The sequence below is a fragment of the Nyctereutes procyonoides genome, unplaced genomic scaffold (assembly GCF_905146905.1).
Source record: "Nyctereutes procyonoides isolate TBG_1078 unplaced genomic scaffold, NYPRO_anot_genome, whole genome shotgun sequence".
Taxonomy (NCBI): domain Eukaryota; kingdom Metazoa; phylum Chordata; class Mammalia; order Carnivora; family Canidae; genus Nyctereutes; species Nyctereutes procyonoides.
Window position 1 is genome coordinate 68,176,510 of NW_026575051.1, and position 288,358 is coordinate 68,464,867.

The window sequence follows — 288,358 nt, forward strand, 5'->3', positions numbered from 1 at the left end:
CCATTGGTCTGTTTGTTTATCCTTGGCCCAATACCAATACCAATACCAATACTCTGTCTTATAGTTTTATAGTAAGTCTTCACATTGGTAGAATAAGTTCTCCAACTTTGTTATGCTTGTCAGAATGGTTACAGTTGTTCTAAGTCCTTTGCATTTCTTATAAATTCTCAAATTTTGTCAACTTCCATAAAGTTGTTTTGCTGAGATTTTGATTGAGTGGTCTTGACTTGATGGATCAACATAGAGAAAACTGATTATCTTAATATTATTAAAATTTTTAATCTATGAAGATAGAATATCTCTTCTCAATGATTTAGTTTGAGTAAATAATTTGAGTAAAACAGTGTTTCCAAGTGGCTAAGGATAAAGTACCAATATGACCTAGTAATTCCACTCCTAGATATATACCCAAGAGAACTGAAAACATATGTGTAGGGGCACCTGGGTGGCTCAGTTGGTTAGGCATCTGACTGTGGCTTGGGTCATGATCTAGGGGTCTTGGGATCAAGCCCCCACTTGAGCCCTGCCTGGAGCCCCAAGTCAGCTCTGTGCTCAGCTGGGAGTCTGCTTGTCCCTCCCTGGTTGCCTCTACTCCCACTCATGCCCTTTCTGTCTCTCTCTCGAATAAATAAGTAAATAAAATCTTAAAAAAATGGGTACAGAGAAATTTGTACATGAATGTTCAAAGCAGTATTAGTCACAATAGGCAAAAAGTAGAAACAATTCAAATGTCTATCAGCTGATGAATGGATAGGGAAATGTGGTCTATTCATACAATGGGATATTATTTGGCAATTTAAAAAATAAGTACCGTTAGAGGTGCCTGGTGGCTCAGTTAAAAGAGCATTGTGGCTCTTGATTTCAGGGTCATGAGTTTGAGCCCTAAGTTGGGCATGGAGATAAACCTTTATTTTTATTTTAACTAAATGAACTTGTTTAAAAAGTACTAGTGAGGGGATCCCTGGGTGGCGCAGCGGTTTAGCGCCTGCCTTTGGCCCAGGGAGCGATCCTGGAGACCCGGGATGGAATCCCACGTCGGGCTCCCGGTGCATGGAGCCTGCTTCTCCCTCTGCCTGTGTCTCTGCCTCTCTCTCTCTCTCACTGTGTGCCTATCATAAATAAATAAATTAAAAAAAATAAAAAAAAAAGTACTAGTGAATGCTACAACATGGATGAACCTAGAAAACATTACGCCAAGTGAAAGAAGTCGGTCACAAATGACCATATATTGTATGATTCCACTTAAATACAATGTCCAGAATAGGCTAATCTATACAGACAGAAAACAGATTAGTGGCTACCTAGGGGCGCCTGGGTGGCTCAGTTGGTTAGGCGTCTGCCTTTGGCTCAGGTCATGGTCCCAGGGTCCTGGGATGGAACCCGAGTCGGGCTCCCTGCTCAGGGGGGAAGCTGCTCCTCCCTCTCCTGCTCCCCCTGCTTGTGTGCTCTTTCTCTCTCTCTGTCAGATAAAAAAAAATAAAGTAAAATAAAATAAAAACAATGAAGAAAAAGATCAGTGGCTGCCTAGGACTACGGGAACGAGAAGGGATTGGGGGAGTGCTGGCTAGAGGGTGTGGTTTCCTTTTGGGTAATGAAAATGTTCTAGAATTGATTGTGATAATGGTCCTAAAACTGTGTGAATACACAAAGGCCATTAAATTGCACACTTGAAGTGAGTGAATTGTATGGTATATGAATTCTGTCGCAGTAAAGCAGTTGGAAATTTTTAAAAGTCATTCTGTCCGTCTACTGTTATGGGTTTAGACGGGTTCTAAGACATCTTACGTCTGACACGCAATCGTCACACTGAGGTGTTGGGGGTTGGGGCTCAACAACGGCACGGATTTATGCCTTAGAAAGAAAAAATTGTATATATTGAAAAATGTTGATTTCTGGGTCTTGCCCCAGGGTCAGGAGGCCACAGCAGTCTGCATTTGACTAAAATTTCAGACCCTGTTCCCTCGACTGCCTGAGTCAGAGGGGAGCGCAAGGACGCAGCCAGCCGGGTGGCCTTAGGAGCCAGGGCCCCAGACAAGCTACAGGATTGCCCCGGGCGGGCGTGGGAGGGCGTGGGAGGGTGTGGGAGGGTGAGGGAGGGCGTGGGAGGGCGTGGGAGAGGGTGGGAGGGGGTGGGGAGGGCGTGGGAGGGCATGGGAGGGAGCCGACACTTTGCCCAAGGGCTATTCAGTCTTCAGGGAGCCCGATGGGCGCGGAAGCCCTGGCGTCATTGGGCTTCTGGAGAAAGTCCCCTGGGCTTGCAGCACTTCTCCCACCCGCTTCCATCTGCCGTGGGTGGGGTGGGGGCACCTCTGAATCTCTGGAGGGTGCGGGGCCCTTGAGATAGTTACAGTTATCAAAAGTGGGCATCAGAGGAGCCCGGGGGGCTCAGCGGTTGAGCATCAGACTTGGGCTCAGGTGGTCAATGACCCCGGGGTCCCGGGACCGCGTTGGGCTCCCTGCAGGAGAGCCTCCTCTGCCTCTTCTCCCTCTGCCTGTGTCTCTCTCATGAATAAATAAAAAAATCTTAAAAAAAAAAAGAAAAAAGAAAAAAGTGGGCATAAGGAGTAAGGCAGGGCATCCCTCCACAGGGCGGGCCCAGGCCACTCCATACGGAGACCTCCTTCTCGTGCAGAGGACGTGGTCGGGGACATGAATTTTTTTTTTTTAACATTTTATTTATTTATCATGAGAGACACACAGAGAGGCAGAGACACAGGCAGAGGGAGAAGCGGACTCCATGCAGGGAGCCCAACCTGGGACTCGATCCTGGGCCTCCAGGATCATGCCTGGGCCAAAGGCAGGCTCTAAACCACTGACCCACCCAGGGATCCCCTGACAGGAGTTTTCAATGTGTTCTGGTTTCTGTTTTCTGTTTTTTACCGGTTTCATCTAGAAACCTGGGGCTTTCTCATGAAGGACAGGCCTGTGTGTCCTGTACGTTGGCGATGGGCTTGCAGCGGAGCTGCGCCCATCGACTCTGGCTCCCCCGCGCTTGGGGACTGAGCCCAGGTCCCTCGGCCTCGTCAGGCCAGGATGTGCTCTCTGGGGCCACGCTCAGCCGCCCGGCCGCTGGGCTCCCAGAGAGGAGGATGGCCTGGCCGCGCCCTGGGTGCCCTGCTACCAGCTGCGGTGTCACCCCCCCCCCGGCCGGCAGGTGTAGTGTCCCCCCTGGTTGGCAGGTGAGGTGTCCTCCCTGGCCACCAGTTGCGGTGTCCCCCTAGCCGGCGGGTGCGGAGCGTGACGCAGTGGCCCGGGCTGTCCAGCCAGAGCTGAGGCAAGTGGGACTTAAACGGAGCCTTAGAAGGAGAAGCGTGTCGGGAATGATCTGTGACGGGGGGAGGGGGGCTTGGCCCACAGCCCGGTGCTGCCAGCGAGGAGGGCCCACAAGCTGCATCCTTGTGGAATCGCAGGGGGAGGCCCGGGAGCTTCGGGAAGCGGGGTGCAGCTTGCCCTCGGCTAGGCTTGGGCACAGGGCCTGTGGTCAGGTCAGAGGTCAGCGTGTGCTCGCACCAGGGGCCTCGGGAGTGGGAGCCTCTCCAGGTGCTGGGCGCCAAGGGCAGCTGGAGCCCCACCCGGGTATGGGGCGCCTGGGGGGCAGCTAGACCCTCACCCACCCGTATATTGGGGTGCATGGGGGGCAGCTAGGCCCTCACCCACCCGTGTATGGGGCACCTGGGGGGGCGGCTAGGCTCCCACCCACCCGTGTACCAGGTGCCTGGGGGGGGCAGGGCAGCCGGGGAGCCTGCAGCCGGGAGGGGCCCGGAGCACCAGGCCGGGCCGAAGGCTGAGGGTTGCTGGAGCTGTGGTCCCGTGGTGGTGGGGGGCATTGCCCTGGGAATCGCTCGTGTCTGCAGGCGGCCGTGGGGAGCACCACCGCGGGAGCAGGTGCCTCCATCCATCCTCCGGTCCGGGTCCGCCGACCCCGGCTGAGTGCACGTGGGCCCGGGCCGTAGAGACGCCCGCTGAGGGCAGGGGCGAAGCCATCCTCGGGCTGCGGGTAGAGGGGTGACGGGCCTTCCGCCGGGTCGGAGTTCCAGAAGGTCTTATATCACGGCCCCAAATCCAGGGTGACGGTTCCAATCACATCAGGCAATTAGATGACCACAGTGGGGGTCTGAGGCTCGGACCTGCCGGCCAAGGATGCCCGATCCCCGTCCCCTCAGGCCAGCAGTCCCTCAGCGCATCTCCGTCCTAAGGAGCGCGGTGCCCTGGACTGGAGAACTGGGGACCGCGTTTTGGGATGCGGCCTGGCAGGTGGCTGGCGCTCCTCCCTGGGGCGGGGCCTGGGGGCTGCGGGGCTGCGAGGGGGTGACCGGGCTGGGAGAAGGCTGCCGCGGGGTCTGGCCTCAAGGGGCAGAGAGGGGCGGAGACAGGACGAGGCAGAGAACATTCCATGAGCGGCTTGGGGCAGGGGAGAAGCGGGCGGAGGCCCCTCGGGCCCTGAGCAGCGGCGACAAGGCGGCCCGGGGCGACGGGCTGGGCGGCGCAGCTGGGCCTCGGGCGCAGGGCAGGGCAGGTGCCCGGTCACGTCTGCGGGCCCAGGAGCCCCGGCGCCCCTCCTCCGGCCGCCTGCGCCCCCTGCGCCCCGCGGGCGACCTCGGCTGCAGGCCTCGGCTGGGAGGGGCCGTTGCCGCGCAGGGGCGCAGTGGGCACAGGGGGCGCAGGGGGCTGCAGGAGGTGCAGGGGGGTGCAGGGGGTGCAGGGGGGTGCAGGGGGTGCAGGGGGCGCAGGGGGCTGCAGGGGGTGCAGGGGGGCACAGGGGGCGTGCAGGGGGCGCAGGGGGCGCAGGGGGCTGCAGGGGGCTGCAGGGGGCACAGGGGGTGCAGGGGTGCAGGGGGCGGCCGATGCCTGAGCGCAGGGGGTGCAGGGGGCGCAGGGGCTGCAGGGGGCGGCTGACGGAAGATAAGCCAGGCCCACCTCCCCTCGTATCTCGGGGCTGCCCGCCTTGGGCCCGGCTGCCCGTCCGGAGCCGTCTCTTCCCGAAGCGGCCCCTCAGCCGAGGAGCAGGCAGGCGAGAGGACGCACCCACCGGGGCTCTGATCTGAGCCGGGCTCGGGGTCACAGCCCAGCCGGCTGGGCCGCGGAGGCGGGGGGCGCCGTCACACCAGTCTCTGGGTGTATGGACTCCGAGAGTCCCCTGGCAGGTGGCAGCATCTGGGGGGGGGGCTTTTTCTAATTTGCGAAAACATAATTTATAGCTGGCAGCAGGAGGCCTAAGAGGGAACCTAGTGTCTAGTAAATGTTGGGCCACTGGCAAGGGCTGGTGGCAGAGAAGGGAGGAGGGAGGAGGAGCACCGGGGAAGGCCCCTTTGGCTGACCAGGTTGAGCACCAAAGGGCTAAGAAATGTGGGTATTGTGGGGCTCAAGGTTCAGCCCCGAGGGGCTTCAGGAACCTAGAAAGAAATATTTTCTGGAATTTGCAGGTGAAAGGAGGGAGGCGAGGTGGCTCCCACGGGTGGCGCCTGTACAGCCTGACTCCTCGCCCTTCCCAGTTACCTCACAAACTCTGCTCCGGTGAGCAGTGCGGAGCTGCTCATATTTTAAATCAAACTAAAGTCCACTGAAGGAGAAAAATTATGCATTTTCCATAAGTGATGTGGGCAAATTATTATTCAATTTTTAACAGGGTTTTTCCATCACTTTACTGCGCACACCATAATATGGTTAATTTACCAGAAAGCAGTGTTATCCATTCCCTAATTCTCGAGGCCACTGCTCTCCGGGACCTGACCGACCTTCCGGCTCCGTTTGGGTGGGTTGGGTTCCCGAGCCTTCTCCAGAGGCCCTGCCTCCCTGGGGTCTTCCAGCACTCGCCCCTCGGGAAGAGTCTAAAAATGAAAGGATTCACATACCCGGGTTTAGTTTATGAGTGGCTTCAAGTGAATCCTTTTGTAAAGACGAAGACAAAGATGACGACGAAGACAAAGAAAGAAGAATAAGAAGGAGGAGGAGGAGGAGGAGGAGGAGGAGAAGAAGAAGAAGAAGAAGAAGAAGAAGAAGAAGAAGAAGAAAGAAGGAGAAGAAGGAGAAGAAAAGGGAGAAGCAGCAGCCTCTTGCCATTCGGTAGTATTTCCCCACGGAATTCCATGTGCGGTTTTCGTTAAAAACACTATCTGACTAATAACCATTTCATTCTCTCCTGCTTCTAATTAGCCACTCATTGATGACTACGTTCCAAACGCTTGATAATGAACCAAAGGGGAAAAAAATTCCAAAACAAAACCACCAGAGAACATCCGGCGACCGGCCCTATATATCTTCTTTCAGGAGTTGACGTGTTGCGCGGGGGTTCAGGCACAACAGCCACGTCACCGGAAGGACAGCAAGGAAGCCGGTGGGTTCACACAGGGACGAAGGCCGCCCCCCCACTGCTGTTAAAGGGGAGCTATCATGAGCCCCTTCCCCCGCCACTTCTTGATTCTCATACTCTGTGAATATATTTCCAGCGCCTGGACCAGTCCAGCTGGGACACTGGAGCCGATGCCCTGCCCGAGGCTCTCTGTCCTTCCATGGTGTTGTCCACCATCGTCTTAGCAGCTCAGTAATCAGAATAACTGATGCACCTGTAGGGCTTTGTGTGTGTGTGTGTGTGTGTGTGTGTGTGTGTGTGAGAGAGAGAGAGAGAGAGAGAGATTGACTTAGATTTGTTTTGTTTTTCCTCATTTAGATGCATTTGCTGAGCACCTTCTAGATTTAAAACATGCACTGGCCCCTAATGGGGGTTGGGAATCAGAAGGAAACACATCCAAAGGCAAAGAACACTGGTTCTCCCATTAAGCAGTACATAATCCATTTCTACTTGTCCTTTAAGATTCAGTTCAGGCATCACCTCCTCCAGGAAGCCTTCCCTACACTCTCCATTCCAGGCTGGACAGCACTCCTTTGCTACTACCTTTTTTTTTTTTTTTTTTTTACATTTTTTTAAAAAAGTAAACTCTATCCCCAGCGTGGGGCTTAAACTCACAACCCTGAGATCAATAGTCCAATGCTCTAGGAGTGCCTGGCTGCCTCAGTTGGTAGAATGTGTGACTCTGGACCTCAGGGTTGTAAGTTTGAGCCCCACATTGGGCATTGAGATTACTTAAAAAAAAAAATCTTAAAAAAAAAAAAAGAGTCACATGCTCTATGGACAGAGGCGCCCCACAGAGAGCTTATGGCAATGATCTTTTATGGGTCGCCATCCTCACTGAACTGGGAATATTAATCGTCTCTCTGACTTTTAATAATATAATCTATTAATAATAACAATAATAAGCACTCAGCAAGTGTTTGGAGAAGGAATGGATGCTGAGTCCTTATATATGTATATATCCATAGTCATTTCTACCATTATCCCACCACCTTGAACAGCCTTGGCAAAGGACTCCTCTCTAGCCAGCTCTGGTTTCTTCTGCCTCGCCCAATGTCTCCATCCTGTTTATTCCCATTTGCTGCCATCTTGGACCGGCAGGTTGGCCAGACCAGACGTTCACTTCTGGTGGCTCTGGCTGGTTTTCTTCTTCCCACTATCAAACCCTCCTGTCTTCTGTCCCATTCTCCGTCAGGGGGCTGTTCTTCGCTGGGTGAAAAAAGGGAATCAGTTAAGAGAATCCACATTAATGGGGGTTAATGTCACCTCTTCCAAATACATTATTTTTATGTTAATGATAATATTTTATGGACCACATCTTCATGCTGTGATTCTCAGGCAGGGCCCAGGTACCCTTGGGTCATGCAGAAGGGTGCCAGGAATCCTATAAGCCATAGCCTGCTGAACAACACACCACCTGAAGGCCTGGAAAGATAATTTTATGTGAAGATAAGGAATGGATATCGTAGGGAGAATATCAAATTTTCACAAAAGGACAAAGTTAGAATGTGACCTTGAAGGCCCCAGGTCCCAGGGCGTACAAGCTTATTCCCATTAGTGTTGGGGTGAGCTCTGGGCAAAATTTTGGGAAGCACTCATGGGGTTACTGGGACTTTGAGTCATATATTGCTCACTGGTGACCACACATTTGCAAGGGAGCAGGGCTATGCCTCCCAGGATGCTCGGCCCGGGGCCTAGGTCACTGTGTCATTTGCAGGTCAACCGTTTGCCACACCTGAAGCCATCACCCATGGAGCCACCACCGTTCCGTCCAACCTCGCACAGCAGCTCACCATTGCTCTCGGTGCCGGGAGAACGATGGCGAGCCAGTTAGGCACTTAAGTTCCCGAGGCGCTCGCGGTCCGGCAGGGGAGATGCAGTCAAAAAAGAGTCATATTGGCAAACCCGGTATTAGAAGAGTAGCAAGTATTCCAGAGAGGAGCAGGGTACTCTGCCCCTGGTGGGATCACCTTCTCCTTAGAATAATCCCTGCCAAGCTGGGAAAACACTTAATTTCAGTCCCTAGAATTTTAAAAATAGAGGCCTGGCTCCCCCTGCCCCCCTAGGGGATCATGGATATTCTGTGTGTTTGAAAAAAAAATGCATGATTTAGGAATGTACTCTGAAAAGTTTCTGGGAATGGAGGTATGTTACAAATTGGGAAGGTCTGTTTGATATTTCAAAGGTATCAAAGATGCTAATGTTTCCTTATTTTCTGCTCTGTAGTTGTCATCATTTTGGAGAAATGAATAAACGTGTGTTACTGGGCCTCGTTTGGTAAATCTGCGCCCCACAGTGTCATTTGTAGAATAAGACATTTTTTAGTTCCTTGCCCTGTACCTCCAGGTTATTGTCTTCTTTCCTCCCCCCGCCCCCACTTCCTCCCAGCAGATATTTGGGGCAGCCTAACCGAAGCCCCATGGTACAGCACCTAGTGGTAGAGAAGCCAACCAAAGCCACCTAAACCGATTAAAATACATTTCAGGAACAAACTGCCCAATGACCATTTTATGCAAGTGTAACTGGTTGGGCAACGCGAGTTCTGTCAAGGGAGGTCCCTTGTCCCTTGGAGCTGGCACAGGCGGCGCCCCTCTGCGTGCTGCTGAGAACCTCACCTCCTGTCCAGGCTGCAGAAGAACAGTCAGCGCAGGTCCCACAGGAGACCTCGGCTGAAGTTTCCCAGCTAGAGACCCTCTGGGGCCAAGATTTAGCCACGGAGGACTCTTGTCCTTCTCAGGGCAGGTAAACACCCTCTAGCGCTTGTCAGAAAACCGGCGGTCGCGTGGCTGTACTTGAGGGCCTAGGAGCACCCCGAGCTTTCTGGGGGGAATGTCTGGCTTCCCCACAGCCCCTTCTTTGCCACGAACCAAGTCAGAGCCAAATGCATCATTAGCTTTGGTCTACACCCCGACACCCCCACACAAGGCTCCCCACCCCCAGCTCGCTGGTCCTCCCGGCCTCCCAGGGCCCTGAACCAGGGCCCCAGAGGGGGTGAGCACAGGTGCATGGGAATCACGTCGGCGCATTGGCCAAGTGTCAGCTTCGTCAGATGGTCCTCCGGTAGCTCTGTGATTTGATTAACAGTTGATCAAGATTAATAGTTAATAATGGAAAGAATCGTGTAGCTCCCAGCGCCCTGGCAAGGCGCCTGCTCCCCCGGGGCAGCAGGGGGTGTACTCACTCACTCCCGGGCACCTGGAGACCCCAAGCGATTCAGCGACACCTGCTGCTAAGGCACCTTGCAAGACCCGGGCGTGCCGCCTCCTGGCGTGCTTCGCTGCACGTCGTTTTTGCACACTGAGGGCTGCGGCACCCTGTGCGGAGCGGAGTCTGTCGGCGCCCCCTCTCCGACACGCGTCGCTCACTTCACGTGTCCCTGTCACATTGCGAATTCTCGCAACGTTTCATTATCCTATTGGTTATGATGAGCTGGGATCGGTTCTTGCAGCTCCCTGGAAGTTCAGATGAGAATTAGCACTTTGTAAGTAATATTTTTAAGGTAAGTGTATGTATTTTTTTTCGGACACGCTCTTGCACACTTACGAAACTACGGGACAGTGTAAGCAGAGGCTTCACGTGCACCGGGAAACCGAAACATTCATGAACTTGCTCTGTTGAGATAGTTGCTCTGCCGGGGTGGTCTGCGCTGGGACCTGCTCTGTCCCTGGGGGTGCCCGTGTTCCTCGTTCCTAACAAGACATCTTTCTGGTGAATTCAGTTTCCTGGCTCCAAATTCCTGCAGCTTGGGAGGGAGAGAGCTTCTTGGGCGGTGTTGGGAACCCCGGGAGCGGTCTTCGTTGGCCTGGGCTGGCCGACCTCGGGACCATCTCCGGGCAGCACGGGCTCTGCCTTCCCCGCGCCTCCCCGCCGGCTCTCAGAGCGGTGCCCGCGCCGCCTTTTCCGGGCGCCCTCGGGTTCCCCAAGCCCTTAGCTCTGCTTCACAGGACAGACTCCACAACAAACGCAGCTGATGAATCAAAGGCTATGCTTTGGCTTGAAGAAACCAAAATTTTCTCTTAAAGAATCTCTGTCTAAAGCAAGTTATAACGTTTTCAGATTTCTTTGAATGACCCAGTCAAAAACACAAACAACAACCCTCCAGAGAATGTTTGCAAATTATCCGAGTGGGATGTGAAGATGAAAAAGTTATCTTTAAAAATATCTCAAACACGTTAATAAATTGCCCAGTAATGTCATAGTAATTGTAGAAGATCTTTGAAATTTTTTTTAAATCAATTTAGCAATCTCATTAATACCAAAAACCATACCAGAAAGACTTGGCTAACCAGAAAATCCCTTTGTTTCATGTTTTTTTTTTTTTTTTTTTTTTTTTTTTTTTATGTTGGGAACCCTTTCTAAGTATAAAGGTTGTTTCAGCAAGAAAACTCTCCTGCTGTGGAACTCCACCTGACGGCAGCGATCTCCGAATCACAGGATCTTAGATCCGTGGGAACCTACAGCAAATCTCATCTGACCCCCTCATTTCCATAGACAGGACCTAAAACAGAGGCGCCAGATGGCTCCAAGGTCCCGCAGCTGCATGCGTGTGCAGCCAGGCCCGGACAGCTGGAGCAGTCCACCCCCGGCCCCTACTACCACCGGGTTGTTTCCCTGGTTACGGAGGTAGAGGACCACGGGAAGTACATATACTGATTCTAGGGCAACAAAGTCTTTTTGTAATTGCCCTTCTACAGGTAGGATACAGGATGTTCCAGTTAGAGACAATGTCTGATAAATTAAAATGTTAAAGGATGCTTAATCTTGCTTTAATGATCCTCTGAAATAGCTCAACAACAGCCTAGCCTTTCTAGGGGCGGGGGGGGGGCGGGGGCGTGGGGGAGGGAACCCCAGTCCTGGTGTTCTGAGTGTTTCTGTCATTTGGAAATCACTGCACGATGGTTAAATTCACCAGAGGATTCCTTATCACCTGGTGTGGGACAGATATGTCACCACTGGAGTACCTTCCATGATTTAAACAAATGAACAAAAAAAATTCAAATGTAAAATGCTCTCTTTTTAATTACTAAATTAAGAAAGTTAAACAATTTAAAAATGTAAACTCACAAATAAATCATAACAAAAAAGGAATTAAGATTTCAGAGTTGCTACCCAGTATTAAAAACTTAATAGAAATAGGCTTTTTTTGATTTGTTGTTGTTAAACATGTAATTCAAGGTTGGTACAAACAGCAACTAAAAATGTAATACTTTTTTTTCTTTTTTTTTTTTCTTTTTTGGTGCATCCCCATGAAATGTAAAGTAGTGCATAGTTATTCCACTGGAGACTTCTTGGACATATAGAAAGTCATTTCATTAGCAGTACAGGACGTTTAAAACACTTATTTTACAATGGGAAATGTACAACCCCCACCCTCATAAAGTTTTAGTTGCATGAGAAAGTTTAGCAGGTTGCCATGACTCTAATGCTATGGGTTTTAGACCATTTAAATGTGGTTACAAGGTTTATTAAATTAAAAAAAGGTTGAAACATTTCAGCATTCATATCTTTATACAAGAAGCATGTGTGGTATCCATCTTCCAGTTCCCCTGGTAGTATTGGCCATTTGCTTGCTTAAGTATACTTTTAGGTTTCAAGAACGAATCGCAGGAAGTCAAAGCAAATACTGGAAACAGAACTTGTGAATTCAGCTCTGCGGCTGCGGAAAAGAGTCAAAGTAACAGCCATCTATAGGTACAATCATGAACCAAAAAAGTGCAATCCAAATTAAGAAGAGAGAGAGAGAAAAAAAAAAGGGATCATGCTTTGCAAAAGCCAAAAAGGAGGCCACTGGTTTGCAGAATAACACCAGTGCTTTTATGCTGATTTGGCAGTAAAATCCTCACTCTGGGTCCCCGAGGCTTTATGGCCCAGGTTGGCCATGGTCTCCACGTTAGCACCCACATGGTGTATGTACAGGGACATAGATAGTATATATATATATTTTTTTTTGTAAAAAAGAAAAAAAAAACCCAAACACCTGTCCTGATTGGTTTTTGTTAAAACATGAAAAAAAATTTTATTGTTTTAGACAAAGAGGCCACTTTTGGAAAATAATACCTTTTTTTTTTTTTTTTTAGTTGAATCAGGTGAAGACAGTTAAAATCACATAGGATTCGCATTTTAAAAAAAGGAAAGCACTAGGATCGTTGGCACTGGAGTTAACTATTTACACTGAACAGAGGTTTGGCCTTTTACATAAACATCGATACAATGCAATTTTCCAAAGTCTGAGAAATAACAAGGTTCTGTCTCGTATGCTTCACAGAGGAGGTTCGGATTTGGGGACAAGTGTCATGAGTGAGGGCCGCGGAAGTTCGTCAGCTTCGGAGTCACATGCAATCTGGTCCAGGACGGCTCTCACTGCTCGAGCAGCTGCGGCTACAGAACTGAAAGCTAATGGGGGGGGGGGAAGCCTGCAGACCCGGGCTCACAGGTTCTCGCCGGGCTGGTACTGGGGCTCCGTGGCCGTGAAGTAGTCTTCCAGGAAGCCCTGCAAGTACTCGAAGGTGGGCCGTTCCTCGGGGTCCTTCTTCCAGCAGTGGATCATGAGCTCGTGGAGGGAGATGGGGCAGTCCTGCGGGCAGGGCATCCTGTAGCCGCGCTCCACCTGCTCCAGCACCTCGCGGTTGTTCATGCCTGCAAGACACGGCAGGGCGTGCGTGAGCTGGGCGCGCTCCCCGGCCTCAGCCTGCCCCTCGGGGGCGCCTGCGAGGGGCTGCACAGGATCTCTGCCGTGTGCATTATGCATTCTTAAAGTTCTTATTTATTTATTCATGAGAAACACAGAGAGAGAGGCAGAGACACAGGCAGAGGGAGAAGCAGGCTCCATGCAGGGAGCCCGACGCGGGACTCGATCCTGGGACCCTGGGGTCACTCCCTGAGCCCAAGGCAGACACTTAACCACTGAGCCACCCAGGGGCCCCTGTAAATTTTGATTTAATTAAACTGATCAAAAACGGTGAATGAGGCAGACAGAAAAAAAGAAAAGAAATCGGTGGAATGAAAGCTATACTGTCCCTTGTTTACAGCATCTATAAGCTCCATCTATGGACTTCGTAAAATGGTTCTGCTTACGCCTGGGCCAGCTTTGGGTGTCCTGCCGGCCGAGACCTGCCATCGTGTCATCACGGCAGGACCGTCTGGCCCAGTGACCCTGCGGTGCCCTGCGGTTTGGGGACTCTGACAGGAGCCGGGGCGCCTCCGCGGCTGTGCTCACCGCCCGCCTTGGACAGGCCATCTGTCGTCTGAGACCTGCTGGTGAAACCCCAGGCCGCGCAGCCCCAACAGGAGATGCTGGGGGAGATGGACGGAGCAGGAAGCGCAGGGACCAGCTAGGTGGGCTGAGGCCAAGCCTGGCCCCTCCTCCGGTCACTGCCGGACACGCTCCTGTCCTCCTCACCCTCCCTTTCCCCCCCCTGCCGTGTCACATCCTGCCACTGCCCGCCAAGCACTTGTGTGTTTTGGCTGCTGCTTGGCCCCAGGCTTGTAATCTGGAATCCTCCCCAACTGCTGAACCTGCTTCATTTACAAAATCAAGGGCCTGATTTCAAGCCACACAGAAACCTAGATTTCCTCCCCTGGGTCTCAGAGATAAAAGCAGGGGACCCAGCGTATGCACGCAGCAGCTCCCGTGAGGCCCGCGGCGCAACCCTGACCTGACTTCTGGGGTCTGTGGCCCTTCTCTCTGTTGTTGCTTTTGGAACGGGGCTTGTCCTGGCTCCTGTCTGGACCGGCCACGGCCCCGTCGGTCACATGCTTGCTCGAGCGCTTTCAGGATGCTTGTTTGTTCTCGGCCAGTGAAACTTCTTGGGATAAAATCCATGTATCATCCCTGCTGCTGGAGGAGGCCTTCGATGGAATTATTCTAACATCAGCTTTGCTCACATTTGGGAGGGACCCTTAGTTTTAGTGAGAGAGGTTTAATGACCCGGTGAGGGCCCCCTGCCTCGACGCGATGCCGGGCTTCGCTGGGACCCTCCTCAGTCGGGTGCTGGGTCAGCTCTGTGGCTGGTTACCTTAAATCCTCCACCAACCGCTGAAAACTCATTTCGAAAACCCAGGATGGGGCGGGGAGCTGGAGGCAAGGGGCAGAGCGTGGTGCTGCCAGCAGAATGTCCTGCGGTGCCCTGGACACACCGGGTGAGGGACAGGGCCCAGCGCATCCTTATCCACGATCCCTAAATCCAACAAGCTCAGGGCAGTTGTGGTGACTCACCTGGCCGCACAACTGACCTGAACGGGCGTCACTTGGCCACAAAACTGGAGGCTGTTTACTGTTTTTATTTGTTCGTACAAACTGCTATGGCAGTGAGAAGGTATCGGAGTATGGAGCGTGGCCTCGGGCCCTCCTAGGACGTCGTGCTAACCGGCCCATGCGCCCTACGGTGCTGTCTACAGAAGGCCTGGTCCTGAAGCACATCCGGGCCCGAGTTTGGGCTGCGGCCTGAGCGTGGCCTGTAGCTGCCAGCCCGGAGGGGCCGGGAGGTGCGTGAGGACCGGCGTTCCCTAGAGCCTTTGCTTTGGGTCCTACAGTCCTTGGCTCCCATCTCAGAGGCGGGAACCTCCCTGGTCCTGTCTCCCCCCCCCCCCCCCGCCCCCAGGAGCCTGTAGGGACAAGGAGGAAAGACGAGGCACAAGGCCTGCACCTCAGGAGACCCGCCAGGCCCTCCTGGAAGGCGTTCCCCACCCCCCCCAAGCCCCTTCTAATGCTTTATTCTGGCGCAGAGACTGTCCGAAGTGGCACCGCGGAGTTTAATTAATCACCCTCCTGTTGCTCTGTGGCGCTTATGTCAGGAAATGTTTCCTTTCATTAAAAAACAAACTACTCAAATGGAAAGATTTCACTTTTTTTTTTTTTTTTAAAGACTCCTAGTGCAATCTCTGCCAATGGAAAGTTTAATTGGCCACTTGGGTCAGGCCTATTTTTCCAGGGCTCTGCCCAAGTCCCAGCCACGGCAGATAGAGCCCCTTGACCCTGTGCCCGCAGCATCCCCAGAAGGCCGCTTCCTGGGCGGCGGTGGCCAGGGTCCCCCACGCGGGCCCACGGTCACATGCCTGCCGCTTTCCTCGCTCCAGGTCCCTTCCTGCCCCATCCCTTCCTCCCGCGCCTCCTCTTCGTCTCTTCTCGTGCCTTCCTCAAAGCATGGGGACCATATGTAACCAAGTCCGCCCCCTGGGCCAAGCCGAGACATACCAATGACGGTGTGGCCAGAAAAGTGGGGAAGACAGACAATGCACATTCGGGGGACAATGACGGCGCGAGCGGGGCCAGCTCTTCCCGCCGCACGTGAGCCGGGGCCGGCCGGGCCGAGCCGCAGATGCTCCTCCACAGCACCCCGCGATCTAGAGATGGGCAAGGCTGGGGAGAGCTTTTTTTTTTGTTTTTTTTTTTTTTTTGTTTTTTTTAAGATTTTACTTATTTATTTGACAGAGAGAGGGAGGGAGAGTGCGCACAAGCCGGGGGAGCAGGAGAGGGAGAAGCAGGCTCCCCGCTGAGCAGGGGGCCTGACATGGGGCTCGATCTGCGACACCCCCCCCCCCAGTCTCAGGCTTAACTGACTGAGCCCCCCAGGCGCCCTGGGCTAGTTTTGACTCTACAACGACAGCCGGATGAAGCGGATTGTGTTCATATTAAAAAAAAAAAAAGTATTCCCAGCTCTAAGAATTTTGATCAATCATTTCAAGAATTTCTTTTTTTTAGCAAAAGTGGGTTTTACTCTCTACACTACGATAGAAATGAGACTTTCTTCCTTTTTTCTTTTTCGACGGTTTCATATTTTTGTTACCAAAAGGACTTGGGAGCTGCCCTCCTTGAGCCACTTTTCCCAAGACACTGGCTGCACCTAGCACCTGGGAGGTGCGGGAAGGGCCCGCCAGGGGCCACGCAGGCCGGCGGTGGGGCTCGGAGGGCGGCGGGGACACCAGGCCAGGGGAAGCTGGTCACCATACCTCCTGTGGAGGAGGCAGGGAGGCAGGAGGGTGCTGGAGTGTTTTTTTTTCTTTTCCCTCCCTTTTCATGGGGGAGATGCTAGCAGAGAAAGAAGAGACAGAGGCTTTAAAACACGGCCTGTGGGCGCGTTTCCGGGCGACACTGCCTTGGACCGCTCGGGCCTCCAGTGGGAGCTGCTGGGAGACCGCTTCTCAGCCGAGGGTGGTCCCTGCGGCGGGGCCGCCTGGGAGGTGTCAGGAAGGACGCGGGGCTGGGCGGCCACCTCGGCCCCACCTGGCCTCTTCGGGCGGCCTCTGCCCTCTCGCTGCGTCTGCAGAATGGGCCATTCCCACGGGTCACAGCTCCACGGACGTGGGCCGTGCCGAGGTTTGCCTTCCAATCCGTCTTCCCTAGATCCTCCCCGGGGCCTCCCGTCACCATGGATTTCGGGCCTTCGGGGGTGGTCACGGAGAGAGCCCCATCTCCAGCGGCGGCCGAGCCTCTGCGCCCCCCGCGCCTACTCCCTTCCTGCCGTCACGACCACAGAACCCTTCCTGAGTCATTGTGCTGCCTTGCTCCTGGCTTCCCAACCGGGGCCACGGGTCCGACCCTCCCTGCGCACGGCTGCCAGCAACGTCGCTTACACGTGCGTGCATTCCCTTCCCTTCTCCCCTTGTCTTTCCGCCTCTCCTTCTTTTAGATTTTTCCCATTCCTCTCCTTCGAGCTACCCACTAACTCCACAGAGCCTCATCTCTCATTTCTTTCAGATTCTTTTTTTTTTAAATTTTTAAATTTATTTTTGATAGTCACACACACACAGAGAGAGAGAGAGAGAGAGAGAGAGGCAGAGACATAGGCAGAGGGAGAAGCAGGCCCCATGCACCGGGAGCCCGATGTGGGACTCGATCTGGGGTCTCCAGGATCGCGCCCTGGGCCAAAGGCAGGCGCCAAACCGCTGTGCCACCCAGGGATCCCCTCTTTCAGATTCTTTAGAGGAGGGGAAGAAACCTCATTTCCCCCAGCGGAGCCACTTCACTACTTCCAACTCTGCACCTCTAACTGATGACCTGACCTCCCCTGGCCTCAGTTTCTTCGTTTGTCAACATTCACTGTGCTTGCAGCTGTTTGAAAAACAAAACAAAACAAAAACCCCCAAAACCCCCCAAACGGGTCTCCTATGAAAGGGGTGTGTTGGGTTTTATGGTTTCCCATTTGTGCAGCTTCTAATGCGGATCTCCGAGGGGCCAGCTCTGCACGATCAGGGATTTTCACCCTTTGATTTTCACCGTTGGCGGATCAAGGCCACATCTGGATTAGACGACAGGTCTCAAGAACCTGGATTTTGTGCCACGGGGAAAGGGAGCCTCTCGCAATGGGAAGGATGTGAGGTTATCAGACGTTGGGGTTGCTTTTTGCAAGCGGAGCTTTGCATTCAGAGAACTTATGCTCTCTTGTGCAGAAGGCTTTCTCCGGAGGCTCCCCCTGGCTTCTCTGCATAAACCCTGTGGGAAGCTCCTTCTGTTTACTCGTCTGTGTCTGCCAGGGGACCGAGGGCGAAGTTAACGGCGATGAGCCTGTGCTACCCCAGACCATCCCGGGCTCTGGGCAGCAGTTGGGAGGTGTCCTGTTAGGTCTGGTGAAGGATCAAAGTGCCACTTTAGGGCAGACAGATGCTCATCAAAGAGCAGAGGCGAAAATGAAGGAGTGACTTTGGGAAGGCACAAGAACGACTAGTTTTGTTTCTCTTGCCTCATCTTCCCTGATAACCTGGGGGCAGCTGGTTTTATTAAGCCCACCGTACTAACGGATGTGGAAAGGACAGCTACTCAGGTGCCATGGTACAGCAGGGGTGTTTGACGTGGATCATGCAGCACCATGAAGAACTCCTCTGTCCCAGAGGAGACAGGAGGAAGAGCGCCAGGGTGTCCACGGGGAAGGCCCTGGAAACACTGAGCTGACCACGAAGGGCAGCGGGACTGGGGCTCAGGGGCGGAAAGCTTCTCTCTGGCTGCCCTCTCCGTGTGCCTTCTCCTCCCCACTCCCCCCTCTCCGCAGCCAGCTGGCCTGGAGAAACCTTGTAGGGAAGGGTGGCAACTCCAGGCTGGCTTCCCTCTCTGGGGGGCACTCAGGAGCTGAGCAGAGAAGCCCGGGGGATGTGGATGGGGGCAGAGGGCAGAGCACCCTTGGCTGAGAGTCACGCTTCCCTCCTGCTACCCACGTTCCTGGCCCGAGAGTCTCCTCTTTTCCTACCCCCAGAAAAGTCTGCTCCGTGGGCACGCTGAGCCTAGCAGGAGGTGAGAAGGCAGGTGATGAAGGTGGCTGCTGAGCACAGAGCAATGTGCGTGGGGTCCAGGGCCGCGGGTGTCCCAGTGGGGCGGCAGGGGACAGGTGGGGCTTGCAATTCTCTAAGGAGGAGACCTTCTGGTTTCCCTGGTTTCCCCTGTCGCTTTAAGTCCCCTTCGGGCGGCTGGATACATTCACGAAAGCCAGGAGCTGCCACTCACTGAAAGATTCAAAAGTGCTTCAAGTGCACGGGTCAACGTGCTGGGCTTCAGGGCACGCTCCTGCTCCGCTGGATCCTGCCGAATTCACGGAGCAGGTGTGCAGGTGAGAGCCGGGGCACAGGATGGCGGGACTGCCTGCCTGGACCGGAGCTGGGACGCGGGCTTCCCGGGGCAACTCTGAGGGCAGAGGCCAGCTCGCGCTGGGCCAACACACGCTGCGTTTCTTTATGGTGCAGATGGGGCGACAGAGTTAAAAGGGTTTGCAGGCCATCAGCCAACCTGAAGGAGAGCTTGTCTCAAAAAACTCATCGGTATAATCTTTTTTTTTTTCTCCTCTCTTTTCGATATCCCACCCATCCACCCACCCTGCGTGGGCTTACGCTCACTGAGAGTCTGCATGGGGCAGGTGCTGCCGGGCCCCGGGAATTCAGGAAGGAGCCCCTGTCCCTGCAGAGCCACTGGGAACTACAGACATGAGGATGGGGGCTTCAACACAGAGGTGCCGGGTGGCACGGAGGCAGGCAGATGGGGCGGGTCATTTGGGGTGGACATGGAGAAGGCGATGTCTGGGCTGGGCTCTGAAGGATGGTGAGGCCGACAGTGAAGCCGAGAGGAGCGACTCGGCTCAGCGGGATGGCCCAGGGTGAGGGCTGGGGGTGGCAAGAGGGAACTCGCCGCCAGGTCATGTCACTCTCCCACTCAGGCCCGTCAGTGACCCCCCACCTCACTAAGGAGGACAGCCCCAGTCCTCACAGTGACCTGGGAGGTCCTCTGTGGTCTCCCCAGGCCCCTCGGGCCTCCCGTTCCCTCTGCTCCAGCCACGCTGCTGCAGGGTGGGGCGGGGAGGGAGGACGCCCTGCCACACAGCTCCCTGGAGAGCCTGGGTCCTGCAGGTCCTTCCTCAGGTGCTGCCCTCCCCGTGGGCCCTTCCCTTGCCTCTCTCCATCCCCTTCCTCATTTTGCTTTTCTCTCACCCCCTCGCCCCCCACACAAACAGAGTTTGCCTATCTTTGTTTATTGTCTGTCTTGTCCAAGAAGAATAAACGCTCGTGAGGGCACGGGTCAGTGCTTGAACCAGGCCTGGCATACAGTAGGTGCTCAATAAATATTTGTGGAGCGACTCAAGGAGTCTCCTCCACCCCCCCCTCCACTCCCCGACCACACTCCCCTCAAAGAAAGGGTTACTAAGGACGACGGGAAGCTAAGGCTTCTGGAGTTTCTCTGGAAGGTAAAGGGAAACCACACCTTCCAGATGCTTCTAACTAGGAGAGTGAGATAACCGTGTCTCTGTTTTCTAGGATAACAACCTGGCGGTGACAGTGACAGAAGGGGTGAGCAGGGAGGAGAAACCGAAGCAGGATGTCCCACCAAGGGGTCACGGCACAGCGGGTGGCGGCCTGACACGGGGCAGCGGAGGCAAAGAGCAAAGGAAGGACGTGGAGGGAGGTGCTGGAGGCGAGTGACGGGTCAAGGAGCCGAACTCCCGTTCTCTGCAGCAGCCCCGGAGAGGGAGAGCTCCTGCCCGCGAGCGCCGTCGGGTGCCCTCGGGTACACGTGCCTCCGCCGCTGCAAACAGGGGCTCTGGGCTTGGCGCCCGGAGCAGCCGGGGACTGTGCGGGGCACAGCTGCCCTTTGGACCCGAGGCGCCTCCGGGACGTGCATGGGCAGCGGCCTCTGCCCGGGAGGGGCGCGTGCGACTCCCCTCTGCTCCCCCACGCCCGTCTCCGTGTCACATCCAGTGTTTTTTTTTTCCCCTGGCTCCAAAGCTGTCACTCCGAGTGAGGTCGTCCTTCCTCCCTTCCGTTCGGTCCGCTGCTTTCACGGGACTAGCTGACCTGCCGACCCCACGTCTCGCGTGTCCTCGACCCTCTGCTCCTCATGTGGTCCCGCCTCCCGTCCTCCACCCTGGGCCCCTTCTCTGATTCCTACTTCTGGAACTTCTCTCGTGAAGGCTCCATGAACCCGGGGAGGAGTCCCCTCCCTTCCCTTGACCTCCATCCTTGTCTACCAGTTGCCTTTCCTCTGGATCAGGGTGACGGCGGGTCACGCTCAAGTATGAAAGAATCCGGAAAGATACCGTCACCTGCTGTTCTCGAAAAAGGAATCACTTAAAAGTAGGCTGGAGCCCGCTGAGAAATGTCCGCGTGGGTGGAGATGTCCACGCTGGCGGGGGCCGGGGGGTGCCCACGTACACCAGGAGCAGGCCGCAGCGCAGCAGGGAGGCAGGGCCCGGGCCCACACTGGCTGACGTGGCCACACCGGCCGTGACAACGTGGACAGGAAGGTCCTTCCCGTCACCGTGACGTCTGCGGGAAGCTGAGCGACACCGAGCTCGGGAGGCCACGGCTCCGGCGGCCGTTCCAGGTGCGCTTCCAGCTCCCCACCCGGCAGCTCCTTGAGTGAGCTCCGTCCTCCTGGGCCCTGGCGTCCCCCCGCGCCAGCCCTCGCCCCCAGGCCTGTCAGCGGCCCCTCATAGGACAGAGCGACGCAGAACCAGGTGGACGTAGGTCTTGTTTCCCCCCCTCGCCGCCCTCACAGGATTCTGAGGGAGGGCCCGCTCTGTAGATACCCGAATCCCGCGCCCCTGCCCCCATTATCCGATCAAAATTCGAGGCCCACCGAGGGTAGATTCCAGATAATTCATCCCATGAGGACGATTTTCTCAAATAATAAACAAGGAACAGAAAAGACTGATTTCTTCCTAGACTTGATGCATATCCCGTCTACCTGACTGTAAAGTCCGTGAGCGCCGGGACTGAATTCGTGTATCTTGCCCGTTGTTCTAGCCCCAGCCGGCGACACAGGGCCTAGCTCCTAGGAAGCTTCTGACCAGCTTCCGCAGAGCGTGAATGTCTTCTTTGTGCTTCCTTCCTAGGTACAGCAAGACGACCTCACAGGAGGCTCTGCTCAATGACCCGATCTTAGCCTGCGTCATAAAACGAGGCCATTCTCCTTGGGTACGCTAGGACCAAACTTGGTAAAAGACCCTGGGTCAGAAGCGCACACCTGCCGGCCTCGTCCGGGGCCCGCGCCCCTTTGTCTCGGATCCGCGTGCAGCCCGCAGGAACAAAAACTGGCTTTGTGTCACTGAGGGGAAAGCCTTCTGAGGCTAAACAACATTAACCTTTTCCCCTCCGCTGCGTTCAACACACTGGCTGCCTGTGACCCTGGGGGACTCAGGGAGAAATTAGTTTGAAATTCAGGCTAAAAAAAAAAAAAGTGCTTTCATATCTTCAAAATCCCAAGAACCTGCACATTGCCTCCCCCAAGAAGCAACTCAAAAATGCCAGGCTGCGCTGCAGGCCGCGCCGGACGCCCCTTCGTCCCTGCTGGTTGGCCGCTCTCCGGGCGGCTCGGGCGTGCTGGGAGCAGCCGACTTCCACCTGCATCTCCAAACGCCCAGGGCTGGCATTTCAGAGACACGGAATTTTGTCCATTTTGTCTCTGTGCCAACCCGGCTCCCCTAGGAGTCTCAAGGCCACGCCGACCTGAAAAGAGATCCTCTTTGCTTCTCTGCATTCTCCGAAGATGACCAGAAATAATCATAAAAAAAAACGAACAAAGGGATTACAAATTAATCTGCCCTCGCTGTCTCCTCTGACTGCAAAGATAGAATTACAAAACCCAGGATTTGCAAGAGACCTCGATTCCTCATTAATCTCCACTATCATTTCTATCATGGCTTTTTTTTTTTTTAAGCTCCTTTCTTAGGCAGGGAACGAGGGGGAGCTATGTTCTTTCCTCCCTCAACAGTAACTGAAAAATATGTCCTTAACATTTCAGAAAGCAGATCGTCCATGTGCTATAGCATAACCACTAAAGCGTGGAGGTGAAATGGCACGAGTGTCCTTTACGTCACCATCTGTTGAAATTAATGAATTTAAGCGTGGATAACCTAAACCTGAGGTTTCTTTGAAAGGCAGGAGTCTGATAGTCTAGGAAATTTCCAGGGCCTGAGAAGAATCTCCAGTTTCTTGACATTACACTTGCTTTTGTGGAGCACATTTTGACTGTTTGGAAACGGGCAGTGGGTAGCTTCTAAGCTGCGTTTCCCATGTACCTCTGGCCATCTGGAGCGGGGTCTGCGGAGAGAGCAGGTCCTGGCATTTTCTTGCCAGGCTAATGCCATGGGTCAGTGCTACAGTGTAATCAGAAAAGCAATGGGGGCTCTTCTCCTCCTCTTCCTGGAAATGTCTGTAAACCCTATTTGGGGTGAGGCTGTGCCAGGACCATTTCTATTCCAGGAGCCGAGGCTGCATGCTGACACTGAGAGAGCAGACTCCGTGAACTGGGGTGGACAGAAGCGCTCACCCGAGCTGCCGTTTACGTGGAGCCTGCACACAGTGCACACAGTGCACGGTAGCTGCTTGTCTTCACGATGCCCACGGTGGCTCCCGGTTCTGCTCCTCCCTGGCTAAATACCTGCTTGTGTTCCTCAAACTCACGCTTGGCAGAAAGTCGAGGATGGGGCTTCAAAAGGCAAAGCGTTAAGAGAGCATCCAGGCAGGGGCCCATCTCCGCCAGGTCCCACTCTTACCTGGGTATGGCACTCTTCCTTTGGTGACCAGCTCTGTGAGTAAGATTCCAAAAGACCACACGTCAGACTTGATCGTGAACCTCCCGTACAGGGCTGCCTCGGGGGCCGTCCACTTAATGGGGAACTTTGCACCTGCAGAAAGAACACATGGGTTACTCGACTGGCAACTGGCGGGGAGGATGGCGCCCGGTATGGGGTTGGGGGTGGTGGTGGGAAGTGCTAGGAAGCCACTTCCACAGGAGCAAGCCCGTAGAGGGGGATGGGAAGGCGGTGAGCAAGAGCGACCTACAACAGAGCAGCTGGTCCTGGCTCTGGGACCTCCAGCAAGCTAGTCTAATTTTAATTTTCCCATCAAAAGATTGGACTGCAAAGCTCCTTAAAAAGCTCTGGCTTCTAGAACTTGAATCTCTGACCACACCGAATGTCATGGGTTTGGTCTGGATGTGGGGCTGACTTGTGACTTAGGAAACTAATTTTATATACATTGTTTCCTTTGCTTTGAAATGATGTCCTATTTTATTTTTTTTAAAAGATTTTATTTATCGGGCATCCCCGGTGGCGCAGCCCAGGGTGTGATCCTGGAGACCCTGGATCGAGTCCCACGTCGGGCTCTCTGGGTGGAGCCTGCTTCTCCCTCTGCCTGTGTCTCAGCCTCTCATTCTCTCTCTGTGTCTCTCTTGAGTAAATAAATGAAATCTTAAAAAAAAAAGATTTTATTTATTTATTCAAGAGAGACACAGAGAGAGAGGCAGAGACACAGGAAGAGAGAGAAGCAGGTTCTCCGCAGGGAGCCCGACGTGGGACTCGATCCTGGGATCACAACCTGGGCCGAAGGCAGGTGCTCCACCGCTGAGCCACCCAGGTGTCCCATGATGTTGTATTTTAATTAATGCATAAAGTATCAAATCATAACACTACTCTCACGGATTCCTTGGCACAGGAGACCATGGTGTGCTCTTACGAGGTGCATAAAAACCAAATCAAGCCACCATGCTTCTCCCAAGGCGAAGACAATTCGCTGCAGCCCATGTATTTTCTTGCAATGGGCTCTATTTCCACAAGGCCTTCCACACGCACGGCAGAGAAATGATTTTGCCTCTGGCTCCTTCCCTCCAGCGCTCCCCCCTTCGCTGATAGTGGCCCTCTTTACTCCCGGGGTAGTTTTTTTCTTTTATACTCTAGGATCCCTCGCTTCCCTCCCTACCTTTCTCCTACTGGCCGGGAGGGTGCTGTTTAATGTTTGTTCTTAAAGAGCAGTCTTGCCTCAATGACTGTCTTACGAGTCTGATTTCTCAAGACCAAGCGACAAATTCGTAGAACCTTTTCTTTGAAAATTACTCGGATAAAAAAAAAAAAAAAAGAAATTTCTCGGATCACTTGGAGAATCCTCTCTCCAATCCAAAAGGAAGGGCGGCGTCCACCCTGCTCTAAGGCTAGATGTGTGTACAGGGAATTAAAATGGATTCGGCAGCCTGTGCTCTCACATATCAAGCTCAGCAATTATAAAGCAGTTCCAGATATTTCACTGAACAAACCAAAAGAAAAACACAGGGAATTTTTATTACCGATGGAAACACGATTGTATGTTGAAAGCATGTTAATTTTACTTAGGAGCTCCTTGAAAAAAAGGAAAAAAAATCATACAAAGGCTGATAGAATCAGAAATTTTCATGGTATCTTCTACGAAAAGTCACAATACGCAAAAGTGGCAAATAATTAAAATCCTTAAATGAGCATGGTTTTAATAACAAGAGCTATGATAAATTACAGCAATTAGATTTTTGTTTTAAACACAGTACATGATAACGTCTTTAGCAAATCTACCCTGGCATTTTCTGGCGATGTAATTTTCCTCTCCATCTCTTTTATGCCAGTGTGAAATGAAATTTAAAAAATCCTACTATTTCATTATGTGGCATCTCACATTTACGCTGGAGCGGAGAAGTTATTCTATAGTTTTCCTTTTGTGCACTGAGTTATTTTTAATTAGCTGTGTTTCTCAAGCATAATTATTTCTATCTTTTCTTACGTGCTGCATGATTCCACACAAGGCCTGGTATTCTCCGAACAGTCGTTTTGTTTTTAAAGTTTTCTTTCAAAGCGTTCTGCTGTGTGAGAACCTACCCTCGAGCATTCTGTTCACGCAGCTTTGGACTCTGAGCCGCGGGGATTAATGTGATAGATTTTCTTCAGTGTCGAGAACAGACTCTGCCCTGGACCAGACCTCAGCTGGAGTTCTCTTATTTCAGAGAATTAAAGGTATATTAAATTCATTCCTATTTAAACTATCTCTTGAGCCAAATGGCTTGGAAATCCATGTCCATCTCGAAAGCAAAAAGAACTTTTTTTTCCCCCTCCCCCGTGCCGACACAAAGCCTGTAAGTAAAATGACAAGCAAAAGGAGCTTTTCTTCCCTCCTCGGAATCATTCAACGTTTGTGAAGGTGTCTGTGCGTGCGTGTGTTGCTGAAAGTAAACCGTTCAAGATTTGGATAAAGTCATTTTGGATTTTCTGAGAGGAGATCTCACAATTTGAGGGTTAATAAAAGCCGAAACAAACGTCAATATATCAACCCGTTGTGCTAGTCGGGCTTTACTGTTTTTTTTTTTCATTACGTCATCTACAACAAGAATTAGAAGAATATGTAAACCTTCAACAGATCAATTCAAACAAAGGCTGCAAGGGATCTCTGATAGGAAACCGTTGGTGGATATGTGCTCTGAGACTTATTAGCGGGAGCTCCCGTAGATAAATTTATTTTGTGTTAGTTTTCTTTCTAAGATAAGCAATATATTTACACCCAGTACACATTTTGGAAGAAAAAAGAAAATAAAGACTGTCTTTGCCCCCAATTTCTCCTACTTCTTCTCAGTCTTAAAATAGCAGCCACTGTTGACAGAAGCAGCTTCCCTAAAGATACCTCATATTTTCCTCTTGAAGGCAGGAGAAAGGTTAATAAACGAAGGCAGCGATAGTGCATTGATCGTTAACTATAGTTTCAACAAGAGAACTGATGGGTGTCTGCTCTTCTACTCATCTCATTACCTCTGCTTCCCCTTGCCTTGGTTTCCCACCTCCCGGGGCGGTGGGGTGGGGGGTGGGGCACAGATGCAGCTCCAGACGGCTTGTGGCAGGTGGTGGGGTGTGTGTATGTGTGTCTGTCTGTCTGCCCAGGGCCAGGCAGGTTGCACACTGCAAACCCCAGGCTCTGAGAACAGGGTCCCCAGCGCTGGCTGGAGAACTACCTACACAATCCGTGGGGTAGCCCTGCTGGGGGCCGCGGGGGGCTCTCGCCTCAGGTGGAGTCAAGAAAGCTCAGAATCCTGGAAGGAGGATCTCCTGGGTGTAAATACTCTCTTTCCCTTGAAAATAAAGTTCTGTCCCTCCGTATATATATAAAAATAGATATATTTTTGAAGACATCATGACAGGCAGTCAAGTCAGGATCAAAGCCGTCTTCTAAGCAGGATGGTTTTGTAGAAAAAAGGAGGCGGTGTCCAGAGGCCTGCGCTACAATGGACTTGGGCTCTGGTATGTCACCAGCTGACTTGCTCTCCTTGAAATTCTCCCCTTTGGGAGGAGGATTCAGATGCCAACGCAATGTCCTCCCCTTTGCATTTTGTCGCAGGAAAGGTAGCAGACTCCGCAGGTAGGATAATCTGTGTCACGGGTGTCAGGGCCCTGGAGGACACGGTGACGCTCAGCCAACTTGTTCACTGTTTAGATGAACCCGAAAGGTAAAGGAATCATCATCACCCTAGCTTTTATTTCTGACTGAATTACATTAACACATTTACGATTCTTCGAGGCCGCTAGACAAAGGCTGTCCATATGTGTGTATTCAATGCGTGGACTTGAAACGTCTTTTCCACGGAGCGTTTTCCAGGCCGGGCCTAGGGCGTTGTGCCTCCCAGGGTGAAGCCCTTGCTGAAAGCCTGACTTGGTGCTGTCACCGAGGCCCGCGTCATGGAGCCACAGCATCCGGGCTTCTGCGCTGACCTTCCTGTAATCATAGCGAGGGCCAGTGAGCCTTAGGCCAAGCCACTTTCCATGGTGCGTAAACACGCCAGTGTTTTAAATAATAGTCTGTCACCGACATCTCAATCCTGTTTCTCCAGATCCTGTGGGGGTGTGAACTGAGTGGTCATAAACGCTGTGCACTGACGGGGATTGTGCTCCGTCTCTTGGCTTCGACCCCTCTCCTGACTCCCGTGGCACCTGCCCCGGATCATCCGATGGGCCCTCCCTCCTGGATCCCTGACCTGTAAAATGGATTCTCTCCTCCGTGTCTCCGCGGCGAGGCCTCAGAGGGCCTCTCAAATATAACAGCCAAAATTTACCTTCTGCAGAATTCTGCTTCTCTTTCACGGTTTGCTGCCTAGCAAACCGCCCGGCTGATGAGACCAGAATGCCAAGAGCCCTCCTTCCCTGGAGCTGCGTCTACCTGCCCATCACCCGGCCTCCCGGGGCAGCGCAGGGCCTGCGCGGGGAAGGAGCTCAGGACATCCGCCCCGTGTCCTCTGCGGGTCCTGTTGCTTTGTCACTCTCGGCGCTGCGGCCACCTCACTCCTGGGAAGGTGTCTGGGTGTCCAGGCGTCCTCGCCACCCTCGTGCTAGCCCTTCCTCACTCTCCGTCGCCTGCCTGCGCTCCTGGCAAGGGCCCTGGGGCCGGGCCCACGCGCACAGGCTGGTCCTGCCTCTTCTCGTCGTCCTGGGCCTGCCCCCCGGGCCAGCCTCTCCACTGCCCTCCTCTGAAGGTTGCTACCTGCGGCAGGGCCACCGGGCAGGCTGCTCCCTTTGCTGAAGCGCCCAACCACGGCTAACTCCTGCTCCTCCGTTCTCAGCCCAAGTGTCATTTGCACAGGGAGCCTTCGCTTGACCCACAGAGGCAGGGGGTGGTGCCCGAGCACCGTGCCCCCTCCCCTTCAAGAGCCTCGTTCTGGACGGCCACCGTGTCTCCGGTGCTGAGACCAGTGCCTGGTGCATGGAAGAAACGAGATAAAGGTGTGTTGAATGACTGAGTGACCGGGCAGCTGATTAGCCCTCCAGGCTTCCTTTCCGGGCCGAATCACCATGGCTCCTTATGAGGCTTATTATTAGTTCCCTGCTCTTCGGCAGGGCCCCTCTTTGTCCTCAGTCACCGGTGTCATCGTCCGTCACCATCTGGAAGCCCTTATCAGGATCTAACAACCACCGACTGCAGTGGAAAAGCATCTGTCACACACTAATGACACTTAGAAACCCCTGGAAACCCCTGTGCTTTTCGGGCCAAAGTGTGCAGTGAATCTGTCCGAGGTGGAAGGAGCACACCCGCCCCCACTTTGCTCTGTGAGGAGCGGGGGGCCTAGATCGCTGGAGTTGCAGCTGGGGACGGGGGCAGGGCGGGGGAGGTTAGTCAGCAGTAAGTCTGGGCGGGCCAGAGGCCTTGGGGGGTGTTCACAGCAAAAGAAAGTGGAAATAGAATGAGACGAAGCAGGTAACTGGACACCAATCACGCACACTCACGGGCCCTGGTCCTTCTCAGGTGGAATGAGGTGAACAGTCACCTGGGCTTTGGGTAAGAGAAAGGAGGGGGCTGTGGGCTTATGCAGGCATCAGAGTTTGGTCACAGAACGACATCAACCCCCCACTACTGCTGGCTGCTTTTGCTCACTTTCGTTTCCCGCCATAAGTCTTTCTGAGCTTTCCCCGCGTGCCTGGCACTGTACCTGGTGCTAGGAGCACAGCGGTGAACTCGATCCCTGGCTCCCGCTTAGTCTGGGAAGGAGATATACTAACTGAGTGGCCGTGATATGGGTCAGACGGTGACAAATACCATGAAGAATAATGAAGAATAATAAAATGCGCCACAAGGACAGGTTTTATGGGGCTTTTTGCCAGTCCCGCTAAAGCCTTTGGCTCCCGTCCTGTGATGGGAAGCCACTGGGGCTTGGGAGCAGAATATGATGACATCCCACCTCATTCCTTCTCCTTGTCTTTCAAAAGTGGAGGATAATATGTCACTACCTTGAGAACACTTTGGGATGAGAAAGAGTGTGCAAAGCATTTTGACTTTTCATCACTCTCGGGAAGCATCACGACACCTTCAAGGCCCATGGGTGAAGGAGCATTAGCGTCGGGTGGGCCGGCCTTCTATCGTCACTTCCGACGTCATGTTCGTTTAAAGAGTGGCTCTAGACACATCTGCACTATTTTAGCACACTTTTCATGGTCGAATGATACTAATAATCTCAGCCACAAAGGAGTAAAACTTAGCGGACTCTGGCGCTTTGCAAAGCTCAGACATCTCTGGGAGGAATGAATTAATCATCTCTGAGTCCAAGCCTCCTCGTGTCTCTGAGTGAGGCTCCTCCCTCTCCGTTCATTCCCTGGGGTGGGGGTGGGGCACACCCTGTCTCTGGCTCCTCCCCTCCCCCCACCCACCACCTCTGGGCTGGAAACACCACACAGACCCTGTTTGTCATCGGATGTCCCAGTTCTTGATTTGCAAACGTCGAAGGGACACAGCCTCTGGGGTTCCCCACCTGTCTCTCGATTGCGGCAACTAGGCGTCTAAATGCATTATTTTACCAAATCGTCTTAATATGATGACGACATTTTATCGTAAAAGAGATTCCTGTATAAGGCAGAAAATTTTACTAAAAGACTGATCTGACTTAAGTTTCTTCTCATTTTAATATTTTAGGATGCGAGTGCCTTTTTAATTAAAAAAAAATTTTTTTTTATGCTATCCCTTTCCCGGGGTCAGATCATCATTCTGCCAGGGTTCAAAAGCCTGAAAGCCAGCAGGAACTTCTCCTTTTCTTGCAACCTCAGAGCTGATCTATCAACCAAGGTTTGTTTCTCTTCCTTTTTTTTTTTTTTTAAATAATCTCTATGCCCAAAGTGGGGTTCGAGCTCATGATCTTGAGATCAAGAGTCATATGCTTTACTGACTGAGCCAGCCAGGCCCCCAGTATCACCAAGCCTCCCTTTTTCCCTCTGTAACAGGCCTCCCACATTTGCCCTTTCTTTTTTTTTTTTAAGATTTTATTTATTTATTTATTTATTTATTTATTTATTTATTTATTTATGAGAGAGAGAGAGAGAGAGAGAGAGAGAGAGAGAGGCAGAGACACAGGCAGAGGGAGAAGCAGGCTCCATGCAGGGAGCCCGATGCAGGACTCAATCCTGCGACCACAGATTCACGACCCGAGCCAAAGGCAGGTGCTCAACCACTGAGCCACCCAGGCATCCCACATTTGCCATTTCTGGTTTAAGCTCTTTGCTGAAATTTGGGGCCTTGTCCTTCTGGTCAGCCTTCCCGTCACAGTTCATGGATCGTGCCCTGCCTTTGGCTCATTGTCCTTCCAATGAGTCACTTAAACCTCAGCCTCATGATACTCCCCTTACCCACCACAGAGCGGGTCCCCCACGGCATTAAGGCAAAATCCCCCACCTGGTTTTCACACTCACGTACCTATCCAACTTGAGCTCTTGCAACCCCAAACACAACTTCTCTTCTGGTTTGCTTTCCCAGAATCTGTACCCTGCACTTGGCATAATCGTGCCTGCTGCTTGTTAGCTTGTTCTAAATGTCTTCTTCTCTTCCACTTGCTGAGCTGAAACATACTCCTCTCCCTTCCCACCTTCCTCATGAAGTCATCTGTGATTACTCCAGCTTTCATCGATCTCTCCAACGCACTTGGAGCCAACGTTATAAATAACCGTCGAATGCTTGACAGTAGTAGCCACAACAGCAGCTAAACATACACTGAGTGCTTGCTAAGTGTCAGGCATCAGGCTAAGTGCTTTACACGCAGGAGGTAGATGCCAGTAATAGTCCTGTTCTCCAGATGAGAAAACTGAACGTGGAGAGGTAAAGTGATATGCCAAAGACCATGTGGAAACGGCGGAGCTGGATTTGAACCAAGGGAGTCTGGTTCCAGAGTCCAAGTCCTTGAACACGATACCCCATGCTGCAATGCCCATGTCCCCAACATGTCCTTCTGCTAGTTCTGCATGTGTTATTTTTTTGTCTCCTTAAGTAGAATGCAAATCCTTTGAGGTTGGAGACCATGTTTTATACTTCCATTCCTTGACAGTACCTCGCCTACAGCTGCTTAAAGAGCAACTGCTCTACTAATCTTTAACGGACTAAAGGCAATTTATTCCAGCAATTTATCCAAAGAAATTCTCTTCTTTTACGCAGGTTTAATCAAACCAAAAAAAGAAAAGAGCAAATACACGGCAGTGTAACAACTAGTGATTGTTTTCACCCCTAGTGTTACAGGAATAAAGGCATCCTTACCCTACTGTAGGATGGTCTGACCAAATGCTCTTGATTTTTAAGTGAAAGCAGGAAGACCAGTTAAATTCATTAAGTCAGGATGGCTCATCCCAACCCCCAGGATCCAGTCCAGTTAATGAAGGTTCTCTATCCCTAGTGGCCAGGCAAGCTGTTTTCTTCGCCTCAAACAGAAGCGGTTTTTACTTGATTTGGTTACTTCCTATATTTTATGTATCTTTATGCATTAAGATGATGGCATTGGCCCTGGAAATATTCAAATGAAAATGGCAGAGACTTCCACTCCCAAGTCTACCTCTTGCACTTAGTGCATGTAAGTTGGCCAGGAATCAGGGAGAAAGTGCTCTTAAGTGAGAGTGCAAAGGGGCGCACCCCATGGGCTGTGCTGGGATCGAGGGGCCATTTGTGGAAGGCCCACGATGGCTATTTATGAAGGGAGCTTTGGAGTCAGTAGATCTGGGCTTGCACGTCCCATTTGCTGGGTGACCACTTAAAACTGCCCCCAGTCTCAGTCTCTCTGTCTGTAAATCGGGATGATGATAACCTCATTTGGTGGTGGTGAGAATTATAAATAATGTAAGGGGCTCAGCACAGCCTCTGGCACACTGTAACAGCTGAATAAATGACAATTATTATTCTATTTGTTTTTTGTTTTTTAAGATTTTATATATTTATTCATGAGAGACACAGAGAGAGGGGCAGGGAGAGACATAGGCAGAGGGAGGGAGATGCAGACTCCATGCAGGGAGCCTGATGTGGGACTCGATCCTGGAACTGTGGGATCATGCCCTGAGCCGAAGGCAGATGCTCACCCGCTGAGCCACCCAGGCGTCCCTATTATTCTATTTGCACAGTAATGCAAAGGCACTGAGTTGCATCTGATTAGCTGAAGCTCTTCAAACTTTAAGAGAAGGAAAGAGGATAAAGAAAACCCAATGCACTCATCAATCACTGAGAACTTACTGAGCATCCAGGGAGTGCCCGGCACAGGCGGAGGGCCCCCTGAGGAGACCAAGCATGGATCACCTCCTGCCATGTGCCGTGGTAGGCAGCTGGGGAGACAGAGTTCACAGGCAGACCCAACAGACAGCTGAATAGGTTGGGACACTGGTTTTAGGAAAAAAGAGGGCTCAGGAGAGAGGGAAAGAGGAAATGCAAAGGGAACGGGGGCTCTGGATAGAGGTGGCTGCACTGAAATGCTGCAATGTGACCCGTGGTTCTCCCTGGGAGAGGCTCAGCTCGGGAGCCAGGACAGGCCGAGGGTGGTGGTGGGGTCATTCACATTATTGGCTCTTGGTGGACAGTTGGGCTGTCAGACCTTACTTCCTCTGCTGGTGACCAGGCCAATTCCACAGCCCTGTCTCAGAAAACATCCCCTCCGGCTACAGAAACTGGGCCAAGGTGGAGAAGGCAAAGCCAGTATGGAATAAAAGCAGCCAAGTCCTTCCGACAGAGACTCCAGTGGTGCCCCAAGAGCATTTTCAAGGGGGAAAGGCATTAGCGTCAACAACAGACACTGTTTTTCTGAACCAAAGATCCATCCAGGGTCCCCTTTAATTAGGAAGCCACAGACTCTGCAAATTATTACATCCAGAATTAAATAATGTGCAGGACGTCAACTTTAAAGTCACCCTGCGGAATAAAGGAGAAGAAATCACTAACTGTGCCAGCAACAGGAAGCTGATTATGTTGGCGGGGAGGGGTGACACGTCAGGACGAGGACGGGATATCCTGCAGAAGAGGTGAAATCAAAGCTGACCTGACCTGGAGCTCTGCGGTTGTTCAAACAAAACAATGATTTCAAACCCAATAAAACCAGGCAGAGCAAAATTCTGATTTTTTTCACACGAGGCCAAAGGAATGACTTTCAAGTTCCCCAAATGTGTCTGGAGCAATACAACTGTGTGTTTTCCAGTTATCTCTGGTGACGCATTGTGTTGAAATTTCTACTTGAGGTTCAGAAGATTTCAGCACCGTGTTTTAAAAGTAAAAGTAGGGGAGAGGTGAACGGCACAGTGAATTCACATGATGTCCCACCTGAAATGCACGATGGTGAGCAGGGAATCTGAGAAGGAAGGAAGGAAGGAAGGAAGGAGGTAAGCAGTAGAGGAGGGAGGAGCGTGGTCCCAACAGGGATGTGGGTGGAGGAAGACCAAGCCCAGCCAGAGAAGACAAGAGCCAGGGGCCAGAGGCAGGGCCAGGACACGTCGTACAGACAAGGGCTGATTAGCTGGGCCACGGATCCGAGGTCTGGTGTGGCTAAATGCACGGAAGGGATGTTCAGGCTGAGAGGGGTGAGGAGAGTCTCTCTTTTTTTTTTTTAATTTTAAAATTATTTATTTATTTATTTATGATAGTCACAGAGAAAGAGAGAGAGAGGGGCAGAGACACAGGCAGAGGGAGAAGCAGGCTCCATGCACCGGGAGCCCGATGTGGGATTCAATCCCGGGTCTCCAGGATCGCGCCCTGGGCCAAAGGCAGGCGCCAAACCGCTGCGCCACCCAGGGATCCCCGGGTGAGGAGAGTCTCAAGGGAAACCCAGAATGGAGGCCCAGATAGGGAAGGGGGGTGCAAGGTCCAGGCCCATCGGCGGTATCAAAAACCTACTCAGGACAACTGAAGGAGGGAGACCCAGCCCGTGGGGAGAGGGGGATGCGGCTGCAGCTCTGCTCCTGGCACCCTGGAGTTGAGGAGGGGCAGGCAGGGACATTTCTTCTGCAACCTGTGGGGGATCACCAGCAGGCGAGGGGAGGGTGCTCTGGCTGCCCGTTTCCCCACCACTCTCTTCCCAGTGGTGACCAGTGGCAACCCGAGATAACGGTTCCTGGCAGCGCAAAAGAACGGAATGCATTGGCAGCTCCTGAAACCATGGGTATTTGGTCCCCGTACTTTCCGGAAGGAAATCTAAGACTCCTCGTGGAGAGGACTCTGCTTGAAGCACAGACTGCATTAGGCCGGGGGTGGGGTGGGGTGGGGTGGATTGAAGTGATTCTCTCGGCCCCGGCCCCGGCCGAGGTGAGGAAAGGAGGAACCCTGCTGGCTATTCCAGAACACCAAAGCTCTGGACAATTGCAGCGATCCTCCCAGCTTTCCAAGAGCCAGACAGAGACGTGAAATCAGAATAACGATCCTGATTCACCGTCCCGTGTCGGAGGGACACCTACCTCCGGGGGCTTTTGTGCAGAGTAAAAGACAAGAACGCTGGGCGTAGGGCTTTGCAGCCACGGGCACGCTGCTGCTCAGGGTGGTGAGAACTCAGACCTCAGTAATAAACGGGTGTCTGGGAGGCAGCTCAACACAGAAATTATTCCAGGAATCCGGCCCCCCCCAGGAGGGGCAGTCTGACATCAGGCCACGAAGCACGTGAGGCAGCAGGGACAAGCGCCGGGGCTTGGGGAACAGCTGGTGGTCATATTGAGGGTTTGGCTGCAGTGAGGAAGAAATCAAAGCAAGAGAGGATGTGCGGAAGACAATAGGCACTTTGGGGTTGCTTTTCCGGACTGCCCCCACACAGCGCCGGGGCCTGCCGGGGCCGCTGGGGAGCCCAGCACCATGCGGCTGTGCGCCTCCCTCCAGCTGGAAGAAATGGAGGCCCCGAAACGTGGGGCAGTTTTCATCTGCACTGCCTGTCCCTGATTATCCAGATGATGCAAATGAGGGAGTTCCTCCTGCCAGCAAGGCAAGACGAGGAAGCCAAGTGACATTTCTGATGTTTGATGGCAGTCTGCAGTTCCTATTTACACACTTTAAAATCACAGAGGGTGACCATCTGCTTCCTCCTTGCTGATTGCTAAGAAACGCGGGATGCACAGACCAAGGACATGCTCTTGACCATTCAGAAACCACCGCCAAATTGCTCTGCCCGAGACAGCACAAAGGAGAAAGACACCCACCCGGCGTGTAACACGTGACTGGCCGGTGCAGATAAAGAGGAAAGATATTCAGAGGAGCGGAGCGGGCTGTCAGCGACCGACCGGGGCTCGCCGCCGTCCCATCTGTCTCCCTGGGGCTGGCGGGCGGTGGAAGGACCCAGGCCGTCGCCCGCCTGCGGGTTTCATCTTAAAAGAGAGTCTGGGGTGGCCGAGGGTGGGTTAAAGTCCCTTTCTTTTCACTGTGATCTTTGGCTTTCCGCGTCCTCTCTGGGAGCGAGATGGATGGTGTGCACAATTCGTGCTCCTTCCCGGGGGCACAATCGGGGTGGCCCCCGCGGCTCCGGGTGGCTCAGCAGGCAGGAGGCTCCGGGGCTCTCAGCAGGCAGCCGGCCCCCCAGGGCCACGGCACCCCCTGGGGCTCTGGGGGGGGTCAGTGCAAACAAACACGCTTCCTGCTCAGTCCTTAAAACAATGGGTGTTTTGGGAAGGGTTTGCTTTTCGTCAAAGGGTGGTTTGCTTCTCCAGTAGGGGGAGAATTAGATTAAATCCAATGATTAAAAAAACGGGTCCCCGGCCGCCTCCCCGTGGCTGACATTTGCCGTTCAGGTCACGGCGCGCTGTGTGGGAATGGCAGTGCTGCTGTTGACAGAGAACAAGAACCCATGTGCCGCCCACGGGGGCGGGGGGCGGGCATCTCCTGGCGAGATCAGCCTTGATGTGCCACCGGATTACAGAGGCCTCGGACGAGGCTGATTAATAATTCTGCAGGAGCCCTTGAGCTGGGAGGCTGGTGTTCGGAGGCTGATAATCCCCAGTCATTGTAACACAAAGGGAGGACAGAAATTGAATTCACAGTTCTGAATCGTGAGATTCAAAATTCGAAAGAAAACCGGGATCCGCTTCTTCCTGGCTGTGTTTGTCAACCTAGCTGCCTCCTTGTTTGTGTTAAATGGCTACTGTGCTTTTTGAATCCAAAATCTGATTATATTTAATTAGTACAGGCATCTGGGATTTCTAATACACAAAGAGTTATTAAAGTAACAAATCTTTCTAAAATATGTTCACCATGAAAGAATGTGTTAATTTATGCAGTAACAATTTTTTAACATGAAATAATTAACATGAAAACTGCAACGATTATGAATTCTTCGCAGTCTAATTTATATGTGAATTTTCCTCCAGATAATAATCTATTCAACTTAAATCTGCGATACTGGGAGCATTTGAACAGACGCATTTTTCTTCCTCTATTTAACACACAAACCTAAACTCACGGCAGGTCTCCCGCCCCCCCCCCCCCAAGCAGATCTTATACAAAGTCACAGAAGCCCCGGTTTCTATCTACATTCCAAAGATCCAGAGATTAAATTGCTTTGACATTCGCTTCCCCCACAGTGATCCTTAAAAAAAAAAAAAAAAAAAAAAACCAAAAAACCCCAGCACACAGAGCAATTCTATGTTCCTGTCTTTGTGATGATTCAAATAAGCAGTGGAGAGAGTTAAGTAGGCAGGTGACCCGGCTGGAAAGACGAGAGGGTGTGTGCTCTGCAGGAAGGCGGGCGTGTGTAGGGTGTGCTTGTGTGTGTGTGTGTTGGGGGGGGATGGAGGGGAGGGCCGGAGTGAGATACAACAAACAGCCACTATCACCCCACTGGATCAATAGTAGTGACGTCACTATTACTACTAACAACTGTACAACTATCAGCTCAGCGTCTGCTCTGTGCTGAGCGCTTTACGGATATTCCCAGTCCTGTGATGGAGACGAGGTGGGGATGGAGACCCAGGGAGGTTGGGTAGCTTGTCCAAAATTTACAGCTACTTCGCAAATGATGCTAAGATTTACACTAAGATCATTTGATTTCATATGTCGTGCTCTTAACCCATTCAGTCCCTCCCATCTTTGGGAGTGTGTGTGTGTGTGTGAAGGAAAGCGGGTCGGGCTATCCAGAAAGACATAAAGCAAGGAGCTGCCAGGAGCACAGGAAGGAGGGAACCCCCCCCCCCCAGAGCTTCTTCCCTGATCCTCACAACCGCCTGAAAGGTGGCCAACACCGGCCCTGGTTCTCCAGGGAGGAGAAAAAAGCTGAAGCTCCCTGAAGCTCCCTGAAGCTAGAGCTTATGCAAAGTCCACGTATGAGCAGGAAATGCAGAGTCAGGATCTGCACCCAGACCAGCCAGCTCCAAGGCTCCTGCGCTTCCCATTACCCCAAGACAACCTTGCTGCTGCATGCAGGGAGCGCTGGCCTAGCACACCGTCCTCTCTGGAGGGTCTTGCGGTCACCAGGGTGTCCGATGCCCACAGGGAGAGCTGTGCCCGCTGCCCAGAGGGCAGGGGAGCAGGTCTGGGAGGAGTGTGCAGAGGGGACAGTGAGTTTGGCTATTTTCACTGCTGTAAGCAGGTATCTATTAAGCACCTACTGTATGCTCAGTGCTGATCTTCAGGCCGAATTACCTCTATGGAGGAGCGGTGAGACTGGGCCCGCAGACACGTGGGAGGATTGCTCCGACAGCGCTCGTGCATTTATGTGTGTGCTCATGCACACGCAGGCACAACCATCAGAGCCGCTGCTGGAGCCTCTGGTTTGCAGTTATGCTCGGGCTGGCGGGGGATGGGGGGGGACCTCGGGGCATGTAGGTAATATGTGGTGACGGCCCAGGCACAGCTGGCTGTAAAATTAAAGAACTAATTTTTTTTTTTTGTCTTAAAAGATTGATTCTTCTTTCCTGATTACTAGTAGTCTTTTAACTTCTTTTTTAAGGTAAGAAAGAAAGAGACTTTTCAAGGATAACGTACATTCAGACGTAAGAAGTTTGGGTCATAAGGATGGTTTTTACATTCCACCGCCCTCGAAGAGCTTTCATAGACAGCCCGTGGAGTCCTGCACTAATTACGTGAGGTAGCTATTTTCACTTTTCCATTTCACAAAGGTCAAGTGATTTGTAAGTGAGTTTGTTCAAACCCAGGCCTTGTAACCTCTAGGCCTGGCTTCTTCGAAGTGTCCCACCAGCAGGTAACACAGCAACCCCGTATTACACCTCTAAAGGCATGCCCACAAGTCTGCAGGGCAGTATCTATAAATGCAAACTAGGCTTGCCCGAGGCCTAATGGTTCTTTTTATGTTTTAAAGATTTATTTATTTATTTGAGATAGAGAGAGAGAGAGAGTGCATGAGCAGAAGGGGCGGAGGGAGAGAGAGAGAATCTCAAGTAGACTCTGTGCTGAGCGCAGAGCCTGATGTGGGGCTCGATGTCATGACCCGGAGACCATGACCTGAGCTGAAATCAAGAGGCGGATGCCAAACCGACTGTGTTACCCAGGCGCCCCTGACAGTTCTATTCCTGGGACCTAACCACGAGACAGAGGGACCTTTGTCCTCCACCACGGCAGCCTAGTCCATAATGGCCCCAAATCAGAAATACCAGTAGAACAATTTGTAGGGTGGAATACGGCTCAGCAAGAGAAGGGAAAGAGCTGATGCACACAGCAGCAGGGTTGAGCCCCGCAGACGTAATGGTGGGAAAGAAGCTGGACACAGGGGAGCAATGCTACATGGCTCATTTAGACGAGGTGCCACCGCCAGCAGAAGGAATCTCTGGGCGCAGGTAGGAACAGTGGCTACCCAGGCAGGCGGCTGTGGCTGGAAGGGGGATGAGCGGGGTTCTGGGGTGCTGGTGGTGTGGCCTGTGTCTTCATCCGTGTGTGGTTTCAGGGGCGGACACGTGTGTAAGAACTTACTGGGTTGTACACTTTGCCGTTACTCATTTTATCGTCCGTATGTTATGGCTCAATAAAAATAAATAAGTGTCGACAAAAGCAGGCCGTTCTTCTACACAAGCCAAGTCGACCCGAACGTGTTAGGTTTAGATCGGGCCTAGTCAGCACTGAGCTTCCTGAAAGCTCACGAAGAGAATGGGGTCCATCAAGAACTCTCTTCCTGCCTGTCTGCATGAGCTCTGAAGGAGCTGCTGGTTGGAGGGGAACTGCCGGAGTCTTAGAAAGCAAGGCTCGGTGACAGCCGTCCACACTGGTGGTTATGGGAGGAGGTGAGGTGTGGACGTGTGAGGATGACAGACAGACAGACAGACGGTGGAGCCTTGGGGTGTCCACTCTGCGGTGATGCTGCAGTAGGGACACGGCTGAGATTAGACCTCAGGTGACCCTGCAGGTAGGGGGAGAGGCCAGCGGGAGCCGGGGGGGGGGGATGGAGGTGGGGGGAAAGGCCAGCAGGAGCCTGGGGGAGGGGATGGAGGTGGGGGGAGAGGCCAGCGGGAGCCTGGGGGGGGATGGGAGGTGGGGGGAGAGGCGCTGGGAGGTGAGGACCCAGGGCAGGGGGACGGGGCAGCGGTGAGGGCTTGGACACTGCCTGGGGATCCACCACCACAACCACCTCCACTCCGCAAACCCAGAACCAAACTCCTCCTCTTTCTCTGAAAAATGAGCCCTTCTCTCCGACTCCCTTATTTCTGTCGCTGGCGATTCCAGTCTCCTATAACCTGCATCTGGCTACCTGGGAACTGCCCTCGCCTCTCCCTGTCCTCCACAGCGTTTGAGCCTCTCCAGGGCGTCTACAGCCCACTCTTGCCCGGGTGTGCTCCACAAGGGCTGTCACCACATATGAGACACAATGACAAGGGTATGTATTCACCGCCTGCCATGTTCCGGGCCCTGCGCTGAGACTTTACATTGCTTTTATCTGTCTTGGCAAAAATTAAAGCACGAAGCAGGTAAAATATATTTTCACTTTACAGGGAAGCAAACTGAGGTGAGGAGAAGTGAAATAACTTGGCCGAGGCGATGGTTTTATGTGGCTTCAGCGCCGGACCTGTGTGTCCCTCTGCTCACCTGCAGGACGCACCCCCACGCCCACCCCTGCCCCGGGGTGCAGTCTCCTGCTTCCTTAGAGCAGTAGCTCCCAGCAAAATCCCTCTCCCAGACGAGGCATTCACGTAGTTAATGGTGGCGTTACTTAGAGACTCTGATTGCACAGAATTTAGCAACAAGTTTATGACCGAAGAAGACCTGCTGTGATGGAGGGAGACGTGTGGGTAACAGAGCGGCGCCAAGTGATTTCTGGTCGCCTCTAGAAGGCTGTCGGTAGAGGACCACCCTCACCGGCTCTGACCCTGGCGCTGACCTCCTCCCTGATGGGGGCTTCTGCTCACAGTCCAGGGGGGCAGGGGGCGGTAGGGGGAGAGCAACGCAGGGGGGGCTGCTGGACGCGTGTCCAAATTCCAATTCTGTGCCCTGGGGAATGTCACCGCATCTACCCAGGGCTGGGGGATGGTGACAGACGCTTCGGTGCGCCCCTAGCTGGGAAACCCTCAACCGTGCGGAGAAACCACCGCGGCTCAGAGTCCCCAAATACCTGTGTTTGGTGCTTGCTTCTGAACACTGCCCTCACTTCCATAATCAGGATCTCCCCTGGCCATGGCTGGGGGTAACATAAAACCCGGCTCGTAAATACTACCAGGCTCACGGGCCAGCTGTCTGGAGGAGCCGATGAGTCCCCAGCAGAAACCTCAGCGTGCAGCGCGTGCCATCTGCAGAGCGCCCCGACAGCTACACGCGGGCCCCTTCGGCCTCCTGCAGAGCCGGGGCGGGCCAGGCCCTGGGGGAGCCGGCCCAGAGCTCCAAGATGCAGCTCTTTCAAGCTCCCTCACACTTGCACATGAGAGGCTCCCCCTTAAAAAAAACTTTCCCACACAATAAAGGGGAAAAGGGACTTATGACTGTTAGTTTTAGTTTTTGTTTTTTAAATCACTGTCTGGCTGAGCGGCAGTGGGCACAGCTGAAGAGAGCGGAAGCAATGCTGCCGGCCACTCCTGGAGACTCCGATCTTGCCTCTGCCCTTTGACTAGCTGCCTGCCTTTGTGCAAGGTGCTCAACCCGAGTCTCTTTCTCTCACTTCCCTCCCGACTCTTCACATTTAGGCTCCCGGGCCCGGCCCTCCATAGGGTCCCCCGTAGACGCCCGGGCTCCTTCCTCTCCCTCTGCTGCAGGAGACCATTGCTTTTATTCTCCTCGCAGATCCTGGAGCCCCACAGCCTTTGCTTATCCCCGAGTGCAGTTCTCCACCTCATTTCCTTCTCCTTATTTGTCTCTCTCCGGTGTTTGGCATGGACGGGAGGACATTTGCGAAAGGGAAGAGAGAGGGAGTGGGTGGGACGCTCTATTTGGAAGTTAAGCAAAGGAAATACAGTACGAAGGGTATGAGCGGATCCTTCAGAAGGCGTCGGGGGCAGCATCCGGGAACGTGATGGTAGGGGTGCGGAAGCCAGCAGAAGTGTGGTCAGGACAGCCGACCGTGGAGGAGGGTGGGAATGCATGGCCAGGGCCGAGGGCGGCCGTGTGCACGCTGTGCCTCGGGCACCAGTCACCCAGGGCCACAGCCCGACGACCCCACTCCGTGGACTAACCCTCGAGCCCTGTCCACGGCACCCTTCCCAAAATCCTTGGTTTCTGCCCTGCAACTTCTAACTTATGGGTGGTGCAAGGCAAGAATTTGTAGCCACACACTCTGTAGAGTCCAAAGTGTGGGAGAGGGGAGAGGCACACCCTGGACCGCCCCACCCAGCACCCGGACTCTACTCACTCCCGCGAGCACGCTTACACGACCGACTGCCGAGACCGACTCCCATCTCGCACCTCCCTGAATTAAATATTCATGTCTCCAAACCTTCACCTGCTCCCCGCGTGGCCCCCAGCTTCTGGGTCTGCGAGTTGGGACCTGACGTGTTTGCTGCAGGGCAAACTGTCTCATTTAGGGCCAGGTCTCAGACCCCGGGATGCTACAGACCCCTTGACTCAAAATCACGCCCACATTTCTGTCCGGATGACCAGTGCCAATCACAGCTGCCCGTGTGCTTTTGATTAGGGACACGGCCTGCCATCTGGCCCCGCAGTAGCGTGTGTGTGCATGTGTACGTGCGTGCTCACGCGCATGGGCACGCTCGCGGTGTGGGCATTTGGCTCCAGCACAAGAGCTACCACGTGTTGGGGAAATTCAAACAGCCAAGCGGTCTGACCGACATGAGATTGAGCATTTGGACGGTATCTGCACCAGCCAGTGTCTTTGTTTAAGCGCTTTCCTCCTCGCTTGAGGCTGCCGAGAATGAAACGGCAATGAAAGAATTTAAAAGTCCCAGGGTGGCCGTTCTGAAATCCAGTAGGAAGCACTACCCTGCCATACATTCCAGTCCCCGCTTCGCCTTGCTCAGAAGGCCTAGGCTTGGTGAAAAACAACTGCCACGCAGCCTCCCCGCTCCCTTCAGACGCCAGCGTTACCTTCTACACGACAGGCCTAGCTCCGCTGCAAACCGCACTCCTAATTCCAAACATGTACCTTGCTCACCGCGGTGTGCACATCCGGGAAGGAGGAAAACAGCCCTGGGAATTCCCTCCCTGGCATCGGGTGCTCTAAAAGTAGCCGAGAATCTCCCCACCGGAGTGGCTGCGGGCCTGGGGTGTGTTTAATCTAGAATCTGATTTCTACAAATCTTTGGGGGAGGGAGAGCAGAGGGAGATGATTTAGAGGGGTGGGGTGCTCAGCTGACACGGTTATTTCCCATCCTTCCTCTAGATCCCTCTTCTGCTCGTCTCCGGGTTCTCAACCCAGCTGGGCTCCTCAGTGGGCTCCTCTGACCCCTGGATTTCCCCCCGGGTTTGGCAGCAAATCTGGAGGAGCCCCAACGGCGGGCTCAGGTACGAAATCGCCCGATCCAAGCCTGGCCTTTCTCTGCAACGTGGCCTCTCGTTCTTAGCCCTGGTGCCTGCTCCGTGCCCACTGCCCTTCTGGCCTCAGTGGGTGACGGCTGTCACCCACGAGCTCCGGGACATCACAGCATGCCTTGTTGGTTTCCCTAACCCTGCCCATGCCTTTATAAAGAACTCCTTTATTAAATTCTCCAATGAGCATGTTTCTGTCTTCTGCTGAGACTTGGATGGAACGACAAGCTATGATTTGATATATCTCTTGGCTTTCCACAGCCCTCTTTCCCCAAAGGCAAAGCGTCCGAGGCTTGGACGCTGTGCGGGGGCCAGCCTGAGCCAGCAAGACCACATCAGTGGATGCTCAGTCACCAGAAGGCAACATGCTGTCCATCCATTGAACCCACTATAGTCTCCCGCCTGTAGAGCTATTGGATCCCTGCCAGAGCAAGAAGAAACACCTCAGCTGGAGGATGCCATTCCAAATATTTTTCTGGAGGAGGGGAAGGGGAGGAGAGAGGAAGGATGGTGCCGCAAGCGACTGTTGTCTCGGATGTGACCACGAGCCATCCCATATAAATGCCCACCTTGTCTTGCTGTGTACTCATTGTCTTCGATCAACCTCGCCAATCCAAAGTCAGCAATCTTGCATATTAGTCCGTTCCCCACTAGGATGTTTGCTGACCGCAGGTCCCTGTGGATGTAATTCATGCGCTCGATGTAAGCCATTCCCGCGGCAACCTGTAGGAACGGAGGAACAGGACGCACGTCACACCACGACTCCACGGGCTCACACGGCCTTACGCCTGAGGCGGGCGTCAGAGGACCACGCAGCCTACCTGTGCTGCCATATCCACGAGGTTTGGTAATTTCAGAGCTCTTCCTTCCCCGTCTTTTAAGAAATCGAGTAAACTTCCTGTGGACAAAACATAAAACCATTTCAATTTACTCTGGAAGATAAAAATGCCTGACAAAGGGCTGCATTTGGTTTTCTTATTAGAAGTAATGAGGTGATTGAATAGATGATGCCATTAATGAAAAAAAAAAGAGATTTATACAAAAAAAAAGGAGGGTAGAAAAAACTCTTGTTTGAGAGGCAGCGGTTTTATCTTTCAGATTTCAGATTTCAACACAGACAACGGTGACTTTATTTCTAAGAACAAAAGTTTGGGGATGCCTGGGTTGTTCAGTGGTGGAGCATCTGCCTTTGGCTCAGGGTGTGATCCCGGGATCCTGGGATCGAGTCACGCATCAGGTCCCTGCAGGGAGCCTGCTTCTCCCTCTGCCTGTGTCTCTGCCTCTCTCTCTGTGTCTCTTGTGAATAAATAAATAAAATCTTAAAAACAACAACAACAACAACAACAACAACAAAAGTTTGAAAAAAGCATAACGCGTGGGATATGATTCCCTTTATGTCACAAAGAAGGACACGTGGGGATACGTGGGAGCTGCACCACTTTGCTTAATCCCCCAGCAGTCCCCACTGACATGGGGAAGACGCTGCCCAGCCAAGTGGTTCCCGAAGTGTGGTCCTGGGACCAGCAGGGATTGCATCCCTTGGGGAATCTGTTAGGAAGCTCTCAGGTTGTGTGCCAGAATCAGAATCAGAAACTCAGGAGGCAGGGCCTGGAAACCTGCAGTGTGAGAAGCCCCCTGGGTGATCTTGATACATAGCAAAGTTTGAGAAGCACTGGTCTAGCTTATTTACAGATTTTTAAATCAAGGAAAGAATATCTGAGGAATATAGAGTGGGGCAGGTAGCTCCCCTCGTTGGATCATGGCCAGCCAGGCCTTCCGGATATTTGATGCCTCAGAGACACCATGACAGCACGGCCTAAGTTGCTTAGGACCAACACCAGGGCTCGAACAATCATGCGCAGAGGCCGGAGGCTTGCGATGGTCACTGGTGATTGCTTGCATGCTTTAATCACAAAGTTATTGACCAAATAACCCTGGAGACAAAAGACAAGCAATCTGCCAGGAAAAAACATTTTTTCCGAATATATTTAAAAACAAAGTACATGGAAAGGAAAAAATTACACTGGGGTCCTCTGTTGTACGATGCATTCATTGCCTTTTAAGGTTGTTTCTTGTTTGGTTCGTCTATTTTTTCCGAAACAAAGTGATCTTTGGCCTTATCCCTGGCAATACTGCTTTTGATTAGAAAGACAGAGAGAGAATGAGAATAAAATGCGCTCTCTAGGCCGCTTGCGTGCTGCAGTTGATTGAACGCCTGGCTCTTGGTTTCGGCTCAGGTCATGATCTCCGGGTCATGAGATTGAGCCCTGCATCAGGCTCTGCACTCAGCAGGGAGTCTGTCTGCTTGAGACTCTCTCTCCTTCTCCTTCTGCCCCTCCTGGTTGTATTCTCTTTCTCTCTAATAGATAAATAAATAAATCTTAAAAAAAATGTGCTCTTTAAAAGCATGTCTTTCTTCATCTGATATTTAAGAGAGTTGGAAAAACAAAGGTGCTGAGAAGATGGGGACAAAATGAACCCAGAGACCTGTGTCTGATATGAACCATTCAGCCCTGAAAAAGGAAATTTAGCACAAGGCATGCCATCCGAAATGACAGCAAATGATCACAGCCCTCGCCACCACCCTTGACGTTAAAAATGAATGCTTTCGTTATGGAGAGGAGCTGAGACTCCTGACGTGTGCAGCGTGTAAAAGGTGCTGTGTTTCATAAGGACCGAGGGGTGGGGAGCACACTCAAGGTCATGGTCTATTTTCATTAATGAGCAGACAATTTGTGCTTCCTGACGGGAATGCTTGACTCATGCAGAAAGCAGGGAAAAAAGCAAGCGGGCACCTCCATTTCCCTCCCCCAAACAACCCCTGTGGGTCAACTGTGAGAGGGATCCCAACCTTTATTCATGTACTCGGTGACAATGTAGATTGGCTCCTCGGACACCACCGCGTACAGCTGGACCAACTTGTCGTGTTTCAACTTCTTCATGATCTGTGCCTCCTCCAGGAAGGACTCAGGGGACATTGTGCCTGGTTTAAGAGTCTTTATGGCTACTTTTGTGTTTCCATTCCAGGTACCTGCACACATCCCACAATATTGAGTCAAATCAAAGCTCCTCTTTTGAAGGAAACAACAACAAAAAAGCTTTTCAATCAATAGCTCCTTACATAAAGTTAGAGTTTAACTTAAAAACTTAATCTCTTTTTTTTTTTTTTTTTTGTTGAATGAGGACAATCAAATGTAAGGACTCTGTCAAATATTTTCAACAGGAAAAATGCGTTTACCTATGGCCGTATTACTTTTTTCTGATTTCGATATTATGCGACTTTCCTTTTCTGGGGCTCACTCATGTGATTACAAATTGTTACCAAAAGCTCTGGACACTTCTTTACAAGGATGAAAGCCCAAAGGTCATTAGAACAGGCCCGGCCATCCCATAGCTATCCCTTCGGCAGTAGAGTGAGCATGGATGAAGCCATTTTATGAAGAGTGCCATTAAAAAAAACACATGGCAACACACTGAGGATGTCTGGAAATTTCCTCTAGACTTTCAACTGTCTGCAGTGGATGGGCTACTTGACTGAGTCCTTGAACAGCTGATATATAGGTAAGATCACAAGTATGCTATTGAGCTTTGGCAAGAAGCTCACAGCCTACTTGCCCCATACTTCAACCAGGTAAGGAAAGTTCCTCATGTTAACTGATGGTCAGCCACAAGAACAATAGCTTCTATCAGTTAGAGTGAAAAAATTAAACAGCAGCTAAGAGGGAACAGAAGTATTTAGGCATAACATGTTAAAATCAAGTAGATACAGAGACAGGCCTGGTTTATGATCACGGGTTGCCTCATCTATAAAATATAGGAACGGAACTGGATTATCTTTTGAATCTCTTTCAGCTCCAGAATTTAAAAAAAAAATCTAGGTTCAATGTGTATTCCATTATTAGTCTTATAATAACTATGAGTTAAAACTCTAAGGGAGGGGCACCGGGGTGGCTCAGTGGTTAAGCATCTGCCTTTGGCTCCGGTCCTGGGATCGAGTCCCGGATCAGGCTCCCCACAGGGAGCCTGTTTCTCCCTGTGCCTTTCTCTCTGTGTCTCTCATGAATAAATAAATAAAATCTTTAAAAAAAATCTGCTGAGTTAGATTATGCCTTTACTATTTGTAAAGAAAACTAGTTTAAATGAAGATTAATTTTTATATTTGATATAACTGATTTTAGAATTAAAAAATTCTGTAACCTTTGGGTACTCTGTTCAAGGCATGGTTCATATAATGATGACATGCAACCTAGAAAAATCTGAGTTAGGAAAGAGCAGTGGCTTATAGAAGAGTTCATTCAAATTATAAAATATCTGACTGCTACATGTAAGTGGAGAAGGTGACAATCTGTAAGTGGTCTTTGCTATTTGAGCGCTGTCAGCATCCCAAAATTTTAAATAGAGATTTTCTTCTCTGGTAACAACCCAGTTAGACTCACTGGCATTCCACCATAACGTGGTGTTTTATGTTTAGTAGGAAACAAATTCGTAATAGTACGGCATAATGACTTCAAGTTGATAATTATGCATTTTGAAAATAAATCTTCGTGGAATGTCCAATTCTTCCTGACTGCATAAATGAATTAAAATCTTGGCACCCGCAACTTCAGTTATAAATTGAGCGGATGAAGGAGAGGCAGGCCATATACAGATATTCATATATGCTTATTATATAGTAGCTTATACACACATATATGTGCATGTCTGCGTGTCTGTCTCTAACCTTACTGCTCTATCTACAGCTATGTAATACTTATTCCTTGCCAGGTTCTGTTCCAAGTGCTTTCCCTGTGCTAAATCTTTTAATGTTGACCACCCCTAAACACTTAGAGCTACACAGAGCAACAGGTACCTATCTTTATTGTTTTTAATTGAATCTAAGAAAGGAAGAAGGCGGATTCCATAAGCACCAACATCTGTCTCACTGACGGAGAGGTGTTTTGGGTGGGGCCAAATTAAAGGATTTTCTCTAAGCCAAGCTGCCATGGACCAAAGGCTGTTATAAAAGAAGTGGGACGGGCCGAGGGCAGTCAGCCTTATCAATGACACGACAACCAAATTAAGAGAGGTCTGAGTGGTCTACTGAGCATCCACTATGTGCAGGGGTTCTGAGTATATTGTCCATGTCATCCTCAATCCTGTGAAGTAGATATCATTCCAATTTTACAGATGAGGGAACTAAGGCTCAAAGACATTAACTTAGCCCCTTGCCCATGGTTAATCAGCTAGGAAAGGTTCAAATGCAGGCCCACTGAGCAAAAAAAAAAAAAAAAAGCCCATGGTCTTTCCCTATAGTAACCCGTCCATCGTATCTTACCTTCTTAGGTCTTAGGGAGAGGAAACAACGGATTCTTACTGTATTGGTTTCCTGTTCTGTGCACGCCTGCCTTCGTTAACCACGTGACGGAGGATAGAGGAGCACAGCGAAGTATCGCCGTGCTCTCAAAATCTGGACGTCCTGTGCCGGACTGGCTACCCAGGTTAAATGTCTTGGTCCCAAAAACTGTGTGTGTGTGTGTGTGTGTGTGTGTTTGTCCCAAACTGTCTTTTTAATTGGCTCTGAGGTGCAGCCAAAAGCAATGCGCCCTCTGCCTTACCAAGCCACACTTCAGCGAAACACCCCTGACCCAGCTTCTTCTCCAGAAACAACGAATCACGTGCAACTTCCCAAGCATCTTTAGCCAATCCAGAAGTTTGTGGGGTACAACTCGATGCAATCACAGTTAAGTTAAAGCACAAACCATCAGCTTTGTCTACAGGAAAGGGAATTAATAAAGAAAACACAGTCCTTATAATCCATAATCATGCATGCACTAGGGAAGATGGAAGGTGACTTGCCCCTTAGGGCGACACTGAGCTCACTGGGCAAATGTCTGCACTTGAAAATGAAGGGCTGGAACGTTCCTCCTACTATCTTCTGGCTTATGAATTGAGACTCATATGATAGCATAATTTGAGCCATCTGCCAATCGTGACCACTACTTCTCTTTTGGAAATTCTGGAATTCTGAAATCAAAATCAAATGTATAATCCCCCACTATTAGTAATTTAAACCTTCTTCCTTCCGGGTCACAAAGTCTTTACTTTCACCTTCCATCTTTGATGTTTGGGACTTCCCAAACGAGAGAGCTACTAATAGAATAATTGAGTCTCAGCATACCCATCCATACTTCCCCAAACTGCCCATTTCCCAGTCTCTTGATCAACTGCAGGGATTCTCGAGGGATTTCCCAGACATCTTTGGTTTTGACAGACAGATCGGTAAGCCTTGGCATCCCTTTATGACAGGGAACAACTAGGCGGCAGCAGAGACCTGCGGCTCTCTCTGATGGAGTGGAGACAGCAGCAGGAGAGGGAGAGAAAAGCAGAACATGTGAAACGACACTTAACAGTTGCACAAACCCAGCGAGCGCACAGCATTGCTCAAAACAGGGCTACGTTGGCGGAGAACTGCACGTATCTTGGAAGATTAGACACCACACGTTGAAACATGTTCATTGGAGGTAGAACAGGAAAGACATTTTAAACATGGACCGCTCCATGCCTCCAGGTAGTATATAGGCTACACACATACACAGGTACAGGTACGGCTGTTTTGGTTTCTATACTCGCTGATGAAGAAAAATGTTTTCTGTCCGAGATGCTAATGACATGTCTCTGGAGCCCTGGAGATCTCTCCAGTGACTTCATAAGGTACCTTTGGAAGACAGAACATCAGCATGACTATCCTCTCCCTTTCTAATATCAAGGGTTCAGGGACTTTCTTTGGTTTGAACATATTTAAAATTGTGACTTTAACTCAGGATTTTTCCATAGAATGTTAGACTGTTATAAGCCAGGAAGACTGAAGATTATACCTGGCCGGGGAAAAAAGAGGTCACATTTCTCTAGGGATTTCTTTGGCATTTTAACTGACTCTATTCTAGCCGTCAGATACTCTTGCTTCTTTGATATTTCCCATTAAAAAAAAATCTTTATAACCGTCTTCAATGCATAATTTAGAAATCTGGTTTCAAAGCAGAAAGAAAGGAAACTGAAATCTGCAGAAACTCAAGGCTGAGAAAGAATCCTATTTCCTATGAAAAAAGACAAAGGAAACAAGTTATCACTTATGGGCTATTTGGATTTTTTTCCCCTTCTCTCTTTTCTTTCTTTTTCTCTTCGTTTTCTTTTTTCTTTTCCTCTTTCTTTCTTTCTTTCTTTCTTTCTTTCTTTCTTTCTTTCTCTCTTCTTCTTCTTTTTTTTTTTTAAAGAATATACCTTTTAGAATATATCAGTGGTGAGGGGAAATTGCCTAAATGTCAGGTTAAATGTCTGCCAGGTAAGAAAAAGTAACAAAGAATAAGGGATCGGAGCAGTGACAAAAGCCGTAGAGCGCCTGGCGTGTGCAATGGACAGCGCCCCGCCCGCCACGTCCCACCGGAGGCCCCTCGGATCCAGGGAAATCCTGTGGAGGGTGGTTGTCTTTTCTCCAGGAACCAGCCTTAAGTTACTTTTTATTCCTTTATGGTAGAACCAGGTTCTGAGATGTTTAGGCAGGAAATTATTTATGTGTCAATATTTCAGAGGCACTTTATTGCATGAGAGAGAGAGAAAGAGGGAAGAGGCAAAGCCAATATAAAAACAAATCTAACTTGAGATGGAATTTTTTTTTGAGATTAAAAAACGTCTATTGCTCTTCATATCCTTTCTCTCCTCCAGCTTTATGATGTTATTAACGTGCCCTTTCCAACACAATATTTTCAAATGATCCAAACCCTGGGGATCCTGCTGATGTTTGGCTGTAATGAAATATATTTCGGCATTTGAAAAATCCTTACATGTGCGGGCACTTTGAGTATGTCGCTTAAGCTCAGGGAGATATTCTGCTTCATTTCTCCCAAATATTTCATTAGAATCCATATAAACTAAACCTATCCAATGCCCTAATCAACGAGTACTCCAAGTCCTGTTAATTTTTCACTTTTTCATTAGTGCCCAGGATGAATTGATAGGTATTTCTTATTGCCACTTTCAAAAGATTGCTTTTTTTCAGTGCTAAAAAATTATACACAATTTTTTTTAAAAAAATGAATGTGCACAGAGCAATAGCTGAGGTCAAGCCATGTACTATTTTGGGATTTTGTTATTGTCCTGAAGAACAGTATATAACGTGTATATATATATGTATGCATATATTATGTGTGTACACATAATACACACACACATATACAGATCACAGAAAAAACTACAGGGTTCAATGGGACATAGATCTGTATATGCATGTGCATCTATGTAAAAATCCACCTGTGTGTATATGTTATATGGTGCGATAGCCTTGCTAATCTTAGAAAGTAATCGTTTTGACACTTGTATATAAGACCTTATTCTTTACTAAAATGTGCGGACTGTACACCTAAATACCTCATAAGCATATATTTCTAGGAACAACACACTAACAGTGACCTCTGGGTGTTAGGACAGCGACTGATCTAGTTACACTTTGTAAGCTGAATTTAATACAATAGCTATAACAGATCTAGGAGCTGTGGGCCGCACAGTCTACATCTAGTTAGGAAACAGCCGTAGTGGTAGAGGAGTGGAACGTGATAAATGGACTGCAAAATGCATCCGGTCATGGGAATGAAAAGCATGTGCAGCCAGTCCCGTGAGTGCTGAGTGTGAACTGGGGACCCTCGACAGGAGCCCCCCCGCCCCCCACACCGTGAGTTCCCTCTCAGACACTGTTCCCTCTCCTGTCACGGTTTCTGATTACAGACTCCAGGGGAACAGGAAAAGATGACAACGTTTACAATTTAACCTACTGCTTCGTACTTGGGAATTAGAATGTTATAGAATCTTTTGACAAATGCGTGGAACTAATAACAACCATGGTAAAAAGACATCAACAGAACCTATTCAGCTAAGCCCCACCTTGCCTGGCCGCAAAGAAAACTATGCCACTGCTGACCTTGCTCATGCTTGTACCTCCTCCCCGCCCCGACCTCCCTAGGAGCCTCCCCGTTCCCTCCAGTGTCCCGGTGGTGAGTAGCTAGTCAGAGTCAGGGTTACCTGAGTAATGTTGTACAAGCTGCTGAAGTGTTTCAAACTGGGCCCGGGTGGTAATATAGTATCCACCATTGTCAAGTTTGCGAATTTTATAATGTTTGACATGGTCTCCTTTCATATCATCCCAATCTCGGATCGACAGTGAATAGGCACCTGGTAAATATGCAAAGCATTAGCAGCTCCAATAATTTTGAAAGCTCGTTTGTTTTTTGGGTCTCACTTACCTGACTATTCTGATTAACCAATATGAAGAGGACACACACACTCTTCCACTCAGTAACAGAAGAAGTAAACACCTCTTTCTTGCAAATGTCAGAAGTTATTAGCAATTAAGTCATTTTATCCTTGAGAATGAAAGCGTCCTGCATTTCTTCCTACAACACCCTCTTCAGTACCCTAGTGTTGCCTAATATGGTATTAGACCCAACTCCCCTGGGGGCGGATGAAGAGAAACACAGACATGCAGGCAGGCTAGGGTCTCTGTCCTCATCTTCCTTACCCCTGGAGTGCTGCAGAGGCAGTGGCCACGTGTGTTTGAAGAAGGGTAAGGACCGTTTCTCTAGAAAGGAGCCTTCAGATTCCACTTCACCGTCTCAGGAGCACATAACCATGGCTAGTAGATCAAGCTAGAAGGCCACTGCTCCTCCTTTCCCTTGGCCCAGCTCCCTTTTGTGGGCTCTGATGTGTGGGTGGTTAAATAATGAAAGGCCAGTGGTTGGAGGAAGAGCAGTCCTCAGATTTGAAAAAACAAAAGGAATGCAAAAATAACCTGTAGGTTTGGTGCCTGAGGAACTACAAGCTGTAGAAATCAGTAACTCTAAAGAACTGCCGTGAATTCTATCATCTTGCATGTCTGCAGGAGGGAAGCTGCCCGGCCCTTGTTTCGGGAGAAAGGGCTTGATTCTGAGCCTCTACAGTTTTTTTGGAGCTGTCTGTGGTTCTAGAGCCTGGGGGGGGGGGGGGGGGAATCTGAAAATAGGACTCTGCTCACAAGGTGGGGAGGATATGTGCCATTTAAAAATCCTTGTACATTAGAGAGAAGCCTTTTCATCTGCTCTGACTAATCCACAGATTTGAATGACAACCAAGTTCTTCAACTCCTTATCTTACCTTTGGTGGTTTCACTTTCACGGATAAGAAAGGTACCTCTCGGGTTTCCAAAGGACAAAAGCTGTCGCTCAGCATCTTTTCGGCCAAGTTTTCCAAAGTACCACCTTTAAATGAGATCAAGGGAAGGAAACATTTTGTAAGGGATCATTTACAAAACTGCAGTAGTGATCCTCCTCACCTCCGATCGCATCCGTAGCCTTTCCCCGCCCACGTTTTCCTAGCCTCATCTAGTTCCCTTTCAGTCTGCTCCCGATTCCATCCCTAATCCATCTTTTTCAGTCTTTGAAGAAAATAAATCAGATTGGAATCGTGGGCGATTTTCCTTCTCTTCCAGAGGTGACAAGAACTGGTTTGTGTTAACACTGCCACCTGCATTCACAAGAAGAGAAATCTAAGACCTTGTTTTGAAATGGCAAGTGCAGGAGACCCTTTCCCTGCATGTCTATAAGACCCTGGGTTTCTGAGCATAATTACAACACCTGGGAAATAACGAAACGCAGCCTTGGTCTAAGTAAAGATCATTAATCAAGCATTGAAAAAAAAAAGTCAGGATGGATAAAGAACAGAGACGTGATATTTTCAGTAACTTCGTACCTACAGTGATTTTGGAAAAAAAAAAAAAAAGCTGTCAAGACTACCCCTAATTTGAGATGACTGCTGCCTTTGGATGCTTGCTTTCATGCTCTTCCTGGCCAGCAGGTGTGAGGACTCGTGTAAATGGAAGATCTGCCCAGCAGATGGGTGGGGATCTGCGCATGTGTGCTCTGGCTCAGCTGCAGGGACAGGTCACTACGCAGTCAACGAGCTCGGCCTCACAAACGACTGGCTGTTGCAGCCGTTTCCTATCCTCCCCGTGACAACACCCTGGTGCCGTGTGAGAAGGCGTCGCGTCAAGTCACCTCACAATCTCTGCTGTTTATCTTTTATCTTCCCTTCCGCTCTCTAGCCCTAACCATGGCTTGGCAATTAGCTAAGGTTTCGGCAACTAGCTGCTGAGGGAGCAGCAGCAGGTGCCGTGGGAATCCACGACAGAATTCAGGAGAACCCCGTCGGAATCTGCGCATAGACACAATTTTAGAATATTCAACTGTGAGAGGATCCAGTTTCTAAAATGAAATTTTAATTCACTATACTTGAACATAGCTATTATGTGTTCACTGTCAAATTCTTTTGTGAATGAAGGAGCCTCGCTGAAGATAAGAAAAGACACACTCCAAGCGGGCTCCTCGGTGACTTTTAAAGGCACCAGACTGTGCAACAATCCTAACTTAGCGCTAGACGGTATAAAGAGAATCACAACAATTATTTACGAGAAAGGACTTTCTGGGTTTGCATCGGTTGCCGGATGAAAACGCAGTATAAATGCAAATGAAAAGAGAACAGTTGGAACAATGGGCTGAACCAAGACAATAGCATTTTAAGATGATGGTAATTAATTGCCCATGTAAAGCCATAGGCGTTATCTTCTTAAGATGCTAATTTATTCTTTAAGAACGACGTATTTTAAAAACTGACCATTACAAATATAGCTCAAATATATAGTCGGTAGGCTCTCAGTTAAATCAAAGCAATGCCACCTTTTAGTGGTACCTTTTATTCTGAAAGAACGCACAGATGTTGGCAAATCTGCCCCCCAAGATAAAAATTCAATACAAATTCCTTTATTCTCTGATGATAAAACACACTCCCTAGGAGGAAAAAAGGAGTGCAGAACCACTGAGTATTTGAGAGCGGGAAACAAAACCGATCTCCTTAGAGCAAATATAAAGGAATTAAAGGCAAGACAGTGATCCCGTTGGGAATTTGGTTGGGGTGCGCCGTCCAATCCTCCCCGTCGTGCTTAAACAAATCCCAGGGCAAAATGCCATATCAGAGCCAAAGGATGGCGGGCTTCGTGGCTGCCTCTCCTTGCCCCCCTTACTGGTCAGGCAAGGCCACCAGAAGAGGCAGATGCCCAGGATGTCAGGGAGGAGGACAGGTCCCCGGATCTGGGAGTCATGGGCCAGTTTTCTTTCCCTCAGTTCAGAAATGAGGGTTGCCACACGAGCCACTCTCATTAGTTCTCCCTTTTGGAAGCGACCATGACTCTGCGCAGGCCAGGAGAAGGAACGATGGTTGTCCCCTCTAGAATGCCCTCAGCCTGCCAACCATCTTCCCAAACCGGTACCAGTGAAGTCCTTGGTCCGACAGTTAACTGTGAGTCACCATTTACCATCACAGAAACCAACCAAGATGGCAACTCAAAGGAGAGGAGCATTTGAAATGCATCATCAGGGGATCCCTGGGTGGCGCAGCGGTTTGGCGCCTGCCTTTGGCCCAGGGCGCGATCCTGGAGTCCCGGGATCGAGTCCCACGTCAGGCTCCTGGCATGGAGCCTGCTTCTCCCTCCTCCTTTGTCTCTGCCTCTCTCTCTCTCTCTCTCTCTCTTGTCTATCATAAATAAATAAATAAATCTTAAAAAAAAAAAAAGGAAATGCATCATCAGAGGATTCCCCGAGCTGTGGAACACGCCATAGGTGAGATATTTGTACCTGGGGCATGGAAGGTATAGTCTTCAGTACCCCCTTAATATTTCCCATTACTCTAAGAAAGAACTCAATCTGACCTTTGATAATTGTTTGCCTCCTTGATCACCCCCCTCCCTGTCCCCCTTGCCTTTCTCTCTCCCTCCCCACTCCCATTCTTTCTCCCTTCCTCTCTCTCTCTCTTTTTTTTTTTTTCCCAGTGGACTATATTATAGGCTTAGAGCCTTGGGTTCGCAGTAATAATATATGCTCTGGCCAGAATTGCCTCACATTTTCCCGATTACTTTGTATCTGTGGCAAATACTATTGGGTCTTCAATAGACTTGGGAAGTAATGCTCCCTTTCAAAATGAGTATGCTTTTAAGGAGCAGGCACATGTGAAGAAAGATATTACGTCAATAATAGTACAAGTATCCCACAGACAGGGCCCAGGCCGCAGCACAACGCCTGGGAAAACATGGCATCACCATACTCTCTCAACCCTGAGGTCGCTCTAGAGAACTTCGTCTCCCCGCAGCCTGCACAAAGTTAATGGCGTTTCACTGTGACAGCTAAGCTTTAAAAGCAAACAGCTGAGCGAAAACAACAAAAACAAAACATACTCTTCTGCCTGGATTGAGTCGACTGGAGCCACGTAATTGCTGGGAATGTAACCAGTCTCTCCGGTTGTCAAGGAGCGGGCTTCCCACCAATCTCCTTCCCTGCAGAGAACAAGGAGAAAAGGAGGTGAGTGTGCAGACCCTTTTGATGTCAACGCCGTTAGGGTATCAGAGACTATCTCCCAGTCATCTCATTGGCTGATTTCTGCAAATTCCAACACAGCCCTCTGCGAGGGTCACGCGGCTACCATCAACGTCAGCTGTGACTCGAATCCAGGCTTGTCTCTCATCTCTTATTTTACTTGCAAATTAGGAATGTAGGACCCTGGCCACGAGGGGGTTCTCCTGGGGGTGGACGGGCATTGTGCTTGGTAAGGGTCCCCAGCTTGGACAGAGGCGAAGGGTACTCGGCCTCAGGCTACGTTAGAAACCCTGTAACGAGGAACCAGCTGGTAGTTATGGGAGGCGCGGGATGTGTTATCGTGGTAGACGTTCACGACACGTGCACGGGTCAACCAGCCACACTGTCCACACCGCACAACCCGTCACACCGTACACGACCCATCGCAAGGTACACAGTGTTGTGTGTCCGTGACCTCTCAGCAAAGCTCGAAGAAAGGCAGAGCATGCCCGGACTCTGCTAATTTAGCTCACAGTCCCGACGCGGTCTCACATCCTGAGGCAACCGGCATCCTCTGGTACTGCTGGGGAGATGCACACCGGTCGCTGGCTCTAGTGTGGTTTTGCTCGCCACGGAACGGACGTATCAGAAAAGAACAGAACAGGGCAGCTGCAGACGGTCTGAGAGGGGAAGCCTGTTAGGAGGCCCAGGACCGGATGAGAGCTCACCCCGGGGCCTGCCGTGCTTGCCGTCAGGACAATGGGTCGAATCCTTACAGGCACGGTACAGGCCGAGCGTCGCTCACGCTCAGAAGTGTGCAGCCTGCGGTTCGTTCCTCGCCGCCGACAGCGCTCACCCGAGTCCGCTGGGCAGGAGGGGACGGGTGGGGAGCTGCGTGCGTGCGGGTGCACGGGGAGAACAGACAGTGGCCAGGCCTGAGGCTGAGTCTCCGCACCGCGGGACACCCCGCGTTCCAGGAGGCGGCCTGTCTCAGCCTGCGGGCGGGGGCGGAGGGCCGGGCTGCAGGCCTGTAGCAGCCCGTCAGCTTAGAACAAGACGGCTCAGCTTGGCGGTGAGAGGTCATGTTTCGGCTCAGGGCCACGGATGTGTGACGGAGAGCGCGGACGGAGCGTGTGCCCCCTCCACACAGCGACACGGGGCCGCGGCCCCGCCAGTGCGACACCCACAGAACCTGCACCTGCCCGGGCCAGCACCCTTCGGCACCCCGGGCCTGCCCGACTGCTCTCCAGCAGGGGCCCGGCGCCGTCTCGCCTTCCTTTTTTGGTCCATGGAGGCAGCAAGAGAAATCCCTAGCCTTTTTTTTTTTTTTTTTTTTAAATCATTTAGTGGCTGGACTCTGTGTCAAAACCCTCAGCCAGGGAAGAAAGTGTGTTGGCTTCTGGCCCTGGTCAAGATCTCCCTCGGACTGACAGCATTAGGCAGAGAATGACCAGCCTCTGTATGATCAGAAGCCTTGCTCCAGAGCCCCGTTCTGCAGACCGATTCTGCGTGAGGTGACTGATGAGCAGTAACTCTAGATAGAATTTAATAAAGCAACAGACAAATGATGACAAGCCCACACGTATTCTGGGTGTGGTTTTGGGGGGAGTGCTCGGTGGCACCGGTGGCACAGAACAGCTCATGAGAAAATGGGGTGCTGGCAAGGGCTTTTAAAGACTCTCATGTCTGGTTGTTTGTCTGTATGTTTTTTAAGATTTTATTTATTTATTCATGACAGACATAGGGAGAGAGAGGCAGAGACACAGGCAGAGGGAGAAGCAGGCTCCATGCTGGGAGCCCGACGCAGGACTCGATCCTGGGACTCCAGGATCGCGCCCTGGGCCAAAGGCAGGCGCCAAACCGCTGAGCCACCCAGGGATCCCCTGGTTGTTAGTTTTTTAATTAAATTATTTATTTTAAGAGGGGAGAGGCAGAGGGGGAAGGAGAGAGCAAATCTGAAGCAGGCTCTGAGATACAAGGCTCCATCCCACGACCCTGAGGTCACATGACCTGAGCCGAAACCAGGAGTCAGACGCTTAACCTACTGTGCTACCCAGGTGCCCCTAAAAGCTTACGTTTTAATTCACTTTTCGGTCTTTCCCTTTTTGAGCCTGTTTAACAAATTTAAACAGATACATCCACCAAAACAGGGAGATAACTTCTCACACCTAGGAAGCCCTTTGTTAATCAATCTTAAATTTAGTTTACGTCCAGATCTGTCTTATGAAATGACTGGTACGTACCAAAGGATATGTGTGCATATGAACACCTGTGGACCCACACCCGACCGAAGAGCTGCGTCTTTACTGATCATATGAAATCTACCCCATGCTGTTCCTATTGCATTCCTCTGCCTTTTGGGGCTCACATCACGAAATTCAAACTGGTTCATGTTTGAACAGTTTGTATTGGTTTATCTCTGCGTCCTCCAAAAGAAATACGTGCCCTTGTTCAGTATATCACCTAGGAACACCTGTGGAAGTTGTTTTTTTTTTTTTTTTCTTTCCTTTGGGACACGTGCTAAGAAATGGTTTTGGAGGCTTTAAGATGGTGACATGTTTACTGCTCCGAAATTCCACTAGATGGAGACATTTCATCATTAAAAAGAATAACAATACCCACCACCTCTCCACCCTCTCCTTTCTCTCTCCCTTACTCTACCTCCCAAACCCCACACCCAGGAAATGCTCCAGAATAGCAAAAAATCCAGAGCTTTCAGCAGAAGCCTGTCTTTTATTGCAACCTTCATCAAGTGAGTTCTAATCGACTTAAATGAAGAGGAAGAAAGTCTAATATCAGGGTTGGGGAACATGGAAATGTCATCTGACGCAGGAAACCAATACATTTTTTGGGGCAGGGACAAGCCCAAGTCTGATTCAGATGATCTGGGATTAGTCAAGTAAGGTCGACCCTTGGAACGCCTGGGTGGCTCAGCAGCTGGGTGCCTGCCATTGGCTCAGATCATGATCCCAGGATCCGGGATCGAGTCCCACGTTGGGCTCCCTGCATGGAGCCTGCTTCTCCCTCTGCCTGTGTCTCTGCCTCTCTCTGTGTGTCTCTCATGAATAAATAAATAAATCTTAAAAAAAAAAAAGTAAGGTCGACCCTTGAACCACATGGGTTTGAACTACACAGGTCCTCCTGCATGCAGACCTTTTCCAATAAAACCAGTAAACGTACTCTCTTCTTAGGATTTTCTTAATAACATTTCCTTTACTCTCATTTTATTCTTAAGAACATTGTATATAATACAGATAACATAGAAAATATATGTTAACGGACCTTACCTGTTATTAGTAAGGCTTCCAGTCAGTACTAGAAGATTAGAAGTTAAGTTTTTGGGGGCGTCAAGGTTAGATGCAGTTTTTTGACAGCATGTGGCGAGTGGCGGGAGCTGGCATCCCTAGCCCTCCCCCATTGTTCGAGGGTCAACTATAATTTCCCATTTCAAACCCAGCATTAATGTCTCATTTTGGTGTTGGCACCTAGATAGTTTAGCACAGATTAGAATCCAACTATCAGCTCATCCTAAAGTCATGTATCAGGAATTCATGATTTTTCTCTTAAGTGACTCCATTAATCTCACAAGGGTTTTCAGTTACTCATGAGAAAGATAAAATTCTTTTTATTTTTTGAGGCCATCTAGGGTCACTTTTTCCATCAAAGGAGATATAACGTGACAAGGCAACCATGTATTATTATATAGTAAGCCTCACAGGTTGTGCCCAGAAAGGCTGGCAAACTCGAAATATTAAAAATAAAAACAAACAAAAAACCTCAAATCTTTGAGCAAATGAATAAATCCTCTTTTTAATACATTAGAGGCCAACTCACCCACAGATAAATGATACTTTTTATAAATCATTCACCTTGATTCAGGAAAACAGAATCTGGACTATGGTACTTTCTACTTCTTGAATTATTGTAATGAACGTTTTTAAAACTGCACTTAAAAAAAAACACCTGTTCTTACAGTTCAGATTATTTCATGAATTTAGAGTTGGTGAGATTTTTCTTTAACTGTTATCTTGCTTTGATTAAAATATGTGATTTAAGGCTCTGGTTTAGAATGACTTTTAAGTTTTTATAGCAGCTTCCCCTCATCCTCTGATTTAAAGACTTATTAAGAGAGCCTGTTTTCAGTCCCCCAATTTGCTCATAAAGTTTGTTGGCCCCAGGAGCCTAGGGCCCTGATGCAGCCGGAAGTGGTGTTTGCAAACAGAAGTTGGTCTGATCTGTGGAGCATTTTTATTATAAATGCTATATTATTTTCAAATTTGGTTACTGTCATCTTACTGTCAGAGTATCCGTAACAATTTTATTGCGTGCTTGGAGGGGACTGTAAACCAGAATTTCTCCTTATCAAGATGAAAAGAACTTTGCAAGGAGTCAGTACCCTAGGCACTATTCCACTCTGTGCAACATGTATATTGTATTTTATTTATTTTTTTATATTAATTAATTAATTAATTTATTTATTCATTCATTCATTCATTCACTCATTCATTCATGAGAGACACAGAGACCCAGAGAGAGAGGCAGAGACACAGGCAGAGGGAGAAGCAGGCTCCCTGCAGGGAACCTGATGTGGGACTCGATCCCAGAACTCCAGGATCACGCCCTGAGCCGAAGGCAGATGCTCAACCTCTGACCCAACCAGGCGTCTCTGTATTATATTTTAAAGAGTCACTGGTTTTAGGTGGTAAATCACTAGTCATGGAATGTGAAAATAGGGAATAAAATAAGATGAATTTAAATAGTTTGCTAAATGGGTTCAAATTTAATAATGTCCAAATATACTGCACTGAGCACTTATAATAGGTCGGGGAAGAACCCTTACCCCATGTGGGGCCGTGGTGTCACTGGCTCTGGGCCCATGGCACACACGGGTACCACATGCTTCCTGCTGCCCTTGAGAACACAAAGGCCAGCCCTGCCACCTCCCATTTCTGCCTCCAGACAGGGTAAGGGGTGGGAGGGCACACTCCCTTGGAGGAGAGAACAGAGCGCCATCCCCCTCCCGGCCAGCGGAGGGGAGCCAGGGCTGGGAGAGGCTGGGGGAGGGGGAAGGAGCCCCCGTGCCATCTGGTTCCCAATTCCTGCTTGGTTTGTCCTTCACAATTTCCTCTTCCCTGTCATTACCCTTTACTTCAAGATACTGTATTTGTTGTAAAAATCTTATTTTTTTCCCCCCGACAACCTTGAAAAAGGGCATTTAAATGGCATGTAGGATGAGGAATTCCACTGGCAAGAAGGAAGAACATTAAGGGTGAAAAAAACCAAAACCTTTGCAATATTTTCTTCTAAGAGAAGCAGGCCGGAGGCTGGAAGTCTGTAAACACTACAGGCCATGCATGCAAATCCTAAAATACAGTCTGAGATAGACTGGATCCTCCTGGACTGTTTCTCCAAAATTTCAATTGAATGCCACTGTATATCCTATCCAGATGAACGAAGGAAGAAGTCACCAGTTTGACCTTGGCGAGGACTGGCTTTCCAAGTGGCCTGTGATCCGATGTGTAGATACCCCGGCAGTGTGGACAAAACCCGCAGAACAACAGCTGTGTGGTAGTTCCTACCGCTTCTCAGTTCTTACCTTTCGGAAGTTGGTTAAAAGTTCCAACCAACTTCGGGACTGAGAGAATATTACACAGGATGGGGAGGGGAAGTGGAGGGTATTTTGGAATTTCAAAGTAAGTAGACTCTAAGGAGAAGCATTCATCTGAGAATCAAACTAACAATAAGGAATCACAGATCAGAAGAGATCAAAGCCAAGTTCCCCTCTTCCCCGCCAACCTTCCAAACTTTCATGTATCTTGAAAGGTTCAGTCCCTTCTGGGGTGCGGGGTGGTCCTCTGGGCCCTTCTAAGACTAAACCTGACATGGTCCTCAGGATGCCATCCCCACACCCCACCCTCGGCTCCTCTGTGCACCTGGGAAGCTCCTTAACTTGAGCCTCTGGCCCCTCATATGTCAAACGATGACTCGGAGGCGCATCTCAGACAACTGCCATGAAGAATAAATGGGAACATTTGCAACTTGTACATGGCCGGTGATAGGAGCCTTCAATCAATGGCAGTTGTTTGCTATTTTTTTTTTTTAAATCTCTGTGGCTATAAGGGAGCTTGTAGGGGGCAGGTAATGTTCTTCTGGCTCTCGGTGCTGGTTGCACAGGCATGTTCAGTTTGTGCAAATACAGCAAACTGTACACTTTTAAAACATTGTGGTAAAATATGCACAGCAAAATTTCCCATCTCAAGCATTCTTAAGTGTGAAGTTGGATAGCACTAAGCACATTCACATTGTTGCATGACCACCACGCACACTTCTGATATGTCCAGTTTTCTGTATGTATTTAAATAGTTAAAAAAAACCCAACCACACCCATTAATGATGACAATACTAATTAAAAATAATCCCAACAACCTGGTGGCTCCTAAGTAGACACTGCTTTCTGAGGTCCAGTAGAGTCACTAGTCTCTTCTGGGGGGAATCTAGCTCTTGTCCTTGAAAGGCGGTGTGTTCTGAGTGTTGGGGGCATCCCAGGGAAGGAAGGATGGGGCTTCCCCAGGAGGCAGTTTTCAGGCCTGATGGAGCTCCCTACGACAAAGGAGCTCCCTATGTCTCTTTCCTAGGACAGGGATACCCTGGGGTGCCTCTCCCTCCTCTTGCTCCCCTCTCTTCTCCCTGGAGCTCTCAGCAAAGCTGAAGAGCCGGGCTTTGACTGGTCCTTCTGCCATTACAGTTTGCCCAGGGAATGGAGTAGGGAGCAATTGGATCTGGCGGCACAGGAACACTTCCTGGCGGGCCTTCAGCCTTGGAGTGGCATTCCTCCCAGGTCACTGGGAAGTGTTCACAAGGAAAACTTGAGGAATGGGGAGGAGGCCTGAGTTGCTGATGGACATCATCATTTTCCTTTTTTTTTTTTTTTCTATTGGGGAGAGGGCAGAGGGAGAAGTAGAGAGAGACTCTTAAGTGGGCTCCATGTTGTGGCTTGATCTCACAACCGTGAGATCGTGACCTGAGCTGAAATCAAGAGTCCAAAGCATAAATGACTGAACCACCAGGAGACCTTTGTGTGCGTGCGTGCGTGCGTGTGTGTGTGTTTTAAGTAAACCCTACCCTCAATGTGGGGCTTGGACTCATGACTTCAAGATCAAGGGTTGCATGCTCTACTGACTGAGCCAGCCAGGTGCCCCCACCACCATTTTCTTTGAAGCCTGAAGTTTTCGGGCAGGCACCCTGCCTTAACCTAATAGGGGCAATATTTAAAAACTAAGGGAAATCTGTTTCCCTATATGTGATGCCATATATACCTATATTTACTCTTTTTTTTTAAGATTTTATTTATTGTTTCATGAGAGACAGAGAGAGAGAGAGAGAGAGAGAGGAGGCAGAGAGAGAGAGAGGCGGAGGCGCTCCATGCAGGGAGCCTGATGTGGGACTCTATCCTGGGTCTCCAGGATCACGCCGTGGGCTGAAGGCAGGTGCTAAACCACTGAGCTACTGAGGGATCCCTATATATACTCATCTTAATGGAGGTATTAAATGTAGTGAGTGAAAACTGAGTGATTCTCACCCTTGAAATTTCCCCAATGCCTGTGTAACTGTTGTTCCTACTGGTCCCATCTAAAATGCACACATTGTAGTCATACACAAGTGGGCGAAGTCACTTCTCCTTCCATCTCACAAAGATTTCAGTCACTCACAAATTTTCACTACGGGGAAACGCCTCCACAGGCTTCACCAATCGGAATATTTAACAGTTTTGAAAACAGAAGGTACTTGTTACCAGCTCTAAGTGACGGCTCAGCTAGTGCAACTTGTGAAATGCAAAAAACAAAAACAAAAACAAAAAAAAAATCTCTAGGCAGAGAGAGAGAGGGTAATGTGGGTAGCCAAGCTTTGTGCCAATTATCTGAAAATGCAGATCTGCAGGGGGCGGTACGGGAATTTTTCCAACCTTTGAATCAAAACTATCAACTCTGCTACTTTATGGTGTCCTCCAAAAAGCTCCTTGGACACCATAATACTGCACGGATTCATCAATTCTTCATAAGTTCAGTATCTACTCATTAATGAGGTTAGCAGGTGTTCCTTTAGCATTTCAGATACTAAAAAGACACAGGCTGGTAACACAAGTATTCTTTCCCAATCTGAACATACTCCCCTCCATTTCCCTCTCCGAACTTACGAGCTGTTCAGTATTTGGAATTTCTCTCCTTTGTGAAAACTCAGGTCATCTTCTGTCCGTGCTTCATAATCATAAAGGGCTACAAACAGCGTCACTCCTGAGAAAACGAAATCAAAAGGGGAGAGATTATTACTCAAGGGGAAATTCATTCCAAGAAATTACATCTTCACTCAAATCTCATTCTCAAAAACTACATCTAATCAGCACTGATAACACGGTGCGGTGATGTGATTAATGTGTGATAGCAGAGTTGCAGGGCGGAATTTCTGCCTCGGTCTTTGTAGGGGAAGCATTATTTGACCCGACTAAAACCTAGAGCTGGAGGTGCACTTCTCTGTGCACCTCTGAATGAGTCCTCGGGAAGAGATGGGCATTAACATCATGTCCACAGCCAAGGGGCAGCAGCAGTGTTACCGCTCAGATCTGCAGAGGTCTGCAGCAATTAAAGACATCTTTTATCTGACACAAATTCTCCTCCTCTCAGGAGCCCACGTTAGTCCAGGGTAAAACAGAGCACTTCTTCCCGTGACCTGACAGTAATGTAGAATGTAACAGGAAACTCCTTCTGCAGCCTGGGACTGAGAAGACCTACTCCATTAAGTTCACCCCAATTAGACGGTGTCTTGCTCTTGGCATCTGCAGTTGCTCTGGGGACTCCCTCTCTCCTATCATAAATTTGCCTATCCTTGCATTGATTTGCACTTATTCCTCCTCATACCTACTCTATGTCTTCTTATCTGAGGGGCTCCCCACAGAGGCCCCTCCTGCTTTGCACAAGTCTGCTGTCAACAATGACAAATCTCCAGCATCCCATGTGGCCTAGGACCTCCTTCATACAGTAGGGAGAGTTCTAAGATAGTCCTCAAGGACTCCAACCTCCTGGTATTCATGCTCTTGTGTTATTCCCTTCCCTGGAGTGTGGGCAAACCTAGTGACTTGCTTCTAACCAATAGGACATGGCAAAGGTGATGGGACGTCCCATGAGTGATTAGGTTCCAAAAGATTGTGACTTCTATCTTCCCAGTAGACTCTCTGTATTGCCACTTTTGGCTTAAACACTTTGATGAAGCAAACTGCCATGTTGGAAAGGCACACATGACAAAGAGCTGAGGGTGGCCTCTGGCTGAGAGCCAACGAGGAACTGAGTCCTGCCAGCACCACACGAGCTTGGCAACAGATCTTTCTCAGTTGGACTGTGAGGTGACGATGGCCCAGCCAACACACCTTGATTGCAGCCGGTGAGAAGTTCTGAAAAAGGGGGTCTAGTTAAGTTATTCCTGGATTTCTGACCCACAGGAACTGTGAGATCATAAATATGTATTGTTTTAAAGCTGCTGAGTTTGCGGTATGTTATGCAGCAATTGTTCATGAGTACATTCCATTTCTCGGCTCTCTGGCTCCTCATTTGGATCTCCACACATTTCACAGTGCCTGATGTGGCCTAAGGAACGCACAACATGGATTCCACTCTTTACCAGGCTGCCATTTTGCCATGTTGGTAGTTCCGAGGGAGCAGATGTGCCTTTGGGACTATTCAAAAACCAGAGAAGGAGCTGGGGCTTGTTTTTCTACCCCATCCCAAATGGGGCTTCCTATAGGAGACCTGGCACCCAGAAGGTCTGACCATGCAAAAGCAGCAGGGCTCATTTGGCAACTTTAAATTTCTTTGAAAGCCTGAAAAAGAGACTGGCTTAAAACAAAGAAGTGGAAGTCTATAAGATCATGTCTGTTCTCACTGAACACTCTATTAACAGATTCTTTTTGTTACATAATTTAAAAACAAACCCTAGCTCCACCAGTGAGGAAGACAAGGCACATGAGGACGGATACTTCCAATCTCCCACTATCTCCCCTGCATCAGCTGGCAAGTTCTTACTGGGGTTTTTAATCTTCTAAGGATGGAGGGGAGAGTCAAAGGAGGTCACAGGGGCACACAGGCACTGTTCTTGGCCTTAAAGCACTAAAAGCAGTGGCGGAGAGACACACATGCACACACAACAAAGCCAAATAATACAAGGCCGAAGAGTCTGCCAACATTTGGGAGTACTATGTTTTAACTTCCAAATCTTAAAAGGGACCAGGCAGCCTCATACTAAGATTGTCCCTAACTACAGTATAGACTCCCATGTTCAAGGCGAGTAGCCCTTTCTAGTGACTTTATGAATGACACCTGCAGACACAGGGATTCATATCCAGCATTCATGAATGAATGAACAAACAAGGTCGATGTCTGCGTCAGCAGAATTCAGTCTGGTTGGCAAAGAACTCAGCAGGCACAGAAGTGTGTGCTGGTGCATTTTTGGCTCTTTTTTTTATCCCCCTCTTGTATCCTCAGAGACAGACTTCCATAAAATGCCTCCTCCCTTCCTCCCTCCATTCCAGGAAGGTAGGAAGGATGGGTGAGTGTACTAACATCCACTTGCTCATGCGAGGCTGACTTTAAAGAGAAAGTTGGAACCACTACAATATAATGATAAAATGCCCAAAACTCTGGATCAGGCGCCTTGGATATAACTATGCTGCTTTATTGTAGGCAGAGGTGGGGGTAAGGGCAACAATCAACCAAACCTGTTAATGCCTCAGTAGGGCCAACTCCCCAGGTAAAAAGGCACAGTGAGTTCTTATATAAGACATGATGAGCCAAGAGCATAATTGGCTGATGTACATTTCTTTAAACTTTTCTAATAAACAAAACAGTATGGAACAAATAATGTCAAATATCTAGTTACCATGATTCACATGCTGGGAAGAAGATTTGGAAGGCTAAGGATGCATGAGATAACTTACAAATATTTTGCAAAACATATGTCTGAGAATGTATGCCAGATATTTTATGAAGTATTAGCTAAGTCAGCAAATGTACATGGCAGTAAAACAGAGCCTTGTGGTGGGAAAGAGAAGGAAACTTAAAAAGCAAAACAAAACCAAAGCTGAGAAGGATCCCTTAAGGATACATGAGATTTGATTTTAAAATACAAGAGATACATGATATACTTGAGGGTTGATAAACTCAGTCATATGGAAGATGATGGGAAGATCAGAAACAGAATTAATGAAGATGAATGGCCAAAAACTAATGCTACCCAATGTCTGCACTGGCTGGGAGGTGCCAGGGGAAGATGAGGGAGGTGCCAGGTGGAACAGGTGGAAGATGAGGGAGGAGGTGCTACCCCCCCCCCCACAAAGTGGCTCTTAACTGAGGGTGGGAGGAAGTGCACTGATATCTGGAGAACTCAAAACATACATTCTCAGATCCAGTCCTGAAAGCTTCTGATTCAAAAGATCTGGGATGGGACTTAGTATTCCAAAAAAGCTGTTACTTAGCCAGCCACGGTTGAGTCTGCCAGTCACGGTTGAGACCACTGACTGGCCTAGACTACCTTAGCAGAAGCTGTACCTCCCAACCCATGCAGCATCCTCATAGAGCAGCAACCTGAGGTCCCCCTATACCCCTACAGATAGCATTTTCATTGGTCCGTCAAGCTCTATGTTTTTTGTTTTGTTTTGTTTTTGTTTTTTTAATAGCCCTTCATCTGCCTTGGATAGATGGGGACTGATGAAAAACTGAATGTTAAATCCTTCGTCAAAGGGAGCTGCCTAGAACACAAATGTTCAATTGACAAAAGAATTAAGAATGGCTTAATGCTTACCCGTTCCTCCCCTGGTACGCAAGGTCCCGGTATGAGATGAAGAGTTCACACCCCCAAAGACAGTGAGTCCTTGGCCTCCGGCCGCGTGGAAGTTGTTGTAGTTTGGGATGGAGGTCACGCCGAAGCTGGGGTAGTGCTGAGGAGTGGGGTCTGTGCCATAGCGGTACCCGGAGCTCTGGTTCAGGCTGCCATCCCTCTCCTCTGTCAGTTTTGTTGCTTCTTTATCCTTACATTGCACACAGCCCATTATCTAAATTCCTGTTGAACACAAAAAAGGAGGCATGTGAACTTGGATGCTCCTCAGTTGCTGGGTTGCTGGATTAAAGAGGAATCATTTGTCAGGCTCACGCCTGGCTATTTCAGGCCTGAAAGGGACATGAGGGAAAGCAGTGGCTTAGGTTGATGGTTAGAAGCAATCTCATGGCCTTTAACTTGACAATCACATTTGCTCCCCATGTGCTCTGGGTGTCGGGAACCACACAGGGTATGGTTACCAGGCAGCAATTGCCTTGGATGAGGCCTGCACCCCTTAAAGTCCTCTAACATCACACACCTGCTTAAAGAGAGTCCAATACTACATATTATGCTTTTCTTTAGTCATCTAAAAGAATAATGTATGCTCTAGAAAGTCAGTCTATGCAATATTAGAATAAAAATCTCCATTATGGCAACAACAAAAAATCTAAGGAAGAAAGTGGAGGAATGTTGGAAAAGCCGGAATACACCCTCTAAACAGCTCACCATACTTTTTTTTTCAAGGCTACCCATTCTTCAGGCACATTCCTGGTAGATTTTAAGCAGTAAGATGGTGATAAGTATCAATATTAAGAAACAGCTGCTGGATGAAAAAATAAAATTAGGAGTGCCTGGGTGACTCAGTCGGTTAAGTGTCTGACTCTTGACTTTGGCTCAGGTCATGATCTCAGGGTCGTGAGATCCAGTTCCACATAGGGTTCTGGGCTGGGCGTGGACTCTGTTCAAGATTCCATTTCTTTCCCTCTCCCTTTGCCTCTTCCCTCCTCTAAAAAAATAAAATAAAATAAAATAAAATAGGCAGAAGAAACTAAGAGGTCCGACCATATTTGCAGGATGTCATGATAGCCTACAGTAACAAAATCATTTAAAGCTGCTAATTAACTTTCCAAATTTCCATTAGCTTTTGACATCTTTCAAAAATATTTAAAAAAAAATCAAACTAGAGTTAGTGGTAGATTAAAAACTCAGGTCATTGTCACCCCACCCTCCTCCAAACCTACTTCTATGCTCATCTTAGAAATGCCACCACCATCAATGACTGACTTGCTCTAGCCACAGTTCTGAGAAGCAACCTTAGCTGTTTCCTTTTTACTTCTCACTTTCCCTGTCTCACACTCTACTATACAAACATGCAAACTCCTCAGTTCCTTAAAGGTTATATGTTCCCTGGACTCGAACATTCTTTCCTGATGTGCAACATATCCTTCATGTTCCAGGTAAGACACTGCTTCCTCCACGAAGCCTTCTCTGGTCCCATACCCTCCTTCCAAGGCTGGGGTGATGCTCTTTCTAAGTGCTCCCATGGCATCTTGATTTTCCACCTATTGTGCCATATTAAAACATGGTCTGTCCACTTCTCTCATTGCCCAGTGGACTGTGGGATCTGGGAAAGCAGTGCCCTGTCCACTTTTATCATAGTTATAATGCTAGTACTAGCTTGGCAAGCACAAGTGCTCAACAAACAGCAGTCAAATGAGTGAAGATTCTCTAGCCTAGTATGTTTCTCTTTCACGCTTTCTTTCTGCATCAAGACCAACCCTGCTCTCAGTGACTTACAGTAGTGGTTGATCCTGAATTTTTTAAACTATTGCTATTTGTGACAAATAAGGAGAATTCAGAAATACAAGGTTAAGTTGGTTAAATGATCGTACTTTGGACTGTAATACCCTGTCGGGTTGATGGAGGTAGGCTGAACATGCAATGGGTGGGAAAGGGCTTCCAAAACTCTGAAAAGTGGCCTATATGAAACCCAAGGATCAAATAAGAAATGCATGACATCATGTGTAATTACATGTGTTCACTGGGGAGGGCAAAGCTGGTACAGGAAGAGAAGGGACTTGCAGTAGTGGAGAAGAATGAGGGAGCCAGTTTTTCTGAGTATCTTAGTTTTTCTGAGTATTTTGTGATCCAAAGTGCGGAGTGCCACATCAGATAGAGAGACTCTTCTTGGCGGCAGGCACTGTTCTGAGCACTGCTTTTCTGGGGAAAAAGGACATGAAAGCAGCATAAGAGTGCTCTAAAGTCCTCTTACATTACACATTTCAATAAATACTTATTGAATTCAATGGCAGTTCCCGAGAATGGAAATGTCTGGAAATGAGCCGCCTACTGCTTGAGCTGAGATCACCCAATCTGGAACACATTTACGCATAAATCACTTGAGACTAACTTACAGTACACTGGGTCCAACATGCTCTCTAACTTATGGTAGATGAATGCCATTTTAACAAATTTCCAATAGGAAATGCAAACTATCTCCAAGGCATGATTTACTGAAGGAATTTCATTTGTGGTTGGTATTGCTTCACAAGACTGATAAATAACTTGCTCACTTTATATTAACTTTTTCATGGAAGAGAGTTGCTTTGAGCTTCCACAAAGGCCAGACAGAGATAGTTCTTGTCCCAGGCACTTTTTTCAGGGATTTCCCTGGCTTACTCTAATTAGAAGGTGTGAGACCCGAATCACGGAATCACACCATTTACATCGGCGATTCTCAGCGGGGGTCAACTTTACTCTTCTCATCCCCACAAAGGGACATAACAGGCAATGTCTGGAGACACTTCTGGTTGCTGAAACTTAGGGATAAGAGGTATTACTGTACTTAGTAGAGACCAAGGATGCTGCTAAACATTCTACAATGAACAGGACAGCCTCCAACGACAAATAACTAATTGACTCCAAATGTTAGTAACATCAAGGTTGTGAAATCCTGATTTATGGAGGAGAAAGAAAGAATTTATATCTAGATTTCTGAAATTGTATGTAACAGCGGTTTCCCTTATATGTGTGATCAATGTGCAATTCACGATGCCTTTCCTAGGAGAACAGGCAGGCTAGGTAGGCTAGGTATCAATTTAAAAATTGATAAGAAATGCTGATTCTTCCCTAGAAGCTTGTTCCTTTCCACAGAGAAAAGAATCTAAACCAAAGAGAACTCTCATTACAAACTACTCTTTCAAGTCCAACAAAACAAAACAAAACAAAACAAAAAATGACACATCAGAACCCCACTGAAAATAGGGCCTTATATCTAAACCACTCTAAGAAAAAAACTAATCTTTCACAATCCACTAAGAAAAACTATCACCACTGGAAATAAACAACTAACACCACATATATAACTATGAAAAAAAAAACGAAAGGAAACAAATGGTAAGCTCCCTGATGGCAGGGATTATTTTTTGGTTTTGTTTTATTATCTAGAATATTGTTGCATGCTATATTGTAGACCTCAATACGTATTTATTAAATGATTAAAATGCAAAAAACCAAAAGTTGGTCAAAATAATTTTGGAGGAAACAATCCTCTTTTGTAGAAGGGATAGCTCTGTTACCACTTTACACATTGGCAGTTTCGAGTAAGAGGTTTCTGCACAGGTCTTGCTTCCTCTCTTCCCCTTGTTTGCAAATATAAAGACACTGAAATAAATCAGTAAATGCAGGCTCAAGACATTAAAAGTTGATCACAATGAAAATATTTGTGTAAGAACTTGTGGTCTTCTTCCTCCCACTTGGGGCAGTTAGACTAACCATTTCCTGATGGAAGAGTAGGAAGACACTCTATGAGCTGTACTCAACATGACCTCAGATTCCTTGCCATGAGACAAACTTCTGAGCATTTGAGTTAAAATTAAAAAAGAAAAAAATCCTTTATTACATACAGTTCTGTGGTGTGGCATTTATGGCCAATGCCGTAGGTCCATTATGAATGTATAATGTACTAGTGTACTTGCACAAGATCCGTGGGGCACCGGGAAACACTGCATAATGCTACTCCGGAAGTGGGACTTTGGAATTACTCTGACTAGTAAATCACACACCATGAACTCATGACCATCCTTCTCTGCATGCTGCTATGCCTAGAGAAGCTGGTGGACAAGCACTTTGACCAATAAGATCCTGTGACCGTGCTTGAGGTGTCTGGATTACAGCCACGAAGCCTTCCCTGTCTTCAATCCTTTGGCAAGACTGAAGGGCTCTTTCTGTTACGCAAGGAAAACCTGACACGTGAAATTTCCTTAGTCCTGTGGATCTTATATGTGCCAACAGCATTAAGCAACTCAGGGAAGAGTTGTCAGAGAGAATCCGAGAATTGCCACACCCTATTCCTGTGAACATGGCAATCATCAACCCATCACAGCACTTTCTGGTGCTATGCCACGTGTGGCCTCAGAGTCCTTCTTCACATAAGCCCTCGAGTGATCGACTGAAGCTGCCATCAAAGATGGAATCTATCCACGACTCTGGGCATGGGCTGCTTTGATGCAGAATGAGTCTGGTTGAACATACACTCCCTCCACCCATGCCACAGACCACAGTCCAGTCTCCTAGGTGCACAGTAAACACAGATAAAACAAAAGGTAAGCTCCCATTTCCCCGTATGCCAATCATTAAAGCAACACCTGTATACACTCGGGTCCTAACGCCACAGGACTTCCAAAAAGATTTCAGAGAACAGATACCAAAGAGGGGGAAAAGGCCACTGGCAGTCTTCTGCAAAAGCAAATTACCTTCTCTTGAAACGTATAAACTTGCAGGCAGAGGAGGGATGGCAGGAGGAAGGAAGGTGAAAGTGACAACAAATAATTTTAATTTCAGCAGCGAGAGCACTTTTGTCTTGGAAACCAACCTAGGTGGATGTGGGGAAGTGAGAGCCCTGAGGCATAGGTTGCCATCCTTGCTGCTGACAGCGCAGACTTTGAAGAGTGACAGGTAGAAAGCCACACTCTTATTGTACCCTGATGTGGCATGTTTCTTGGTGGTATCATTCACCTTCCCTTTAGCTGTTCTCCACTTTACCTGGGTGCAAATCATAGTAAAAGTGAAGGAACAAGGGAACCTAGAAACCAAACAAAGCAACTGAGATAGGGGCAGTTGAAAAAAGAATTGAAAGCTGAATTGTAGATCAACTGCACAGTCTCATACACTCCTTGGGAAACACAGCAAAAACCGGTAGTTTAATGAGCAACCACCACCCTTTTCTGGTCAATAGTAACTACATGAGGCAAAAGGGTGAGATGTGTCAGAAACACATCACAAAGGCCTTGACTTCTGGGTAGAAGAGCCACGGCAGGGGGTTCTTAATCCTTGTCAAACTGGAAACATCCACAAGAATCAACCTGCGGTATCTTGCTATGTTCTCCATCAAGAAAATGAATCCCTTGAAAGTCTAGGGAAGGCTCACTTTGGTTTTCACCACATAACTGCTGGAAGCAGGACATTTAGAGACAGAAGAGGGCCATGTTGATGGCAATGGCCACTGGGACACAGAACCTGTCAACCAAATTTCCCAGCACTTTCAATTCTTTACGATGGGACTTTTCCTCTTTGGAGGACATTGGGTCCTAACACCCCACAAGAGAGTACAGGTGGTGTTGTCTTTTGAGGACACCCAGGGCAGAAGGGCCAGTGCCGACCGGGGAGGCTGGAGAAAAAGCAGGACATTATTAGAGGGAGCAAAGACACTCCCCCACGGTCCCAAGGCAGGGAAAAGGTCACAGATGGGATGGTATGTTGGGCATGTAAATACCCGAGACCTGAAGCACAGACAGCATTGGTATGGGGTCCAGCCAGTAATCCCAGACTGGCTATAAAAAAAGAATACACAGGACTCTGCTTCTTTGCTGCCAAATGGAAGGAAGGAGTGAAAGCATGTGCCTTGCTAAAAACGTGGTGTGGTCAGCAGAACTCCAAGGTGTGCCCCAGATTCCTGCCCTTGGTGCTACAAGCCCTGTGTGAGCCCTAGGACTCATGACTGATGGGATAATCACTCCCTCGATTAGGCTATTTTATTTGGCATGGTTGACATCAACAGAGAGAAATTATCCCAGGTGGACCTGACCTCATCAAGTGAGCCTTTGAAAGGGACTGGGCTCTCTCTGGAGAAGTAGATAACAAAATGTAAGAGGCATTCAAGGGGAGGGATGTTCTCCGCTGCTGGCTTTGCAGATAGAGGGGACCATGTGGCCAGAAATGCGGGTGGCCTTTGGGGCCTGAGAACAGTTCCCGGCTGCAAGAAGCCAAGAAACGGGGACCTCAGCCCTACAACTGTAAGGACTTGAACTGGGCCAGGAACCTGGAGGTGGATTCTTCCCTTGAGGCTTGAGATGAGAATGCTATTGGCCAACACAGCCTTGGGAGCAGAGAGGTCAGCCACACCAGGCCCAGATGCTCAGAACTGTGCGCTAAGAGATGGGGGCTGTTTAAGCTGCTATGTCTGTAGTAATTTGTGACACAGCAAGAGAAAACTAATCCCTATTTTGGTGGAATGGGCAGCAGTGAGATGAAGGCTCCAATCTTGGTGGTGATGACCAATGTCCAATGAGGGCTCACTGCAAGCCAGGCACTATCCTATGTACTGGAACATACTGTCTCACTAGGTTCTCAGGACAATGCTAAGACAGAGGTATCATGATGTCCCCTCGTTTTACAACAGAGGAGCAGAGAGGTTTGAGACTTTGCCCACAGCTCAGTCAGGGGTGGAGATGAGATCTGAAGGCGGACAGACTGATTCCATGGCTGGTGCACGGAGCCTGTAGATCAGAGTTGCTTCCTGCCCTGTGGACTCCTGGCTAGTCCACATAGGGGTGTGGGTGTGTGGTGAAAGGAGGGGGGGGGAGAGGCCTGTGGGGATGGCCTCCTGGTTCTACAGAGCTCAGCTTCATGGGCATGACTACTGGGGACCCTGACATTAGGCACTGGGCCTCACTCCCCTGCATTCACATCCTGCCCCAAGACCGTGGGCTCTGTAAGGGTTCGGGGACCATGCCACGTGTGGTGAGTCACGGGCTTCCTTCACGTGGTGTAGGGTCTCCATGAGCATTTGAACCGATGGCACCGTAGCTCCTGACAGCTCCTAATGCAGTGAGTGTTTATACACACCACAAAGGAGTGAGCACTGGTTTCCCTTGCCTACTGCATTTTGAACATGATTTGCTGTACAGGCAAAACTTGCTGGAACATATTTACTGTATAAACAGAGCACAAGCAATGCCTCCTCCAGGCACAAAATAACAGATCTCTACTCTTGGTGGAGTCCCATGAGGGAGAGCCCCCCTCCCACCCCACAAGCAATACCACGTCACATCTTTGAGGTGATGCCAACGCAGGAACATATACAGTGCAGATGCTGGCCACATGCAATAGTAGGAGAACGGATCCTATTTAAAAATCAAATGAAAGCTTTGCTTTGGAAATAATAAGAGGTGCTGTTGGATGATCATTTGTGCATGACTCTGCAAGGTCCTCTGGAGGGTGAGAAGGATGGATCTTGTTCCGTACTGCACAGCGAAGGAGCTGAACTACTATAAATCATGCTCACAAATGTCACATTACTTTAAGGAAAAAAAAAACCATATTCCTGGCACCTAGAATATTTTTTGGCTACCTCCCTGGCTTATCTTGTTCAAATGACGGCCAGGCCAAGAAACAGTGGCTCACACCCTGTAGCGTATTCTCCTTTCCCTTCTGTAAAACCTTCCATTCCCCAATGCCCGGAGATTCAAAAGCACTTAATAAAAAAAAGAAATGGAAGCATTAGACCCCAATGGTGAGGTTTAACACTGCAGTCAACGAGAAGCTGGAACAAGTCCCAAACACAAATGGCCAAATGAGGTTTTAACATCAAACCGTGGAAAGGCTCCAAAAGGAGGGAAGAACATTTTCTTCTTACATTCACTTCGCTTCAGATCCCAGAGTTAAGACAAGAGCAAAATGTTAATTAAAAAAAAAATAAAGATATGTTTTAAGCGTCTCTATGTCAAAGGGTTCAGAAAGAGAGCACAGATTGTGAAGTTTTTCAGGTCTTCTCCCACCCGTTTGGGAAGAAAAAAGTTCTTTTGTGGTTACTAGTTTGAATTTTTATCTTATTTTTATTGATATGTAATTCACATACCATAAAATCCACCCTCTTAAAGTATACAGTTCGGTGGTTTTTAAATATATTTTAATATATCTACATATTACATATGCATGATGTATTAACCTGTATGCTTAATATACAAAGGAAACCCTTGCCATATCTAATCTCTAGGACATTTTCATTACCCCCAAAAGGAACCTGAACTCATTAAGCAGTTACTTCTCATTCCCCTCTCAGCTTCACTCCTGACAATCAATGGTTTTATGTCTTCACGGATTTGCCTTTTTGGACACATTTCATACGAATGCAATCATATAATATGGGGCCTTCGGTGACCGGCTTCTTTCAGCTGGCACATGGTTTTCAAGGTTCATTCATACTGTAGCATGAATCAGTACTTCATTCCTTTTCATGGCTGAAAACATTCCGTTGTATGGATATACCACTAGTTTTTTACCGATCATCAGTTGATCGACATTTGGATTGTTGCCACTTCTTGGCTGTATGAAGTAATGCTGCTATGAACATTCATGCATAAGCTTTTATGTGAACATATGCTTTCAATTTTCTTGGGTTAATATTTTAATATGTAAGGAATGTATATAGATTAAAAAAACCCACTATGATTAGGTAAATGGGAAGGCATGTTAGTTGGTAATTCAAAGAAAGGAAAACAGGACTTGTGAAACTTCTGGGAAAATGTTACCTTCAGTAGTAATCAAAGAAGCACAATGTAGACTAATGAGAGACTTTCACCTCTCAGATTAACCAAATTTCAAAAGGAAGTCTGACAATAGTGACCTGAAATGCCTAGTCTCATATATCGCTGACAGAAGACAAGGAATTAGTGTATAACCTTTTCAAGAACCAATCTGACAATATTATATATAAAAAAAACCCTTAAAAATAGGCCTGCTCTTTGTGAATCTGTGCTGAAAAAACGCTTTCTGAAAAATGACACATGAAGACATCCTATGATACATTACTTATAGTTTGAAAGTTAGAAAACTTGCTTATTATTTAATAAGAAGATGATGGCTTCCTATTGTTCATATATATATATGAATGGTAAGGCGTGCCCATCAAGTAAAGTAAGACAGAAATTAACACTTATGCTTATGGAAAATTATTAGTAAAATGGAAAAATGCTCATATCATAGTAAGAAGGATCACATGATTGTGACTATATGACAAATGCCTTAAAAAAACTGTTTGGAGGGAAAGATACCAAGATGCTTGTTGGTGGTGTGTGGCAGGATAACACCACGTGTGACTATTCTTTCTTCTGATTTTTTTTCCCCTCAGCTTTTCTATACTAAGAAAGCACAATTTTTATAATAAAGCATTTTTTAATAGGAAAGATCTCTTTAATTTCATCAGTTGCTGATATAATTTGTATATAAGTATATAACCACACATGGATGAAGTATGCTTTGTGAACTGAAACATTAACGAGAGGTTGAGAGTGAGACTGACTGATTCTAACGTCTATTAAGAAGCAACCTCTCCTCCTGGAAGGTTTGAAAGGTGAAAGGTACCGAAGAACAGATTTCCTCTTCTATTTTACTTTTAAATTAATGTATTTATTGTGGGGGGGGGATGCAGGTACAGAATCCTCAAGCAGACTCCCCGCTGAGTGTAGAGCCCGATGCAGGGCCCGATCCCAGGACCCTGAGGTCATGACCTGAACCTAAGTTGACAGTCGTCTGCTTAGCCAACTGAGCCACCCAGGCGCCCCTAGGGCAGAGAAGTTTCTGAGTGAGTCTTCATAACATCTGTGCTGGGAAAGGGGCAGTGAGGGAGCAGTGCTGGCGGTGGGGTGGTGAATGTACACAGATGTGCGGCCATGAACATCTAATTGAGGGCACAGATTAAGCAAAGCCACGGCGTACAATCTACTCAGAGGACCACGCAGGTGGCAAGGAGTAGAATCTGGGATACCAGAACCAGAAGTGGGGTGGCTAGATTAGTGGGTTCTTGAGAGCCTTCAGGTCCCAAGCTCCTAGGTACCTGGGGAAACCCAATGAAGTCAGTATGATCGTGCTCTGAACAAGTCAGCGTTGGAATACCACCAAGGAGTTCTGGTTATTAAGGTGCCTGCAGGACCTCTCGGTGAGTGAGGGCCTGAAGACCACACGCGGGCATGGCTCTAGGTGGGGAGAATGAAGCAAAACACATTTGTTCTCTGGATGCTTGCTGTTGGTGGACACAAGACGACTTGCTCAGGGAGGCAGGCAGAAAAATTCTGCATTTTCCTCTTGTTACCCTCACTCTTTCCTGTTGGGACATTCAGCCTGGCATTTTGATGGTTTGGCTTTGGACTTTGACTAGAACTCCCCAGTCCTTAGAATTTGGTGTTTTCCAAGCAGGGCACAGAATAGTAACCAACGCTGGTTCATGTGGCCTAAAATTTTTCAAAAACATCTAGGATTCAACAAAGATGCTTCTTCCTAATTAATGTTGGTACTTGGTCAAGTATCTTTCTACTCTCCTCGGTCCCATTATATAAAAACAACCAGAGGAAAACAAAAATAAAAATGTAGGCTTCCTTTCACGAACCGGCCAAAGGAAACAGGAGAGTCAGTGTCACATCTGGGCCACAGTGGCAGAGCCTGGCTTTCTGGGCTGAACTGGCCGAGGGCCCAAGGGTCAGGGTGTCACCTGGCGGAGCCACAAGAAAGCACATTAGCACAATGCAGCTGTGTGAACAGGCGTCATCAATGCCCCCTGCCCGCCAATGTGGAGAGTGAACGCGAAGGAGGTTCACTCTCCAAGGCCAAACAAAGACCCTCTCTGCCAATCTTTCTAGTCTCTGTGGAGGTTTCTCGCCAGATGATTCTGCAAAAGTGGCCTCATCCTTTCAGAAAACAGTGAATTCTTTTTCCCTTTAATTCATCAGTTCCAGTCGAGAGGCTCTACTCCTTTGAAGAAACAGAATGGACTTTGAATAAGGAAATTTTACTTTTCCTTTTCTTTTTCTTTTTTTTTTTTTTTTTTTTTGCCCCGAGCTCATGTTTGTGTTCATGTCCCCGGAAGACCCCCTTTCCACTGATGACTTGTCTGGTTATGGAGTCGGAGCGCATCAAAATCCACCGTCCTGAGAATTTGGTTGTGAAGCCACTTGCGTTGTGTTTTTGGCACTGAGGCAGATGTCTTTTCTTTGAAGACCGACATGGAGCCCTGTCCCCCCTCCCCTGGATCTTTATGTTGGCGCTTTCTAAAGTTGCAAGGAACGTGCAACACTCCAAGCTGTAACTTTTGCATCCCTTGCAGGGGTCTAGAATTTCAAAGCTTCTTGGCAGCTGCTTTGGTGTGAATGCTGATAAAGTCGGCCTGCAGAGGTGCCCCTAACTCTAGGCCTTTCCTGGGACGAGGAACAACAGGGACAGTGAGGATGGGAACAAAGGAAACAGAGGCCGGCGGGGCTCTAGCCAGCCTCCTCCTACGGCCCCCGCGCCTAAAGGGAGCGAGACTGTCTCTGCCTTCCCCTCAGATGACTCTGCTCACCTGACGATGCGGTGGTTGCGTCAGAGGCTTTCACAAGAGGTCTGCGCCCATGAAAGCAAGCCTGCAAGCCGGGTGCCCACAGAGACATGAGGAGATTAGCAGCGGGAGGTAACAAGTAAGAGGAAGGGAACGTGCACCCGCCGAGGGTAGGCAGCGGTGCTTCCCCGGCCCCGGGCTGTGGCCACTCTGTGGGAGGAACACGTGTGACGAGACCACTGGCTGATGACCTACTTGGCACCAGAGAGAAATCCTGCCAGGCTGCTGTCAACAAATCTGAAAAGGAAAGGTGTGGTTTCCATACCAGCATACGTCGTGTAGACACCATGGCTTATAACGTTTCCCATAAAGCAATCCAACGGCGGCCTCCCACTGGGCGCGCGGAAGCGGCAGAGCGTGCTTTTCAGAGCCTCGTCTTGAGCAGTAGGTGAGCTTGGGGTTTATGTCCGTAGAGAAGACGGCCCAGATGGTCCCCTGGCAGCTTCTGGTACCGGATACGGCGGCCCGTGGCCCGAGGGGCAAGGGACACGCAGCCTTGAGGCCCAACTCCGCACACTGAGAAGGGGCCTGGGTGGGGGGGTGAGGAGAAGGGTGCGGCCGAGTGCTCGCTGTGCCACAGCCCACCCCCTCCCTCGGCAGCGACCCCATGGCCAGGCACCTGCAAACTCCGCTTTCGCACTCCCCTGCAGCTGGGCTTGGCCAAGGCAAATTCTGGTCAACGGGTTGAGAATGGAGCTGATGTGTTCAACCCCTGGGTCTTCTAAAAGGGAGTGGGGTGCTCTCCAGCCTCCTTCCCACTGCCTGTGGGCTGGAAAGTGGACGTGCTGCCGGTGAGTTGGCCTCACGCAGGCAGAGGGTGGCAACTCAACAGCGGATGGCTGAACGGCAGCACAGGGGAACCTGAGCCCCAGATGGTCTTGCGGAGCACGGCTGCTCATCGGCCTCAGAGCTGTGGTCTCGGACCCAGCACGAGAGGCAAGGGTGCCCATCTCGTGGGAGCCACCGGATGTTTGTAGGGCGGAGCGGGCCGGGTCTTTTTGTTCTAACAGGCAGCCTGTGCCCTAACACAAGAAGGAAGGAAATCTGGCACAGAGGTCGAAGGTGGCTCCACTGCTCACTTACTTGGTTTCTTTCTCCGCCATAGCTTCTAACCTCCTTCGATACCAACAGTTAAACTCACGTGAAAGCGGGTTAGTCGGATAGCGGCCACAAGCCGTAACGATGGCTACCATTTATTGAAAACTTACCTTGTGCTTGGCACTTCGTGTACGGCATCTCACTTAATTTTCCGAACCACCTCGGAAGGGTACTTCACAGTTAAGGAATCTCGGGCTCACAGAGTTCAGGTTGACTTGCCTGGGGTTACCCAGTCAGTGGGACCCGGGTCCATGTCTAATGCGATCACATCCTCTTCCTACGGCCCCGTGTTTCCTTTTGAGGAGCATGCTTCGCTCCTCGCCATTCTCATCATTCTTTTTGAAAGGAACCCAGGATGAGAAATTTAATGGTGTGACAGGAGCTGGGCATTGCTGTGTCCCACCGATATTTTATGTTTTGCACTAGGGCTGAACGTGCTCTTTCAGTGTTCTTCTCTTTACAGCGGTCCAGCTTAGGGCTGGCTCCGAAGTCCCCAGGACACTTCAGTCCTGGAGTACCGGGCTCCTGGATTAGAGAAGGCGTGGGAGCAGTTTCAGAGCCTGGGGCAAGGCTGTGAGGTGCCCCGTGGTCCGGAGCATATTCCCTGACACCGTGGAGGCCTGTTTCCTTCTCGGTCCAGCAACAGGCCTCAAGAAGGAGCTCTTATACCAGGCCCAACATTCCTGAAGGAGCCCAGCCCTCCTGTACACATTTGAGCAGAACTGAGTCTGTGAACAGGCCCAGGGGTCTCCACTCTCCGCAGCCCTAGATGAACGTTATTGATCCTGAGGACCTACGGAGTGACCTAAGTGGTCAGGTGTGGCTGTGAATGCTCTGCTGTCCCTCGGCCATGGCCATGGCCTGGAGCGTGGCATATCGTGAGAGTTTTTATGACATGATAAGAACTGGGCATGGCTATGCCCTACAGCTTTTATTCTTTTTGCACGATGGTTTAAAATGCTCTTTCTCATGTGGTTTTCAGAAGACCCAACCATCCCCTCCACTTCCCTCTGCTGCTCAAGTGAAGGACGGCTCACGACACGGCACCACCAGCTCAGGTATTCGAGATAGGCTCTGGTCCTGACCTACGGCCCCCTCCTCACAGGGAGGCCCCGATTCTCTCTAAGACCTTCCTGGGATTGCCAGGTATAGCTGTTCTCCTGAGTTGCTGGAGGTGAGGGGGTTACACAGAACAAAGAAACTTCCCCCACCCTCCCCCAAAACAAGAGTTACTCAGGAATCACCATAGTGACAAATCACTAGTTTTTGATGGTTTCACTTTCCGTACATTTTCATCTCTCTTCTTATTTACATCCAGCCCTACCGCCAGCCTTTATGCAGCAAACAATATTGATCGTGTGTGACAGGCACTGCACAGAGGGCTGTGGCTATGGACTCAAGTAAACAAGACCCTGCCCGCAAGGCGCTTATCGCTCCTTTGGAGGGAGACAGTCAAATCTGGACTTGGGTTGGGGAGGGAGCACCGAGGGACCTGAATTGATCCAGGCTGGCAACTGTGAGGTACCTGGTCCAGGTGGGGAGAGGGTGGCACCGTGCACGAGAGCACAGACGTGGGGTATGACACAGTTCCATGTGGCTTACGGGATTTGTTTCTGCGTTTCCAGAGCACTGAAACGTGTGCCCGGCCTCTTGCAAGGCTCTACGAGTGAAGGCACCAGGCTCCCGCTCAAGAAGGAGCTGGTAATTCAACGCAATGGATAGAAGCAGCTGGGAAGGTGGCTGGAAATGAGGCCAGATCACAAACAACGACACGTCCACTTTACTGAGTGGTCACTAGAGTCCCTGAAGCTGTGCTGTGCGTGATAAGCAAACGATCTCCTCTGATCCATCAACAGCCTTGTGAACTGGGCATTATTCTCACTGGCAGCTTCTTACAGATGAGGGGACAAGGGTAGGGGCGCAAGTTACGTGCCTAAAGCCCCCCAGCTAGGCCGCGCTGGATTGCAACCCACAGTTGAGTCTAAGACATAATCTTAAACGTGTGCTAATAGGGCTGAAGGACTTACACACTAACTAGACGATGCTCAGGATTAAGCGGGAGAGGGACTGGGTCGTGATAGACACGTACTGGAATGGGGCCGGGAGAGGAGAAGCACGGAAGCCGAGAGTGGGAGAAGCCCGCACGCGGGTGGACGGTGCATCTGAGTAAGACGTGACTTCTTCAGCTGGGCAAACGACCCATTTCTAGCTCCCATCTCTGCCTGCTTCCTACCTCATGAATCACCCCCGACCACGCGACACTGTAGCTTTTGCTGCGAGAATGCAGATCTAAAACCGTCCTGCAGCCGAGCCGGTTTACTATGGGACCACGTTAAGTGACATGTTCAGAGACGCCTGTCGCTAAGAGAAGCCCGAGATCTTTTAGGGCTGGCAGGAGGGGGAGATGTGCAGCTGGGTAGACGGTTGCCTAAGTGTGACAAGGACAGACAACAATAGAGACAGATGGACACCTGCGATGCACGGCATCTGGAAAAAGATGACACGTGTCCACTCAGAAGGGCACGTAACAGCTACTGCGCAACAACGGACTGATGACCTCCGATGTCCGCAAGGGGAGCCTGCTGAAGGGGCTAGGGGTAGAGGTGCAGGTCCGTGTGAGGTCCCCCTCCAACCACGGACGGTTTGTTGCACCAAGCCAAATAGCAACGGCTTTGGCAGAAGCGGCGGTTACGTCTTAGTTTTGCATGGAATATGTAATATGGACACTTTTTTTTTTTTTTAGGCTGATGTCAGAAGACGATGGCTTATATTTTGGCTATGACAGCTCTGCTCACATCTACAAGCTCACCACCACAGTCAGGGGACGGAGACTGCCCATCCACCAGCAAGAGTCACCGGTCAGCAGCTCCGAGCAGCAGCACCAGGCAGAGCTGGCCTGTTGTCCCCAGCGCCCAGGCCAGGTTCCTGTGCAACAGCCCTACAGACTCCAGGTGACAGTGACCCAAGTATGGCCTCCTGCTGTGTCCCAGTCCTGGTTCCATGCGACCCCAGCTGACTGGGCGAGTGACAACGGTACGTACTTGCACTGAGCCTGGGCACCAGCTCTGCCATAATTCTGTTTTGACAAAGGCCGACCTGACATGCTGATCATCAGCCCAGGCAGCGGGGAGGGAGGACAAAAGGTCCCGCGGTTATACCAGCCTGCACACCCTTGGTTTCTGCCAGGGTTCATCTTTAATCTGGACACACATTCTCCGAATGCCCGCTCCACCAAGACCCCTCTTAATTCCCTACGCAACTTGCTTCTCAAGATTTGCACTTTCTACACAGGTTTCATCGCTAAGATTTAAAAATGTTGCTAAAAGTTACTGGATCTCTGTATCTCTTATAGAAAATTGATCATTGGTACCAATTCCTGCCTTCCCAAACCCACTAAGCTGTTTACTAAATTGCTTTTTTTTTTTTTTAATTTATGTGTTTGAGAGAGCGAGTGAGTGAGAGAGTGAGAGAGAACATGCATGAGCAAGGGGAGCAGCATGCAGAGGGAGAGGGAGAAGCAGGCTCCTCGCTGAGTTGGGAACCTGACACAGGGCTCAATCCCAGGACCCTGAGATCATGACCTGAGCCAACGGCAGATGCTTAACCCACTGAGCCACCCAGGCGCCCCTAAGCTTGTTTTTTTTCTTAACCATATCTCAACTGTTTTAAATCTGTGTCTGTCCTAATATGCTGGCTGGTTAATCTCCCTTTCCATTTTTTTTCCCCATTATTTCTTTTGTGCCTCAAACATCGGACTCTCCTTCAGCCTAAAATAATGCCTCAACTAAATTTCTCTTTTTTACTTTTGGCTCTGTTTCCCGTGGCCAAACAAACAAAATTCATCACTTTTTTGGGGGATCAGAGCATTTCTGTATTCTCATTTAGGTCAGGTAACAAAATATCACTTATTTTTAAACCAAACCAAACCAAACCAAACCAAACCAAACCTACCCCAAACCGTGCCCCTTCGTTTCTCCATTGTAATCCTAGCACAGAGAAGTGATGCCATCGACAGATTTTTCAGTCTGATGATACGAAGTACTGGTAAAAATGTGGAATAACGGGCTCCCTAAAACACTGCCGGTGGGATGTAAACTGCTAGGATTACTTCGCAAAAACAATGTTATATTATTTAGTGAAGATGAAGATGCATCTGGCCTTTGAGTCACAGTTCCACTCCTAGGCGGAAATCCTAAAGACACATGCCTACGTGAGCCAGAGGACGCGTGTCCCCGCGGGTCTGAGGGAGAGCCGGGAGTCCGTATTTTTCCCAGTTCCAGAGGCATGTGGGCCTTACTTCCCGGCAAGGGCCCGGGGTTGAGGGCTTACACCACCAGCTCAGATCTATCTTTGGAGCTGGGTCCCCTCCAAGGCCTGTGGTTACGGCCACAGGGAAGCTCACTGGAGAAGTGTGATGGGAAAGGCACCAGCCTGCGAGGTAACTATGCCGGGGGTGCTGCTCCCTGGCCAGAGAGAGCCGGCCTGAGGAGCTGGGAAAGTTCCCGTCATTTCCTCTTCCTCCTCTCTCAGCCCTGGCTGCCCAGGCGAGGTTGGGCTTGTGTGCCCCTCATGCAAACTCCACCTCGTCTGGGGAGGAGCTTGGAGTCAGCATGCCCGGCATCCTCGTCTTCAACGCAACCCCCTCCCCAGGCAGGGTGCTGCTCTGCAGGTGCTGTTCCGTGCCAGGGGTGAGAAGAAACCTCTAGGTGAGGCTGCAGGAGACAAGGCTGAAGGCTGAGCCCTGGGGAAGAGCCGTGGGTCTTCTTCCTCATGCAAGCCTCTTGGGGGGCGGGGTTGGGGGCCCATGTGTGAGATTCTTGGCCTACTGAGGCCGACCTACGTACAGCGCCGGTGCAACCTGGCTTTGAGTACGTACTTCCAAGTGACAGTGACTAGAAAGGGAGATCAGGAACTTCTTCTAAAGAAGTGAAAGCAGCCTCATGCCTTCCGGTGTGAGGTCGCCCTCCACCTTCCCACTGCCCTGTCTGGTCTCCCTCGGGGAGGCCGTGCAGGGTGGTCCCTGTCACCCTCTCTTATGCTCATTTCTCCTCCTGATGCCCAGAGTGGCTTCCACTGCCCGCCCCCCCCACCCCATCTCTGGCGAACAAATGGGGAAAGTGCGTGGCTTGGCCAGATGACCTCCCTCCGTTTGTCCAAGCCCGTAAGCTTCCTATGTTGAGACTGATAGATCCCTGGGGCAAAGCGCCGATAGCCACGTGGCTATCGCTCTTTTAGGCTTAAAAAAATCTGCAAGGTGTCGTCGAAAGCTTTACAGATTCTACCAGGCACCTGAAACCTGCCCTGTTGTTATTCAGCCTCAGGGGCGTACCGAGGGTGGAGGCAATTTCTTTATTTTTTAAAAGATGTTTTATTTTATTATTTTATCTTTAAGATTTTATTTTTTCATGAGACACACACAGAGAGAGACAGAGGCAGAGACCCAGGCAGAGGGAGAAGCAGGTTTCACCCAGGGAGCCCGATGCGGAACTCGATCCCGGGACCCCGGGGTCACGCCCTGGGCCGATGGCAGGCGCTCAACCGCTGAGCCTCCCAGGTGCCCCGGCAATTTGTTTAGTTTTAAATCATTATTAACTCCTAATAATGTGGGTGTTCCGGCGAGATGCAATATGTGTGGGAGATGATGATGTTATGTTGGGAGGAAATCAAGATGCTGATGTGATCTAAACACAAATGGAGTCTGGGTTGGATTTCAGGGAGGCCACGCAGAGCCCATCTCTGTGCGACTCGGCCTTGTTCCCACGGCTCTGGCAGGCTTCGTCTCTCACTGGAGGCTGCTGTGGTCCCCGCTGCAGCAGCCTGTGCCTGCCCAGCCAAACGTCTCAAGAGAGGCCCCTGCCAGGCAGCTCATTATTTGGGCATGTAGGAGAGAGACAGGAGTGATTTTTCTTTTAATGGCTTCAAATGCACTCCTTCAGTCCTAAAATGGGTTGCCTTCTAATTCTCCCCCCCTTTTTTTTCCTCCTTCCTTCCTTTCTCATTGCCTTCGGGTGTCAGAGGGTAGAAAAGCCATGATGGAGGGTTAGAATTTATACCTTGAGTAGGTGACTAAAAGTACTCTGGCTTTTTCCCCCGTAAAATGGGTATTATGCCGGTGTTTAGAAGAATAGACATTCTACTATTAATTACTAATAGGAAGTTTGTTCCTGGAGCATCTTTGACCTGAAAAAAAGGAAACATCAGCTTCATATGGATCAAATTAGTAGGTAACGTCTAGACCATTAACTGGCCACAGAGCAGGTGCTCAGTACACTGCAGGTTTAATAGGCACGGGCATGTAAGGTATGTAAAGGGCGCAGGCACTGCTGGAGCTGGGGGTGCTCCTGGGGTTATGGCTGGCCTTTCTACCCCAGGCACAAATGACATCCAGTGACGTCCCGGCTGCCCAGGAGGAGCGCCCATCTGCCATTACTGGTGTCCGGCTACACTGCCAAACTCATCGCTATGGATCAGTCAAAGCATTTTGTGAGTTTAGCTGAGGAGACAAACAAAATGAATTATCCTGATAAAAATGAAAAGACAATAAGAAAAGAAAATAAAGAAGGGGGAGAGCTGCATTTCTGTCTAAGTCTTCATTTGGTTTCGACTCAGGAAAGAATCCACTGCCTTAGAGTTTTCAAAAGGAACCAGGACGTTTGTACGACAGCCACATTGCTCATGTGTCAGTTGGAAGGTGGGGATGGAGGGTTGTTTGGTCTTACAGAGAAAGGAAAGGAGCTTCTAGTGTAACTCTGGGGCTAAAAGTCTCAGTATGAATCACACCACCAAAGGGCTCATTTCAGGGGTCACTAAAACGCCAGCACTCCTGTCAGACAGCATTTTTGCATCTACTAAGCTAATTTTCACATAAATACTAATGTTCAAAGCACAGATTTCTCAGAAGCTGTACTCCGATGACTGATGACCCAGAGAAAAGCAAATGGGTCTCAGGCAGAAGGAGTTATATTTAGCTCCACTACTTCCTCAAAGCCACAAGGAGACAGTTCAGAAAGCCCTGGCCCTTCTAGCATAGTCCCGTTGGCCTGATACGATCGGAAAGCTCAAAGGGACTAAGGAACAGGTGGGCTCGGGGCAGCCACATTCTGATTCCTCACAGATGGCTTCGGTGGCTCCGTGAAGTGTCATCAGCCCTTCCCATTACACTGTCCATGCCCATAGAGCTCCTGTCACCAGAACGCAGGACCTTCCCTCGTGCTCTGGGTCTTCCACAGGCCCGTGGGGGGGCTGGATTCAATCAGGCACCAGATGCTGGGAATGGCCCCCCCATCTCAAAGGCATTTGAGCAAGGTCACCTGGGTCTTCTCCTTTACCTGTGCTGGGGTAAGAGCAGGGGACTCTTCCAACCACATTAGACACATCAGACACTGAGCCTTTGAACTGGGTGGTCTAGAGGGATACGACTTTGCAACATTTTGGGTTGACAGTTTTTGGACTTTTGGCTTTACTGATGATAATCATTCCTGCTAACCATCTACCCACTGACCCATATGCTCAACACTTATTTGTTTGCTGAAAATAGGCTCACTGCATTCAGTAACGAAAAGGAGTAAATGACAGCAGAGAAAGACAGTTTGCTTGATGGAGCCTGGAGAAGCTCCAGAGTGTCAATGGGGGCCCTCGCTCCGTGGTATGACGGGCTGCCTGGAACATGTGTGGCTGACACCAGCCGTGGGATAGAGGTCTGAGTATCCAAGGTCGACAGTGCCACAAGCACACAGGCCCTGTGGTTGGGGAGTGGGAGGGCGACTGCTTCTATATATACAAAGATCTCACCTTTGTCTTTAATTATTTGCTGAAAAGAGCCTCAACTTCTACATGAAGACCAAGTGTTGGGGTGATGCAGAGAAAGACACCAACATGTAAATGGAAGACTTATTTAGTTACTCGAAGGGCTTTTTCTTTTGGATTCTGGCGAGTTTCTCTTTTCTGTTTAAATAGAAAAAGCCTCCAACTTTAACTTTTTTTTTTTTTTTTTTTGGCTCTCCAGTTTTCCTGAGGTGGAGAGAATTAAAAAGTCTGAGCAGAAAGGAGGGAACGACTGGCCACTGCTGGAACTATACGGTGAGGCTAGTTAGACACCCTGTGCGTTCCTAGGTGACTTCCACACAGGAGCCATGTAGACCTCCTCAGTATAACCCCCAGGGCAACTGAGCAGGACAGGGGAGCAGATACTTGATCATAGCCATCCATCAGTCAGGGGAATATAGGGTGCTTAAGACATCTGTGCCCCCACATACCTGTAAATGAAGAATATGGGTCTAAACCCATAACCTGTTGTGTATGTGTGTTTTCTAATTGCTTAAGAATGAAGATGGTGATGGGAAGATGCACGGTTAACATGCAGCTAACAATTAAGTTAATGATATGATTCTGTAAGAGGGTAAGTAAAAGAAGAATCAAGCCCAGAGACAAATAATTACTTTCTTATGTTTTTCTTGTATAAAAGTGCAAGGGCCAGGCCTAGGATAAAGTGGGCAAGGCAACTGCCCTGGGAGCAAAATAAAGAGATGCCAGAAGGCTTGGTAATTGGGATTAAAAAAAGAGCATTAATATATTATTTCTCTTGATTACTGAGGATTTTTTGGGTGCCTTTAAATGATGCACCCCAGGAGAGTGCCTCACTTGCTTCCCTCTGGCCCCCCAGCCAAGTAAAAATATATCAACTAAAGATGTTAAATGACCAGGGGATGCCAGTTATATAATTACAGGAAACCAACTAACAGACTCAAAAAGTCTTCAAATTATAGCCATTAAAAATAATAGTGCAGCAGAACTTAATAATCCTAAAAGATGTTCATGTTAAAGTCAAGGGAAACATGCAAGTTGCAAAACACTAGGCGGAAATACGAATCTGCTTCTCCTGTTTCCATTCTTGCCTTCTACAATCCATCTTCTATGTAGCAATCTTTTGTGATCTTTTTTCCTTCCAAGTTTCTCCTAGTCTTAGTGTAGTTTACTATTATATGCAGAATAAATTTAAACTCTACAGCCGTCCCTGTCCTGGCTCCTGCCTATCTCTCTGGCCTCCTCTTCTACGCCTCTCCCTTCCACATCTCTTCCCCCTTAGCCAGATGGGCCTCCACACAAGCTTCTCCCTTTGCTTGAAAGGCTTCCCCCACCCCCAATACCCACATAGCTGGGTTGTTCCTAAGATTCAAGTCACAGCTCAAATGTCACCTTCTCTTAACTGACTGCAGCCCGGTCACTCTATCATATCAGTCTTGTTTTTTATTTTTTTAGATTTATTTATTTATTTATTTATTTATTTATTTATTTATTTATTTATTTATTTAAGAGAGAGAGAATGGACAGAGGAACAAGCAGAGGGAGAGGGACAAGCAGACTGCACACTGAGCACAGAGCCCAACATGGGGTTCAATCTCATGACCCTGAGATCATGACCTGAGCTGAAGTCAAGAGTCAGATGCTCAACTGACCAGGCCACCCAGATGCCCCTCGTAGCACTCTGTTTTATTTCCTTCATATACCTAATACTCTAAGAAATGATCTTATTTATTTAGTTACTTTTTTGTTTACTGTCTACCTCCCTCCATGAGAATGAAAGTTCCACAGGAGCAAAGCCTGTTCTTGACTGTATAACCATGGATACTGAATGACTATAGGTAGATGCTTCTATACATACAGATAGGTTAATGTGCAAAGGTGCATTCACATTTAAAAAAAAAAAAAAGAAAGAAAGAAAAGGAAGGACTAGAAGAGCCCAGGACGAAATCCCTGTGCCTTGGATGGGGAAACTGAGTTTCTGGATGGTTTTAAGTTTCTTCATTTTGCTCATTTTTATTTTCTACAACACTAATATACTACTTTTGAAATAATGAAAACAGAGTTTTCCCTCTGTTTTAGAGTACGATCACTGTGAGAATGTTGCCTGGGTACAGCTAGCCGGAAATTAGAACCACAAGGCCAGAACTGGAAAAGAATGTGGAGACCATTTAGTCCCTCTCACCTCTCATCTCAGAGGTGAGGAGGTCGAGGCCGAGCCAGGAAATGGCTCATAGTGTAGAACACATAACAATTAGTCTGGTGTTCTTCTCACTGCACCAGTGGTTCTCAAACTTAACACACATGAGAATTATCTGGAAAGGCTTGCAAATACAGACTGCGGGGTCTGGGGAAGGGCCTGAGAACCTGCATTTCTGACAAGATCCTGAATGATTTCGAAGCTGCTGGTCTGGGTCCATACTTTGAGAACCACTAGGCTATGCCATGTTGCCTTTCATGACTCCCTCAGAAAGGTCTTACTCTTTTTGTAGGAATAGTAGTGATTAAAACAATACCTTCAATCAAAAAATTAATTTTTAAAACCCCATCTTTTAGGCTCACTCCCCAGAGTTCCTAATGCAAAGAAGGAAAGGAGACAGGGATTAACGATTCTGAGAGCCTACTCTATACCAGGCATTGTCCTAGATGGATCTCCATTTTGTTTGCTTAATCTGTTTTCCCGCCAGAAACCTAAGCTACTCAGAGGGATGAAGAAACTTGTCTGAGAGCAAACAGCTAGGGAATGATGGAGACAGATTTCAAATTCAAGTCTATCTGACTATATAAAGTCCGTGCTCCTTCCCCAACCTTCAGAAAAAAAGGAAAAGCTGTCACTGGTGGCATTCAATGTGGCAAATCAATGTCTCCCAATGCAGAAACAAACACCCCCAAGAAGTATTAATATAATGTCATGCTCCCAAAGATACTGAAGGTGTGTACAACAATATTAACATCCAACCTTTTCTCTGGGCTTGAAGCCAAGGTTTATTCATTTACATGATATTCAGCAACTTCCAACTCAGACCCTCACAGTCGAGATGATTTGAGTCCATGCCTGGCTCACTGCAAATCATCTGTGAAATAACTGGGAAGGGAGAACTCATCCATCTCAGCTTCTGACAAAAGGAAGAATTCACACATGCTCTGTGGGAATAGAACCAAACAGGCTTTGCAGCTGAACCGAACTGTCCCACTAGTTGAAGAACTCAATTTCAATCCGAAGGCCAAAAGCCAAGTATGAGAATGTGTCATTTACCATTTTAGGTAAAAAGTAACGTAGACATTAATTATTGCTCCCTTTTTATTTATTGATGAGGAAATTAGTGAGAACAAAATCTACGTGACAAGGTCACATGTACCTACAAACACCCACGTAGTCAATGAGTCACAATTTGTCCTATTATTGTGGTCATACTCAATCCACGTTTGAGAAAGCTCTGTTGGACAGCCTGGGTGGCTCAGCAGTTTAGAGCTGCCTTCAGCCCAGGGTGTGGTCTGGTAGACCCGGGATCGAGTCCCACATCGGGCTCCCTGCTGCATGGAGTCTGCTTCTCCCTCTGCCTGTGTCTGTGCCTCTCTCTTTCTCTATCTCTCATGAATAAATAAATCTTAAAAAAAATAAAGCTCTGTTAATACTGTAATGGTAAAGGGCCTTGATGACATTCTTTAACATTATAGTTTTGACCCAAATTCCAAGTGAAGTATAAGGTTAAATATTAGTGAGTTATTTCAGGAGCAGGAGCAGCAGCAGCAGCAACAAAAAAGGTGGTTTTCTTCATCTTTCTCTCTGTATTTCTTATTTCACTTCATGATTCTCCCCCTTATGTTTTATTCCAGATCCTTGAAACAGCTGTGTAAATAGGTTTGAAATAGGTATGAAAATAAAAGGAAATACTTGCGTAATTCTGGCTATAGAATCAGAAGAATAAGGGCTTTGACCAAGATGGTGCCCAAGATGAGTTCCTTCCTGTGCTGTTCCCAAGGATCCTTTGGCGCCTCTTCCTTCAGAAGCTCATTTTCTAACTGTGGTCGGTGAAACGTCTGTACATTTTGGCTAGCAAAGCCGGCCAGGGGAGACCTTGAAAGAAAGGTTAAGTGGGAAAGAGGGAATGGGACAGTGGATGTGAAGAAAGGACAAGAGGATCCCAAAGATGGGTCCCCGAGAGTGGTTAAAATTTGCTATCAGAGGCAACTTGGCTCTGAACAGTTATGAACATGTTGAAGGTTTGGGGTGACTGTGCACCAATCGGTTAGGTGGACCAAATTCACAGCCCCTCATTGCTTAATGTCTGTAAAGATATGGCTCTTTCACTTTCGATAAAATGTGTGGAAGTTTGTTTATAATAGAAAAAAGGAGGTCTGAAAGATCTTGTAGAATGAACCCTGGGTCTCAGAGCCAATGAGCTGTCCCTGCAGTCAGCTTCCGAGCTAGGTCTCTAATGCAAGACACAAGGCTGGACTGTGCAGTATTAAGTGTGAGCAAGCTGTCTTTTCATTCCTGACTCTCGCCCTTTATGAGCAGTTTGGAAAATGGCCACCTTGCCTTCCCCAGAGAATGATGCTGCTGCAGCTGCAAGTGCAGTTTCTGCAGCCATTATCCCGCGGTTAAATATTTGCTTTTAAATATTAGACTGGCCTAGCAGAAAGAGAGGTCTCGTGTCTCCCTCTCTCTCTCCCTGTCTCCCTCTCGCTCTCTCTCTGTCACAGACACACACACACACACTCACACACATGCAGCAAGTGACAAAGCTCGGTATCTGCATTTAGCATTAGCACCATACCTGTGTCCCAGCAGGGATTTAAGAAAAGGCATTCCCTAATTTCTACCCAAATGGACATTTATTCCATAAGCTGCAAATATATTTTGGCAGTGTGTGGCCGCTGTTGATTCTCACAGATTTCACAGTGGCCTTCAGCCTGGGGTAGTTCATGCAGAAGACAAAAGAATAGCTACTTGGCAGATAATACTCTTCAGGCCTTAGGGAGGGCACTCAGCTGGAAAGATCTGTTTTCGTTGGAGATCGGAAGTGCTTTTCCAGTAATTATTTGATCTTTCCTGGGAACTCGTACTTTTGAAAATCTCCCAGCCTGGTGGGAGCACATGGACTTCTATTCTGGTCTCAGCATTATCACTAACCAGACGTGTGACTTTGGGTAAATCATCTGGCCTTTACTTCACCTCAGTTTTTCTCATTTGCCTGCTGGCATAACGGTCCCTTCTTTGCTTAATTCATGGGGTTTTTGTGAAGATAAAACAAGGTGGTGTATGTGAAGGTATTTGGAAAATATAAAAAAGCTAATTTGTCGTTAGGTGGAATTTGTATTGGGCTTCTCATTTTTTTCCTACCCTGGTTTACATGACGTTGGTACGTTCTGGTTTTCTTCCTCCGAACTAGGTAGGAATTCCCTCACGTAGAGGACGGGGTAGTAAGTACAACTCAGGCAGAGATCACCATCAGAGTCTTGTTAATACTTAGAAAAGGAAAAGTAAAAAATGCAGGACCAGAACACTGTGACAATGCCCTAGAAAGTCTGCTTTTGCTAGGGACACGCAACGTTCTGGTCTTACTGGCTTCCTTGTCAGGGGGCCGTTTTTTTTTTTTTTTTTTTTACGATAAACACAGACTTTTACTCCAATTTTCAAAATCAGAATGTTAAAATGATTCCTGAGCCTTTAACTACCTTCATTTTATTGAGACTGCGGTCAACAGGAAATCATGACTAGTGATTGCGGTTGTTTGCTAATATTTACACGGATGCCAGGAACATCTTCCAGAACTATTCCTTAAAGACACTTTGCAAACACATCTCTGTGATGCCAAGACACTTCTCATGGGATGTAATGATACTACGATGGTGAATGGAGGTAAGGTGCTACTCCAGAAGGCTACTGCTGCAGGGCTGAATGAAGGAAGGAATGAATCCAAACACCCAACCACCCTCCTTTTATTGGCCAATAGCGTGTATCTAGCAACACGCACAGAATAGAAAGATGCAAAACGCTAGTCCCCTTGCTGAGGAGAGACCAGCCAACCTAAGGCAGACATGCAAAGGATTTGTCCGCTCTAACGTGGTCAAGTGTGTTCTCCAGAGAAATACACATGTGCTCTGGGAGCTTGAGCATGTGGGTCATTCCTACCTTGAGGAGGCTGGGACAGGTTCTCAGAGCACAGGCATGTGAGCTGGGCCTGCAGGAAGGACCGGTGAGGGATGGGCTGAACTAGATGTTCTCCAGCTCTTACAAACGCACAGAGTTTAGAAGGAACATCTCAGAGAGCAGCCTTGTTTGGTGTGATGAAAGCCAAAGAGTGGAGATGGGCAACTAGAAAGCTGGGCAGGGGCCTAAATGTGAAAGCAGGAGCAGGCCATCAAAGCTTCTGAGCAAGGATTACACAACAGATCGGTATTTCGGAAAGATTACTTAACAGCAGGGAGGACAGACTGGAGGGACAGGGTGGGGGGTAGGAAACAGATTTAAAATCTAATGTAAACATCTGCATTTCACAACACTGGACACTTTATTGGTGTAAGAGCATTCCTCCAAATTCTAAATTAATAGAGCCAATCTCAAATTTGGGAAATGAATAGTCAATGCCTTCCAGAAACTATTCTTCAAGTAATAAATTTCCCTTGCACTGATTTAGAAAACACTGATTTCGCATATAATCTGGAACAATCATTGTGAAAAGGGAGTCATTCTATGCTTCTGAAATGTGGCTGACCATTTGTGAACTGGCACCAGGAAGGTTCCAAAAGAAATAGGAAACTGCTGCCCTACTATGTACCTGGGATATAAAGAGGGTGATGAACAGCTACCTGGGAGCTCGCTTCGGAGAAAATATAGATCTCAGAAATGAAAAGAGAATTCCTCATAATTGGGGAAGGGCTAGCAAGGATTATGGACTTTTTAGTTCCCTTTCTTTCCTTTCCTTTTTTTTAAGAGAGAGAGAGAACGCGTGTGCATGGTTGGGTGGGGGGGAATGGAAGGGGAGGAGCAGAGGGACAGAGAAAAGAGATTCCCAAGCAGATGCCATGCTCCATGCTGAGCCCAGTGCAGGGCTTGATCCCGCGACCCTGAGATGACAACCTGAGCCAAAACCAAGAATCCGAGGCTTCACAGGCTGTGCCCCACAGGCGCCCCAGTTTCTTTCTAGTCTAGGTATAACTCACACATGGCGCAACGTATGGATTTCAAGTGCACAGTTCAATGAATTCTGACAAACGTGCCTGTGTAACCTAAACCCCTCTCAACATAGAGAATATTTTCATCACCCTAGAAAGATCCATCAGTGCCCCTTGCCATCAGACCCATGCAAAAACAATCCCCGTTGTGATTTCTACCACATAGATGAGTTTTGTCTGGCGTGGAACTCCATATAAATGCAGTCCTACGGTGAGTACTTTCTCTATTTACTTACTTTTGCCATTTATCCACAATAAAATGCCTTTCACTAGTTTATCATTGCTGAGCAGTACAGTAGTTTTTATTGCTTTATTCGTTACAGTAGTTTTCATTACTGAGCCATACTCCATGGTGTGAATATAACATTACTTGGCATGTTCTGAACAGCCCTCCCTTTTGCTGGGGTGTGCAAGTGCTTAACCAAGGCAAAGCAAAAAAGAAAGGCACAGTGTATAAGGTCAGGTGAAGTGGTGCTGACCTGAGCCAGTTTGGTCTTTGGGACCTTGAACTATGGGCTAAGACTTCAAGAAAATCAAGAAAACCAAGAGAGAGACCACCCTTTGTATTCTCTTACTCCTGGATGTCTGGGTCATAGAAACAGATGAGAAATGGCCCCCAAAAGGGAGAAGCCAACTTGCTGAGAATTCAGGCACTCAGGATGAATGGTTAGACGAATGATTTAGGTAACCAAAGCATTCCTTCAGAACAGTATGTCCATGGGGTCTTGGACGTAGCCTAGGAGTCTATGTTGTTCCCGCCACAAGGGGCACTTCAGTAAGGGTCTGAGGGAGGTCAGCAGAGAGGGAGTGATTCAGAAATCCTCTTAGGGCTCCCCGTTTCCAACAGGAGGAGTGCACCCATGTGTGCCAAGCAACTAAGCAGCGAGACTGCGGTTGTGTTCAACTGGGAGACGATATCCGGAGGCTTCGAGGAGCGTCGATGAGCTCCAGCTAAGGGGCTTATTGGCCAGCACAGGCAAACGTCCTTACTCTGTGGAAGCATCACAAAAGAATCCAAATGGCATCCAAAACGCTTATTCAGTCCTCCTCTGTACATCTGTCACAAGTCCCTATGAAAATCAGATATGAATGCTGTTCTGATGACTCGAAACACACCATTTGGGTCAGCTCCTCCCCGCCGTCGCTATACAATGCCTGTCCTTTGAAATGAACTAGTCATTTTGGCTCCAACATTCCCATCCTCACTGAAAGGGATGCTGGTTCACAGTCATGCTGAAGACACACTGGAAACACAAAGCTCTCAGCTCTGGGTGGAGCCTGGTTTGGTTCCAAGAATCTTGTGCATAATGTGCTACAAAGAGCTGGCAGGCTCCCTTTCCATTTTTCAGACTAGACACACCTACTTGCTTTCTATTTTGCCTAACCATTTTTTTTGGAAGCAATTGCAAAGTAAATAATAACAGTTATCATTTTTGCTGAGCACTATGTGCCAGATACTGTGCTTTGTACTTCATTCTCACGAGCCCTTGAGGTAGGTAGGAGCTCTTCTTCCTCCTGCTTGGATGGTGAGGGAAATAAGACATAGCCACAGCTTCTACAGTCATTCATTACTATTCCATGTGTTGCCTTCGCCTGTCTGCTTGGCGGTGGGGGTTGGGAGATGTGAAAGATGATGCTGAACAAACAGAAAGCAATATGATCCTCTTCTTTGATCTCCAACCAACCCCACTTACATATTTTAACATTAAATTTTGTAATTAGGTCAAAGTGAGAGATATCACTGTGGAGAGCTACAGCTAAAGTTTAACAATTATTTCTTAGAAGATCGTTAATTAGGCTGACTCGGGGTACAGGCTTCGGAATACATATTCATTCTGATGGCAGTTACAGCACAAGACATCTCATAAATAAAAGCCACTTAGAGCATTATCCACAGGAAACAGCTGCAGCTGGTAAGGGAACTTCTGACATTAAGGAAATGCAGAACTTCATGGAATTAGAGGAAGGCAGGAATCATAGATCACACAGTAACACTATCTTAGCAAGAGCCGGACTATGTTTTCAGTAGATACACTCATTTTACAGCAGTTTGTGCTTGCTTACTTCTCTTGGGTTTTCAGGAGACAAGCTTGGCATGTTAAGAGCAAAAATTCAAAAGAAATGTGAAATCGACTCAGGGATATTTAGAATTTCAAAGGCTAGGAGCCTGGGGTTTGGTGCAAAGCTTAGGTCTGGTCAGCTGTAGGGACCTGAGCTGCCCAACGTGGTACGTGATCTCTAACTGCATGTGACTGGTCCAAACTGAGATGTGATGTAAGTACAAAGTACATAGCCAGATTTCCAAGACTTAGTATGAAGACAAGGATGTAACGTATGTCATTAATAAATTTTAAATTATTGACTGCATAATGAAATGATAATATTTTGGCTATGTCATCCTAAATAAAATATATTATTACAATTACCTCCCTGTGTTTCTTTTTGCTTTTTCATCATGGCTACTAGAAACTTGAAAATTACCTGTGTTACCTGCTTTTGTGATTTGCATTATAGACCTATTGACAGCACTGGTTAATGTATTCAGTAATTGAAAGGATTAACCCAAGTTAAAAATATGACGCATTTGATTAAAAGTGGTAAACTATCTGCATTGAAATATGTTCCGTAATAGGTGAGTAGGATAATTTAAAAAGCAAACATGTGCACTGCTGTTCTGCTGACCCACTGGTGACCTCAGATAAGCCACTCATTCTCCCTGGGCCTAGCCTCTACAATGGTTGATCTAGATAAGCTTTTTTTTTTTTTTTTTTTAAGGTGGGGGTTCCAGAGTTACAGGGAGAGGAAGAGAGAATCTTGAGCAGGCTCCATGCCCAGTGTAGAGCCTGGCGCGGAGCCCGATGCAGGGTTCGATCTCACGATCCCGAGGTTGTGACCTGAGTGGAAATCAAGAGTCGGATGCTTAACCTACTGAGCCATTCAGTGCCCCTGATCCAGATAGTCTTGAATATTTCTTCTATTGCTCATATTTTATATCTGTGGCAAATTCCTAAGGGTTGTTAACTCATGGGTGAAGGTAAATAATAGTAATAATAAAAAAAAAACCCAAATATTTGCAGCTCTAATGTTGACTGCTGATCTTTCACATGTGACACATCTTTGTCTTTTTCTGGAGCAAGAGCTAAAATGTAATGGTGATAATAATCATGTTTATAACAGACAGACTGGGCTACCCGAAAGGAAGGATGATGCCATTTGCCTGTGTACCCAAATAAGTGGGTTTTATATGACAAGACTATATTCCTAATATGGAAGAATTTAAGAGCTCCTTAACTCAACAGACACTGAAAGGCAAACCCGAAAGGTTATAAAATATCCCAGGAGAGGGCAAAGAGAACCAGTTATTCCTTTTAGTTCAGGTTCTGCCCTGTTTCTTTTTATTTTCAAAGCATCTAATCATCTGTCGAAAGCTATTCTGTATCTCTCAGGAAAATTATACACTTTTTTAGATGATTCTAGAGTTTTTCCTTAAAAGGTAAAAAAAAATCAGTTTAAATAACTCAATTATAACAAGGTAAAGTTTCAGCACAATGCAAGACAGCATTCGTGACCCTGTGAATATTTTAAGCAAATGTTGTTCAAAAATCTATGTGTGGAAACAAATTTGGAATTAAGAGACTGTAGGAATAAATGTCTGCATGTAGGGATGGAAATCTTCTTATTGTGAAGACCTCCAGAAATACTGCATGATTTTCCCTGGAAAGAATCCTAGAATTTACATTCCCTTTTCTGTATGATTCCCTATTATATCTAATTTAAATCTGACACCTTTAACTTCTGAACATGTAGTGACAAGCGATACTTGCCCATTTTGAAGCAGTTCTTGCCTTTATTTAGAGGACTCTAGATTCCTTCCATTATGACTTTCTCTAACATGACCCTAATGTCACTAATACTGATGAATCTTGCCTGTACTGGAGGTAACCCAATAAATACTTGGTGAGAAAAAGAATGTTAGACATGCAGGCTCTTCCCCTCCTTTCTTTTTTTGTCTATCCATAACCATGTTGCTATAAGTCATGCCTTTTTTTTTTCTTTTAAATTAACATTGAAGGAAAATTGGAAATTTTGACTGAATTGTTAAAATAAATGGCCTGGGCTTCAGCCATTCTGGACTTGCAGGGTGGGGGGGAACTTATTTTAAAAAGCAAGAAAGAGGCTCCAACATCACAGAACAACAAAAGGATAGCTTGGCCACCTTCACTTTTGAAACTGGTGGAGTGGGAGTTGGTCAACCCATGAATGAGAGCAAGTCCCGGTGGGTCTATTGTGCAAGATAACAATTTGACGTGAAAAAGGAAAAAATGACCCTGCATTTCTTTTCCTTTGCCACTATCTACAGAACCACATTTGAAAAAGCACTAAGAGAAGCAGATTAAAAAGAATAGCTTCTGGCTGGCTTTTCCTCGGCATTTTATACTTTCATTCCTTTGTTCTTTTCTCGTTCAACCTCATTCCCAATTATTGCACTGTTTTGGGGGGCACTGGGGACAGGACGTCTGGGAAACATAACACATATTAGTCCATCTGTTTTCTCTGTGAGTTCTTTTCAGCATCTTTGCGTGGCAACAGGAAGGATGTGGGCTCCCTTTCAGATTCAAATGAGGCTAATCAGCTCTACCTCAGGTTGACAACATCATGCCTTTGTTACACTGCAGCCTGAGAAAGCCAGAACCACCACCTCTCTCGTGGGTAACCATTTCATCCCTGGGCTTAAATTCTTATTTTCTTTTTTTTTTTTAATTCTTATTTTCAACATCAGATTCCTAGCCCACTCCTCACTCAAAATAAAACCAAAAAACAAACAAAAAACTGCTGACATAGTATGATTCGAGTGCATTCTTCTGTTAAGAGAATTCTGATTTTTTAGAGTTGGTAAGACCAATGTTTCCAGTGTATTTGCAGATGTTTTAAGCTGTGTGGCACAAAGATTCCAAAGTGGCATAAATTATTTAGGAAGTTCAAAGAATGTGGTAAGAAAAGCCCACCGTGCCTTTTCCCCAAGTATTTATTTCTAAATGTGCAAAATCAAGAGGTATTACAATTAAATATGGGACTTCTGTCTAATTCTTAAAACTGGATGTTTAATGACTAATACTTCCACAAAAAGATCAAAGCAAAACCAGGGGATAGAATGTGGTACAGTGTTGGGCAAACATCTTATCACTGAATTTGGAAACTGATTCTATTATCAAATCTATTACTCAAAACCTTGTGATCTTGACAAGTTATCTCTTGAATTTCAACACCATCCATCCACGCATTCAACCAACCAGCCAACCAACCTGTCCCATCTACTAGGCACCTGGCCCTTTGTGAACTAAAAAGATGAATAAGTTATCGTCCCAGCACTGGAGCGGCTTTTGATAAAACAAGTATACAGACAGTCCTATATGACTCTCACTTGGAAGCTACAAGTGCTACCAGGAGCTCAGTAGAGGAACAAATCACTTTCAATGGAGGGATCAGTCAAGACTTCATTAAGGAGAAGCATTTAGGTTATTGCTTGAGAGAGGAGCAAGATTTCTAAATTTAGAAATGGATTGGAACATTCCCCACCTCAGAACACGGGCAGCAAGCATGGCATCAGGGAATCAGGGAGGCAGAGGAGACATTCAGGGAAGAGTCATGACTCCACTAGGTGGTGTTAAGTCTGAGGAATCGGGAGGTGGCTCTGAGCAGACTGCCAGCCAAGGGAGCAGGACAGGACCTAGTTTGGAGTGTGGAAGGAGGACCCTGAAGAGCTCTGAGCGAGTGACTTGGTCTGCTAGCTCTAGGCAGAATGGCTCAGCAAAGGGAGCACCCAGAAGAAGGGCACACAGCTAAGAAGCAGTTTTGGTGAACCAAGCCAGGATTGATTAATTAATATTGATTTAGGAAGGTGGTGGGGAGGGTGGGGTCGAGGGGCAGACAAGGTTGCAACGGGCAGAATGGCGCTGGGGGGGTCTTAGTTTATCTCTAACGTTCTAGCTGACACGTTCTAGTACTTAATAGTTCAGCACACATGAAGAAAATTGTTAAACCAAATGTCCACAAAAACAGGGGTGAAAATATAGCTTTGGATAGAATTCAGTCCCATTTCCATATCTGAAATCTCAACATTAATTGGTTTTATTAAAATAGATTGGTCTTATGGAAAAAGTACCAAGGAGTGCTAGATGAGAAAAGCCTAATTTGGGTAATCCCGTTAAAGTGTTTCAGCATTTGGTTTCATATAGGATAGGGATGGTTAACCGACTTTCAGTTTTGAAAGAGATCAGAGAAATGTGGTTCTACGTGCGTTTCAGCAATGCATCATCCAAAAAGGCTTCTCATATTCCCTTGGGAGACAGGAAACTATGGCCTGGATACCAGGGCAATGCAATGAATGATAATATCTAAATGGGGCTGATCAGTGAGTTCATGTCCACTTAGAAGGTGGCCTCTAGTGGGCATAAAACAGGGCTCTGAGCTCGCCAACAACTTTGCCAACATCTTAGATGAAGACGTGGAAAATTTGCTTGATAAAATATTCAGATGAGACAAACTTTTGGAGGAATCAGAAATGTTACAAGTGACAACCTCAGGACACAAAAATATCTTGCTAGCCTAGGGTAATAAGGCCAGAATGGAGATGGTAAAATTAGTGAGGAAAATTTGAGGGCCTGCCTGAAAAAAAAATGTTATGTAAGTACAGGAAGGTGGATGTGTGGGTTTGAGCAGCAGCACGTGTGAAAAAGATTGGGGGGTGGGTGTTGAGTAATTTCAATTTGAGTTTGACATGGCTGCAGGAAAGCCGGTGTGATCTAACACAGTTTGCTGAAAATAGCATTAGGTCTGGCCTCACTTTAGGTAAGGTCTCAGAAACACTTAGAAACCTGGGACCTTTTGACATAAATATGTTGGGTAAAAATTACTTAACAAACCTAGCTGGTCTTAACCAAGAGAAGAGGTTTTGCTGGTTATCATGGGGTCTTCCCTTTAGTTAGGCTGAGCGAAGGAGGTTAATCACAATGAAGGAGTAGTCACACTAGAGGTTCTATTTACCTATTCTTAGCAAATCTGAATTTTGAGTCTCTAAATTGCAAGGATAATGAAATTTGAGGCACCAAGAGATAGAGACAATTTATTTTTTAATTTAAAAAAAATTTTTTTTTAGATAGAGACAGTTTAAAAGGGCAATGTTGTCTCTCTGTTCCTCATTAAGTAAATCCTAAGCATTTTCCTAAGTAATTAAGATATTACTTGCATTTTGTCTGCTTGAAGATGGGACTCCTTAACTGTCTGAATAGTTCTGGGCCTTAAGCTGAGGTTTCCCTTCTTGATGGTAGGAGAGGATCCTGAGGGAAAGGGGGTAGAGTGCCCATCCCATGATTTACAGCCAACTCCCTGCAAGCACAATAGCGTACTATTCCCATGGGAGGATGAGACCTTCTGACACCTCTTACTATTCCCTCACTGTATAAATTGTGAATTCTGGAACTTCCAAACATAACGTTTACCTTTATGTCAGCAAATGAAAGGCAAGATTTTCCCTATTATCTATTAGAAACATAGAAAGCAAGCCAGCAAAATTTCTAAAGAAAGTTGGATTTTTTTTAATAACAGGAAATTTGTTGCCGTGTATTGTTTTCCTTCCTCCGGTAGCTGCTGCTGCTCTTCAGGACAAGGACTGTGTGGATCTTGGTGTATACCTTAAGAATAACAGACTAGAGGCACAGTCTCATCTCAACTGTTTCTCTTAAGAGAATTCTTATATGATGGAGTCAGTGAGTTTTAGCCTCCATATAATGTAATTTTTTGGAGGGGTTCCTTGGTAGTTATCCAATGAGATATTTTAGTCTCTCAAGCCATGACTATATAGAATCTAGAACTCGAGGGAGCCTGGGTGGCTCAGTGATTGAGTGTCTGCCTTTGGCTCAGGGCATGATCCCGGGGTCCTGGGATTGAGTCCCTTATTGGGCTCCCCGCAGGGAGCCTACTTCTCTCTCTGCCTATGTCTCTGCCTCTTTCTGTGTATCGCTCATGAATAAATAAATTCTTTTTTTAAAAAAGAAAAGAATCTAGAACTTGTTCAGAAAATAATAGATATCAAAAAGACCTGGAATTATGTTAAGATTATTTTGCTTTAAGTAAAAGAAGACATTTAAGCAATCTAAAAAAACTGATGGGTTGTTACATAGAAGAATATTTTTTTTTTTTTAGAAGAATATTTTCTTATGACCTGTTTTAATAATGAGAACTTCCCAAAGAGGGTAGAGACTGTGTGACAATGGAGCTGTTCTAGCAGAATTTAGATAAACAGATACTGGTGGAGCTAGATGAACTTTAAGGCTCTTTCGAGCATAGCAGTTCTTTTCTTTTCCTCTGAAATAGCCCACAGTGTTAAATCTAACAGGTAATCTGAAGGTGAATGCCTTGAACTCAGGGCTTCTGGGAAACTAGATTCATAGTTACTTAGAAGCCAAAGAAGGGAATCCGTGTTCTGAGAGAAAGAGGATGGTGTCAGCAAAAGGCTCTTTGATACTCCTCCAGGATTAAAGCAAATTGTCAGAACTGTAAGGACAGAATGACAAACACAGTGAGAGATTTTAACAATACCTCTCTTAATGACTGATGAGTTAAAAAGTACATAAAAGATTTGAACAACATGGTTAAGAGGTTTCATCTAATGTGTGAAGCTCTATCTCCCCAGCACCCATTAGAGAATATCCATTAAAAAAAAATATTCACGGAATGTTTTTAAGAAATCGATCACACACCAGGCCATGAACCGAGTCTCAATAAATTTTGTGGAACTGGTTTCATAAAAACAACATTCTCTAATAACAGATTTTTTAAAAGTTAGACTCCTAAACAAAATGGTTACTAAAGAAAAAAAAAAGAAAAAAAATGGTTACTAAAGAACTCTCACTCGTTTGGGAATTTAAAATGACACTGCTAGTAACTCATGAAATCAAAGATGAAACAATTATGGTAATGATAACATTCCAAAATAAAACTGGGCAGATTCCACTAATGGTATACTTAAGGAAAATATTTAAATTTTTATCCTAGAAAGGAAAAGAGATGGAAAACTCATGAGTATCCAATTCAGGATGTAAGAAAGTGAATAAGAATAAATCCAAAGTAAGTGGAAGAAAGGAATAATAAAGGGTAGAAACTAAGAAAATCAGTAAACCAAGACATACTACAGAAGATTAACAAAGCAAAATCTGTTTATTTGAAAAGGCTGATAGGCAAGTCGGCAAAACTGATCAAGAAAAACACAGGGAATACTAAAAAAAAAAAATTAGGGGTAAAAGAGAGAATATAACTACAGATCCAGCAGAGAACAAAAAAATAAGAATGTACTATGGAACAGCTGTATATCATTAAGTTTGAAAATTTGACTGAAATGAAGAATTTCAGAAAAACACAGTCTTATAACCGTTAAATGAATTTATGTATCGGTTAAAAATCTACTCATCTCTCCATCAAAGAAAACAAAACTAATAAGCAGTAGGTTCAGATAGTTTTAGAGAAAAAAAGATGCACGCTTTCAGAGATAGAGAATCTTACTATCAAAACCAGACAAGGGTAGTAGGGGAAAGGAAAACTATAGACCAATTTCAGATATAAATACAAATAAAAATCCTAAAAATACGTTAGCAAATGAACCCAACAGTGCATTAAATATATCATGGCTAACTTGGATTTGTACCAATAATGCAAGGACGATTGAACTTAAGAAAGTGGCTGACAGCAATTTCCCCATTATCAGATTAACAGAGAAAAACCTTCGATCTTATCAATGGATGCAGAAACAGCACTGAGTAAAATTCAACACTTATTTGTGATTTAAAAAAACAGAAGCTCTTATTAGCAAACTAGGATCAGAAGGTAACTTTCTTAACTTAAAAAAAAAAAAGAGTATTAACCAAATCCCAACAGTAAGCATCATGTTCAATGGCAAAATGCTAGCATCCTTCCGCCCCCCCCCCCTTTTTTTTCAGCCTTCCCTTTAAAATTAAGAACAAGTCAAGGAGGTGTGCTCTCTCTATTTTGCTTAACACTATACTGTGGGTCCTAGGCAGAGGGGTAAAATAAGAAAGATAAACAAATAAATAAATGTTGCAAAGGGAGAACGAAATCTGATGGTTATTTATGGATGACACTGGTTACACAGACCTAAGAAAAATTACAGATAAATTATTAGAATTGACAAAAGGCCTTAGCAAACTGCTATTAGTTCAATATGAAAAATTCTGCTCCCATGTACCAGCAACAAAGTAATTTTTTTAAAAAAAATACAATACTTATTTTTCTTGACCTTCATTTCCTGCTCTATGATGCATACCTCGTTTGTATGAGCATAGAGTGATTAAAAAATAATAAAGAAAAACAGGTAACTAATTACAATATATAATTGCAAAATTATGAGATGCCGCGAGCACAATTTCATGGAAGACTTTCAGGATTCCTCTCTATTCTATGGTTCCCACAGAAAAATTCCATTTGAAAAAAAAAATGAGGCGTTGTAGATGGGGGTTACCTTGAACTGTGGTGAATCACACGTATTACTGGAAAAGAAACACAAACAGGAAGCTCCAGGCCTCTGCAAATCAAACTCTGCCTCAAAGGGAAAATAGGCTTGACACCTTCTCTTCCCCACAGCTTACAATAAAGTGAGCAGGAGCCAGCCTTTCAAATGGCATCCCACATGGGGAAGGAGACAGATGTCTTGAAGAGAGAGGCGCTGAGCGAGAGGTAGGTAGGTAGAGAAAGCTCTTCATCTACCTGAATACTGAGGGTTACTCAAAAAAAATTTTTTTTAATCGAAATTTCACTATATCAAGCACAGGATGATATTTAACGTCTAAGAACTACCTGCTACACCTGAGATCCCTAAACTTATTCTATACTTGGGTGTATCCATCAGCACGGGGCTTGGTCTGCTTGCGTTTTCTTAGAGCGGCAAGCTATGGCACATACAATTCTTTTCCACTCAGGGGTTGATTATCATTTTGATAAAATGACAACAAAAAATGAGATAAAACTTTATGAAGAACTTTTTTTGTTCGCTTGCACCTGACTGGGCAATTCACTCAATGAAAACAAGGTTATCTGAAAATGGTATAGTATGACGTTGTTTTTAAAAATGGTTAAAACCCAAGTCTTTCGAAAACAACCAAAATAAGCAAAAATAGAGGTTGGTTTCCTATCTGATTGAATAAACTACGGCACATTCCTAGAGTGGGATAGGAGATAGCGCTGGAATCACACTGTAGAATGAACTTATTGACACTACTGACATGATAATATTCATGGTATAGTGCCAAGTTATGAAAATAAGATGTAAAACATTAAGTGCAATTTGAAATCACTTAAAAAAACTTCCAAATTTGGACACTGGACAAAGATACTAAACAACATGTGTGATAATTTCTGAGTGATGGAATAATAGTGACTCTTTTTGTCCTTTGTGCTTTTCTGTATTTTCTAAGTACTGTACACGGAGGGCGCGTATCAATGCGGATGTTATCCTAAGAAACTCACCATAATGACATTCGTGACAACGTGGATGGACATTACGCCAAACGAAATATGCCAGACACAGAAAGACAAATACCATGTGATTTCACTTGCACGTGGAATCCAAAAACAGAACGAAACAAAACAAAAATGAATGAATAAACAAAGAAAAAGAGATTGAGCCATAAGTACAGAGAACTGGTGGTTGCCAGAGACGAGGGGTGGGGGGGTGGACGGGCAGAATGGATGAGGGGCAGTGGGAGATACAGGCTCCCAGTTATGGAAAGAATAATAAGTCACGGGGATAAAAGGTTCAGCACAGGGAATACAGTCAATGGTATGGTGATAGCACCGTGTGGTGAGAGAGACTTGTGGTGCACAGAGAAGCGGAATCACTACGTTGCACACCTGAAAATATGCGACACTGTATGTCAGCTACACTTTGATAATTAATAAACAGCCAGACAGACTGACAATTAAATAAACCTCACTATGATCAAAGTGCCTAGAGCTCACACAGCACAAGCTTCTGGGGCTCTCCAAAAACACTCGAACGCAGTGAGCTTCATGGCAGCGAAAACGACCGACAGAAACAGTGCCTCCTGACAGCCACACCAGAGGACCTTGACTTCCTCCTGTTCTACTGCCAGGGGGGTAGCAGCTGGGCTGGAGTAGGTCAGGACCCCCAGGAGCCACCGAGAGGGCTCCGTGCCTGTGCCAAGGAGGAGCCTGCTTCCCTTAGCTCACTCTCGCACCGTGGGCCAGGGGGCGTGCAGAGCCCAGCCTCCGGGGCCTCGGGACAAGGATTCCACGTAACCTCGCTTTCCTGGCCCGCACCCTTCCTCAGCTCTCCAGCCTGGCTTCCGGGCCTCCCACGGGAGGGCCCCCACGCCTCCTGCACCATCTCCCACTGCCCCGGCACCATCTCCACCCGGGAGGGCACACATCTCCCCACAGCCGGCCACTCATGTGCCAGGCCTCAAGCTGATCTTACCCTCCGGAAGCCTTCCTTTTAGCTCCTCGGGCTCACATTGATCTCATAGTGTCTCGGTTCCCTGGCTTATCCCCCACGCTTGATCATGTGGGGGTGGGACAGTCACACCGGTTCACTGTTTCCTGTGCATGGCAGGGTCTCTGAACGGCTGGGGCCGAGGCTTGTGCTGCTGCTTTGATTGTCCCCATGGCCTTCGCCGAGCTCCTAGCACGGGCTCCGACACGGCGGGCTGGCCCCTCCAGTCTGTCTGCCTGCTGCTTCCCTCTTTCTGCTTGTCCCACCCGACAGAGCAGAGGACGACAGTTTTCCTGCTCGTTCTTCTCAGCCCCTACCCATGTGGCTTCCTCCAACATCTTCAACTCGCATTTAGCCGCACTAACGGATGGCAAATCACTAGCGCAGACAATCCCTGGGGGTGCCTGGTCCTCCTGCCTTCTTGCTCCCAGGCAACCCCACCCCAGGGTGCTGCACCCCTGTGCCTGTTCCCATGGAGGATCATGTCTTTTCCAGTTCCTCCCCGGCTCTTCTCCTTGCTTTTCAGGACTTTGGTGGGTTACGCTAGCCATTCATCTCTTCCCCACTCGTTCAGCATCTGGCTACCGAGTGCCTTCTGCGTGGGGGGCTCTGTTGCTTACACTCACGGATGAAGGGCTGTTTCCCCCACTGGATCGGAAGCTCCCTGATGGCACATGTCATCGGTCAACAACTGTTTAAGTGTCCAGACAATCCAGCAGTGCGCTGGGAAAACGTCTGGAGGATATGAAGCTGAAGCTAGAAGGAGAAAAGAAACGGAGCAGAAGGCTGCCGAAACTCTCCCCTTTGTGGTTTGACTACAGAGTTGGTGTAAAGACAACGAAGAGCCCCCGCTCTAGCGGGGCGAGTGGGGCCTTCGTCTCTCTCCGAGTTTAACGCAGACAAAACGGGACCGTGGTGTATGGGAGAGCGCTCTTCAGACGGTAGAACACGTCACCCCTGGGAGGCACCGTCATCCTCCCCACGCGCGTTCTCTGTATCTCGCTGGGGAAAGTTTGATCCCAAACGATAAGCAACGAAGTCACCCCATTTTGCAAGTTCCTGCGACCAGCAGCAAAATACAGCCCGAAAAGAAAGCCGAGAGCCCGACAAAACCCAGATATAAGACACAAACGAGCAAGAACAGCCACGCACCCACGGAGGGAGCAAGCCCACGCCGCTGGGAGCGAGCAGCCCTCCAGCTGCCCGCACACCCCGTTCCTTCCCTCGCTCCCAGCTCAGCCCGGCTCCAGGCTCCGCACGGCTACAGGCCGGGGAGGAAGGACGTGCGGGGCCAGCCACGAGGACAGAAGGTCCACAGGCCAGGCTGCCGGGCCACGTGAACTATGGATTCGACGCCTGGTACGCAAAACTGAGCAGACAACCTGTTGTGGTTCGAGAGCACGCGAAATGGTGACGGAAATCCGTGTCGGGAGGAGGGCAGTGGTCACGCGCGTGGGCAGGGGTGCTGCAGCGGTGGGCTCATCTGAAGCAGCCTAGGAGCCACCCCCGGGCAGGGGGTCGGACGGGGGGAGGCTGCAGTCACCTTCCTCTGGGCAAGTGATTGGAAGCGCAGACACCCACACCCCTCAGTGTGCTGTAACTCGGCCTTGATACCCAAGTGGGCGACCTTAGCTTTTGATTCTGGGGTCATTTTGATCATCTCTCCCCTGCGATCCCTACCTCGAGCTCACCAGTCCTGAGTCTTCACTCTCTCTGGGCTGCCACATGTGTAGGAATTTCCCCCATGCCCCCCACAGCCAGAAGGAGCCTCCTAAGGAGCAATTAGTGTGATTTATTTATTTATTTATTTATTTATTTATTTATTTATTTATTTATTCATTCATTCATTTATTTATTTTAAAGTCACAGCATCTTGGAGCAGACAGTCTGTTTTTAGATGAGGAGACTTAGGTGGACAGATGCGGAGAGACCAGGTGTGCTCATACCACCAGCTGGCGGCAGGGATGCGAGCCCTCCTCTCATACCTTGCAACGTATCACACACGAGAGGAAAGGAAAACCACTTAGTGACATTAGCTTAGTGACACTGTTAGGCGGCTTCACATACTTTCTGAGCTCCCATCTTCCGACAATCCCATGAGCTAGGCTCAAAGAGGTAGGGCACTTTTCCCCATGTCTCCTATCCAGGAATGGTGGAAGCTGGGGGTCCGCATCCAGCATGATCGCAAAGCCCGTTCTTCCTTTTAGCCAGGACTGCCTGAACGTTTCCGGATGAAGGAAACTGATGGATTCCTTGACTCAAGAGACAGGTACCTTTTGAGGGCTTTAAATTCTGTTTAGGGTAATGGCAAAAGGAGGGCAGCGTGATGGTATGGACGTCCGTGAGACACATGGGCCCCAAGGCTCCATCAGAACTTTGGCAGTCAGTGGGAAAGGTGGGCTACTAGAAACTTCTTGGTTTCCTCATGGGACCACAGTTTCACAATTTGTGGTGACTCTGGGGGATTCTGGAGAGAGATGGCTGTCCTATCTCTAAGCAGCTTCCTCCTCCAGAGCAGCGGAAAGCTGGAAAGGCAGGTTGAGTAATGCCAATGGCAGCCACACTAGGGCCGCCAGGACTCACGGGCCTCTTGGCGGAGTGGGAGGGAGCCTGTGGGCTGTACCTTCAGCAATGAAACGCCCCCAGGGATCCCTTTACCCCTGAGAGAGTAGAGAGCGCTCAGCAGTTGGTGGCCAGGCCAGGTCACCATCAACACGGGGCCTGCATCACACGGTGGAGCGGCGTGGGCAGCTCCGTGTTTGATGTCGTTTGGTGAAAGCCATCGATTACGTCCTTTCATTCCGCTGGTTGTACGGACGCAGAATGCTCCTTTGGGTAGAGGATGGGCTCCCACCGAAGTGGCCAGAACTGAGAAAGGAGAACTGTCCGTCGTTATAACCAGCTCTAGCCTTGCAAGAGCAGCAAGAGCAAGGAGGCTTCCCGAGCTGTCAGCTGACACGCATCCCCCCCCCCCCCGCCCCCGCTGGGGTGGCCCTGTGCCCGAATCAGTTTTCTTAGTTCTCTCGGGCCTCGCCTGGTACACCTCCGAGTGATTTCTGTCCCTGGCTTGACGTTTCTTTATTTCTTTTTAAAGATATTATTTACTTAATCATGAGAAACACAAAAAGAGAGAGAGAGGCAGAGACACAGGCAGAGGGAGAAGCAGGCTCCACGCAGGGAGCCCGACGTGGGACTCGATCCCGGGACCCCAGGATCATGCCCTCGGCTGAAGGTGGCGCTAAACCGCTGAGCCACCCGGGCTGCCCTGGCTTGACATTTCTAAAATCAAAATTCAACCAAGTTTCAAATCCGTCTCTTTGGCTCTTTGGAGCAGAGCTGAAGAGGATGGGTAACAAAATAGCTTATGTGTTTTGTCCACTGCTTGATGGGTAAGGCAAAGTCAGCTTTTGTTGAAATTACCCTCCACCAATATTTTACTGTGAAAAACTTCAAATATGTAGCTTTAGTAGTTTTACATTGACTACCTAGTTCTCACATTAACATTATACCATATTTGCTTTATCATATAGTGGATCCATCTAGCCAAACTGTAAAGCTTATCTACACATTTTTAAAAAAATTTATTTTAATGGTCTTTATTCTTCCAAGGTGCAGCTTGGGGGTAAAAGCATGGCTTTAGGACTCCTGCGGCAGTGAATCCCTGCTTGAGCACGTACTAGCTGGGGGGCTGCACATGCGTCTGATTTCCTAGTGCTTCAGTTTTCACAGTCATAGAATGTGGGTAACAATGCCTTCGGGGGCCGTGAGGATTAAATGCAAAGTGGTGGGGGAAGCGCCTGTAAGGACGTGGAACCAGTTTTTAGTTCAGAAACAAGGCATAAGCAAGGCGTGCTCTCTCTCCTATGAAACAAAACTGCAGATTCAAAAAATAGTAACAACAGGGGCACCTGGGTGGCTCAGGGTGTGACCCCAGGGTCCTGGGATCGAGTCCGCGTCGGGCTCCCTGCATGGAGCCTGCTTCTCCCTCTGCCTGTGTCTCTGCCTCTCTCTCTCTGTGTGTCTCTCATGAATAAATAAGTAAAATTAAAAAAAATAGCAATAGTAATCTAGGTACAGACGAAATAAGAATGGGAGGATGTGGATAACTGTTGGAGCTGGGTGAGGGATTCGTGGGGGGGAGCGTACATGAGGCTACACTGTATACTTTCTATAAATTTGAAAATTTCCATAATGGAACAAAATATTAAAAAATGAATTCATCACTGGATTTTGTCAAGGAAAAAAAAAAGGAATCCTACATTTGAAAAATGTAATCAGAAACCTCTAAGGAAGTAATAAGATAGATGATGACACGGTGGTTAATAGTACAGGTTGAGAGAGGCCCTGGGTCATCTCACCCGCATAGGCAGGAAGGGAAGCAGAAGCAAAGGGCTTAGGTATGTTGTAAATCCCCCCCCCGCCCCGCCCCAGGTGACTTTGGTTCACTACCGGTTGAGAACATTTATACTGGCAGAAAAGTGTGAAACCACACTTTCCAGCATCTTAATTGTGAGAATAAATACTTTGCATAATGCAGAAGTTGTGCCTCCAGCCAATTTGCAGGCAGATGACAGCTTGAGGAACCTCTGATTTAGCAGAATAAAAACTATTTGTAACTGAACAGCCTTTCTCTGTAAGCCAGAGGTGGGTTACCAAAGGCCCCGATTAGACTGCCTTCTCCTACATCCCTTCTCAACGGTCTAAACTACTAGAGCTAAGGGCAAGGGGCTCCTTAGCCGCTTTCAGAATCGGGGACCTGGAGAAACCTGGAGAGAAGAGAAAACACCCGTGGACATGTTTAACAGAGAAGTAAAAGGAAAGGCTTTGTTTCTTTTACCCCCAAAATGTCACCCTCCTGTTCTTGTACCCTGATTCCTTCCCCTCCGTGCCATGGTTCCTTTTCTCTTGTCCCCTTCCCTGGCAGCCAAGGGGCTCGGGGGTCTGCGGGAGGACCTCTGTGCACAGTGACATGGTGCTGTGTCTGGGAGCCCTTGCAGTGGCAGCAGAGGCACGGTCCTGGAGGGGTGGAAGCAGCTGGACCAAACCAGCCCAGCAGGGCTGCTGCAGGTGAGCCACAAAGCCATCCGGGGCCCTGTGGGCCTTCTGCACGAGGGCAGGGAAGAAGAAAGCTGGTCACAGAGCACGCACGGGAGCCCAAACGTGCACATGCTCCCTCAGAGGGGCTGGCAGTATTTTTGTATCCATGCGTTACTGATGGGACAGGGTCTCCCCAAAATTCATATCCTGAAGTCCTAACCCCCAGGGTCACTATGTTGGAAGACAGGCCTTTTAAAGAGATAATTAAGGTTCAATGAAGCCATGGGATAGGGCTCTAGTCCCATCGGTCTGCTGTGCTCACAAGGGATGCATCGGTACAGAGAGACCACGTGAGGACAGTGAGAAGGTGGCCTTCTGCAGGCCTTGCAGAGAACAGAGGCTCCACCAGAAGAGGCCTCTTGGAGCCGAGAGAGGGACACAGTCGGACAAAGAGGTGGCTTTTGCAGCCTGAAGGACTGGAAGGAGTGGCAGTTGAGACGACCCTTGCAGCAGACTGTAAGAGATGGAAGGAAGGCATCCCGGAGGAGGACAGCGAGGGCCCGAGGCCCCCCGAGGGGCGGTCTGCTCTTGCGGTGGGGCGGGTACGAAGCCTAAGGTTGGTAAAAAGCCAGTTCAGACAGACGGATGCTGAAGGGCCTTGGACGTCGGGGGACAACGTTCAGGCCTTTCTCAGAGGCTGCTGGGAACCCTGGACAGCTTTTATTTATTTATTTATTTATTTTTTTTTATTGGAGTTCAATTTGCCAACATACAGCAGAACACCCAGTGCTCATCCTGCCAAGTGCCCCCCTCAGTGCCCATCACCCCAACCCCCTGCCCACTTCCCCTTCCACTACCCCTTGTTCGTTTCCCAGAGTCAGGTATCTCTCATGTTTTGTCACCCCTGGACAGCTTTTAAACAAGAAGATGGCAAGAATCGATCTGTGTGCTCACAAGGCCAAAGGCACGAGGCCTGACACGGAATAAGCATGTAATGGTGCCAGGCATCACCCGAGCACCACATCTCAGCTCCTGCGATTCCGGACTCCCCCCACCCCACCCTGGAAAGTAGGAAGGGGAGAGTCAGGGACCAAGACCCCGCAGCTGGCTTGCAGAGGGGAGCTCGGATCCCAATCACACGCCCAGCGCCACGGAGAGTGGCCTGTCCATGCTGCCATTTAAAACCCTAAACCCGCTTCTTGTGGCTTCATCTACTTTCCCTGCAGCCAGAAGGGCTAGTTATTGGAACAGAGACCGGAATGCACGTTCCGTTTAGGCTCGGGAAGTAGGTAGAATGGCCGCGAGAGCTTCCAACGCACCGAGCACCTCTAGAAATGCTACTCGGCCTTCCAAAAGAAGCAATACGCCAGCTGGTCCCCGGCCCGCCTCGTCACCACACAGCGTGACGACCGTTCCTGCTATGTTTGGCGGTATCAAAGTAACCCATAATGGTAACTCGCAGATCAGCTGCAAAATGTGTAGGGAGAGGGGCGCCTGGGGGGCTCAGCGGTGTAGCACCGCCTTCAGCCCAGGGTGTGACCCCAGGGTCCCGGGATCGAGTCCCGCATGGAGCCTGCTTCTCCCTCTGCCCGTGTCTCTGCCTCTCTCTCTCTGTGTCTCAGGAATAAAGAAATAAAATAAAAATCTATGGAAACAACTCGATTGTCAGAGTAGATTGAGCTTAAAAAAAAAATGTGTAGGGAGAGCACTTGTCCTGGGCAAGTGGACGCCCTGCACTGACTGTATTTTTTTTTTTTGATTCAGTGTCAACAGCTGCTCTCAGCTACTCTTTGCTCCCCAACTCCTGAAAGAGCATCCAAGACCCAGGAAAACACGGTGCTATGTCCTGGATCTGGTGGAAGGACAGACTGGGTAGGAGAGGCCACGATCATTTCTTTTGGCTCAGCTGCTTATCCAAAACCTTGGATATATTTAAAATGAAAAAGAATAAAAAACTGGGTTAGAAAGAAGAGTTAATGTTCCTTAAATATAAAAATCAAATCATACTGTGACATGTACCGTCAGGAACCACTTGAATGGTCTTGTATGCACTTTTCTTCAAGGGCAGTCATTTTTAGTATTTAGGAAGCAGCGGTCACAGGGGTAATGTGGGTTCTGTTTTGAAAATTATACACGACTTTATTATCCTAAGAGACAACCGTGTATGATAGTTTGTCAGGGAAAGGCAGACTGAAAGCATCGATTCAATTCAGCCCACCTACTGTGTGTCAGGCACTGTGACCAGATAGATAAGGACAAAAAAACTGGGCAGTATGAAAGGTTACTGAAATCACTTTATGTTTAAAGATTTTATTTATTTATTCATGAGAGACACACAGAGAGAGGCAGAGACACAGGCAGAGGGAGAAGCAGGCTCCATGCAGGGAGCCTGATGTGGGACTCGATCCCAGGACCCCAGGATCATGCCCTGGGGTGAGGGCAGACACTGAACCACTGAGCCACCCAGGCGTCCCTTGAAATCACTTTAAAAACAATTGATGCAGAGCACTTGGGTGGCTCAGTTGATTGAGCGTCTGCCTTGGGCTCATGTCATGATCCCAGAGTCCTGGGATTGAGTCCTGCATCGGGCTCCCTGCTCAGGGGGGAGCTCGCTTCTCCCTCTCCTCCCTTCCCTTACTATCTCTGTCTCTCTCTGTCAAATAAGTAAATAAAATCCTTAAAAAAAAAAAAAAGTGATGCCATAATAACTTTTTTTTTTTTTAACTTTCAAACCAAATTTTGAGAGTCATTCCTTTGAAAAACAGGCATAATATTTTCCACTTCCTTGCTTAATCATGCCCCAGGACTCATGTTCTGTGGCTTCCCTGTGAAATTTTCCTAACACACTGCCTACCCTATTCCATCTTCAAGAAGGCAGTGGGGGTAGAACCGGGAATGTGTGTGTGGGAATGTGTGTGTGTGCACGTGTGTGTACACTGGGGATCTGCTTTTCCTTTTGTGCTCCATAGAAATACTCATATTATACTTTCCGTTTTGCATCCTACTTGGTGGAGTTTGGTCTCACCCATAAAACAAAACCCTTGTCATGTACTGTGTCTCAATGTACCTCTGTTTTCCCAAGGCAGGAACAATGCTCAGCACTACTCCTAAATGTTTACTGAATGAACAAATGCTTGTTTTGATGGGGAGCTTTATCTCAGAGTCCAGTTTGGTAGTTAAATTATTCCCCATATTAAGTGTCAAAAATTTCAAAACTTGCAATGTGTGCATATATAAATATACCTCAGGATATTAACTTTGTTAAGGTATAGCTTACAGAGAGTGAAACTGTCCCTGAATTTTGACAAATGGACACAACTGAGTGAGGGGAGGTGGTTCTTAAATACTTGCTTGGATCCTATCCCCCCAGGGCCTCTGCCTGTGAGGCCAGGGTTTTTAATAACCCCACTGGTGATTCAGAGAAGAATCCTTGGAGTGGATGGTCCTCTGCCACTGTATTCTGGATTTCCTTTCCTTTCCTCAGCTCCCCATCCATCACTCTCAGTCAACTATTAATACTGAAGATGAAACTGAAACATTTCTACTTGGTATCCCACTGGAAGTAAAACACTTGGCTGGAGTCAAGTATGATTTCTGGTTGTTTAGAAGAAACAGAGCTAGTAAATGATATTTTTGAAATGAACACGAGATAGCCACTCAAAGACATGAAAATGGCTTCGAATCAGAGTGAATAAAAGGGCTGTGACTGGGGCACCTGGGTGGCTCAGTTGGTTAAGCGTCTGCCTTTGGCCTGGGTCATGATCCCAGGTCCAGGGATCCACCATACATTGGGCTCGCTGCTCATTAGGGAGCCTGCTTCTCCCTCTGCCTCTGCCTGCTGCTCAGCCTACTAGTGCACACTCTCTCTGTGTCAAATAAATGAATAAAAATTCTTAAAAAAAGGGGGGGTAGGTGCTGTGATTTAAATGGAGACTGAGGATTAATGTAGAGAAGGGATGGGGTGAGAGAAGAAACACATTAGTTTGATTCCAAATGCAACGTGACACCTAAAGATTCAGGGGCTCTGTGATTAAGAGAGATCGACACAAGGTTAAAACCTAAGGAATACACTGTTGAAGGAAAATAGGGGAAATTCATTTCTCTGGTTTGATGGTGTCATCCTTCAATGACTAGAAGAGGCCACGGGATAAGGGGGACAAAAGACATTATCTTCTCTATCCTTTACTTAGCCAAGACTGTTGGACTATGTGGAGTCTGGCCTCTAATTAATATGGGGCAATCTTTACCCTATTCAGATTTCTATTTTTACAAATCAACATTTCTGTTTGGGTGAAATCCATCATACCCAAGTCCAGGGGCCTGTCACCCTTCTTCTGTCATCTGCCCCCCCGCCCCCCACCCCAAGATTGTATTATGATCCAAATACTTCCAGTGATAGGGTCAATAGCCAGGAGACTTGACATTTAGTGGAAATGGAATCTGACCTTTACTAATGTTTCATTGTGAATAATCTTGGTTTCATTGTGAATAATGCTCAAAATGGGGCTGATGTATTGACTAGTGTTTGACTAGCCAAAAAAAAAAAAAAAAAAAGAAGAGGAAGAGGAAGAAGAAGAAACCATCGTGAATCAAAACGGAGGTATATATACTTGGTGTAAAAACAGCCCAAAAAATGTACAAAAACGTACAACGCCTACCTGTTCTGCTGCGGTCCTGGGATACTGCAAGCCTGCGTGTATTTTAATAGTCCATTGATTAAAATGGGTCTTTCAGAAAGGGTGAATTTGACGGCAACGACAACAAATCACCCTGGTTTTGCAAAATGCCATCAAGTCACCCCCTCAGAGAAAAGGGAATCATGGACACTGCCGTGGAGACGTTTGGAAGCATGCTTCCCACTATCATTTACAAGGCAGGGTACGTTGGTCTCGCCAGCTGCCAGGACGGGTGGGAAACTGCTGAGCCAGCCGTTATGGCCAAACCAAGCGGCTCCCTGTAATTAGAGTTAGCTGGGGGAAAAAGTGGCACACAGAGGATAGAAATATGTGGCCTCAGACTGCTGATTAAGTTTCTCTCAAGAGATTCAGTGGAAGGATCTCCCTGGGAGTGGCCCCCACTAATAGCTGCGAGCCCCGTGGAGCGCCTGAAAGGTGGCTTGTCGAAACGGAGATGTGCTGTTAGGGGTCGAACACACACGGAGATTTCTAGGACTTCGCACACAACTATTCCATGATTTTTAATACTGGTTGCATGATGATAGGATAGTTTAGATACATCTCAGGTCAAAGAATATTAAGATTGATTCCACCTATTTCTTTTTACTTTCATTTCACATGGCTACTAGAAAATTTTTTTTTTTTGACTACTAGAACATTTTAAGGCATACATGCTCTTTGCCTTCTCTCTCTATTGGGCAGCAGGGATTGAGACCTTCGCTTCCTCACTTGGTAACTGTTTCTGGCGAAGGGAGGCTGGGCTGTGGAGGGTTAGCAACGGAAGAAACGTCTTGTGTTTCTGTGGGATGAGCGTCATGCCGGGGGTGAAGCATCGTGGCTGGTACTTGCTGACTGAAAACTTTAGCTTCAGGAGACGTGAGGAGGAGGCACAAGAGACTCTCAAGCTAATTAGGTCTGACCCGGGCCCGACTCAGTCTGCCTCTGCCTCAGGTTGTTAATCTGGAAAATGGGAGGGCAGGACTAAATTCCTGTGGCATGAAGTGAAACCAGAGGAGGCCTCTACCTGCGATCGGTTCCCCATCACTCCAAACTCGAGGATGATTTCTGCTACAACTGATTAGAGTTGGGGCACCTGGGTGGCTCAGTCGGTTAAGTGTCTGCCTTTGGCTCACATCATGATCCCAAGGTCCTGGGATCGAGTCCTACACTGGGCCCCTTCCTTAGCACAGAGTCTGCTTTTCCCTCTACCTCTGCCCCTCTCCCCTGCTCTTGTGCTCATGCTCTCTCTCAAATAAGAAATAAAATCTTAAAAAAAAAAAATAGGGGGGGATCCCTGGGTGGCGCAGCGGTTTGGCACCTGCCTTTGGCCCAGGGCGCGATCCTGGAGACCTGGGATCGAATCCCACGTCGGGCTCCCGGTGCATGGAGCCTGCTTCTCCCTCTGCCTGTGTCTCTGCCTCTCTCTCTCTCTCTCTCTCTCTCTGTGTGTGTGTGTGTGTGTGTGACTGTCATGAGCACAGCTATTCATCTGTGTCAGCTCTGCTTCCGTTCCCCTCATGAGAACAAGTGCACACAGTTTCTTCTGTGACTCGTTACTGTAGTTAAAGACACACAAAGAACAGGAGCGCGAGGCGTTTGGTAAAACATACAGACTTCGCCTCCCTGGTAAGGACTGAGAGAACAATTTTAATGTTTTCTTATAAAAGATTTTATTTATTTATCTGAGAAAGAGCGAGAGAGAGCGAGAAAAAGCAGAGTGAGGCAGGAAAGGGCAGAGGCAGAGGGAGAAGCAGACTCCCCACTGAGCAGGGAGCCTGAGGTGAGACTCGATCCCAGGACCCCAAGATCATGACCTGAGCCGAAGGCAGACGTTTAACCGACTGAGCCGCCCAGCCGCCCCTCAGAGAACAATTTCAAACAGAAAAATCATGCAGATGAGATTCAGAGGGAAATGTATTTGCTTTCATTCAAAGCCACAGATGAAAAGTCTGCTACTGTGCTATTAACCTACTAAGTAAGAAATCCAAGGTTTTCTAAGAATACTTCAGTTATAGAATTATAGAATACAGAAGTAAAAACCCCACGTTCCCCCTCTTCAAAAACCAAACGCCCCTCAAATCAAATTGCAAGACCATGAATTTCTGTTTGAAAGAGTATGTTAAAAACAGGCACAGAATTCCACTTCTAAACAAAGCCTTGGCTGACCTGAGGGGCCTCAGCCGGCTGCAGCGCAGGTGCTGAAAACTAGCGATTCTGCTGTCGAGTGTCAGAATATATAAATCAGCTACCAGCATGAAAAACTTGGGATGGTTACAATATGGATGGTGATTTCGGAGAGTTCTGGGCCCAGTAACACCGGCATCTTTTAGGCGTGTGTGGCTTGCTTCTGCAGCGGCACAGCAATACCCTCCCCGGCTTATGCCTTGTTTCACAGACCGACCCAGTCGGGGAGGCATTTGTCTAAGGCAAGAACTGCAGGTGTGAGACACGGACAGGGTAGGGGATCAGAGGGAACAGAGCAAAGTGGAAAATCCCTGGTTCTGAGCCTGATCGATCTGGCCTGATCTTGGTGCCACCAGGGGAGTTGGGTGACCCTGAGCAAGTCCCTTTCCTTGCTAGTCTGAGCTGTTGTGGGGAAAGAAGGGAAAGAAGCTCTACAGTTAAGGAGCCCAGGTGGTACGCTGGCAGGTAGTGAATAACTTTGTTAGAGTTATTCCTTCTTATCCTAGAGACTAGAAAGAAATGTGGTTAGCATAATCTGTTATCACAGCAAAATCTAGCTGACCACCTGGGAAGTGTCTAATTCGTCACTGTAAAAAATATGAAGGCCTAGGTCATTCAATATCAAGAACCGAGGCAGAGAAAGCAAAGGGGAAAAAATATCAGACATCATCCCAACATAGTAACGGATCCAGGCGAGGATTATCCATTGATACTTGAGGACGCAAGGCAGGTGGGTGACAGGATGTTCATAAAGGATCCATGAACCAGCCCACAGATGCCTTTACTGACTCAAAGTGTATCTGGACAAGGGTGAGGTCTGGTTAGCACACCCTGCTCAAGAGATCAAACTAGGCTCTGTGGATGGTGGGACAACGTGACATCAATGGCCTCTTGCCGTGATGTAGCATCAAGCACGCATTATCACCTGTGGAGTATTCTTGCTGCAGAAGATGTTTAACCTGCGTCGAATACCAAGCCTCGAGAGCTAAAAATTTTCAGCAAGAAAGAAGGAGCAAGCTGAACGACACTATGCAGAAACAGGCACGGCCCAGAGTGCAGGATGCTCTGTACCACCTGCAGCCTGGCCAACAGGGAGCTGTCTGAATGTGGAATGCATGTTAGATGATGTCATGAAATTACTGTTAAGTTCTTAGGTATAATATCGTGGTTGTGCAGAGGAACCCATAGGAGATAACACAATGAAATGTGTAGAGGTCAAGTGCCAAGATGTTTTTAACTTTCAAATGGTGTAGCAAAAATTTATGTAAGGTGTGCCATGTGTGTTATATATAATACATATAGATATATATGTGTATAGATAATTGGAAAAAGGAATAAAGAAAGCAAATATGGCAAATTCAGAACAATCTGCGAATCTTACAGGTAAAGGGCACATAGGTGTTGGTTTTGCCATCCTCCCAAACTAGTGGCTTTGTTCAGAATAAAAAGTTGGGAAGGAAACTGGAAGAGAGAAAGAAAAAAAATGAGAGGGGGAAAAAAATCACATAATATCACTCCCTCCTCTTTTCATAATCCTGATATATTTATATTCAGGTCAGCTTCACTGTGTGCCTTTTCATTCAGTATGGTGATATTTTTACCACTTTAATAAATTTCATGTGTGCTCATTCAAGCTGATGTAGCCACTGTTTTGGCTGCTTTGTTGGCAGACATCAAAACCAAACTTTAAATAAAGCTCCCATAGTAGGCCCTAGAAGTGTACCAGGTAAGGTAGGAAGCCAGAGATACCGTATCAAAAAACTCCTGAAATTGACACCTAATTCCCTATCTGGATGGTTTTTAAGCCAATAAGATTGGATCAAAGGCTCTAGGTGGAGAGCATCCTCTTGGGCTTTGATCTTTTTCAAAGACGGCACTCTTTCTGGCTGGGCCGGGCATTAAAAGAAAAAAAAAAAAAGACAGGTACAGGGTGCTGGTCAAGCAGGGCTACTGAGGTTTCAGAAAGGCTGCTTCCACATCGAGCATGCTGTGCCCGCGTTCTGGTGCAGAGTAGCAAAGGCTCAACCCAAAGAATAGTCACCCAGAATTCAATTTTTAATGCAGTGAGAACTCCCAGTGAAGCAGGAATTAATTCTGTGATGCCTTTAACACGGACAGGGCCGTAAAGGTCCTGGATTCAGGGCAGCCCCAGTGGCAAAGCGGTTTAGCACTGCCTGCAGCCCAGGGCGTGATCCTGGAGACCCCGGGATCGAGTCCCACCTACCGTTGGGCTCCCATCGGGCTCCCTGCATGGAGCCCGCTTCTCTGTGTGAGTGTGTCTCTATGAGTAAATAAAAAAGGGGGGGCCTGGATTCAGAGAGCATAGATACACACCTGGCTCTACTGCCCGCGTCGGCTGTACAGCTGCAGAGCAGGGCTTCTTAGTTGGGGTGCAACTCTTCACTGGGCAGGACTGTCTCAGACACTGTAGGACATTTACCAACCCTACCCGACTCTCCACACCCCCACATGCCAACACTGCCTCCCGACTTTGAGAAGAGGACAAGGAACACCCCCACAACTCCCAAGGGCCTCCTGCCTAAGACACAGGCTACATTCCTGGAGTCACTGATTTTATCAGGGGTTAATACCTGTTCCACCACCTAAGTGGCGATTTGGGAGGGCAAAAATGCTGCAGCTCCTTCTACCCTTGCATCAGCTATACAAATGATATCGTAATACGCGTTTGCACGGGCAGCCTTTCCAGTTAGAGGCAGGGCTATAGACTTGGTCCAAATACCTGTAATCCCAGGTGGGATCTATTACCCGGTGTTAGCTGTCCAGCCTCGTACTAGAGTATGCAACAGCCAACTCAGTCTGAAAACGCTTCCCCTCCGTAAATGGGAAATAAGCACTACTGCAGACAAAACCCAAGCTGCAGTGTAGATTTTTGCGTGAGGGCTGACGGCAGAGACACGGGAGCTTATGAGATGGACGCCGGTCTCAAAGCAGCTTCAAAGAATCTGGCTTAGGATGGCACTCAGTCTAATCTGGGATGAGAAGGACACTCCTCTTGGTGAGCAAGGAGCAACTTCAAGGATCAAGAGAACAGGGTAGCAGAACATGGTGCTCTATCGGCCCATGCACAGCGGAGCAAGGAGCAACATGCGCAGCCCCGACCTTCAAAATAGCAGATCTGTTCTTTGCATTCTTCAGCCCTGCTCAGGGAAGGGAATCTTAGAGGCTGGGCAGGGTGGCCTGTGAGTGTGCACAGCAGCCACCTGGAGTGTGACGTGAAGAACACACCTGCTACAAGGGTTCAGATTCCATCCACCTCGACTGGGCCCAGGGACCTGCACCCTTAAGCAATCTCTCTGGGTGATTCAGATGCAGGCCGCAGACGGCTCCTGGGAGAACAGGGGCCACCTCTCCGGAGACTTCTACAGTTAGCAGGCTTTGCCTTCAATCTCCCTCCTGGGGCCTTCTCGCTCTCATTTTACTGCCTTCGAGACTTAGAATTTAGGCAAAAGTGCTTCTGTGCCCTCAGGTGTGGTTGGTTCTTTTTGATTAAAAAAAAAAATCATTCTTACTCTACCTCTGTTCCTCCTCCCTGCCCACCTGCCACACACACTGCGTAGATGAAAAGCTGGTTTTATTGTGTTGATCTGATTTCTCCTTTTATCCTTCGCTTTCAAAGGAGGACGAGGAAACGCTGACTGGACAGAAAGTTCCAACCCTTCCGCTGAGGGAGCCCAAAGGCCTCAGGTACTAAGAGGGAAGTGAAGGAGGCCGCCAGAGGTGAGAGTCTTGAAGAGCTACGTGCAGGTGGATACCCATGCTCGAGGGCCTTCGCTGCGGTAAAAGGGCACTGAGCCTGCCCACGAGAGCTACCCGGGCGCTGGAGAGGCAGTGCTGGCAGGGAAGGAGCTATACATGTGTAGCTTCTCTATAGTTCCTTACATTAGGATATTCAGCATTCTTGCTGTCTCACCCGACGCTGCTTACTATTCAGCTTTGGTGCACTCCTCCACATTCTATTCATCTTAAAAACAGCAGGCTGATCATGTAAAGTCTCTAAATCTCTGGACTTGGCCATCTGAAATGAGATCTTTTACCCTTTTCTTCTCCAACTTTCCAGAACACATTTTCACAGCAGCCTTGCGAAGGGACAGATTATCATAACCAGAAAAATGGAGGGTAGCGAAGTCGAAGGAATATTACACCAAAGGCTTTGGTAAGAGAATATTTATGTCCACGAGCACAAGCCACACCCTTTCTGGGAAGATATTACTAGCCCTGAAGCTGGGTTAGTGGATCCCAAAATATACCTCACAAAAAAGCACAGTTACCCTCCTAAAACAAGCCCTATAATTAAAGTCTTTTTCAAGTGGCTTGTGCTATATCACAACTTGACATATGTTGCTTTACTCTCCCTGCTTCAGCAAGTGTAGCCATCTTGGGCTACAAAAGCTCTCAACAACTTACATTTAAACCAGACTGTGGTGTCACTAGGAAACTGATGCAGATAAACAGCCCCGTGGACCAAAATACCCAATCTCAGTCGTCGGTAATGAGATCTCTCTCCTCCCTAAGCACATTTTCATCACAGCAGAATCGCTGCCCTTGCTTCAAAAGGAAGGACTGGCCCCAGATTGAAATACCATTTCATCTCAGAGACCATCTAAAGGCAGCCTCTTCTGAAGAAACTGGGGCTGAAATCAAAACAGGAGACAACCTCCTTTGTGTGAATGCGGGGATCGTGTTGTGTGAGTCTCACTTCTCAGTCAACAGTCATCAGCCTAAGCCTTCAGATGCCCATCTGTCTGCCTGAATCCATGGAAGTCGGTTCTTGCTCAGAGTTACGGGTAGTGTAAGAGACGGTCCCTTACGAGGTCTGTGACCAAACTTCTTGATGTTTTCTAGTTCTATACTTACAGATATTTAAATGTCAAAGTATTTAAAATTTTAAACCTTCAAAGTAATAGCGCTTTGAACATTAATTTTTTTTTTATTACTTCCATATCAGGTTTCTCGGTCTCAGCATTTTCAACACCTCGGGCCTGATCACTGGGTGTGGCGGATGCTGTCCTGCGCACCGTAAGATAGTTATAGCAGCATCCGAGGCCTCCACCCACTAGGCCAGGAGCACACATTCTCCCACCACCCAGGTGTGACAACCAAAATACTTTGCCTCCTCCTTTGGGAGAAACAAAATTAACTCAGGTTGAGAACCACCACTCTTTATATTTATGTATTCATACATCTCCCCATGGCATGGCTAGGGGGTTAAAAAAAAAATCTAGATTTTTCAAGGCACTCACAAGTTTTTTTTAAGAATTTCAAACTTCCTATGACTCATAATGAAGAGTCAGGATGTGATAGGGTGCTACCTTAAAAGATTTATACACAGCACTACTGCTGTTTTAAACAAAGGGGGGCAAGACCTGGCCTCATTTCGGTCAAGACACTTAAGAGGATGGATCTGTCATCACCCTATCTCTTGGATGGCTATCCTCCCTACCTTTCCCTCCCGCCCCATCCATAGACACTACTGTGTGTGTGTGTTTTGTTTTTGTTTTAGAAATCTTTCAGATCCATTACCAGGCACTCGGTACTGATTGCAAAGGAAGAGGATTAGGGTTGGAATCTATTGACATGGTCTACAGAAGCAACAGCCCCGGGTACTGCTCCATGGCTGGATCACCTCGGGGGCAGAGTTTCTAATGCTGGAGAGGCAGGCTGGGGGAGGGCGAGGCATGTAACATCAGGAGGGAAACAGTACGTGGATGGAACATGGTTAAATTCCGCCCAGAGGAGAAAAGACGAATAACGATGAGGGAGAGGGTCTTCAAATACCCAAAGGGCTGTTGTGTGAGAGAGTGGGGAGACTTTTGCTTAGAAAGTGACTACAAGCATAGATGGCTCAAGAGATATTTATCAGAGGCCTTCTGCATGCCAGGCACCGCCCAGTCACTGAGACCAGAGGAAGGAAGAAGACCAAGTTCACGCCTCATGGAGCACCTACCCTTCAGTGGAAGGACTAGATTGCTTTCCTTCCCTCTCTCCTTCCCTCCTCCCTTCCCTCTTTCTTTTTAACAATTTGAACTACATGTCTATGTATTTGTCTGCTTGGGGGTTTGTTTGTTTGTTCCATTTTAAAACTAAGGTTTAATTATGGAAAATTCACCCTTTCATTGTAGAGTTCTATGAATTTGCATGAAACATATACCCATATAAACACTGCCACAAATAATTTCATCAACCCCTAAACTTTCCCTGTGCCCCTTAATTGGAGTAAGTTGCTCTGCACAGTAGTAAGCTCCTCACCTCTGAGAGAATTTGGACTCCTCTCGGTCACAGGTTCTGTAGAAGAGACTTTGTTGGGGCTAGTGGGGCCAGACAATCCCTGAGGTTGTGTCTGTCTCTTTGAGTCCATGAAACTGGAAGGGGCCACCTGGGGACACCGATCTTAAACACCAGCCCACCTGCAGTGACACGGTTGATTCCCTCCAACCACAGATATAAGCTCTACCACAAAGTCAAATTCTTTTAGTCAAAGCTTAAAAATTTCAGTTCAATAACTGGATCTCTGGGAAGGGTACACAATAAGCATAGATTTTTTAAAAAATCCAAAGAAAGGTTTGGAAATGAAAGCCTAAATATGGCAACTGAGCCCAAACCAGGGGTGCCAGCTACTCTTCGACTCTTTTTTCCCTTTTCATTATTTTGGTTCAAAGTAACATTAATTTCAAAACCAGACAAAACTCTAACAAAGATGACTGCACTTAGCTGTAAAGGTGGCAGGGAAGGGAACTTAAATTAGCCATGCTTGTCTAAGAATGGGTGGACAGCAGTGGAGAAGATGACAAATGTCTTGGGGTTGCCGCAGAGTGGACTCTGGAGGATGGACCAGCTGGGACATCCCTTGTGACAGCAAATGTGGTGTGACCAACCCACCCTTGGTGGCCCTCCTGCTGGGAGATATGTACATCTTTTGGTAGTTTGACTTTAGTGGTAAATGTCCAATTTCCAAATAAGACTGTGCTGTTATCAAGAATAACTGCTTTACTGAGCACCTACCATGCCCCAGTACCACTTAGCTCATTTTATTCTTGTAACAACCATATGAGGTAGATAACATTATAAGCCTCGTTTTACAGATGAGGAAACTGAGGCTCAGAGAGTGTATGTAACAATCAGTTAGTGGAGAACTAAATTTTAAGCCAGGTCACCTGACCCTGAAGACTTTTACTACTGCTAGCAAAGTATTCTGGGTGGTTACTGAACTTAATGTGCTTGGTCTCTTGGGTCACTGTCATCATGCTGGGACTGGCTCCCACACATGATGGGATTCTTGATTTCCTTCAATTTCCCATTCCCCAAGCAGCGAACTGCCCATTTTTCATTTCAACAGAGAAGCCATAAGGATTTCTCTGCTGTGGAGAATTTTTATTGTTGTTTTTCTACTGGTCTGCACTTTATTACTCTTATATTCCATGGGTTACCTGGACCATAAGCTAAACTGTCAAGGGTATTCTTCACCCCACATCCAGAAGCTTCCCTAAATCTAGACTTCTTACTAAATCTTAGAAAACTCCATATTTCTTAATAACATCAGCAATAACAGGAAAAAAATGTCATACTGTCAACAAGTAGTGATTGAATGTCACATCTAATTATAAAGTCCCATTCTGTCCAAGTTGAGTGCAGATTTAAAAGATGCACAAAACAAGGCAATGGCTTCTCTTTGGGACACCATTTTACCACAAAAGGTATCAGAAGTAAAAGCAGTAACACTTACCAAAATTTCCCCCAAGTATCACAAACTTTATACACACCACATGTCTTCTAATACAGCTGCTGGACCAGTCCTGAAAGACAAACCACAACAAAAGGAAAAATGCATCTCTACACAGAATTAATTACTCTTCTGGAAAGCACACAGTTGTCCTTCTTTGGGGGCACTCATCAACGTACCAAACACTTACTGCTTGTTTTTCAAAGGAAGATGAAACCAATTTACAAATTAACTCGGCACCCATAATAACAAACGAATAAAAATCTGGACAATGAAATAAGCCAGAAACTATTGCTCACACTATACCTGAATTTTCAGCCCTTTAAAATAATGGAAGACAAAACAATGCAAGAAGATCTAAAATTGAACTCATGGAAAGTCTCCCCCCAAGCCAATTCTCTTCCCTGTTTCCTTCAATAACACACTCTCTTCGCAACTGCTGGCCATGAGACACTCGCCGTTCATTTCTAGACTTCGTTTTCTTATCTGTAAAATAGGGATTATTGTACTGACCTCCCAGGGTGGTTATGGAGATTAAATGTGATAAATATAATGACATATAAATGTCACAGCAAGGCTTAAAACAGCACCTGACATGCAGTAAACACTTAGGGCATGCAAGGAGCTATTATCTGTCTCCTAATCACCCGGGCCTGGAAACAAACACGGCCTTCCTCACCTCCTGGGTAAAGCCAGGTCCCAGCCTGCCCTTCTAGTCCTGCGGGCGTGCTGGAACTCATCGCCTTCTCTCTATCTTATCATTACACCACCTGGCATTGCTTCTGGCAGGAACCGGTTCCCTGGCCCCCGGTTTCTTTCCTTCCAATCCTACTTTCGTGGCTCTGCAAGGCATCCTTCCCAAACACAACTTAAGAGGCCTTGCAGAAACACCTTCCATGGCTTCCCATGACCTACAAATTTATCTGTGAAATTACATTAGCCTGGGACTCCAGCTCCCCTCTGCTCTATCTCCACATCTTTCCACCGGAAGCCGTAGCATCCAGTCACCTATCCTGGCCAGCGTCCATGGGCCTGCCAGGTCCTCCCAAGAGTCTCTGTCTCATAACTGCTGGTAGGAGGCCAAGCCATCGTCTGGGCCATTTTTCTTTACCCTTTCTGTGCCGTAGGCTGTCTAGAGACACGTTTCTCAGAATAATGTTTTTAAATGCTTAAAATTAATACGTGAACAGGATTCCAAAGAAGTATGTTGATATATAGTTATCAAAATATGTGACAAAACTGTTTCTTTCCATATTTAAATAAGTTCCAGCAGAAGTTTAATAATTACTGTAATTTGAAGTACTATTGGACATAAATGATATTTTAGGAAGTCTCTATAACCATAATGTAATATGAAAATACCTGTAATTTCTATTGGTGACAAAGAACTAATGCAATGCTGCTTTTGTAATAGAAGGAAATGTTAGATTTTGGTTAAGGGTTAGTGAAAACAATTCCCCCCCATCTAAGTTCACAGAGCCCCAAATTCCATTCCTGGACCCCAGGTCATGAGCCCCCGCTTTTGGGCCTGGCTCAACTTTCTTCTTCTTTTGAGCCCTTTCTACCTTGATTTTCCCAATGGCTATGATCTTACCCCTTTTTTTGTCCTTTCAAAAACTATGTTTTATTCGATACAGATACTTGAAATACACTTACTGTATCCTACCTTTTAGGCTATAAGGGAACGTACTCTTTTTTTCCCCCCTCCCTTGGCTAATAATGCTTTGCTTCACTGCACATCCAGGTGGGAAAGCATGCGGCCAGCACTGTTTGAATCAATCAGCAAGTCCAAGGGCTTTCTCACCTGCCCCATACAGGTCAGCTACTATGACTTTTATTTCATGTCTCTCTGGCAGGCTGTGAGGTCCTAAATATGTAGACAGCACACCTAAACACTCCATATTTAGAGTATCAATTACTGAAGTTAGGTAACAAAATGTTCTCTTTTACTTCTCTTTAGAGAGTGGATGCTCAGTCAGTGCTGCTGACAGATCTCCTGGGAAGGGAAGGGCGGTTCCACTATCCCGTCACACAAGCACAGTCCCTGCCTTCACAGAGTACTGAGTGTAGAGTAGCTGGGAATCTCTCAACCTGCAGGGCTTTTGCAAAGACGAGAAATCTCCGGTGATTTCCTAAGTATGAGCACCTTGGTGACCTATGCAGGCAAGGCCAGTTAAGAGTTGCTCCGGCTTCTCCCATAGGTCTCACATATGTGAGCCGGGGGTTCCGGGAGATGGAGTGGTAAAATGTCATCTTCCTTCCCCAGTGATGCTTGTCCTTGCATATGAGGTCAGAGATGACACCACCACCAAAAAGAGACTGTCTCAGGAGGGCCTACTCAACACCTGGCTGTGTAGTTCACTCTGAGCCCCACTGGGTCTATGATAGATCTGCTTCAGGATAGACACCAGTCCTTTGGTCTTATTAGCTTTCTCCCTAAACAGCTGCAGCTCAGGATTCCTGTGTATCTTTATTAAGAAAAACTTAAAAATAATAGATGCGACTCTTGATCTCAGGGTCATGGGTTTGAGCTCCACTCTGGTGTAGAGATCTCTTAAAAAAGTAAGTGAACTTAAAAAAAAATACCAAAACAGTTTTTTCTTTTCAAATGATGAGAGTATAATTTTCTCCACTGAAAATCACTCATAAGGGCAATTATGATTATTTGCTTTCGCATGAATTCAACCACTGACAGTATTTTTCATGCTCAACATCATATCAAGGGACTCTTAGGACAATGAGGGTATAGTCTCTCCCTGAGGACAAAGATGACATATTCACACAGCTCAAAAGCTGGGCCTGGCACATTCTTTTTAAACTTAAGGACATTTACATATATTTCATTTGAATTTGCACTTTTTGAGACACACTAGATATATGGTATTAAAAAAAAAAAGAACTGTGTGATAGTGAGTGTTTAATCTTTCGTTTCAAGAATTATGACATATGGGGTGCCTGGGTGGCTCAGTCGGTTAAGCATCTGCCTTCGCCTCAAGTCATGATCTCGGGGACCTGAGATGGAGCCCTGCTCAGGCTCCGCACTCGCAAGGAGTCTGCTTCTCTCCCTCTCTCCCAACCCCCCACTCATACCCTAATAAATAATCTTCAAAAAATTATGACATATACGTCTTCATAAATAGTCAATAATTATAGGCATTCCCATATAACACGTTGCCCTGCATGTACTTTTTGCTTCTAATACATACCATAGACCCTAAGCAACTCCTGGTTTAAAGGTTAACATTCTCATTACCCCTGGAAACAGTCCCCGTCTGCATGGGTCATTCCTTCTCCCTTCTTCCTAACAGATCCCCTAGATTCCTCAGCCACAGTGTCACGGGGCAGGTGACAGCACTCCCAGCTGGAGGGTGGGGACCTGAAGGGCCTAAGGCCTTGTGGTGTGCCACCCAGCAACATCAGCATCACCAGGGAGCTTCTGAGACATGTCAGCTCTGAGGCCCCGGCCCAAATCTACTGAATCAGAATCTGTTTTACAAGATCCCCAGGTGATCTGCGGGTCCACAGGGTTTCAAATGCACTGATGTAAGGGGAACGCATTCCTCTTGTCAGGGACTGGTTCAAGATTGGGCATGTGACCCAAATCAGGCCGTCAGGATGTGAAGAATGTTTTGCTGGGAGCTTCTCCTTATTTTGAGATAAACTGCCCCCTTCTGCATGTTGTGTGGGATACGATGCCTAGGACTTCTGTAGCTACGTCGCTCTAGTCTGATGATAAAGCGGGCCCAGAGAGGAAAGCAAAGACAAAATGTCCCAGGGAAGCAGAGTTGCCATGACTGCATTAGGTCCAACTCTGAAGTCTGTGGAATCAATGGAGCTCCAGTAAATTTCTTATTTTTCAGGACTCCTTGAGTTGGGTTTTCAATTATCTGTAGCTGGAAAGCATCTTGATTAATCAGTGCCCAATAAAGCATTATAAAAGGAACAGAACACCGAGGCATTGGGCTCAGCTGCACGCTGAAGAGTCTGGACAAGATGGTGCATTGAGAGACCAGAGCAACAGTTCAGAGACTTGTTTTCTTTGGGGGAACTGATTCAGGAGTATTTCTGGTTGTAACAACCTTTGTTAGCTTTGCTCATTTCCAAAGGCTTTCTAAATCAGCCAGTTTAAATGATCAACCAGAGGAAGTGCTGAACGCTTTCCAAATTATTTTAACCAGAGCGGTCAACAGTTGTTTTCCCCAGAAGCCACATGGATGTCATTTCCTGTAAAGACAATGGGAGACTAATTGCTCAGCTCTCAGACTCCAGTAGTGAAGACAACCTGTGACATGTAATTACTGGCAGGGTAAATAAGGAAAAGCTTGAGGATCTCAGAATCTGCTCCTGGATCCACTCCAATAACTTGGGGAAAAGTAAAAAAGAGCCAGCTGGTCTAGGAAAAGATTGGAGAGGCCAGCAACTTGGGCCGTCACCTATAGCATTTTTACATACACTGGTATTTCTTAAAGACTGTTCTGAGGAAACCAAATAGACCTGCTCTTGCATAAAACCATATACGACCTTGGGGTAATCTTACTTCATATATAGGAGTGATGTAGGTAGTCAAGGAGGGCTGGCTGTCTAAACGGACATTATCTCTTCTGTGTCCTACAGCTTCTTAGCCACAACCGGATATTTTGAGGGACAGTTTTGTTGTGTTGGCTTGATGAAGACTGTGCTATCACGGAGTGAAATCAGTTGGTTCTCCACAGAATGTTCCTTAGGTTCTATCACTGCAGGTCTCTTTTTCTCTCCAAATATTTTTGTTTTCTCTTCTCTGGTGCCTCCTATGCTTCCATAGCTCCAACCAGCATCCCTTGTCATGAGTTTCAAATCACATCCTTACATCTATCACCCATGTTCCCAGTCCCTCCTGCTGCCTCCTAGACACAAAGTACTTGGAAGGCAGGGACTTGGTTTCGGTCGCTGCTATATTATCAATGCTTAGCTTAGCACACAGTGGCTGGTACTGAGTGTTACATGTTTGTTGCCTGAGTAAGTGAAATCCGCCCTCCGCTCAGAGTCTTAGGATGGCTCTCAGAAGTTCCTGCCATCACCTCCTAACTGGCCTCTCTGACTTTGGTCTCTCCTTTTCCCCACTCTGCCAACAAGCTCTGGATCATAGCTCTGATCACATCAGCCCTAGAATGCCCCAGCTGGAAATGACTTATCAGTCCAGCCCTGTATTTTCCAGGTGAGACTCTGATCCTAGTGAGACCGAGAGACATGCCTAAGTTCGTATAAATAGTGGGCAGCAGAGACAGGATTCTAAGTTAGGATGCTAACCCAGTGGGCTCTTGCTACCATGCCACTGATTAGTTTGAGATCTTCAATGGTCTTTCAGCCAAACCTAGTACAGGACTAAGTATGTAGGAGTCACTTAATATTTGTTAACTGACTGGATAAATGAATGGGTCTCTTTTGCATATACCACTGGGTTTCCATTTCTCTTAAAATGGAATACTCTTTAAAGAAAGACAATTCCTCAGTACATAAAATGCAAAAGAGAGGAGCTGATCTGGACCTCTGCCCCTGCAGTGCTTCTGAGCCACCTCTTAGGACTTCAGGGTTTGGTGGCATTGCAAAACGAAACGAAATGAAACGAAACAAAACGAAACAAAACAAAACACCCAATGACTTCCATAAACTCAAACTCTTCAGCTTTGTACTCAGAGCTATTATTTTCCAATTTCCACTATTATTCCAAACCCACCTCAACCTTATCTTCCATTTCTTCTTCCTCCTTCATGCCCAGTCTTACCAAAGCACTTGCTGTTCCCTGCACTTGCTCCTCTCCTAGGCCTTCATATGCCTTGTTTCTTCCCCATTAGGTGCTCTTCCCTCCACCTGCAAGAATGGAGAACCAACCCATCCCTCTAGCCTGACTCTAATATAAATCCCTTCCTGAAGTTCTCGTCCAGTTTCCTCCACTGGAATTAATCTCATTCTATTTGTACCTCTACTATAGAACTTCCCATGCCATCTGCTTCGAGGGAAAGAGCCAGCTCCTTGAGGGCAGGAACCTACTCTAAATCTATCTTTGAGCCACTGGCACTGTGCCTGGCCCAGGGCCTTGCACAGAAGAGGCACTTCCACTTATTTTGTTGCATTCAAAGGGCATTAACCTTTTTAGTTCACCTCTGTAACCAAAGTATATAAATTCTGTATCTAAAGTATATAAAATCTGGAGATTCCAAGTCTTCCTCTAGACAGTACAGGCTGATGATAAAGCCAGGACACACTCCTGGAGCCCACTTGCTAAGAAACAGCTGTGGGAGTCTTTGCTGAGTCTTATTTTCAAAATCAAGGAATGTGTGGGTGGGGAGAATGACATCCCCGCCCCACCCCGGGGGGGCCATTGCTGTCCTGCATGGCATGAGGTCCAAGCTGGGCAGCTTGTGCACAAAAGTAACAATAGATCTGAAATACAATCCTCTTTCCATGCTACCATATTCTCTGCAAGTCTAAAGTCAATTGTCTGAAGAATTAAAGCGTTCCAAATGGTGGGATAATGCATTAAACAAGCCAGCACACAGAGCCCAATCACAAGAGGGGAGGATGGGAACCAGAAAACACAGGGTTGCCTAGAAAACCGAGCCTGCTTCATGACTGACTGTGGCCTTCGGTCCTCTTGGGGGAGGACGACGGGTGCTCTGAGAAGGCACCGCTGACCCATCTGCTTCCCTCGCCTGCAAGGCCCTATTTCTTCTGGCCTCACTCCAACAAGCTGGGGAGGCTCAAGTGAGGCTTGGTTGTTGCCTGTTTTATTATTTGCTGGAGGGGGAGTAAACGGCAGAAGAAATGAGGAGGAAGAGAGATGGACAGAAAAAGAGATGAACACAGAAGGCACTCGGCCAGCAGAAAGAAATTACTGACCACAGAATAAGAGAGTAGGAAGGAAGGACTACAAAACGCCAGCTCAGAGAATTGGAGGCACCACCAAACCAGCGAATGAGCTTATCCTCAGCTGCCCAACAGGCCAGCTCTGAAGTCAGACTAGGGAGGTATATATTTTGGGCTCACTGGCACAAATGGTTGGACTGAGTCATGCAAAGGGGATGGCTGGAGGGGTTGGGTGGGGCTTTAGGGCTCCCCCTCGCTCCCTGTCATCCCCATCTGCCCCAAGTAGGAGTAGTAATGATATAATTTCTAATAATTATAGTAATAAATTATTAAGTTTAAATCTTTGGGCTGAAGACCCCTAGTTTATTCGGGGGAGAAATGAATGCCACTGGAATGTCTAATTAGTTGGCTCTCAGGAGGAAAAATAAAGATTCTGCTTCTATACGACTCGTGAGAATGAAGTATATATTTATAATAATCATGTCTTTCGCTAAACGAGTTAAAGAATGAACAATGAGTTTCTGTCAGGGGATCACATCATTTACGTATCAGGTAAAAAGAAAATAGAAACTGTTTTTGTAGTACACTTGAATTATTTCTGATGTGTCCTTGTACATGAAGCTATTTCTAGGGATCTGCCGTCCAGAGCCTCAACGGAAACACTGCTTTGCAGGTGCAGCTGCAGCTGCTGGACACGTCCCTGAGCTCCCTTCCAACTTGAATACTCCTCCCAAGGCCTTCCAAGCAAACATTCTGCAGTGGCTCCTGGGAAGGCCCACGGAATGCACATGGTATCACAATGCTGCCAAGATCAAGGTTCATAATGATGTGTACAGAGCCCCTGGAGTGGAGGTTGGCTACATACAGTATGAGAATCCCAGAATCCTAAGGATGAATGAAATGTTAAAGAATATCCAGCCTGGTAGGTTTAATACAATCTCTTTAGTACAAGAACCTTGTGAATCCATACACATGTGGTGTACATTTTCAAGGTTTATACTAAATGCCAACAGTGTATTAGATGAAAGTAGAACAGAACAGTCCTGGCTCAAGGGGAAGAAGGACTCAAAACGCCACCACCTGGGCCATCCTGCTGGCCCATCTGGCTCTTCTGGGGGAGTCCTAATGTTCTAAGAACTCTGAAAATCTCAGATCTAGTTCCCTACCCGCACCCAGGTTCTGTATGTTGTCTTCATCTCTTCCAGCCTGAACACAGGTTCGCCATGTGGCAGGGTGGGTGACCAAACACCTCCACCTTTTCTCTACCAAGGACCTATTTTATCCACCCCCAAGGACTCCACATTATGAATGATTTCACCTCTCATCAAGCTTCCATTCCTGAAGTGATAACTAATTTATCTGCCTAGGTCTTATTTGGAATCAGTCAGTGAGACCTCAATTTAAACCTTAGTCCTGCTGTGCTTCATTAACTTAGGAACATTTCCTAATAATGTAAAGTAGAAGTAGAAACCCAGTAGAAGCTTCTTTTTTTTCCTCACCTTCCCATTTCTTCAAACCAATTCCAACAACAACAACAACAACAACAAAAAACATCAAATACCTAGGAGTAAGTCCAACAAAGGATAAGTCTGACACAAAACATTGAGAGAAATTAAAGACCTAAATAATGGAGGGTTATGAATGTACGTGGACTGGAAATCTCACTGTTTTTAATATGTTGGTTCTCCCCAGGCCTGTGACTGGCTCAGTCAGAGGAGTGTGCAACTCTTGATCTCGGGGTTGTGAATTCAAGCCCCATTTTGGGTGTAGAGATTAAATAAAAATAAAACTTGAAAAAAAAAATCTCAAAATTTTTTTCAATGCAATTTCAATTAAAAAAAGTTATTTTTGCTTTGTTTTGTTGTTGTTTTTCTGGTGGAAACTGACAAGCAAAGTCAAAAACTTATATGGGAATGCAAAGTGCTAGGAGCCAAGATAATCCTGAAGAACAACACAGCTGGAAGACTTATTCTATCAGATTCAAAATTCATCATAAAATAATAGTAATTAAGATAACATGGTATTTGTTAAAGGATAAATAGGCCAATAGAACAAAAAAGAAGGCCTCAAATAGACCTATGCAGATAGTCATCTAAATTATGACAAAGATGACACTGAAGTTCAATAAATGGTGCTGGGTTCACCGGGTGTTGTGGGTTGAACTGTGTGCCCCAGGAGGATACACTAAAGTACTAATCCCCTCTTCTCTCTTGTACCTGAGCAGGTGACCTTATTTGGAAAAAGGGTCTAGGAGACGTAATTCATTAAAATGAGGTCATAGTAGATTAGGATGGGGCCTTAGTCCAATATGACTGGTGTTCTTATAAGAAGAAGGCCATTTAGGCAGACAGAGACATAAGGGGAATCGGGTTATGGTTATAGACACAGAGATCGGATCAATGCAGCTGCAAGGCAAGAAGTGCCAAGGATTTACTGGCTACCACCAGAAGCTAAGAAGGATTCTTCCTTAGAGCCTTCAAAGGGAACATGGCCCCACTCACACTTTGATTTTGGACTTCTAGCCTCCAGAGCTAGGAAAGAATAAATTTCTGAGGTTTTAAGCCATGCAGTTTGTGGTGCTTTGTGATGGAAGTCCTAGTTGATGAACATACTGGGTATCCACATGAAAAAATTATTCTTAATCTCTACACCATGTAAAGATTAATTCTGCATGGATGGTAGAGCTACATGTGAAAGGTAAAATACACTTTGCAAGAGGTGAAGATTTTTAAGGAACAGAGCCTAAGTAAATTCTAATCATAAAGGGGAAATACAGTAGTTTGTAGTATATTAAAATTAAGTATCTCTGTCAAATGACATCAACAGAATCAAAAGGCATGCACACAGGGGAAGATAATTACAATACTATATCCAGCAAAGAACTCCTGCAAATCCATAAGGAAAAGGTAGACACCCAATAAAGAAACAGGCAAATACTTCAGAAGAAATTTCACAAAAAAGGAAATGCAAATGTCCATTAAAAACAGATTAAAAGATGCTTTAGTAGTTGAAGAACAGTAAAGTCACAATGCATTACCACTACACGCCAACCAAACTGTCTAAAACGACAAAGTGTTGCTGAGGATATGGGGTAAGTGGAACCCTCATATCCAAGCTGATGAGAGTAAATTGATAAAGATGCTAGAAAACTCGAAGTATCTGAAAGCTGACCACGCCCATACCTATGACCCAAGGTCTCGTCATCAAGGGATCTACCCTACGGACATGTTACATATGCTCACCCACCGACATGTACGAGAATGTTCCTAGCAGCTCTCTTTGTGATAGTCCCAAACTGGAAACAACATAAAAGTCCATGCAGGATACTAGAAGCATTAAATAAATTGTGGTGTGGTTATACGACATTACACAGCAATGAGAATGAACAAAGTACAACTTATAACAACATGGAGGGATCTTCCAAATATAATGTTAAGGGGGATACAAGATTACATAGTACAATTTTATTTAAATGAAGTTCAAAAATAGACAAAATCAATGTCACTAGAAATAATGCTATTAGTTACCTTTGGTTGGAGTGGGGGTGGTTAGGGGCTAAAAAGGGGTCTAAGGGGCTTCGGGTATTTGGGTGACATTCTTTCTCCATCTGGCTGCTGTTGACACAGCAATGCTCACTTCATGAAAATTCAGTATCAGTGCACTTAATTTCTGTGCTTTTCTGTATGAATGTTATACTTCAATTAAAAAAAAAAAACGTGATGGTTAATGCCGTGAAACCAGAAACAAAACAGGGCTCTTATAAGTACTGAGAGAAGAGAGCACAGCAATTTAATTTAAGCAAGATAATTTAAAAATTTCCTTTGCTAAAAGCTTAAAAAGTGCCATTTCATTAAATTGTGTTCTTTATTCACTTAAGAGGACTCTCATGCCAACGCTACTTTATTATTATGCGTTATTATTTATTATTATATGGAATTATAGTTATTATTATATGGAATGAAACAAACACAGTTTCAAAATGAAATAACACATTTTAGTTTTATCTGATTTCTTAAAGTGAACATTTAGATATTAAGCCCAATTTAAAAAATTTTTCATGTCAATTACACGAGCAGTTTTCTGGGTCCTTGGTTCAGAGTCTGAAGAGTCCCTGCAGGGGAAAGCCCTGGGGATAAAGGTGCTTTCTCTCTGTGGCACACGGCAGGCCCTCAACGTCGCCCTTCCAGAGTCACGACGTGAGATCAGCTCCTTCCTGCCAAGGGAAGCAACGGCAGTTCTTGCCTGTGCAGCCTGGTTGTGGGTAAATGTTGCCGCCGGACAGTCTAAAATACTGAATATAACTCCCAGGACACCACTCCAGACTTTGACGAGGTCTACGGCTCTTAGGATCCCCGCCACGCAATGCCCAGGGGCACCAGGCGGAGTCCCGACGTCCCTCAGCGGGTTAGCATTGGAAGAGAGCATTCGGGCCCCTCTCCCCCTCCTGGCGTCTGTGGGGGGCGCGTTCATCGTCCTGACGTGCGTGCTCTGTACAGCTGCTCCAGCGGCCACCGAAACTCCCTCGGGGCGTAGAAACCAGGTGGCCAGTCTGTTCTCAGACCCCCTGGCCCGCAGATTTGTTGGGGCGCTTACAGGGCATCCTGCGGCTGCGGGCGGTCCCCACGGGAAATGAGAGATGGCCACCCCCCCCATGGCCTAGGGGGTGAGGGGACCATGGAGGATGGGGGGCTACGGGGAGCCCTCACTCCCCCTCCCCCTCAGAGAAAAGCATGGGGACCAGGGTTCTGGAGCTGAGCTGCCATCCTCCGTTCACCTTGAGAAAATCTGGGCCTTTCTCTGGCCACTACATTTCCCTAAATATCAACTTTCTGAAGGGACTCCTTTTTAGATTCGAGCTCTGTCGGTTTTTGTGCAGACTTTCCATGCTAATTCTATTCCTAACTTTACTGCTTTACACATAATGACTTTCTGGGCGCTTTAAGAATGTTTCCACATCCCCAGCTAGAGTTCCCGTTGGTAAAAAAAATAAAAAAATAAAAAAAAAAACCACACACAAAAAACCCAAAAAACCTTGCTTTTTAGATTATTATTATTTTAATCATGAGTAACCATAGAGATTTTTCAGCATTTACATGGACTGAGGAAAACTGTCCAGGCCAAGTTCCTTGAGAGCCTTTTAGCTAGGTGATTGGTCTCTACCAGCCAGGGAAGGGGTGCACACTAAAGCCTGGGGGCCAGATATGGCCCTCCCTGCTTTGGGCACAGCCCATGAATAAGAATGGTTTTTACATTTTTAAATTGTTGGGCGGGGGGAGGAAGTCAAAAGAATATTTTATGGCATGTGAAAAATATTAGAAGTTCAAATTTTAGGGCGTATAAATGAATTTGTATTGGAACACAGCCAAACCCATTAGTTAGTTTACCTGTTGCCTCTGGCTGCTGTCACACGATACAACAGAGCTGCCCTGGCAAAGGTCGTATGGCCCACAAAGTCAAAAATACTTACTATCTGGCTATTCACAGAAGTTTGCTACCCCTAAGCCTAGCTAGCTGTTATGCACTTGCAGAAGGTTGTCCCCTCTGATCTTCTTACTCTCCCTTTCCCGTTTTGAGCCTCTGAGCTATTTCTACAATCCGTCCAAGGCAAGTCCTCCTAATGCCGGTGCCAATATCACACTAACCAATACAACCCACCAGAGCAGTACCTTTCGACCTGTGGTCTGGCAATCAATACAGTGGGCTGCAAAGATCTACTGAGTTGGTTGTACTCAGCATTTTCTTTGACAAAATAAAAGAGAAAAAAATATCAAGGGCACGGTTAGGGATTGAATTATGTCCCCTTTGCCAATTCATATGTTGAAGTCCTAACTCCCAGCACCTCAGAATTCAACTGTGTTTGGAGATAGGGCCTTTAAAGAGGCATTTTTTTAAAAGATTTTTAAAATTTATTTATTCACGACAGACTCACAGAGAGAGAGAGAGGCAGAGACACAGGCAGAGGGAGAAGCAAGCTGCATGCAGGGAGACTGACATGGGACTCGATCCTGGATCTCCAGGATCACGCCCCTGGCCGAGGGTGGCACTAAACCTCTGGGCCACTGGGGCTGCCCTAAAGAGGCAATTAAGGCCAAATGAGGTCTCAAGGTGGGCTCTGATCCAACAGGACTGGTGTCTTTTTTTTTTTTTTTTTTTTTTTAAGATTTTACTTATTTATTCATGAGAGACACAGGCAGAGGGAGAAGCAGGCTCCCTGTAAGGAGCCTGATACAGGACTCGATCGCATGATCTCAGGATCACACCCTGAGCCAAAGGCAGACGCTCAACCGCTGAGCCACCCAGGGGTCCCATGACTGGTGTCCTTAATAGGGGAGATTAAGACATGCACAGAAGAGAGGCCATGTGAGGGACAAAGGCCAAAGATGGCCATCTGCAAGCCAAGGAGAGAGGCCTCAGAAGAATTCGACCTTGCTGACACCTTGGTCTTGGATCTCCAGGCTCCAGAACTATGAGAAAATACATTTCTGTTGTTTACCACCACTCAGTTTCTGGTACTCTGTTTGGCGCCCCTAGGAAACTAATATAGGCATCATACGTGATATTATTTGATGAAATTTTCTTTTCCAGTCACATATGCATGTGATATGGTTGTGATATAAAAATGCATTAAATTCTGTGTGTTAGATCAAAAATAAGTCAAAGAACACCACACCGGAGAGAGGCACACATGCCAGGTACAAAATCACAGAGGGGGGCTCAGGTAGCAGGGCCAGGCCTGACTCCAAGGCCGATGGTGTACTATCCCTCATCACGAACCAGTTCGTACTTCTAAGTCCCTGAGAATAGGCTGTAGTTTGACAATACCAAGGGATCAAAAGAAAGGGGAAAATACACATAACAACTAGCACTTACTAAACACTTCCTATGTGCCAGGTGCTGTGCTATGCTTTACATAAATGACCTCACTTCATCCTTATTAACAACCCACAGAGGAGGCTGTTTTCCATGATTCTCAGGAAGTCTGGAAAAAATTAATGAAGTTGCTCCAGGTTACAAAGCTGGTAAATTGCAGGCCCAGGATTTGAACCCCAAATGCTCTGATATTTGAGCTAGAACTCTTGCCTACCACAATCTCTCCTTTGACCTGACTATACTTATTGTCAACCTAAGCATATAACTGTTTGCCGGTAGTTTCCATATGAAGAAAAAAAGAAAAAAGATGCACACTTTTTGTTCATATATCCAGTAAATAATCAACTGAACACATACCACATACCAGGGCCAGGCCCTGCTCTGGGGCCGGCGGCGGTGGCGGTGGGGGGGGGGCAGTAGGGATACAATAATGAACAAAACAGAATTCTTGCCATTATGGTGACCATTTGGGTAAGACTTTAAGGATATAACCATTACCATGGTGATCGAAACCACCTCGTGTGTGTCATGAGTAAGATTCAGGTGTGTTCAATGAAACCGAAGAAATTGTAGACAACGGAGGAAGGTGGGTAAGGTTTACTATATAGAAATTTTATTTAATATCTCTGGTATCCAGGTTTACTTATCACGTGGGCATGTTGTCCCCAAGCTGACTGGAAATCCTTCCATGGCTGGGGCTGTGTCGTACTTTAAATATCACCCTCAGTGCTTGGCACAGCAGTTTGGATTTATTTTCTTATTTTTAAGTTGTTTTCAAGAGAGACGTATGGAGGTTACTCAGGGACTTGCAAGTCAGATGTAATGACAAGATTCAGACAGTCCTTGGGAAGTCTCAAGAGGATAGATACTGTCGCATGGTACCAAGCACGTGAGCAAAGAACCAAGCATTTAGTGGGAAGAATTTTAGCTAAATCAGATGAGATACCAGTACAATGGTGAGGAAATTATAACGAATGTCTGGTCATGAGAATGTGAGAAAAACTATTCTGAGTGAAAGGAAACCAGTGCATGGAGTGTTAAGAATTTTAATAGATTTGTGGCAAGTATTTTTTCCTATGGATCCTTTGTCTTTATTTAGGATTTTGCATGTATAGAGCATCCTGGGTGGCTCAGCAGTTTAGTGCCTGCCTACGGCCCAGGGCGTGATCCTGGAATCCCGGGATCAAGTCCCATATTGGGCTCCCTGCATGGAGCCTGCTTCTCCCTCTTTGTGTCTCTCATGAGTAAACAAAATCTTTTTTTTTTTTAAAGGATTTTATATGTATAGAAACTTCATATTTTAAGTCAAGTCTACTCTTTCATTAAGAAATAAGGAGATAAGCAAGTATTTAGATACCAAAATGATTACTATATGTTATTTATAATACCAAATATGAGAAAATGTAACTGCGCGGTAATAGGATGGTGAATGTTTAATTACGTCTATTCGTACAACGGAAAACTCCATAGTCATTATTTAATTAGATTAAAAAATGATCACAATTTAATATTAAATTAAATCAGGATCCAAACCTCATATGTGTATTTATGAAGCACATCCCCAACACAAAGGAGGGGAAATAAGTATGAGCTTAACATTGTTATCTCAACGGAGTGTGATTACGAGATATTTTAATTTCCTTTTTTTTTTTAAAGATTTTATTTGTTTATTCATGAAAGACAGAGAGAGAGGCGAGACACAGGCAGAGGGAGAAGCAGGCTCCATGCAGGGAGCCCGACGTGGGACTTGATCCCAGAACCCCGGGATCACACCTGGGCCAAAGGCAGGCGCTAAACCGCTGAGCCACCCAGGCGTCCCTAATTTTCTTCTTTACATCTCACTAAATTTTCTACAATGAGTGTATTTTTAAAGTCAGGAAAAAATAACCATTAGAAATAAATTTTTTTAAAGATTATTTATTTGAGAGAGAGAGAGAGAAAGAGACTGAGAAAGGCTCCCATACAAGTGGGGAGGGGTAGAGGCAGAGGGAGAAGTAGGCTCCCCACCGAGCAGGGAGCCTGACATGGGGCTCGAGTCCAGGACCCTGAGATCATGACCCAAGCCAAAGGCGGATGCCCGACCAACTGAGCCACCCGGGTGCCCCCCTCATTAGAAATAATCCTATATCAAAGAGAAAGTTTGCATATGGTATCCTCATTGCACCTCTCTTGACTTGTTGATGGTCCTGGCTGCCAGGGGCCTTTGGCCACATTGACCCATATGGCACATTCTGGTAATGTTATTTAAAAAAAATTAAAAAAAAAAAAAAAAGAAAAAATTTTTTTTAAAAAATCATGTATTTTTAAAACATATCTGCAAAGAAGTTTCAAAATAGATTTGGCCATGGCCGGGGCAGTCACAAGGATGTGATGATGAATTATAATGAATTACTTGGCTTTGACAATACTTTCATTCAACAAGCATTTATGGAGTGCCTGTCATGCTCCAAGTGCTCTGTTAGGTGCTAAAGGGTCCAGTCGGGTCTCTGGGAACAAGGGACCCTCGGGCTGACCCTGGGCCTGCGCATCCTGACTCTAGCCACGATCCAGCAGCACGCAGGGGTGGGCAGTATAATCGTGCAGGCCTGCCCTCAATCCTCCCACCTCTTCTGGGCGGGGATCTGTGGCCCTGAGACAGGCTGGCTTCACCTCCCCAGCGCCAGCAGCCTCATTTGTAAAACAAGAATGATCCTGACCCAGTTCCCAGCGCCGTGGTGAAGAATAAGTAAAAAGCATTCCGGGCTTGTTTCTATCTGTTCAGTGCCAGATGGAGTCTACCTGTTAATAGCCAGCGTTGCTTCCTTCCTTTGGAAACTGTGTATTTATTCTTTACCAAAAAAAAAAAAAGTTGAATGGGTTCAGTGGTTAAAGGCATATTCCGTATTCTTCTTCCTCAGAATAACCAGATGAACAATTACAGAGATGAAAACTTGTTTCTCAACCTCCGACAAAGGCAGAGGAGACTGGAAGTTCTTGCAAGGTCTGCCGACATTCCAAGGACAGAACTAGGTGAGGAGCTGCCAGTCTTTAGGGAAATAATTCAATTATAACTGGCGCTGCAACAAAATCTAATAAAATTAACTTACAGTTTCCCATCTCCGCCTGTTTGGTAGGATGATTTTCCGAGGAGCAACATTTACAAACGAACCAGGGTTCATCTAAGCGTCATAAAATTTTAACATTTCTAAGACAGGCTGAGGGGCGGGCGCTGCAAGGATGCCGGCCGGGTGTGTCGCCCAAGTCGGACCCAAAGGTGACCATATCTCACCCAAACGGAACCCCCTTTCCAAGCTTTGGGAAGACTTGAGCAACAAGGCCCTGTGACAGGCAGAAGCGGAGGTGGGGAAGGAGCAGGGAAGACAGAAGGAGACACGCGGAGGCCTAGACACGGGGCGCGTCAGGGGAGACCCTTTGTGGGTCCCTTTGTGGGTTATCAGGGGCCCACGCAAGCGCCGTACAGACACGCGTAGCGAGGAAGCGCAGCGCCAAGGCCTCGGCTTTGAGTGTTCTCAGCTTTGTTTCTGGAACGCTTTCCGCCTCGTCGTGGACCTTCCACCCCAGGAAGGACGGGCAAACGGAGGGTTTCAACGGCTTTACGCGAACCTGGACTGAGCCCCTTCCACCCTCGGCTGCTCATTTCGGCGATGTTATCTGTCCGCAACCACACAGATAGCTCAGGTGAAGCCAGAGCCTCCACTTCCTCCTGGCTGTCCTGTGGGTGACAGTGGCCCCCTTCTCACTGCTCGGGCACCTTGTGCGGGGCTGTGACTCTGGGTGGCACAGGCTCAGCAGCCCCGCGGTGGAGGGTCGCGTGCAGGAGCGGCAGCCAGGGTTCAATCTCCAGCAGGGACACCGCCCGTGTCGCCAGCCTGCAGCCCGGGTGGGGAGGCCTGTACGACTGGAAGCCACCAGCTATCCCCAAGGACGGAGGCACGCTGCGATGATAGAGCCAGTAATTGCTCTACTTTTTAAAAAGGAGTTGTAAAAATCATATTTAAAATGCTTGCCGATGCCCCGTGGGTATGAGTCACTTCGTAAGAAGCAGGATCAAAACGGATCCTCTGTCACCGGCTCCCGCAGGTTCTTTGATTCTAAACAATTTTACGAATGTTAATGGGAGTTACGCACACATCAATGAGAGAATAAATTCCTTGGGTTTAGTGGCGCTTCGATGAATGATTTATAATAAGCAATGTAAAATGCTTGCTAATTTTTTTCCCCTAAGTAATGACACATGAACCGCAGAAGAGCTGAAATTTAGGCCCAGGTCTCCCCGCGGGGTGGGGGGCCGGGGGGTGCGGCGGCGGCAGAGAGGGCGCTCAGCTGGTCGGAGGCCTGCCCCAGGCCCTGCGGGAGGGGAGAGGTCCTCCCGGCGCGAACGTGATGAAGGGAGGAAGCGAGAACTCACAAGGGGCGAGCCTGACGCAGGAGGAGTTTACTATAATCTAAAACGGGAGTGACTGCAGCAGTGCTCCTTAAATCTGTCACGGGATCACTCCATTTCTTTTTTTTTTTTTTTCCCAGAGCATAAGCTAATACTGTTCATTGACTTCCAAAAATACCCACCAAGATGAAAATGGGGAATTAAGTTCCAGGGATGATGCAGCAGGATTCCTAATGAATAGGTTAGTTCGCAGTGACACAAAAAGCCCTGCCTTCAATTTCTGGAAACTTAGCTTCAGATTTAACCCTCTCTTGCCCCAAGCCTGCAGGTCTGTCCTCACGGGAAACGAGGTGCCAGGGCTGGATACCCTGTGAGGATGGGGTGGGATGCCATGGGGGTTGCAGCAGAGACAAGTAAGCGTAAATCTCAAGTGTCAAAATTCTATCATTTGGAAAGAAGACATTACAATTGCCAGGATCTCCTCGGAGTCTGCTGCTCCATACTTCATCACCTCACACCTCCTTGCGATTTCATCCAAAGGCTTCGCAGATCCCAAGGAGGCCGCTGCCAGCAAGTAAGGCCCCAGAACATCAAAGACCAGACCCAGTGGCAGATGTAAGGGGAATCTGCTCGTAGCCCCGGAGAGCCTGGCATTACGTCGAAGGGATGCGGGAGCGCCCTCTGCGTCACCTGTGATGCCGCTGTGGTCAAGCAACCCTCCAGCCTCCGGCAGCAACTGGGTCGCGCCCTGACGGTGTGGCTCACCTGTGACCTCCCACTCGGAGGCTTTCAGAGCTCTGTGGAATTTTAAAGGTCTTGCATTTATAGACATTCTTGCATTTAAGCCATTTCCAAGATAACCAAGGTGGGGGTCCAGGCGCGGTGTGCATTTTATGCAGGGTCAGAGAGCGCTCAAAGGAGCTCCTCCTGTAATCACTGCCGGCACGGAATACCCGAAGGAGGAATCCAGAAGTTGTCGATGATCCGTAGTTTAACTGAACAAATCTTTACAGGCAGAGAAGGCTGCGGCCTTGGGCAAACGGAGACCGATTCAAGAGAACTTCTCTATATGGCCACTTGGACGTAACGGGGAACGGAATAGGTCATTCTATGAATTACCAGAAAACTGAGGGGTCTCCTCCCGTGGTCCAGATCACACTAGAAAAACAACTAATTACACAAATAGCGAGTGAAGAGAGTAAAGTATCCGAAGCCGTGTTAGCCTTCAAGGTATCTGAGCTGTATCCGCCCGCCAGGTTAACCCACCAACGCCAAGACTTAACCACGGACCGTTTGCCGAGATCGATGCAGACGTGGGTTTTGAAGAAACTGGGTAAAGACTCCTAGATTTCCCAACCGTACGTGTTTTTCTTGGCTGGGAACCTATAACATTTTGGACCAGAAGATGACCAGAATCCAGCAGAAGTTCCTCTAAGTGAGAAAAGTGACAACTAAGTGGCCTAGCTGTTTACCCACTTTTCTCCAGAAAAAAAGGCCCCATCCGCTTTAGGAACTGTTTCCCAGATCCACCATCTGCCTCAAAACAGCAAGTTTCCACTGACCTTCGGAGGCCCCTGGGCGTCCCAAGGGCGTGCGCTGCTGCTGCATCCTCTGAGCGCCGATCTGGGCTGGGGCGTAGTCTTTTGGATTTTCCAAATCAGGTGCCTTTCAGGGGGTACATATTTATTTGGCTCTTTTAAGAGTACGAGTTCAATCAAGTTTAAGTATTTGGGCTTCATTTAAAAAAAAACAAAACAACACACCATTTCCTTTCCAACCCAAGCTGCTTTCGCGGCTTGCCTCTGGAAGTGGGGCTCCCCTCACCCCACGGAGCATCCCTGGACGGCAGCGGGCAGCATTAATGGGCGTCCAGGAGGCTCGCTCACGCCTGAGCTGCCCCCAGCGCCAGTTTCGCGCGTCGCGGGGCCTCGGCCTCTTCGGGTCACCTCCTCCAAGCTGCAAATGGTCGAGCCCGATTCTTCCGACCCGGGGAAGGAAGTGACCCGCTCTTCGGCCGGCGTGGCTGGGGGTGGTAGAGGCCACGGAGGTAAAGGGCAAGGGAGAAACCTGCGTGATGGGGGGCTCTGCCTACGGCTCTGGTTCACGTTGAACGCCGCGGCGCCCGGGCTGAGGAAGGGACAGTCTGCTGAGGCTCATTTCGTTCCTGCAGCAAACGGCCGAACTGCGGGGCTCCCTGAAGAAACAGCCTCCCAGGGGAGGAGGAGGAGGAGGGGGGGGAGGAGGGGGGTGGGGACGTGCTGCTCTCCAAGGAAACATCGCAGACATCCAGCGTGTCGGGAACGGGGCAAACCACACGAACGGGCAAACAGAAGAGCCGCTTCTTTCCCATAAATGACCTTCTCCCCTCTAAATAGTTTCCCACGTGCTAGTTTAGCGAGAGGATGAGCCCCAGCGACGGTCCCCGAGGTATTCTCCTCAAATCCAGCTGACACCAGGAGCTGCTCACATAAACAAAGTGGGCTTAAAAAGGCCATCGGTTCCCGCGTGGGTAGAAGTCCGGAGAAGGCGCTGGTCCCGAAACACGGGAACGCTTCGCCTCAAGAAGCAGGGCGGAGCCCCCAGGCCCTGGAGGGACCCGGACGGTTTGCTGTGAGCGGGACGATGCGCTCCCCACCGGGCAGGCCTGTCCCCAGCTGGGCGTCGTGGAGGGTCCCCCGCCCGCCGAGTCCCCCCACTCCGGCCCCGGGCAGGAATGGACGCTCCCGCCAAGTCCCTGGCAACGCATGGAAGCCAGAAGGAAGCACGACCTCAGGCTTCCCTCCCTGGCTCCCGACGAGCCCCATTCTGGAAACATCCGCAACTGCCCCAAGTAGCACCCGATGCGACGAACGGCAAAACCTGGCTGTTTCTGCTCCCCGGTCTGCTGTTAACCGATGGAGCACCTGACCCGGCCGCCAGTGACCAGGGGCCGCCCAGGAGGCTCTCCGCCCGAGGAGAAGACGGCGCGGACGTGACTCCTAAGCAGGGCGCAGTCCCCCGCCAGGTGGCCCGAGGGCCGGGGAGAGCCCCGGGGGAGAACGCGGCTGCCCCCAGCTTCGCCCTCCCTGCGCCGGGCGGTCACGCAGCCGTCGATCCCCCTCCGGGGAGGAAGCCCTTCCAGGCCTCCGGCCCGGGCCCCTCACCTCCTCCGGGGCCCTCCTGCCACGGCCACAAGTGGCGGGCGGCCGCAGGCCGTGAGCACCTGCTGGGGGGCTCCCGCGTGCTCCCCGGGCTGGGGCGCCAGCATCTGCAGGCTCTCCCGCCAGCCCAGAGGCATCGGCCCCGTCCCTCCCGGCCTCAGCCTGCCCCGCGCTGAAGCGGGGCCCGTGACGTCTCAGAACCGCGCTCAGCCGCTCCCAAGGCTGCCGGAGAAATCTCAGGGCACCCAGTTGAATCTGGATTCTGGGCAATCTGGGACAGACCTACGCTTTAAAAAATGACTTTTGTTTATCTGAAATTCAAATTCAGTTAGGCATCCTTTATTTTACGATTTTACTTATTTGCTGAATTTGGCAACCCCACACGTGATAGGCGGTGCTGTTGGCGGCCTTAGACACCACCAGCCTTACACAACCCAAAGCCACTGCTGACCTGACTTCTGGGTCTTAGGGACAAGACTCCACGTGGTTAAGGGTTTTATTCCTCCCTAATCATCTCACCGCTCCCAAGCCACCCCCTAGTCCTGCTGTTGGCCTTCTACACCACATACCCTCCCCGGGGGGCCCCGAGGCACCCAACTTGTCTACTGACCACTTTCCAATCACACTCCCCTTCCCCCTGGCTGGGAAATCTGATCAAATTAATTCATGGACACGTGTCAACTGATCACTTCATGAGTCATCAACCTCCTCTGAAGCAACTTTTTTTTCTTTTTAAAGGTCACTTACGACCTTAAGTCAAAATGATCGAATTGTAGGCCATCAAAAATTGAAGTGAACAAACAATAGCCTGTGTGGAAGAAAATAGCATGGTGGGCGGGGAGAGGGGGGTGCATGTTGGGGGAGGGCTAGCGGGGCCCCCCTCCTGCTGGGTCTCACTGCAGTTCCTCTAAACTGTTCCTGCTTTTTCTAGCCTGTTCCTTTTGTCTTCTTCTGGGTGCACAGCAGCTCTCGTGGTAGCTTCTCCCTGTGGAGAAGGGGCAAGGGGAAGGGTGGAGTGGCACGGGGTGGAGTAGGAAATGGGGGTGTGGGTGTGCTGTCTACCAGGACAGCGGTCCCCACGCTGCCCCTGCCTGCAGTCACCCTCCCGGTCACCAAGAGCCGGTCCTGGGGGGGGGGTCCCTAGCGTATCTCATTGAGTCAGACTGTGGGAAGCACAAAGCGTGACCGGCCTTTCTCTTTTCTGAGCACCGTGTGTTGAGAGATGAAACACGGTACACACTTGTACACACTTGTAACTCCTGGCTCCTGAGCGCTGGCCAAAGTAATTCCGGGGGCCTTAAGAACCACCTCTGCCTTTCCAGGGCACGGTAGTCTAGATGGTTCTGAGAGCCAACCTGGAGAGGCAAGGGGTGGCTCAAGGCGGTGGGACACACTTCGGTCAGAATCGCTCAAGCACTTCCAAGCGGGTCAACTGAACTCCTCCTGGCCCGGCTCTGCCCTCCTGGAAAGGATCTCTCTGCTCCTAGGCTGTTCTACCCAAGACGACCTTTCATCTTAATCTCGACGACCAGTCAGCTAAAAGCACTTTGCCAAACCATTAAGAGGAAAAGGCTTAAAATGAACAAAATGGCACAATATTATATAACGGATGATTTATTATTCTTCTCTGGCAATTAGCTCTCGGCGGAGTACCCCTCACTCAACCCTTGGGGAAGACAGAACTGCCATGTGGCCCGGCTCACTACTCAGGTGAGAGGAATTACTACTTAACTTGGGACTGAGAAAGGCTCTTACGATTTTGCAAGCCCCATTGCAGGGCAGATGGTGGCACCCGGGGTCCACCCCAATGACTCAGCAGATTACACTTTGCAATTATCTTTACATCTTTGTAACTGCCCTGAGATTAGGGATGTGAATTTTTTTTTTTTAAGATGATAACAGAGTTCTGGTGGGGACAGCAGTTCAGGTGGGGGTTGGGGGGCAGGGAATGACAATGAGAATCTCACACTTGGTCCAAGCAAGATTTGAACTTGTGGCTTCTAGACACTCCCTATTGCCCGCGAGGCCATTTTATTCAGGGTCTTGAGCCCCGATCTCACTTTTCCCTCGGGAGTGTGAATGCTGATGCTTTTTCAGAGTGTGGTCACTGACTGACTAAGCATTTCATAGGCTTATAAATAACAGGGGCTCTACTGAGGAATTTACTTTAACACAGGATTTATAACTTTTTTTTTTTTGCAGAAAGTGTCCAGTATTTAGAGAATTATATTTTGTATCTTGAGTTACACTTTGGGAGTCAAGATTTTCTTTCCTTAACAGATGATGGTGAGGAACTCCATGACAAAAGAGACATGAGGCTTTCTTCCTGGGTAACAGGCAGTGGTCTCGTCCTTTCCAAATCTTGCATGAAGTCTGGCCATTCCCGCTGATGCATCAGTTTACTCTTGTTAACAAGGAGTTAAGAGAGAAGTTATTCTCCTTTTTCAGATTTAGTTTTATTTTCTTTCTTGTTGAACTGTATTTTTCAGGAGAATCTGTATTTACAACCATCAGGTGCTTCTCTCACTTACTGCCAGGTAACAGTAAAACATGGCACAAAAGGTAGGGGTCCAGTGCCCTTGAACCAGTTATCTGTTCAGAAGGCCACCTGGTTTGGGGTACTATAAATGATCACATTCTGTGTCTAGTGAGCAAAAGGTCAAAAATCACAAGGGCCTTGGAGTTGGAGGGCTGAGGCCCATGAACCTGCATTTTCAAACATCCCTAGGTTATCCTGAAGCACCCTTAAGTTTAGGGACCATTCTGGTATACGACACATTGCCTTTAAAGCTGAGGTCAGAGGTCAGTCCGTTTGGAACCAGTCCGCTTGGCTGTGTTGCAAAGAAATCTGCATATGCCCACCTTATAAGTCAAGGTTCCAGCTGCAAACAGGTGACATTCTTGAATTCCGATATTTGCAGGGAATTTAATAAAGGGGCTATTTACAAAGAAATGGGTGGGGTGCAGGAAAGACACAAGACATAGTGCAGTCCCCTGGGCTAATAACGGGGGGGACTTGGTAGGATGGGCTCTTTCACACCCCAAGGCTGAAGGGGCAAGATGAGAGGGTAGAACCTGAACCTGGGATGGAAATGCTGGTGGACGGTGCTGACAGGAGCTATGACCATCCTTTAAGAGCCAGTGCCTGAGAAATCCCACAAAACGTAAGGATCCTGACCTGACCTCACTTCTGCCTTCCAGGCTCAAGTGCTCCCCTTGCTGAACCCAACTAGGAACGAGAGGCAATGGAGCCCACCAAAGCCGTGCACAGAAGTCAATTTTTGAGGAGCACAGAACCGAGCAGAGGAGGAAGGATGGTATCTGGACCTAGAGGAGCAAAGGGAAGATGCCTGGTATGACAACCCCGCTACAGAAACCTACAGAAACCATACAACAGAGTGTGAAGTGCTTGCCACCACCACAGAGGGCCGCATTCCACCTGCAAACACTGTGCGTCTATGCCCCTGCTGTGCCCACTCACAAGAGCACCTCATGGGATAGATAACTACAGGAAGGACACAACTTTGTCCTGGGAAGTATTTAAAAAATGAGTCCACAAATGTACCTCTCAAGGATCTACTGAGCACCGATTCCACGAAAGATGTGATATTTCACACTTTAGAAGTAAAGGCCTTGGTGTCTTTCATGCGGGACTCCATAGGGCTACTGCTGAGAGACGTTATTTGTAGGGTTGAGTGAAGCGCCTGTTGCTATTTTTTCTTTTAAAAAAAAGTCAAAATAAATATACTATGGAAAAGGAAAATATCTCAGATATTTAAAGTGGATAAATTGAACTTTTGCATGTACTCACAGCCTATAGCAAAAAGTGACTTTCCCCCCACTTTTAATATATGTGATTTTCCAGCTAGGGTTTACCTGCATATAAGCAGATGCTTTACACACAGAATGTGAGGTGAGGTGGCCTAAAACAAACAGGCTGAGGGCTGATTTATTCCATCCTTCGGCTTCCACCCAACTAACCTTGGTTCCACGAAACGTAACAAGTTCTCATGAGGCATCACGTTTGATCACCACGTCCACTAAGGTCATCTTCCCTGGGTGTTCAATAAACGACTGTTGGGTCTCACAGTCTCCACATTCACCTGGTTCACTGGCATCAGTGAAGGAACCAGTCTCATGAGTTCTCTGGGTTGGCCATGGGGTGCAGCAGTGTCTGTCACCAGGGACGCCCCAGGTGACTTCAGAGGCGCCTCACAGAATTACAAAACAAAAACCTTCTTCCTTTTTCAGTGCTTTGAGTCTTCTCAAACACCCAAGACTCAGCCGGATGCTGTGTGTCTAGGACAGCTCTCTCTGTAACACCTGCCAAGGCCCCTCTTACCTTGGAGGGGGGGTGGTGGCCTTGGGTCCTTGTCTTAATTCACGTATTTATTTTAATGATAATCATCTATTTGCATCAAATGATACTGGGTTTCTACTTGAGAGGTCACAAAATTCCCTTTTATTCTTTATTTTTAAAGATTTTATTTATTTGAGAGAGAGAGAGCATGCACAGGAGTGGGAGGCAGGGAGAGGGAGAGAGAGAGATGCAGACTCTGCCGAGCAGGGAGCCCAATGTGGGACTTGATCCCAGAACCCTGAGATCATGACCTGAGAGAAGGCAGATGCTTGACCGACTGAGCCACCCAGGTGCCCCGCAAAGTTCCTTTTTAAAATAAGTTTGGTTTAGTATAAAAAATTAAGGGCTATCATATAAATCACACAGCTGGCACATAGATAATGGTGAAGGCAATGCGGGTGGTATACAAATGGCGAGAGTCTGAGAAACACTGATCTAATGCCAAGCATACCTCATGAGTCACAGAGAGAGACCTAGGTGTTTAGTTCAACTGCCGTCAAGTAGCAATAATGAGTAATTTTATTGTCTTGTAAACAAACAATTCTTCCATTGAAGGTAGTAGTTCTGGTCAGAGGGCTGCAGCTCAAAGAGAGTATAATAAACATTTAGTAAAATTGCTTTGTAACCCGAATTCTACCTTGTTCTTAATGGAGATGCCTGTGAGGACTATTAAACATTTATACGGCATCCTACCGTAGGATGGAAATACGGCATAATAAATTATGAAGGGAGAGGAAGATAGGTGAATGCTGTTCTCATCGGGTCTGACAAGAGGGCCTTTGGCATTCTCTGTAATGTGAGGAGAAAAGCCTTCCCTCGTTCACGGAAGACTCACTGACAGTATTCCAGGGCCACTCAGGCAGAGTAAATTACAAAAGCAAGCTGTCATGGTCGGTCAATCCTTTTGATGTTTGGTAAAAATACTGCAAAAATATTCCGTGGTGCTGATCAGGGAAGACGTGGTCAACGGGCCCTTCCTACACGAACTGTGCCGCTCTTAGGGCATTTTACCCAAGCCCTGTTTTGTTTCAAGCTTGTCAAATTCACCCCCAAATTCTAACCTGCTGAAAAGTTTACGTTTATGTTCAAGTCAAGATCTCAGGAAACATGAAATCACCCAATGCGAGATGCCTTTTTCCCTCTTATGATCATGAGCATGAGAAACCCATGTGTGCGCGAGGGTGCACTCACACCTGCTTGTGCATACACCTGCATGAACACTTGTCCCCACCTGCAAACCCACCTTGGGGGTAGAGCCAGAAACGAATGCTGCCAGGCTCATTCCAGAAAGAAGTGTTTGCAACAAAGTGTGCTGTGTCCTTCCGAGTGCTTATTTACAATCGCACTTTGCTAAATATCACACATCAGCAGACACTCTGGGGCTGGGGCCCTTTCCCTATGCACTGTCTGCTGTTTACTTGTTTTAAAAATATTTCTACAATGCATCTATTGTTCTCCATTCACTCTATAATTGTATGATACATTGGCAAACAAATGCTCCTCAATGAATAAAAGTGTGTTTACCAAAGAATAATTGGAGTTACTTGGCACAGGGACCAGACCTTGCCCAGCACCAGCTGATGTATGTTGCAGACATGGAGTCCTCGGCCTTCTGCCCCTGCTGGATGTGCTGGCCGTCAGAACTTTAATTCTGGGACCCCAGTTGTAGCCACATAAGATAAAGGAATGCTACTTTACGCCGTATGATTTCATTTGCAGAATTCTTTAAATCACTCGGTTGCTAGAATTATAGGAAATAAGCCGATTCTAATTTTACTTAAATTCTAAAATTTAGATTCAAACAAAATGGCTTAAAACATGTCATAATAGGTAGTGGCTTACTTTTTTGTTGGGTGGGGGGAGGAGGTTCCTGTAACAGCATTTAGACTTAGAGTGAATACTGGGCAATACAATACAGATCAAGATACTGCTATGCTCCTTATTCTAACAGAACCCAGTGTCATAAAGAGACTTGTTTGAGGACAAAGAGTAACTATAGTTTTATGTTTTAGGCCTCCCCAAATCAGATCTGTACATGTTTTGGGGTGTCTGCCCCAACCTTGTCCTGTTCTCTGGGAATCTGTCCTGCTACTGGCTCAGCAGCAAACCATGTGAGCATAGCTAATCCAGCTACGTATGATTGGACAAAGTGTACAAATGAAATTACTGAATATCAAAGAATACGAGGAGCTCCCAGAGCAAATGCTAGAGGGATGGAAGTCAAGAATCATCCACTGAGGATTCAATGCTCTCGGAGGAAGAGATCTTTCTGATGGCGCTTGTACAGGCTGGTCTTAAGGAAGACTCATAAATGCCCCCGCAGATCCCAAGTCCTCACCTAGTCGTGCACACCAATGGTTACGCGTGAAGTTTTCAGACAAGAAGAAAAATAATTTGTAACCCAAATGCCAGACACACATGTGGCACATGTGAGTCCTACGCAAAGTCCTAACTGCTGCTTTGACTCTCTTCTGCAGTAATTTTCTAACACTGTGGCAAGACACCAATGACTGTCTAATCAGCACAAACACATTTATTTCAAATTTCTAGGAGGTAAAAAAAAAAAAAAAGTCTGATACTCATGCTCTATGCACACTCAAGGCCAGCTTATAAATACTCCATTCAGCAATAACATAAATTTGCAACAATGAAAAGAAACTGGCAAAATCCAGCTCTTGCCATTCAACTGAAGGAGGCCCACCCACAAGTGCTGGCTAGGAACCTACAAGCAGCACGGCTTGGCTTAAAAAGATAAGTTAAGCCAATCAGATTGCTCTGCCAGGAATTTGGAACTAGAAAGTGGAGAAGCTGTTACTGGTTAGCTATGGGCTGCTAAGTTGACAGATCATTCCAGCTGAAAGGCTTTTTAAACACTTCTTTTAATTTCGGGAAGGGGGTAATAAATAGAAATGGCTAGATGATCTCATCCACAAAATTCTTCGTTTTCCCCAAAAACATTTTGGGTAGAAAACTGTTCCGAATCACTGCTCTTTAAATACAATTAATAATCACTCACCTAGGGAGAACATTTGAAGAGGAAGAAAAGCCTGTACCTAATTCCTTGGTGAGAGGTGCAGAAAGCAGGGGCTACTGCTTGGTTCATCGGATGCGTGAAGTCCTGCAGGCCAACAGCTGCTGGCTCTCCAGGCCTCGCAGGCGACAAGGAAAGCTGCAGCCTTGAAATTAGACTACAAAGCAGCAGCGTATGTGCCAGCTCCCAGGGAACATGTCAGAGGACCCTCTGCACCCCAGGCCCCAAGGTGGCCTGTGGAAGGTGCTCAAACGAGTCTACGTAAACTGTGTGGGATGGAGCCTGGCCCCAGAGCAGCCTTGGGTGGAAGTCGGACAGGCTTTGAGCAAAACTGGTTTGAGTGAAGAACGGAGGGGCTGCTGTCAGCACTGTGTCTAAGTGAACGACGGGCGTTCTGAAGAAGAGGCCAGGGACTGGCTGGGCAAGAAGGGAGGGTGCCGGGGCCTCGGAAAGGAGGCCGGGCAGATGGTGATCCTTCAGGGGAGCGAACAGAAATGCCCAGGGCAAAACCCAGAGACTCCTCCATCTAAATGGATGTGTTAATGGCTCCCATGGAGCGGGTGTAAGAGGCCTTAGCACATATGCCTCCGTCTACTGTACTGGCTGTAAATAAACCATGTGCTTGTCTGCACCATCTGCTTTACTGTGCACTTTGTGGAACTGTGTGAAGAGAAAAAAGTGTTTGGGGCCAAATGTCTAGAAATACTTTAGTTGTATACTTAGAAACCAAAAATGCTTACACAGCTAAATTATTACATTTCCTTTAATGTGGGTAATTAGTTTAAAATGCCCCCCCCTTTTTTAATAAGGGGGGGCAATGCTGGACAGTAGGAGGCTGCACAGCTTTGAAAGGTCAAATAGTAGGTCGCAGGCACAGAATGTAGCTGGAGACAAGTATCCTACAACTAGAGTTAATCAATCTTGAGTTAGTCATACTTAACCAATATTAACCACAAACTCTTCGTCTATAAAAGAAGAGTGTGTCACTCATCTTCCTCAGAGTGGTATTTTGAGAATTAATTAGTTCTTGAGATAAAAGATATTATGAACACACAACATGTTTTTACGGAGACAGTCATGCCCTCTATAAAATACTGAGTACACATCATATGTGATCACTGCCCTCAGATACACATGGAGATTGCTTATTGTTCAGTATTTTTAGTTCCTCGAAATTATATAAACAATGCAACCAATTCACTGGTGAAACAATTATTTACTGAGCTTTTGGTATGTTCCAGACCAGGGAATAATTTATTTAAATTCAATTTGCCAACATACAGTAGAACACCCGGTGCTCATCTCATCGTGTGCCCTCCTTAGTGCCCAGCACCCAGTTACCCTATCCCCTCACCCACCTCCCCTTCTGCAACCCTTTGTTTCCACGGAATAATTTAAAACAGAAGACACCTACAATTATGTTCTAAAATCATAGACCTAGTATGTTGCAAGTAATCTCCAAGATACACAGCTGGATTTGTGTTTAAAAATTAAACAGTTCACAAAATTTACCAGTGGGGTATTTTCCCACTTCTGTATTTGTGATGATCTAAAGTTTAGTGATTTCAAAGAGTTCAAAGAACTCCCTCATCTAACCTGGATGAGCTTTCCCCCAGGATTAATACAGTGGCAATTTTAGGTAGATAACATACACACTCCCAGACAATCCAATGACTTTATGGAAAACTCGATAATACGGCAAAGACAAACCCCCTGGTTTATGAAATGCAACCCTGAAAGAATAATCATACTGTGTTAGACTGATTTACAAACTTTCTCTCTTAATGGAACCCCCAGGGATGATACAGGTCAAATCCTGATAAAATGAATTCCAAGGATGCTCAAATACTTTCTCTGGAGCTGAACTTGGACTCCATCAGAATTTGCTTGAAGGAAGGAAGAGGCAGTTGGAGCTAGCACTTTGGACTCAAAGTCCCCCACCATGCTGTGTCAGGCGCGGTCTTGGATCAGCGACTTTACCTCTCTGGGCCCTGGTTTTGTCATCTACCAAACTGAGATGATAATACCATTTATCTCAGAGGATTTCCAAGTGAAACGGTAAAGGTCTTAGCATATGGTAAGGGTAAGGACTCCATGAATATTAGCTAATACAGGTATCTTCATTGTGTGGAAAAGGAAATGGCCTGGAAGTCAGAGAGGTCATCAAAGAGGTGTTATTGAAGCTCGAAAGTGGGTTGAGAATGAGGATGAGGCCCTGCTACTTCTGTGTCCCCACTGGCGGCTCTGTTGCCCTTGCTAGGCAGAGAGCAGAGGTGCCAAAGAACTTGAGGGAGATGGATCATCCTTCTAAGTCTGTCCCAGCAAGACGTGAGCTGAAGGGGAGAGTGCAGGTCACTTTGGAAGCAGCACAAGTGAACCTTAATTTCTCACCACATCCCAACGTGGGAGTGCCTCAATACCATCCTGATTTATGTTAATTCTGTAAAGGGAAAGCACAGTGTTTGCTCCAGATGAGTTTCAAAACTAAAGGGGCAAATCCCATACTTTGGATGCATTTTAACACTGTTCTTATTAAAGTACTTTAAAAATAGGTCAAAATGGTGGAGAGAAAACATACCCTAAACACTGGGTTAGTTTCAGAAGTGACTTTGGTTTTATAAACTAAGTTTTGATCCTAAAGACAAAAGTGTGGAGGAGATGATAAAGCCGCGTCCTACTGACGAGGTCCCAGATTCTCATCAAAAACAGAATGAAATAAAAGCCTAAAGCATGTAAAGATCTTTTTCTGCAAGATTTTGGAATTTCCTAGGAGAAGGAGAAAGATACGTCCAGAGCTATAAATTTTACGCAAGTAAATTTTGATCTCCTCTTTTGCCAAAAGGTTGGAAATAATTCAGAACCTGAGATGGAGAAAGTTTATGAAAAAATTTGTATATAGGTGGTACATAAAATGTATACTATGTGTAGAATTAAGGAGGTACACACCTAAATTATGAATTTCTCATAGTGACATAATATTTTCAAGGAGTATTCCTAAACAAAATATAATTTTTAAAGATTTTATTTATTTATTTTATTTTATTTATTTATTATCATGCGAGACAGAGAGAGAGAGAGAGGCAGAGACACAGGCAGAGGGAGAAGCAGACTCCATGCAGGGAGCCCAATGCAGGACTCGATCCCGGGACTCCAGAATCACGCCCTGGGTCCAAGGCAGGCGCTAAACTGCTGAGCCACCCAGGGATCCCTAAACTAAATATTTTTAAAACATTTATTTGGTTTAAGCCTTTAAACAACGCCATACTTGTTCTAGGAAAAAAAAAAGATAAAAAGGAAAATGGCAGTAAAATTAAGATGATTTTTCAACTAAAATAAATTCACATGGAAATCCTAGGAGGGCAGAAATATAAGCCAGGATTTGACTGCAGAACACAGAAGTATGAGTACAGAGAATATTTGAATTCCCGCCTTTCAGAAAATTTATGAAATGTAATTCCTGGATAATCTCAACATGCAAGGCAGATAAACTGGTGAGTTCACAGTTGTGTGTGTGTATGTGTATGTGACTGTGTGCACACACTTTAAAAAAGATTCACAAGGAGGCTTCTTTGAAGATTGGCTTCAAATGAATTTAAAGATCTTAAAAGAAATGTGGTAACAAAACCTTAATTTCAACACAACAGTAACATAATTATCTCGTGAAATCCAGCTCAGCCACATGGGATGAGACATAGAGAGCTGAGAAAGATTCAGTCCACGTTTGGTCAATGCAAGATCGCCTTGCTGTTCTCCCAGAGAGGAAGCAGTGTAGACAGGCTACAGCTTCAGCCTCCTGGAGTCTGTAAACTGTTTAAACATCTTCAGAAATAATGAAAAAAAATGGCCACATTATTTGATTGCATAACAAGCTCTGAATGATGAATTCAGAGGAACTGCAATGTTTACAGTTTTAATTGTCCAAAATGTCTTTCAATTACACTTAATTCTCACTCTAAGAAAACATGTATTACAAATAAATAGCAACACAAACAAAATTCTCAATTAAACAACAATAGGGGAAAAAATCAATCAATCTGGGTAACCACTCCCTCCCCCCCCTTGTTGAAAAATTAAGCATACACATTTGCTGAAATTCAACATCTTGTACAATTTTAGTATGGTCTCACTTTGGCAAAATAGGTATCTAGAAGGAAAAAAGACTGGAATAAAATACCTCCCTAATCAGAAACACTGGTCATCTCTGGTGGAATTTCAGTAAAGGGATTATATCCTTTTTCTGAGTATTTCTGATTTTGCTAAAATTTCCTACAGTGAAAAATGTAATATTCACTGAGCACGTATTAGAGGCCAGGCTGTATCCAAGATGCTTCTGCATCTCCTAGAGCGCTTACATCTGCACGAGCCGGGTATTACTATTATCTCTGCAGATGTGGAAGCAGAAACCCAGGCCAGTAACACTGGAGGGGTGGGGACTGGAACCCAGGCCTGCCTGTGTCATTACTATTCTGCTGCAACAGAACTTCTTTTGTGGCCAGAAAAATAAACAAAAGTAAATTTAAATGCTACACAGCCAGGTGAAGGGTGAATGGAGACAATATACTTCTAGGCATTTATGTTTAAGGTTTTTATTAGATATTCCTTAAGTTTAGCAACTATGGTTTTTTTTGTGTGTGTGTGGCTATTTTCAAAGGTATAGCATCTATTTGAAAATAAAAGGAAATAAAATATTACATGATGCTAAAACCAATGAACTGGACTTAGATCAATTATTTCAGTGAGGATTTTATTATCTAAAGTAGACAACCTCCTCACTGATTGTGACTCTGAAGAATAAAGTAAAAAAAAAAAAAGTTTTCCTTTTTAAGAGGTGTAAAGTTAGGACTCCCAGAAAATGGTACTCCATAGACCATATATGGAGGTCATGATTTCTTGGGGGCTCTAACTCCCATCCAAGAACAACAGAAAGCAAAGATACAGAAGTTAAAACAGTGGAGCATCATTTTCCCCCCGTCACTCTGACAAAGATGATAACCAATGAAAAGTAGTATCATAGAGTATTGAAAAACTGGCATCATTGTAAGCTTTTAGTGGAGAGTGGTTAGACAATAAACATGGATCAAGCTTCAAAATGTGTAAACCACCGACCAGCCAATTCTCTCGCAAGGGACTTATTCTAAGGAGAAAATTAGGTTACGTATGCAAAGGTAAATGTTGCAGTAGTTGCCGTCCGGTGCAATGTTGCTTATAAACACAGGAAAACCAGTAATAACCTAAATTTCCTTTGATGGTGAGTTTGCTGCTCATCCCCAGAATTCAGCAGCATCTACATGTGGAGGTAAAAATAAATATCTGTGAATGAATAAATTAACAGGACACAGCTATATGACCGAATTTTATGCTGCCATTAACGCCCCTGATGTAGAGCAACATTCAACACAGAAAGGAGTCCGCAGCATTTTGTTAAGTGATCAAAACAGATTACAGACTAGCCTACGTAGTATGATTCCATTCAGAGGGTCATTCGTACGTCCACCTGTGTGTGTGTGTGTGTGTGTGTGTGTGTATGCAGAATGACATATATATGTGCAGAATGACAGGAGAGATGGGATTTGTGAAATGTTCGTTTTTTTTAATGCCTTTCTCTGTTATTTGGATTTATTTTAAAATAAATAGCTACATATTTTCTACTTGGCTGAGGAGAATCCAATTCTTTGAAGTTTTATCCCAACCACTCAAACTATGGAAGATACCGCTGCTAACACATGTTCAGAGGCTGTAATTCAAGACAACTCCTTTTCCCTGGATTTCTCCGACATTGCGGTGCTAGACATTCTCTTTCCTGCAACTTGCTCCTGTGGCACGCCCGAAGCAGGATGAACGCGAGGCACATCTGTTTTTAAAACGCTGCAGTCGACGTCCTGGTGACCGCTACACTGGAGAGAACGTCTCAGTGCGTGATGTTTCGCTATTTTGCCTCTCTCTGTCCACAACCCTTCTGTACTCACCCTTGTTAACTCTCTGGCCGACCCCGTAGCCTGGGGGCGCTGTCTTGGGCTCCGTGTGCGTTCAAGTGTACGCACCATCAACGGACTCCATCTGTCAGCTCTATACACAAAGGCCTTCAAGTTATTTGGCAAAGAAACACTGCTTTTCTTCAACGCTGGATTGAGTTTAAAAGCAGACAGTTTGTATTAATAACTAATGGCGTCTGGTAATTTTTTTTTTCTTTCAGTCCAGGAGAAAATACAAGCATTCCTGAAAAACAAATGACAAAGTGTCTCTCTTTGGAGTCCAACAAGAGCAACGTGATTCCTCTGTTGGGGGCACTGTCTGCTTACAACGGCGCCCGGCTGCGATTCTGGGCAGCCTGTGAAGGCAGGAGGCACGGCCAACGGACACCGCATGTGTGCACATGTGCCCCGAAGAATCAGCCAACTGTGAGAGAGACCACATGAGCTGATGACTGATAAGCTGCCTCTTCTCGATGCCACTTATCTGAAAGTACGGAAACTTGCTGATGACACATGCCACGCCAAGGCATGGTTTCATCAAGTCAAGATATAGGCTACATAGTCTGGTCTTGTCGTACCTTCTCCGGAGTGATCACGTCCAGCATAAGAGTAAGATAGAGGGCTGAGAGAAGAGAGCCGGAATGCCGGAAGACAGCGCACATCTACGGCTCCCTCCTTGCGGTTCCTGGGTGTGCTATCCATCGGTCCAGGTGGGTGTTGGGGACACTGACAGCAGACACCCAGTATGAAAAGCATTCTAAACACCAGGCCTGAGGGTCACTGGCTTGATCTGATCAAGTGGGTTATGGATTTAATGTTGCAAATCCTCTCTCTCTCTCTCTTTTTTTTTTAAAGGCACTACTGTATATGAAGACAAGCCAACCGGCATGAGCTCTGAGTACACGTTCAGTGGTGGTGGTAGCTTGTAATCACACCTGTTGGATGGCGGTACCACTCATTTACAAGATGCTCGGACAGCCTGGGGGCCTCCTGAGGAAGGAGCCCAGACCATGGCCCACCTCGGGAGCAGGGCTCCATCACGGTGACAGGTGCTTGATCTTTCACCTGGTGGTTGCCACTGACTAGTTTTCTCTGATGCTGCTGTCATGTGCCTTGTCTGCTTAGACCTGTCAGCTTCTGAGCCACAGCTATTTCCTGAGGGATATAAAACTCAACACATGGCAAATAAACAATACAAAACATGATTTCGTGCTGTCATGCTGCTGTTCCTCTAGATTGAGGCATTGTGGCAGCTCCCTGATTTACAAATATCATTTGACACTCACTTTTCCCTTCCAGTCACTTCTTTTTCCTGCTTTTACCTTTAGTCTATCAGCAACCTCTGTGGCCTTTACCCTTCCCCAACCCCGTCCCAGGACCCTGGCTCTCAAGGTCACCTGGCTACAGAAAAGGTTCTTGTTAAGTTCACCAGCAAGTTAACCTTCCTTGTTCTTAAGAGTTTAACACTGTCTGTGGCTTTTGCTGCCAGTGTGGCAATGCTCGATCATCTTCTCTACGCGTTCGCTTTAGTCAGAGGCAGATACCTTCCTGGGCTGAGAAACTCAGTCCTGTCGTCTCTTTCTCTTATCTCATTCCCCCACATCCGGGCAGCCTGCCTCCATCAACCCTCGAGATTCAGTCCTCAAAAACGCTTGCAATTCATCAAGATTTAATACAGATTTAATAAAATAACATTCCTGAAAGGAGTCTATAAACCATAGTATGACATACAAATACAACATGTCAGTATGGGCATAATCATTTTACTTCATTTCTGTTCCCTGCTGAAGTCATTCAAACTCTTTTTCCAGTATTTAAATCCTTCTGTAATCTCCAACTAGATCATGACTGTTGCTTCATGATAGTCCTTTCCTCTAAAAGCCTTTCTTTAAAAACACAGCACTTGAACCACCTTCCCCAAGACCTTGACCCAGATTAAATGGAGTTTTAGCCACTCCAGTAACCCCTTGGGCAGAATTTTAATTAGTTTAACACATATGTGCATTGGAGAAGTCTTTATGTAGTTTCCATTTTCCTGCTTCTTTATTTTCTAATTTGTGTTTACTTATTTCCCAAATTAGTATACGTAGGGATCATGTCTTAATATGGACTATTAGTGACCGACAGGCTTCAGCTCACTACTGATGACAGGTTAGTCCTACACCCCCTTCACTTTTGAAACACACAAATATTAGAATATTATTCCTACACACTCACCCTTGGTGTCTCCTCCAGAGGGTCCAGTGATGAGAGTTACTAAGAGTATTTAAAAGCCCCATTTCAACTCAGGAGCAAGAAACTCATCCACCCCTGACAAAAACTGCTTAAGAATAAATTCCATACACCCAAGTGTTATTTTCTTCGCCCCACAAACCCACGAACATTATGCGACCATGACACAAGCTTGGATGACATCCCATGGCGATCAGATGATAGATGTTTTCATTGGTTTCTCCTTAAATCAGGGCTATTAACAGCAGCAGGATACTGAATGAAAACCCTCAGCAAAAGAGCTCAAATTGTATCTGACAAGGCTCACTTTATAAGCCTCAACTATTTTCCTACTGAAGAGATGTTGTATTAAGTCACTTCTGTTTATACAACCATTATGTATTTATGTTCTCTTTAAAGATAAACGATACTTGTATGACGAATGAATTGCACACAAAATACTATCCACCTTGGAAAGATGCCAACATACACATGTAAAATACACAAAACAAAAACAACCAGCTACCAACACTTCTTCCAAACAAAACAAGTGATGTACAGAATTCTCTTCTGCATAGTAGGGTGATCTTAATGAGGAAAGCAAAATTAATGCTACTGTTAGAAAATGACCCGAGAAATATATTAACTGCACCTTGAACTGCACTAAGATATTGACTATAGAGCTTAGGACATTTGAATTTGAATTTAAACTATAATTTAATATTACATATAAATTAGAATGATCTAATAGAATGGGCAAAAATACCAATGTTCATTCACTCACTGAACATTTATTGACAGGTGCTTTGATAGGGGAATACGAAGACACGCTGTCCCTACCATCTTGGAGCCTTAGGGAAAACAGATACACGACCATAAAAACAACATTATGTTAACTACTATAATTACTCAGTTGGCTTTGCTTGGAAACACCCACACTTAAGAAGTTGATGAATCATAAAATGGGTATGATGGAGATCTATTTACCCTGACCAGGGTCACCTCCAAATCAAAAAGCAGTATGTATAAAATGATCCTATTCATGTGGAACAACAACAGACAAACCAGATGACATGGAATGGGTCAGGAAGAGAGACCCATTTGCCTTTGGGATGGGGGCAGGGTGGGTAGAAATGAACATGGTTTACAAAAAAGGCTTTCTCTTTCTGCTTTATGTACTTCTGTTATTGTCTGAATTTTTTTCTTTATTGTCTGAATTTTTAAAGTAAGCTGTATGTTCATGTAATACTTGACTACTGAGGAAATGAGCAACTGAGGCAGAGAGCACAGGAGGATCCAGCAAGGCCAACTGAGAGGAGATCCAAGTCAAAGGAAATCCAGAGGAGGGTGGAGTCATAGAAGCCAGTGGAGGTCAGTGATGGGAGAGAGTGCTGGTCAACCAAATCATCAGACTGCCTACCAGAGGTGGAGGAGAACAAGGAGACAAGAAAGGACATGCTCCGAAGGAGGAGGACTCTCTACTCAGGGATACATGCAGCCGTGGAAGTAAGAGTGCAGCAGGGTGAAGGTGGGGTGTGAAGATGGGATGAGCAGCCACAGGGGAGCAAATGCCACAGGACAGGAAACACACGTGAATGAAGTGAACTGGGAGCAAGTTGACCCTCCGTCTCTTCCATGTGGACAAATGGGTACTCCCCCCCCCCCAAAAAAAAAAACTTGTCTGTTTTGTGAGACTCAACAGCACAAATGTGACCATGAATGGCAACTAACACTTGTAGCCACAGACTTCAGGGGTGGGGACCCACCAAGAACCCGAAAGACTGCCTAGGAACAACTGATGGGGTGGCTGCTATGCAGCTCCATCTCCAGTTAAAGGCCGCCAAGTGGTGACGTTTGCCCAATGTTGCCAGGTCATCCTATTTTTAAAGAGAAGCCATAAATCTGGATTTTTTTTTTAAGTGTGAAATAGCTTGACTTTTAAATGCTGGCTCAAATTAAAAAACAACAACAACAAAACACTGGACTAGCCAAAATATGCCTGTGGGCCACCTCTAGCATTTGACCCTTTCAAGTTTGGCATTGAAGAGAAAATGTCAAGTAAAAATTTTTACTCTTTTCTTTTTTTTCCTTTGCTCTTCTTTTCCTTTCTTTCTTCCTTTTAGAATGAGAGTTTTTCACATGTTGCTAGGCTAAGTTTACTCTTTACTGACCTGATGGGTAAAAACCATTCTCTTATTTTTTTAAATATTCAATACTTGAACAAAAAAAAAGGCTCACTTTGCTTGCCTTTAAGAGTCTACACAGGTGCCTGGATGGCTCAGTGGTTGAGCGTTCACCTTTTAGCTCAGGTCATGATCCTGGGGTCCTGGGATGGAGTCCTGCATCGGGCTCCCTGCATGGAGCCTGCTTCTCCCTCTGCCTGTGTCTCTGTCTCTATCTGTATCTCTCATGAATAAAAATATAAAATCTTAAAAAAAAAGAAAGGAGTCTACACACTCATGGGGCACCTGGGTGGCCCAGTCTGCCTTTGGCTCAGGTCACGATCTCAGAGCCCCACATCTGGTTCTGAGCTCAATGGGGAATCTGCTTCTCCTTCTCCCTCTGCTCCTTCCCTTGCTTGTGCTCTCTCTGTCTCTCAAATAAAATAATAAAATCTTTAAAAAACTCTACACACTCACAAACTCTACTGGTAAACGTTTAGTCCACGCTCTTGTATCATGCTGACATAACGGACCTCAGCTAACTATTACAAGTGTTAAAATATGTGTTTGGGTGGGAAGCACAAATTAACGGGTCATTTTTTGAAAAGAAAACATGAGGAAGGACCCAAAATTCTCACGGAAAATATATAAACACTCAAGTGGACTTTCAGTTTATCAAGTTTCCTCAGGAAAGAACTTCCCATTTGCAGCTGACTTATATTATAACAACACACCCAACAATTTCATTAGAATGTTATTTTTAATCACTTCATCATATCGCTTTGCCTCAGGAACTGGAAGCAACGAGTACATAAAGTCACCGACTATGGATACAGAACATTCAGAATTCAAGTAGTATTTTTAACTGGGAAAACAGAAAAGCACGACATCCCCACAAAAGAAGGGTATCAACAACTGATACTCTTACGTGAGTACACAGCTTTTAAAAAAAAATCTTCATTGCAAACTTTTGAAAACTGAAAAACATCTATTGCAAGATGTGAGGAGTCTATTTGGTCGTGACTCATGTGTGATAACATCATTGGCTGGGTCATTGCCATAGAATCTATTTTAAGCTCATTTCACTTTGCTCTAGTTCTCCTAGTTTATTAAGGGGCAGTTGGGATGATGATAAATATAAGTGCCTCTCCTTTCAAATGATTCTTCTCCTGACCCAACAAATACAGTCTCGGGCATGTGGAGGAGCTCATGTGAAAGCCCCCTGTATACGAGGCTTAACTTTCCACTGAAACTCAGGGGAAAATCTGACCCCCACCCCCACCCCCACCCCTTACTTCAGCATCTTTAAAGCTGTGTGACCTGCTTGCCTGTGGCTCTGTGGCTTTTTCAGTACATCTCGGTCTCATGTCCCTTGTCTTCAGCTCACACGTAGCTCTGCTCTAGCTTGTCTTTCCCTGTTCGCTCCGTCTCCTCTGTTTCCCTTACTTGCTTACTTGCTCCTGTTCATTATTTTGTATTTGCATTGGTTGAGGTCTACCTATTTTGCCCCTCTGGTCTCTTGTCCCTCCTTCCGTTTAGGATCCTTTCTCCTCCCTGCCCAAATGAGGTGGCTACAAAATGCATGCTTTGTATATCCTTACCCCTAAGGTTCTTATCTTTATTAAGTTGACAAATTTCACACGCTGAAGCAGCGTGTTTGTCAGAAAACGTATTTTATGCTCGTGACAAAGGAACTGCTTAAAGTTTCCTGTATTTTTGAAAGCTCCTTCCAATCCCCATCTCTGTGCACTGCAGACGTTTCCTTAGACTGCCAGGCCCAGCGTTTGCGGGCTGTAAAATGCGCTACGAGACCGAGTCAGGAAGTCATGGCCTCGGATGTGTGGGGCCAGTGGTCCTCAGAGCTTACTGGCATCCCTCTGGGCTGTGGGCAAAGAGCCCCAGACCGTTCTCTCTGTTTCCAAACAAGACAAAGATTCCACTCCCCTTTGGGGGGAACATCCTCTTCTCCATTTAAATATATAAACTCTCCTACTATGCTTTCAAGATCATTGCTGAACACAGACTTCCAGTGCCTCAAACAAACATCAAAGACTTGGTTTTGTGACTGCGCTTCCCACCCAAACAAATCTGCAACTGAAACAACACGGAGCCTCTGGGATTTGTATTCCTTAGGGGCAGCACCACATAGGACAAAGAACATGGTTTTTATGACCACACAGAACTGGGCTCAAATCCTAGCATTCTCCACATGGCATACCAGGCAAGTTACTTGACTTCTCGGGCTTCAGTTTTTTTTCCATCAGCAAAATGAGGACATCAATACCTACCACACAGGATTTCTGTGAGGCTGACATCATATGAGGGACTACAGAAGAACGACAGTGAGCGGAGTGAGGGGCACGGAAATCAGGAAGGCCTGCTTTCAGGCTCTCTTCCCTCAGCGATGCTGACTTTGCCTTCCTGGTTCTTCCCCTGGCCTACACTCTGGGAACATCTTGCTCCTGGCCTCTCTGGGAGCTGTTTTATGATGCGGAATGAGGCGGGAAGGTAGCAAAGCAAGTGGGCCCTGGTTGGGAAAAGTCTGTACCTTGGTTAATGCCGCAGAGCGTGAGGAAATCTGGTCGGAGGGTGAGGGACTTGAAGTATTGCTATGGACTGCATATCCCCACGAGGGCACTGCCAGATACAAGAGTCTGCCGTTTCAAATTGTCACCACTGGACCGTATTTGTTTGATTCTATCATCATCCTGAGGCTGGATCGTGCGGCTCTGGATGCACAAGGGTTAGGGTGAGTTATTATGCCAGTGTTAGTATTTAATTATCCAGACTTGGGAGTGGAGGTGGCTCATAAGCCAAAGGGAAGGGGAAGTCAAAACAACCACGCTGCCTGCCTCATTGTAAAAGGAATGTAGGGAGGACCTGGAGGCGGGTGACGGATGGTCCAGGGGCCGGAGCCAGGCCCTATTACCCATCCCTGATTCATTCGGATTCTGGTGAGTCATTAGCATTTCTGTGTTTCGGTTCTTCCCTTGTAAAATGGCAGGATGGGAGGGCTGTTATTATGGCCCACCAGCTGACCTTTTAAAAGTTTGCTGGGGGGTACACAGCAGCTGAGTTTATCCAACTCTGGCTCGTAGTGCTCCTTAAACAGAAGTACATGCGCACGTGTGTGCACGTGTGTTAACACCTATCTATACACGTGCGCATACGCGTGCGTGCACACACACACACGCATTCTGGAGCTGTCCTTGCACAAACGACCAAATCACTGAAAAAGAAAGCCTTCAAAAGAATCGTGTGGTTAATCCTGCTACATCTGAACAGGCATATCCCTGCATCTAAACATATGAGTAGAATTTTCTTTTCCTAAAATCTCCAAGGGAGAGGTTTACAGCTTCCGATTAATGATGTACTTGATTTTCTAACAACGCTCATAATGGAAAAGCTCCTCTTTGCTACATTTTTTAAATTGCACTCCTGCCTCCATTTCTCGATTGCTCTTACCGCCCTATTTTGTTTTTGGACAGAACATACCACCTTCTACCATCTAACTACACTATAGGATGTATTTATGCATTAGCACTACTGCTGATTGTCTTTCTTTTCCCCCAACTGGAATAAGCTGTCTCGTTCAGGGATTTATCCCAAGCACCTACCACAGTGCCTGGCTCATAAAATGCACTTGATAAACATTTGTAATTTGAAGCTGAATTCTATTTTTTTTTTTTTTTTTTGCTTACTCTTTCACAAAATCATCAAGCTACAGAGCTGGAAGGAACACCAGGAAAGGACGGTCAGCGATGAGAAAACAGAGGCCCCGCGAGGGGAAGTGGATTGCCTCAGGTCATACGGTTTCACCAGTGCTCCTTTCACTTCACCTCGGCACCTCCGCATGGAACTGCGATTGGGGGGGGTAGGGGGAAGCAGCTTGGCTGGAAGCTGGCCAGTGAGCGAGGTCAAATCTGAACTCATTTCAAGCAAAAGGGTTTGAGAGAATAAGCTATAGTATTTATTTGCAGAACATAAAATCTCCTATAATGATAATAATTTGTGCATCAGTAGCTGTTTTCATCTAAGGATCTGATGAAATTCTCCACCCACGGTGCCAGGTATCATTACGTGCTCTGGTGCAAGGGCGCCGAGGCAGGGTGCTCTGGGTGCTCTGCGGCCTCACTGCAGGCTGGGTCAGGCGCTCTGGGGCTACATATCCGCTCTGTGGTTTTAGATTCTGCATCCTCATCCTTATCAGCATCACAAACAGCCTGACAAAGCTTCAGCAGCTATAATAACCCCCCAGTTTGTTCTCTTTCAAGCGCCACCCTCCTCCCCCTAACCCCAAAACCATTCAGGCACACGCCAACTTTCAAACCAATGTATGGAGAGAGAACACTGGGCATGTGGGGTGTTGGATCATGTAGTGGTCACCTCAGGTCGCCAAGGGCTGGGCCTTCCTGAGCTTGTTGTGGAGACAGGCTGACCGCAAGGCCATCTGAGGTACACAGAAGCTTTCGGGGTTGGGATTCTTCTTCTTTCATTGCTTTGCTGCCTTTGCCCCACATAGCCCCTTCCTTTTCCCGTCTATGGAAAGCAGATCTACTCTGTTGGCATTCTTACCCTCCCCACACAGTTATAGTATTTACAACTGCCCCTCAGTTATTTAGGAACCACATTAAGGGCCCATTAGGGTGAGTCAACACAGCAAGCCCGGTGGCAGAGCCCTTTGATCCATGGCTTTGACCAGGTGTCATTCCTTGCTCCTTGAGGAATGAGGGAAACGGTGGATCCCAACACTCTTCACCAGAAAGGCCTCTCAGGCCCCTTACTGCACATAGGCAGGGGGTTTGCTCTTCTTTATTCTCCTGTTGAGCAAAGGTCCCAACCTAACCGGAGCTGCCTAACTGACGTCAGTGCCACAGCAGCCTCTTCACCTGTGCCAAGTTTACAGCGTCAGTTCCAGGCAGAGGAACACTTGCTACAGTCTGTCGTGTATCCTGTGAGCTTCCTCTGCTCTTGCAGTTCCTGGGACCATGCTGCTGACCTTGCCTGTGGGCTGGGAGCTTTGTGGCTACAATGTCCCACCAGCCTCCTGAGATTTGCTGGCTCCTTGGAACAGGTGGAAATCCTTAGAACAAGCAGAAGGAATCCCACAGGCTCAGGACTTCCCAGTGTTTTCCGGGAGGCCCAATGTTCTGGGGGATGCTCGAAGGTAAAATGTGGAAAAAGAATTCTGTGATCAAATGGAATCTGTGAGACTTGGGTGGAAAAATATGTTAAACAATAGTGTTGCATAAAAGTCTTAAAGCAGAATTACCATAGGATCCAGTATTCTGATTCTGGGTGTGTGTGTGTGTGTATATATATATATATATATTATATATACCCAAAAGGAATGAAAGTAAATTATTTTTGTGAGAGAGAGGGGGTTGGGGTGGAGGGAAAGGGAGAGAGAGAGAGACAATCTTAGGCAGGCTCCATGCCTAGTGCGGAGCCCCATGTGGGGCTCAATCTCATGACTCTCAGATCATGACCTGAGCCAAAATCAAGAGTTGAACGCTTAACCAACTGAGCCACTCAGCGCCCTTGAAAGCAAATTCTTGAAGAGATATTTGTACACCCACGTTGGTAACAGTATTATTCTCTATAGCCAGAAGCTGGCAGCGACTCAAGTGTTGTGTTGGATGGATAAACAGATGTGGAATATCCATATAATGGAATATTACTCAGCCTTAAGAAGAAGGAAGGTCTGACACATGCTACAACAGGGATGAGTCTTGACAGCAGGATGCTAAGTGAAATAAGCCAGTGATAAAAAGCAATACTGTATGATTCCACTGATGTGAGGCACTCAAGTTCATAGTGATAGAAAGTAGAACGGTGGTTGCCAGAGACTAGGGGAGGGGAGGAAGGAGTGTTATTTAAATGGTGCTGAGTTCCAGCTTTGAAAGACGAAGAGAGTTCTGGAGAACAGCTGAACAAAATAAGTGAATACACTAAACTGTACAATAAGGGTGGCTCAGAGGTTGAGCATCTGCCTCCGTCCCAAGTTGTGATCCCAGGGTCCTGGGATTGAGTCCTGCATCAGGCTCCTCGAAGGGAGCCTGCTTTTCCCTCTGCCTGTGTTTCTGCCTATCTGTGTCATGAATAAATAAATAAAATCTTTAAAAAAAAATAAAAAAACAAATTGTACCATGAAAAATGGCTAAGATGGTATATTTTTACATCATGTGTACTTTACTGAAATTTAAAAAAGTACATTTAATGGTCATCTTTACAGTAGGACTTGTCAGAACCTTTATTTTTAAAAATATTTTATTTATTTATTCATGAGAGACACAGAGACAGAGAGAGAGGTAGAGACACAGGCAGAGGGAGAAGCAGGCTCCATGCAGGGAGCCCAATGCAGGACTCGATCCCGGGTCTCCAGGATCACACCCTGGGCTGAAGGCACATGCTCAACCGCTGAGCCACCCGGGCTGCCCTTGTCAGAACCTTTAAATGCTAATATGCATTGGGACTCGCCAAGAGGGACAGATAGCAGGCAGCTTTGCCCAGCTTATCTGGCCACGAAACCCACTTTTCACTGCGTATCTCGTGGGACCAGTGTGCTTCACAACATACTTTAGGAAAGGAGCCACTAAACTGGAAACTGTTAGAAAATAGGAAATCCAATATATATACATATTTTTAATATTTACACATCAAGGAAGGCAAGATTCCAGAGCCCAAAGCCAGATTTTCAAAACAGTTTTAACTTGCTATCCTCCTCTGGATGAGGAGAACCAGACTCTATCCTCAACTGTGTCACTTGTTAGCCACATGGTCTTGGTCTCAAACGAGTCACCACTTTTATCTCCTCTGATGTATGAGACTAATACTAGCTCAACCTACCTAACTGGTTTGTGGTGAAATCGAATGGAAAAACGGATGTCGAAGAACCTGAAAAGTACCAAGTGCTGCTCAAATGTAAGATAATTACTAAGTACTTATGCTTATTTAAGTGCAGAGGACAATGAAGGCAGCGTGAAGAGCTCAGAATATCTGTGGGCACCAACCAGGCACCAATAAGCACAGGGAGGAAGGAGGAGGGAGAAAGAAGACTGGAGCGCGGAGCACGTGCCGTGAGCAAAGAGAGGAGAGTCCAAAAACATCAGTTCAAAAGCTGGTTTTACTCTGTCTGACCTGGGACAGGTCGCTTAACCTCCCTGTCTCTGCGGGCCCACCTGTCAGGTGAGGGGGCTGATCACGTCAGAGGCCACTTGCAGCTCTGAATCTGTCAAACGCTGGGGGCGCGCCACGCACCCGCAGGCCTCCTCCACGCCCCGGGCCGCCCCTGCCTCGCTGCGCTACGCGTGGAGACGAGCAGACCCCCGGCTCCAGGAAGGGGGGCGCCCACCCGCCGCCGCGGCTTTGCTCCCTGGGCCCCTGCCCCACGCTGCCTTACTGCAGTCCCCACTCGACTGAGCGAGATGCTGGGGACCAAGCTGCCAAGTGACCGGAGGTGCCGACTTCCGCGGGGCTGAGGCTGCCCCAGCGCGGCACCCACCTTCCCGCCGGGGTCGGTGACTCCCAGAAAACGAGAGGCCCGGCCGCTGCCTACGGACCGGCAGGCTGACCGCCTGTGCCAGCACCAGCCGGACGGCAGAATGTTGGCAGCCCAGGAAGCCGGGGGGACGGCAGCAGACTGGGGGGACGCGGCAGGAGTGGGCCCCACAGGGCAGGAGCTGGTGCTTTGTAACCTGCGCGCGCCAGGCCGGAGAAGCCCCAAGGTGTCCGAGGGGGTGCGGCAGGGGCCAGGTGTGCCTGGGGAGCGCGGGTCCCGGAGGAGCGGTGGGCTGGGGGCGCGGGGGGGGGGGGAGGCTGGGGCGGCTTAAGGGACAGAGGTCTGAGGCCTGCCCCAGGGCCCGTGAGGAGGACGCGTGACCAAAGGTCATCAGTGTGTTGGCTGGACGAGCAAGACGGCACGCGGTTCCGGCTTCGGGGGAGACGCTGGTGACCACCTACAAGGGCTGAAGAAACGAGGACACGGGCTGGGAGTCGGTAGTGGTGGGAAAGGGTCTGTTTCTGCCACACTTAGACTGAACTGGTACTGGAGACACTGAGGACAAATGCCCTATGGAGAAGAGGTAGAAACGGAAATGAATTTGCAGGCGTGGGCAGGGGAGAGAGCAGACACGAGGGATGTGCAAAACGGAAGGGGCTGTTTGCACAAGCTGCACTTGGGTCAGGGACTCACATCCCGGGTCTGGGAAGAGGCACTCGGGGAGTCCACAGACCGCCCGAGGTAGAGAACTGTACTTGCGTTTCGGTGTACGTGTGCCCACGTTTTTCTTGATGGAGGACTTCCCTAGCTTTCACCCGGGCCTCTAAAAGGCCCCCCAATAAAAGGAGAGAAAAAGAGCGAAGTGTCAGTGAGAGTGACAAACCACGAGAGACACCTGACTCTGGGAAACGAACAAGGGGTGGTGGAAGGGGAGGTGGGCGGGGGATTGGGGGGACTGGGTGACGGGCACTGAGGGGGGCACTTGGCAGGATGAGCACTGGGTTTTCTGCTGTATGTTGGCAAATTCAACTCCAATAAAAAATAATAATAATAAAATAAAATAAAAGGCCCCCCAACAGTGGTTTCCTTGGTACTAAGATCCTTGACAGTGGATGGAAAATTTCTCTATCTGCTTGATGAATCTACCCTGTCAGAGCACATTAAGGGGAAGGTGTTAATATTGCATTTATCACCAAATTTAAGAACCAAGGAAGAGTCACTCGCCTATCATCTTATCACAATTAAGGTACATTATAAAACTCCAAAGACTACTGACACTGGCAAACATATTTAAGGATTTTAATTTTTAAAAAATATTTTATTTATTTATTCATGAGAGGCACAGAGACAGAGAGAGAGAGAGAGAGAGACAGAGAGAGTCAGAGATAGGCAGAGGGAGAAGCAGGCTCCCTGCAGGGATGCGGGACTGGATCCTAGGACCCCGGGGTCACGCCCTGAACTGAAGACAGATTCTCAACCACTGAGCCACCCAGGCGTCCCTAAATATTTTAAATTAAAAATGTTAAAAGTATATTTAGAATTTTGCAAGTGCAGGTTCCTTGCAAAAGGTTTGCTATGTATGGTATTTTAATATAAAAGTACCTGGATCTGTTAATATTCACAGCTAGATTCGAAGGCCTGCCAAAAACAGTTGTTGAAACTACTTTAATAGTCATGACCCTTTTTCCCCCAAAAGGATGTTATCAAGTACACTGTGCAGTAGTGACTATAAATACATGACATGCCTGTTACTATAAATAAATACTGCACATTCTCCCAACCCATTTAATTACCATTCACCCAAAGCAGTGCAATTAAGAAACTGTCTGTTGAATTCTGAAAATGGGAAAAGCCCTCCTGTCTCTCTTAGGTAGTTTTACCATCCTAACAATAGACTTAACGAAGCCTTTTAAAACAAGGACGATTACATTAAAATGACCAGGGCATGTAAAAATTCATTACATAGGTCCGTCCTGCTGTCTGATGGATTAAATGCCTCATCACACCCTAGAGAGAAGCAAGAACAAAGGATAAAGAAAAAAATCAACTTTCTGAGTGAGTATCTTATGCCTGAGATTTAATCAGGCCCCGTAAATCACGCAGGACTTCACTCTATACCCAAAGTGCAATGGAGATATGCTTAGTATCAGATAGATTATGAAATGGCCCCAGGAGTGCTGCATGGCTTCTTGAGTACAAACTGACATTACAGTCCACATCTTGATGATGCTAAACAACAACCATGCAGGTTGATATAGCTTTTTCCCTTGAGAAATGATAAGAGCTACAAAAACAAAGTCCACTCCCCAGGGAACTGTCTGGGACTGTTAGCACCCATTACCCTTAAGTGCCCTCAGAGATAGTGCCAACTGATAGTTTTGTTACATTTATTTCTAAGTGTTTTATGTTCTTCTGTTACCATTATATAAAGAATTGTTTCTTCAGCTTCATTTTCTACCTATTAGCTGCTAATATATAGAAATACAATTGATTTCCGTATATTGACCTTGTATCCTATGACTTCACTGAATTCATTTATTAGCTCTTTCTAGAAGTAGTTTTATACATTCCTTAGGATTTGTCTATATAAACAGCCATGTCACCTGCAAGTAAAGAGAACTGTACTTCTTCCCATCCAGCCTGTATGCCCTTCATTTCTTGTTCTTGCTCTAGTCACCTTCTTAAAGGGCTACAACAGCTTGTTTCACTGGCAAGGAACCTCCTACCGCTGCATTCCAGTTGTCCTGGTGGTTTTTTTTTTAGACCTTTGTAGGGCCAAGAAGACTATGCCATGGGCAACTGTGGTCTTTGGAGAAATATTCTGATCCCTTCAAGCTATCCACAAAAGACAGGGGGCCTGACTCAGAGCCTCAAACTTGAAGGAACAAGAATTTATAGTTGATTTCCTATAGTTTAATTATGTGTACCTCTCCAGATGCTGACATGTTAAAAGAAGAAAGAAAGGAAGGAAGACCCAAAGGAATTACAGAATTTTTGGACTTTTGAGCCAGAAGGGTCCTTAGCGATTAAACCTCTCCTCTTATAACAAAAGTGAGGCTCAGCATGTCCAGTGACTTGTACAAAGGTAGCTGGAGGCAGAGGGAGAGTCTGCTATTCCAAACAGGACATGACCGGGGAGTGCACAGACCTGGATTCTAGACTTGAGTAGGTCAGGAATGTACTCCTGTCTTCAGACTGTAAGGCTAAGAGTCTAGGGGAGATCTCAGATACTCTGAGTACTGGTCCAAGTGGATGGGATGACTTGGGCGCTGTGAATATGGGCATCTTTTTTTGGACCTTTGCTAAACTGGAGCAAGATAACATTTTCCAGTACCTAGCCAAGCTGTAGCTGGCTATTACTCTTAAGAAATGAGTTTTCAGGGTGTCTGGTTGGCTCAGTTGATAGAGCATGTGACTCTTGATCTCATGGTCCTGAGTTCATGCCCCACACTGGGGTATAGAGATTACTTAAATAAATTTTTACTTAAAAATAAAATCTTTAAAAAAGAAAAAAGAAATGAGTTTTCCTCTCCCTGCCTGAATAAACTTATCCTGAAATAAGTTAAAAACCAGGATTTCATTGAGCATCTCTGACCCTGCTTACACCAACTGCTGAACACGATCATCTTCTATCATCATAAAGCTTGTTTAACATTGTAGGGCTCACACACAGCCCCTGGGGATCCTGCTAAATCTTCTCTTATATATTATTTGTATTTGTCTCTTAGAAGAACTTGGCACGGAGATAAAATCACCAGCCTGTTTAGCAAGCATATAACATATTCTCTCCTTACTAGCCAAGGGATGTTAATAAAGATGTCCTCAAATAAGCAAGCATATTTGTGTCAATGCAATATAGATATATATTTGAACAGCTGAAATTCTCCAACATTTAGGAAGTCTAGTTCTTCAAATTTCCCCTCCTTCCACATAATGCCAAACATTCTTATTCACCAATCACTTCTCTAAAATAACCATCAGTTGTCACTGCTAAAACAGAAGTCCCAAGAGGCCAAAAGTGTTTGCTAACATCAGAGTGGGCCCCAACTGGACAAAATAGAAACCAGCTAATAAGAGAGCACCACTCATGGTTGTTGGGTGTGTACTGGGCAAGGCTTGTTTCACAAGAGAAGGGGAAACTGCAGAGGGTAGGAACCACCATACCAGCTACTTGGACTGGGGGCGGGATGATTGGGAATATGACCTCATTTGACTAGCAACAACTCTCTGGGGGTAGATATAACATCTTCAGCTCCTGAGGAAGCCAGTTAAGTAGCCTACCTAACGTCAAACAGCTGGTTGATGGTAGAGTGGCAATTTGAATCCAGACTGATCTCTCTTAAGTCCAGCCTTTTAATTAATTCTATTATAAAAGTAATATAACCACGTTAACAAACATGGAGGCAAAAATCCCTATAATCTCATAACCCAAATACAACTGTTAGCATTTGGCATAGTTTTTGTAGGCTTTCACTGTGCATGCATTATGCTTTGCAAAATTATGCTCATAGTCCACAATTTGGTATCCTGCTTTTTTCCACTTAGCAAAACTAAATATTTGTCTAACTCGTTTAACAATTTTTCTAATCATTTTATTTTTTTAAGATTTTATTTATTTATTCATGAGAAACACAGAGAGAAAGGCAGAGAGAGACACAGGCAGAGAGAGGAGAAGCAGGCTCCCTGCAGGGAGCCTGATGTGGGACTCCATTCCAGGACTCCAGGATCATGCCCTGGGCCAAAGGCAGATGCTCAACCACTGAGCCACCCAGGCGTCCCTTTCTAATCATTTTAATTAATATATTATATTCCATGAGTAGACACATCATAGTTTACATAATGAGACCTCAAACTGTGGAATGCTGATGTTCTTTTCAGTTTTGGGGGCAAAGCATGGTGTTATTTTGAGTATACCATGCTGCCTTCCCAAATATGTATTGTCACCGCTGAAAGCTTCAAATAGACAATACCAATCAACAGGTGATTTAAAAAAAAAAACTACGATTAAAATATTTTGAAAATGCCACCATCCTTGAGCTCTTAGGCCTAGAGTCAAATAAATCTGATGAATGCTATTAATGAAGGGTGACCCAAAAATAACAAGTTAAAAAAGGCTGTACTTCTGAGACTCCAGACAACATGTGCTGTGAATGGGTTAGTGCTCTACTTTCAGTTTCCTAGGAATGCCAACCAAAGAAGTCATCCTTCCTAAAATCTAGATGTGGAGGAATGGAAAATCCTTTGGAAAAAAAAAATCTTATCAGCTTTATGTGTCAGAGTGGTTGAAACTTACAAATGAGGTCAACATGCTAACCCAGGACCGTGTCCTATTTCATAATTAATTTACCATTTTTCCTCAGGTCTAGTGACTGAGCAACAGGGGAGTAGCTCTGAGTTTTTAAGCAAATAATCCTATGACGTAAAAGAGACAGCAATATCCGACCCTGTGTGAGTTCACTGAATTTATAAAGTATAAAACATGGCTGTCAGAAAAATCTCCTACATTGGGAGGAGAGTAACATCCAAAATATTTGTGGGTCTCCGTGTGTGTTTTGAAAACTTTGGTAGAATCCATGCCACCATCAGTGTGATGTGGGAGGAGCACACTTCTATGTCTGGAAGCATCTTTCTGCTCCCCAGAGGGAGCACTAGTGATTCCTCCTCCTCAGGAAGAGCAGAGTAAAAAAGGGGGAACTGGAGAATTCAGTCCTACGGAGATGGAATATGCCTCTTAATGACACCTTGACCACAGTCCATGCAAGATAACCTTTCACCCTACCCATAGTGCCTATTTAAAACCCTTACCTTTTTCTTCATATTCCCAGCTCTCTATACCCTACACTTTGATGGCGGGGTTATACTTCATCAGACTCTAATGATATCCTTTTTCTTCTTCAATGTTTAGACAATCCTGCACTTCGGACTTCCCTTTCTCTTAAAAGGTAATAGGTTTACTCATGGGAAGATCAAATGGAATGTCCAAACATAACCACTTTGGAAAACAATTTGGTATTATCCAGTAAAGTTGAAGATGCACATACTCTAAGACCCCAACATTCTTAGGCACCTGTCCTAGAGAAATTGTTTATAGCGGGATGCACATATAAGAAAGTTCACAGCAGCACTGTTTAAAATAGCCCAAAATTGGAAATGACCCAAATGTCTGTTGAGAAAAGACTGGATAAATAAACTGTAGTATGTTCCCACAATTCAAAATCGTAGAGCAGTGGAGATAAGTGAATTTCATGTATGTCATTTCATGCATCAACAAGGATGAATCTTAAAAAAAAAAGACTGAAAAAAAGCAAATGATACAAGAATACTATATGGATATTAGTATTTTTGTCTGCCCAAGGCAAACAAACTTAATAGATTACACAGAAAAGCCATAGGGAAACACACACAGGCAAGCCAGGAAATGACAAACACAAAATTCAGTAGAGGTGCCGGGAGAGAGGAGTATGGCCAGGAACACATAAGGACTCCCAAAGTACTGTTGGTATTCCAGTTCTTATGTTGCAGGATGGGTACAAGGGTCTTACTCCCTTTTCCCTCCACTCCCCTTTCTGCGTATGCATATATGTATATGACTGACACAGACAGACACTTCCGTGTGTGTGTGTGTGTGTGTGTGTGTGTGTGTGTTTGTAGACATCATCATTATCATCATGATTTTCCATGTCACTGCAAGCTCTGGATCTGACTCCCTAGCGCCTCCTTCCAGGCATTCTGACCCTTGTGGAGCCCTCAGCTCAGAACTCTGTCCTTAGACTTGAGCGCTTACTCTGTCCAACTCCCTCCTCCAATCAAATAGGACGACCACTGAAGACCCAACGTGGCATCCTTTATTCTCTCCACAGACTCATGGGGAGCATTCATTCAGGCCACCATTGATGGGGAGGTAAACTCTGTGGTGATGTCTCATTCAGAGGTAACTGAACTGCCAACTGTACTGCAAGGGGACCTGAAATGCCACCCAGAGTGCAATGGCTGTTTGCTACATTATACCAAATTGCTGCAAGTAGCAGTGCTGGCCTCCATCTCCCAACCTGACCCAACCACCCAACACAAGCTTGTCAAGCTTGCTCCACTGCATTACTCCTACCCACCTGACTGCCCCAAACCACTCTTCCTTTCTTCCTACAAAATAATCTTAATTCCATCCCTCTCTCAGACACCCAGGCTTCCAACCTTTATATGATTCTTCATCTTTTTTGCTTCTTTTAAGGGTAAGCTCTGAGATTATTTTTCTACTCTAACTTTAGACACCCTCAAAAGTCCCTGATCTTGGTACCATAGCCATAATTTAGACAAAATAAGAATTCTTATTGAATTTGTTCCAGTACAGTAATGTTTATTCTAAAAGCTTTTCCTATTTTCTACTTAAAAATTAAAATTGATAGGTTATTTCAAAAGCAAATGAATTTGGCAAAGTTGTTTTACACTGGTTTTTCCTCCTATTTAGCAGACTACTTCTAGAAAAAAAATACATAAACTGTACCACTCTCCTAAAGACCTGAGTTTAGGGAATTTGATTTTCTTGAAAAATGTTTCTTTTTTTTTCTCTTATCAGAAGGTTTTATTTTTTTTTCTTATAAATTTATTTTTTATTGGTGTTCAATTTGACAACATAGAGAATAACACCCAGTGCTCATCCCGTCAAGTGCCCACCTCAGTGCCCGTCACCCAGTGACCACCACCCACCCCTAGTGCATTTCCCAGACTTAGGAATCTTTCATGTTCTGTCTCCCTTTCTGATATTTCCCACTCATTTTTCCCCTTTCCCCCTTACCCCTTTCACTATTGGTCTCATTCATTTGGGGAATATAAAAATTATTGAAAAATGTTTCATGCCATCTTCATTGTGACATAAAAGAATAGCACGCCTCCATTTTTGCTTTAATGGGCCAATTGTCATTTGACCATAGAAGACACACTAAGTGAAGAATGAATATGAAAAAAACTATGAAAAAAGTAAGGAAAGGTTTATGCAGAGAGGTGGTAAGATACTGCAAAGTAAACCCTATACTCAGCCTCTGAGGGGCACGATGTTGTTATAGTCAAGGGGCTGAGCTAAGTGCACAACTCAACAGAGAATGCCGAATTGAGCAATAAAGAGGAACTGAAGACGGGTCTGAACTACCAAGCCAGCAAAGGTGATTCCAAAGTGAGAGGTAATAACTTGACTCAGACCCAACTGTGGGGAAAAGAAACAGAAAAAAGGAGGACCTTTGGAGAAAAGCATCCTTCAGTTTGGGTATAGAGAGCTCTCAATGATCATGGAGCTGGAAGATATGTGATACAAAAGAAAACACAAAACTCTGTTATTCACCATTCAAATTTGAGCAGATACACAACAATGGATGTTTATGGGTTAAAGCATCAGGTGAAATGGTGGCTGACTAAATTTACATGCAAACAAGCCTATGGCAAGAAGTGATTTGGGCTCTTCCCCTAAGGAAATACAAAAAAATTTCTAAATTCCAACAAAGAGGGATCCCTGGGTGGCGCAGCGGTTTGGCGCCTGCCTTTGGCCCAGGGCGCGATCCTGGAGACCCGGAATCGAGTCCCACGTCGGGCTCCTGGTGCATGGAGCCTGCTTCTCCCTCTGCCCGTGTCTCTGCCTGCCTCTCTCTCTCTCTCTCTCTCTCTCTCTCTCTCTCTCTCTGTGTGACTATCATAAATAAATAAAAAAAATTTTAAAAAAATTTAAATTCCAACAAAGAGCAAGTGCTTTTCATCATGCTCTATGGTATTTACCTGAGGGATCTGAAAACTTGTGTCTACATAAAACCCTCTACACAGATATTTATAGTGGCTTTATTTACAATTGCCAAAATTTGGAAGCAACCAAAATGTTCTTCAGGGGGTGAGTGGATAAATAAACTGTGGTACATCTAGACAACGGAATATTATTCAGTGCTAAAAAGAAATGGGCTAATAAGCCATGAAAAGACATGAAGAAAACTTAAATGCATATAGCTAAGTGAAAGAAGCCAATCTGAAAAGGCCACCTAGTGTATGATTCCAAATACATGACATCTTGTAAAATACCAAACCATAGAGACAGTTAGAAAAAAAAAAATCAGTTGCCAGAAGTTAGGGGTGAGGGAAGGATGGCCACGCAGAGCACAGAGGATCATTAGGGCAGTGAAAAATACCCTATATAATAGCATAATGGTGGACACGCATTGCTGTATGTTTACCCAAACCTGTAACGCGTACAATACCAAGAATGAACACTAATGTAAACTGAGGATTTGGGGTGAGGACACTGTGTCAACATAGGCTCATCAGTTGTAACAACTGTACAACTCTGATGGGGATGCTAATGAGGGACACTGTGCATGTGTGGGGGCATGGGTATATGGGAAATCTCTGTACTCTCCCCTCAATCTTGATATGAACTGCTCTAAAAAATAAAGTCTATTAAAGAAAAAAAAAACTTTAAAAAAAACACCAAACCAAACAAGTACTTTTTCCTGCCCTCACACATCTTGCTCCGTTGGCTCTGAAATTCTTTCTGAAGCTTTCTACTTTTGCCTTCAAAAACATTACGTGACATCTTGTTGTTGTATTTACTACCTAGAAAACATGGAAGCCTAATTATACTTTCCTCTAAGCCACTGTATAAATAGAATAATAAAAAAGTTACAAGATTGGCTAGTAGCCAGTATTTGTATTAATAAATATAACCAAATATGAGAAAATACAGTAAATATTATAGTAACTGTCAAATTTTTTTTGTTCTTCCAGTCATAGGTAATACATAAAAAAAAGTGCTGACATTTTGCCAATGAGGCCTCTCCCACACCTAAAACTTCCCTGTGGATCACTGTGAGGACTTCCAAACTTTGTAAGTTTTATAAATTATTTCATTTTTAATATCTATGGGCTGTTCAAACTTTTAACCCCATTATCAAATTTACTTTTTTTTTTTTTTTTTGCAATAAGTATCACCTTGACACATAGGTCAAGCTCTCTGGTAAAGGAAAAAAAAAAGTTTTTCCCCTTATTTGATAACTGTATGACGGGCAAAGTGGCGGTTACTTTGTTTTTTAAAACTACTGCTTCTAATACTACCAGTTTAGGACTACTTTTCAGAATATTCCTCCAAAGATGAACAAAATCTGTCTCCCACCCACAAGCACAGGTTCTGTTTGTTTTAAATTACTGTGGCATTAAATCTTGATGAAGAGCAACAGAAAAAATAACGTCGTGGAAAGGAACCTTCTCTCCCCTTCCCATTCTTCCAGCCCAAGTATGGATCTGTTTCCTGTCACACTTGGAAGTTATCCAATCCTTGGCCAGTATTGCCCAAAGCAGGGGGAACAACCAACAGAAGTTGTGAACTGCTATTTGGGATGCTCCTGCATCATATTCCCTGTACCTTCCCTCAGACACTCACCACCTTTGCAATTCGTCATCTATCTGTTTCCCCCACAGCCAACATCATACAGCTTTTCGGTGGCACAGCAGGACTTACTTAAGCCCCTGAGGCCCACACACTCTTTCCACTACATCATGCCGCCTCGTGACTGACCCTGAAACCACCTCACTTGGTCTTGGCAGGCTTATTTGGAAGGACTATGCAAATGAGTGAATTGTTTTACCCCCCTTCTTCTGTTAACATAAATGATCCACACAGCATCTCACTTCCTTTCCTTCACTTTACACGCTGACTACATTTAGTAGTGGCACATTTCACAACTTAATGAACACTCCTACATCTTCTAAGAAATGGCCTTACGCACCCAACTGTAGGGTCTGCTTTTTATACACTACACGTAATCTGCAAAGAAGGATGTCTTTAGAAGAGGTGAACACTAGAAATGGAGATTAGGACTCTGCATCTGAATACTGGCTTCTAGTTCTGCTTTAAAAATCACCCACGGGCTAACACCCACAAATATGTTACAGGAAGTGGGACTTAGGATTGAAACCCATGGGTGTCAGTGCGAACAATTGGGGACCTCTGCCCACAAAGAAGCGAGTGACCAAACACGCTACCCATTCTCCCTTCCTGGGGCCCTGCGCTTATCTCATGCCCTTTCTGCAGGACTATCAGAGTTATAGACACTGAGCTCCTAGATGTCAGCAAAGCATCTGACAGGTGCGCCAAGCGTAGCTGCCTGAGATGGGAAACCCTGGGCTAAGGGACAATTCAGTTTGAAGGCCTCAGAGGTGACTAAGCAACCATACCCAGGGGTGCCAACATCACAGAGGAGCAACACTGACCTGGAGGGAGGTCCATGCACAGCAGGACTTTGTAGGTCATCCCTGGTGAGGTTTTCAGCAAGATGTGCTTAGAGATATCACAAATAATTCACAACTGAGGGGACAGTCAATCAATCAGAGGAAAGAACAGAGATCTTAAAACATTTCAACAGGCTGCAGTGACTGCCACAACTGACCAAACCACCGGCAAAAAAGAATCCAAAGAATTCACGGGAATAAAACCCTACTTTTCATAGTAAGAAATCAACTGCGTATAGATAGGAGGGTGCACTCTGCCCTGCACCCTCCAATCTGCTCAACTGGGACAACACAGCCCTGTTCACAAGTTCTGTCACGTGACCTTGACCCCAGGCTCTGAGCAGGGGAGGCTCCAGGCCACAGATTCACAGCCGCACATCCGTGTTGTGACTCTGACTTCAGACTAGGGGCTTCCTTTGGGTCTCTGGACTCAAGCTCCCATCTTGGGCCCTCCCCTGCTTTGGGAGTTGACTCTAACTCATTCTTTGGGACTCAACTCTTTTCATCAGCTCCCTGGTTGGAGTCTTGTCCCTCCATAACAGTGTGCCTCCTATCTGCCCTTTGGCCTGTTCAGCGGGACAATTCTGCTCCCAAATATCTGTCCAGCTAGACTGCCACCTACACAAGACTTTCTCCAGTTCTATGCCTCACCAAATTGTCCTAACTGCCTTCTGTTTGCTGTCTGCTGCTGGTACCATCCCTGTGAGCATGCCCCAGCCCATGGATATATCTGTTCTCTGGATCTCTGTCTGGACTCTACTCTGGGTCCCAAGCTGATCCCATACTGCTACTGACAGAAACCCAGCTCTTCTTCCTGGCAGGGGCAAAAGGGAGAGGTCTAGAGCAATTCATATTTGAAAGTCTTAAGGATGTTTACTGAACCTGAGTTCAATGAAAGCTGAAAAGTGTGACAGGGTGCCTAAATGGAAGTGTCACCTTGGTTCCTCTAAGTGTAGCACGTAATGATGCAGAAAACATGTGCATCTCACAAGACCTAACAGTTCTAGGAGTAGAGTCCTTGCCCTACACTGGGCACGCCATCTCAGAAGTATTGTTCATATCTCAGCGCTATGTTCTTAAAGAGACAATGACATAAAGGGAACACCTCTAGGGGGATGTAACCAGAACAGCAGAATGCCTGATATCGGGTAATGTAAGAATATTTGTAAGAACAGGGCTGTTGGCCAAGGAAAGGGGGATTTGCAGGGTTGGGGTTCTCAGGTACTAAAGAACTGTCACAAGAAGGATGAGGAGGAGACATATATGATGGAGGACAGCTTGGACTCACAAAGGGACACAGCAGAAGAGGTGGGCTGAGGCAGTAGGTGCTGATCCCATCTCCACTCTAGACTCGAGTGACCCTGCATCTCTGGCCTGAGTCTCCCCCGAAGTCTGGGAGGCTACGGTTTCGAAGGCCCCTCCCTGCTCTCAGCGCCCATGATTCCTCATCCTTACAATCACTTCAGTCTAAGGAAGATGATAGGCCTGGCCTTGCCTGTTCTGTGGCCTGGGACACCAGGTTGGTTCTTAGGACTCCCAAGGGCCCCCTTCTAGGAAAAAATTAAGCTCGCTGAAGTAATGTGTGAAACGAGTGGTCATAAGCTGTATGTTTCAGGAAATGAGAAATGTAGAAATTCTGAAAAGAGAAGGTGTGGGAGGCAGAAAAATGTCCACCCCCTCCCCAAGATGTTCACTTCCTAATCCTTGCAATCTGTGGCTGCCACCTCGTACGGAATGCAATGGTAGGGTATGACGAAGTTAAGGATCTTGGGAGGAGGAGCTCATCCTGGATTATCTGGGTTCTGAAAGCCATCGCAGGCATCCTTAGGAGAGGGATGGTCGGGAGACCAGACAGACACACAGAGGAGAAGAGAACTTGAAGGGAAAGGCAGAGGCTGGAGTGACACGGTCATAAATCAAAGTAACGCCTGTCTCCACCAGGAGCTAAAAGAGGTAACCAACAGGTTTCCCCCAAAGCCTCTTGAGGGGACACACTCCCGACCTCCTGCTGTGAACTCTGACCCCCAAAACTGTGAGAGAAGAAATCTGTTGTTTGCAGCCTTCAAGTGTGTGGTCGCTTCCTACGGCGGCCGCAGCAAACTAACACGAAGGTTTTCTGCTTACACTTTTGGTGTTGCCCCAAAGTGGGCCGTGGTAACCTGTGTTAGGGGAAAAGCCTGAATTTTTGGGTATTTTGATGGTCGCATCCCCATACACACACGCCAGCCCAGAAGAAGCGCAGCTCTGCTTTGGAAAGTGTTTCGGGGCAGTGTCAAAAGTATCTTCGAAGCCATTCTTTACACTTATTTTACTAATAATCTCTCCTTCACAGGGGATTTCAGCAGACAATAAATCTATGCAAGGCAGACAACCGAGTGATTCCAACCTCTCCCCAGCAGGCCTGGCTGCAATAGAAGAAATTATGCGGCAATTGGGCTACAGAAGAAAGACTACCGAGTAGGTGGGAGCTTGTCTTGACTCTTCATTGTCAAGTGGGCTGCATTTCTCCCCGTTCTCTCCTGGCAGCATCCAGCTCTCTCCTTGCAGGATGATAAATGCTACAGAGGTGAGGACAATGAGATCATCCTGAGCCCAGGAACAGGCCTCCCTGGACTCCCATTCCTATAGAATGCCATCGTGGGAAGTCACTCTCTTGCCGCTGCTGTCACCCCCAGGGGACCACCTGGTGGGACCATGTCAGATTCAAAGAGATGGTTCTTCTAAGTTTCTAATTTCTCTTTGATAAAAAACATCATTACTATTTTTAAACAAATAAAGGTGAAAGTCCCTTTAAATTCAGGGAAGAGAAAAAGGAAAGATGCGTATAAAACTACCAGTTAAACTGCATGAGGCTGATGATGGTTGTTCATTTGTCTTCTGCTCTTTTGAGCTTCAGTACAAGAGAATATCCACTGTTGAGTGGAAACAGAAGGGTATCCCAGGTTTAAGAGCTACTTTTGGTTCTTACCACTTCCACATGTAAGTCCTTGGGCAAATCATTTCACTTCTGTTCAGCTTCATTTCCCTCATATGTAAAATAGGGCAACTGAGTAAGATAACATGTGGCGTGGGACCGTGGTTAGCCCATAGGTGTTTGGTGATGTTTGAGGAACAAATGAATTATGTGTTCTTCATCCAAGCCTAGACAATTCACCCCTATTTTTTTTCAACTTTTTCCTTGATCACAACATAAATTTTGTTATTTGTAGTTCTTCCAATGGTCATCAACATCTGCCAGAGTTTATCATGTCTAGGAAGAGGGATCTTTTATTATCTTAGAAATTCGAATTGGCAGAGGGCATGTTTTCTCTTCCACAGCAGCACTGCTGTTTCTCTTCCACGGCAGCAGGTTTATAATCCAGAGATTTATATGAAAGAAAGTTGGTCAGGCATTATGGGTGATATAGAACAACTGTTTTTGGTACAGGACTAAAACCGTTTGCTCTTCAACCTAAAACAGAGCTCTACGCAAGTTCCTCCCTCCCAAACACCAACCCCCTTCCCCTGTCCCCGTCCCCCACCACTACCCACCAAAACTATCCTTTTTCCCTGATCCCTAGTCACCAGGAAAGCAGGCTGCGGGAAGCCCAGCCTTTACTCAGTAAGAGGCTGGAGAATGAGACACAAGTGGGCATCCCATAGGCCCCAGGGATGACAGCTCTAAGCGTGTGGATCAGAGAAGGCCTAAGGAGTAGCTAGTTCCATCTGGGGACCGACCAGGGCTGGTCCCCACACCACCTAGTGAGACTTGCACTCCATTCAGAAGCAATGGCTTCTACAGAGGGCAAGGAGTTCTGCTTATGGGTGTTCTTCCCTCTACTTCTTCACGCTTTCTACCTCCTTATGGCAACCAGCATAGCCTCCCCCCAGTACACACACACATTCTCACTAGAGACACATCCTCATGCCTTTGGACTCCCCATATAAGCACTGCTGACCTTGTGACCCCTGAAAATCCTATTCCTCTACTAAAGAAAAATCTTACATGAATTAATTTTTCCATCTCTGGGGCAGCTATGTAGGAATCACATACACATGGCTTTAAAGCTTGATTCCAGATGCAGTCTCAAATTGTGAGCCAATTGTATAGAACCACGTTTTCTTTTTTTATTTTTTTATTATTATTTTTTTCATTTTCTTTTTTAAATAACTATTAACCCCACAATAAGAAACTAGGATATTATCATTTCTCTTGGGACTTATTAAAAACAAAAGAAACACATAAAAAATGGAGCAACTTCTATATACATTCTACATTTATGGATGAACACATTTTAAGGAATTTGCTGGGATAAAGGAAACATTCTAAATAATTCTATTTACTTTTCTTTTGAATGACAATTTTTATTTGGGGTGGCCTCTGTGTCTATCAAATAGACAGTATGTCTATCTATGGCCATATTCGTGGCTTGAAGACAGCTTATCTAAACCCTGCAAACAGAACAGCAATACAGAGATTGTTGTTCTCACTGAAACTACAACAATGATGGGTCTCTCTCAAGACAACTGTCAAATACTTGCAATCATGCTAAATAGAGGCCATGCAGGACACATGGAAATCAAACCTCACTCCTTAGCCCTCTGAAAGTCATTATGACCAAAGTAGTTATTATTTTAATCAAGTCCATTTAAATCATGATTTAAATTACCAAATAGGATAAATCAATTTAATCAGTTTTATTTTTCAAAAAGTACATTTTTTTTGTCCTTCTGACCTAACCTGATTACATATTCTTTAAAATTCAGTTGAGTATGGGTTTTACTTTTGGAAGATACACTGTATATATTTAAATCAGTGATTTGTGTAAACCATACTCAGAAGTGTATCCCTTAATAATGCAAGAAGATTCTTTTGAGACAAAAAAAAAAGCAGTATTAATGTCTCCCTTGTGCTCTTACTGCTCCTCCCTCTTCTATCCTTAGAGTTTCTTTGCTTTTGCACAGATTACTTCATTCTCAAGAAGTATCTATTCATCTGTCTACTTGAAACTTGGTACTTTTGAAGAGGACGCCAAGGAGTGATGGTCTTATCTCCATATAATGCTATTAACTGGCATGGTTTCCACAGATAAAACCTATAGATGGAGAAGAAAAACATGATTTCTGGAGTACACAGTAAGATTTTTTTACTTTGCCACTTACCAAAGTGGCTCTCACGGACTCTAATTTGGTCATGTGCCAGTGGTCAACATTTTAAGAGGGCAATCTAGAAGCCAGGCACTAGGCTTATTAGCTCACGTAGAGATTCAGATCTGACAAAGCTTACGGTTCAATAGGGAACACCGATACGAGACGGTTACTGCACAAATAACTATACAACAATGACGGCTTTGAAGAAGTGCGTGGTGGCAGGGCAACCCCATTCAGACGTCTTCTAGAAAGTAACATTGCTTTTTTATTACTCCTAAAACCTTTTAAAAAGAGGTCACAGAAATATATTGTCTTGAATATTGTATCAATTGCAAGGTAAGCTACGGTTATGAGAAAGAGAGGGCTCTAGACCCAGACAGATGTAAGTAGAATCCTTGTTTTTGCTGTGGTGCCTCAAGCGACTCATGGTAAGGGCCATAGTTCCTTCACAAGATTGTTGTCTAGTGTGGCACACAGAAAGCACTCAGTATGTAGCATAATCTCAATAACCTACAAGGAATAATTAATAATTAGAACTTATTCTTTGACGTGTCACGATAAGGTCAATTTTCCATTCATAGTTCTATCTTTACAAAAATGTTCAAATGACAGAGAGAGCTCAAAAATCCGTTTAGGAAAAAACACACCATGACTTCTGTGATTTTTCTTCACTTGGGTTGGCCAGCAGGTATCCCTTAGTTACACAACGGAGGCACACTCTAGATTCTTCTCAGCAGATATAAAAACTCAGGCGAAGACAATTTATACCTCTGTGCTCCACAGCCTTCTATCAGTATCAGAAAAAAATTCTGGAATTGGGGCTTTTGAATTAGAATTTTTAAAATGCTGAACTCCGGGATCCCTGGGTGGCGCAGCGGTTTGGCGCCTGCCCTTGGCCCAGGGTGCGATCCTGGAGACCCGGGATCGAGTCCCACATCGGGCTCCCGGTGCATGGAGCCTGCTTCTCCCTCTGCCTATGTCTCTGCCCCTCTCTCTCTCTCTCTGTATGACTATCATAAATAAATTAAAAAAATAAAAATAAAAAAAATAAAATGCTGAACTCCTCTAGGGCGGTTGAGCGTCTTCCAGGTCATTAATTACGTGACCGAGAGGGTGCAGCCGGAAGAGTCCCTTGCAGGCAGCTCAGGTTCACGCAGTCCAAGAAGCACCTCCTACCACACTTTCAGCTTCTCTTATTCTGAATTCCCTCAGTACTTACAAACCCCCAGCCCACGTGACGGGTTGGTCACAGCTCCTTCCTTCACTGGGCACTCGCTGCCGACAGTGTGGTCCCGGGCGCGCCAACAACGGACAAGGCCGCACCTTCAAGGAACTCCCAACCTCTGCTGGGCCGTATTAAGCATCCTTCAGACTCGTGGCCAACAGCCCTTTACAACCTTCTTGGGATAAAGCCCAAGTCAGAAAACAAAGAAATACGTGTGGCTTCTGTGTTTTTTAAGTGAAAAAATGAAGGATTTTAACTTGAAACGGGGAATGGGACCGTGTTACGGATGAGAGAAATGGGGCTCTCACAGGAGAAAAGATTTGCCCAAGGTCGTAGGGCAAGTGAACGGCAGAGCTGAAGCAAGACGCTAATTCATTCAGCTCAGGGCTTTCCCACCCCGTTTGCTGAGCCCTCTTGTCTGCCTGGCATCGGGTTGTACTGAGAACACAATGAACAGACCCGCCTCCCCCATAAACTGGACCTCCCGCCCCCTCTCACGGTGGGAGGATTCACCTCGGGCCATGGCCTGGGCGGCACAAGGCAGGGCAAGCCCAGCTCTTCTGCGCCACCCCGTCCTGAGGTGGCTCCTGGCACCCCAAGGCTCTCGCTGGCTGTGGGGCCCACGCGGGCCACAGTACCCAGCAGTGCCTTCGCTAGCCCCTGGCTGCCACAGCCCAAACTTTAGCAGCCAGGATTTCACAACGCCTCCCGTCCAACCCCGGCCTGCTGAGAGCCTGAGTCACCTGGGTTTGCACGAGCAGGGAAGGCTGTGACCGAAAGACGGCAGGCCATTCTGCAGAAGCAGGGGTCGCCCGCAGTCGTTCCGGAATGAGATTCCGGGTGGCACACTTCCGCAGCGCGAAGGACACTGGCTGCATGCGGAGTGTGCCTCTAGTTCTGGGAGAAGAACTTCTCTTACACCCGAAGTCTAAGGGAGAAATAACCCCAAGTCATTCTTTGATGGTGAAGTGGGGCCCCTGAGTGGCCAGGGGACGGAGGACTGTCACTCGGAGCTGCTGAGACTGGGGCAGAACAGGATCCCGTGGGTGGCCAGGGAGACCCTGTCCGTCCAGCCGTTCACGGGAATCGCTCCTGGGAACCCAGGGCAGCTGGGAGATGAGAAGTACAAGCAGAGAAGACCCGGCAAACATTTGCCGACGCAGTGACTACGGGGACGGGGCTCCTTCACACAGGCGCTCCATCGAGGGGCTTTTCCGGACAGCGCAGCCTCAGGCTGAGCGTCCAGAGCCCCTTCTGCACATTCCTATTGCGATGTATAATAATCGCCTGTGTACTTGTCAGTCACATCCATTCTTGTCTCCACAGATTCCAGCATGGTGCCTAACACCCAGTGGGCATCAGAAAAAGGTCAAGTGAGTGAAAGGATGACCCGCGACACGGTGACTACAAACTGAAGGCACAACTAGGGCAGAGGTAAGCACGAGTTATCTCAGAGTAGAAAAGAAAAACAAAAACGGATGGACGGAAGGGATCTTCCTTAACCAGTCTGAGGGCAGAGGGCTGCCCACCCCTCAGCAGCCCCTGAAGCCATCAGCCACAGGACAGCTGTTCCCTTCTATTTCTGGGGTAAAGAGACACATCTTATGGCTAAACATCTACACGTTCCCATAATTACCAAAATCGAGCGTTACAACTAAGAGGAGGGGGAAATCATAGATTCACCTAAGTGAGGTGAGACTCTCTATTCATGTGCCAGCTCCATCTCCCAACTCAACGTCTCCCTTAGAAACCTACAGGCTCAGAGTTCAAAAGTGGACCGAGTCCTGGGTCCCAATGGGACACACTTTCCGATTTACAAGGCATGTGCTCTCAGGGCAGAACTTGTCAACTTACTTTTTCCACGTCTAGATCAGCATCCTGCTTCTTCAAAAAACTGTAGAAGAAAAAAAAAAAACAGACATCAAAAGAGAACTGAACACTCTTTGCCTATAAACCTCCCACAAAGTACCACCATAGAATTTCCATTTGCTGCAATCAACTTGCCCACAACTCTTTTTTTTTTTTTCCTCATTTACACAATTGTTGCTAAGTCACAGCTGCCACGAACACCTGCCTGCAACTACAAAGACCTGGCCTTGTACCAAAAGAGGAGGCCAACACAAGATTTTGAGTTTCTGGAGTCAGGAAAAATAAAGATGGAGCCTTACAGACACACACACACACACACACACACACACACACACACACACACACACACCCCTTCTGGGTTCCTACAAGTCATCCATAGTTGGGATATATTAAAAAAAAAAAAAAGAGCCTTCTAAGGTCTTATTCAACTCATCTCTTGGCTTAACTCTTCCCTTCTGTGGACCTCAACCCATCTGTGCCCCACTTCCTAGACTGTGGGTGGGCCTTACTGTCAAAACCACCTTCTTGGTATGGTCCCTCTTTCCCATCAGCTGGAGTTCCCCTCTAGGAGAGGTGTGCCAACCCCCCAGCCTGCACCGACGTGTCCACGGGACTCCAGCCCCAGGATTACCTTAGAACCTTGTGCCAACACCCCCCGGCAGAGCTGGGTGCTGATTTTGTAGCACCCCTGCCCATGTCACATTGATCTTTAAAGTGCCAGGAGGACGACGGCGGATTTCCAGTTTGCTCATGCACTCCGCCTACAACCTGCCAGTATGATGGTACCTCATTTATTATTTGCAATTTTAGCTGTTTGAACTGTTTTTTTTTTTTTAAGATTTTATTTATTTATTCATGAGAGACAGAGAGGCAGAGACATAGAGACAGAAGCAGGCTCCATGCAGGGAGCCCAATGCAGGACTCGATCCTGGAACTCCAGGATCACGCCCTGGGCTGAAGGCAGGCGCTAAACCACTGAGCCATTGAGGGATCCCCATGAACTAAGTTTTAATAAGACGTCTAAAGAGAATAAAGATACTTGAATGGAATTATGTTGACCATGTGAGGGCAGAAAGGAAAACGTTTGAGGAATGAGAATAAAAAAGCAGAAACGATTTTTCCTATCTTAGTAGAGACTTACACTTTTTTTTCCATTAGGATCCCTAGCATCCCGGTCCACGGTTTAAAATACTGCCATCATAGATCACTCTCCCCATCAAAACCATCCATCCCCACACACGCACAAAAGAATTTTTGCACTGTTTGAAAGGGTGCATAATTAACAGTAACATCTTTGTTTTGTTTAATCAAAGATGACTCAGAATGAAGGGAAGAAAAAAAAATGACCATGGGGAAGAGAATTAGAAACTCATATATTGTCTTCCGCAGATGGGTATTCAAATCATGAACTCACTGCAGACATGCAGGAGAACTAGCATGGGGCTGGAGGGAGAGAATGTGCTAATGAGCATGCCACTGCAGCCGTACCTTAGCAACCCACCTCGCCCCATCTCCTGCTTGCTTCTGACCTGCTGTCCTGGCCTAACCAGGGAAATGCCACCTGGCAATACATGCCTTTCTCCTGGCTAACCCACTGGGGATGCGGATCCTGCTGAGTTGTAAAAAAAAAAAAAAAAGGGAATCCATATTGTCCAAAATTTTTAACTAGCCTCCCTATAACCAGCAAAGAGTAATTCGGTACCATGAAAGCTCTTCACCAGGGGTGCCCCCGTGGCACAGTCGGTTAAGCAGCTGACTCTTGGTTTTTGGCTCCGGTTAGGATCTCAGGGTCATGAGGTCGAGCCCTGCACTGAAGGTCTCTCTCTTCTTTTCCCTCTGCCCATCTTCCCCGCCCCCCCCATAATCAATCAATCAATCAATCAAACAAACCTTTTCACCAAAGGGAACATACATACAGTGGAACTCTGGCTTCCACTTGAACGTTTCCCAAAAGAGGTTTAGGAAGGTTGTCGTTCTGATTCACAGAATGGAATTTTCTATTTGCAAGGTGAGAGATGTCCTCATCTGCCACAGAAAGAGCACCTGGGAGAACCATTAGCCCTTCCCAAAGTAGTGAGGTAACTTAACCTCTCTCCTACAGACAGCACAAGTGCAACTGCGCGGGATGCCCGGTTCAACAACAGGCTCTCAAAGAATGAGCCTTGGCTCCATGGCACTTGAGCAACTGGTAGCAAAAAGGAAAACTGAAAACCTGTCCGGGGCTGCTGGCTCACTATGGCACAGGGAATATCATCTATCCCTCCATATAGGCAGCTTCATCCAATTTCTTTTTCAGGCTTATAAAACAGATGGAGTTAATTAACAAAGACAATACATCTATGCATCATCCTGCAGCCATAACCTAGAAGGATGTCACAGCTTCAACTTCAAAGACTCCCAGCAAGCACAGCCTGAGATATTTTTAGGCATTAGCTCCATTGTTTCAAAGAGGATATGCTTTGGTGAGATAAAATTGCCAGAAAGTAAAATTCACAGGGCAAACACTGTCTGGTATGAAGGGTGGCATTTGTTTTTAAAACCAGGTATATCTGTCGGAAATAAAGGGTGTGTTTCTGAAAAGTTGAGAAGAGATAAATTTTGTCATCAGATGTTGAAGTGAACTAGAAGCACCTTTTATTTGGGGCGCCTGGGTGGCACAGTTGGTTGAGTGTCCAACTCTCGGTTTTGGCTCAGGTAGCGATCTCACGATCCTTGGACTCCCTTTCCCTCCCCGCCAAGTGCACTCTCTAAAATAGGTAAGTAAATCTTTAAAAGAAAAAAAAGACAGAAGTACCTTTTGCCTTACATTCAAAACAATTATTCTTCAAAAAATGATCAATTTTCCTACTTTATTTCTATTCTAAAACTAAACTTTTGAGATATTCAAGTTTTAAGTTTCCAAGGCTTTAAGGCAAGAGGGACCTCTCCTTCCCCGCGTGTGTACGTGTCTGTGCGGACACAGGCGCATGTAGGTCTACAGACATTTTCAATAGTTGACTCTGCATTCCGCCGCGGGCTTGTGGGCATCAGGGCACTTTCCATGCTTTAATTCTTCCTGCTGAAGTCGTGCTAATGTTTTGAGAAACATGACTGAAGTGACCCAGATTCCCCAGTGGAAAAGGCTGATCCATGGATGTTGCAAACGTGTGACTGCCTGCAGGGAGGGAAGCCAGAGGATAAGGCCCTGGCCAAAAAACGAGCTGCTCCCAACTATTTAGATCCGATCAAATCCTCTATCTTTGGGAGGATGCAGAGAGAGCTTTGTTTTTAGAGAAAACTCTAAAAATAGAACTAACTGAGAGGCCTTCAGCTCTGAGTTCTCCCTTGATGCAGCCCACCCTGTGGCCCCGCCGCTCTCCTGTTTCCAGCCTCCCAGGGGACATCTCCCGTGGCGCCCCCCACGGGCACCTTACCACAGGGCAGAGGAACGCACAGGCACAAAGGGGCGTCAGCCACACGTTCAGACAAGGGGTAAGAGGCTCGGCAGGGCCACAGGGCAGACTGGGGGTTAAGAGGCTGGTGGAAGGTGGGAAATTGAGGCAGAGGCTGGCTAAGGAGCCAGCCAGTGGGAAGCTCCCTCCTGCAGTGACCCCGTCTTTTCTACTTGCCTCTGTCCTGGGAAGGGCCAGAAAACTAGGCGCAGCCCCCAGCAGACTCCTGGCACCAGCTGTCACTCCAAACTCACCAACCCTGCCCGGTGAGTCTAGCTTCCTCCCAGGCAGCTGTGGCTGTCGGGGGCCCGGGGCAAAGATCGCCTTTCCGCTCCTGTTTCCCTTTGGTCCCACTTCTGTGCAGAGCCAGACTTCCTCGCGTCCGTGTTGCTCCAGCACGCTACGCAGTACCTGTTCCACGGTGTCCCCTGCTCGCAGGCCGGTGTGTGTGCGCGGCCAGGGCTGTGCTGCGCGCCACGGGGGCCTGGGCCGGCTCTGCTGACCGAGGGGGCGGGGGAGGGCCGGTGACCGTGGCCGGGGAAGAACCCACCCGACGGGGGTGAAGGAAGCGAAGCCACACGCTGACTCAAGCTGCAAGTTCGGCAGGGGGGTGTGTGCGTGTGTTGGGGAGGGGTGGGCGACGTAGGCCCAGGGTGTGCCCACATACCACACATAGCATACGGACAACCAGGGCATGGCCCTGCTTTCCACTCTGTCCTGGGTTGCGACCTATAAATAAGTGACAGAGATCCAATCTGGAGATTCTGCTGTTATTTTTAATATTAGCCCGTGTTTCCTTTTTACTTAAAAAAAAAATTGGGGGCTAAGAAGCGAGGTTCGGTATGTGAGAGTCATAATCACAACTCCCATGTGAAGGAGACTTAAGGGATATGACAAATCCAAGATTTAAATCCTGGTTCTGCTTTTTGTTTGATTATTTTAAGAAAAGGAAGATCGGGAGAGAAATGAAATCTACTTTTCCCTTGCCACAGAATCTTCTCTATTTCCAGTTTGACCCTTTTCTACTTCTTGAAAAAGACTTAAAATATTCATCAACCTGCCAAAAAACATCTGCATGTTGCTAGACACGTCTATTCACATCTGAATGGCTTCTTTCTGCTCCAACGATCACAGCTCTATTCAATCAAAACTAAAGTGAGAATCTCAGAACTGTACGTGGTGTGATGTCAGTGGCAACGAGGATAAAACAAGGCCCTTGGACAGCAACTTCCATATCAAGTATGTCAACAGGGGCACTGTTCCTTCGGGTATTAACTTGGGATCCAAGGCACAAAAAGACCAGGCAGGGCCAGACTCTGCCATAATTCCAAAGAAAGCTGAGACACATACAGAGCGTACACAGAAGCTCCTCAATGTTCCCTGGTGAAGGGGCAGCCCCTGGCTCCCTGCCTGAAGCCTCGGAACAGGCCCACTCTCTCAGTGGGCTTCCTGAGGCCTCCACAGCTGCACACAGACACGCAGTGCAGTGTTTGGGGCCATCCACACTCAAGGTCACCACAATCTCCTGTGTGCCCAACTACTGGGGCAGGCCCCGGAGACAGGAGCCAGCTCAGACAAGGCCCTTTTGGTGTGGGGTATTCCTCACGGCGTGGTTTCCCCAGGAAAAATGCATTTTCCTTCAGCCTCACTCTGGCTCCAGACTAGCTCATTCTCCTGTGTCCTCCCTTCATCCACCTTCTAACAAGGTTCAAGATGGCACAACCACAACTCTTTCTCCCATCTGACCCGTCCCCCAACCCTACCCCAGCCCAGCCCACCCCACCGCCCTGGGCAAAGGTGCAGTGACGGGCCCATGTCCACAACGGTGAAGGGCACAAGGCCATGACGAGGTTGGTTAACAAGTTGAGACTCCTGAAGAAGTCTGAAGGAAAGGGTCTCGTCTCAGAGAGGACAGCAAAGGTGGCTGGGGATGGCCTTTGGGTATCCTGTGCTGGGAAGCCAGGATGGAGCTCCACCAAAGTCCTAGGACTTTTGTCCTACTACCTCCTTCTTATTTCTTCTATATAAACATCTATTTACCTCATTGGAAAGGCAATCGATGCTCACTGAAAATCTGGAACCTCTGTTAGGATGTTGGCACTTTCCCCTTCTGGCCCGTTTTTCTATGCTTATGTAAATGTTCACCTCTACTACAGCACCTCCACCTTGCATGTCACAGCTGACGGCACAGACAAGTTACTTCTGATAGAGGCATATGGGGGAGGTACCCCCAATGAACAATGTACCTTGTACAATTAATTGCAGGGTCTCTTTTGAGGAGTAAGGTGCAAAACAGAGGCTGCATCTCCCCTAATGATGCCTCTCACCACATATGACCTATGAATTACTCTCAAAAACAGAGAATTTTGGTCCACAGCCAGGGAGGAAGCACTTGGACCACGTTCTCTCCCTAGATCTATTAATTTGTCCTGTGACTGGCTGAGGGAAGGGGCGTGGGAAGGGTCACATACCAAATAACCCACAGGTGCAGGCAGGTAAATCAAATGAATGAAGCCGGTGGGGGGAGGCTGGGGGGAGCTGAAGAGCCCTGCCCCATCCCAAGAGGACAGCTGTAGCCCTGCTGAGGCAAGCTGCTCTCATGGGAGAATGCGGGCTTGGTTTTGCTGGACCTTCCAATTTTCTTCAAAAGAAACGGAAATCTCAGTGTTTATACAAAACTGCCCGATTTTAAAGTGTTAGTTTAATTTTTTAAATGCATCATGTGGCCTAACAAAACATAATAAACGAGGGTAAAACCCAGCCCGTAGACCGGTTTGCTATCTTTTTAAGTCATAAGATCTAGCCCTTGGATTCTTTTAATATTAAACATGGAATTGGCTGCTATCTGCCCCTTGGGGTTATTTAAGAGCATAGAAGGGGTTTTTATTATCATGTAACAAAATAGTCCAAGCATATTCCGATGCACAAGGCGGGGTAACGTGATCCCTTGGGTTTACGTAAACGTTAATACCATGGGGCTTCATGTTTTGTGGAATTATTTGAAATGTATAATTACACGTTAGCCTCTAAATAAACAAAAGTGGTAATTGTAATAGCCTTAGAGGATGAAGGTGTGACCAACTGAATCCAGTGGTGGGGTGGAAGCCTGAGTGGAAAGGCTCTGACATTTTTTTAACACACACTGTGTAGAGACAGGCGGTGTAGACAACCCCCTCAAGAAGCACTGCAAGAAAGGGCAGCAGAGCAGTGAGGTGGCTGCTACATGAGAACAGGAGGTGAACACAGTGTATCCTTTTTTTTTTTTAAAGATTTTATTTATTTGAGACACAGAGAGAGAAAGAAGGACAGAGACACAGGTAGAGGGAGAAGTAGGCTCCGTGCGGGGAGCCCGATGTGGGACTCGATCCTGGGTCTCCAGGATCACGCCCTGGGCTGAAGGCGGCGCTAAACCGCTAAGCCACCGGGGCTGCCCACAGTGTATCTTAAAAATGGATGAAATCACAAATGTCTGTGCGGTGATGGAAGGAGCATCATGCTACTGTAAACAAACAAACCAACCAAACACCCAAGTACCAAGTAAAGGAATTATGTCAGCAAAATACTAGACAGTATTGGGTGCAGTAAAAATTTTATTAGTAAGAGTTAAGAAGCCAAGATCTAGTTATACAGGTTTGCCTAAACAAGAAGTCAAAAAAAAAAAAAAACAATCTTTACTACAACACACATTGCCCCACATTCTGCACTGTGCCATTTCTGTATTTGTCCTTTTTAGCCTACTTTGAGCAGTGTCTCTTTGCTAAAATACATTAGTTGCCATGGAAACGATGTCATAGTGTGTAAAACCATTTACTGTCCTTGGAAAGGCATTCATGATAAAAACTGAACAGTGGCATGTTTTAAAAAGAAATCCAATAGAGAGCAGTTGTGTAAGAACACCACAGGATCTCAAAATCGTGACTTCAAAGTGTTCTATCTACACCACCACCACATGTCCCAGTTCTCCCACCCACCCCACCCCCCAAGTCAACTGGAGAGGCATCTTTCCTCCTCTTGTATGCCAAGAGTACTTGACACAAGATCTCTGATCTGATGTTGGTGAAAACGACAGACTCCCTATAACGCACACGTACTTGGCCCGGGAGGGGTGGGGCTGGGAGACCACAGGAGCAGAATGGTCTGTAGGCATCACAACACCTCTGCTAATGGGAAGGACTTAGTCCTGTGACACCTTCTGCCGTCCAACTTGGTTATGAGAGAGAAAAGTCACACTGAGGGTTTTCTTATTGCCACCGATTAGCAAGATGTTCCCACTTTTTTCCTTTCATTAACCCCAAGTAAATCACCTTTATTCCTCTGAGGTAAGACAATAAGTAGCTCTCATGTGCCATGTTGGCAAAGAAAATAGGCAAGGTACGGGTCTCCTGAAAGCTTAAAATCTGGTGGGGCCATCTGGGTGAGGGTGGGAGCATGAAAGGCCTCCTGGGCTTGGGTGAAGAGCTGGATTTTCAATCCAACTGCAACAGGAAGACAATGGAGTGGTGTTACCCAGCAAGGTGATCTCCCAGGGATTTTTAAAAGCTCACTCAGCTGTGGTGGGAAGTGGGACTGGGAGTCAACAGCAGAGGTGCGCAGAGCAGTGATGTTATCAGAACTGTCCCAACAAGAGAGGACAGTACAAAGCGGATGGAGAAATATCATCACTCACCAGGACGACTTTACACCTTGGCTCCTCTGTGAAAGTGTTGGATTACGCCTATTGTCCTGGGAGCCCGTCAGATTAAACATCTGTCCGGATGTTTCATTTTTAAACCAAGTATTATTAACTGTTATGTCACAAAATGCACCAAGATTGAATTTGGTAAACTCCACTTTGCGTTTCCAGCTTCTGCCATAGGCTTGCCTGTCGATGGATGACTCCATGGTAAAGAGAATTGTACCCTAATGTGATTAAGCCTGAAAGGTGACCAGTGACATCTCTTTTTCCTGTCCTTTTCTGATCTTGGCCTAAGTAAACACCTCCCTTTCAAGGGGAACATGCAGGATGCTCACCAATAAAGTGAAGAGCCCTTAGGCATGAGCAGCTAAGGGCAGTTAACACCTCCCACTCTCAATGGGTGGTGCCCCTCCCAGACCCTGGATGTGACGACCAGTGGCGTTGGGACCCATGCTGTGGCCAGAGTTGCACAAGACACCCATCAGAAGGGCTGATGGGAAAAAGAAAATGACAGGTTAGGGTACATGAGATATTTTTGGGAAATGACCCTTCTCAATGCTTTCATTACAGTGTTTTTGTCATTTATTGATGGTTATCTATTTTACTGAGTGAAAAAATAGCACTAAATTATCATCTTTGAAGAAAGCTGATGATGAAATGTTAACCCCCACAAAACATTTGCTGATATTTGTTAACTACCATGGGAGCCACAGTGGGATATGAGCCACAGCCACAGACCTGCAGAAGCACAAATCAGCAACTACCTCAATTGTGACAAGGCTATGCCCGAGGAGGACAATGTAACACACGCAGGTTCACTAACACAGAGCTCTAGAAAGCAGGACTTTTCCTTTAGGTCAAGGAACTGCTCTTCTAACTTGCTTCTGCTTATTTCTGAGTTCAAGTTTTTTTGTGCACATACGAAAAGTAAAGAAATAGCTTTTAATGTGTTGGCTTCTTTAGCAGAAGAAAAACATTTAACAGTTAAAGGATTCCAGTGTTATGTTAGAATTAACAGGAATTTTAAGCAGAGAAATCAATTAATTCCAATAGTGGTTTGATTTTTTTTTCCCCCATCTACTTCCTGGGATCAAATAAAGCTTGTGGAAGTTCATTCTGTCACTGGTGAAACATCTGTTACTGTGAATACTACTGTAAATTGCCAAAAGTTTAACATGAGAGATGAAGTTGTTTTTGCAGTGAAATACAAATTTTATGAGGCTAGAAACAAACGTCCTCACTAAATCAAGAAACCTACGGAGCAGAGAAAGTCACTTGGAATTGCGTATGGCATATGTGTAATTCATAACTGCCAATTCAAGTAAGTGGCCATATCCTACCAAATGCAAACAAAACTTTAGAATTGGCAAATAGGAAAACTGAACCACAGAAATACTATAAACACTTCAGCACCATAGTATGTGCCTTCTATTTTGCCACCTGTCATCAGCAACCAAGTTCTAGAAATGTTTGAGAAACGACTCTCTAAATCAACCTAGTTGTTCCATAACCGTATGATAGATGAATCCTGTAAAGTTTGGGTGCGTTCTGTTCCAAAGCAGTTGGAAATCTTTCATCAGTGAATGGAGCGCCACAACACTTCAGCTTTTAAAGCCTTTAGCCAATTGCAGTTCTCGAAAACAAGGCTTGCAGCAAAAAGGAAGATGTTGAAATTTATCCCAACAAAGCAAAGGAGGGACTAAACACAGTGTCCAAGCTTTAATACGGAAATCATGGTGTTTTGATGGATCTCGACTTGAGGTGATCTTTTGATGGGGCCCCTCGTTTTAAGTGGATACACTGATATTAGGAATCAGAATGGGGTGAAATCATGAAGCTCTAGGATTTGTGTCATCTAAACGTGAGAAGACATTCAAAAGGACCACAGGGGAATTTATTTTCAGGAACTTTGTAAAAAATGTTTAAAAAAAGAAAAAAAGATTTGTGTGTGTGAGAGAGAGAGCCTGTGAGTACAAGCAGCAGGGTTGGGGGGGTGCAGAGGGAGAGGGAAAGGATCTCAAGCAGACTCCTTGCTGATTGCAGACTGAGCCACTCAGGTGCCCCTGTAAAGATATTTATTAGTGATAAAAATCCTGAATGGGGGTGCCATGGGGGTGAAAATATCCATGCTAGAATACTAACACATTTCAATGTGAAAAAAATTAGTCGTTGAAAAGCCTCTGTTTAGCAGAATTTGCTCTGAGCTTATGTGCGTCTGTAGAAAGAGCTATTTTCTCAGTGAAAAATATTGTGATGTATACATAAATGCCAACTGAAGATAGTGACAATTTCAAATATTGACTACAAAACACAACTTTGAAGGAGACTGCAGGCAAGTCTTGAGAAAATCTAAAGCAGTTCATTCTTCATAAAAAAAAATATGACGTCGGTATTGGAGATAGATGGCTAAAAATGGATTAGAGTGAATATGTACCCCAAATAATTATGGTCTTATGTTTTTTAAATGCTTAATCAATCAGTATAAAAAAGTTTTCTGGGGGTGCCTGGGTGGGTTAAGCGTCAGCCTTTAGTTCAAGTCATGATCTCAGGGTCCTGGGATGGAGCCCTGGGTCAGGCTCCCTGCTTCTCCCTCTGTCCCTCCCACTGGGACAAATTCATGCTCTCATACTCTCTCATTCTCTCTCAAATAAATAAAATCTTTTTTTTAAAAGATTTTTTTTTTGCTCTAATGTATATGGACAACATGTTTTTAATTTTTTTGACATTTTATTTTTGAGATTTTGAATAGAACTGTTTCCAAGGTCCAAAATATTATTGAAATGATGTCACTTAATAAATCAACTTTTTAAAATTCTATAACATTACTTCAGTGACTCCTCTCCATAATGTTATGATCTCACATCTCTAGCTCTCTTGGCTCCCACTGACAGATGAAGGGAAATATGAGATGCATTTATGTTTTGAGAAGATTTGCTCAAAGTGTCACAGTAATTCTCTAGTAGAAAAATACATAAGCAGTATCCTTACCATACCGCCAAACCCACACTTTTTAAAGCAAGACTCAAAAAAAAAAAAAAAAAAAAGACTAAAGATTTCCCTTCCCAAATTACTAGGCATTTTCAAGAAACAGCAGGTTTTAAAACATCTTAAATGCAGCATCATCCTTGTATGAACGTCAAAGAGAGATGAAACATAATTAAAAAGAGCTAACTGGTTTGTTTCCCCCTCTCTCATTTAGTGTTCTGGTAACTACTTATGAATTATACTTGAAAATGAATCCCTTCATAAACTCATTCTTTATTTAGCACATGAGGACTTGAATAAAAATGAAGAGCTTCTCCCCTCACAGTCAGACTGTAACCTTTAAACTATGGAACTGAAGGATCGTACCCAGTAAAAATTCTTTGTCTAGTCTCCAGCATGACAGTAAACTCATTAAAGAAAGGCCTGAAATTCTAGTACCTTCCACTGACCTGAGGCTCCATGGCAACTGAAGTCCTTCCTTGCAGGGCACTCGGAAGAACTGCCACAAGCTCAACAAGGGGAAGCCGAAAACCCCGCTTTGCTTTGGGATATCTGGTACACAACTCTGCTCCTTGAGAGGGCACATCTTCCCACTTCTTGCCCGAAAGGAACCTGATACCGTTACGCTAAGGCATGGCGGACTCAAAGGGACAAGTGTGTTGTAGGAATACAAGCAAGCGAATGTGCTGCCATCGTCGTCATCATCAGCATCAACGTGTGGTGCGGCAGGATTGGGATTTACACCTACTGCTCGGCTACAGGCAAAAAAAAAAAATGTTATTTCTGGGGCACCTGGTGGGCTCGGTCGGTGGAGCGTGGGACTCTGGACCTCAGGGTCAGGAGTTCCACCCCATGGACATAGAGCTGACTTACGTACAAAAATAAATTTTTAAAGAATGTGACTCCATTTCCTCACAGTTAAAATTCGATTTGATCAGGACCACTGCATTTCTGATTGTGGCAGAAAAGACAATCTTGCCACTTCAAGATAATTTAATCTTTTCAGAAAGATTTAAAATTTCTAGTTGCTTCAAGGCAATTAGTCAAATTAAATCCACCTCAACCTGTGTCTCCGGGCTGTGCTCCTTTCCCTTCCTTGCCCTTCTCCCCCCCAACCCCTGCTCCGGAGTCAGACGACAGACCACCACAGGATAGGGGCCGACCTAGTCCGGGCACTGCCCTCCGTGCCCTCCCTGGCCTCCGTTGGATGTTTCTTCCCTTTGTCTTTGGGTGTTGGTCTGGTCCTGCTGATGTGACTGGTAGATGGAACCCAACTAGTGTCCATGCTTCACTCTGTGCTGCCTTCGCTCTGCCTCCAAGCCTTTCCCACCCAGCTCCCTCTGCACCTCCACAGGTGCCCGCGGGGGCCTGCAGGCCCTTGGTATCCCTCCTGTGCCACATGCAGGCTTTGGGGAACTGGCGGCGGACAGCATGTCAGGGCTGGTTCCTGCCTAAACGTGCCCCACTGCAGGGCACACACCACGGGTGGCTTCCTCCCAGGGTTCCAGACAGAGGCAGATTCCCCTGCACCCTCCTAGAGCGGGGGAATGTCAGCCACCCATTCATTTATCTCTAGTCTCCTCTAATCTCTACGGGCTCCATGCTCCGTCCCAGGGAGGCATTTCTTCCTTCCCGCAGCCTCCTTCCTGCCTGGCTCACTGTACAATATATGCCGGGCCTTCCCGGGCCTTCTGAGATCTGCCTCCTTGGAATCCACCATCATCTGTCCTCTAACAAAGCCTGCCTCTTTTGAGTGAAGGCCTGGGCTAACTCTGGTCTCTGAAACATGCTTCAAGGGCCTGTTTTGAAAGTCAAAAGCTGAACAACGTCTTCTTTGTCCTAGACCATATTCGGTCCTCCCCCTGAAGTAATGGAATCCTTAGCCTCAATGGGGGAGACTCCCAGGGCAACAAGAATTAGAAGGAAGGGAAAGTAAATTGAATACTAGTTTAAGATATTATCACCACTAAAGCAGCTCATCATAATGCAAGGTCTCAGAGATCCCGGAACACTCCTCCAGGATTTATTTTTATTTTTTTAAAGTAAACTCTACACTCAACAAGGGGCTAGAACTCATGACCCCAAGATCAAGACTTGCAGGCTCTGCTGACTGAACCCAACAGGCGCCCCATCATCTAGGATATTTTTTGAAAGTGCAACATGTTGACATGTCATCCTTCTACTAGAAGACAGTCAACCCTTGAACAACATGGGTTTGCACTGTATAGGTCCACTCATACCTGGATCTTTTTCAATAAATACTGTATGGTACTGTAAACGTATTCTCTTATGGTTAATTTTCTTAATATTTTCTCTAGTTTATTGCAAGAGTATGGTACACTGCATATAAAACATATGAAATACATGAACCCACTGTTGATCACTAAGGCTTCTAGTCAACAGCTATTAATAGTTAACTTTTCGGTAGGTCAGAAGTTATACTTAGATTTTTGACTGCCAAGGGGTCAGCACCCCTAATCTCTGCTGCTCAGAGGTCAACTGCATACATATTTGAACCAAGGGCAAAAGAGGACTATGGCCTGTGGTTTCTTAAAGTATTTATATCTAATGTCCTTAATCGCTATTCGACATTTGAGTGGAGATCCATTCAACAAGAAGCCACCCTTGTGCAGCATCATTTTAGAACTCTCCATTCCCCTGGATTTCCTCTTGCCAAGGCCTTCCTGCCTTTGTTTCCCCTAATCCATACCTGCTGTTTTCACTCATCACATCCCTAAAACTTCAGTTCCTTCCTTACTGTACCCACCACCCCAATTCCAGCTTGCTCCCCTACCCAGCCTGAATCCTACTTGCAGCTGATTCAACTGATGTTTTCTGTAGTCTCTTAGAACATCCTCCTCACTTGACTGTTCAATTCTCAACTCTAGGTCACTACAAGGTCAGATTTTCCAAAGTAACAAGTACTACCAGGCAAAAAAATCACAAAACTGGCCTAAAGCGAACCATTAAAAATACCTACAAATTCCAATGGGGCCTCACTATTTCTCTGTAACACTTTTTTTAAAGATTTCATTTTTAAGTAAGCTCTAAACCCAGTGTGGGGCTCAAACCCACAAACACCAATACCAAAAGTCACACGTTCCACCAACAGAGTCAGCCAGGCACCCCTCTCTGTAATACTTTTTATCCACCTGCTAACATGTTATCCTATATTTTCATGGCTGTTTGGACTTTTTCTAGATTCTCCAAGCCCCTCTCCTATACCCAAACCTTCCAACCTTGGATGATGGCTCAGCCTCCAATGTTACTGAAAAGCTTCAGGACCCCCATGTGTCAGTATCTTCATCTGCCTTGCAGTGGCGGTTAGAAACTACATATGTAAAATACTGGGCCTTCCCCTTAGTAGGCATTCAAACTTGCAAATACTTTTCTGTGTGTTCTTTCTTACTCCAAGAGACTGGTAATTTTTATCCCTGTAAAAGCTACAGTGGGTTGAAAAGTGGCCCCCTTCCCATAATAAAATATGCCAATCTGGAATCTGTGAATGTGGCCTCGGAGGGAGAAAAGGTCTCTGAAGATATAATCAAGGATCTTGAGATGAGATCATCTTGGATTAGGCTGGCCCCTAAATCCAGTGGCAAGTGTCCTTATATGAGAAGGCCATGCAAAGACGCTCAGAGGAGAATCTCACATGTGTTGGAGGCAGAAATCGTAGTGATGGGTCTAAAGCCAAAGGATACCAAGGACTGCCAGCAGCCCAGGAGCTAGGAAAGCAGCACGGAACAGACTCTCCCTCAGAGCCTCCAGGAAGAGCCAACTGCAGTGACACCTTGATTTCAAGACTTTTGGACTCCAGAACTGTAAGAGAAATTTTTCTGCTTTTTTAAGGCACCTAGCTTGGGCTAATCTGTTGCAGCCACAGGAAACTAAGACAAGTGCTCCTTCTATGTCCATTAAGATCTTGCCCCTGCCAACCTATTGCTGATCCTCTCCTAACCAGTATCCCTTCTTCTCTAGTCTCACCAACATCACCCTCATTGATGGATCATTTCTGCGTGCTCCAGCTCATGGTTCTGAAAGCCCAGCTGAGTGTCCTGGTAGGGAGCACAGAGCAGGGCTCTTCCCAGTGGCAGTTCTGACTCTCAAGTGCCTGGGAGCATTATTGAGCATTAGGGTGCAAGTGGAGGTTGGGGTACTTTACCCCCTACAAACAAAACCTTTGTCACAGTGAGGGACAGGAGATCAGGGAAGGCAGTGGAGTTTGCCTCAGGCACCCTGGCCAGGGACGCTTACCTTCCCACACTGGACTCTTCCTCATATGGCATACTTGGGCCAAGGTGCAAAGAATGTTTGGGGCTGCAGTTTTCCAGGCACAAATCCTCCTTGTATCACACTTAGGTATAAACTAACCCGAACTTCCCTGGAACTGCTGGCACCCACAGAAACATCTGCCTCTGCTCATTCTACTGTAGTCCTTATAGGTCCTTCCCAGCCACACGTCACTGGACTTCCCTGAGCAATTCTCGGCTAAGTGATTCTCAGAATCGCCTCCGATTCTTTGCAGTCTGAAATCAAGAATCTGTGGAATAATGACTATAAGACAGTGGGAATTATATGGGCAACTACACCTATATGAAAAGAAGGGTGTGGTATTGACCCATTATCTAACTATGCTCTGGCCCTAAGTTGCAGACTGGATTAGAAGTTGGCATCACTGCATTTTCACCCAAGGAAGTAGAATCTAAGGTGGAACCTAAAACACTGTGCGACCAAAATCTGGATTCTAAACATGACTCTGAAGATCTACCGATGCAAAAAGACCTAATGTGCTACTTACAAGGAAGATTTATTTGAGATGCATCTCATTCCAGAAGTACTGAAAACATGTGTAAGGCCGCCCAGCTTGGAAGCTTAGAACCATAAACAACAAGCATTTAATACACGCACAGTTCAGTGTAGTAGCACATAGCACGAAGCGAAATAAATATGGTGGGCTTTCAGCCTTCTGGAAGCATGCTCCTGAAAATGGACAATATTGACGGTGACATGCACAGGAGTGACTCAACACGAACAAACTGGATAAATACACAAAGTGGTGGCATTACATGCCAGCCAAGGACAAAGTATATTTTGACAGCGGTACGTGATCCCCCACATTTAAGGAGGTGGTTGTGGTAGTGGGGGAGGGGGGTGTGCTCAAACCATAGACTATGTATGGTTAAGAAAGGGGAAAAAAGTTCACCACCACTTTCCAAGGACATAATGGCCTTTCAAACAACAGTGAGGCACCAGGTGCCTCGCCTTCCCCCTCTTGGCTGCAGCAGTTGGTCTACATCCATAGAAAGTGTTGTTATTCTCTATCCCTCAGATACCTTAAACTTGACATCCAGGTGAGGGCTAGGCAGGGGGCACATTAATGAGGAACCACGGACAACTTTTCACAGGTAGCTGAGAAGACTTAATAAGCGGCTGGCAAACACTGACTGTTGTGCGTTTGGTTACAGAAATGACTCGAGTAATGACCCTAACCGTGGAAACCATTTTATAAGGTTTACTTTTAGCCATTCTTTTGAAGGATATATAGAAGCTCTGGTTGGGATACAGTGTTAGTCATTACTTTGTAGGACCTTAAGTCCATGGAAACTTCCTCCCCTACTAGGGAGACTCTTCAGATGATGACACCACCAAGTGAACGACATTAACACGGACAGAGGGAGGCACTCTCACCGCCACAGCTGGGTATCCCAGAGCTGAGGGACTCAGGTAGATGCTGATCTGAGAGGTGCAGACGTGGGTGGGCACCCACCTTCACTAGTCCTCACAGGCTTCCGGGCACAACACTGATGGCCCCTCTGCCCTCCTGGTATTGAAACACGCCGCACTTCCCCTGGTCTTGGATGTCATTGCATCACTGGTAACTCTATGGTTTCTGTGAAAATCTTATTGGTGAAAATCTATTGGCAGAGGACAAAGAAGTAACTATTTCCTTGACCACTCTAATTTTTTTTTTTTAAATATTTGTGTGTGTGTGTGTATAACAGAGAGAGCAAGCAGAGGGAAGGGCAGAGGGAGAGAGAATCTCCAGCCGACTCCCTGCTGAGTACAGAGCCCAATGCAGGGCTGGATCCCACAACCCTGAGATCACGACCTGAGCCAAAATCAAGAGTTGGATGCTTAACCAACTGAGTCACCCAGGCGACCCCCCGACCTCCCCTCCCCGACTTCTCTGACCACTCTAAATTTCTAACAAAAAGCTCAAGGTTATGAGGAAAAGATCTTCAAATATAGACCATTCTCAAAATACAATGGTGGTTCCTGGAAACACTCTGTGACAGTCATTACCCTAAACCACGTGGGTTGGTCCAAAGTGAATCTGGTGCCATTAGAAACTACAGAAGCTCAACGTCCAAGAAGATGCTAGCCTAGCCCCACGGATGGCTGGGAAACCAGCTACATATTCCAGTGCCCTGCTCCAGGGCCCGTCTGAATGAACATCCACTGAATATCTGCAGTATGAATGACATTGTGCTACATGGTACAGGGGGAACAAAAAGGGAGGATGGGCAGCCAGCAACATTTTGGCACACAGGAGGCCAAGAGTCTCTTGAGAAAACAGGGCCCGTATACATAGATTCCTCAGAGACCTGGATTCTAGTCTAAACTAAATTACTGGATGTATGACCTTGGGCAAGTCACAAAATTTCTCTGCACCTTGGATTCCGCATATGAATTTAACAACATAAAGCATCATTCATGAGGAGACGACTGCTTGCAAAGGTTCAATGCAAGAGGATGGAGAGATCAAGGGAATCTTCCCAGAGTTGAGATTTCAGCGGGGCCTTGAAAAATGAGTAGAATTCTGAGGGAAAAGAAGCATTAGGGGACTCCAGGAGGGAAAACGAAAGCCGGAACACATACTTCCTATTAATGAGATAGTAGACTGACATCCGGCTCATCGAGTGTTAGTGCAGTGGTGAATGAAGTGAGCCAGGTATGACCAAGGATGTGGAGACGCTGGGAGGTGTTGAATGCCAGCCTAAGGAATGTGGCCTTTCTCCTATTCACTGGGTTGTTCGTAAAGGGACAAGGCAAGAGAACCAGTATCCACATCAGTCAGCACATCCAGTTTACACGGATTAACACCTCCTCACTCAATTTAGAAGGTATAGGGATGAAGCAATGCAGTCGTGATCTGCAAACCACGGGAGAGCTCGAAAGACGTAACATATTAAGAGACTACAGATGGGGCAAAGGTATACATCAAGGACAGCCGCAGGATTGGCATTTTCGAGTAAGAGAAGATGATAAAAGAGAATGACGGGATGTTGGTGTTCACTGATAACTCAGCTGTTACATCTGAAAACAGTGACGCGCTCTGTTTGTATCTGTAGGTTGGACAGTAAACTCCACAACGAAAGGTGAAAGCATCCAAACTCTGAGAGCAAATAAGAGAAACCTTTAACAGAAATCAGCACTTTTTGAGTACCCTTGCATGCTTGTGCCTAGTTATAGGCAACATATCACACAGCCCTGGAATAAGAAGAAAATTGAAATGAAAATCAAATTTTACAAATGACAGTACTTGAAACCATTATCGGCTTTTAAATAGATAGGACAATGTGTGGAAATGAAGAAACTTGTTTAGGGTTTATTTGCCTTTTCAGTAGAATTTAAATTGGGGGGAGGGGGGTAAATCTCACAGAAGAAATACAGATTCAGTAACTTTTTCTGGGGATTAAAAGAAGAAAGGATTGGGAAAAGTGCCCTGGGCTTTGTTGTGGGAAAGGCGATCTGGCTCATTTTTAATTTTCCATTAAAGCCCTACTTTTCGGTATAAAGCAGATGGAATCCTTACACAACTCCATGAAAAGCCTACTATTTTTGGGAGCCTCAAAGATGGAAGCTCTGAAAAAAAAAAAAAGTGTTTAAATTCATCAGATAAAATCCCACCAGCACATTCAAAAGAAGCAGGTACTTAGAAATCTTAAAAATACAAAGTAAGTGGTCTTCCTGTGATTGATTTCTGATCCCCAGCCTCCCCTGGGCGGCTGCTGGCTCTGGCTCCGGCTGATTGATGATTCTCCACCACTTCACGGCCTGCTCTCTCATCAGTGTGGCTCAGAGTCACTATGCTTGCCTCATTCCTTGTCTTTCAGAAGCTGCCTCCCTGGTGGGTCCATCCCCGCTGCCATGCTCATACCTAGAAGAGATTTCAGTGTTCAGGCCTGCCCGCCCCAGACCTACGGAGTCAGAAGAGGGCCTGGGAATATGCATTCTATAAGATCCTCAGAGAATATTCATGTAACCATGGCCCTAAAGCTTTCTCCTTATTATTCTTATGAGCTAAGGCCTAGTTCAATATATTCTGTTGGTTGTGCTGCCGGTGTGGATGGAAGACGACGAGGGCTGATGTTTACGGGGTGTGGACTGTGAATGCACTGGGCTAGGAGGTGATATGCACGGTCTCTGTCCTTACAGTTTACAAGCTCACTTGAGAAACAGAACAAATTCAGTCTTGGGAGCAGAGATTCTGGAGTCAGACTGACTGCCTGGGTTCAGATTCCAGCTCTGCTGCTTACTAGCTGTGTGAGTCTGACTAAACCACTTAACGTCCTATACCTCAGCTTCCCCCTCTATTAAGTGGGAATAATAATGATAGTACATCATGGAATAATGCTGGGTGTCGTGCTGGCCAATCGACCATGGGTATATATAGTCCCTGACTTCCAAAGAGCTCACAGGTCCATAAAAAAAAAAACAGTATCCGCCCATTTTCTCACCCAGCTGACTCCATTTCGCTCTTTTTTTTTTTTTTTTAAAGTCAGACCATGATGAGCGTGATGACGAGGTGTTAACCAAGTGCTATGGGGGCCCAGAAAGAGGACCAAAGAGGGGACTTCCCAGAAGGTAGGCCTTGAGTGGAGCAATGAAGGAGTGAGGTTTCCACTAGGGGGGGAAGGTGTCTTTATATCCTCCAACACTTAACCCAGAAGCAACTGCAAAGCACAGGCAAGGACATTAGAAAACAGGCAGGGAGTGAGGAACCACCACAGCTTCGGAGCAAAAGCAGGCATGAGCTTAGGAACCACACAGACTGGCTTCTCTAGTAATTAGCTGGGTGACCACACTCAAGTTCCTTAACCTTTCTGAGCCTCGGTCTTCCCATTTGATCAATGGGGATAATAACACCTGCCTCACAGAGTTGTTATAATTAAGTAAATTACTGTATGTAAAGCACTTAACGAGGCCTCCAGGGTGCAATAAAAGTGGTAGGTATTATTATTTTTATGGTATATTTAAGGAGGGGTAAGTAGCACATGTGGCGTGCTACATGCTTTTTTTTTTTTTTTTGACATTATCAGAAGGCCAGAAATAAGCAGCCACAGAAGAAGCCTTACGAATTGAAATAAGCAATGGGCTAAGACTTTCCCATACTGTACATTTTTCTCCCCCAAACTTATAGTTAATTGATGTTCGACACATATTTGTCCAAACCAACAAGGGGTTGCTTGAGGCCACAGGTCTACAAGGGCAGAAATAATGTGGTGATCTCTGCTTCCTAAAAATACCCAGGATGGACCCAAGTCAGCTTCACATCCTGTAGGTCATCCTGGAAGCGCTGAGACAAATGGGAAAACGCTCTCATCCAAACATTACGACAACTCAGAGCCTCACAAACGTTGTTAAAGTTTCATGAGTCAGTAAGCATTATCTTTTCTTCCCACGTTTTTATTAGACCATAAATCCAGTTCAATTTATATCCTTCTAGGATTACTGTGTTCTAATCAAGTCCAAAGTGCCACTTATTCCTAGGCTGTCTATACTGCCTGTCACCCAAGTCCATTGGGGTAATAGTGTTTGGGCTACTCGGGTGTTTTGGCAGCTAAAAATTAGGTTTGCTACATTGAGGGGGGAAAAAAAGGATATTTCTCGAAATAATCCAAATCACCCTATTCTCGTAAGAACCAAGTGCCTAAAAGTCATAACTCACGTTTTCTCTGTAGTCTCTGCCTTCAGGAAGTCTGATGACATTCCTAAGTCAAATTCAAAGGATTTGCATCATAACTAGGTTAAAATTCTGGTTGTCTGACTAAAACCAAGACACTCTTTGATAGGGCTAACTTCAAAGTGCTTTTATGTTTTCCATTCTCAAGAATAAAAAAGGCTCTGCGTTTCTCAGGAAAACTTACTAAACATGCTGTTTTTCAGTCATACTATATAAACTTTCCTACCTTTCCAATAATTCTTGACCCAAGACCTGACCAGTCGCCCAAATCTCTTTCTAAAATATTCACAATTTCTTTTCGTACAGACAGTACCTCTTCATCCTCCCTTCCCTAAGGGATACGTATGTAAATAGGCTACACGGATGTGTGTACACACACACACACACACACACCACACACACACGGAACAGCAGCAGCACACTCCCAGCGTCTCCACGTGTGGGGCTCTATCCCGACTGCTCTACATTTATTATCTCACTGACTCCTCACAGCAAAGCTCTGAGGAAGGAACTATTATCTCCAATGTAAGGGTGGAAAAAAGGGAGGCACACGGAGAGTTTGGGTAACTTGGTCCGGTTCACACAGCTGGAGGGGAGCCAGGACCAAGCCCCTCACCTGACGCCCAGCTTTTAAGTGGTGACTCTCTACCTTAGACAAGTCACTTGGCCTCTCTGGGCCTCATTTTTCCTTGTAAGTAAAACAGACATGCTGGACTCCGTGATCTCTAGTCCCTTATGGTTACACGTTCTGTGGTTCTGATGTCTTTGCCTTGGTCTGGGGAGCAGCAGAGTGCTTGACTTCCGCTCCTTATTCCCCTGGTGCTGCTGTGGCCGGATTCGGAGATCTCTGGTGCTAAATCAAACTACGCTTTCCAGGGGCGCCTGGGTGGCTCAGTCAGTTAGGCGTCTGCCTTGGGCTCAGCTCAGGATCCTGGGATCGAGCCCTGCATCAGGCCCCCTGCTTCTCCTTCTCCCTCTGCCTGCAGCTCCCCATGCTCTCACTTGCTCTGTCAAATAAATAAATAAAATCTTAAAAAAAAACAAACTACATTTTTCATTCTTAACTGTGCTTAATCTGTGGGGCATAACCCTCCCCACCTGGGGATCAGGGACAGCTCTCTCCCCTGGTGTTGAAACATGCTGCATTTCCCCTGGTCTTAACTGTGTACCACCATTGTATTTTGAGAATGGTCTATATTTTCTCCCCTGGGCCTGTACAACTCTCCGGCTGTTCCCCTCCCACCGGGGGCCTGGGCTCCTCTTCCTCCTCCATTCCTCGGCGAGTCTCCTACAAACTCCCTCAGCGATACTGCCCACATCCATTGTTTCAAGGAGTTTCTGATTTGCTGCTAACAGACTTATATTTAAGTCCTAGTCTTCCCTCCAGACCCAAATATTCAACTGCCTACGACATACCCTGACCCAAAAGCCCCAAGTGGCCGTGATAAACTCATCATTTTACACATGTGCCCTCTTTTTTTCTTTATTACCTGCTACATGTCTCTTTCCACCTAATTTCCAGGACCCTTCTTCTGCACACCCCTCATATGCTGTCCCACCCCCTCTTATTCCTTTTTGTTCCATTTCCACTTCTATTCCTTCCATTTAGAACTTCATCTTATGGCTCATGTGAGTTTCCATAACTACCTTCCCTACATTGGTCTTGATTGCCTCTGGTCAACAGCCCACATGGTGGCCAGATGATCTTTCATAAAATACGAATTAGATCAAAGTGTCATCTCCACTTACAACTCTTAAACAGCATTCTGACATTCTGGCCCTTTGAACAACATAGGAGTTAGGGGAGCCGATCCCCAGGCAGTCTAAAAATCTGTGTGTAATTTTTGACTCCCCCAAAACTCAACCACTTACAGCCTACTGTTGAAGGTGCTGATAACATAAAGAGCTGATTAACACATATTTTGTATGATACATGTATTATATACTATATTCTGACAATAAAGTAAGCTGGAGAAAAAAATGTTAAGAAAGTGGTGAGGAAAATACATTTCCAATATTGTAATGTATCTATCAAAGAAAAATCTACACCTAAGTGGACGGCGCAGTTCAAACCCACGTTGTTCAAAGGTCAACTCTACTTACAGGAACATTCTCAATTTTTCCTCTAGCCCCATCTTCTTCCTCTGTCCATCTCTCTACAACCCCCGCCTACTCTGAACTACTTTCAGTTTCCCGAAAGGTCCTTGCCTTTGCCTTCTGGGATGCTCCTCCTGGGGCAATGGCCTTCCTACAACACTCTACTAGCAGACACCTACTCTTCATCTCAAAGATCCTCCTCCAAACCTTTTCAGCCTGGCTGGCCCACTTTCCCACCTCTTTGCAGAGTTGATGCCCCCCTTCTATATGTTCTCTTGAGACAACCCCTAGAATCACTTCCTTCAACCAGGTAAGTTCTTTGGAGCAGGATTACACGTACTCTGCCCCTGAGGCATCTAGTTCAATGTCTGGCATGGTCAATACAACGAATGAATGCTGCAAAGCATATACGTAGGACAATTCACACACACACAGACCTCTCTGTGTCCCACAGAAGGACCCAGCTTAAAATAGGAATCACACAGAGTAAAAGTATTACCACTATCAACATGCTTTGCTTTCTCATTTTTTTTTTTACTTTTTTAAAAATTTAAATATAAAGTCGTTTCACAACAACTAGAAGTATCAATTTCCATAGCATTTAGCCCTCCCCCTTAAGGCCTATAATTTATTTTAATATCATTATATCCATATATAATATTTTGCATATTGCCTAGTGGCTAAAAAGCAAGGGCTCTGAAACCAAACTAATTGGGCCCGAATCGTGTCTCTACCACCCAATAACTGTGTGATCTTGAGTTACTTAACCTGCCCTGCTTCAATTTCCCATCTGTAAGATGGGGACAAGTGAAACCACTTCATGTCATTATTGTTAAGACTAGAACTTCAGGGGATCCCTGGGTGGCTCAGCGGTTAAGCGCCTGCCTTCAGCCCAAGGCGTGATCCTGGGGTCCCAGGATCGAGTCCCATGTCGGGCTCCCTGCATGGAGCCTGCTTCTCCCTCTGCCTGTGTCTCAGCCTCCACCCCTCATATCTCTCATGAATAAATAAATAAAACCTTTAAAAAAAAAGACTAGAACTTCAACGCTGCTTGGCACATAGTAAATGCTCAATAAAAGTTAGCCATTATTTATCTGTTTTCATCTCCTCTAGCAGACTGTGAGCCCCGGAAGAGCAAGGACAGCAGAAGCATTCATTTTCATGACCCTATCTCCCAGTGCCTTGCACACAATAACACACTTGGCTAATGTTTGCAGAACAGATGAATATAATGAACTGCTTGTAGCAAAAATATGTGCATTATTAAGTATGATGAATAGTATGGACTGCATTGCTCTAACACTTTGGAGGCCTGTGGAGAACAGACACTATCCAGAACACTAGCAGCCTGCCCTGCTCCTGGAGGTCTGGAAGCTCACTCAGTCTCCAGAGAATACACAGCAGTCACAGTCACCAAGTCAGGGCAGCTGTGTGGTGAAGGGGGCCCAGGTGGAGGGAGATCTGGGCCTGCTGGGGCTCCCTTCCCACTAGCATGGCCCCAGGCAAGAAGTTCCTCCTCTGCAGTCTGCTTGCCAAGGTGGAACTGTGATTTCAAAGGATCCTCCTACCCACATGGAGAGTCTAAAAATCAGCAAAAAAAAAAAAAAAAAAAAAAAAAAAAAAACGCAACAACAACCCTGGGCCAAAAAAAGGTGCTCCTGGAGTGAAAGAACCATATCAAAGTCAACAGCAAAGGCATGAGATCCCTGTATTAAAAGTAGTCACTGAGTGGGAACTAGCTGCTTGAACCGACAAAAAGCAAAGTTTTTTAAAACACGTGTAAAATAAAAAGGTCTGAACTCAGGAAATCAAAAGAATAAAACAATGGTGGGTACAGGCTCCAGGTTTCCATATATTTTAATTCTCATCAGCCTGCAAGCTCCTTGAGGGCAATGACTGTGCCTCGTTGAGTGCCAACACATGGCAAAGCTGCTGGCCCAAAATACACTTCTTCTTGATCTCTTTTCTTTGTCAAGGGGCTAACCTGTGATTCCTAGGCTCCCCAGCAGTTAAGTGTGGCCAAATAACTCACCCTCATGTTACAGGATGTGAGTGGAGGTGATGGGTGTCATTTCCAGGCCAAGGCATTTAAAAAGTAGACTACTACATGAGGAATAATAAACATCTATTGCTTTTGAGCCATTACATTTTTGCAGGCCTATTTGTTATAGCTGCTAAAATTAGCTTAATGAGTCAGGTGCCTGGCACATACCAAAGACCTAATTCACATTTATTGATATAGGATAAGTAAGACCAGATTGCTTCTCTCAATGTGCTGACCGACTAATGATGGGAACAGAGACATGCCAAACATAATGCCTGCTGCTGAAGTCTGAAAACAAAATTGGAGGCGTGGTGATTTGTTTGGAGGGGAGGATGGAAAAAGCATCAGACTTTTGAGCTGAGCCCGAAAGGTTAAATAGAACCCAAGAAAATCAGATGGGATTGGAGAGTCCAGACCCAGTACAAAGCATAGAGTAAATACAGAAAGCAGAGTGTGCATTTGTTCACATTCAACCTTATCATTAAGTCTCTTTAGCTTGGTCAACACAGTGTGAGCTTATTGTGCACTGACTTTCCTTCCTGGGTCTGGCATCAAACAAACAACCCTTTGTTTTTACAGTACACTCATTAACCCTATTGCTTTTTTTTTTTTAAAATATAAAAAGGTCCACGATGAATGTCCTTAGAAAGTGGAGAAGTAAACGTTTAGTGAATCATAACTCTTTTCTAATAAAATTCTTGAAGCACAAACTTGAGACGGATTCCCTACAATAGTCAAGGAGCCATGTTCTTAGGAATCAGTGGGGTTCAAACTAAGTTTTCACGTTATCGATTAAGCACGTAATGGTCACCGGCTTGCAAAATGGAACATTAAGCCTCTAGATTTACATTAACATTTCCTCTTTGAGAGGAACACCAAACAGATGGTTCAAAGTTCCTTCACAAGATTCTCTACATCCTTTGCTCTCATTTAAGTGTGCCCAAACCTGAGATAGTTAACAAACCACTTCCTCCAAAAGTCTTTGAGTCCCTACATCTGCAAGCACAGTACCCATGGGATCAGGACTCAGGAGAAAGAGCACAAAGGGTGGAAAGTATTGCCATCGCTTGGGTGGTGAGAGGAAGGATGTGGGTGTCTGAAGGCTACTCTGAAGCAGGGAAGAGGCACGGTCTCCAGTGGTCTTCCAAATACCAACTTAGGCCGTGTTTTTTTGATGTCCCCAGAAACTTGTTTAAATATAAGGCCAACACAACACCGCTGGGCAGACGAAATTTCATTTCAAGGCTTCAGCATTTCTTAAGACTTCAGAGAAGTCTAAACGCCAATTATCTGAGGCAGAAGCAAAATTCTTCTGCCCCCACAGCCATGTTTTGCACCCCAGCTCTTGAGCACCTATCCCCGGAAGAGAGGAGGTTAAAACAAGGCAGAGGAGGGCTACCTTGACAGTGAAGCAACTCTGGAGACGGCTGGCATCATTTCCCCCTTAAATCTAAGGAACACTGCAGCTGCCAGTCAACAGCACTGGGTCCAGGAATATGGCAAAATGACAGCACCTGCCACCCTGCAGCATCTGGGGCCTTTTATTTATTTATTTATTTATTTATTTTGGTCAATGTGGCAGGAAAGACTCTCAGAGAGAAAATCAACTGCTTTATCTGAGAGAAAGGGAAGCCCCAGTGAAGAGAAATAAGAATCATCGTGCCCATCCTTGGGTACTTTGTGCGTCTCCTCTCTGTGCACTGAAAGGGCTCTTTGTGTCACCACACACACACACACACACACACACACACCCGGCGAGCCTGTGAGATTTATTAAGGGGAGGAGGGGCAAGAAGGGCGATTCTTATCGTCCCTCTTCTCACGGAGTCCCAGCAAATCTCCGCCTGGGCCCAGCCTCGGTGGCCTCTTTCTGGCCGGGTCCCCTCCGCCTGTGGCCGCAGAGATAAGAGCGGCGGAGGCGACCAGACAAAAAAATAGTCATGGATCTGGGGAAGCGGAGAGGAAACCCAGCGGGCAGGGATGGGAGGAGAGGGGAGCCTGGGGGAGCAGAAGGGGTGGGGAGGCGGAGGAGGAGGCGAGGCTCGCACGGGGGCGGGGAGGCTGGGTGGGTGGCGGCACAGGAAGAGTGAAGGGGAGGATGGGGGAAGTGCTCGGGAGGTGCCCGAAATAGGCAGGAGGATGCGCTGAGGACGGCGACGGCCGCGGGAGGAGGCCGAGGGGGAGTGGGGCAGGGTGGGGTGGGGTGCGCTGGGGAGGGGAGCAGCACGGGGCATCAATTATTAAGTGATTACATCATCCCTGACGTTAGGACAACACCACACACACACACACACACACACACACACACACACAGACGCGCGCGCACACGCACAGCCGGGTCCCCGCGGGGCCCCCCGAAAGGAGGGCGAGGGTGGAGCCCGGGCCGGCCTCGCCCCCCCGCGCATCCCCGCGCCCCCCGGGCCGCGCCCCGCAGAGGCGTCCCCCGCTCCGCGCCGGCCCGGAGCCCCGCAGCCCCGCGGGGCGCCCCGGAGGCGGCGGCGGCGGCGGCGGCGGCGGCGGGGAGACTGCAGCGCCGGGCGGGGGCGGGGGCGGGGGCGGGGGCGGGCGTCTCCGCAGCATCCCCCGCCCCCCGCGGCCGCTTACCTGCGCGGCGCTCAGGCTCCGGAGCCCATGCACATGGTCCTCCCCGCCCTCCTCCGGCGCGGCCGAGGCGGCTCGGCGGGCCCGGAGCCGGGGGCCTCCCGGGGGCGCCGAGGGGGCGGCGCCGCGTGTGCCCGGGCCGGCGGCCGGATCCCTCTCGCCGGCTTTGTGCGCGGCGGGCGCTGCCGGGGCGCGGGGGCTGCAGCGCCGCGCGTGCTCCTCCGTCCCGGGGCAGCCCGCCTCTGCCTTCGCGGGCGGCCTCGGCTCACGGCGACCCCTCCTCCTCCCGCGCGGCAGCCCCTCCCCGCCGCTCGGCTCCTGACAGATGGCGCAATCGCAGGGACGCGCCGCCGCCGCCGCGGCTGCTCGCAGCTACTCGCGCGGATGCTCCGGCCCCTCCAGCCCCAGCCCCGGAGTGAGGACGGGGCGGGACGCGCGCGGAGACGGGCAGGCCGCGCCGGCCTATCGCAGCACGCGTGCGGAGCTGCGGCCGGCGGCCATTGGTGCCCGCGGCGCGGGGGGCGGGGCCGCCGCGGCGGGGGCGGGGCCGCCGCGGCGGGGGCGGGGCCGCCGGGTGGGCGGGGCGTTACTGTGGCAGCAGGCGTCCTGGCGCGCGTGCCGTGTGGGCTGCGAGAGGGGATGCGAGGCTGGAGGAGTTGTGCGTGCTCCGGGGGATCGCGTGGACTCGCGAGGTCGTGGGCTCGGGCGGGGGAAGGAGGGGACAGTGCGAGCTGCAGCTCCTGCTTTGCGGGAGGTTGCAGCTGCCACTGCAGAAAGGCATCTGCCATCCCACCCCCCCACCCCCCGCCCCCAAAACCAGGGGAACCTGCGTGGAGAAAGGGCTCTCTTGCCCTTCTGCTGCCTTTTCATTGAAGGTGGGAGGGTGAACTGGGAAAGGGTTAGGTGGTGAGGATGTTGTCGCTCATCACACTGGGGAGTGTGGAGCAAGGTAAGATCCAATCCCAGGAACTCCGAAAGACCCGGAGAACCCTGGAAACGCACAGTTAATGTCAATAATAACAAAGAGAAGGAGGAAATTAGATTAATCTATTACTCTTGCATTCCCGTGGACGCACACATTTATTTTCAAGCAAAAGCCTGGAAGAAGTAGTATTGAAATAGGGGGAGGGGTGGAGAGGGCAGGTGGCGACTTAGGAATCTGAAATCACAGAGTAGACATTTGTTTGTATAGTTCCCCCCACCCCAAAAAAAAACCATGTATAATTGTAGCTGTTGGTTGTCTTTGGTTTCTCGTGACGTTTCGCTACTCATGGTCCTCCCCCCCCCCCCTTCATCAAATCTCAGCTTTTGCTCAGATTTTCCTTGATGAACTAATAGCCGGTTAAGTATACAGTTCGGAGTGCATCAGTCTTTATTTCCTATCCAGCTTTTCTATGGCAGGATGTAACTTCATAAAAAGAAACACGTTGGCTTCCTGATTTTCTTTATAGGTAATTCCTGTTTACTGAAAAGTCTCCTTTAAGGCATGCTCAGAGTCATTCTCCTTAGTGCTCTTGGCAAGAACCCTACCCTTCCCCCCTCAGCAAATCTAATGTTCTGAGAAATAGAAGTGAATTAGCTTCTGATTCTATGCTCAAAATCTATATTACCTTTCCTGCCCACTAGTTTTTTTAACCAGAATTTAAAAATATCAGTCACTTTTGCTGACTTTTTTTTGGACGCAGTGCTTTGAAAAAACATTGCCCCCGTGCCTGGGTGGCTCAGTCAGAAGAGTATGTGACTCTTGACCTGGGGGTCCTGAGTCCGAGCCCAATGTTGGGTGTAGAGATTACTAAAAAAAATAAACGAAAACTTTGAAAAAAATTACCTACATTATTAATGGATCCCCATTTTATGGATGAAGAAACTGAGGGCAAGAGAACTTAGTAACTAAACTCCAGGGGATAGTATAGGGTGATTACTGCGGGGTGTTGTTTCCTCCTTAAACAAAGTGATAAATGATGCCGTATTCAAATTATGTGTCTGGGAATTCATTCCACGGTCCCAAGAAATGGAACCACAACAACGCATAAAGGGTTTCCATACAAGAGAATGCCAACGTCATCTAGCCAAAAATTGTTGATCTCGAGAGAAGGGGCTCCTCTTCCTTAGTACTAGCCTCTGTCCTAGATTTGAATTGCGACAGGAGAGGCAATTGTCTAGAACAATGATTCTCAAACCTTAGCATCTTTCAGAATTACCAGAAGGGACTTGTTAAAATACAGACTGGTGTTTCCCACTCCCAGAGGGTCTGATTCAGTAGGGTTGGAATGGGGCCTGAGGATCTGTACTTCTCACAGTTTCCTGGTGATGCTGATGCAACTGGTCTGGATACCACATCTTGAGAACCACTGGTCTAGAACTGGGCTGTCCAATGAGGCAACCACTAGCCTAGGTGGCTGTTAAGTACTTGAAATGTACTTGTGTATTCGAAATGTGGCTGGTGCAGAGTAAGGTATGCTGTAGATGTAAAAGACATATTGGATTTAAATATCCAGCATGAAAATAGAAATGTAAAACATCTGATTAATTTTTATATTGATTACACGTTAAGATAATAGTCTGAATGCGTTGTGCTCAATAAAGTATATTATTAAATTTTATTTCACATTTTTGTTTTTATTTTTAAATGTAGCTACTAGAGAATTCTTTCTAAAGATTTATTTATTTACTTGAGAGAAAGAGCACAGGGGGAAGGGCAGAGGGAAAAGGAGAAAAAGTCTCAAGTAGACTCCGTGCGTTAGCATGAGGCCTAGGCCTGAGGAGGAGTCGAGCCCAAGGTGGGGCTCGATCACCGGACCCTGAGCTCGTGACCTTAGCTGAAACCAAGAAGAGGACACTGAACTGACCGAACCAACCCAGGAGCCCCACTACCAGAGAATTTTATTTATTTATTTTTCCAGAGAATTTTAAATAGCATATATGGCTCGCATTACATTTCTATCGAATAGCAGTGGCCTAGAGTTTCTGATTCCAGCTCCATAGCACACGCTTTTAGCGCCTCGATGAGGCAAATCACTTAGCCTTTGCGGACCTTTGCATTCTCATGTATAAAATGGGGAAATAATAAAACTGATCTCATACTGCTCTGTGAAGACTAAATGGTCATAGAAGCAGTTTATGCATACTTTCTGCCTTTTTAAAGATAAACTGTCATGTACTCTCAGAAATACCACTCTTAAGATATGGATCTCCTTGGTATCCCATGTTGGATTAATTTATCTTACGTGAAACCTGGAGTGGGTGATCTCCTTGTTTAAGGTTTCTTCAAGAAGAGTCACTTTTTAGCGTCTGTAACTCTAATAGTTTCTTGATCTAATTAGTGAACAAAAAAGAAGAGACAATGCAATTAAAATGACAGATTAACCTGCTTCCATCATGACTCCATCCTGTTTTTGTAATTCTTTCCTTGACTACCTTTTTATCTGTTGCCCTTCTTAAAAATCACTTTAAATGGATTTGGCCTCCTCAGGAGGATTTGCTAATGGTCTGAACAAGTATATAGAGTACTCTGAAGGATTTGGATACTATTCCCCATTTTGATCCACTGTGCAGGTCTCTGCAGACACCTCGATTAAAGATCCGTGGCACTGTCCCTGCCCTGCTTGGGATAAGTCATATCATCCTCTGCACCCCTGAATTTTTTTTTTTTTGCATTTTCTTATGGACAGTTTATATTACACAAATTAGAATGTAGGGATTGTTCTAGAATTTTGCTTTGATTTCATTGGTACTGGTTATTTTTACTTTTCTATTTCTTTACCTTAAAGTTTCCTATTTCTCTCTGGACTTTATTTTGTCTCACCTGAATTTCTTATCCTTTCCCGTTTAAAGTAACATTTTCTGTATTTTTTATTTTTATCAGTTAAAATATTTTCTTGTCTTATTGTCACATTTTAGTTTTAATTTTCTCTTAAATGTTAACAGAGTAGCAACACATATGGCAAGGGGAATCCAGACTATAGAGTCCTTACAAATCAACAAGAGAATAAAGACGAACACTCCAATTGAAAAACATTGGCAAAGGAAATGCATCTCAAAATGGCCAGTAAGCATTAAAAGAGATTCAGCTTCACTTGTAACACAAAAGCAATACAAATATAGTTTTTTTCTCCTGCACAGTTGGCCAAAGACATAAAAGGATGAGGGGAACTGGATACCCACACCCTAATATTAATCAGCATAGCACTTCTGGGAGACAGTTTAATAACATTTCTGAAAAGTATTTCAAAAAGTGTATGTCTTTGACCCAGCAGTTGTGTTCTGGGAAAGAATGCAACAAGTTTGCAAAGATATACCAAGACGTGAGTAATCAGAACATTGTTTATAATAGTGAACAATTGGAGAAAAGTCCATTGGTAAGAGATTGGGTGTGTAAACTATGCTATAATAGAAAACTATATAGCCAAGAAAATGATGATGAGGTCATGTATTTTTTTTTATGAGGAAGGATTTTCACAATAAATTAATATGTGTGTGTATGTGTCTCTCTCTATATATTTTTATGCAGACGTATTCCATTGTTCTAAAATTTATCTGTCCATGTAGATTTTCATAGAAAGTATGCAAGTACATATGCAGAAATTTTAACAGTGATTTTCTCCAAGTTATCAAATTACTTTTTATCTGTTTTATCTGCTTCTTAATTTTCTGAACTTTTTTGTATCAGCCACCTATTATTTAACAGAAGAAACCATAAAACTTAAACTTTTCCCTGTCTTTGCTACTTTAATTTTCCCCTTTATCTTCCTTCATTTTCCTTGCTGATTTTTCCCTTTTGAAGGAGCCTTGCCACAGGGCTGGTATCCAAGACAGGCTCCCTGCTCCCACTTGCCCACACCCACCCTTCTAACTTCTGGTGGACCTCCTTGGGACTTGTAAGAATGATCTCTCAAAAAGTTTAACTTACTCTGAGAGCGGGAGAGTGCTGGGAAACTGGTCCCAGGGCTAACCTCTCTGTATCTGGCACACTTGGCTCACTGTGAAATTCTTGCTTCTGACATCTCATATCATCAAGTTCTTATCGAAAGAGCGACATATTTTAAAATCCATCATGTTCAGAATATAACCAATAGTAGGAGATGGTCCTGGGAAAATCTCATGTGGAATGGGAAAGACCCTCCATACTACAGCCCAGCCTGAGCTCAGGAAGGGGTAGGAGTAGGTGGTATTAGACCTGCCTTTGGAAGAGGCCCAGCCAAGCTCTGGAGGCTGGGTTTCTGGTAGTACTTTATTCCAGCTCTCTCATGTTCCATTTTATCCAAACTGGATAGTTGCTCCTCCTGGCAGTTTATGTCAGAGCCTTCCTGGCATATGGATTTTCAGCTCCCTTCCCTCTTAAAAAGATGGAAACTGGGCTAAATCAACAGGAGTTGTTATGAATGAAGTTTTAGAGACCGGGTCTAATAACCTCTGTTGCATGCTCTTAATGTGTCAGGGTTATTACTGGGCAAACAAGGCTTGTTAGAAAGAAGCGATTTGGCTTATAAAGGAAGAGAGGCCATATCCCATCCAAACCATAGAGAGTGGAAGGAAGGGTGGTTGGTGATGGATATGGATGGTCTTCTTTGATTCTTTGCTTGACTCGCCAAGAGAGGCCTGGATTATTGTCTGGTGTGGTCTAAGTGTCTGGGGATAGGACTAAGTCAACTTTGAAGGTCCCAATGGGAACATATCTGTTTTCCAACAGATATCCTACAGAAGCCCTTGCAGGAGTCTAACAAGAGAGGCTCTCTTGTCATAAGCTGGCCTGTCCCTTTCTCTTGCATCCTAACTGGCTGTCTCTCCCACTCTGACTTGAGCAGGCTTGACTGCTCACTTTTATTTATGTTCAGATTTCATTCTATGCAGTGATGGTGCTTGAGGCTCCTCCAGTATGACTGAGCCACTGGTGTAGCTAACTGGATCAGAAGCCTTCAGACTTCTCTGTTTGCAGGCATAGGTTGGCTAGGCCTCATTGCTGGGTGACCCGAACCTGATTTACCATCCCTGGGGAGACATTCAAGACCTACACAGTGAGGCCAACAGAAGTTCTGTGTGTGTGTGTGTGTGTGTGTGTGTGTGTGTGTGTGTGTGTGTGTTTCATCTGGTGGAGCTCCTAGAGTGGGCCCTTGATGACTCAGATATTTTTCTGGTCGTAGCCTGCTGTAGTCCTAAAGAAAAAAAAGCTTTCTAATTACTTTAGTGATCTACATCTGTATGAAATGTGGATTTTATAACATTTATCTTGCTACTTTCAAGAGTTCAAATATTCTATGTGTCAGGTTGTCAAAGGGAAAAAAATGAACAGAGAGAAGTAAATTATTTTATCAGTCAAGGGTCTTGGTTGCAAATGTTAGAAACCATGTCTAGTGTAAGCAGAAAAGGAGTTTATTAGAAGGATGTTGGGTAATTCATAGAATCAGGGAGAGGACTCGAAATATAGACTCAGCAAATAAGCAGGAGTCAGGAATCACCACCCAGAAGCACATCAGAGGGCTAGTTAGGATGCTCCGTCAGGGCCCTTCCACCGCCAAGGACTTCTGCTGCTGCTGGAGGTGGAGTCTATGCTGTCTCTCTATTCGCATCTCACTTGCTGAAGACTCAAATTCTTGGGGGGTAGCATCCTGCAGGCTGGTGGTACTAGAGCTGTCAGGGGGGGTTGGAGAGCAGGGGGCAGAAGAGGGGAACAGGTATCCGGCTTCCTTTAGCGTCCATGGAAGATGATCAGAACTTGCTCCCAACCAACTCAGATGATAGGACTCTTCCCAAAACAGGAGGGGAAGCAGGATATTGCACCCAAATTTTAAAAATGGCTGTGCCCCCTCTAGTTATTCCCCCCATCTCTATGAACCTCAACTTTTCATGATCAAGTGTCACTGCTCGTTTAACAAACATCTCTTCCTTTCCAGTTATGATTCTGTTTTCTGGCAAGAGGTGTGACAGGCTACGTTCCACACTTCTATTTCTCCAGCAAGGTACACAATATCTTCTTGAAGATAGAGTCTCACATGAATGATCTTTGATTTTCACTTATTCCACATTCACGTGGGAGAGTTTATTGTCTCCGAGAGTGAAGGATTTCTGAAAGGTCTTATAGGGATGTGAAGCCTCTGAGGAATGGGAACATGGGTAGAATTTTTACCCTGGCTCCTACCCTGAGAGGCAGCATAAGCGGCTCATAAGAGGCTCTGTTGGCTCTAGCCTCTTCCTGTTTATTCTCATCCTTCATGTAGGAGACATTCTTGCAGTGGTTTCCCAGATCACAGTCATTCCCACTTTTGGGGATTAGCTCCCAAAACCCAGAGGTGGGCTTCTAGAGACCATGTTTTTATGAAGTGACCACGCAAGAGCACAGCCTAGCCGTGGCCATCAGAGGTAGGCACTTATCCCATAAAGAGCCAAGTATTGTTTACCAAGAATTTGAAAATTAGGGCAGAGATGTACTGACTTGGATGTAGTCACGGGAAAAGCCAACGGCCATATCAAACCATCCCCAAACCTCTGTGGCTTTACATAGCAAACATTTGCTTGGGTTTTTCTTGGACAACTTTCTGCAAAGTGATTCAGGGGCCCTTCAACCAGGATTTCACTGGATTCTCTTCATACCGCTGGGAAACAAGGGAAAAGAGAGGAAACTGCATGCCAGGTTTTAGGACTCCACGTAAGAGTGACATACAGCATTTCGGCTCACATTCCATTGTCTAGAAATAGTCACAAAGCTACTCCCATAGGCAAAATGAGCTGGGAAGTGTAGTCTCATTGGTGTTGGCAGGAGAAAGAAGAAATGGCTTTGGTGAGTATCCAGCCAATGTGCCTGCCACACTGTGAAATGGTAAAACTGAGCAGTGCTCTGGGGAGACGATCTACAAAGTCCTGCTGCTGAGGTTCCTTTAGCATTTTGGCTTCTCTTCCCCTAATTTGATTAGTCAACTCCTTCTTAGATCCACCAAATTATCTCAGTATTGTCTGATACATATCTCCTCATGGTCCAGCTAGCCAGGTATGTTTATGTGTGTGCAGAACGGTGTATGTATAAGGACAGTTAATTCAGCATGTTTGAATCTCAGAAGTTTGGACATCTTAAATGTCCACAGGATAAATTCCTAGATAAATAATAAATAATTTACTTTCAGATTGGTCTGAAATAAATAAATTAATGTACTTGAAATTCTTTGTGCCTTAAAACAGACTAAATTATTATTATTTTTTTTTTTTAGGTCTGGTGGGAAGTATTTATTTCCCCTTCACCTTCCACTTTAGTTAGCATGGCTGACCCAGAACCTGCCTTCACTAATCTGGGGAAAATAAGGGGTTGGGAAAAGAGTAAGGTAAACCGTGGAATTTTGAAAATATATGCATGAGAAATAGAACTTGAAAAGTTTTGAGGAATAGAACATTGCACCTCGGATTCCTGGAGGAAGAACTTTTGCCCTGAACATACCAAGAACAGATAGGGATGCTAACTTAAAATTGGTGCCATCTCACCTATGCCTGGCAAAACCATGTCTTGCTCTCCTGCTGTCTGGCTTTAATGAAGAGTGCTAGGTTTAAAACAAACAAAACAAAATGCTGACCCAGTTAGTAAAGAAACACCCAAAGTGAAATTGGGAGGATGATAGCTGGTACTACTTCCAAGTCTTAAAGTCATCTTACTTTTTTGTAATTTGTGTTTATGTGAAAACACGTGGGTCTCTCAGAACCAATCATAAGAGCAGAAACAGTTACATGGAGTGTGTATTTGGCGAGTGTGGGTGTGGAATCCCAGATCCCTGTCACATTTTAGAGGCTTGATTTTTCTAGCTTATAAATCAAGGTCAGCTGCCCTGAACTTGGAAGTCCCCGACCAATCTGAAGAAGCAACTTCTTCATATGATCCATGAAATCCAAAGTTCAGTGAAAACAAAGCATCCAGGAAAAATCTCAGATAGATTTAAAGGATAGAGGAGCTTACAGAAGTTATACTCATTTTAAATGAAAAGAATCAAGTTTATTAGAAATGGTCTACTGGAAAATAGGAAAGTATTTCATGCCGATATAAAAATGAAAGTCTGTCCTGCATCCAATGTATCATTTACTTTAATTCAGTTTAATTTGTCATTTATTTTATTTAATTGCCTTTGGATAAACTGTATGCATTCCCCAAACACTTTCCCACACACACACACCATCTCAATAGGAAGTGAAACATTCTATTTCTATTCAGATCTGAAATTAGACAAGGACATTCCTTTCACCACTAATACTTAATATTGTCCTGAAACTTCTAGCAACTGCAATAAAATGAGATGAGGAAACCACATGTATAAATAATGAAAAGGAGACAAAATTCTTTTTATTTCCTGTTGATGTGATTGTCTACCTGGAAAGACTAAGAGAATCAATTGAAATGCTATTAAAACTAATACATGAATTCAGTAAGGAAGCCAGTTGCCAGAGATCATGAGGTTCTAATGAGAGTGAGCGAGGTAAAAGTTGAGCACAGGCAAAATCACCCTTTAAAATTCTCCAAATTGCCCCTGAGATACTCTATACATGGAGGTTGTATATGCACCTCTGTGTACTATATCTGTGTAGGTGTGTAATACATACAGTATTTGCAGAGTACATATGTAAAGCAATTTAATGGGACTCATTTTTTCATGGCAAAACTAATGTTTGAATATATTATTACAAGTGCATATATTTCTACCATAGACAGAAAAAAATCAGTGATTTATGTTGCTAGTTTGGAATTATCATTTTTTAAAAAGTTCCATTTACAATAGCAACTAAAAACGGTTAGGGGTTATGCGTTGGTTGGGGTTTCTTTAGAAGCTGACTCTGAGACAAGGATGAGTGTTAGAGTTGTTTACTGAAGACTGATCCTGGGGAATCCAGTCTGGGAATGAGAAAGAGAGATGGGCAGGAGAGGAAAGTCAATAGAGGGGCATCATCCAGCTAATATTTCTGGGGGAGGATAGAGCCTCACCCCACTGAGTCCCTCTGAGGTGGGACAGCGTGAACATATGCCTAGGGACATGAGCTTCAGATTTCCAGCTGGCCCTGCCGGCAGTCCTAATGTGCTTTTATGGCCAGAAAAGGCTCCTTGTACAAAAGGTCTCTCGTCCCAGGGATGCCCCGTAAGCAGCCCTTGCTTGGCACGTAGACAGGAATGCCAGAGTCATTTGGTAGGCAGGGCACCAGCAGTGCCTACCACATGTTAACCTGGAAAAGAGTGGCACCTATATATAAAACCATACATTTTTACTGAGAATTATAAATTTACGAGTTTAAACAGAGAGATGGACCATGTTCCTGGGAAGAAAGACTTAATGATGTTAAGATTTTAGTTTTCCCCAAATTAAACTATGAATCAAATATAATTCCAATTTAAATTCTACTGGGTCTTTTTTGATTATTTTAAGTTTATCCAGCATGAAAAAAATAAGTCAGAATTGTTTAAAATGTTTGAAAACTTTCATGTAGTCAGTATTACTTTTGAAAACCCTTTGAATAAGTAGAACGTATTGGCTTTACCAGATAATAAAAGAATGGTACTGGTGCAGGGATAGAAAGGCAAACAAAGGGAATATTGTAAAGATTGCAGGCACACACTCAAATATTTATTAGCATATAATATACATTACCCATAGCATTTCAAATCATCCATAAATGAAAGGAATACTGGATAAACGTTATTGATATAAGTTAAACCTTACATCGTGTCTTACGGCAAAACAAATTCCTCATGGATTTAAGATTAAAATATAAATAAGTGAAGTAGTAAAGTACCAGATAGAACAAATGAGGGTGAATAGAATGGGCAAATCCAGCCTGAGCTTGACACCTGAGATAGAATCTTAGAGGACAGAAATGATAGAATTGAGTACATAAAAGTGAAAAACATCTATTGACCTAAAACATGACAGACAGAACAGAGCAGAAGATAAAAGAGAAAGCATTACTATACTTAATATATAAAAAGTGCTTGAAGTTCTAGAAAATCAATATGAAGATATTAAAACACTAAAAAAAAATTAAAGTGGGCAAAGTACCTGTCCATCCATGGTTCAACAAGTATTGCTCGAGAGCCTGTTCTATGGGAGAAGGTGTGCTACGAAGAGAACAGGGAAAATGGAATGGAAGGACTTTGATCAAGTGAGGCTTCCCTGAGGAGCTGCACACAAACCAAGAGCTTTGGGATGAGAAGGAGACTTCTGAGTGGAGAGGAGAGGAAGTGGAGGGAGCATTCTGGTAAGCACACAACGGCATGTGCAAAGGCCCTGCAGGAATGGAAAGGAGTCCAATGTGGTAGGTATGAGGGAGAGGGCAGGGAGAGTGTGGTAAGAAATGAAATGGAAGGGGGATCCCTCTCAAATTAATAAAATCATGAATGAGAAAGGAGAGATTACCACCAATACCAAGGAAATACAAAAGATTTAAAAAACTTATTATGAGCAGCTATATGCCAATAAATTGGCAATCTAGAAGAAATGGACACATTTCTGGAAAACCACAAACTACCAAAACTGGAACAGGAAGAAATAGAAAACCTGAACAGGGCGATAACCAGGGAGGAAATTGAAGCAGTCATCAAAAACCTCCCAAGACACAAAAGTCCAGGGCCAGATGGCTTCCCAGGGGAATTCTATCAAACGTTTAAAGAAGAAACCATACCTATTCTACTAAAGCTGTTCAGAAAGATAGAAAGAGATGGAATACTTCCAAACTCGTTCTGTGAGGCCAGCATCAGCTTAATTCCAAAACCAGACAAAGACCCCACCAAAAAGGAGAATTATAGACCAATATCCCTGATGAACATGGATGCAAAAGTTCTCAACAAGATACTAGCCAATAGGATACAATAGTACATTAAGAAGATTATTCACCATGACCAAGTGGGATTTAAGGCTGGTTCAACATTCGTAAAGCCCTGGAATGCAAGGCTGGTTCAACATTCGTAAAGCCCTGGAATGCAAGGCTGGTTCAACATTCGTAAAGCAATTAATGTGATAGATCATATCAACAAGAGAAAACACAAGAACCATATGATCCTCTCAATAGATGCAGAGAAAGCATTTGACAAAATACAGCATCCATTCCTGATCAAAACTCTTCAGAGTATAGGGATAGAGGGAACATTCCTCAGCATCTTAAAAGTCATCTACGAAAAGCCAGCAAATATCATTCTCAGTGGGGAAACACTGGGAGCCTTTCCCCTAAGATCAGGAACACAACAGGAATGTCCACTCTCACCACTGCTATTCAACATAGTACTGGAAGGCCTAGCCTCAGCAATCAGGCAACAAAAAGAAATAAAAGGCGTTCAAATGGGCAAAGAAGGAGTCAAACTCTCCCTCTTTGCAGATGACATGAAAACCAGAAAACCTGAAAGACTCCACCCCAAGATTGCTAGAACTCATACAGCAATTCAGCAGTGTGGCAGGATACAAAATCAATGCCCAGAAATCAGTGGCATTTCTATATGCTAACAATGAGACTGAAGAAAGAGAAATTAAGGAGTCAATCCAATTTACAATTGTACCCAAAAGCATAAGATACCGAGGAATAAACCTAACCAAAGAGGTAAAGGATCTATACCCTAAAAACTACAGAACACTTCTGAAAGAAATTGAGGAAGACACAAAGAAATGGAAAAATATTCCATGCTCATGGATTGGAAGAATTAATATTGTGAACATGTCAATGCTACCCAGGGCAATTTACACATTTAATGCAATCCCTATCAAAATACCATGAACTTTCTTCAGAGAGTTGGAGGAATATTCCATCTTAAGATTTGTGTGGAATCAGAAAAGACCTCGAATAGCCAGGGGAATATTAAAAAAGAAAACCATAGCTAGGGGCATCACAATGCCAGATTTCAGGTTTTACTACAAAGCTGTGGTCATCAGGACAGTGTGGTACTGGCACAAAACAGACACATAGATCAATGGAACAGAATGGAGAATCCAGAAGTGGACCCTCAACTTTATGGCCAACTAATATTCGACAAAGGAGGAAAGACTATCCACTAGAAAAAAGACAGTCTCTTCAATAAATGGTGCTGGGAAAATTGGACATCCACATGCAGAAGAATGAAACTAGACCATTCTCTTACACCAGACACAAAGATAAGCTCAAAATGGATGAAAGATCTAAATGTGAGACAAGAATCCATCAAAATCCTAGAGGAGAACACAGGCAACACCCTTTCTGAACTTGGCCACAGCAACTTCTTGCAAGATACATCCATGAAGGCAAGAGAAACAAAAGCAAAAATGAATTATTGGGACTTCATCAAGATAAAAAGCTTCTGCACGGCAAAAGAAACAGTCAACAAAACTAAAAGACAACCTACAGAATGGGAGAAGATATTTGCAAATGACCTATCAGATAAAGGATCCAAGATCTATAAAGAACTTATTAAACTCAACAGCAAAGAAATAAACAATCTGATCATGAAATGGGCAAAAGACATGAACTGAAATCTCACAGAGGAAGACACAGACAAGGCCAACAAGCACATGAGAAAATGCTCCGCGTTACTGGCCATCAGGGAAATACAGATCAAAACCACAATGAGATCCCATGTCACCCCAGTGAGAATGGGGAAAATTAACAAGACAGGAAACCACAAATGTTGGAGAGGATATGGAGCAAGGGGAACCCTCTTACACTGTTGGTGGGAATGTGTACTGGTGCAGCCACTCTGGAAAACTATTTCTAAAAGAGTTAGAAATAGATCTGCCCTACGACCCAGCAACTGCACTACTGGGGATTTACCCCAAAGATACAGATGCAGTGAAACGCCAGGACACCTGCACCCCGATGTTTCTAGCAGCAATGTCCACAGTAGCCACACTGTGGAAGGAGCCTCGGTGTCCATCGAAGGATGAATGGATAAAGAAGCTGTGGTCTATGTGTACAATGGAATATTCCTCAGCCATTAGAAATGACAAATCCCCCATTTGCTTCGACGTGGATGGAACTGGAGGTTATGATGCTGAGTGAGGTAAGTCAATCGGAGAAGGACAGACATCATATGGTCTCATTCATTTGGGGAATATAAAAATTAGTGAAAGGGAGTAAAGGGAAAGGAGAGAAAATGAGTGAAAATATTAGTGAGAGTGACAAAACATGAGAGACACCTAACTCTGGGAAATGAACAAGGGGTAGTGGAAGGGGAGGAGGGCAAGGGGTTGGGGTGACTGGGTGATGGGCACTGAGGGGGGCACTTGGCGGGATGAGCACTGGGTGTTATGCTATATGTTGGCAAATTGAAAATAAATAAATAAATAAATAAATAAATAAATAAATAAATAAATAAATGAAGGGGGATCCCTGGGTGGCTCAGGGGTTTGGCACCTGCTTTCGGTCCAGGGCGTGATCCTGGAGTCCCAGGATCAAGTCCCACGTCAGGCTCCCTGCATGGAGCCTGCTTCTCCCTCTGCCTGTGTCTCCGTCTCTCTCTCTCTCTGTGTCTCTCATGAATGAACAAATAAAATCTTAAAAAAAAAAGAAATGAAATGGAAGAGGAAGACAAGCATCAAGTCATGCAGAGCCTTCTCGATTGCAGTAACTAGCTTGGAATTTATTTGGAAATTGATGGGAATCCAATGAAGGGCTTTAAGGAGGAATAACATGATCACATTTCCACTTGAAAAAAACATAATCTACTTTACGGACAACAGGTTGGAGGGATACAAGAGAATAAACAAGTTATGGTAGTGGTGGAGGCGAGGCTAGCTGGCATTGACTGGGATTGAGGTCTATGGAGGAGGGAGAGGAGGAGAAGGGTTAAGATCTATTTTGGAAGTAGAAACAATAGAGCTGGCTTATAAATGAGGAGGGAGGGCCCAATGGGAAAGGGAAAAGCAACCGGGAATGACCCTGGTTTCTAACCAGAGTAGCTCTGAAAGTAGTAGTGACATTTGTAAGTCAAGGAAGGCCGAGGAAAGAGAAGAGGGAATCCCTGTTTCTTTTTAGAACATGTTGAATTTGAGGTTCCTGTGGTACATACAAGTAGAGATGTTACAGTCAAGTGAATGAGTCTGGAGCTCAGGAGGGAAGTTTTTGGTTGGAGATAGAATTAGCGTATGTGGTCACTAAATGGAAGGTGAGCGAGATGACCTAGACAGGGCCCAGGATTAGGCCACAAGGGGTCAGAGAGAGGAGAGTGAGGGGGAATGGCCAGGGAGACAGAAAGAAATGGTATCTCAGAGGGCAAGACAGGAGAGTCCTTTGAGGAGAAAACAGTTAAAGGTGTCAAATGTTTCCAGAAGGTCTAGGGAAATGAGATCAGGACAACAATCCCAGAATTAGGCGACGTTGAGGTAATTTGGTGGTGGGTGGGGGGTCGGCTGGGAGGTCCGTGAACAACGGGGGAGGTGGAAGCCCGTGTGCACACCCCTCTGTAAGCCATTGGCCCTGCGGCAGTGCTAGAACAGGCAAGTCTCGTGGACACAGCACAAGCGTCCGGGAACAACGAAGAAGCATTTCACTTCAGGGGTAACTCATGAAAAACTAAAACGGAAAGGGCAAATCACTTGTAAACTATCAAATTGGCAAAATACCGAATATTTTGTAAGGAGGGGGCGGGTGGCACACATTCTAAAGGAAATGCAAATTCATGCAACATTTCTGGAAACGTAGCTTTGTATTCGTGATTCTGACTCAGCAATCTTATTCCTAGGAATACACCTGCAGGAAAGCATCAGGGGTGTGCGCCAAACTTTGGCTGTTAAGTATTTTTGTCACGGCGTAAGGCGTATAAAGTAGTGACATGTTGGAAACAACTGAAACGTTCCACAATAAGAGCCCGGTTAAGTTATAATATATTGTTCAATTCTTCGCAGTCACTCAAAATCATGTTGCAGAAGACTACGGAACAACAGGGAAGAGAGGACAGCACGCGCTACAAGCATAGCACGGTCTCGTTTGTTTAGTGCTTTGCAGGTACCAGCACTATTATTAGTGCTTTACATCAAGTAATCACCATCAAGTGGTCACTAAAAACCCACCCTTGGAAGTCGGTAGTATTATTATTCCCATTTTATAGGTAAGGAAACCAAAGCCAAGATTGGTTAGAGAAACTTGCCCCGGGCTTTGCAGCTAATACGTGACAAAAACATCACGTCTTACCGATATTTCATTTTTACTAACAAGCAACGGCATATATATTCATTCAGTGAATGAACCCAGAATGAATTCAAAATGTTACATCTTGTGGTGGAGCTGTAGGTGATCTTCTTTCTGTTTTGTTTTGTTTTCTTATCCATATTTTTAAAAAAAGATTTTATTTATTTATTCATGAGAAACAGAGAGAGAAAGAGGCAGAGACACAGGCAGAGGGAGAAGCAGGCTCTCCGCAGGAGCCCGATGTGGGATTCGATCCCAGACCCTGGGATCATGCCCTGAGTCAAAGGCAGACACTCAACCGCTGACCCACCCAGGCATCACTTTCTTATCCATATTTTTAAAGATATGCTACAAAAGAAACATATTGTTTTAGTAATATAATAACTTCGAAGAATAAATGTGTTTTTTATATGCAGAGGACAAGGTTTTAATATCATGAATTATGATATGCCTTAATAGACAAATGGACCTGCGGCCTAATTTCTGCCTTTAAAAAGTGGGTAATTGATCATAATTTCAAAAACAAAGTCATCTTTTTCTGGAAGTTAAATGGAAAGGGTCCCCTCAGTTCTCACTGATGTAGTTGCTACCCCTGTAACGGACAGTCCGTTCATTGCAGTTACTATGTAGAATGGATTATGCAGTTTATTTCAGCTGGTACCAGGAAGACCCTTAATGACAGACATTCTATGTTTGGGAGCTTTCCTGAGAGTTCTCTGCACGATGCAGGTAGGCCCTGATTATTCTTTTTTTTTTTTTAAGACTTTATTTATTTATCCATGAGAGACACACAGAGAAAGAGAGAGAGAGAGAGAGAGAGAGAGAGAGAGAGAGAGAGAGAGAGAGAGAGGCGGAGACACAGGCAGAGGGAGAAGCAGGCTCCATGCAGGGAGCCTGACGTGAGACTCGATCCTGGGTCTCCAGGATCACGCCCTGTGCCAAAGGCAGGTGCTAAACTGCTGAGCCACCCAGGGATCCCCAAGCCCTGATTATTCTCACATTCAAAGTTCCTCTAAACCAAAATTGTTACAAAAAAAACAAAAACAAAAACAAAAACACAAAAATTGTTACACACTTGATGACATAGAACTTCAGTGCCCCAAGGACATGTTTGTGGATATATCAGAATAAATTCAAAATTATTTACTTAGGAGAATCTTGACCCCTTGGGGCAGTCTCAGCCCTTGTCTGTATGAAGGTTGTAGAGGTGGTGGGAGGAGGTAGCTATTACACAGTTTGGTTTATACCATAGTCAAGTCCTATCTCTTGACATGTAAAACAATAAATATCACCTGAGTGTCCACAAGGCGTGAGGCCTCGCTCAAGCATGAAGGTTAGGACACCTTTTCACTGTATTGCTCTAGGTGGTTAGTGCTTTCAGATGCAGGAAAGAGACCTCCCATGCGTCTTGGCTCTGCTACTTAGTAGTTGTGTGGCCTTGGGCATGTTACTCAGCCCCTCTTAATCGAGGTTTTCTCATTCACTTTAAAGGATTGTTGGAATATTAAATCAGATTTTGTGGACTAAACCCTCGACATGAGGCCAGGGAAGACTTCAAAATGTGTTAGGTGGGAGCGCAAAATATCTGTTCTTAATTATTTCAGAGATGTAAACTATTTTGTTTATCTTGAAAAGATCACAGTGATTGTTTGGGTTCTTAATTCCTCATTTTATAAATAAGGAAACAGGATTTGAGAGGTCATTCATTGTATTTTTTTTTTTAACAAGGTCTTTTTTTTCTTCCTCCATATCATGCCAAGGTTTGTTTTAGAACCAAGATTATAATTTCCTTAGTAACTAGGAATGCCTTCAGCTGCAAATAACAGAAAAAAATTGAGGAACAGTGGCTAAAACAAATGGATCTATCGTTCTCATATCTGGAAGTCTAGAGATCGCCAGCTGCTGGCCTTGGTTCATCTTCTCAATGGGGCCATTAAAACCCCAGACTCTTTCTATTCCTTCTGTTTTTACCATGTTGGCTTTTCCCGAGGATTCATCCTTTCCTGGTTGCTGTATGGCTGCCACGGCCGAAAGCTTCACATTATTCAAAGGCCAGAAATGGCAGAGGGTGGGCAGATTGGGCCGGCCTACGAATAGCCAGGTGGAAAGACCTCCTTGTCCACCTCTTGCTTTCTACCCAGAATCCCCCAGCATAGGATTGCTGAGTCTCTATTTTAGGTAAATCTATTCACTAATTAGTTAAAAATATTACTGTTTTGTCTGCTTTATCACCCCCAGAGTCTTACACACCAAAAAGCCAATAAACCCTGAATGACTGATGAGTATTTCTGGTTTGCAGCCAAGCTATTAAACTTGTAATATAACTTGAAGTTTATTGAAACTTGCATATTGGTCACATACATTCATAAAATGCATCTATCTTTGCAACCTTTAAAGAAAAAGCCAATAAATCCGGATTATATATTAAAAGCCCTTATATGTTGCCAGAGCCCACACTGGAATAAAGGAAACATAGACTTCTGAATGCAGCTTATTTCTCTTGAGACATCTTTAGGTAGATTCTTATTATAGTTCAGTTTCTAGTGCTTTCTTTGCTATGAATGTATTCCTCACGAGCTCATAAGACAGAGAATAATTACTGAGGACACGGCTGTGGTCCATTCAGGTTATAGATTTCAATATTCTGGGGAAAGCATAGTCAGAACGAGACAGGGGCACCCGGATGGCTCAGTCAGTAGAGCATGTAACTCTTGATCTCAGGGTTGTGGTTCGAGCCCTATGCTGGGGGTAGAGTTTACTTTAAAAATTAAAAAAAAAAAAAAGAGAGAGAGAGAGAACTTGACAGGCCAGATGATATATTGATGGGAAATCACTGATCAAAAAAAACCCTGGAGGAATGTCTGGGTGACTCAGTCGGTTAAGCAACCAACTGGATTTTGGTTCAGGTCATGATCTCGGGGTTGTGGGATGGAGCCTCGTGTCGGGCTCTGTGCTAGGCGTGGAGCCTGCTTAAGATTCTCTGTCTCGGGATCCCTGGGTGGCGCAGCGGTTTGGCGCCTGCCTTTGGCCCAGGGCGCGATCCTGGAGACCCGGGATCGAATCCCACGTCGAGCTCCCGGTGCATGGAGCCTGCTTCTCCCTCTGCCTGTGTCTCTGCCTCTCTCTCTCTCTCTCTCTCTCTCTCTCTCTCTCTCTGTGACTATCATAAATAAATAAAGAAAAAAAAAAGATTCTCTGTCTCCTTCTCCCTCTCCTCCCGCCCCTTCTCTCTCTCTGAAAAGAAAAATCACTGGAAAACTTACTTTGCACAGAACTGGACTACCTTAAAGGCCCAGAGTCTCAAGGTTATTTTAGAAATAAGATGATACAGATTGCTTTAGCAAGTACTACGCCGTATTTATTCCAGCTAAGTGGGTAACAAGGTTGGATCTTACGGTTCTTGGTAGGACCTTGTGAACAAGAAGCCATACATGAATTTAATTATTAAGTCATTTGGAATTTCTCTTCTCCTTATCTTCTATCTTACAATATATTGTAATTTTTTCCAGCAACATGGTCTTGGAGTTCTGCCTACATTTCTGGTAAATCTTTTAAGACCCAGGATTGCTCCAGGATTTATTCTTTTGAAATCTATTAAGAGGGTTTCCTCTCTGCTAACCCCATGGTGTGTGTTCTTTCTTTCTTTGTGTTCCCATAGCTATTTCCACTGTGTCTTTCAAATAGCACAATGCAATGATGAAGAGAGGGAAACTGGCTGAGAATTTTGAAGATTGGAAAATTGGGTCGATGCCAAAAAGTATGAGCCAGCCTGTTTTCCCCCTTTGCTCATCTACTTGCTCAGTTCACTGAAGACTGGGAAGTCTGAGGCCAGAAAAGATACGATGCTTATCTTGTGTCAATAGAAGCAAGCAAATGCACAGGTTTACACCTTGTAAAGCAGTGTTATAACTATTCGGTGTGAAGAAAGGAGAGCTCTGAGGCAGATCCATGAAAAATAACATGTGCGGAAACAACTCATTCTGAGAATAGAAAAAAATATTTTTTTATCATTGATTATTACTATTACTGCTGCTACTTCTACTGAAGTCTTCCTCATCTTCTTCCTAGTTCATGGTATTTTCAATCCCAGGTCTCTCTTGTCTTCAGAAAAGAGGGTTCTGGCTTTCTGTTTAATTGGATACTCAATAAAGCCAAGGCAGCAGCAGGATGCTTTCCCCGTTGGAGGAGGAGGGGCTCCAGCCAGGAAGAGGATGGACCTTCCAGAGAGAAGCCCTGGGGGGAGTCAGAGATGGACCTCAGCAGGGGTTCAACTTTTCAAAGCTACTCTTCCCTTTTGGAAGAGAAAGAGGAGGATCAGAGGGTTAAGGTTCCCTCACCGCACTTCTAAAACCTACTTAGGACTTATCACTCCTGAACCAAGGGAGCAATGTACAGTTGGTGGGCTCATTTCAGCTAATGCAGTTGGAAAGAAAAACACAGGCCTGCTCACTTGCAGATCTGGAAACAAAAGCCTGGAAGTGTGACAGTGCAGGGCCCAGATGATTATTACCACCGTGATCATTTCAAATGAAATGTAAATATATATAATTTTTTTTTTTTGGCTCACAACTCCTTAGGGAATTCCTGGCAGGATACCCAGTAACTACTGTTAGCGGTTTCCTCTTAGGAGCAGTCCTAGGACCATGACAGGCTGGAGGGGCTTTTATTGTTTGCTTAGTATCATCTGTTCTATTGGAACTTTTTATAGCAATTTTATTTAAAAAAACAAACAAGTGATTCAACTTGTAAGCTATTGAGTAGATACGATGCTTTAAATGAGCTACTTTACTACTTCACATAAAGATGAAGAGAGGTAGAAAGAAGGAATTAAAGAAATCCTGTTCTCTAGAGTGTCCCTCCCCCAGCCCCAAGACTGCGATACCAGGCCTGTCCAGAGAGAAAGGTGGACAAGTGATGGTGGCCACGTAGTGCCAGGGGAAGTTGGACTTCAGTGTTGCAAACGTGGACGCACCGTGTTGCATTTCTTCTTTTTCTGTTCTGAGATTTCCTCATTTGCTTTTGATTGGGGCTATGGTCTTCCTACCACCAACAGGAGCTTTGGGCCTGGCTTTCAAGAATCCCATGGTCTCACTCCGAGCTCCTGGAGCACTCTTCCCACAGGATTGTATGCATGGCTTCAGTGGGATTTCTTTTTCCTGTTTCAGATTCAGCCTGTAAATTGAAAACCTAAAAGCCCTTGGGTTGGAACGGATGGAGGCCGAGAATAGATGCATCTCCTTCCATCTGGAGCTCGGAATACACATCATTGTTTAGGCATGAAGGGAGAGAGGGAAACAGGGCTGAAGGGAGAGGAGATAGAATTAATGGGCATAATCTCACTGTACAATTAAAAATATGAAACTTAGATACATGGGCATTTCTTATAGGTGATACAGCAGCCCCACAAGTATTTCTTGATTTCTACAACTGAGTTGCTTCCTCTAAGAAATGTAAATCTATTCCTTTTGCAAATCATATGACAATTTACGGGCCCGTGAGGAGCCTCCCATTTAGAGGACTCTAATTAGGAATATTTTCATTTAACTCATTTTATTAATTCTCTTTTAGAAAGGACTCAGCCTTTTTATTATACTAGTTTTTCCTTCTCATCAAATAGACTTAATTGTGCAGTTTCATCTTAAAACAAAGGAAGAACCCTCCTCACTAAAATGTCTCCACTAGCTCCTACTCTCCCCCCCCTTCACCGCTAAGATTCTTTTTTTTTAAGATTTATTTTTGGGGGGCACCTGGCTCAGTTGGTTAAGCACCTGACTCTTGATTTCGGCTCAGGTTATAATCTCAGGGTCGTGAGATGGAGCCGCAAGCCCCATGTTGGGGTCCGAACTCTGCAGGGAGTCTGCTAGAGACTTCTGTCTTTCCCTCACCCTCTTCCCCACACTTCTGTGAGCACAGGGGGGTGGGCCAGGGAGTCTCAAGCCGACTCTGGGCTGAGCACAGAGCCCGAAGCTTGACCCCACCACCCTGAGATTACAACCCCAGCTGAAACCAAGAGTGGGTCATTCAACCAACTGTGCCACCCAGGTACCCAACTAAGATTCTTCAAAAGGATGGTCCCTCCTTTATGGAAGTAGCACTATTTCCCTTGAGTCACCAACTCCTTGATATGAAATCCACTACACATGCTTTGGATTCCTTTTGTCTGACCCTCTGGTATTCTTTGGCCCTGCTGGAATGCTCTCCTTAAAACATTTTCCTCCTTGGACATCCATGACTTGGTTCTCTCCTGGGTGTCCTCCTATTTCTCCTCTTGTGTCTTCTCATTCTCTCTTGTGTGCTCTTCTACGATCTTCAGCTTCAAATGTTAGCCACCTCACGCTTGTACTTCAGTGTTCCTGCTCCCTTTGGGATTGCATTTGTACTCATTCAAATATTTTTTGAGTTCCTGCTGTAAATAAGGCAGAGTTCTTGCCCACTGAGCTTGCAGTCTAGTGATAATGACTTTTACATACGTGCTAATGACCACAACAACCAGAAGTCCATCCCAGATCTTTCGGGTTCTAGACTCAGACATTTCTACTGGAATATTTTTTTGTTGTCGCTTCGAATCAAACATGTTTAAAACCGAATTGTTCCTCTCTCCATTCCTATTCAAACACCCTCCATATGGGAGATCAGTAACTCTATTCAATCACCCAAGAGGAACCTGGGACAATTTCTTGGCTCCTCCTTCTCCTTTAGCCTGTGCCATCAAATTTGTCACCCAGGTTAGTTATATCTTCTTGAACATGGCTCAGATCTGTCCTCAATGCCTCCTAGTCCCAGTGTGTCCACCTTACTTCTTACCACTATCGTTTCTTGCATCCTAGCTGGTCTTACAGCCTCTACACCTGGTCTCTTACTTCTTTGTCATTTGTTTTTCAAGTATTTCTAAAATGCAAATGTATTCCTGTCACTTACCCATTTAAAAACCTCTGTTCCCTGTTGCCTGCTGGAAAAAAAATCCAAACTCTGACATGCGAAGCAACACACTAGGCACACAATAGAGTATCTTTACAAACTTTCATACCAGCCACATTGTACTATGCATTTATAAATAAGTACCGGTGTCTTCCTGGAATGTGTTGGCTATTCTCAGGCTTTTGACGTTTGCATAAACTCCCCTTCTTCCTGGAATGCTCTTCCCCTCAACTATCTACCTCACCTTTTTTCTTTAGGACCTAGTTCAATGTCACATCAACCAGGAAGATGCTCTATCCTTGGTCTGGTTAAGGTGCCTTCCTGTGAGGTTTCCTCTCATGTAGGACTTATCACAAATGTTCTATTCTGGTATATTCTAGTCCTCTATAAATATGTGTTTATTGAATGAATTATTAATGAGTGGTGAATCTAATCTCCTAATTTATGTTAGGATCACAGAGTTGTAATGCTAACTGGGATCTGACTGTCCAGTCTATAGAGGAGAAATTAAAACTTGTATACAGCTCTCTTGAGTCCTATTTCTTTCCCCCTTTTTGTGCTTTCTGAAAACTTTTTTTTTTCATATTTCTCATCTTGTTAAAGGGAGGTGTCATTGTTACGAAGTTCTCACCAGAAAGTGACCAAATTATACAAAGGCATTAGCATATTGACTATTAAGGGGGCACCTGGCTGGTTCAGTCAGTAGAGTAGATGACTCTCGATCTCAGGGTTTGTGAGTTCAATCCCCACATTGGGACAGAGATTACTTTTTTTAAAAAAAGTTGACATATTGACTGTTAGAGGAGAGGTGTAGTATGCTCGCTACTCCTCTGGGCTCAGCTCACTGGTACTGATTTATGAATGCACAATGTGTCTTGCCAGTACTTAGCATGCCACTTTTTGTTGGCCGTTTCATAACTATTCTTCCTTAAAAGGGAGAAGATAATAAGTATTTCTCAGATAGAATTTTCATTCACTTTTTCCCTTTTCTTTTTCTTTTTTTTAAATTTTTATTTATTTACGATAGTCACAGAGAGACAGAGAGAGAGAGAGAGGCAGAGACATAGGCAGAGGGAGAAGCAGGCTCCATGCACCGGGAGCCCGACGTGGGATTCGATCCCGGGTCTCCAGGATCGCGCCCTGGGCCAAAGGCAGGCCCTAAACCGCTGCTCCACCCAGGGATCCCTTCCCTTTTCTTTATAGACGTTTTCTTCTAATTATCATCAAGATCACCATGCAGAAAACTAAACCGATGAGCAAAGAGGTTGCTGACACATTGGAGACCCGCCAAACAAACTACAATATGGGTTAAAGGGCATATGTTTAAGAAGCAACGAAAATAATTTGGCATGCACACCCTAGAAGAATGGCAGGAAAACAAGGATACGGCGATTTATAAATAACTGAGAGCCACTAAAAAGGAAAGGAGAAATAATATATTAGATGTGGTCAAAGCCATTGAGGCAAGAGAAGAATGAAATAAGAAAGAAAGTACAATGTGTGTGAAAACCATGTTGGTAAGTAAGCCTGGAAAGAGAAATAAGAAATTAAACTATAAATACAGAATGCTTACCAAATGTCAGACACTACTTGAAGAGTGTTATGCATATTAACTCATTGAATTCTCATGACAACCCAGCAAAGAAAGTGTTTGATTATTGCAGCAAAGGAAACCGAACCCTAGAAACATCACCCAGGCTTTTCACCCAATGGTCCTTTCACCATTTATGGTAAAAGAATAGCTGGCATGCATTAAGAGGTTTACACTTTTCCAAGAACTTCCAAACATGATTTCATCAATCTTCATGCTGGTCCTGTTATTATTTCTAAAGATAAGGGAAGACTTAGAGAGGTTAGGATTTCTCCATAGTTGCTCGATCACCAATTGGTACAAGTGGGTTTTAAGCCAGGTTGGCTCCTTTTGCTTCAGCTTGCAAACCTCTAAGACAATGAATTGTAACTGTAGATGGAGAACACTCGAAAAAATAGGCCCGACCCCCTCTGGATAAGTTTTTTTGGCTTGCTTGCTTCCTTCCTTCCCTCCTTCTTCCCTTCCTTCCTTTTCTTTTTACAAAGACGTGTGCTTATTAATGGCTTTATTGAGCTATAACTCACGTGCTGTAACACTTTTATACTTAAAGTATACACTTGATGGACCAGAAATTATGGGTTGTACAGGGTGCCAGATAGATTGGAAAAAAGGAAAGAATGTCACTTTGAAAACCATTAAGAAGAAGCAGAAACACAAGGGACGTGGGACCGTTCATACTGTGACGAAAACAGTTTCCAATGACTCCTTCTTTAATTTTTTTGCCCTACCTGAGGTTCCTGAGAGTGGAGATTTGGATGATGATGCTGAAGCTACCCTTGCTGCAGACTTTGAAATTGGTCACTTTCTACGTGAGCGTATAATCTCAAGATCAGTGTTATACTTTAGTGGAGAAGCTATTGAAGATGATGATGATGGTTATGATGAAGAAGGTGAAGAAGCGGATGAGGAAGGGGAAGAAGAAGGAGATGAGGAAGATGATCCAGACTATGACTCAAAGAAGGATCAAAACCCAGCAGAGTGCAAGCAGCAGTGAAGCAGGATGTATGTGGCCTTGAGGATAACCTGCACTGGTTTACCTTCTGCTTCCCTGGAAAGGATGAATTTACATCATTTGACAAGCCTATTTCGAGTTTTTTGTTGTTATTGTTTGTTTGCTTGTTTTTCTTTTTGCAGCCTAAAATAAAAATGTCAAATAAAAAAAAAGATTTTTTTCCGTATATGTAGTTTTATAACCATCGCCACAATATAGCTTTGAAACATTTTCAGCAACCCTTCCCCCTACCTACCACCACCCAAGAAACCCCATACCCATTAGCTGTTGCTTCATAGTCTTTCCTACCTCCAATCCCTAGCAGACACTCCTCTACTTTCTGTCTATATGGATTTGTATTTCATATAAATGGAATCATAGACCATGTGCTCTTTCATGTTTGGCATCTTTCCATTTGTTGTGTTTTTGAAGTTCATTCATATCATTTCAGTACTTCATTCCTTTTTGTGGCTAAATAATAATCCACTGCATGGCAAGACCATGTTCTATTTATCCATTAATCAGGTGAGGGACGTTTGGGTTATATGTGCTTGTGGACTATTATGAATATGATGTGATGAAAGTTCACGTACAAGTTTTTGCATGAAAGACATGCATTTTTATCTTTATTTATTTATTTTTTATTTTTAAATTTTTTTAAGATTTGTTTATTTATTCAGAGAGAGAGAGAGAGAGAGAGAGGCAGAGACACAGGCAGAGGGAGAAGCAGGCTCCATGCAGAAAGCCTGACATGGGACTCGATCCCGGGTCTCCAGGATCATACCCCGGGCTGCAGGCGGCGCTAAACCGCTGCGCCACCAGGGCTGCCCTATCTTTATTTTTTTAAAGATTTTTTTTTTTATTTATTCATTTGAGAGAAAGAGAGCATGAGCAGGGGGAGGGGCAGAGGGAGAGAGAGAGGGAGAAGCAGACTCCCCACGGAGCACAGAGCCCAACACAGGGCTCCGTCCCAGGACCCCGGGATCATGACCTCAGCTGAAGGCAGACACTTAAGTGACTGAGCCACTGAGGCACCCAAGACATCATCTATTTCAGTAGAAATAACTACTTTCACAAAAATCCCAAGTTCCCTAGAGGACTAGCCCCATGAGATGCTCTGCAAAACAGGCAAGTACTGCGGTCAAATAAATGTGGTTAGTGCCTCTTCTCTCTGCTCTTTTAGTCGCATTGCATGACACCAGGTATCAGGAAAACCTGCTCCAAGAAAAACTGTTTAACATTTTTTTTTTTTTTTGCCTAGTCTTCTTCCAATGCCTGTAGTGCTGGAGACTTCTTTCACAACTCACATTAACATTCTGAAAAACTAGGGTACTACGGAACACATTTTGGAAAATACTGCCCCAAATGTTGAGCAAGGAGAGCCCTTCAGGGAGCAGAATGCTTGGAGCTCATGCCGGATTCTCCCTTTGGTTCATCTGATCCAGCATCTCTGCATGTGACATGCAGAGGATAATAATAGGCCTAACAGTATGGTCCCCCTTGCTATTTTGGGTTGGGGAAAACAGGTTAAGATTTCCTCTTAAAATATGGCGTTTTGGGGGGTAAAAATAGTAGGTCGCCCTGACGGCACTGTCTCAGGAGAGCTCCACGGCTCCTAGCGACGGGCCATGGCAGGAACCAAGGTTTTGTGACCACATTGCTCGCACAGCGTCACCTCTGGGCTGTCCCTGGTACCCAGCACGGGGTCTGCAGCCCGGCAGGCCCCCGAGCTATTAGTGATTGACCGTGTGCAATGCTGGAGCTGCAGGCACCCACCACTGGGCAGATGAAACCCGGGTCCCAGAGGACAAAGACGCTGGCCGAGGGGGACCCAGGCACCGGCTGTGGCAACTGGCCAAGCCCTGGACCCTGCAGCTTACATGCTGCACTTCTTCTGACACGCACAATGCGGGGTTTGACACTTATTATTATTTTCTTTTTTTTTTTTAAATTTTATTTATTTATTCATAGAGACACACACAGAGAGAGAGAGAGGCAGAGACACAGGCAGAGGGAGAAGCAGGCTCCATGCAGCGAGCCCAATGTGGGACTTGATCCCGGGTCTCCAGGATCACACCCCAGGCTGCAGGCTGCGCTAAACCGCCGCGCCACCGGGGCTGCCCTTTTTTTTTTTTTTTTTTTTTTAAATTTTATTATTATTATTTTCTATCCAAATTTCAAGGGATACTTGACATTTTGGTGAACTGGTCTTCTTGAGGCCGGTGGACTAGCGAGCCTCGTGCCAAGGAGTCAAGGTCGAGGCGCGCCTTCCTCGGGGGGTGCAATCTGAAGAGGGCCAAGCCTGCCCCCGGCTGCGCACAGAGGCTGCGGATGGACGGTCAGGGCAGGCGCTAGGCCTCGCCGGTCACCCTGGGGGGCCACGCACTTGCAGCTCCGATCCAGGCTGCAGATGGACGGTCAGGGCAGGCGCTAGGCCTCGCCGGCCACCCTGGGGGGCCACGCACTTGCAGCTCCGATCCAGGCTGCAGATGGATGGTCAGGGCAGGCGCTAGGCCTCGCCGGCCACCCTGGGGGGTCACGCACTTGCAGCTCCGATCCAGGCTGCAGATGGACAGTCAGGGCAGGCGCTAGGCCTCGCCGGCCACCCTGGGGGGTCACGCACTTGCAGCTCCGATCCAGGCTGCAGATGGACGGTCAGGGCAGGCGCTACGCCTCACCGGCCACCCTGGGGGGCCACGCACTTGCAGCTCTGATCCAGGCTGCAGATGGACGGTCAGGGCAGGCACTAGGCCTCGCTGGCTGCCCCAGGGGCCACGAACTTGCAGCTCCGATCCAGGCTGCAGATGGACGGTCAGGGCAGGCACTAGGCCTCGCTGGCTGCCCCAGGGGCCACGCACTTGCAGCTCCAATCCAGGCTGTGGATGGACGGTCAGGGCAGGCACTAGGCCTCACCGGCCACCCTGGGGGGCCACGCACTTGAAGCTCTGATCCAGGCGCCCAGGGTTCGGAGCGGCCAGGCCACCAAACACTGGGTGCAACATGTGAGTCTACGTGCAGTGTGCACCAAACAAGCTGTACAAAGATGAGCCACGCTCTTCCTCTGTGGTTCAACGGGGTCATGCGTTCAACCTTCTCCCTAGTGCCTGGCGACCTCCAGCCCCGGAGAGAACACCAGGTGTACATCATAGGAGCCTCTATTCGGAACAAACCAGACCCTGAAGGGTAAGAGTTGTGCTTGAATTATTTATTATTGCTTATTCATAAGGCTACTCTAAAAAATTACTTAGTTTCACATTTTTCAGAAGGATGCTATCATGCTGGAAACTCGGTATAAGCTCCAAAACCCCCCCTTTTTTTTCTCTCAGAAAGATTTATCTTGATCCCTTTGCCATTTGAGATATAATTTTAGTTTCCCTACATATGGAGGATTTCAAGTCAGTTGACCTCGTAAAGCATTCTCGAAATCTTTTTGCTCATTTTCGCTAGAAGTTGCGAAGGTGCCGGACAGTTCTTCTGGGTCCTCGCCTGGGCTCCCAAATCTGCCCTCTGAACCTCTCTTGCTGGGTTACAGTGTAAGCCCCTGGTTTGTCTTCTCTGTGCTGCTGTGCTAACACCATGTATTGCCCCGATATTTAATTTGAAACAAACGTTCTGCACTTTCATAATATTCCATGTACATAATAATAGCAATAGCAATTCCCCCCAACACCAGCATGGTGCTAACCTCCGTGTTCAATACAAATACTTGCCCAATAGAAGGGAATACCCAAAATGCAAGTTCCTTTTTGGAAAGAGGAATCGAGTGCAAAAAGCAATGTTTCTATTATTTGTTTGCAGGAACCTGCCAGTTGGGAGGCTGAGGAGATCGTAAATCAGGGGTGAAGGACTTTGGTGGAGTAGAGAATCATCATTCTCTCCATGTTGTGCTCTGGCCCCCTCAGCCACAGGGAGAAGGGAGTTGGTCCTCACCAGGAGAATTAGCTGGATATGGCCCTGGCTGTTTGGCTCTGGAAACTCACCTCCTGTACTGCTAGCCCTGCACATTTTCTTGGCCTTGTGGGGCCAGTTCCCATCCTCTTACACTTCCTATTACCAGATGACTGTATTATTCTGACACCTGGTAAAATAGATATAGGTAAAACCACTTCTGACACACGATACAGTCCCTCATCAGAGACAGCGGCATCGTTAAGGCCGGACTGAGGAATGGGGAGCTTTGCAGAGGTGGAGGCATGGCTGGTTTTGGAATGGAGCAGGTTAGTTTTTGGCCTGTTCATCAACTGACTCCCTTGTGCTACTCACTTAACTTCTAGGGCCTCGGTTTTTCCATAAGGTCAAGCACTATTAATTCCACCGGCCCTGAGCCAACTCATGGAATTGTTGGGAAAAAACAAAACAAAAGAAAACAAAAAACAAACAAAAAACTCATAGATTTGAAGACCTTTAAAAACATTGACAGGAATTACCCAAATGTAGCAGGTAGTATAGGTTCATGTCCAGGTCTTTTGACCATGCTCTTAAAATTTTAATGAAGAAATCTGCAGAAAATAGCAGTTTCCCTGCTGTATGAGCCAGAACTTTAGATACTCAACCAAGTTACAATGACAATCAAGAGGGTATGGGAAATGTCAGGGGCTTGGAAATAACACTGACTTGAGTTTGGGTCCAGTCTGAGGAGCACTGGGTTAGGAAAACAATATGGAGGCTCCACAAGAAGTTAAAAATAGAACTACCCTGCAATCCAGCAATCGCGCTACTCGGTATTTGCTCAAAGAATATAAAAACACTAACTCAGGGCACCTGGGGGGCTCAGGGGCTGAGCATCTGCCTTCGGCTCAGGGCGTGATCCCAGGGTCCTGGGATCGAGTCCCACATTGGGCTCCCCACAGGGAGCCTGCTTCTCCCACTGCCTGTGTCTCTGCCTCTCTCTGTGTCTCTCATGAATAAATAAATAAAGTCTTTTAAAAAATAAAAACACTAATTCAAAAGAATACATGCACCCCTGTGTTCATTGTAACATTATTTACAATAGTCAAATTATGGAAGCAGCCCATGTGTCCATAGATTGATGAATAAAGAAGCAGAGGTGTATATATACAATGGAATATTATTTGGCCGTATGAAAGAATGAAATCTTGCCATTTACAACAATGGATGGAACTAGAGAATACAGTGCTAAGTGAAATAAGTCAGTCACAGAAAGACAAACACCATATGATCTCACTGGTATGTGGAATTTGAGAAACAAAATAAAGGGGGTAAAAAAGAGAGACAAAACAAGAAAGAGAGTCTTAATTATAGAGAACAAGCTGATGGTCGCCAGAGGGGAGGAAGGGGGTGGGTCAATTAGGTGAGGGAGATTAAGGAGTGCACTTGCTGTTGTGAGCACCGAGTAATGTAGAGAATTGTGGAGTCACTACATTGTACACCTTAAACTAATATAACAGTGTATGTTAACTAACTGGAACTAGTTAAATAAAAGTTTAAAAAAAAGGGGACACTTGGGTAGCTCAGCGGTGGAGCATCTGCCTTTGGCTCAGGTCGTGACCCCAGGTCCTGGGATCGAGTCCTGCATTGGGCTCCCTGCATGGAGCCTGCTTCTCCCTCTGTCTGTGTCTCTGCCTCTTTCTCTGTGTCTGTCATGAATAAATAAATAAAATCTTAAAAAAAAACTTTAAAAAAAGAACATTGGGCAGATTGCTGAAACAGTTTCCTCAAGTGTAAAATGGGGAAATCTATGCCTGCCTCACATTTGTGAGGTTTAAGTGAAATAGGGTATATATAGCACCAGCCAAGTCAGCTGGAGCCCCTGGGGTGGGGGGCAGGCGCTGGCTCTGGAGATACGTGTGTACCATATCACCTTGTAGAATAGGACTTGGAATCCAGTAAACATTAATTTCTTTTCCATTTTCCAGATTGTTTTCTTTTTTTTTTTATATATAGAGAGAGATCATCTTAAGCAGGCTCCACGTTCAGCACAGAGCCTGACATAGGGCATAATCTCATGACCACGACCTGAGCCAAAATCAAAAGTCAGATGCTTACCCCATTGAGCCACCCAGGCGCCCCCATTTTGCAGATTCTTATGAAGAGCCAACACTTTCTTGAATAAAGCACTGGCTCTGCCTGCTGGAGTCCTTCCTGCCCACTCTCAAGTTGATGTGGGCTGACTTTGCATTTTGACGGAGACTATAATACAGTGTGTCCTTTTCACACCCGACGTCTGAATTATTTGGTTCTTACTTTACCAAGAAGATAAATGTTACACTACAGATCCTTGTTGGAGATTTGGCCGTAAATGAACTCTTCCAGCACATATTCAGGACTCAACTGATGAGCTTAATATTTGAAAGAGAGAATTTTGAGGATTTATTGACGATAAAATGTAGTGAATGTCTAGAGCTAGCCTTCCTTCCTGATTTAATCACGAATGAATGATTTCAAGAGGCAGAGATGAAAATGTATCTATTGAATGTTGTTCTTTTTGCAGATAAAGAAGCTCAAGTGACCTATTGATAGAGAGCCCTGACCTGACTCCCAGTCACGGGCAATGAGTTTTACACCTGCTGAGTCTCTAAGTACCTGGGCCCTCTACTTACCCCCCTCTTTCCCTTCCTCCTTCCAGAAACTCGTATTCAGGGAAGGATAGATACTTGCAGGGAGCCCTCTTCAAGTCGTGTCTCATGAAAAAAAAGCTCCATCTTCTGGAAGAGGGTGTGCATTTTTGAGAGTCTAAAACCTGAGAACTCAACAACCCACAGTGTCCTCTGGAGAACCCAGAGCCCACATCACAGCCTACAGAGACCAGCTGATGTCAGTGAATGGAGCATCTATTTCTTCCAGGTCCTTTGGTGGTCTCTGTTTTGATTTCCTGATCATAAGCTTCAGCGTAATCTGATAAGCCCCCTTAGATCCTCGTGAAAGTAAGCAGGTCGTAAATCCTAAGGGAATAAGACTACCGCAGCCAAGCCCGGATTCTCCTGTCAAGAACTGTGATCTGTAACCGTTCTCTACCACCCATCCCGTGGGCTTACAGTGACTCAGGGTGGGGGCCCCCTGAAGCTCTGGCTGCATGCCCTGGGCAGCTGCGATCGCAATGGGGAGAAGTGTGCCAACATTTCACTCTCCTTAAAGGTGGAACAGGTGAGGGATAATTAGGAATGTACTTATTTTGAGCTTAATCAGACGTCCCAACTTCTGTCTCTAGGCAACGGAGGTTGGATAAAAAGTTGCAGCAGGATGAACTACCCCCTAAACATATTCCAAAGACCCCAGCTCCACCCAAACTAGTCAAACCAGAAACCTGGTAGTGGTTCTGGACTTCTTTAGCGCCTTCTGACGATCACTGGAGCCGTCCTATGCCTTCCATCACCTACACTAGCGCTTGCCAAGCCTGGATGCCTATTCGGATCACTTGGAAGACTTTACAAACATGGGTGCACGATCCGCTTCCAGACATTCTGATCCAGTGGTCTGGCTGTAGGATCTGAGCACTGATATTAAAACTAAGACCAAAAAAGAAAGAACAACAACAACAACAACAACAAACAACAAAAAACCCCTTCCCGGGGATGATGATGTGCACCCAGGGTCGAGAACCACTTCAACATAGCTGTAATCAATGTCATCCTTTTTTTTTTTTTTTTTTTTTTTACCAACAGTGCCCACTTTTGTGGTTCATGGCCTTGCCATGTCTCTCTCAGGCTCGCAATAATTTTCGGGCTGATTTCCTCGCCTCCTCTCTCCTCTGAGTCATTTGTAGCTGAGATAATTTCTCTCCTTATAACCAATCTGATTTTTTGGGCCTCATACCCCCACCTTCTTTCCACTGTACGAAAATCCTTTCTCACCCATGGGACGCAGGCACTAACATTTATTAGAGTCACTGACCTCAGGCACTGTGCCAAACGTAAAGATTTCATTTGCTTCTTCCGGCAACCCAACGAGGTGGGTAGCCTGAGCCCCGTTTTACACAGAGGAGGTCAAGGTCACAAAAGGTTGAGTAAATTAGAGGCAGCGATGAGGGTGGGATGTAAAGGCAGGCCTATTGAGCTCTTAACCATTAAGATGCTTCCACCTTGTTCAGGTGAAAGATAAGAATGCAAGTTGACAGTGAATCTTCATAAGGTCTGCTAAAAATCTTTGCAAGAATAAGAGAGGCTTAAACTTGCAAGTGCAGGAAAAGTCGGAAGGAGGAGGACATTGGTCTTTTGAAGGGGACTCCTGCAGAGTCCAATCATCTCACATGTTGAACCGTTCAAAACAGAAAGGTTATCAGGGAAAAAAAAAAAGGAGAAGTTTGTTCCTGGGGGCAGAGAAGGCATGAAGGTGTGGGGGGAAGGGCTTCCCATGAGCATCCCTTCTTAAAAACGACACTTTAAAGCTATGTGCGTGTACTATTCTGATAAAAATATTAAAATGTCTCAAAAATACATATTTGCTTCTCCTCTTTGTCCTGTTTCCTCCTTACGGGAAGCCTTCTTCTCAGCTCTGCCCGTGGAATCTTTCTCGAGTCTCTAAGACCCAGGTCATATGCCAAAGTTTGTGCCAGGCTCCCCAAGCATAACCCCCCCACACACACACTTGGGGTTACCCTTGCACTCTGCGCATGCTTGCTATTGGAATCATAGAAATATCGCACTTACACCATTATTATTGGTGTAGTATTTGTCTCTACTACCTGGATGTGAGCTCCTTCAGGGCAGAAATGATCTTGCTCATCTTTATGTCCCCAGTGATAATATAGTACCCGGCTCATAATAGATACTAAAGAAAAACAGATTGAGTTAATGGCTGGGGGAAAAGTGAATCAACAAATAAAGTAATGGGAGGAGCAATCCTCTGGAGAGCCACTGGTTTACTGTCAAACTAATGCCTAAGATAGAAAATAGTACTTGGTATTCCGGATAACCACAAATGTTATCAAGTCTTAGTCTGAAAATGGGATCAGATCAAGACGATCCCTGCTGCGCACACACAGAGGGAAAAGAAGCTGGCGCCCCAGTAAAGTGTGTATGGGTTTAATATGGGCTAACGGTAAAATGTCCGTAAAACCCCTACAAGCAAACAAGAGAATGCCCTTTCTACAATGGCAAAGAAAAATTTAATCTTTTGTCCATTAAGAAAATGGATAAATCACTTGTGACGAAGTAGACTTAGTGATCTAAAAATACGCGTAACCTGGATGCGGATGGCGGCTTTATCCATAATAATGGATAGTTGCCTTTATTTGGATAAATAATTTATAATCGCCGAATGTGGAAGCAACTGAGATGCTCTTCAGTCAGCAACTGGATGATAGATACACTGCGGTACATCCAGACAGCGGAACGTTATTCAGCACGAAAAAGAAACGACCTATTGAGCCATGAGAGCATACGGAGGAAATGTAGATGCCTGAGAGAAGACAATCTGACAAACTGTATGATTCCACCTATGTGACATTCTGGAAAAGGCAAAACTAGGGGGGCAGTAGAAAGATCAGGGGTTGCCAGGCCTTGGAGCTTCGGGGAGGCACGAATAGGGGAATACAGAGGATTTTAGGTGGTAAAACAGTCCACTGTAATGATGCGTACATGGCGTTAGACAATGGTCCAAACCCATGGACTGTACATCACCAGGACAGCTGTCTGACATAAACTATGGGAGATTATCAAGAGTCCATGTAGGGGGACGCCTGGGGGGCTCAGTGGTTGAGCGTCTGCCTTGGGCTCAGGGTGTGACCCCGGGGTCCTGCGATCGAGTCCCTCATTGGGCTCCCCACAGGGAGCCTGCTTCTCCCTCTGCCTGTGTCTTTGCCTCTCTCTCTTCGTGTCTTTTCTAAATAAATAAATAAATAAATAAATAAATAAATAAATAAATAAATAAATAAATAAAATCTTAAAAAAAAAAAAGAGTCAATGTAGGTCCATTAGCTATACCCAATGCACCACTCTGGTGGGGATGTTGATAGTGGGGGAGGCTGTGTGTGTGTAGGGGCGGCAGGGACACATGGGAAATCTCTCTCCCTCCTGCCAATTCTGTGGTGAACCTAAAACATCTCTTCTAAAAAAAAAGTATTTAAAAATAGATATTTTAAAAACTTACATATTCTCGTACAATATATACGTGTTTAAGTTATCTGTATAATTATATGCAATGAATCCAGTCGAGTATATGGTGTATCCAAAGACGAAACAGCCTGTTTAGGTAGCACTGGAAATCCCGCTTTGCCCAATCATATATTTCTTTAGCGTTTGACTTCCTGTTTCTTATGGAATAAAATTTTAGGTCTTTGCCGCTGTCTCTAAAACTACCCAAGATGTGGCTCCTGCTCCCTTCCCTCGAGCTCCCTCCTCTTCCCTCCTGCATTCTGGCCTTTCTGTTCCTGGACCACCTCTTCCCCTCCCTTGCCCATCTCAGGAGCCCAGGCCTCGCCATCTCTCACCCGCATGCTCTTCCGTGCTCTTCGTGTGGTCTAGCATCCTCACGTCTTAGCTCAAATGCCCCCTCCCCGGGGCCCCCTCTCGGACTGTCTTATCTCAGATAGCACCACCCCCAGTTACACTTTCTTACATCCTCCTACCTCCCTTATCACACAGATCACAGTTGGTAATCATCATGCCTCTTTACTTGCTGGCTTTAAAGATTTTTGTTTTTATAGGTTTATCTGTGCTTTGCCCATCTCTGTGCTAGAAAAGAGGTACCACCCCCGCCCCTGTTCACCATTGGGTCTCAGGGGTCGAGTTTAAAGACTGAGGGCTTCATGACCCTTTGCTAGAGCCTCTCAAGGGATCAGGGAAAGGGGTGCAAACAAGGGGGAGACACTTGACTCCGTGTTCTCTCTTCAGTCCTCTGAGTAGGCCAGGCCCGAGAGAGGCAGCGCCTCAGGTATCAACATTTTTGGGATTCACTATGTTTTATCCTCCTTGGGTATAAACCAGCTTTCCCCCAATCCGTAAGACAGGCGCTCACGTGTGACTTTCAGACATCCAGATTGACAAGGTTTTTCGGGAATACGTCACATGCACTGCAAGAGGCTCCCTGGAAGGTACTTGCCATCATGTGCATAGCACATCTGGAAAGGCTCTCTTGCTTCCTTTACTGGTGTTTCATTTTGGGTTCCCACTCTCCTGCATCCCAAGTCCTGCCATTTCTGCAGGCAGCAGAGGGAACTTCTGAACGTACCTCCCTGCCTGGGGCCCAGCACAGAGCAGATTCCCAGTTGAGCTGAGACACGTGCATTGTCGTGCCTTCCAATAAATATTGCTTTTAACCCTTTCACCATCATGTGAGCTGCCCTAAGGGGGAGAAAAAAACGGAAGGGAAAAAATCATCTATCATAAAAATGATAGGAACAAATTTAGGACTTGGAAGGTAAGAAGAACTGACAACACCAGTTTCTTATGATAGTTTGATTGCAAAAAGCACGAATGGGCACAAGACTCAAAGGGATTCAAAACATAAGTAAACACAGACGGACAATGTTCAGCTAAAAAACATATTTAAAGATATAGAAATCCAAATGATTTATTGATACTGTTGTGTCTCCGGCAAACTAGAAACTATCAAGCGCGGTAGGGATTTTAGGTGAGCCAGGACTGCGACAATATAGTTTCACTAAATGGTAGAGAAATCTTGAAAATTAGAGAACTTCCTGGGGGAGAATATGGCTCGTAGAGGAGCCATCAAATCGGTCATAGTCCTCGCCCTGATACCCCCGTGTGTGAAAGCATATCCTAGAGAAATACTCGTGAGAAAGAAATGTCTGTCTGCGCTAAGATGTTTATAGCTGGTCTAGTGGTAGTGACAAAGAAATAACACAAGACAAACTGGAAATAATGGAAACATCCTCTAACTGGTATTATAGGTCTAAATAGGATCTTGATTCTACACCTTGGCATCAACAGGGTAGCCGTGTGGACTATATGGACGCGTGAAGAAGTTAAATAGCATTAAGTGAAAGACATAATGCAGCGTTACACGGTGATCAGCATCCCGTACACACATCGTAGAGGATATAATCGTGTAAAAACAGGTCACGGAAGAGGTCGTAGAAGCTGGTAACCAGGTATTTGTGGAGAAGGGATGCCTTCATTTATATATATATATATATGTAATTGTCTTGATGTTTGCTTATATTTTACTGTAATGTTGGCTAAATATATTCGAATTTAAAATTCTAGCAACTAGAACTTGAAAATAAATTCCATATCCAGGAATGTGGCGATATTCCCACTCTGCGTGCTCAGAGTGAGTGTTTCAGTGCGCTCCTCTTTGCAGGGAAATATGCAGGAGAGAGAGCGAGCACTCCAGTCCATCTGTCGCCTGACTCCTGCAGGCAGTGAGGCACTGGCAGAGACAGAGAGCTGAACCCTCCTATCTTTCCTCTTCTTCCTTACTAACGGATCTCCAAATGTTGAGCTGAGCAGAGGCCTGTGCAGTAAAGACGGTGTATTCTAGCCCTGTGCATAAAAATTCTGTGCATAAAAATTGCATTTATGTGCATTTACCATGTCCTTGAAGAGATAGGGTAGGTTTTCCTCTCTTTGTATTTCCAGCTCTCTGGAAGGCAGACATGATGGCCGGAGCTGTGACAGCGACATTGTTATTAGGTGGCTGCTGACCACAGAGATTAGTGGAGCTCCAGGCTCAAAACCTGTTCCCTGAAATTCCACAGACTATGACTTTAGCGCTAGTTGCTATTCAGCTCCAGGCATTTAACTTGACTGAGTAAGATCTTGTGCCCAAAGTGCTGTTATTTGGGGCTCTTTTATTCTCAACCGAACTGAATCTCAAGTAACACAGAGGCTTCTATCAGTTTACTTGATGTCTGTACACTTTGTGTCTTTATTTTCAAAAGAATGAGTTAGACCCACTCTTTCCTTACTGCGTTAGCATTTAAAAAGCACTGGGTTTGGGGGCATCTGGGGGGCTCAGCGGTTGAGTGTCTGCCTTCGGCTCAGGGTGTGATCCTGGGGTCCCGGGATTGAGTCCCCCATCAGGGTCCCTGTGAGGCACCTGCTTCTCCCTCTGCCTGTGTCTCTGCCTCTCTCTGTGTGTCTCTCATGAATAAATACGATTTTTTAAGAAGCAATGAAAAAATCACCAGATGTTTTATACAACTGATGAATTATTGAACTCTATACAGGAAACTAATGATGGACTATATGTTGGCTGATTGAATTTAAACTAAAAAAAAAAATCTAAAGTGGACATCTCCTGGTACGTGTCAGTGAATCATTAGTCTTCAAGATTTATCTAGGGGTGGTTTTATTATCTTTTAAGCTGCTTATTTTTGATACGAAAATAAGTCAAGTATCTTACAAAAAATAAAGATAGAAGGCACAGCTAGAGGAAAGAGAGGAAAAACAATTTATAGTTCACTTTCTTACATGATCGCTGTTAAATTTTGGTACAAACCACCAGTAATTTTTCAATGTGTGTATGCTGCTTCTACTCTTTATAATCTGCTTTTCCCATTCGATGCATTCGCACCTATTTCCAGTTCATTTAATGTTTTTCTAAATGTCATTTCTAAAACGAATTGTATTCTATTTCATGGACGACGTACCATATTGAACGGAAGTCAGAGTTTGGGACACTTAAGAAGTTTTCAAATTTTTGTTATTACAAAAGTAGCACTGTGAAGGATGATTTTTAGCTTAATCTTTGCACGCTACACATAACTAATAATAAACTTTCTAGGTTAAAGGGCAGGAAAAATTGTATTGTTATACTGGCCCAAGAAATTTGTACCAGTTTCTCTCTCTTCTAATTCTCCCTCACTGATGTACAAAAGTGCTACATTCTCTGTAACTTTACATTGAATATTGTAATTTTTTAAAAAAAATCAGTGCAATTGGATAGATGTGTTAACTCACATTACTTTATTAGTGAAATAGGGACTTTTTAATGACTTTATTGGCCATTGCACTTTTCCTCTTATGAATGATCTTTTTTCCCCTCTTTGTTCATTTTCTGTGAGTATGTTTGAGTCTCTCATGTTGATTTATAAGAGTTTTTATATGTTAAGCTTGTTAGCTCTTTGCCATACTTATATAAACATTCCCCTCAGTTTATATTTGCTTATCTCTGTTTGTTTGTTTGTTTGTTTGTTTGTTTATTTATTTATTTATTTATTTATTTTAACAACTAAAGTTCTAGGGACACCTGGGTGGCTCAGCAGTTGAGTGTCTGCCTTTGGCTCAGGGCGTGACCCCGAGGTCCTAGGATCAAGTTCCACATGGGGCCCCCCTCAGGAAGCCTGCTTCTCCCTCTGCCTGTGTCTCTGCCTCTCTCTGTGTCTCTCAGGAGTGAATAAATAAAATCTTAAAAAAAAAATCTAAAGTTCTAAAACTTTTGTAGTCCAGCTTACCAATCTTTTATTTTATAGCATATTTTTATTTCTAGTTAAACATATCCTTCCTTAGTCTCCCTTTTTGAAATATTATTAGTTGTTCTTCTTTTTTAGTTGTTCTTTATTTAGAATCATTTTTTTGTCAAGTTTTTTTTCTGCCTGCACATGCACACACGCACACACACACACACACAATCTTATTGATATTTCAACTGGTTTAAATTTATATATCAATCTGAGGCAAAATTTGCCTCTTCTCATGATCATTCCTCTTATCCAAGAAGCTGGAATATCTGTCCAGTTATTCAATTCTTTGTCCATGTTCCTTAAATTTTTTTAATTGTGGTAAAACACACAACGTAAAATTTGTCATCTTAATCACTTTTCATCACTTGTACAGTTCAGTGGCATTTAGTACATTCGCATTTTGGGGCAACCATCACCACCATCCACCCCCAGAACTCTTTTCATCTTGCAAAACCCATTAAACAATGACCCTCCTCATTCTCTTCCATTCTCCCTCTGCCCAGCCCTGGGCACCCACCATTCTATTTTCTGTTTCTATGAATTTGACCACTCTAGGAACCTCACATAAGTGGAAGGGTTATTCCTAGGTTACTAGTTTATTGCACTTGGAATAATGCCCTCAAAACTAATCCGCGTTGTAGCATGTGTCAGAATTTCCTTTCTTTTTAAGCCTGAATAATGCTCTGTTTTGTTTATCCATTCAGCACCTCATAGAAACTTGGGTTGATTCCACATTTTGGCTATTGCAGATAATGCTACGAACACATGTGTATCTCTAGCGTCTTTTCTAAGGAGTCTTGCTTTCTGAGTCTCTGCTTTCAATTCTTTTGGATATATACCCAGAAGTAGAATCACTGGATCACATGGCAAGTCTATTTTTTATTTACTAATTTATTTATTTTAAGGAATTGTCCTACTGTTTTTCATTAGCAGCCACATCATTTTACATTCCCACCTACAGTGCATAAGGGCTCCGATTTTTCTAGTTTTCTAAAGAGATTTATTTATTTGAGAAAGAGACAGAGAGACATCAGGGGGAGGGGAAGAGGGAAAGACTCTTCAAGAGATTCCCTGGTGAATGTGGGAGCTCCGTGTAGAGCTCGATCTTACAACCCATGAGATCGTGACCTGAGCTGAAACCAAGAGTCAGATACTCAAGCGACTGAGCAGCTGAGCCCAGGTGCCCCAAGTGCCCTAATTTTTCTAAATCCTTGTGAACTCTTGTAATGTTTTATTTTTATAGTTCCAATCATAATAAGTGTGAGATGACATTTCATTGTAATCTTGATTCACATTTCCCTAATGAATGTCACTAATCTTTTTTGTGTGTGTGCTTGTAGGCAACTTGCATATCTTCTCTTGAGATATTTCTGTTCAAGTCCTTTGCCCATTTTAAAATCAAGTTGTTTTGTTTCTTTTGTTGTTGAGTTATTGGAGTTCTTTACACATTCAGATATTAGCCTCTTATCAAACCTATGATTTGTAACTATTTCCTCATTCCATGGGTTGACTATTCACTCTTGATAGTGTCTTTGATGCACAAAAGTTTTAAAATTTTGATGAAGTCACATTGTCTTGTCTTTTTTGTTGCTTTTACTTTTGGTGTCATATTTAAGACATCATCACCAACTTCAAGGTCATAAAGCTTTCCCTTTATTTTTCTAAAGAGTTTTAAAGTCTGAGGTGTCTAGATGGCTCAGTTGGTTGAGCATCTGACTCTTGGTTTTGGCTCAGGTTGTCATCTCATGGGTCATGGGATTGAGAGCCCCATTGGACTTCATGCTCAGCAAGGAATCTGCTTGGAGATTCTCTGCCCCCCTCCCCAAGTAAATAAATCTTCAAAAAAAAAAAAGAAGAAGAAGTTTTAAAGTTTTAGCTCTTAAGTTTAGTTGATCTTTTAAAAAATATTTTATTTTTAAGCAATGTCTACACCCAGCATGGGATTCAAACTCACAATCCCAAGATCAAGAGTTGCATGTTCTTCCAACTAAGCCAGCCAGGCACCCCAAGATGATCTACTTTGAGTTAATTTTTGTATATGGTGTAAGGCAAGGGTCCAACTTTACTTTTGGATGTGATTATGTCTTAGTTAAATTCTAATTTTATTTTATTCTTATGGTTTCTGCATATTTTTGGCTAATCTAAGCCTTAGGCACTTTGTATTTTTTTAAAAAGATTTTATTTTTAAATAATCTCTATATCCAACTGGGACTTGAACTCACAACCCTGAGATCAAGAGTAACATGGTTTACTCTAAGCCAGTCAGGTGTACCAAGCACTTTGTATTTTGGTTGCTATTGTGAATGAAATTCCTCTTCCTTGTCCCATACCCATATACTGTTAAATTTTCTAACTGCTTCTTACTGGCTTAGAGGGAATCTATTTTTTTTCTATCAATGGCTGTATGATTGAGTTCTCTTGCTAATTTTGAATTTTTCAGTTGAATGTTCTAGAATTTCTAGACAGAAATATTCTCATGAAATTTGGAAAATATATTTCTTTGTCCATATCCTACTGAGAAAATGAACTTTTCAACTTTTAATATAAAAGAACCATGATTAATCTTAAAGTCAAAGATATATCTCTTTAAATTGTATTAACAGTTATCTTGGCACATCAAACACCTCCTCTCTCTCTATGTACATCTAGCTCCTGTTTTACGCAAAGTGTGATCCTCAGATCAATAGCATTAGCATCACCTGAGACCTTGTTAGAAATTCAAATCTTTATGCTGGATTTAAAATGAAAAGCTTAATAAAATAAAGAAATAAGTGCAAATCCAAGGGCTTTCACCCCAGACCTATTGAATCAGAATATGCATTTTAAAATCTGCAGGTAATTTTGTATACATGCTAAAGTTTGGGAAGTACAGCTTTAGAGGTTAATGAAATAGCATCCTTTCCTTTTAAGCTTTTCTTCCATTTTCCAACCACAAGTCATTAGATACTATAAAATGCTAGAAAAAAAATTTAAAGGGCAATAAGTCAACTAATCTTGGGACAAGGGTGCCAAGAATACACAATGTGGAAAGAATAGTCTTTTCAATAAATGGTGTCAGGAAAATTATATTTTCATATGCAAAAGAATGAAACTTGGACCCCTCTCTTATAATATAAAAATTAACTTGAAATGGATTAAAGACCTAAATGTAAGACCTAATGCCTTAAGATACCTGGAAGAAAGCATATAGGACAATTTCCTTGACATTGGTCCTGGCAATGATTTTTGGGTATGACACCAGAAGCACACACATTAAAAGAAAAAAATAAGCCAGTGGGACTATACCAAAAGAGCAAGCTACTGTACAGCAAAGGATACCATTAACAAACGGAGAAGGCAACCTATGGAATGGGAGAAGATATTTGCAAACCATATATCTGATGAGGGGTAAATATCCAAAATACATAAGGAACTAATATAACTCAAATAATAGTGAAAAGAACAAGTAGCCTGGCTGAAAAAGACCTGACTAGGCATTTTTCCAAAGAAGGCATACAAATGACCAACAAGTATATGAAAAGGTGCTCAACAACACTAATCACCAGGGAAATGCAATTCAAAACCATAGTGAGATATTGCCTCACACCTGGTAGGATGGCTATTATCAAAAAAGGGAAGAGATAACTTGTGTTGGGGAGGAGGTGAAGAAAAGGGAACCCTCATGCACTGTTGGTGGGAAGGAAAACCGGTGCAGCCACTATGGAAAACAGTGGAGGTTCTCCAAATAATTAAAAATAGAGCTATCATATGATCTAGCAATTCCACTTCTGGGTACATATCCGAAGGAAATTAAATCAGGATCTTGAAGAGATACCTCTACCCTTATAGTCATTGCAGCGTTATTCACAGTAGCCAAGACACAGAAACGATGTCAGTGCCATTAACGGATGTATGGACTAAGAAAATGGGCTATTGACATATGGGGGTGGCTCAGTTGGTTAAGTGTCTGCCTTCTGCTCAGGTTGTGATCCCAGAGTCCTGGGATCGAGCCCCAGGTGAGGCTCCCCACTCAGGGGAGCGAGCTTGCTTCTCCCTTTCCCTCTGTCCCTCCTCTGGCCCACACACTCTCTCTCTCAAAGAAATAAATAAAATCCTAAAAAAACAAAGTGCAATCTATCTCTCCCTACCTGTCTACCTAGAAATTTTATTCAGCTATAGCGAAGAAGGGAGTCCTGCCTTTTGTGACAACATGGATGAAACCTGAGGATATCATGCCGAGTAAAATAAGTCAGATGGAGAAAGACAAATATTGTATCATCTCACTAAATGTGGAATCTAAAAAAGTGGATCTCACAAACCAAAGTGTAGCACGGTGGTTGCCAGGGGCTACGGAATGGGGGAAATGTTAATCCAAGGGTACGAGATGAATGCATTCTGGGAACCTAATGTACAGCCCGGTGGTTATCGTTAAAAATAGTGTATTGCACCCTTGAAATTTGCTAAGAAAGTTGATCTTCATTGTTCTCACTATACACACCAAAAAAAAAAAAATGAGAACCATGTGAGATGGTGGGTAAATTAATTAACTACATTGTGGTAATCACTTCAAAATGTATACATAATTAAAGCATCATGTTATACACCAAAAAATTATGTCGTACAACCTAAATAAACAGTTTTTATTTATCAGTTGTACTTCAATAAAGCTGGGGGGAGGAAAGAACAAAAGTTGACTGAAATAATAGGGTGTTAGAAAGGAAAGTAGGCTTAGGAAGCATTTGGTTGAGTTTCCAGAAGCCTGTCCTAGCGGCTCCATGATTTTGGACTTAGTGGTATAATCTTTGTACGGTTATTTATCTAATAACCTTATATGGACTTATCTTTTTTTAAACTAAAATAATTTTATTTAAATGAAAGTTTATTAACTTTCACAAATGAAAACCCGTATTACTTGGCAAAACAGAGCATTACCGGAAAAATGAGTCAATAAAAACCAAAGAAATGTTATTCAAAATAAAAGTTAGCAATGTATTACAAATCATAATGAATCTATCTATAAAAATATATATTTAGGGGTGCCTGGCTGGTTCAGTCAGCACAGCATGAGACTCTTGATCTTAGGATTGTGAGTTCAAGCCCCACGTTGGGTGGTGTCTCCTTAAAATTAAAATAAAAAATATATATATTTCAATAGGTTCCTCAGAGAAAGCAATGAGGCCGTTGATGGCTGCCTGGGAACTTGATCTGCTAAGTATGAGACTCCATAAGGTTCTACATCAATGAGAACATGTAAAAGCTAACAAGTATGCGGGGCTTACCAAGTTCCAGGCGTAGGTCCAAGAGCGTGGACGCATATCTGATCTTCACGAGGACCTCACGGGGTGTTTAGTAGCATCCTTCATGTTTTACAGATGAAGAAACTGAGGCTGTAAGAGATCAAGCCGTTCGTGAGAGGTCACAGAGCCCGTCAGTGGCAGAGCGAGGCTTTGAACCCAGGCTTGGGCATCTCCAGGGTCTGGCACCACACCTGCTGCGCTTAGCCAGCACCAAGGAATCCAGGTCAGGGGTGTATTTAGTTGGAAAGGCCAAGGGTAAGTGATCCCTTCTCTACTTATAATTACGTCCATTGATCCAGACTTTCTACGCTAAGCCATTGCCAACTTTCGAAGCTGTCAGCCTGACAGGTTGCTGACGGAAGGCAGGGACGTGGCTAGGAAGGTCGGGGATAAGGGTTCCCGTCATCGGTGCGCAGCACCTGCTGGATCCGAGCAATCCCGCGCGCTCCTCCAGTCACAGGTACACCTTGTGCCTCGTGCGACTGTCCCAGCGGCTGTTCCTCCTAATGAGTCACCGTGTGACCTCCGCTGGAGGGGCCGGTGTCTCCATGGGTGGCGCGCATGGTGCAGGTGAATTGCCAACTTCAAATTTAGGTGTAGAGACGTGTAATTTTGTTAACCAGATGAAATTCCCACGCTGAGGCTCGCCGCCGCTGCCCCGGGCTGGCAGGGAGGCCAGCTGCACGCGTCCCCGCGGGTGTGCCGCCCTGGAGCTGGGCCGGAGCAGGCCCGAGCCTCGCCACCGGCTGGGTGATCGAGGCCCTGCCTGCCTCTGGACGCCTAGGGGCGGCAGGCTGCGGGCACCTCGTGTGGGTCTGTCGTGGGCGCGGGCTCCGGGGAAGGCAGTCCTGGCCCAGGCCGCCCCGCTCTCTGCAAAGCCCAGGACGCAAGGCTGCAGGCCCCAGAACCCAGCTCCCTGCTGGCCCCGCGGGAAAGGGGGCGCCCGGGGGCTCAGCGGCTGGCACCTGCCCTCGGCCCAGGCCGTGCCCCTGGGCCCGGGATCGAGGCCCGCATGGGCCTGCCCGCGGGGAGCCCGCCTCCCCCTCTGCTTCTCCCTCGGCTTGTGTCTCGGCCTGTCTCATGAATAAAGTCTTAAAAATGCAGCAAAGGAAGAACAGAAGGGAGAGTTGAGGAGTGTCCCTGGCACACGGGAGATCGTTTTCACTGTAATGAAAGAAAAGCACGAGTGTTAAAACCTGTAAGGGCCTCGGAGGGCCTTCGCCGTCGGCAGGCGGTGGCGAGCCCGTTCCGCTGGCTGCTGTCCCAGGGCCGGCGTCTCCCCTGAACCGGCTGGGCGGACAGGCCTGGGGGACAGGCAGGGCGATCCCGCAGGCGCCGATGGTGCGGGCGGCCCGTGGCTCCTGCGCGGCCTTGCCCCTCGGCACGGAGCTGGAAGGGACACCCACGGGGCCGCACCCCCGGCTGGGCTCTGCGCCCCCCGGGCTGGCCCAGGCCTTCCTCAGGTGCCAACCACCAAGGGGCCCACGGCCGCCCTGCGGAGGGTGCAGGTGCCCAGGTGCCCAGGTGCCCAGGTGCCGGGACATCTGGCCTCGACCGTAGAGGGAGGCCACCTCCTTCATTCCGGGGCCTCCTCTTGGGGTCACATGCCCCCTGCTCCCCAGGCCCGGCCGCTCGGTCAGGTTCTGCCCCCATCCCAGCACCCAGAGCTCCCAGGCTCGCTTCTGTCCGGGGCCCACGGGCTGCTCCCCGCCCCCACACCCCGAGGCCTTTCCCTGGACAAGAAGCCGCTGGCTCTGCCCCTGACTTTCGGGGAGGCCGCCTCCAGGCCTCACTGGGTGACTCCTGGACCCCACTCCCCGAGGGGCCACTGCTCAGGGGTCCAAGGTGATTTTTCTGGCACTTTGCTTCCTGAAAAAGTGGGAAAACCGCACAAATTTGATGTCTGTGGGCCCACTATCAAACGCGTAAGCACCGGCCACATGAGCTGACAAGCGGGTGGGTGTGTACGCCGCCCTGCGCCTGGCCAGGGTAGGGGTTCACGCCTGCTGGCTAGGCCATCCCGCCGGTCCTTGAGCCTCCGGACCCCAGCTGCTCGGCGGTAAGTGGTGCGTGGAGGGGAGGGGTGCAGGGTTGGGGTGGCTGATCCCACCCACAGCCTGGTCGTCGGACTAAATCACAGGATTCGTTTGTAAACAGTAGAGCTCTCTCCGGGTGTAAACGTTCCCGGCGATCCATTTGGGTCTCCCCACTGTAGCACCTCCAACATTTATTTCGGAAAATACTGAATTTTGGGGGCACCTGGGGGGCTCAGCATTGGAGCACCTGCCTTCAGCCCAGGGCATGATCCTGGAGTCCCGGGATCGAGTCCCGCATCAGGCTCCCGGCATGGAGCCTGCTTCTATCTCTATGTCTCTGCCTCTCTCTGTGTCTCTCATGAGTAAATAAATAAAATCTAAAAAAAAAAAAATAGAAAGAAAACATTGAATTTTGATTTATAGAACAAAATTGACTAAAAAAATGGGTGATATGTGTTTACATTTCTTGACACCTGAACGCAGCCCCCTTAAACCTGTATCATGGAAGGAGGGAACAGGTGGCCCCTAGGGAATCTGCCGTATAAAACGGCTACTCCCTCTGGTTTAGGCCACACATCCCAACTTATTATGAACATGCTGCGTGGTCTCAAAAACTGCGGGGGGAGCCGTCTCCTCCTTTCCAAGTTCTGGGTCTTATCCCCGACCCCTAATCCCACCCGCATCCATCTGCCCTTTTGCCCACAGTGACTCCTGCCCCTTGAGTCCTCCCTGCCTGATGGCCCCCGGGGAGTGTCAGATGCTGGGAAAAGGCAGAGAAGTCCTGACCTCTCCGAGGTCTTCTCAGGGAGCTGAACCTGCAAGGAACCGTCTTCACCAGCTCGGATGTACAAGCCTGTAAGTTTCTCCCTTAGGCTTTTGTGTCACAACAACTGCCTGCCCCAAGCGAAAAAGGAGGAGAGCCCGTCTGGTGGCACAGACCTTGGGTTCACAGGTGCCAGGCAGTGGGAGGGCTTGGTACTCTCGATGGAAGGGGAGCTGGTTAGGGGGCGTTTGAGGATCGGCTTTGGAAAAGGGCACTGCAAAATTCAGTCATTAAAGTCATAAGTTTATTTTATTTTAAGATTTTATTTATTTATTCATGAGAGACAGAAAGAGAGAGAGAGAGGCAGAGACACAGGCAGAGGGAGAAGCAGGCTCCATGCAGGGAGCCCGATGTGGGACTCGATCCCGGGTCTCCAGGATCACGCCCTGGGCCGAAGGCGGCTCTCAAGGGCTGGGCCACCCAGGCTGCCCAAAGTCACAAGTTTAGAACCATCCACCACCAGCCGCCTGGGAAGCCTCTAAGGTCCTTTCACCCGCTGGGCCAGTGACAAGCGCCTAAGAGCACCAGGTCCCTCCAGGATTGGATCTTTGGGCTCAGCTCCTAAATATTCGTGAGTCCAGCCAGATTCTGGGTTCCTGCGGCTGCTGGTCACCGATTCAGGCCTGGGTCAAAGCGCTACATCTCCAAAGCCTTCCTCTTCTGATGAACTGCCTATCAGCTGACGAGCCGCGAAGCCTGCTTTATCTTGCATTGGTAAAAACCAGCTACTGGTAAATACTTGTTTTGCTGTACAAGAGCTTTTTGATTTTGCATCTAAATTCTGAGAGTCCCTGAGACGCTATCATTTGGAAACATGACTCTAAAAATACCAAATTATAAAGAAATTACAACACAATGAGGATTTTAATCACTTCTTATGGCTTGCCATCAGGTTGACAAATACAAAAAAATTGCTTGAGTATTATTTTTTTTTAAACATCCTGTAATTAGCCTTCTTGTTTTCCATCTTCTTGGAACAAGATGAGCTCTGCTGTGCATGTTGCTTAAGTATCCAGGAACATGTGAGAAGAGTGGTATCTTGTAGCCAAATACCCTTTCATTTCTTTTGTTTTTTATTTTTTTGAAGATTTTATATATTTATTCATGAGAGACTGAGAGAGAGGCAGAGACACAGGCAGAGGGAGAAGCAGGGTCCTCCCAGGGAGCCCGACGTAGGATTCGATCCCAGGACCCCGGGGTCACAATCTGAGCCGAAGGCAGACGCCCAACCGCTGAGCCACCCAGGCATCCCCCCCTTTCATTTCTTTATTTAAAAAATCTTCATGATGGATTGCTACCTTCTTGAGCTAACTTTCAGCAGTGTTTTCATATGGAACTAAGTTTCTTAATGGTGATATAATCACAACGACACCTAAAGATGCCTCTAGAGCCCTCCACGGTTCATCTCTGACGGTCACAATTAGAAATGCACCGTGGGAGGGTCAGCTTCCCAGTGGGGGTGAGCCTAAGCCACCCTTCTTTCCCTTAATTGCCCGGTACGTCTCTTCCATTAATTCATTTTCTCTAGACCTTAATAAAATCAGATTTAGATATTCAACTGGAATGATTAATATTCTGGGAGGGTATGTAGTCACTGTAATTTTCAAGGTTGTAAAAAAGACTTTATTTTTAGCCGGTTAGGTAAACACAGAGCAGTGAAACTATCTGCCATTGATGACATCAGACTTTGGGGAGGTCTCTGGGCGCAGTCTAATTTGAAAGTTACAGTTAGAATCTGATGAAATCACAGCGGGTGTTGCAAGAGACATCCTGGCTGAAATTTGAAGATTATTTCAAAACTGCTTGGTTAGTATCTTCTTTTAAATATATATTCCTAGGTACTGCTGACGAATTATAATTAGCGTGGATACGTGGTCATACCCTAAGTATCGTCTATGGCTTTTGTAAATGCTCATCCGCTTCATAATTACTCCATGGAACTGCATGCCAGCCACGAACGTGGTCACCTTTAATCACCCTGGGCTCTGCTGAAGACTTAATTGCAAAGGAAAAGATGGGATTTTTCTTAACCACCTCCGTGGTCCCTCATAAGGTACATTGCTTTGTGGGATGCTGAGATTTCCACGCTGTTCATCTCAATTTCGGCTTGCCTCTCTGTGTGCTGCCTTCTTCCTTCCTCCCTTCCTTCCTTCCTTTCTTTCTTCCTTTCTTTTCCTCATATCTCTATGTCAGACACTATTCTAGGTTCTAAAAGTAGGCAGAAGGGTCAGAAAACAGCTTATCCAAAGTTTTCAGTCCAAATCCAAACCAACTGATCCCATTGGGCACAACTCAAGATGAGCTACATGTTACTGAGGGGGAAGTTAGAGGCCAATCTGGTGAATTAAGTTTATTCCTCTACAACTTCGACGTGGCACCATCAGCCAGCTACTTCATGTAATCGTGGGTGATCGCTATTGGCAACTGATTTAAAAAGGAAAGAAAAAACAACCTCTGGCATCTGGCGTCTGGGGATGTGATAATGTGATGTGCAAGGCTGTGCGAAGTCTGAGATACTGGAGAAACGTATAAAGTTTTCTGTTCCTATTCATCAACATTGAGATGCTTTGGTTTTGGCTATTTCTTCTGACTCTGGATTCTTTTCAAAGACCAGTACAAGGGCAGCCCCGGTGGGCTCAGTGGTTTAGCGCTGCCTTCAGCCCAGGGCGCGATCCTGGAGTCCCGGGATCGAGTCTCACGTCGGGCTCCCTGCATGGAGCCTGCATCTCCCTCTGCCTGTGTCTCTGCCTCTCTCCCTCTCTGTGCCTCTCATGAATAAATAAATAAAATATTTTTTTTAAAAAAAAAGATCAGTACAGGGGCCACAGTTTTGGAAAGTAACATCCGGACATAAGTGGAGCTGCGGGAACAGAACCTGGCCGTGGTGCAACCTGACCTTTTCCCTTTCCTTCCTTCCTTGGACAATTATAGTTTCATCCGCGTGTGCTTTCCTCAAAGATGCTATTTAAGGGGAAACTACATCTACTTGGCTCAGATCATCCCTGTGAAATTGACACTTCTATAGTATTTGGTTTCAATAAGACAAAAATAAACACAAATTATATCCATTTAACTTTTATTTTAAATCATCTGCAGAGATCCTAGTCTTTTAGAAACGTAATTGTGCATCCGATAACAATCCAAGTCAGGAAGATTATAGGCATAATGTAGGGCAGGGCAATAAAATGAATGGGGAACACTGTCTATAATTGTAAATGGAAATGAAATCTTTAAAAACAGTTAAATGACTTCTGGCAGAGTTAAACCTTGGCTACGCCAAGTGAAGCGGATTGGTGATCTATCTGCATAGCCCGCTCTCCAGATCGTGTGTCTTGTTGCCTATGGGGTTCTGACTGTGGACCGATCACCTCCTTCAATGATCTGTTTAGCTACTCTAGCGATCCAACCATCTACCTCATTTTCTGGCATTCTAAGCTATTTGTTAGTATGTCTAGAATATAGACTGCTAGAATATAGACTGGGCCCCAAGCGACGGAGATCCAAAGTAACAGTGGGATAAATAGAGATAGTTTATTTTCCCAAGATGGCTAATGACGCTGTTCCGCTAAGTCATCAGTGGCCCCTCCTCCTGGGTAGTCTAAGGGTGACTCTTCTCCATGCCTGCATTCCAGCCAGCATGGGCAAAGGGCCTACTGCATCCCGCTAAGTGCGTCTGGACGTGGGCACGCATCACTACGGCTCGTACACCAGCAGCTCTAACTGGATCACATGGTCTACAAGTGTCCACTCGGCTGCAAGGGACCTAGAAAATGTTGCCTCTATTTTGGTCAGCTATGTGCTCAGCTAAGTAATCAGGTCCTATTACTTGCGACGTAGGGGAGACTAGGTAATAGTGAGCAACCAGTGGTTTTTGACTAAATGTCACATCAAATGCCTCTGCATCCTCAAGACCAGTGCTCTGTGCCAGTGGTTCCTAAAGCCTGGTCCCCAGCCCAACAGTATCAGCATCACCTGGAACTTGATAAAAATTCAACTTCCCACCGTCTGTCCCCCTTCCCAAAGTTCCCGAATCAGAAGCTTGGGGTGGAGCCCAGCAATCTGGATTGTAACAAGCCTTCCAGGTGATTCTAAGGCCTGCTATAGTTTGAGAACCACTGGCCCACAGTATGCTTTCCAAAAAGCCAGAGGGGAGTCTGGGAATTAGAGTAGATAAGTCAGGGAGGAGAGGCCTGGAAATGGCCAGCTTCTGATCCTTGACTGCTCTGGTCCTTATGAAGTCACCCCTCGTAAATTCTTCTTCCTGATGAGTGACCTGCATCCAGGGCCACGCCATATGGTGGGAAGATCATGGGATTACGGATGACCTTCCCCAGGAGCATACTTCATCTTTTTGTGACCTGTTTTCCTCTTATATAAAATGGGTTGGGTTGCAGAAAAAGAGCATGTGATCTTGACGATTACTTCCAGTGCTATCTCTTCATGGTTCCATGTATTGCTCTGCTGGCTTGCTGGAGTCATGGTTTCGTCTTTTCCCACCAGCAGTGGAGATGGTGCAGTCTGGGGCTTGACCACAGGACCCCAGAGGCGGGTGGGTTTGGGTTGGAACCCAGGTGCTTCTGCTTACTAGCTGTGTGACCTTGGGCAAGCTGCTTAACTCCTCTGGACCTCAGTTGCCTCACTCATAAAATGATAATGAAGCTGACTCACTGGTCTGTTTTAGACGTGAAATGAGACGTGCGCATGTGTGTAAGACACATAGCGTAGTGCCTGGTAAATGAAGTGAATGCTAAGTATATGGCAGCCATTGCCGTAGTGAGGGACACACATCAAGTGAACCAACTGTTTCTTCCCAGGTATCTCTCTTTATGTGGGGAATCATTGTCAAGTGATTCTTTTCTCTTTGTGGAGGTCTTGCGCACCTCAGGAGCTAGAGACCAAATTGATAACATAATTTTCTGGAAATCTGTGGTCTTCCTTACATAGAGAAGACACAGCACAACTAGTAAAGCAAACTTACACACCTGCAAATCTCTCATGCATAGGATCTCCCTGGAGCCTCCTATTACAGGGGAAAGCAGGTTTCCTACCGTTTTACAGCTAAGGACACAAAGCTCAGGAAGATTAGGGGGCTGAAACAAGGCCACCCGGCGAGTCAACGAGGAGCCTAGATTCAAGCACTCGTGTCTGACTTAGATGCCTCCACAGAAACCAGGGTTCAGTTCTACTGTGAGGACTCTGTTCCTTTCTGCGTCTCCCAAGAGCCATAAACTCTGTTCATTCCCTAGCCCTCACGTTATCTTTGGATCTCAGCACCTAATCTGCACCGGGCACAGAGGAAGTGCCTAACAAATGTTTGTTGAGTGACAAAATGAATGAAAGCAGCTAAGCTGTCAGACTCCCACACTAGGGCTCTTTGCACTCCACGCAGGCCTTCTCTTTTCCAAGTGTTTGGAATCATGGCACAAGTTTCACAGAAAGAAAGGCTTCCTCTGCTGCCCTTGGAAACATGGCTCCGTCTGTTCATCACTACCACCCGTCGCTTGCCAGCACGGAATAGTAGATTTGGTCAAGCAGCAAATTCTCCACTTGTGTTTCCTCCTCCTGCCTTCTTCTGGGACTCACCAACCTCAGCCTGTCTCTCATGGGCCTGGAGCTATTTTTGTAGACACTCTGCAGAGCAGATGTTCCTCAGAGGGCATCCGACTTTTCTTACTGTCATCTCTTTCACCCGAACAGCCAATTAGGTTGCTGGTGTCCCTCACCTCCAAAGATGGGGGAAGGGAAAAAGATGAGTCAATGTAATGGGAGAGTGCTGCCTCAGACATCCTACGCTCCCCCTCCCCCTGGCACAGCCTCGGATTCCCCCTCCCCACTGTCAACATTGGCGTCTGTCAGCTGGTGGCCAGACACTTGAACAGACTTTGCCAATTAGAGAAGTCACACCTCCTGGTTGGCAGGCTCACTATTGTGCCTGGGCCCCCAGCAGGGAGCCATATGGCTTTCGGGGGCAAAGGGTTTGCCGGAGAGGAACAAGGGAGTACCCCCCAGGGCAACTCCCATGGTGGAGGTGGAGGTGGCAGGCCCCCTCTGAGCGCTTCTCTCAGGTAAACATGCAAGATGAGCTGTCTTCTGTGGCAGGTTTAGTTTGGAGCCATTGTTTGCTCGTCTTCCAATCATGTTCTTTCATGGGGAGGTGGCCCTGAATTTGTCTTGGCATCATTGAAGCCAATCTGTTGTTCTGTTGTTCTTTCTGCCTCTCCACCACCGCCCCTCCTCCGCAGCCCCTTCCTCAGGGCACTCAGAGTGTTGCCATGCTACCCTGAGTAAATGTGAAAATACAAGAACGACGTCTGACAGCTGTGAAGAGTTTTTGCAAAGCCCTCTCACCTCCCCGGGGTAGTTGTGAACGAATTAGGTAAAGTAAGTAGTGACGCTTTCATTTTAGGGAGGAAGACACTGAGCTCCGGGAAGAATAAGTAGTTCGTCCGCCACATGTTCATTCGAGAAGAAAGAAAACTGGACTGAGACTCTGGATTTTACTCCTGGGCGTCCACGGGCTGGCTAAGGACGGGCTGGAGGTCCAAGATCGCTCACTTAAAACTTTGACATCAACTTTCTCATCTGCAATTCAAGAGGGACAAAAAACCCCTGAGGTCTTGTCGGGCTCCGAGAGTCTTTACTTCCAAGGTCATTTAGTTTATAAGTGACCTAAATGAGATTAAACCACCATATGGCCATGCCTTGTCACAGAAATCGATCTTTAGGTGAGTTCACTTTTCCCTTTAATTTTAATGATGAAAAATTTCAAACACACACCACAATAGAGAGAATAATATAATGAACCTTCACATGCCATAAACCAGGCCCAACCAGACCAACATTTTGTCCGTCTTGTCTCCTCCGGCTCCTCCTTCTCCTTCTCCTTCTCCTTCTCTTTCTTCTCCTTCTCCTCCTTCTCCTTCTTCTCCTTCTCCTCCTTCTCCTTCTCCTTCTTCTTTTATTTATTTATTCATGACAGACACACAGAGGCAGAGACAGGCAGAGGGAGAAGCGGGCTCCCTGCAGGGAATCTCATGGGGGACTCAATCCCAGGTCCCTGGGATCACGCCCTGAGCTGAAGGCAGCCAATCAACCACTGAGCCACCCAGGCGGCCCTCCTCTAGCCCTTCTTTTAAAAATGATCTGCAAAAATAAAAATAAATAAAATAAAATGACCTGCAGTATTTTAAAACTAAGTCCCAGGTATGTTATTTCACCAGTACAAATTTTAGTGTCTCTAACCGGTAGAGATTAAAATCACAAAGACATCGGCACCATGCCTTTATGACACCTAACAAAATTCACCAACACTTCTCAAGAGCATATATTACCCCTACCCTATTCAAATGCACTGATTTCCTCAAAGGTGTCTGATGTGGGGAAACAAAGGCAGAAGAGAAATTATTGAAATTCCTTACTATCTACAGCCCATTGACAAGTCCTTGGAAACAGGCAGAGTGACATCCTTTTGGGATGCAACTGCCTCCATATTGATACTTTGCTGAGGGCAAAAGGCAACCTTAGCCCGACCTCAAAGACCCTGTAAGTCTACTTTAACATATAAAAATTCCTTTGGAAACTTCCTTTATCTCTAAACCCCCCAGATACGTGTTGGCGATCATCCCCCAAGCACATGTCCCACTGATACACATCTGAAGGGCCTCATGACTCTGGTTTTATTAGACGGTAATAAGTGACCTTTTCCCAATAGCTACTCCCCTTGAGGTCCTGGAAACCTCGCTTCCAAAATTCCTTAGAGATTTATGCTCTCCCTAACCAGGTATATAACGGGCCACTTCTCACCCCCCACCCCACCCCGGTGCAGCTCTTTCTGCCCAGGGGTCCTGTCTCTAATAATGTCTTTATTTCTGCCCCCGCCCCCGTGCTCTAATTTGATCACCTTTTGCACCAAAGACGTCCCAAGAATTCTTTCTTGGCCATTGCTTCGAGCTCTAACACCTTTTCTTACCTCAGTGTCTTTATAATTGGTTCATCTAAATCGGGATGAATCCAAGTCCACATGTTGTGTCTGGTTGTTCTGTTTCTTCCAAGTCTATCATCTGCCCCTGTCCTTTTTTTTCTTTTTTTTTTTCTGGTGCTATTGATTTGTGACAGAAAACAAGTCATTTGTCCTGAAGAATATCCCATATTTTGGATTTAGCTAATTGCTTCTCTGTGGTGTCATTTTTTTTTTCTCTTTGGTGTCATTTAACGCATACCTCGGTCCTCTATTTCCTGTAAATGGGTAAGCAGGTCTGGAGCCTTCATTAGGTCCACATTCAATTTTTTAGCTTCCAAGGGGTGCCACGTACTTTCTGTTGCATGACATTTTGAGGCGCATAAAGTCTGATTGGCCATTTTTTTTTGGTGATTCTGAGACTGAGATTGATTACAGGGTTCAGGTATTATCAAGGAGATCTCTCCATTACAAACGAACTCATTTTTTATTTGCATTTTCCTTTAGCCTGCATATTAACAGATCCGTCAAATGTAGAAAAATGTATCTTGCCTTAATCCTACTCTCTTTCATCTTTCTCAGCCTTTTCCTATTTCCCATGGTAGATATTAATTTTCTTCCTCTCCTACCACTAAAATATTAAAGACAAATGAAAAGCAGGATACTTAAAAAAAAAGAAAAGAAAAGAAAAGAAAGAAAGGAAAATCTCAAACATGCACCCAGACATTTGATTTGGTGTAAGGACAATCTGCTACTCATTACAACAGTTTTGGTTACAGATGAATTTCACGTTGCTGTTTTGTAAGCCTCTCGGTGGAAATTCTGGAGAGTAATTGAGAATTTATACTTAGGTAAATTATGTAAATGAAAGGCCTGGAGAAAATGATAAATAGCACTCTTAGGAATGCATCTAAGGTTTTTTTTTTTTCTTTTTTCTTTTCCAGTTAGGGTTTTTAAAAAGGCCTTTTTGCTCAGCAGGCACACTTCTGCTTTTGTTTCTTTTCCACACAAGGCAGGAGAGCTCCTCAGGGTGCAGCAGTCTGGAGGTAGGCCGGGTGGGGAGTGTGGGGGGAGCACCGGGGAACCCTGCTGGTCTCCCCCCGCCGCCCCTTGGCATCATACACCTACTAAATGGCATCTGAGTGGCATCTGTCACTTGGGCATTGCCGTGAGATCGGGGACACCGAGACAGGTCGCTGGGCACGTGCCTTAGAGAGAAAGCAGTGGGAGCCTGTCTGCGTGGTTTCTAGCCCTCTGTAATTACAGGGGGTCCCCCGTGCATCCCACACGGTCACACCCCTCCCGCAAGGAGACTTTTTAAAGAAAGTCCGTTACGGTAATAAAGTTGGCTTTTAAAATATAATAGTGTCCTTCGTGCGGTCCTGCCCATCTGGTTGCCTACCTGTGGGCCCTTTCTTTCCCCCCTTCCTCCTCCCTCTTTGCCTGTTCGCTTGTAAGCTGCAGCTCGGCACCTCACACCTGCTGCCTGACTCTGAGCCCGCTCGTCTTCCTTACAGACCTGTGAACCATCCCTACCTGCGGATGAGTCCTTAGGATGGGGGCCGAGGAGCCTCTGAAGGCCCCTAAACCGCGGGCACCTTGCAAGGGTGCTGCTCTCGCCTCTTTACTTTACCCAGACTTTGGAGTTTAAAACTTTTTGGAGGCTCCCCCTTGCTCCTGGCGTAGCACAGACTCTTGAAAGCGCTCCTGAGCTCTGCAGCTCCCCCTCTGCTCTCCCCACCCTGGACTCTCTCAGTGCACGCCTGCACACATCCTCAACGTTCATTTGGAGGCTCAGCGTGCTCTGCTTTCTGACCTCCCGCCTTTGCACGTGCTGTGTCCTTGGCCTAGGACATTGTGCTTCACCTCCTCCGCCTGACTTGGCTAATGCAACCCCAACGCTCATGTTTCCCTGTGGATACTGCTTCATCTGGGAAGCGTTCCCTACTCTCCAAAAACTGTAGGGTGCTATCAGAGAGCCCTCGACACCCACCATGTAATTTTTTGTTAGCTTATCGTTTTTCCACTAAACTTGTGAGTTTTTGAGGGTGGGAATCATTGCTGAGGCATCTGTCTCTGTAGCTCAATTTCCTGGCTCAGCATATCACACGTAGTTGGGGTTCAATTTACTTGTTGCATGGATGAATGAGGTACTGAATGCCACCTCGACTTTCTCTCTTGGGGGAATTGGTATCTTCCTCCTCCAACTTATTTCTCATACTTTAGAAAGATCACCTCTTTGTGCACCGTCTCGTTTCCTCTTGTAGGTACTTCAGCACCTCATTGCGTGTGGTCTTGTTCTCTAATGTGTGTCTCTTGTCATTATTCTGGGTCTCAGAGTAAGTAGACCAGGAGCTCCACCCCTATTGGATCAGTTCTGTAAAGCTAGGTAACGAATTACCCCCAAACTCAGCCTCTTGAAACAACAAACATTGTCTCATACGGTGTCGGGGGTTAGGGATCCAGGAGCTCCGTAGCTAAGTGGTTCTGGGTCAGGTGGTTCTGGTTCAGATCTCTCACGAGGCTGCAGGCAGTCAAGGTGTTGCCCAGGACTGTCGTCTAGGAAGGCTCGCCAGGGCTCCCAAGCTGGCCACTCTCCCAGCTGGGGACTGGGGACCTCAGCTCCTACCATGTGGACCTCTCCACAGGGCTCCTCAGTGTCCTCACACCATGCCAGCTGGCTTCCCCCAGGGAGACTGATCCAGAGGGAGAGAACACAGGAAGTCCCAGGGCCTGTGTGACCGAGTCTCCAAAGGCTCACACCATCACTTTTGCTTTTGTTTCTTGTTTTGTTAAAATGAGTCACCAAATCCGGCCCAGACTGAAGAGGAAGGGAATTGTTGATGTGAGAATATGGTCCTTATGGTTTCAGTCCTTTTTGAAAGTTCTTGAGACTTCTTTAATGGCCCATTATGTCATCTGTTTGGTAACTCCTCCTGCGGGCTTGAAGGACAGCTGTTGGGTCCAGTGTTCTACACACGAGTTCCCCAGTTGCTTGTTCAAATCTTCTGCAGCTTTACTGACACTTGTTTGTTTGCTTGATCTATGATTACTGACTCTTATCATGACTGTAAAATATATCTATTTTCCTATGTCATTTTATCCATTTTTCTTTCTAAACTTTGAGATGATATTAGGCACAAAACATTTAAAATTATTACATTTTCTGGGTGAATTTAACCTTCTTCCTGCATATAGGAAAACATCTTTTTGCCTTAAAGTGCATTTTGGTGAGATTCATAGCATAGCTTTCTTTTGATTAGTATTTGCCTGATATACATTTTTTGTTTCCCTTTTTTTTTAAAAAAAAGATTTTATTTCTTTATGAGAAAGAGAGAGAGAGAAAGAGAGAGGGGACGGGCAGAGGGAGAAGTAGACTCCAGACTGAGCAGGGAGCCAGATACGGAACTTGATCCTAGGACCCTGAGATCATGATCTGAGCCGAAGGCAGGTGCTTAACTGATTGAGACACCCAGGAGCTCCACATTTTTCATTTCTTTGAGCTTTTTTATATTCTTATAATTTAGAGGTATTTCTGGTTAGAAGTATTTAAGTGGATTTAAAAAATTTGGTTTCCTACCTTTATCTTTTATTGGAACTTTTAGTCCAATAGTATAATTATTGATATATTTGGACTTATTATTAACCTTATTTTATACTTTATGGTATCTCACTTTCTCCATGTTCCCCCACCCCCACCTCTCCTTTCTTGCCTTCTTTTGGATTGATTACTTTTTCTGATTTCACTTTTATTAATTCTGAAACTCAGCTAGCACTCCTCAAATGTGGCCTTTGTCCCAACATTCTCTCTTTCTCTTGCATTCACATTCTGATTAGATGTATATAGGCATTCTCACTGTATTTTCCATACTCAACCTCTTTTCTTCATTTTCCTTCTCTCTGTATCTTTGTGCTTCATTCTAGATAATTTCTTCAGTTTCCACTTCTCTAATTTTCTCTTCAACTGTGTCTTTTTTTGTTGTTAAACCTCTTCATTGAGTTAATCATTTTAGTTATTATCTTTTTCACTCCTAGAAATTCTATTTTTTTTGTTCAAAAATCTGCTTGGTTATTTTAAAAGCCTCATGCTTCAGCTTCAACCTAAGGATTTTCAGACTAACTTGGTAGTATGAACCGGGGTTAAAAATTTGAGGTGAAAATCAGAGTGCAGTATGGATTTGCAGGGACTATTTCCTCCATTTTACTCAGAGCTCAGTTACTCAGAGGTGATTTAACCTCTCAGTGTCCTGTATCAGGCATGAGCATGTTTCTGATTTCTCCAAAGACTTCCAGGCCACTGGAATTAATGCTCAGGTTGACTGATTTAACAGAAAAGAAGAAGAAGAAGAAGAAGAAGGAAGAAGAAGAAGAAGAAGAAGAAGAAGAAAAGAAAGAAAAGAAAAAAAAAGATTAACTTGTAAAACATTCAAAAAAACAAGAACAATACACCAGCCAGGTTAAGATAATAACAAGGCATTTATTGAAATGAAATAAAGTGTTGCATACACGTGTCTACACACACATGCAGACGCAATGCAGCAATTGTATATGGCCAATAATGATAATCAGGAAGATTAAAACATTTTTTTGTTTTCAAAAGAAAGCTGCCAGCAGCCATTGCAGTGATGGAATTTCTCTTAAATGAGTAAGAATGACATGACAAGGCTTGTTTTAGATAAAGGGCTCAACAAATGAGAAATCATAAAGTAAATGATTCTGACACCTCAGGCTTTTTATAATGTGGCTTTCTCTAGGGCAGAGTCTATTTCTGTTTTGATTCATTCTTTTTTTAGATTTGCAAACCTGAGCACCACATGTGATTCGAGTGGAGCTGAACGTCATAGAGTACAGAGGTCATCATGTTGACCCCGAGGGAGACCATTCAGGAAGTCTGCATTTAGCAGAGGCAGGGGTGCCCAACCTGGCCTTGAGCTGTAGCACCCCTGTGAGAACCCAGGTATGATCCCAGGTCGGATCCAAGGATACGTTAGCATGCTCTTCATTAACCTTTCTTGTGTGTGTATTTCTCACGGTTACAGCAATTTTGTTTTCTCAGCCCAGAAAGAACTGCTCATTGGGCTGATTTGTCCATCAGTCCTTTCCTTTGTGAGCAAACAAGTGCCCTGATGTCATTGACAGGGACATTGGGATATATATTTTTGAGTGTTTATCATGTCCCAAGCACTGTTCTAAGTGCTTTGCTTGCATTAACTCAGAGATATGGTTTCCTATCTAGGTGGTGATAGGAAAAAGCTAGGTTTATCCAGGGTCTTCCAAAAGAGGCTGAGAATCAAAACCTTACTTTCAGATATATTACTCTTTCCACTGCAAGTAAATGACACTCCTCAGGGAGGAAGTTATGGACTTGGAGAACTTTGGCGCATATATGTGTGTGTCTATTTATATACACATAGCTATTAATGCATGACAACTGTAATAGATGAGAACCATAGGACAAATATTCATTAACAGCTATAAAAATAAAAAAAACCACATAATAGCAAACACCCCTCAAATTCACTCGGGAACCTATTTGAACCAAATAGGAATTATCTTTGTCTCTTCTATTTTTTTTTAAGGCAACTGTGTCATCTACCAGTGATTTAAGGTTGAAGGTTTCTGGGTTTGATTCTTTGCCCTCCCATTGGAATATTTATTTTATTAAGCACCTGTAACAGTACTGTTACTGTCTACATATTAGGTGCTCTTCTACCTTTCTTTATTAGCTCTTTAGGAAATACTTTAATCCTCACAACAGTCCTGTGAGAAGGCACGACTCCTCATTTTATTGATGAGGAACTAAGCTGCAGAAAAGTTAAGCAGCTTCCTAAGGTCACTTGATGAGAGGGACAGAACCTAGGAAGCCTGGCTCCGATCCCCACGGCTTCATCTCCTCGTCATGTCACCTCTCCCATCTGTTCAGGTCAAGAAGTCAGAGCAGGCAACTCTGCAAGTTTATTGGAATTCATAGGGAAATGAGCCCTGACATCTCACTGGTTTTGATGGGGGAAGAAACCCTTCTCTCTTTTTATACTGGTAAGTTCTTGTCCTCTTCATTTAATGCGTGTGTCAGTCGCTAGTTCACATTAACGAGTGAACTGTGCTCTGAACCAGACAGCAGAAGGCCCATTAGAGGCAGTTGGCTTCACATGGATGCAGCCTCCCCGATCTCAACAATCCCTTTACTCAGCCCGTCTGCTGGCCCACCAGCCTGCCACCTTACACCTCTCAGCAATGTTACCACGAAGCATCCTCCAGGAGCTGGTTGATGTCACTTTCAACAGTGATGGTGATAATCTTCTCTTCTCCTTCCATCTCTTTGTTCCTCTGTTATTTGGTCTTAAAAATGGTATTTACATGTCCAGCTGAGATACGACCTTCTGTGTCTTTGTCTGCTTCTTGACTACTGTAACAGGAGGGAGACGGACTCCTCTGAGATGGCCACCAAGATTCCAGGGCTACAGTCCACAGATCTTTCATCATTTAGTGTAGATTCTTCCATTTATCAGTCAAGAGGGTTCCTATTAAGTTGATTTAACACCATGTATGCCCAGGTGGTGGGAAAGAGTGCCTCTTGGTAGATGGTAGAAGGAAATCTTCCCTAATTTTTAAAAAAGATCTTATTTATTAGAGAGAGACACAGAGAGAGAGAGAGAAAGCACAAGCAGAGGGCAGGGGCAGCGGGAGAAGCAGACTTCCTCTGAGCTTCTCTCAGAAGCTGAGCAGGGAGCCTGATGCCAGGCACGATCCCAGGACCTTGAGATCATGAGCTAATCCAAAGGCAGACGCTTAACTGACTCAGTCACCCAGGTCCCCCCTTCCCTAATCCTTAATGCAAGCCTATTCAGACCAAAGACTTTTTTTCCCTCCGTATAGTGCCAACCCTGGGAGATACCTTAGAGATGACCAGAATGAGGCCTTGCTGTGAACAGCAAAGAAGCTGATGTCCAAAGAGGGCAGAGGACTCAGCCAAGGAACACAAAGTTAGCAGCATACCTGGAAGTGTTGGGTATCTTCTGTTCACCCTTCCAGATGCACCATCCACCCTCGTCCACCCTGCTCCCAGCCCAGGAAGACCCGTGACACTGTATTAGCAGACACCCTCACTCCCTGGCCTGACCAACTGGAGACCTGGCAAGAGATCAGGAGAGGATGCAGGATGAGGTTAGATTTTTATTTCCTTCCCCTCGTCCTGTAAGTTTGCCTCCAACTGACTGAAGGTGCAGCTCCTCCCAAGGTGGCCTGCACTCTCCGCAGGTTATTATCTCTGCCCTTGGACGCTGCTTCTGCATGTCCTCACCCTCCACATGTAGCTTTCCTTTGTCTCCTCAGAGTTTTTTTGTTTTTGTTTTTGTTTTTGCATTCTGCGTACCTACCATATTTTTTGTTGCCACTTCAGTGTTTTCACGCGTATTTTCCGTTCCTCCGACATAACTTCCACTTCTATTTCGTAGGCCTCATGCCTCACTTGCAAATGCTCCCCAATTTATCCTCTCTCAAATTGAGAACAGGTAGGACTTCTCCATCGTGGAGGCTGGGACTGCATCCGTCTTGGTCCTGGTCGCTGACACAGCCTGGGCGCACAGCACGCATGGACGTGAGCGAATCAGTGTTTGACTCCTTGCAGGGAAGCTGGACACAAAGTAGAACCACAAAATATGTCTATTAAATGAAAGAATTGTTCTCTGAATGCCTTCAGCATTCAGATGCCACCAGTAGTTGAATGACTTTGAGGAAATTACATCTCTGTGGCTTTCGCAGCTCTACGGAAAGATAAGTCATATCCAATCCTGTGCTTTCCTCTTAGGGATGATGAGAGAATTTCAATGAATTACTCCATGCGAATGGAATGCCTTGAGGTTCTTCGAAGAGAAAGAATCTATTTTTCGGAAGAGATAGTATCTACTAAGAATGCTGTGTTGGAGAAGGAAATGTTGTTTGTCAAATCGTGTATTTTATATTAAGGTGACATAATGTAAGTAAAGGACTCGTCCCGTGGCACAGAGCAAACACTTGATAAACACTTGCTGTAATTTTTAGTGAATGTTTTGTAAAATTCGACCCTAACATCGGTAATGCATTAACAATTCTTTGTCTTTATATTATTGAACTGTACCTATCTGTGGTGTTACACGCTCATCGTAGTATCGTTATATTAATAATAATCCCATAAAAGTAATTCATGTGGATAAGTAGGTGTGTGAGTGGCTGTGGGGTGATGAGAATGAGATTTATGGTAGGTGATGTAGTGGATACAAAAGGGGAAAATAGGTTGTCAAGTAGCCATTCAGGGAACGTGGCAACTTGTATGCCTTCTGAGGTTTTTGAAATTACAAAGAAAATCCTTGTTATAAAAGCAGTATCTATTACAGCAGAATTAAAATATCTAGATGAATATAGGAAAATAGAGAGGTAGCATTCCTAACCCCCCCTCCTAGGGAATGTCTGTTGGTTTTACCTTTCCCCCTGCTTCTTCCTCTGGGGCACGGTGGCTTTCCCAGGGCGTGCAGGATCACTGAAACTGCAAAACGTGAAGCCTCGTGATCTAGTCCACATCAAGCAGACTCTCTGGAGATCTCCATCTGAGTGGGTTGAAAACAGAGGGACACACACAAGGATCAAGTTGCCTTTTTACCAATGGCATAGCTTAGCAGGGACTGTCCTCTCATTTCTACGACCTGGTGCCTGTCCTACCCAAAGCCTGGTTGTTCAGCTTTTCCTTCCTTTCCCTGAGATACTGCAGCTCTTCCCAGTAAAGTCTTCCCCTTCCACCAAGTTTACCAGAGTTGATTTCTATTTGATTCCAAACTGGTCTATCTGCCTAAAGACAATTACCTTAATATCTTGGTTTAAACACTTGCACCCTTGCTTTCTATAAATTAGGGTATCAGGCAGCCTGGGTGGCTCAGCGGTTTAGTGCTGCCTTCCGCCCAGGGCATGACCCCGGGGTCCTGGGTTCGAGTCCCAATTTGGGCTCCCTGCATGGAGCCTGCTTCTCCCTCTGCCTGTGTCTCTGCCTCTCTCTCTCCCTGTGTCTCTCATGAATAAATAAATAAAATCTTTTTAAATAAATAAATAAATTAGGGTATCTTATTAGCAAAAGGGATTCACATGCATGATACTGAATCTCATCTCATGTCAGCAAATAGAATTTCTCTACAGCTTCTTGATGAGTACATCACACCCCATCGTATATGCTGTATCATAACTAACTGATTTTCTGTGAGACACTAAGGTGCTCTCAACATTTCAGTATAAGAAATAGCTAAAGTTGTGCACACATGCATGTTTATTTCTTTAGGATAGATCCCCAGATGTGTAATTGTTCAGCCAAAAGATAGGGGCATTTTAGAATCTTTAGATAAAAACTGTCTAATTAGGAGCACCTGGGTGGCTCAGTCGGTTAAGCATTGATTTCAGCTGGGGTCATGATCTCAGGATCATGAGCTTGAGCCCCGTATTGGGCTCTGCACTGGGAGTGGAGCCTATTTAAGATTTTCCTTCTGTCCCTCTCTCTCTAAAACAAACAAACAACCAAACAGTCTGATTAGACCTTTCTGGAGGTTTTGTTGCCTGTCAAGGTATATTCAAATGACTCTAATTCAGATCTTTCTTGACTTATGACAGGGTTACATCCCAATAAACCCATTGTAAATGGAAAATATTTTAAGTCAAAAGTGCATTTAATACATGTAAGCTACCAAACATAGCTTAGTGTAGCCTACCTTAAACGTGTTCAGAGGGGCACCTGGGGGGCTCAGGGGTTGAGTGTCTGCCTTTGGCTCAGGGCGTGACCCTGGGGTCCTGGGATCGTGTCCCACATCGGGCTCCCCTCAGGGTGCCTGCTTCTCCCTCTGCCTGTGTCTCTGCCTTTCTCTCTGCATGTCTCATGAATAAATAAATAACATCTTTAAAAAAACAACAAAATGTGTTCATAACACTTTAATTGGCCTACAGTTGGGCAAAACCATCAAACACAAAGCTTATTTCATAAGAGTGTTGACTATCATGTAATTTTTTTGAATACTGAAAGTGAAAATACAGAATAGCAGTACGGGTACAGAACGGTTGTGAGAATACTGCTTGTTCACCCCCTGCCCACGTGTTGTCTGGGAGCTGCAGCTCACTGACTGCCCAGCATCACGAGCGGGGATGGCACCATGTACCATGTACCGCTAGCCTGAGAAAAGATCAAAATTCAACATTTCAAGTATGGTTTCTACTGAATGTGTGTTAGTTTT

The 288,358-nt window shown here is 46.2% G+C and overlaps 1 protein-coding gene across 3 annotated transcripts; it reads right to left on the reverse strand.

The window, feature by feature from the left end:
- Positions 1-11,797: 11,797 nt before the first annotated feature.
- On the reverse strand, positions 11,798-222,517 carry FYN (FYN proto-oncogene, Src family tyrosine kinase). 3 transcript variants are annotated; one of them, XM_055330828.1, is made up of 14 exons: positions 222,102-222,517; positions 194,285-194,324; positions 128,349-128,418; positions 68,449-68,706; positions 64,799-64,895; positions 56,487-56,585; positions 53,360-53,463; positions 52,253-52,402; positions 48,799-48,954; positions 46,056-46,235; positions 44,026-44,102; positions 43,774-43,927; positions 23,320-23,451; positions 11,798-12,985 (listed from the first exon to the last, which is right to left on the reverse strand). In XM_055330828.1, the coding sequence occupies exons 4-14, from the start codon at positions 68,693-68,695 to the stop codon at positions 12,777-12,779; spliced, it is 1,605 nt and encodes a 534-aa protein (XP_055186803.1). In that variant the 5' UTR covers positions 68,696-68,706; positions 128,349-128,418; positions 194,285-194,324; positions 222,102-222,517; the 3' UTR covers positions 11,798-12,776. The 3 variants fall into 3 exon arrangements, with proteins under 3 accessions (XP_055186803.1, XP_055186801.1, XP_055186802.1); XM_055330826.1 differs by lacking the exon at positions 48,799-48,954 and adding an exon at positions 49,362-49,526 and having other exon boundaries at positions 222,102-222,513; XM_055330827.1 differs by lacking the exons at positions 48,799-48,954; positions 194,285-194,324 and adding an exon at positions 49,362-49,526 and having other exon boundaries at positions 222,102-222,513.
- Positions 222,518-288,358: the final 65,841 nt, after the last annotated feature.

Excerpts from the sequence above, each read along its gene's own strand:
- FYN (XM_055330827.1), bottom strand. The coding sequence starts at position 68,695 with ATGGGCTGTGTGCAATGTAAGGATAAAGAAGCAACAAAACTGACAGAG. Across the intron at positions 56,586-64,798 it reads TTCCAAATACTGAACAGCTC|GGAAGGAGATTGGTGGGAAG; the intron begins GTAAGTTCGGAG and ends TGTTCTCTGCAG. Across the intron at positions 12,986-23,319 it reads AGGAAGAGTGCCATACCCAG|GCATGAACAACCGCGAGGTG; the intron begins GTAAGAGTGGGA and ends CGTGTCTTGCAG.